The sequence below is a fragment of the Choloepus didactylus genome, chromosome 18 (assembly GCF_015220235.1).
Source record: "Choloepus didactylus isolate mChoDid1 chromosome 18, mChoDid1.pri, whole genome shotgun sequence".
NCBI classification, from domain to species: Eukaryota; Metazoa; Chordata; class Mammalia; order Pilosa; family Megalonychidae; genus Choloepus; species Choloepus didactylus.
The window spans coordinates 19,948,926-20,235,387 of record NC_051324.1 but is presented as its reverse complement, the minus strand read 5'-3'; the positions used below and the strand labels follow the sequence as shown (position 1 = coordinate 20,235,387).

The following is a 286,462-nucleotide window of genomic DNA, read 5'->3' as shown; positions in this document are numbered from 1 at the left end:
ACCAGGCCTGGTTATTGCTCAGTGTCTCAGTGGTCCTGGTGGGGAGGAGGGGTGGTCAGCTGGGGGAGGGGAGCTGCGTGCTCGATAGGGTTGGGCGTGTGCTTACTGTTCCTGGTTCGCACCAATTTCTCCCTGCCTCCCACATGCAGGGTGAAGGAGGATATGACTTGCATTCTCCCCCTCTTCTCCACTGGGCTGTATGGGAGAACGGGTCATCTCCCCTAGGGACTGACCGCTCACCCCCCATCCCTGCGACAAACACATTGGACGCTCGGCCGAGGCCAGGTCAGGACCTGCCAGGGATGGGGTGCTTGTGAGTGAGATGAAGGTCTCTCCCTGCCCCACTTCCTCCCTCAGCAGGCCCTGGAAGACCTCACAGGCACTTAGGGATAGACCCAGGACCAACAGAAGAGGGATGGCCTGGGGGCGGTAGGCATTTGTCTGTCTTTCCAGGCTGGGCTTGGGGTGCAGGGCACTGAGCTGGACCAGAGCTGTTCTTCCTGCATTTGGTAGTGGATGGGGAGGTGAGGTGCAAGGGAGTTAGGAGGTGGGGGAGTCCTCCTTTCGTTTTCCCACTCCCCAAGCCAGACAGAAACAGGAGGCCCCACCACCAGCAGGCTCTGATAGGACTCCCAGAGTGGAGGAAAGGCTGGGATCTAATCTGTGCCTGCTCACACCCAACCCAAACCTCTATCAATAAACTGCCACTTCCAAGAAACCACACCCTCCTTCTTCCGCCTCTGGGTGCAGCCAGCTAATTAAGAAACTGGGCAAAATTAGCACCATCATCAGGACCAGAGAATCTCCCAGGGCAGCCCCAAGGATCTTGGCTCAACTGCTAAAGGTGAAAGCCAGTTCCTGGTGAGTGCCAAGCCTGCCAGCTCGGCTCACCTCAGTTCCTTCCACTCTCCCCAGCTACTAGTTTCCTGCATACTTAGGGTAGGGCCCTAGGGGAAAACTGAATGGAGACAGAATTCTAGACCAATTCAGCCAGCAAACCCATTTTGTCATCCACTTTAAGACTCTAGGATGCTGCCTTCCAGTTCAAATTTTTATCAGGCTGAACGTTCTCCAGCAGGGGCTCTGGGGCGTCTTCTAAAGTGTTTGGTGCTCATTTGCAAGGACCTGTCACTGGGGTCCGGGGTAGGGGTGGGGGTGGGGAGGCGGCTTCGGAGTAAAGGGTCCAGCTCTAGCTCCCGCCGGCCTCTCCACCGGAGGAGGAAGGCTGGGCGGGAAGGGCGGCCGTGTGGGTCTGGGGGAGGCCGGGAGGAGGGCTTGAGAGACCTAGGGGTGCAAGTGTCATTCTGCGTTCCTCTCCGTGGGCCGGCCCCGCCTTCCCCTTCCCGGCTAACGATTGTCAGTTTTCCCGTGGCGGGACGGGGACCAGATAACGATCGGTACTGCGAGTCCTCTCCACAAAAAAAGGTAAAATTGCTCTGTCCCGCGAAGGAGCTCCCTTGCAGAAGGGAGAGCTCGAAGCTTCGGAAACGTTGGGAAATACAAAAGGCGGGCGTGGTTCGAGGGGTGGGAGGAGTTGGGGCTGCCTCCGCCCGCACCCAGGAGGAGGAGGAGGAGGAGGGGCCGACTGCCCTCAGACGCCGGGGACTGCTTGCGGGGCCGGAGCTGCGTCCCTAGCGGGGTCCGGGCGGATTATCCTCCCCGCTTCACCCTCCCCAGCCCCCCCAAGCCGCGCGGCTACTCCGGGTCCCCGGACGCACTGGGCGGGCTGGGCGCGGCGGGCGAGCTCCGGCAGGGCCCGGGCTGCCGGCCGGCGAGGTCCGGGGGCTCCTGGGGAGGGGGCTGGCGCTGGCTGCGGCCGCTGGGCCGTGGGGACCTCCGGGCGCGGAGAAAGAGCGCGGGGTCGGGCATGGGGTCGGCGTCGTCCAGGGCGCCGGCCGCGCGGTCCCAGGCGACCCAGTCCCGGCCCGGGCCCTTGGCGGCGGCATCGGCGGCGGGCGGACGGCGGGCCCGCTGTACGCGCCGGCGGGGCCGGGGCTCGGCGGCGGCGCCCGATCCCGGGCGTGGGGCCTGCAGTCTCTGGCGCGCCGCGTGCAGCTGGCAGGAGAGGTAGGCGGCCGCCTCGGTGTGCTTCTGCAGCTCGGTGCCCAGCACGGTGGCACGGTGGCTGCGGCGGCGCAGCTCCTCCAGGAAGCGGCGCTCCTCGGCGCGCAGGCTGCAGCGCAGCGCGGCTACTAGCGCCTCGCGTTGCGCCACCTCCCGCCGCAGTTCGGCATTGGCCGCTGCCCGCGCCTGCAGCTGCGACTCCAGGGCTCGGCACTTGGTCTCCAGCTCCCGGGACTCCGCCTCTGGAAGGGGCAGAGGGGAGAGGTGATGGGCCCCGCCTGGTTTGCAACAGAACCTGCGCAGCTCACCGGGCCATAAAACAAAGCCCTACACCTCCCCGCTACACGTCCTGCCAGGGGCCGCGTCACTCCCCACGCTCCAGCCTCCAGAGGACTTCCTCCTTCTCCTTGGGGCCCTTGCATCTGTCCTACGTTCTGCTTGGCCTTTTAAACAAATTTTCAGGCTTCAGCATAAACACAAACCCCTCAGAAAGGTGGCCTTCCCCGACCATTGTATTCATTCCACAAATATTGTGTCCTTACTGTGTGCATCGGGTTAGGCATTAGGGATGTGGTGGATAATAAAACAGGCTTCGTGAAGCTCACAGCACAGTGAGAGATAGTGAATAACCTCAAACAAATGTGAGGCTGCAGCGTGCCCAGAAAAAGTAAAAAGTGCTATGAGATATAATCAGGGAAGTCTTCCCAGAGGAAGAGACACAGGCCAGGATCTGAAGTAGTGAAGAAGGGAGAGAAGGGTGCTCCAGGCAGAGGGAATAGCTTATGCCAAAGCCCCGTGGCAGGAGAAACATGGCAAGAGCAGGGACTGAAAAAATTGGGAGTGTACATGGAATGTGCCCTACAGCTGGAGAATGGCAGGGCCACGTTGGGGAGTTTGACCACCATATCTAAAGAAGTCCCTTTATTATCAGTCACAGCACCTTGTTGTTTCCTTCACAGAGAGAACATTTATCACATTTTGTTAATTTTTGTCCACCTGTTTATTGTCTGCCTTTGTCCACTACAGTGAGTGTCTACCCTGGCTAGATATTTGAAATTGCCCAGACAGCTTTAAAAAATCCAGTTTCCCAGACCCTACGCAAAACCAATTGGTGGTGGACCTGGGAAACCGTACTTCTTTAATCTTCCCAGGTGATCCTAATGTCCAGCCAGCACTGAGAATCTCTGCCTCCACTACAGCAGAAACCATATGCAAGGGTTTGGCATGTATGAATATAGGGGTGCAGGTCCCTGAAAGAGGTAAAAGGTTACCCTGGAAGGGACATGAAAATCACCAAGTGAATGGAGGACAAGGAGAGTTCTTGGGTCCACTGAGAAAGAGACAAAAGTAGGACACTGGGATGTTGGCTTGAGCTCACTTTCAGAGCTACGACAGCAGATAGGATGAGAGCTTCCCTGGTGTCTGGGATGTGGGCCCCTTGCTCCAAACACCCAGGCACCAAGCAGTTGTCCACAGCTGGCACTTAAAGAAATGGGCAGAATTAGTTCAAGTCCATAGGTGTTTAGATGACCCTAGCTTATCTTTATGCACAAATACACAAAACAGTTTGTAGCTTAAACTTCTAGCCACTCCCCATCCCCAACTGTTGGTCATGTAGCTACTGATCTATAAGCGACACATCAATATGGCAGGGATTCCATTCTTAAGAACCTTCCCGGCCAAGAAAGTCGATTTTGTGAGTCATGTTTAATTAAGCAGTTACCGAATCCCTCTCCACATTAGGTAATGTACCTTGTACTTTGAAGACAATAGGTAATACCCAGTCCTAGTTCCCAGAGATCCTATCATCTGGTGATTAAGACATCAACAATGCAAAAGCCCCACTCCTTCATTTTATGGTTGAAGTAATACCCATAAACAAATAGTTCAATGGCAAGAAGTCAAACTTTTGTAAAATAAAGGATTTGCTAACGTGTGTGTGGATGCATCTTTTTTCCTCACCTAGACTAAGTCCCTTAAAGGCAAGGACTCCATATTGCCATTATGTTGTGTTTCCACACTCAGCCTCTTGGAGGGTGTGGACACTGATGGAAGGAATCACTTGTACAAGTATGGGAAGGACTGGGGAGGTGGATTTGCAGAGAAGAATTCAGTGAGCCAGATGGAGACAAAACCACACGGCCATCTCCTTCCTGCTTTCATTTTCCCACTTTAGCCAGAGACATGGATCCAGGGCACTACGCATGGTGGTGCAGGTTGTTGACTGCCCGAGGTCACTCAGATGCATGTGCAAGTGGGGCTGATATCCAGCCTGTACTCTGCACCCCGAGCTGAGGCATGCCTGTCCCCAATCTAGGTCAGGGCCTGAGAGGGCCTGGCTCCTACTAAGGGGTGAGGAAAACGTAACCTGTCGGGGCTCTGTGGCACATCCCACCAGCCATCCTGCTCTTACCTTGTTGGTGAGATTGCACCTCTCTCATCTCCAGGTCATGGGTCAGTTCTGGGGGAAGAGAAAAGAAAAGGCAGTTGTGTGCGTGTTTGTGACCGGAGGTTGACAGTAAGGATCCTTAGAAACCATCTAAACCATCCCCTGTCCCTATTTTACTGCAGCCCAGAGGGTTGACGCAATGAAGAGACCTGTGCATGGCACTGCCTGAGACAGGCTGGCGTGGGTCTAAGTCCAGGCCCACTTGGGTCTTCCCAGTTCCGTGGCCTGAGTTTGCTAGTTCTTGCATGAGGCTGAGGTCACTGGAGTATTTCCCCATCCCAAGAGTGATATGCAAATCTTTAACAACCAGCATTGGGAAACCAACTGGAACCATTCTGTAGGCCCCCTGCTGAGCAGAGCATTGCCCTTTCGTATTTAGTTGATGGACTGCAGAAAGTGGGGGTTCCTGGAAGTGCTAGAGTGACCAGGGCTGCTCAGGCAGTGACTATTTACCAACCTGGACAGATGCATTTCACTATTTTAACAGCTGTGCCTTGTTGTTTTCTGAACACCAGCCCTGTGTCTTTCCAAGCCGTGGTCTCGCCAGATTCCACCTGGGAAGGGTGCATGGAGAGGGGCTTCCAGGAGGACAGCGCCACCTGGTGACGGGAAGCCTGCACCGGCGCACAGTTTGGAGCTGAGGGGGCGGGGTGGGCCAGCAAAGGAGCTGCCCACGGGCACCAGTGCCAGAACAGCTTCCTCCCTGGACCCTGCTGTCAGCCACCATCCCTCTACCTGCCTGTCCTCCCAGCCCCCATGCCTTAGTGCCCATCATGTCCCAGCCTTCACCCCAGCTCAGTTTCATAATTTTTCCAGCTCCACCGTCACCTCCCCAACTCCAACGGTGAAAGGAGGGGACCCAGGGGGCCCTTCTGCCTGTGATGGAGGGGACCTACTCAGGGGCACGCCCACCTGTGTGTACCCACAAGGACACAGCCTGGTGCCCAAAGGGAGAAGGTATGAATCTGGGAGAAGAGGCAGGTGGCACATGTCTGGGGCCACCAGCCAGCACCCCATGGAGCCTAGCCTTGCGGGCCCTCTGCCTGCTCCTCTTCTCAATCCAGGGACTTTGCTAGAGGTTCCTTCCCTGGGGAGGGCAGTTGTTGCTGGGAGACACAGAGCCCCAGTGCCTGGGCCTTTTGCTGTGACCGGAGCCTGAACCTCCTCCCTAGGGCCCCTGTAAGGATGCTGATGGCTTCATGCCCCAGGGCTTCCTGGGACTGATTTGGCCCCACCTCCAAGTCCCTGGGATGTAGCCCAAGGGACCCTGGGCTAGGTTCAGGGATCTTGGGTCTGCCACTAACTTGTGGACTGACTCCTAAGCCTTTAACCAGAGACACACAAGGCCAGGAGGTGGGGGCAGGGGTGGGATGGGGTGGGGAGAGGGGGAGGGAAGATGGAATCCCAACTGCATTCCACTCCCCCATCCATCAAATCTCCCCGCCCATCCATCTTTCAACCAGAGCACCTGTGAGGTCAGATGCACTGGCCTCTCTGCCCATCAGTTTTCTCATCTGGAAAATGGGGACAAAATAGCAACTGCCTCAGAAGGGATTGTTGCCAATCCCTTCAATTAGCAAAGATAAACAGAGGGCTTGCCCAGGACTGAGTTAGTCTTCAAACATGGGAGTGGTTGAAATTGTCATTCAGAATGCACCCTCCACCCTTCAAGCCCCTTAATCCTGAGTCCTCCCCCATCTCACGCAGGCCTTTCCCCCTGGCTCCTATGCCAGCCCCTCCCTTCTCCCATTCTCCTCCAGGCCTCCTCCCTTCTCTTCCTCAATCCCCTGCCCCTTGGAGGGAGGGGAGTCATTTCAGCCCAAAGAGTGGCTGCTCCGGCCCAGCCCAGAGTTGTTTTTTTTTAAATCTCCTTAATCAATAGTTAAGAGGCTGCAGGCCCATTCCCATCTGGGAGGTTGGTGGGGCCAATTCCCTCTGGTCCTGTTTGTTACACTCTCTTGGCATCCTGAGTTGTATCTTGTGCAGGGGACCCAGGTCCTCAGAATTATCACAAAGCAAAAAGAAATCAAAGTTAGAGCTGTAGGGTGATACGGTTCCCTTGCCCCAGTTTTCCTTTAATGTTATTGCAATGAAAAAGAGGCGTCAGGCAGGGATGAGTCGGCGTGGGCCATCTCTGCCCCCAGGCTGGCCTTGCAGCTATCCAGTCTTTGGGGGAGATTGTGGGGAACCTGGCCCTGGGAGGTGGAAGCTGGACCTCTACATGGAGCCAGAGGAAGTGGCGGTGGCCAAGGGTCAGGGTTATTGACCAAGGTCAGGCTGGTCACTCAAACCCTCAACCTCAGTTTCCCTCTGGGGAATGCGGAGCCTCCCATGGGCAGGAAGCTGGAAAGGAGGGTGGAAAGCTGTAGAGTCTGGACCAGGAGTCTGGAGCTCTGAGTCCCAACCCAGGCTCTACCGCTAACATAGTGTGTTATTCTCTCTGGGCCTCAGTTTACCTATTTTATAGTGAAGAGATTGGGACCATCCACCTGAGACATTCTGTGATTCACTGGCTTTAGAGCCTGTACTTGCAGACTTGGCCTGGATGAGCACTTGGGCTAGAGCCAAGCCTCTGACAGGCACAAGGTCCGAGAGTGAAGGCCAGTCCTGGGGTTTAGCTTTATCTTTGGCTCCTCCCTCTGTCCTGCTCATAAATCCAATCAATTGCCAAATCCTGTTCCCCACTGGTCCTCCGCTTTACATCCTGCGTCCATCTCTCTCTCCCCTGGACCTTTCACCGGTCTCTCTGCCTCCCTCTTTCTCCAGTGAATCTTCCATACCACAGCCAGCTTGAGTTTCTTAATCCAGCATAATGCTGACTGAGCAGCATTCTGCTGCTCAACAACCTTCAGTGGCTCCCCATGACCCAGGAGGACAGGCCAAACTCCTTAGCTGTCCTAGTAGTCACCAAGGCCTTCCACGATCTGGCTCCAACTGTGTTTCTGGCCTCTCTGTGAGCCTCTGGTTGAACAGAACTTTTCACTTGCTTCTAGTTTCCCCTGGCCTTGGCCATGCTGTTACTTTCGTATGAAATGCTTTCTCCACCCCCATCCTCCACTAATATCTCAGCATGTCTAAATCTTACTCATCCTTCAGGGAGCTGAAATATTCCTTCTTCTGGGGAGCCTTGGGGGCCTGGCCTTCTCCTCCATCACTCACTCCTCAAATTGGACATGATCTTGCCCATGAACTGTCCGGTTGATCCTTTTTATTTTCTGCTATATCGTGGCACTATCTGTCAGCATAGGTGTGTCCCCGGCTAGAGAGAAGGTGTCTTGAGGGCTGGGAAGTGCTCCATGAACATTTACTAGAAAAGGACAGGAATCCTCAGGGACTGGTTCCCGGGTGTCCTTCTATTACCCATCCAGGTCCACTTGCCGTGAAACTCTTACCTCACCTCCCCATCTGGAAAGAGAGTGAGGAACACCCACCATGCAGGGTTGTTGGGAGGCTTAGAGAGCCCCCATCCCACCCCCCACTCCACCTCCCTCCTGGCCTCACCTGAGCAGCGTTTCTGTAGCCTCAGGATCTCCAGGTGCAGATCTCGCAGCAGGGCCATCTGCTCCTTTTTCAGGAAGCTGATGTGGCGCTGCACGCTCTGGATCTGATGCTCTAGGGACACGGTATCCATGGCAACCCAGGCCCAGGCCGCACCTGGGGAGGATGACAAGGTGAACCCAGATATTCTGGGCCCATCTCCACTGCTCCACCCTCATATGCCTCATAGTCTCCTCCACTTTGAGGTCTTGCTGCCACCAGGTAGACAATTCTACCACTGCTCTCATTTCCTCCTCATTTACTCATCAAAGCTCCATAAACAGGTGGGTGTGTTGGCAGAGAAATGTAATTACTCCCATTCAACAGATGAAGAACCAGATGCCCAGAGGGAAATGGCTTCTCTCCCTGGCCCTATGTAACTTTAGCCTCCTTTACTTCTCAGAGAGGCAGTATGGGGCAGCCAAGTCAGTGAAGAGAGACAGATGCCTTGGGTTCTAACGTGCCTCTTAGCCAGCTGTGTGACTTTAGGCAAACCCTTTCCCTCTCTGGGCTTTCAGTTTTCTCATGGGTAAAATGAGGTTATTGTGGAATAGAGGAACCCCGAGGTCTCTTCCAGCTCCGACATCCCCTAAGAATCCAGCTAAAGGGTGACCATCAAGGGGTAAGGCAGCAGGGCTCTGTGAGCACAGCCCTCCCCCAGTTTCAAGTCCATTTCTCTGACTTAGCCCCAACCCAGGGCTCTGGGTTCTCCCCAGTCCTGCAGTCACAGGGAAGGAGGAGCCGATGAATGTTTTACTAACACTGAATCTATGGGCTGAAGACAGATGGTGGAGTCATTTTTTCAAAGAGGATGATAAGACCCTAGAGTGAATCCCATGGCACAAAATTAAGACCCTAGAAGGAAGGGATGTAAGCACCCCTGAATCCAGACCCTCACTCCTAATGAGGCCTGGCTTTCCAGATCTCCTTTTCCTGGTCCTGCCCTTTTCCCAGTGAATCTTCCCTATGACAATCAGGGCCCTGGGAAAGCGTAAGCAGAGGGCAAAAAGCAGGAGGGAGAGGGCAGTGGAGGCCCAGAACAGATGCGATCTTTACCGGGGACTTCCTAAGCTTTTGAAGAGACTGCCTCCACCTGCCCCTCAGATTCCCTGGGCAGCAGGAGAAGGAGGCTGGTTTGATGGACAGTTATGATCTCCTCCAGACTGGCTTCCATGTAAGTCTCTACAAATCCAGATTTTCACTTGTAGGATCACATCAAGCAGGGTCCACCTGAGAGCCTCTCTGGGTCCCCTAACCCAGTATCCCTGTCCTTCAATCCAACCAAACAGGGCTTTCATTTCAGCAGAGGGTGGCCCTTTGGCCTGTAGGAATCACTGACTACATGTGCTAACCATATGCTATGTACAAGGAACTTTATACACATTATCTTACTTCTGCCAGCCACCCTTCAATACGTATCACCACCCCCATTTTAAAAACAGAGAAATGGAGATTCAGAGAGCTGAAGTGACTTGTGCCAGTTCATCTAGTCAGTAAGTGGTGGCAGACCCAATTCTCCAGCCAAGTCTTTTGACTCTGAAGAAGGTTCCCAATATTTATACCTGGAAGAGCCCTAGGTTTGAATCCTGGCTCTTTACTTACCTGCTGTGTGACTTTGGGCAAGCAAGTTAACTCTCTGAGTCTCTGTAATTGGAGCAACTGTGTCCTACGGTAGTTGTGAGGGTTAAATGGGATAAGAAATATAAAATGCTTAGCACAGGACCTGGCTCAATAAATGCTACATCCTTTCTCTTTTCTGTGCATTTAATATGTGATAAGTTAATCCTTGTTGTACTGGTTTGAATGTATTATGTCCCCCAAAACACCATTATCTTCAATGCAATCTTGTGTGGGCAGACATATTAGTGTTGATTAGATTGTAAATTCTTTGATTGAGTGTTCCCATGGCGATGCGACCCATCCAACTGTAGGTGATAACTCTGATTAGATAATTGCCATGGAGGTATGGCCCTGCCTATTCAGCATGGGCCTTGATTAGTTTACTAGAGCACTATATAAGCACAGACAGAAGGAGCAAGTTTGCTACAGCCAAGAGGGACACTTTGAAGAATGCACAGGAACTGACAGAGGAGCTGCAACTTACAGAGACATCTTGAAGACAGACATTGAAAGCAGAGTTTTGCTGACACTTTGGAGGTGCTAGCCCAGAGTTTGTCCCAAGAAGCTGCAGCCTAAAGAGGAACATCCTGGGAGAAAGCCATTTTGAAACCAGAACTCCAGAGCAGGTGCCAGCCACGTGACTTCCCAGCTAACAGATGTTTTCCAGACCCCACTGGCCATTCTTCAGTGAAGGTACCCCCTTACCTTGGACACTTTATGGCCTTAAGACTGTAACTGTGAAACCAAATAAACCCCCTTTATAAAAGTGAATCCATTTCTGGTATCTTGCTTAACGGCAGCATTAGCAAAATGGAACACTTGTCTTGATTTGCTCATTTGTTCATTCATTCATTCAATGGTCTACTATTGCCAAGTGATGTGCTGGGCATGAGAGATGCAATGATGAGCAAAACAAAGTCCCTGCTCTCATGGAGCCCACAGGGCAGTGAGGAGAGAGACATCAAACAAATAAGTAATACATCAAATAATCAAATAGCAATGCAAATAAGTACATAATTACCAACTGTGATAAATGTCATGAAGGAAACCTACGGGTAATGTGAAAGAATATAAAGGGGAACCTGAATTAGGTTTGGGGTCATGGAAGGTCTCTTCAAGGAAGTGACTTTCAGGCTTACACCTTGTGGTAGGTAGAATTCTAAGGTGGCCCCCAAGGTTCCTGGGTCCTGTTGTACACGCCCTCCAGTGTAATTCCACCCCTCGAGCATGGATGGGACTGGGAATACGATGGACTTCATTCCTGTGATTAAGTTATATGAGAAAGACAGCAGAGTTTTGCAGATCTAATTAAGGTCCGAAATCAGTTGACTTCGAGTTAATCAATAGAGAGTTTCTTCTGAGTGGGCCTGACCCTATCTGGTGAGGAATTGCTCTAAAGCCTGAGAGCATTTCTGCTGCTGGCCTTGAAGAGTTAAGTACCATGTTCTGAGAGAGCCCATGGAGGGGGCCACATGGCAAGAACCTGAGAGTAGCCTCTAGGAGCTGATAATAGTCCTGGCTGACAGCCAGCAAGACAACAGGGACTTCAGTTCTACAGGAACTAAAGATAAATTCTGCTAGCAACCCCAACGGATCCTTCCTTAACTGAGCCTTCAGCTGAGGATGCAGCCCACCGACACTTTGTTTCAAACCTTGTGAGACCCTGAGCAGAGGACCGAGCTAAAACGTGCCGGGACTCCTGACCCTTGGAAACAAAGCTAATCAATTTATATACTGTTTTAAGCCACTAAGTTTGTGGTAGTTTGTTACTTAGAAATAGAAAACTGAAACAGACCGAAACTGGAGTAGGAGTTATACAGAAGAGTAAAGGGAAAAGTAATGCAAATAGGGAACAGCAGCTGTGAAGGCCCAGAGGTCGGAAAGAACTAAGTGATAATAATGATAGTTTATACTTATTGAGTGCCTATTGTGTGCCAGGCCTTGTGCTAAGTGCTCCACATGGTCTGTTGGTGGAACTGAGACACCACCACTGCCAGTGAGGGCTGAAGTGTAAGGTACTGGGGGAGGGTCGCAAGAAGTAAGGTTGACAAGGGAAGGATAGCATAGGCTCTTATAAATCATGTTTAGAATTTTGGATTAATCCTAAAAGAATTGGGAAGTTATTAATGGATTTTAAGCAAGGGAGAGACATGATATTATTTGCATTTTTAGAAGATGACTGTGTGGCTGCTATGTGGAGAGCAGATTGGTGGGGGCAGAGTGGATGTAGGGGGTTGGCTGGGAGAACGCAGCAGTGGTTAAGGTGAGACATGATGGTGGCCTGGCTCAGATGGAGGGGGAGAAGATGGAGAGATGCTCCAGGTATCTTTTGGAGGTAGAGTAGAGAAGACATGGGGACAGATTAGGTTAGGTCACGGTGATAGGGAGGAGTGTTACCAGAACAACTCCCAGTTTTCTGACGTGAGCAACTTGAGTATGGAGTACATGTGCTGATCCTTCCCTGTTTCCTTCTCTTTCACAATTGGCCTCTTCTCTATAATTACTCCCTCGATGATCTCATCCAATCTCACGGCTGCAAATGCTATTTATAAATAGCCCACCCCTAAAGTGACTCTCCTGAATGCCAGACTGGCCACCTACCTCCTCCATTTGGATGTCTAATAGGTTCCTCAAACTTTTAAGTCCCAAATACTGAACTCTTGCCTTCCCTCCTTCAAATCTGCTCGTGCGCATTATTTGCCATCCCGATAAAGGGGACTGCCATTTGCCTATTTGCCCAGTTGCTCAGGTCAAAACTTGGGAGTCATCTTTGATTCCTCTTTTTATATCCCACAGCCAATCCATCTGCAATTCTGTTGGCTCTACTTGCAAAAAATATCATCGATCCAGTTACCTCTTGCTATCTCCATCGCTATTGCCCTCGTCCAAGCCATCACCATCCCTCTAGTGTACTATTGCAGTAGCCTCTAACTGGCCCCCCAAAAGATGTGTTACCCAAAATCTGTGAATATGACCTTATTTGGAAAAAGGTTCTTTGCAGATGTAATTAAGGCAAGAATATTGAGATGAGATTATCCTGGATTAAGGTGGGCCCTGAATCCCATGACAAGAATCCATAGAAGCGATAGAAAAGGAAAAGATATACAGAGAAAATGATGTGAAGATAGAGGCAGAGATTGGAGTGATGCATCTACAAGCCAAGAAATGCCCAGATTTGCTGGCAGCCACCAGAAACTCAGAAAGAAGCATGGAACGGATTCTCCCACAGAACCTCCAGTAGGAACCAACCCTGCCAACACCCTGATTTTGGACTTCTGGCCTCCGGAATGTGAGAGAATACATTCCTGTTCTTTTAAGCCACCTAGTTTGTGGTCATTTGTTACAACAGCCCTAGGAAACTAATACACTCCCCTATGTTCCTTGCAGCCACCAGAGTTCCTTCAACAAACACAGATCTGATTGTGTCTCTCTGTTTCCCACTCAAAACCCTCCAATGCCTTCTCAACTCACTTAGAACCAAACCCAGTGTTCTTGCCAGACCCTACACAATCTGGCCCTGCAACCGTCTCTGCCCTCATCCCCCACTGTTCTCCCTACGGCTGGCTCCACTGCTGTTTCCTGAACATACCAAACATGCTCCTGCTTCGGACTTTGTACATGTCATGCCCTCTGCCAAGAATGCTCTTCGCCAAGACTCTGGTATGGTCCATTCCCTCCTTTTATTCAGGGATCTGCTCAAATGCCACCTCCTCAGGGCCCTTCCCTGACCACACTATTTAAAATAGAATCCTTTGTCACTCTCCACTCCCTTCATCTGCATTATTTTTCTTCAACGAACTTATCACCAGGTAAATATATTAAATTTTAGTTTATTGTCCGTTTCCCCTGCCAGATTGTTAACACCATAAGACCAAGGACTTTGTTTTGTTTCCTCCTGTTCCCCAGTACCCGGCATCGTATCTGGCAAAGAGGAGGTACTCAGTGAATGTTTGCAGAATGCGTGATTGAGTGGATCTGTAGATTCAGTAGACTGAAGGAGAACCAGATTTACAGGAAGGGTGAGATCAAGACTAAGACATGTTAGTTTTGACATACCCAAGAGACCTCAAGCAAGGAGAAACAGATGCCAAGCAGGGAGCTGAAAATACTGCATAACTCAGAAGAAACAGGTGAGCTATTGGCCTGTGCTATTATATGTCTCTTTGGGACTTGTGCACCTGTGTGTCTGTACATGTGCCTAAGACTGTTCATTTGCTTCAGAGAATGAATGTATGTGTGGTATGTGTGTGTGAGTGATGTGTGTGTGCATGAACGTGTGAGCTTCTCTCTTCTCTTCCATGTCTGTGTGCCTGCAGTGTGCCTACCTGGGAAGACAAAGGTGTGTGAGCCTGGCCTGTGCTTAGGATGAAGGGAGAAAATGTCTGCTCCCAGCTGCTGAGATGCAAATGTTTCTAAAGAGTAAAAGCCCTTTCCACACAGCCCTGGAGACTGGACCTTGGCCACAGTAAGAGGCTGAGCCAACCAGCTGTTTTCTGTGCCTTCCCAGAAGGACTTGAGTGTTTGCTTCCAACTAGGCAGGCTGCTCTTCTCGGGGCAGGAATTTGGGTCACAAATGATCTTGGCAAATATTCTTTCTTAGCCGTTATTGTTTAGTTTGTTTGGGAGAGGGTGGGGGGTGGAGTGGGAAAGGGGGAACAAGGGACAATGCAAATCTCTCAGAGTAGCTGGGGAATCGCAAGCACTTCAGAAGACCCCAGCCAGGAAAGTGTCCGGTTTGCAGATCAGAAATGCAGGCCTGGAAACTGCCGGCTTCAGAAGCTCATGCCTGAGGACTTGGACTAGGCCAGTGCAGGAGCCAAAGGGTTAGCACTATCAGCTCCATTTTCTCTCCAAGGTCAGGGACCCATTCGCCTCTGTCCACTGTTCTGACCACCTCAGGGTCTGCATCGTGTCTGCTTCCCACCTTCTCCTGGTGCTCCTATTTCTTTTAATTTTCTAGCTTGGTGAAAAAAATGTCCATTTGAAAAAACTGTCACCAAGGGAGGGGGAGAGACTGGTTTCACAGTTTATAGAATTAATTCCAAGTACTTTGGACACATCTCTCATTGGTGTGAAAGTTACAAATGTTTTCCCCCTTGCGGCAGGTGAGGGTGGGAGGCGACTTCTGTGAACAGGTCCCAACCACAGAGAAGGTCAGGCTCAGGAACCTACTGACCCTGGCACAATCCTGATTCTGGAAAGTGACCTCTTCTCCTGTTTGTCTCCTTGGGGCTTCTGGGTACCTGCTCTCCTTCCTAGCTATCTGCCTACAACTGACTTGGGAAGTGGGAAGTTGTAGTTCTCCCCTCTCTCCAGATTCTAGATGTCCAAATATATATTTGGCTTGAAGAATTATAGCTCTTTAGGTTGGAAGACCCACAGAAAGTACAGAACCATAGCACACAAGGCTCAGAGAGCTTCTGAGTCATTTTTACCAATGGTTTTCAAACTTTGCTCCATGGAGCCACCAGAGTTCTGCAGAGGGGTACTTGTGACCCACTATAAATTGTGACCCCCATTTGTTCTTTTTTTTCCTTGGTGACAGTTTTTAAAAATGGACATTTTTCATCAAGCTAAAGGAGTTGGGGGCAAAGAGCAGGGCTGAAGGTTTTGCTTTTTTCCTCTTTTATATAATGGGCTTTTGCACACAAATTTATTGGAGAAAAAGCTTTGGCTAGTCAAATTTTGATAACCACTTTGAAATCCAATCTCCCCTACAGTGCTTAAATCCCAATCCTCTCTAGTATACCCAATGGCCCCTAATCTCTGCTGCCTCATCTCTCCCTCAGGTAGATGAGATGCCTGGGAGATGAACCAAAACTCAGGTCTCTTGCTTTTTGCTGGCATAGATTTGCATTGTCTGCCACCCCCCACCCCACCCCTTGACTAATTCTTTTGTCCTAGCTTCAATTTCATTCTTAGCATTTTTCTCTTTGGGATTGAATATATATATGTGTGTGTGTGTGTGTATGTATATATGTGTATATAAATATATAAAGTCATCATGTATCTTTGCACTGTTCTGAACACTCAATACCTACATTTTATTACAGCTCTTTAAGCATACCTTCGTGTTTCAAGGAGAGTAGCAAACCTATTTTTATTTCTTCTTATAGCCAGGGCAGGTGTATTGGATAGGACAGGCATGGTAATAAATGAATAAGCAAATGAAATAGTATGTTCTTAGCTTTGCTTAGTCTTTACCTCTTCTAAGTATTTTACATATATCAACTCATTTATCATTACAACCCTACATTGAAGGTTCTATTATTATATCCACTCCACAGATGAGGAAACAGAGGCTCAGAGAGGTTAAGTAATTTGCCGGATACACATAACTACAGTGCCTGGCAACTGGATGGTTACCACTGCTCACCCTGGCATTTAAGGCCCTTCACCATCAAAATGCAGCCCATATTTGCAGTCTGCTCTCCTCCTCTTAGGGATTCTACCTCTTTCTGCTCCCAGGACAAACTTTCCCTGTAACCCTGGACATCCCCTCTAACTTACTACACCCTATCCTATCTCTGCCTACTGAAACCTAACCCACCCCTGCTCAAATTCTGCCTTCTTCATGAAGCCTTCCCTGATCCCTACCAAGATGGAATTACTCTCTCCTGCTTCTGTGTTCCCCAGGCAGTTTGTTGGAATCTGGTGGCAGCTCACACCACATTCTGTGTACCACACTTCACTCTGTGTGTGTGTGTGTGTGTGTGTGCATGAGAGAGAGAGAGAGAGAGAGAGGGAGAAAACCTGTGAGCTTGGCTTCTGCTCTAAGCCATAAGCTTCCTGAGGGCAGGGCTTTGTCTCTGGGAATTTTTGGCATAGTAAAGGCACACAATGAATGCTGGGGAAACAGAGAATGAGTTGTCTTACTGGGAATCACAGGGACAAGTAAGTACATGTATTAAAAAATAATCAACCACTTCCCCCCTCCCAGTCTTTGACTCTCTTGGAGATTGAATTGGAAACAGGGAGTCAGCCCTTGACAAAAGTCCGGAACTCTGTCTGCAAGAGGGGACCACTTGGCCAGGGGTGGAGTCCCCTTCCCCAGGGGTCTGTGGTCCTCTCCACTCCAGGACCCTTCTCTCCTCTCCCAATATCCATCCTTTGGCTATCCCACAACCCGCAGCCTCAGCAAAGCTGGGACCAAGACACACAGGAGTATGGAGTGTGGGAAAACTGGAGCCGGCTACCCCTTTCTGTCTTGGCATTCTGCCCTGATTATGCCTCGAGTATGACTCCCAGAGAAGGCGGGGGTGGGGGATTGGGTGGGGGTGGAGTGGAGACTAAGGAGGATGGGGAAGAGAGGTACGAAAGAGCACGGGAAAAAGCAGGCAGAAGGGAAGTACGTATCGTGGGAGGTGGGCAGGTGGCGGGCGGGGTTCGGGGGCTCCACCTCGCGAACCTTTGGACTTCCTGCCAGGGACCGGGAGGGCCCTGGTCCGGGCGGCAGAGGACAACTTCTGCCAGAAGCCCGCGGGTCCTGTCCGCCTCTTGCGCGCTGCGGTGCCCAGCCCCAGCCAGCCCTCCCGGGGGAGCTGGAGCTCCAGCCGCGCTGCTCCCGACACGGGGCCATCCCGGCGCCCCCACTCCCACAAGCCCAAGGTCCTCCTTACCTTGGGGACCTGAGGGAGCCACGGGCCGGCGGGGCCCTGGCTCGGGGCTGGGTTAGGTGGGGAGAGGCGCTCTTCCCCCCTGCGCTAGCTGCGCCTCGGGTTCCGCAGCGCCCGCCCGGGCTGCGGCGCCATCAGCTGCTGCGAGGCTGCGGGGCGGTCGCGCCGGGGATCCGGGGTCTCCGGGGCGCCGAGGGGGTACTCCGGGGCGGTCTCGAGGCGTAAACACCCAGCAACGTGACCGGAACTGGCGAACAAGCCGGAGGGGGGCGGGGGGCGGGAGAGATAAGGGGGGAGGGGAGGGACCTGGGACTGGCGGGGAGGGGCCGTGGGCGGGGCGGGGGGAGGGGAGGCTGGCAGCGCGCTGTCGGGGGAGGGGAAACCCCGGGAGCCCCAGGAGCCGGTCCCAAGGACCCCGGAGGACGGCCCAATCGGCGGAGCTGCCTTTGGCTGAGAGCTGGAAGGGGAACCCGGGAAACCCTCCGGCGACTTGGTGACCAAGGGCACAGCGGGCGGATCAGCACCGCGGACAGCGCCCAGGCCGGCAGGCCTCGATCCGCTCCACCCTCCGCGGGCGCCGAAGGTCGCCCGGAGAGTGCGCCTACAAGGCCTGGGAAGGTTGGAGTGGGGGTAGTGGGGGGTGGGTGGGGGGATGAGCAGAGCTGACCAGAAATCAGGAAACCTACGCCTTGCTCAGTCGGCAGTAAAGCTGCCCCAGACCTCTCACTTAGCTGTGTGACCTTGGGTAAGTCCATTACATCTCTGGGCCCCAGTTGATAAGGACTCTCCATTTCTCCATTTCATATGAGGGTCCCAAGACTCGAGGGAGGATCTTTTATAAACTCTAAAGTCCAGGACAAGAGCGAGGCATTGGTTGATTCGTTTTCATTGCACACGGGAGGCTTCTGGAGTCTGGCTGCATGGCTTGTAATTTTGACTCCCCCAATACTTTCCTCCTCTCTGGGCCCTGGTCTCTCCATCTATAAAATGAGGATAATGATGGTCTGTATAGTTCATGGATTTTCTGGTTGTTGTGGGGATTAAATGCTTTAATACAAGTAAAATGCTTAGAATAGTGCCTGGCACAGGCCGAGTGCTCCTTAGGTATCTGTGCCATCCTTAGGATGGCAAAGGACGAAGTGGCATTGTGTGAGTGGCAGGTGGCTCAGAGCTCCCTCTGGATAAGTCATTCCCACCCTTGCCTTGAGGGACTGGGGTAAGGGGCTAAGGGGATTGATCTGGTCTGTTCCACTCCACTGCCAGACAAACAGTCTCTGCCCTGCTCTCCTGGGCCAAATTTCCAGGAAGCCCCTACCCTTCACTTTTGAAGATTCCAGCATCATTGTGAGGGTCTTGGGGAAGGAAGGGTCCCAGTACCAGCAGCTCATTGGCCTCAAGGGTACCCCACAATCTCTTTATGGCTCCCTATCCCCCCTAACCTCCCCAATTTCCAAGGTTTACCTGGGCTTGAGTGCCAATGGATAAAAGCATTAGCTGCTCCTGACAGATTCTAAGCCTCAGACAGTTGACCCCTATAGGGTGGCTGTAAGAACTTCAGCTTCTAGCTATGCTGTTTTGGCCCCCTAATCCCTGGAAAAGGAGCACAAAGGCCAGCCCAGTCCTGCTTCCTAGTTCCTTGCTCTCCTTCCTGGGCCATGCCCCCTATCCCCTCCAGCTCTGCATGTGAGTGCCTGAGCTGGGGCATGGGTTCTGATAAACCATCCACATCCCCTCAATTTCATGATGTATTTATAAGAAGGATGAAAAGTATGTTTTGTATCCCCAAAGGAGGTATGGTATGAAGGAGCCTTAAGATGTAGATTCTGATCCCAGCTTGATCATTTACTAGTGGAGTAATGCTGGGCAAATCTTAACCTCTCTGAGCTCCAGTTCCTCCTCAGTAAATAGGAAGGCTAACATCTCTTCCGCCAATGGGATAGTTCCAAGATTGTCACAAGGCGAGTGCGAAGGGGTGCGTGGGGATGGGATTGTAATGACCAAGCCCCAGATGTTTTACTCCCTGGTCTGTATCATGATGGATCCTGGGACTCTGACCTTTCCCCAGCTAAAGCAAACAGTTGCAGATGCCTGTCTGAGGTGCAGCCCTGCTGATTCACAGTGAGCTCCAGGCTAGCTACAAGAAGTGCTTCCTGCAAGTCCTGCCCTGGGCCAAGCTGCAGGCTGAGCATGAAAGGCCTCTCAGGAATCCTGCAGCATTTTTGGCTGGAAAAATATCCACATATGAAATGATGATCCCCATGTAGAAAGCACCCAAGGAATGACTGAAAGTAACTGAGCCAGTGGAGCTGAGAAATCCCCATGTGAAGGTAGAACTAGGGTTAAGGAGTGCCTCCTTGGAGGAGGTTTTGCAATCAATCAGCCAATATACAGAGAAATATTGAGCAAAGTTGACTGGGGTTGCGGGGAGCCCCAGAAACATATTATGAAATGGGACATTGGAGATGACGGTGTTGATAATAACAATAATAATAACAACAAACATTTAATAAGCATCTTCTATGTGCTAGGCAATATGCTAAATACCTGTTAAACTATCTCTTTTTCTATTTTCAACATTAAACTTGTAACAAAGCCAAAGAAGACTATAAGCTATAAAAAGTATACATCTCTCCTCAGAAGTAACCATTATTTTGAGCTAAGCACTTTACCCACAAAATCTGATTGAAACTTCATAGAAATCCTTTCGGAAAGGTTTATCCCCAATTTGCAGGTAGAGAAGATGCGGCTCAATGGAGGTTAAATTTAACGCCACACACACGGTTTGTAAGCAGCCCAGGGACACCCAGAGGTAAGCTTGTAACCACAGTGACATCGTATCTCCCAATGAGGAGATGAGTCCAGCTATTGCAGAAGTGCCCACTGTAGTCATGAGCTTTTGGGAGAAGTTAAGGACCAAAGTGTGTAGGGCCTTGAATACCAGCTAGGAGGATGAGAATGTCTAGAGGTTTCCCCTATCTCTTTGTGATGGCTGGGAATTTTTTCTTTCTGAGTTCTGTTTCAGTAACAGCTCTATCACCCAGCATCCTTGCAGGGAACAGAAAGCACATTCAAAATGGAGAGTTTGAAGAGTGTTAAGGGGCTGTTTACAAAGGTGTGGGCAGAATTTAAAGACAAGAGATAGGGCAGCACTCTGGGGTAAGAGAGGAAGCAGGGCTGGTACCATTGTAGGCATAAGGGGGCAAAAAGAAGCAGTTTTGGAAACTCAGAAAGGATAGCTGTGGGGAGAGGGCTGCCTGGCAGGTTCTGTGGCCTTCCTTAAGGGGATGTAATCCACCCATGGTGACTCAGCAGGGAGAGAGTTGAGGAGTAAATACCCCAAACTCACTCTCCTCCTGCTTTCTAATTCTCTGCTGGTGCCTCCTCCAGCCAACCTCAATCAGAGGCCAGAAGTTAAAGGAATCCATTGATATTGCCTGTCCAGTTTGGCTTTCTAGGGCACAAATTGAGCAGAGAAGGAGAAGGAATGGTTCTGGAGGGGTGAGCTCTCTGACACAACTTTCCTCACCAGCTTGGGCTACTTTTGTGCCTTGGACCATACTGTCCTGGCCTCCTCAGCTCAGGTTGGAACCCTGAAAGACAACCCAATCTGGGTGTTTTGCGATTCTCTGACTAGATGGATGGTATGATGGGAGCTCTGGGACTAGAGAGCCAAGCTGGCTACAGTGAATATACCCTAAGCCAGCTCACCTTTTGAATGAAAGACCAAACTTGGGCACGGCTATATTCTCCTCCATGGTGACATGTCTGGTTGAACAAAATGGTCCCTACAATCTCTTTCAGCTCTGACATTTGGAGACTTTGATCATTCCTAAACCACTAGCGTGGCAATAGTAGATGAGCTATGGGTGTGTGTGTGTGTGTGTGTGTGTGTGTGTGTGTACTAAGCCACAATTCAGCCTCAGACCCATCCCTTCTTCCTCAACACTGCCCACACATTCCTCCATCTGGGGCAGAGGGCTCAGCAGCTCATCTGCCAGTCATTGGAAGGCTACCGACGGGTTCCACTCCCTCCATTTCAGATCAGTTTCCATGATCTTGGGCAACTAGCTTCCCAAATCTTTGGGGATCTGATGTAAACGTGGCCCCCCTTTTCCTTTACTTTTCCCAACTACATGTTAACTTTGTTATGCAAAATGCTCTGCCTTTTGTCTTAAATGTACCACTTTTTTCTACCAGTTGCTTTTAATGTTATGCTTTGTTGGAAAAGTAATAGAATTACACTTCAGAAACGTTGGGAAAAATAGTAACAAAAATGCACCTATAATCCTACTGCCCTAATGTAACCAGTATTATTTTTGTGTATTATCTTCTGATATTTTCATATGTGTAATGATTTATATAGTCATTTTCATGACAAACTGTTTTTTCATCCACATTGTGTCATAAACATTTTTTCCCATGTTTCTATACAATCTTCACATTTCCTACAACTTCTGAAAGATAATTGGATTTTTGTGTTGGTTTTTATCTTTTATTTATTTGAAATACAGGGTTATTTTCTAAAATTAATTTTTAAATTTCTAATGAAGAAAATAAAGAGTGCATAATTTTAACATCTGGACATATTATCATATTATCCAGATAGTTCTTACAGAATACTTACAAAAACAGTACATGTTCATGCTTAAAAAAATAAAAGCCTTCTCATCCTGCGTCCTTAATTTCTCCCCCCAAAGTTCTCCATGGTGAACAAATTATTTCCTTGTAGAGGATGGATATATTTATATGAACATAAATATATACATAGACATATATAAGATACTTAAAAATGTCTTAAAATTTTTTTAAAAACACTGAAAAGAACATATACCATCACACCCTGTTCTGCATTGTACTTTTTTTTAGTTCTATTTTGGAGATCTCCTGAAGACCTTTAAATGTTTTCATTTGCTAATCAATGCACATGTATTTTTTTTTATTGTATAAAAATTAGGAATTCTAGATAAGCAAAGATGTGATCATTAAATCACCCATAGTTATCCCTCCTAGTCATAACAATTGAACATTTGGCATATGCCTTTTGGTCTTTTTTCTTTGCATATGTGGACATTATACATAATTATTGTAGTCTACTTTTTCACTCAGTCAAATAGCATGAATGTTTTTCACCTGTAACTAAATGTTTCTCTGTTGTAGAGTGTTGCTCCATTATGAGTAAACTGTGATATTCTGTATCTATCCATATTCTTTTCCTTTGATAATTAGGTTGTTTCCACATTTTTTATCCTATAAACAAAAATGTGATGAACATCTTGGTAGCTTAAGTATTTAAAATTACTTTTATTGTATATTTTCTTATTGCATATAATATGTTTATTTAGAAAATTAGAATATATGGATAAGGAAAAGAACAAAATAAAGATCACCATAACTTCATCCACTAAGACATGTTGCTCATTTTCTGTGTTCCCTTGGTTTTTCCAGATTTTTCTACAAATATATATTAATATCCTAGTTATAGTTGGTAACTTATTTTTTTCATTTCAAAATATATCTTGATTTTTTTTATGTCAAAATGTCTTCCTTAGTAGCTGCATAATATTCCATTGTATAGACATATTTTTCTTAACTAATCCCTTCTTGGACTTTATGTTGTTTGCAATTTTACTCTATCATAAACAATGCTGAAAGGGATACCTTCTGCAGAGACCTTTTTTCACATTTCCAATTATCTCCTTAGGATGTACCAAAAAGTGAAATTACTGGGTCAAAAGACATGCACATTTGAAGCCTTTTAATAATATTGCCAAATTGCTGTCCTCAGTGGATGTACCAATTTGTACTCCTACCAGCAATGGTTGGAGGAGGACCGGTTTTCCTTCTCCATGTAACCCTGAGTATGATAATTAAAAATATCAACAAACACTTCCAAATTTGAAAAGTAAAAGTACAGTATCACATCTAAATTTCCAAATGTTTTATGTCTAGTAGGATTGAATTTTTAAAATGTATTTATTAGCATTTCTATTTCTTTTGTGAATTGTTCATTCATGTCCTTTACCCATTTCTCTATTGGAGTGTTTATCAGTTCTTATTCCTTTATAATAAAACTTTTGATATTCTAAGAATATGAATCCTTTCCTGTTTGACTTTTTCTTTTACCGGTTTGACATTTGCCTTTTAATTTTGTCTATGGTGTTTTTTTTGATATGCAGAAGTGTAAAAATTTTATTTTAGTCAAATCCATTCATCTTTTTCTTTATAGCTTTTGACATTGGTGTCATGCTTTAAAATTCTGTTCCTGCTTTAATATAGTGCCAATACTTACCTATATATATATGTATTTTTTATATGTTTTATACACTCATATTTATAATCCATCTGGAATTTATTTTATGTGATATGAAATAGAGACCTTGCTCTCCCCTCCCCCCCACAATGATTAACCAATTGTTCCATCGTTATTTCTCCTCTACTTTGAAATAAGTGTATTTCACAAATACGCACACACACATACACACTCACAGAGACACACAAACACACACACCTGGACCTTCTATTCTGTTTCCTTGGTCTCCATGCTAGTTTTGTCTGGGAAGCATCAAGAATGCTCAAAGGGAAGTGATAGCCTCATGCTAGACACTTCATTTAAGGGTCAGAGACGAGCTGCCCACCCACTCTGTCTGTATTTCCTTCCCTGTTTTCTCTTGCATGAAGCTCTGTGTTGGTTCCATTCCACCCCCCACCCTAACCCCTGCGATGTGTTCTGTCAGTTCTATAGTTGGGATATAATTGAAAGCTTAGGAGGTGATTCTTGGAGTTTAAGTCATCTTGGTTTTTGTTGAACACTGGAGAGAGCATCTATGGATATAAAGAAAAACGTCAGGAGCATCTGGATTCCTCTGGAAACTTTTCCAGTGTTCCTGGGCCGGGACCTACAATACCAAGGGGAAGTAAGCTCTCAAGGAATCCATACGGTCTGCCCCGCTCCCTGCATGAATTTCCCTCCTGCTTTTTAAAGGATGTGGGTTGTGGCGGTTATGGGCGGCAACTGAATTGGGAACGCACCGTGCTATGTGCAGGCAATCTCTATGTTTATAAGAAACATTTCTAAAGACGAGCTCCTTCAAATTGGGATGAGGATGCCCGCTTCCCCCGACTGTGTCCAGGCTGGTCTCTGCCTTCTCTCGCCAACTCCAGGAATAAACAGACCCTGAAGCAGAAGGAAGGATGAAGGCCCGAGCCAGCAGCTCCTCGGGTTGGGCAGTGTGCTGGGCCGGTGTCAACTGTTTTAATTGTTGTCACTTTTGTTATTTTAGCACTTGGTAGGGCACATCAGGTTTTATTTTAGGCATTTGGAGTACTTTGATTTTTCTTTTTTAAGGCATAATTAGAACAGGTGTTGTAAGGGAGTGAGGCAGAAGAGAATTAAGTGAACCGTCTTCAGCCCCTCGGCAAGTCAGGTTTCCCTAAAGGAAGAACTTGTGGAGCCTGACTCCCTGCCCAGTGCTCCTAAAGGAACGCTCCTAAAGGAACCCGGCTCTTCTGCGGCTGGGTAGGCCGGGCCGGCGAGAAGGAAGTGAAGGGGACACGGTGCCGTCTCCCGGGTTCCAGGGGCGGGGTCGGGGGCGGCGCGGCGGGCATGAGCGCGGCACGAGCCGTAGCGCCCTGCCCCGGCCGGAATCGCCTCCGCCCCGCCCCGCCCACCCGGCCAGGCGCCGCACCCCGGGAGCCGCGAGCGGCGAGCGCGCCCTTGGCCCTGGTCCTGCAGCAGCCTGAGTCGCTCCCGCCGTGCGGCCCGCGGCGGGCAGGGAGCAGGCGGGCGAGGCATGGCGGGTCGCCGGGCGCCGGGGGAGAAGCGCTGGCAGCTGGTGCGCTGGTGAGTGGGCAGCTGGGGGCAGCGGGGCCCGGTGCGGGGCGCGAACACGCGCGCTCCGAGGGGGAGACTCGGTCCGGCGCGGGAAGGAGCGGGGCCTGGGCCCAAAGTTTCTTCTCGAGCAGAGGTTGCGGGGCTGGGTTCACGGAGAGGCGCTGGGCCGCCTGGTGATAACCACCCCGAGCTCCCGCGCCGGGTCTTGGCGGTTGTCCCGCGAGGTGGGCGCAGGGACCCGGGACGTTACCCGTGACGTCAGGCTTTGGGGGACCCGGGTCCTCCTTCCATGGGCTCACCAGCAGGGTTTCCCCCACCCCTCCCCGCCACCTCAGGTTTCCCATTTGTGTAATGGGGGTTCCACATCTACCTCCCGGGGTTGGGGCGTGGACTTGGGCCCAGAGGAGCACAGTCCAAAGCCCTCAGTCCCCATGTTTAAAGAGATGCCCTAGACCACTTATGAGGGTCGCCGGGGGTGGGCACTGTGGGATGGGGCGTAGAGGAGGGGCATAGGGGGTAAGAGACAGGTCCCACTGTAGGTGATAGCTGCTCCTGTCCCCGCCGCAGTCCCGCCTGGGCTGGGAAATCAGAGCCTGCCGGTGTCAGATTACGGGACTGCAGGCCGGGAAGGTGTCAGTCGCATCCCAGCGGAGTCATCCGGTCGTTGGAGCTCAAGCCCCCACTGTCCGAATGTTGGGGGTTGCCTCAGCCAGGGACCTAACCTCCGCTTGGTGGGACCTAGAATGTGGGGCAGCCTGTTTAGTCCACACCAGCCCTGGACGGAACCCAAGGTTCAAAGGAGAAAACAGGGCTGGGGCCCACCACATCCCAAATCACCCTACCCACACTAGGGACAGGGGGCAATTCTGACGTTGCATTCTAGGAACACATCCCACCAGGCATATTCTCCCTCCTGAATATATATAACACCAATAATAGTATCAGTAATAGCAGCCTGGGCTTCCTGAGCACATCCTGATAGCTGCGCCCTAATGAGGAGCTAGGTATTGACTCAGCTACTCTTTGCAGTCAGATTCAGAGGAAGGTACTTGTACCCCCAGTTTACGGTTGAGGAAACTGAGGCTCCCAGACAGAAAGTGTCAAGGTCACCCAGTCAACAAGGTGCAGCATCAGGATTTGAACCCAGGCCTCGCCCACAGGCTTATTTTTCCTCTGTTTTGCTCCTCATTTCCTGGGCAGCCCCTCCCTGGCCTGACCACCCATCCAAGCCAGCCAAATCCACATTGTCGGAAGATCCTTGGGCTGGAGGGGTCAATGGGTTTCCAAGGTTTTATTATTATTTAGCAGTGGAGCCACTCTTAAAACGAAACTCCGATATATAAAGCAGATAAAAGGAGAGTTCATCTGTTTGAAGGGCTGGTGGGGGGCTGTCAGTTGCTTGGTGCCCTCTTCGTCAAAGTGAGGCACCACTCCAGGACCCAACACCTTCCCAGAGAAGTTTGCTCTAGTTTGATTCCTTCTCTCATGTCACAGAACAGCAAACAGGGTACCTGCTCTGATTCTGTCCCTGTCTGGTTGGGTTAGATCTTGGGCTGGACCTGATGGTATATGAATCATTGTTAGTGTCCTAATTAGGTTTTGGGTCACCTCTTACCCCGAGGTAAAAGGACATCTCTCTGAGAAGGTCCTGAAGACATGACTTGAATGGTTGAGTAGCCTGGCAAGAAGTGCCCTTGAGGGCACGATACCCTCTGAACCCCATGGCATGATCCCGACCTGGTCAGCCTTGGCTCCTGGTCCCAGGATTCCCAATTAAGTCAGAGTGCTCTCCCTTTGAATGAGATAGGTTCTCTCACTTGCAAGTGGTGGTAATTGACTCAAACTGGCTGGAAAGAAAAAGGGAATTTATTGGCTCACATCACTGAAAACTCTACAAACTCTTCATGTTCCAGGTATAACTGGATTCAGGTGCTCAAATAACGTCACCAAATAATGCCCTTGCAACCCCCACCCCCAACCCCTGTCTTTGTCCTTGTGGAGGCAAGGTGGTCATCAGCAGTTGCAGGTGGCCTTCCAGTTAGCAACCCTCATGGAAAGAGAGATTTCCTTTCTCAGTAATTCCAGCCAGAGTCTCAGGATGTCATCTCATTGGCATGACTTGTATCACATACCCATTCCTGAACCAATCACCATGCTCAGGAGGATGGAATGCTCGGATTGGTCAGGCTGGGTCATGTGCCTACCCAGAAGCTGAGAGCTGGGATCAGCTCCAGCCAAACCACAGAAATTTTTTCTCTCTCTCTGTCTTTTTTTTTTTTTTTATTAAATTCAGTTTTATTGAAATACATTCACACACCATGCAATCATCCATGGTATACAATCCACTGTCCACAGTATGATAACATAGTTATGCGTTCATCACCACAATCTATCTCTGAACATTTTTCTTACATCAGAAAGAACCAGAACAAGAATAAAAAATAAAAGTGAAAAAAGAACACCCAAATCATCCCCCCATCCCACCCCATTTGTCCTTTAGTTTTTATCCCTATTTTTCTACTCATCCATACACTAGATAAAGGGGGTGTGATCCACAAGGTCTTCACAATCACACTGTCACCCCTTGTAATCTACATTATTATATAATTGTCTTCAGGAGTCCAGACTGCTGGGTTGGAGTTTGGTAGTTTCAGGTATTTACTTCTAGCTATTCTAATACATTAAAACCTAAGAGGTGTTATCTATATAGTGCATAAGAATGTCCACCAGAGTGACCTCTCGACTCCATTTGAAATCTCTCAGCCACTGAAACTATTTCATCTCATTTTGCATCCCCCTTTTGGTCAAGAAGATACTCTCAGTCCCATGATGCCGGGTCCACATTCATCCCCGGGAGTCATATTCTGCATTGCCAGGGAGATTTACACCCCTGGGAGTTGGGTCCCACGTAGCGGGGAGGGCAGCGAGTTCACCTGTCGAGATGGCTCAGTTAGAGAGGGAGAGGGCCACATCTGAGCAACAAAGAGGTACTCAGGAAGAGACTCTTAGGCACCATTACATGCAAGTTTAGACTCTCCTTTGTGGTAATGAGCTTCATAAGGGCAAGTCCCATGCTCGAGGGCTCAGCACATCAAACCGCCAGTCCCAATCAAACCACAGAAATTTGAATTGGGGAGAAGGTGGTGAATGGTCACGGGGCAACAAAAACAACTGATGTTCGCTTATACTTTCAGAACAACCCTCTTTCTTTGAGCCTTTCTTCCCCAAAATCTCCCTAAACAACCGAAAATTAAATCAGATTGGAGTCATTAGCCAAAGTTATTAAATATGGATGATTTTTGGGGGGGCTTTCTACCATGTGCTAGGACCCATGCTATACCAGTGTCATATCTTAGAAGTATATCGTGCATCTATCTATATTTGTAGTGCTGATATGTGGGATATAGGACTTTAAACAGCCCCATTCAATCCTATTTGCCTTCAATACAGCTCTGCTACTTATAATCTCATTAACAGACAATCATTACCCCATCCATTCCCATACCTTTGACTTCACCTTCATTAATATATCTGAACATATTAGATTATCATTCCCCCTGGACCTCAAAGACCTAACTGAACTACTGAAGAAGCTAGAGAATGATCAGCAAACTAACCCTAAAGCAAATAGAAGAAAAGAAATAACAAAGATTAAAGCAGAAATAAATGAGCTGGAGAACAAAAAAACAGTAGAGTAAATAAAACCAAAAGCTGGTTCTTTGAGAAGATCAACAAGATTGACAGACCTTTAGCTAGACTGACAAAGTAAAAAAGAGAGAAGACCGAAATAAACAGAATCAGAAATGAGAGCAGGATAATTACTATGGGTTCTGAAGAAATAAAAAAAAAAATCGTAAAAGGATACTATGAACAATTATATTCCCACAAATTAGTCAATTTAGAGGAAATAGACAATTTCTTGGAAGCACATGAACAACCTAGACTGACCCAAGAAGAAATAGAAGACCTCAACAAACCAATCACAGGCAAAGAGATCCAATCAGTCATCAAAAGTCTACCTATAAATAAAAACCCAAAACCAGTTGGCTCCACAGGGGAAGTTTACCAAATTTTCCAAAAAGAATTGACACCATTCCTGCTCAAACTCTTTCAAAAAATTGAAGAAAAAGGAACACTATCTACCTCATTTCATTGTTGTTGTAATTTTCATTTCTTTACTTGGAAGAGAAGTTGAACACTTTTTTCATGTTTGTCGGTCATTTGTATTTCTGTTTGTAAAATTATTCATTTATATACTTTGCTCTTTATTTCCTATCGATTTTGTTCATTACATATTTTTCATGGTCTGTAAAGTCTCTTTATTTAAGGTAATTAGTCATTTTATTTTTTGTAGGAAGCTATTTTATAAAATAGTTTTAGATTTAAAGAAAAGTTGTGAAGATAGTACATGCCCTCCACCTAGTTTCCCCTATTATTAACATCTTACATTGGTGTGGTATATTTGTTACAACTCATGGATGAATATTGATACACTATTATTAATTAAAGTGCATATTTTATTTAGATTTCCTTAGTTTTTACCTATTGTTTGTTCCCGAATCCTATCCAGGATTCCACATTACGTTTAACCATCTAGACTCCTTAGATTCCTCTTGGTTGTTACAGCTCTTTAGACATTCCTTGTTTTTGATGACCGTGACAATTTTCAGGAGTACTGTAGGTATTCTGTAGAATGTCCTCAGCTGGAATTTGTCTCATGTTTTTCTCATGATTAGATTGGAGTTATGGGTTCTGGGGAGGAAGATCACAGAGAGAAAGTGCCATTCTCATCGTATCATATCAAGGTACTTGACTTACCACTGTTATTGTTGACCTTGATCATCCGGCTGAGATAGTTTTTGTCAGGTTTCTCCACTTTAAAGTTACTCGTTTTTTGCCCCCTCTTTCCATACTGTTCTCATTGGAAGGAAGCTACTATGTGCAGCTCACACTTAAGGAGTGGGGAGTTATGATCAGCTTCCTTGAGGGCAGGGTTTTTACATTAATTGTTTGAAATTTTTCTTCACAGATTTATCTCTTCTCCCAATGTATTTATTTATTCAATAATTTATATCAGTATGGATTCATTGATACTTGTATACATATATATTTTAAATTCAGTTTTATTAAGATACATCCATATACCATACAGTCATCCACAGTGTACAATCAGTGGTTCACAGTATCATCATATAGTTCTGTTTCATCACCACAATCAATTTTTGAACTTTCATTACTTCAAAAAAAAAGAAAAAAAAGAAGGAAAAAGGAACACCTGAAACATCCCATCCCCCCATCCCACCCTGTTTTTCAATTATTTTTTGTCCCCATTATTCTAATCTGTCCATATACTGGATAAAGGGAGTGTGAGCCACAAGGTTTTCACAATCATATGGTCACACCATGTAAGATACATAGTTATACAGTCATCTTCAAGAATCAAGGCTACTGACTTGTAGTTCAACAGTGTTCTAGTTTGCTAATGCTGCAGGAATGCAAAACACCAGAAATGGATTGGCTTTTATAAAAGGGGGTTTATTTGGTTACACAGTTACAGTCTTAAGGCCATAAAGTGTCCATCAACAATCCGGTACCTTCACTGGAGGATGGCCAATGGTGTCTGGAAAACCTCTGTTAGCTGGGAAGGCATGTGGCTGGTATCTGCTCCAGAGTTCTGGTTTCAAAATGGCTTTCTCCTGGGACGTTTCTCTCTAGGCTTCAGCTTCTCTCCAAAATGTCACTCTCAGTTGCTCTTGGGGCGTTTGTCCTCTCTTAGCTTCTCCAGAGCAAGAGTCTGCTTTCAACGGCCATCTTCAAAGTGTCTCTCATCTGCAGCTACTCTCTCAGCTTCGAAGTGTCCCTCTTGGCTGTAGCAAGCTTGCTCCTTCTGTCTGCGCTTTTACAGGGCTCCAGTGAACTAATCAAGGCCCATGCTGAATGGGTGGGGCCACACCTCAATGGAAATTATACAGTCAATTATCACCCACAGTTGGGTGGGTCACATTTCCATGGAAACAATCAAAGAATTACAATCTAATCAACACTAATACATCTGCCCATACAAAATTGCATCAAAGATAATGGTATTTTGGGGGACATAATACATTCAAACTGGCACAGACAGTTTCAGATATTTCCTTCTAGCTATTCCAATACACTAAAAACTACAAAGGGATATCTATATAGCGCATAAGAATACCTTCCAGAATGACCCCTCAACTCCGTTTAAAATCTCTCAGCCATTGGAACTTTATTTTGTTTCATTTCGCTTCCCCCTTTTGGTCAAGAAGACTTTCTCAATCCCATGATGCTGGGTCCAGGTTCATCCCTGGGAGTCATGTCCCATGTAGTGGGGAGGGCCGTGAGTTTACCTACCAAGTGGGCTTAGAGAGAGAGTATCATCATATAGTTGTGCATTCAACACCACAATCAAACTTTGAACATTTTCATTATCCAAAACTTAAAATAAAAAAGAACATCCAAAACATCCCATTCCCCTCTTCCTCCATTGTTCATTTACTTTTTTAAAATACAGCTTAATTGAGCTTAATTGAGATATAGTCACACACACTACAGTCATCCACGGTGTACAATCAGTTATTCACAGCACCATCTTACATTTGTGTGTTCATCACCAGAATCAATTTTTGAACCTTTTCCTTACTCCAAAATAAAAATAAAAGCAAAAAAGAACACCTAAATCTTTCCATCCCCTCCATCCCACCCTGTTCTTCATCCAGTTTTTGTCCCCATTTTCCCACTCGTCTGTCCATACACTGGATAGAGGGAGTGTGAGCCACAAGGTTTTCCATAGTCCCACAGTCACACTGTGCAGTCTACATAGTTATACAATCATCTTCAAGAATCAAAGTCACTGGGTTGCAGTTCAACAGCTTCAGTTATTTGCCTCTAGGCATTCCAACACACTAAAAACTAATAAGTGATATCTATATAGTGCATAAGAATACTCTCCAGAGTGACCTCTCGACTCCGTTTGAAATCTCTCAGCCACTGGAACCTTATTTTGTTTTATCTCTTTTTCCCCTTTTGGTCAAGAAGACCCTCTCAATTCCACAGTGCTGGGTCCAGGCTCATCTCCAGGAGTCATTTCCCACGTTGCCAGGGGGGTTCTCACCTCTGGGAGTCACGTCCCATGTAGGGGGGAGGGTAGTGAGTTCACCTGCCAAGTGGGCTTAGAGAGAGAGGGGGCCACATCTGAGCAACAAAGAGGCTCTTTGTGGGGCAGGGGGACGACTCCTAAGCACAATTGTAAGTGGGCTTGGCCTGTCCCTTGCAGCACCTAGCCTCACAAGGGAAAGCCCCCAGATCGAGGGTTCAGCCCACTAAATTGGCAGTCCTCAATGTCTGCAGGAAAATTAGTAATAACCCAGGTGGGGAAATCCAACATTTCTGCATTTTTCCCCAGTTCCCCACAAATACACTTTTACTCTCTGCCTATATCACTCTGGGATGTATCAGGATTTCACCCCAGCCTGTACAAACTCACCAAATCCCACTTGCCATTCACTGCTCAATGCACCTATGGTGTTCAAACAAACTGATTGTACAAGTTAAATTATCTAGTGTGCTACAGAAAATATAGATCCTGCGCCAAATAAACATCTCCTCCCTTGGTCTCGCACAAAAGTTGTAGTTTTAAAACCCAGTCAGTGTCGTCCTCTACCCTTGGGCCAGATTTGTCTTAGTCCTAACCAGATCCTCTGTGCATACCTCTAATTAAAGTCTGAATTCTTTTTCAGCTCTTTCAACAGTTACCGTATGGGGTAATACTGACATTCATAGCTGCCAAGCTCTAGCTCCGAGTCTCAGGTGTCACACAGATACCCAAAGTTCCAGAGACCGACCAGGCTATACACAAGGAGCTCAGCATCTCAGGATTTAGAGACAAACATTATAACTCAGGAATAGATGTGACTGCCATAAGAGCTTACAATCTAGGGACGTTTACAATAGGCATTCCCCTGATAAGGTATGCCCTAAGATTCAGTTCTCAGAGTTTACGCATTATAGTTAGTCCATGTTAGTGAGGCATTATACTGTTTGTCTTCTCGTTTCTGCTGTGCTTCACTCAAAATGCTGTCCTCAAGATCCATTCACCTAGCTGCATGTCTCACAGCTTCATTCCTTCTTGTAGCCGTTCAATATTCTACTGTATGCATACACCACAGTTCACCATTCTGTTCATCAATCAATGTACTTTTAGGCCACCACCTCTGTCCATTGCAAATCATGAATACTGCCACCATATATACTGCTGTGTAAATGTCCATTTGTGTCCCTGCTCTCTGATCTTCCAAGTATATACCCCATAATGAGGTTGCAGGACCTTGTAACCCCCACATACCTAGCTTCTTGTGGAACCACCACACTATCCTCCAGACAGGCTGCACCATTCTACTTTACCACCAACAGTGAATACATACATCTCTCTCTCCAAGTTCTCTCCAGCACTTGTGTCCCTCTGTTTATTTTTTTCCCTGCAATTTTATAGGGATATATTCAAATACCATACAGTCATCCACAATGTACAATCGTTTATAGTATCATCATATGGTTGTGCGTTTTTTCACCACAGTTAGCGCTTACACATGTTCATTACTCAAAAAATGAATTGAAACAAAAGAATAATAAAAAGGACAAAAGAAAAAGTAAAAATAAAGTAAAGTACAGCAGTAAGGTCAGTCAACAACACCACTACCAAGAATCCCGTACCGCTCCCTTACACCCCTCTCTCTCTCAGACATTTAGCTTTGGTATATTGACCCTGTCACATTTAATGGGAGCATATTACAATGTTACTATTAATCCCAGACTCCAGTTGCATTGATTATATTTTTCCCCCAATACCATCCCTTTTTCATCACCTTGCAAGGTTGACTTCATTTGTTCTCCCACATGTAAAAACATTTTTGTATTTGTACATTTAGTCACCATCATTGACAACTCTAGGTTTCACTAAGTTATACAGTCTCAGTCTTAATTATAGTCTATTTTTCCTTCTGGTATCATACATTTCCCTACCCTTCTTCTTTCAGCCATACTCACACTCATCTTTGTTTGGTGTACTTACAATATTGTGCTACCATCACACAGTATTATGCTATCCATTTCTGGATCTATACAATTAATCCTGCTGAACATTCTGTAGTCCTTCAGCATCAAATGCCCAATCTCTACCCTCTTTCTATCTCCTGATAACCTGTGTTTTCAGTTTTAACTCTCAAATTTGCTCATTAATGTTAGTTCATATTGTCTGCATGTATTTATGTTTTCAATAATTTATTTATACCAGTATTGATTCATTGATATATATTCATTTTTTAATAAAAAAGTTTTAATGAAATAGAATTCACATACCATACAATTCACCCATTTAAAGTGCAAAATTCAAAGGCTTTTTTTTTTTTAAGGTATAAAAAGACAAATTACTGAAGAAGAAATTCAAATGGAAAATTTAACATATGAAAAAATCTCAGCCTCACTAGTAATCTGGGGAATATAAATTTTAAAAAATACTAAAATAAAATACTGCTTTTCACCCATCAGATGGGGAAAAATTTTACAAGTCTGTTAATGTCAAGTGTTGGCCAGGGCATAGGAAAACAGACTCTCATGTGCTACCAGTGGGAGTGTAAACTGACCCAGCCACTCTAGAGGGCAATTTGTAGTAGCTGCTAAGGTGAAAAATGCATGTTTCTTATGACACAGTAGATGTATTTATAGGTATTTAGCCTGTAGAAACACTTGTGCAAAGGACAAAGAGTATCTTTAGTATGCGTTCATGTAAAAAAAGGGAACATAAGAAAATATACATATATTTGCTCATGTGTGCAGAATGGAAGGGTGAAGGAAGAACAAAGAAGTCAAGTTAGTAGCAGGAAACCACTACCACCCCTCGGCTGAAGACAAGCTTACCCCAACATTCAAGGAGCCCAGGGCAAGAGTACAAGCTGTAGGCCCACATACATATGTCTAAAGTCAATGGCTTTTTAACATATTCACAGAGTTGTGCAACCATCACTGTGATCAATTTGAGAACATTTTCATCACCCCCAAAAAGAAACTCAACACCCATAGCAGTCATTTCCTATTTCCTTGCTAATCCTTCCAGTTCCTGGCAGCCACTAGTCTATTTTCTGTCTCTATGGACTTACCTATTCTGAATATTTCATATAAATGGAATCATGCAATATGTGTCTTTTGTGACTGGTTTCTTTCACTTAGTGTAATATTTTCAAGTCTCATCCATGGTATAGCATGCATCAGTACTTCATTTCTTTTTATCACCAAATGATATTCTATTGTATGGCTATACCACATTATATTTATCCTTTCATCACTTGATGGACATTTGCGTTGTTTCTACTTTTTGGCTGTAATGAATAATTCTGATATGAAAATTTGTGTACAAGTTTTTGTGTGGATATATATGTTTTCATTTCTCTTGGGTGTACACCTAAGAATAGAATTGCTGGATCCTATGATAATTCTATGTTATAATTTGAGAAACTGCCAAAATGTTTCCCAAAGTAGCTAAACCATTTAATATTCCCCCAAGCGATGTATGAATGTTCCACTTTCTCCATATCCTTACCAACACTTGTGTTATGCCTTTTTAATTATACAGCCATCCTAATGAGTGTGAAGTGGTATCTCGTTGTGGTTTTGATTTGCATTCCACCAATGGCTTGAAGTTGAGTATGTTTTCTTGTGCTTATTGGCCATTTGTATATCTCTTTTGGCGAAATGGCTATTCAATTCCTTTGCTCATCTTAAGCAAAGGGTTGTTTTTGTACTATTGAGTTTAAGAGTTCTTTATATATTCTAGACACAAGTCCCTTATCAGATATATGATTTGCAAAAACTTTCTCCCTTTCTGTGCTTTGTCTTTTCACTTTCTTGATGGTGTCCTTTGTAGCAAGAAAGTTTTTAATTTTGGTGAAGTCCAATTTCTCTATTTTTCCTTTTGTTTCTTGTCCTTTTGGTGTCATATGTAAGAAACCATTGCCTAGTCTCAGGTCATGAAGATTTATGTCCAAGAGTTTTGTAGTTTTAGCTCTTACTTTTAGGTCTTTGATCCATTTTGAGTTAATTACTGTATACTGTGAGTTAAGGGACCAATTTCATTTTTTGCAATGTGAATATCCAGCTATCCCAGCACCATTTGTTGAAAAGACTATTCTTTCCCTATTGAATTGTCTTGGCATCTTTTTGACTCTCAGTTCTTTTTCTTTCCTCTATATGTCCATCCTTATGCCAGTATCACACTATCTTGATTACTATAACTTTATAGTAACTTTTGAAATTGGGATGTGTAAGGCTTCCAACTTCATTTGCCTTATTCATAAATATTCATTTTCTACTTTGGGTTATAATCCAATGCTAATTTATTTTCTTGCTCAATTGTTCCAGCTTTGCCCAATGGGAACTCTTTTAGTTGGCTCCTGTGTCCCTTTGACATGCCTTCATCATTGTGTTTTTTTGTTTTGAGCACTTCCTTCCTTTCTGGCACTACAAGATGCTCCCTGTTCATCGTGTGTATTTCCTACCCCAGTCCTAGAATCAGCCATTACTCTACGAGATTTGGTTGCTTTTATCGGAGAAGGGTGTTAGAAACCAAGATCCAGGTGCCAAGTATGCATAGTCCTTGCAAATATTTTCTCCAAGTTTGTCATCTGTTTTTAAATATGAAATGTATGTATTTTGAATGTCTGCTGTGTTTAAAAGCCTTCTGGAAAGATAGGATTTTGGCAGGCAGAGATGGGGTGGGATGGGACATTCTAAGGTAGGGAAGACACACGGAGGCTGGAAAGCACAGACTACATTTGGAACAATACAAGATGATGGGATTGGCTGGGGGATTGGACCTATGAAAGAGAAGTATGAAATAGGGTGTAAGAGAGTCAGGTTGTGTTGGAGCTTGCATGTCAAGCCAAAGAGTTAGTATTTAATTTGGTGAACAATGGGAGTCATTGAATGTTCTTGAGCAGGGGAGAACACTTAGCAGAGCAGTTTGTGGGGAATAAGGAGCTTTTCAGCTTTCACTGTGCAACTGGTTCTCCGATTTGATAGCAATATCAACCTCAGAGATACAAAGTAAGTAGGAATTCTTTTGTTTACTGGTAAAAGAAAACTGAACTCAAAATGGCTAAAATAAAACAAAAAGGAATTTAGAATTTTTTGGTTCATTTTACTGAACTGCTGTGGGGGAATGGCATTAGGCATGATTTGATTAGAGCTCATAGAACTATCTTTCAGGCTTTATCTTCTAGCCAACTCCTTGGGGAAATAAAATAGTGGCAGCCATCTTGAGCCTCATATATCCACTCTCCAGTCCAGTGAAGAAAGATCTGAGCCCCAACTTTTCTATTGCAAGTTTGGAATTTCACTCTGATTGGCCTGACTTAGATCCCGTGTCTATCCCTGATCAATCATTGTGGCCAGTAGAACTTATTTGACTTTAAAACTTGGAGCCAGGAATTGGGGTCAATCCTGCTCAAACTGGGTTGGCTGAGAATAGGATCAGGCTGATGCCAAAATAAATCCAGGGTGCTGTTGTCAGAAGGAGGGACTGGATGCTGGGCAGCCAGTGGCAGTGTCCACTGCATGTCCCTCACTGCATCAGAGCATCAAAGGTGGAACAAGGAGCCTGGTCTTGGGAAGCGAGGGCAGGGAAGACAGGGAGGGGACTGGCAGGAGGGGAAGGCAATGGGGAAATTCTGCTGGATACTGTGTTCAGGCGTTTCAAGGTGCAGCTCAGGACGGCTGGCATCCCAGGCTGTCTGCAGCTTTCACTGGATGAGTCTCTCCTCTGGCCTTTGGGAGCTCACCCTCTGGAAAGAGCACTGGACTGGGAGTAGGACTCTTGGCTCTATCACTAAGGCGTTCTGTAATCTGGGCTAAATCACTTCCCCTCTCTAGGGAAGTCTCAGTTTCCTCATCAATAAAGGGGGTGGGGATTATGACTGCCTGGGCTCCTCCAGTGTTGTTGAAGGATCAATGGAAAAAATAGGTAAAGCCTGTGAAGTGTCTGCCCCTTCTCTCTTTTGGTGATGGATTGTGGTCTCCTACAGGTGCCTGCCCCCCTCACCCCCAACCTTGAGCCTGTTTCTGAGTATCCCCTATCCTTTCTCTTCTCATTCCCTTTCAAAATGTCCTTGTTCTCTTGACCCTTACTTTACCAAGAATAATCTGAGAAACTTGTTCTTGCTATAGTGCTAATGGCTGATGGTAGCTTAAAAGGTTGGTCCTCTGCAATATTTAATCTCCTTCATTGTGCTGTTTAGTGGGATTTCAGGCTAATAGGGAGGATGTTTGGGGATGGGTGGCTAATAGGGAGGATGTTTGGGGATGGGTGGCCTTCTGTTTTTCCTTACATTCATGCAGTCCAATTCAGCAAGCCACTTATTAAGTTAATAAATTGGAGTCGTTAGTGGAGATAATCTGCGTCAGAGCTTTCTGTGAAAGATGCTTCCTAAGGATGTAATAAGTCAGTCACTGTTGCCGTTGTGATTTTGCAGCAGGCTGGCTGTTGACCAGAGGGCTGTGTGAGGACGTTGCAGGGATTTCAAAGACGAATCAGACAGTCTTTGCACTCTAGTGGGGAGACAGGCAGGCACATAAATAACTGGCATGCAGACGAGCAGAGAGAAGCGATCAAGGTTAATAAGCAAAACATCCTGAGGACATTGGGACAGACGGATTCTGGCTGAGGGATTGGGGACAGGTTCTTGGAGGCAGTGCGGCTTGAGCAGTTGGGGCCGGATGGACAGGTTTGAGACAGAGATGGAGGGAGGGCACTTCAGCTAAGAAAAGAGCACAGCCTGAGGTAATGCTCCAAGGTCAGAAAAGGCAGGCTGTGTTTAGAGAAGGACAAACAGATCATGAGTGCAGAGATCTGTGTAAGGGAATACGGAGGGGTGCAGCAGGTAGTGGTGGGAAAGCTGGAATGGGAACAACAGTGGGGAAAGCTTTGACTTCTAAGGTGAACAGAGTGGATGATGTTTGATATGCAGTGGGAAGCCACTAACTTTTTTGGACAGGGAGGAGGTGACAAGATGTGTGTGGGGAGGTGGACGCTGGCATGGAGGAGGGGGAGGATGTGTGTGTGTGTGTGTGTGTGTGTGTGTGTGTGTGTGCGCGTGTGCACGCGTGAGGGGTACTGATTGGGATGAAACCAGTGCCTGGGGCTGAAGGTGCAAAGAAGGCCTGGCCTCTGCCACTTCCAGCATGTGCACCCTTGGACAAGTTCACTTCCCTTCTCTGCTCTCTTCTCCCTCATCTCTAAAAGGGGATGGACCGGTTCCTGAGGCCAGATGTGAGGCTCAGAGGAGAGAAAGCAGGGGCAAGTTTGTCATCATGAAGCCCATGTGGCCTGCTGACTTGACGGTGGAGGCGATGAAGGTGGTGAGAGGGAAGGAGACAACACCGACCATGGGGTGGGGGCTTCACCTGCATTATGTCATTTTGTCCTCATGACAACCCTTCGAGGCAGGTGTTATTATTCACAGCCCTGTGGCAGGGCTGAGGGGTGGGTGAGGAGAGGGGCTGCGGTGGGGGATGATTCCTGAGTGGACCTGCTGCTCCCGCAGCCTGGGGGGTCTGTGTGTGCCTGGAGGGTGGGGTGGGGGTCAAGGCCAGCCCTGTTTGTGGAGTTAGGGGACATTGCTGCCAGGCCTGCCTCGGCCAGCATCCTTGGGCAAGCCCTGTAACCACTCTGGGCCTCACATCCTCATCTTTAAAATAAGGCTGTCAGACCAGGTGGCCCTAACAATCTGTGACTTCATGATCAGCAGAAATCTTAAATTAAAAAAAAAAAAAAAAAATATATATATATATATACACACACACACATATATATATATATATATATATATATATATATATATATGTATATATATATGTATAGTTCTTGAAAACATAATATATTCACATGGTTCACCTTGAAAGTCAATAAAACAATTATGATGCACACAGCCACTCAATTCCCTTCCTAGGAGGAACCAGTGTTATCAGTTTATCCCACAGAGATTGCAAGAGCATGTCATTCAGGGCTGAATCCCGAGGACCCCAAGGATGGGGAAGGGGTGGGGAAGCTCCTCATTAGAATAGGGAGGGATTAATCAGGGCAGGCTTCCTGGAGGAACCAAACTCTGAGACAGGTTTTATAGCAGGGGAGTCATCTTGGGGCAGGAAGCAGGTCACAGAGGAGGGTCATGGCCCAAACTGAAGTCAAGAATCCTCCCTCCCATCCTGTCCCTATCCAGTGTCAACGGCATTGGCCGCACTGGGTAGCCAGCCACCTGCACAGGCCAGGACCTCGAGAACAACTTTGCTGCCTGTCTCGCCCTTGCCCATGTCCTGCCCATCACCAGGTCCTGCCAATACCACTTAGCTCACTTGTGAGTCCTCCCATTTCTATCCATCCCCACTTTATCCCCCTTCCCAAGCTGTCACCGTCTCCTACCTGGACCCCCGCAATAGCATCTAACCTGGCCACCTTGCCTTTCTCCACCCAGCAACTAGAATGTTCCTCCTGAAATGCCCATTAGATCACGTCCAGGAGAGTGAGGGGAGACAGGTGGGGGCCAGGTGCTCCAGTTTGGGAGGCTGCAGGAGCAGTGGTAGCCTCCTGCTCGCCAGAACCTTCTCTTAGAACATCAAAGGCCCCCTGCTTCCTGCTGTCTCTGGGGATTTGCCCACACTGCCCCCCTGCTGGCACACCTCCTCCCACAACTCCTTCTGCCCCAGCAAGCAGCCTGTGCCCCACTGGGCAATATCAGGGCAGCTAGTTTCTAATTACACACAGATGCAATAAACATTTGGAATAGGTAATACCTTTCCTGTGTGAAAAAGTACATTGTTAAAAAGTCCTTTCTCATTTCTCCATCCAGCCAAGTTTCCTCTTCTCTCCACCCAGGTAACTACTTTTATTAGTTCTTGCATCTCCGGAGTTTCTATTTGTAAAAATAAGCAAATATGAATTTATACTCTATCCCCCACCCTTTTAACCTATAATACACATACTTGTCACACCCTGCTCTGTACTTGAATTTTTCTCTTGATAGTGTATCTTGGTGAGCTTTGCATGATAGCACATGGAAAGCACTTCTTTTAAAAATATTTTTTAATGGCTTCATATAAGCAAATATGGATATACCATCATTTGTTTAACCAGTCCCCTCTTGAAGGGTGTTCCCAGTCTTTTGCTGTTATAAACAATGCCACGTGTAACCTTGTCCTCATGTGACAGTCTGCAGATAAATTCTCCGAAATGGGATTTTTGGGCTACAGGGGAAATGCATTTGTAATTTTGATGGATGTCTAAGATGCCCTCCAGAGGGGTTGTGCCGCACGACATTCCCACTGGTAATGGACGACAGGTCTGTTTGCAATGATGTATTTACTGCTGTGATTATTTGAGGTTTCTTTCCTCACAGGGATGTAAGCTCCAGGAAGTGATGGACCATATCTGTTTTGCTCCTCACTGCAGGCACTTGATGAATGTTGAATTAATGAATAGATTCATGGTTTTACCAGGAGGGGGTGGCTAGAGGGGGATGGATGCCACCTGTCTTTTGTGCTCTCCTTGTTCAGCCTGTCATCGTGACCCCTGCTCTGGGCTGACTGCCGATCTGGGGGGGTGGTGTCTGGGACCCTATATATGACCCGCGAGGTTCCTGAAAGACCTGATCCTGACCTCTGACTCCTGACCCCACTCCAGAGCAGCCTTCTCCTGCTGTGAAATCCAGAAGTCCAGCAGCATCTCAGCCCTGTAATGGGGCTTTGAATGATGGACCTTTGTCTGGGGCTTGACTCCCCTGCCCAGCCTCGGCTCTCATACCTCCAGTGACAGGGAACTTCCCACTTTCCAAGTGGCTCCTTTTATCTTCAGACAACTGACTTTTAGAAAGCTTTCCCATCTATTGAGTTGAAACCTACTTCCCTGTAGCTGCCGCCTCTTCAGGAAATTTTAGTTGTGGCCCTCTGGAAACAGGGATCTCTGGAAGCTGAGCAGGGAGGATATTTGGGGACAGGGACCCCTCAGCAATCCTCCTCCGGCAAGCAGGGCCACCTCCCCGAAGGAGCTCTGCAGAGCCCGCCTCCTCACTCTCTCCTGTGCTGCTTGCAGGTATGTGCAGGAAGGGCGGTTCCGAATCGAGGAGAGGACGCTGACCGCCTTCCAGTGGCTCTACACCCCCCAGCAGCATCGCATCCTCAGCCGTGCTGACCTCGAGTCTCCCTCCAGGTAACGGGACCCACTGCCCTGACCTTTATTCTGTGGCTGGGGTCCGGGAAGTGGTATCTTTCCCAGGCTCCCCCACAGGCGGCCCCACACGGGTCCACAAATCCACACTTGTCAGTGGAGGAGAGGCCTCCCGGATCCTGGAGAAGGTTTGTCAGCCTGGGAGCTCATCCAGCTTGGAATGCACTGAGTGGTTTGGGGTAACTCGCTTTGCCTCTGCTGTCTCCTCTGTAAAATGGTTATGATCATACTTTCCCTGCCTTCTATTGGGAAGATCATGAATCTCGAGTGAAGTGATGCCTGCGGAGATTTCAGAGGCCTGGAGATCAGCTGGTTTCTTTTTAAGAAGAGAGTGGCTGGCCAATGAGTGGGGCAGCCCCAGCCTGCTTTCCTTGTCTCCCTCTCCCAAGCCAGAGAATCCAGTTGTGATCCTGAGTGTGGGTGGTGGTGGGGAAGGGAAGACTTTTCCTGATTCATATGGCTGTCCCCAGGCCCCCACACACTTTTCCTCCATCTGTGTGGACAAGCGTGACCAGCGTCAGCAGCCTTGGCAGAGCTATCCTGGGTGACCCTGCTGCTGTGTACTCCTTCCCAAGGCCTCAGCTAGCCTGACCCTCTGCTTCCGGCCTTTGCATTAAAACCTTTTCGCACCAGCTTCTAAACTGGCAGGACCTTAGCAACCAAGAACAACAGGTGTTCTCTCCCGGGAGTAATTACCTGAAACAGGAATGGGTATGATGTCATTTGGGGGGTGTGTTGGGGGGTGTCATGTGTCAACTTGGCCAGGTGATGGTGCCCAGGTGTCTGGTCAAGCAAGCACTAGCCTAACCATTACTGCAAGGACGTTTGTGGCTGGTTAATAAACCAGAAGGCAGGTTTATTAAATCATCAATCAATTGACTGCACCTGTGACTGATCACATCAATGAAGGGCATGTCTTCTGCAATGAGAGAATTCAATCAGCTGGATTTAATCCAATCAGTTGAAGACTTTTAAGGGAGAGAAGGGACCTTCACTTCTTCACCTAGCCAACAAAGCATTTCCTGAGGAGTTCATCAAACACCTTCATCAGAGTTGCCACTTTGCTTCCTGTCCTATGGAATTTGGACTTGTGCATCTGCACAGTTGTGTGAGACACTTCTATAAAATCTTATATTTACAGATATTTCTTGTTGATCCTGTTTCCCTAGAGAACCCTAACTAATACAGGGAGGTACATCAAGGGCTGGCCAATAAGAGAACAGGGATTATGCCCTTACAGCACCTCCCCAAACTGGCCTCAGGAATAAGGTTTAGAGGTGATGGGAGACTTCACCTCTCCAGACATCTGCCAGGAGTCCGATTTAGCTAAGAGCCACATATCTGCTCTGCTCTTTTCACATTGATGATTACAAAAGGTATAGGAGGCAGCAAGGCTGACAGCTACCCCGGAGACTGTTCTGACCAACAAGGAAGAATTAATGGGATGATGATGTGGAAAGGTGACCTGGGTCACCTGGGAACTCCTGTTGTAGATAATGGACAAAGTGCCCGGAACTCCAGCAAGTGGGATTTCAAATAATGTAGAGAAAAGTCAGCAAAGCTCCCAGAGCTTGAGGCAAGAGATCTGAGAAGCGTGCAAAAATGAGAATCTGAGCATCCAGTTGGAATGCTCACACAAGAGGCTGGTCCCCGGGAGCTCTGCTGAGACCCGAACACAAAGGGCATGTGGTCTGAGTCAGGTCCAGGCAACACGCAAAGGCCTCCTGCATGCCGATTATCTTCTGACACGTAGCTTCCCCTGCACCTCCTTTCCTTTTCTTCAACGCTGTTGTCACTAGCTGACATTATCTGGTTTATTTGTTCCTTGTCTGTGTCCCCCCCTGGAATGCAAGCTCTGTGGGGCAGGGGCCTATTCCTTCTCCTTCTCCACTCTGTACACAGCAATGTGTCCAAAGAAGGAGGCATTAAATGGGCACAGCGTGTAAGAATGAGGAATTAGCACGAACGCAGGCTTTGAACTCTTGGCAAAGCTGGCAAGGGAGGAAGGTAGCCTGAGGCTAATGGGTCTGTTCCCCTCTTCTGAGCCAAGGGGCAAGGATGCACTTCAGAATCACAGGTAGAGAGCAGAGTCCTCAGAGAAGGAAAGCAAACATAAGACAGGATGGAATCACTCAAAGAAACTTCAGATTTCTTACTTGGGGAGGCTGCTTCCCAGGGGACTTGAAGAGGAGTCTGCCATAGCTCAGTGACTGCACTAATTTTTGTAATAGAATATTAATGGTTAATATTGTTTGAGTGCTTTATTTTGTGCCATGTTGTAAATGCTTTGCAGAAATAAATTGAATTTATTCTTCATAATGATGCTGTGATCTAGGTACTGTTCTCCCCATTTGTCAGATGAGGAAAATGATGCACAGAGGTTAAGTAACAGTAAGTGGCAACCACTACACACACTGCCTCTGAAAGAAGCCTGTGTCAAAAGGTGGGAGATGGGGAAGGTGTTTTTTATCTTTACAAAGAAGAGGAAGGTGTCATCTGTGAATCATAGATAAGTGGACTTGGCATCAGGCCTGGTCAAATTTCAGAGCCTATCATTAAATACTTGGTTTAGGGCCACTTAAAAAAGGAAGAGGTGGATGATCAGCAGTGGTGAGTGAATTCCCTGAGAACCCACCCTGCTGGGGAAAGTTTATTTGCTTTTCTGATTAATGTTCCAGACTGAAAAGTAGATTGGGGGTGGTGGAGCAGGAGACAAGTTTCTGAGTTTCAGCAAGAAATTATTCCTTTCTTCCCATCAGAGCCTAGCAGGTGACACAGAAATGTGGGCTGGGAAGGGGAGGGGGAGTGGCACAGCCAAGGAGGCTGGTGAATGGGGTGGTTGTCGGCTGAGTCCCACGCAACGGGTTTCTCTATGGCTTGGATGAGGCAGGATGGGGACAGCATGCCACCCACATTCCCTGGAGGCTGGATCCTAGGACTGTCTAGTAGATCCATTTAATAAGGATAAAGGAGAGCTCTTCTCTTTTGGCCCCTGATCCTGTCTGTGCCTGGGGAGCAGGCGAGGGAAGTAACGCCTTCTGACAGATTTCAGTGGGCTAGAAGCTTGGCTATGGGGCCACGTATTCGGTGTTTACCAAAGGAAATGCTTGTATCTCAGGACTGTGAGAGCTCAGGAAAGAGCCCAAGCAAGGGAAGGGAAGGTCCTGCTGATCTGAATCTCAGACTCTAAGAGGAGTGTCTGTTTGTCCACTTATTCCTCCGGTGGACAGGGTATTGAGCACCTTTCATGTACAAGACACTGGGCCAGATGTTCATCTTGAATGGCAGCACAGGCTGCACTGCAGGGTGATGGAACAGCCCGTGAAGGGACTCACACTGTAGGCTGGACACCCCTGCCTGCCGCTCTTTTTTTTCTCACAGCTATCCATTGCCACCCTGTTCTGCATCCAGCCCTGAGGTTATAGTGGTCATCAAGGCAGATAAGGGTCCTGCCTCCAAGGGGTACGCATTCTAGTGGGAGAGACAGACACTAACAATGTAGGCAAGGAGACAAGAGAATTTCCCAAGATGATCAGAGTGCTGAAAACAATACAGGCCTGGAGATCAAGAGGCTGTGTGGGGACTTTGGAAGAGGCGAAGGTCTCTCTGAGATGACATTTGGCCAGAGTCCTGCAGGACACAAGGGGACGGCTATATGGAGAAGCTGTGGGTGAGGGGTGTTGGGTGGATGGGGGGCACAGGAGATGAGGAGGAAGAGTATTCCTCTATAGGGGAACAGCAAGTGCAAGGATTCTAGGTACCTTCTGGGAGCAGAAAGCCCTTGTGTCCGAGCAGAGTGAGGCCACGGGCAAGGGTGGATGGGGCAGATGGCTACAATCAAAAGAAGGGCTTTCTAGCACTTAGAGTTGCCTGAGAATGGGTGGGTTGCCCCTGAGGGAGCCAGCTTCCCGTCACTGGATGTGCCAGCTACACTCGAGGTTCCCTCCATGGAGGCTACTGAGGAAGAGGCCCAAGCATCCCAAAGCCTGGCTAGGGGACCCCTCCTTCCTTCACCCCCTTCAAGTTCAGGAGCATCCTTGATTTGGCAGAAGCTGGGAGGATGTCCTGTGAATGAATGCAAGTTCCAAGCTGCCAGGCTAAGGCATGGTGCCCTCCACTTACCAATCTAGATTGCGCGGTATTCTGCTCCCCACCTGACCCAATGCAGAGCTGGAGAGAGCTCTAGAGCATCTCTCTCAATTAATCATGAAACCTCGGCTCCCCACAGGCTCCCCACAGGCCCGGGACCCCATCCTCCAGGAATCTCGTGGGCAGGTGGGCTGCTGCTCCTTCCCCCCACGGGCCCCTTGGGCGCGCCTGCCCCGCCCCACGCCTTTGTTCCCGGCGAGCCGCCTCGGGCAGTTCCCTGGCGGCGGCGACGCGTGCGTCCCCGAGGCTAATGCAGAGCGCAGGACCCGTTGTCCTCCCCGACCCTCTCAGCACTCTTCCCTGGCCCGATTACCGGCCTCCCCCGCCCCCCACCCTCCGGTCCGTTTCCGGCAGCGAGCCGGAGTGGGCACTGCCAGCACCAGGGCGCGGACCCGGGAGGCGGCGTCGCGGGGGACGGGAGAGCGAGGTAGGTGCGGCCGGGGGCCGGCAGGAGGGGACGCGGCGGCGTCTTAGGGACGCCGCGGTCCCCCGCGGGACCCGGCTTTTCTGGCTGCGTGTGCTTGGCTCGGGCGGCTGGGGGCGCGCCCGTTAGGTGTGCGAGCGGCTGCAGGCATGCGGGGGGCGCAGCTTTGTGCATTCCCCCGCGCGGGGCCGGGTGCGCGCTTGTGCGCGCCGCGGTGACGGTGCAGGCAGCTGGGCGGGCTGCGAGGAAACCCCGCCGCCGAGGAGGAGGGGGCTTGGGTCCGGATGGAGCCGCGAGGACGCGCAGGCAGGGTGAGCGGCCAGGACTGACGGTTGACATTCCGTCCACGTCGGAGAGTAAGCCCGGGGCGCCAGGCGGCAGAAGGTCAGTGGGTCCGGGGCTGAGTTGTAATTCCATAGCCAACCTGGATCAGGGCGTTAAGTCCTGGGCATGATTGAATAGGGAACTGGGGTAAATGTTTTGAGTGTGAATGTGTGTTTGCAATGAGAAATCCAGCACGTACGATGTGTGTGAGCGCAGAGCGATTCAGCGTACTGGGTTGCTGGGGAGGTGGGGTGACTGTCTCAGAAATCCGTGCGGGGTGGGGCATTGCACACACACATCCATGTAGAGGGGTGTGTGTGCGTGAGATGCTGTTCAGCTTCTGTCAAAGTCACTGGCAAGTGGTGGAGGTCCAGGTGGGGGTGTGTTTACAGGTAGCGTTGGAGGGAAAAAGCCAGGAACCCCAGGAGGACCCTGTGGCTAGACTGGGTTGGGTTTTTTTTTTTTTTTTCCTCCCTGAAAGGACATTATCCTCACCCCATCCTCATTCCAGACTGTGCCTGTGGCAGAGAGGGCAGAGAGGGGACTAGGGTGGTGGGTGCTGGCTGAGAGGCCTTTGTGGACCTTTGGGGTAAGGCCAACCTCCTAATTTCTGAAGGCTTTGGGTGGGTGGGCGTGGGATGCCAGCCCGGGGTGGGGGTCTAGGGAAGGTGTGTGTTCAGGGGACCCTGGGAATCTGTGTAGGCTCCACTTTGGCTCTGTCATCACCAGACATGACCTGGGGACTGGTGATGGAGGGGGTATCCTCTCCCCTCATCTGTTTTCTGTAGCTTTCCAACACCCATTCTTAATACCCTTCCCAGAAGACCTGCAGGACATTTGCATGCAAGTGGGGTTTGGGTTCTGAATGTCGGGGATCTGCCTCTGTTGAGGGGCCCCCTCAGGGCAACCTTGTCAGGTATAATAGGGCTGGCCTGGGCTGGGCGCCAGGGCTCTTGGGTTATTTTCAGGTTTTGTGATCCTGGGGCCAACCAGTAAGCCCCAGGGGCCTCAGATTCCCATAGAGAGGGGAGAAGGCATGCTCCCCTCCCCCGTTCTGCCTGCTGGCAGGTGAGGAATAAACAGAAAGCTAGCACAGCAGCCTGGGCTGGGAGGCTGGGAGTGACTTGCGGGGTGTGAGGTCCTGAGCAGTGATTTTGCCCCAGGAAAGCCCCAGCACACCTTTGTGACTTGGGCAGGAGTTGGGGGAGGCTCTGTCCTCACCCCTAAACAGGTGGGCTGGTTCTTTGAGTACAGAGGTGGGGTGGGGTTTCTGCTAGATTTGGCAGCTCAGGCTTCAGAAAGCTGCCTCAGGTTCCCCTCCCACCAAGATGTTGATGAGTGGGGGTGAGGTGGAGTTTGGGGGATCAGGTGGGAGGTGAGATGAGGGCCTTGGGCTGAAGAGGGGCAGCACAACTTTCCAGTCCCTGCTTTTGAAGTTTCTGGGCAAAGGCAGATGCTGAGCTTGGGTAGGGTCAGGCAACGTCTAGCTGGGACTCCTGCTCAGCCTGGGTGTTGAGATAATGTGGTGGGAGGTGGCCTCAGTTCCACCCTCACAGCCCTCCTCTCCCTCTTCCCCGTGCACCTGCTTGAATTGAGTGTGGCTGAGACACAGTGGTTCCGAATGGCGTGAATCTTGAGGGAAAGGGACCATGGATGGCCAGTGGTGGAGGTGGCAGCAGAGAGCAGTGGTCAAGCATGAAGGCTCTGTTGTCACACAGACCTGGGTTTCTGACCCAACTCCACCCCCCACTAGCTGCATCTCCATCTGCATTTCCCCCAAAGAAGAGCCTGAGGTAGACTTGTGCGCTAATGGTTTATTTGGGAAGTGGTCTCAGGAAACAGTAACGGAGGCAAGAGGAATGAAGGAGAGAAAGAGAAAGCAACACACAAGGATGCACTATTTTTATTATCAGCACCACCAGCCACCTGCACTCTCTCCTGGGTGGTCTTCTGAGAAGCCTTATGGGAAGTGCTTTGCAACTGCCCTCTTGGGGGAAGAAATGGGGAAGCAATTATCCTTCAGTTCCACCCCCCTTGGGCAAGGGTGCCTCCAAGGTGTGCTTCCAGGTTGCACATGGGGTGAGGGCTGAGTGGGTGCCAGTGGGCATCCCACACTTCAAGGTCAGAGAGGGCCTTGCATGACCAAGATGAGGTGCTGGCAGGTTGTACCCATAAGATGCTGTTTGGAGCCTGCAGGGAACTGTCACTGCAGAAGTGGCTGGAGTAAGAGTTGGGCCCGAAGGTCTTAAGAGGTGCACTGAGATGCCCTTCGGCAAATTACCTAACTTCTCTGAGCCTCAGTTTCCTTATCTGGGTGTTGTGAGAACACAGCACTGGGTGGATAGCAAGGGCTCCATACTGAGTACTTCTGTATATTCAGGAAGATGGCACGTCTTGGGAGTTTAAATATTCATTGACTCAAGTGGAGGAGGAGAGTGAATGAGAAGACCCCTAAAGGCCCTGGCCTGGTTGTAGAATCAGGAGCTCCAGGGCCAGGCCCCTGACCTGGCTGGTGCCTCCTGGGGCTGTGCCCAGTTTCCCAGACTCCAATGTTTCTGTTTTGCTGTCTGTGAACTAGAGCCAGCAATGCCCTGCCATGGCCTGGCTGCTCAGATGTGTCTCTCCTTGCGTGCAGCCCCCAGGAGGACATGGGAGCCCAGCAGTGGGCAGAGGAGGATGTGGGGAGCAGGCAGCTCGGAAGCAGGTACTTGAAGCAGGAGTGGAGGGAGGGTGGATGCTGGCGTTTGGAGCTGGCAGATGGTCGTGGGCGGTGGCCTGGGCCACAGTCAGTGGGGAGGACAAGGCATGAAGGGGGAGGAGAGTGGGTTGGCAGAAGGTGGCTGAGAATGACAGAGGGACTAGGGCTGTGGGGTGAGCTGAGCAGGCTTGGTGCCTGGGGAATAGGGATGTCTGGTATGGTGGTGGTGGTGCAGGCTGGGTCTGTGGGGGAGCGATGGGGGAGCATGAGAGAAGGGAAGGCAGTGGTTGAGGATGAGTTGGAGGTCCTGGGGCATAAGCTGGGGCAGGCTTCATAATTCAGGGTCCAGCACCCACAAGCTTTCTCATTTCCTTTCTTATATGTGCACCTGCTACTCTAGCACCGTCCCCCCACCCCCCAAGCAGGGGAGGTGCTGTCTGCAAACACTTAGGTCCTGTTGTGAGCCGGCGATTGGAAGAGGTGCAGCCGTGTCTCTGCAAAGGCCTGTTGCCATGGTGCCCTGGTGGCCCTTGTCTCACTGTACTCTCCCATCTCTGAGCAACAGGCCACCCGCTCAGGGGGAGGTTGCGTGGTGGGAAGGCGTCCAGCTGCCTCTTGTTCATGCACAGACAGCTCAGGCTGGCACTACAAAGGTCACCGAGTCCATCTCTCGGCCGGCAGACAAGGTCACATCCAGCTGAGGCTGGGGAGGTGCAGCTGCCACTTTGTCTATATTTATTTAGTCATTTAAAGACTACTCTGACCTCTGCAATTTGGGGCCTCTTTTGTTTTTAATACACTTAGTAAAAAATAAAAACAGAAATACAAGCCTATCCATTTACTCTCCTTTGGGCATCTTTGTGGAGCCAGATGACACTCTTTTCTTGCCCACACCGCTTTCAATGCTTTGATGCTGTTTCTCTAGCTGGAAGTCCTACCTCATGTCTGATGTCAGCCTGCCATGCTGCACTTGGTTGGTTTTTGTTCATTTGTTTGTTGCTCTGCTTGCCATAACCCTTCAGTCCCTCCCTATGCTATAAGGGGATTCCTCTCCACCTTCTCAGGATGTGAAGCAGGTGGGGTGCTAAGGCAAGGATTGTGCCCGAGACAGAGGCTGTGCTGAGCTGCTGGCTTCCTGTGCTCCGCTTCTGGGCTTGCAGCTTGCTCTCAGGGCTGAGTGGTGGCCTACCGCCTTCCCTCGTTCAGATCCAGGGTTGTCAGTCTCCTTCCTGGATCATGCTGGACATGCCGGCTGGGTCCAGCCAAGTCTGGGTCAGCAGATGGCAGCAGGAGTGGGCCCCTAGGGGACCCCTGCTGATGAGACGGCTGATGATGAGCAAGAGCAGGGGGGCATGTGAGGTCAGCCTGCACGTGTGTGCACATCTGTGCTTGGTGTGCACAAGTGTCCTTGGAGGGCTTGTTTCTGAATTCCTGGTACACGGCTGTGTGTGGCTGCATGTGGGTCTTCTGAGAATGTCTGTGTGTGTGCTCTCTGTTGTGTTCCCTGGCTTGTTCGTGGGCATCTTTCTCTGGTTATGTGTTGGACATCCACTGGGCACTCTCCCGGTTCCTTGGAAGTATGCCTGGCTCGATGGCAGGGGACACTTTATCCCAGCAGGATTTCCTGGCCCTCGGGGTCTCTCTGAGTCTTCTGTCCTGCCCAGCCCTGCCCTTCCTCCAGGTTTCCCTTCCCAGTCCTTTCTTCTGGATGTTGCTGCCCTGAAGAAGTTACTTCTTCCTCACTGGCTCTGTGGGCAGCCACTGCCTTGGGATAAGGCCTAGGGAGGGGCAACCAGTCCAATCTCCAGCCCCAGCCTCCTGAGCTCTGAGCTGAGGGTAATAGGGGGATGAGTCAAGGATGGCTGCAGTGGGTGGGCAGAAGCTGGGCTGCGTCTCAGCATGCTTTAGGGAAGTGTGTGCCTCCCACCCCCCATCCATTTGATCTGCCCTCAGTGACTTGGGCAACAAAGCAGCAGTGGGAAGGCCCGCTCTCACCCTGACTATCCGAACTCTCTTACCTGGTAGCTGGGGCTGATGTAGTTTCTGATGGGGAGCAGAGTGGTCTCTTGACTCCAGGCATCCCACTGGAGACCTCAGCCTCTGCATAATTCATGTCATCAGAATCACTTACATTTATGGAGTTCTTTATGTGCCAGGCCCTGGACTACACATTTAATATGTATTAACTTAGAACAATGCTATAAGGTAGGTTCTAAAAGCATCCCCATTTTATGAAGAAATAGAAGCTCAGAGAGGTTTGGTTACTTCCACAAGGTTGCACAGCTAGTAAATGATGGAGCTGGGATATGAACTTGGGTCTGTTCTTTGCACTTGCAGCTGTTTCCTCCACTCTTGACAAAGCTGGACCAATCTCATCCTTCTGGTTTCTCCCCCTCAGAGTCTGGCTTAGCTCATCCCCTCTAAACAGGGCTCCTGTTCTGGTTTGCTAAAGCCACCAAAATGCAAAATACCAGGAATGGATTGGCTTTTACAATGGGGGTTTATTAGTTCACAAATTTACAGTTCTAAGGTGATGAAAATGTCCAAATTAAGGCATCAAGAAGTAGATATCTTCTTTGAGGAAAAGGCCAATGGCATTTGGAACACCTCTGTCAGCTGGGAAGGCACGTGGCTGGCATCTTCTGGTCCTTGGCTCCCAGGTTGCGTTGCTTTCAGCTTCTGTTTCCAGTGGCTTTCTCCTTAAGCATGTGTAGTTCTCATTTAGCTTCTCAGGGACAAACTGGGCTTCATCGTTTAGCTTAGCATCTCCATATGTTTGGGTCTGTGTTGGCTCTCTTAAGGACTCCAGTGAACTAATTAAGACTCACCTTGAATGGGTGGGGCCACACCTCCATGGAAATAATCTAATCAAATGGTCCCACCCATAATTGAGTGGGTCACATCTTCATGGAAACAACCTAATCAAAAGATCCCTCCCACAATAAGTCTGTACCCACAAGATTTGATTAAAAGAACATGGCTTTTCTGGGGTGCATAATAGATTCAATCCAGCACAGTTCCCTACCAACCCTTGTCCCATTGGGATCACATTGCCCAATTTTAAATGTCTGCATAAACTTATCCCTTTTTTATCCTCCACCTCCTCACCTCCTCCAACCGTCCCAGAGCAGGGATCTTGGCTGTCTTGTTCACTTAAATAGCTTCAGCACTAGCAGAGAGCCTGAAACAGTTGGGATGCAATAAACATTAAAAAAATTATTTTATTATAGAAAAATCATGTATAAAATACAGAGTTCCTATATACCACCCTATCATATACACCTTGTATTAGTATAGTATATATGTGTATATAGATATGTTTCAGTTCATGAAAGATCATTTTAAATATTATACTATTAGCTATAGTCCATGGTTTACTTTAGAGTTCATTGTTTGTGTTTTACTCCTATGGATTTTTAAAAAAATTATTCTAGTTACATATATATATATATATATATATATATATATATATATATATATATATGGATAACCCCAAATCTCCCCTTTTAACCATATTCAAAAGTATATTTCAGTGCTATGCTATGTTATGCTACCATCACCACCATCCATTACTAAAACTTTTCCATCTCCCCACATAGGAACTCTGTACAATTTAAGCATTAACTCCCCATTCCCTGTCCCCCCCCGGCCCTGGGTAACCTATATCGTTCATAGATTCTGACTCTATGAATTTGCTTATTCTAGTTATTTCATATGAGTGAGATCATACAATATTTATCCTTTTGCGTCTGATTTATTTCTCTCAACATGATGTTTTCAAGGTTCATCCATGTTGTAGCATGTATCAGAACTTCATTCCTTTTTAGGGTTGAAAAATATTCCATTGTGTGTATATTTCACATTATGTTTAATCATTCATCAGTTGACAGACACTTGGGTTGCTTCTACCTTTTGGCAATTATGAATAATGCTGCTATGAACATTGGTGTGCAAAATCTTTTCAATTCTCTGCTTTCAATTTTTTTTGCGTATATACCTAGAAGTGGAATTTCTGGGTCAAATGCTGATTCTATATTTAACTTTCTGAGGAACCACCAAACTGTTTTCCACAGTGGCTGTCCCATTTTACATCCCCACCAACAATGAATGAGTGTTCCTATTTCTCTACATCCTCTCCAACACATGTACTTTTTCTTTTTTTTAAAATAGTAGCCATGCTAGTGTGTGTGAAATGGTATCTCATTGCGGTTTTAATTTGCATTTCCCTAATGGTTAATGACGTTGAGCATCTTTTCATGTGCTTTTTGGCCATTTGTATATCTTCTTTGGGGAAGAATCTTTTGCCCATTTAAAAATTGTGCTGTTTGTCTTTTTGTTGTTGAGTTGTAGGATTTCTTTATTCTTTATATATTTCTTTATATATTCTGGATATTAAACCCTTATTGGATATGTGGTTTCCAAATATTTTCTCCCATTGTGTAGGTGGTTGTTTTACTCTCATGATAAAGTCCTTTGATGCACAAAAGTTTTTAATTTGATGAGGTCTATTTATCTATTTTTTCTTTTGTTGCTTGTGCTTTGGGTGTAAAGTCTAAACGCCATTGCCTAACACAAGGTCCTGAAGATGGTTCCCTGTGTTTTTTTTCTAGGAGTTTTATAGCTCTGGTTCTTATATTTAGGTCTTTGATCCATTTTGAATTGATTTGTGTATTTTGTGTGAGGTAAGGGTCCACCTTCATTCTTTTGCATATGGACATCCAGTTCTCCCAACACCATTTGTTGAAGCGACTATTCTTTCTCAGTTGTGTAGACTTGGCTCCCTTATCAAAGGGTGCACATGTATATATCACATTATCAAAGGCCATAAATATGAGGGTTGATTTCTGAGCTCTCAATTCTATTCTGGAGAGGGCGGGGTAAGACGGCAGAGTGGTGAGGTGTAGGTTTTAGTTACTCCTCCAGGGCAGTAGGTAGAAAGCCAGGAACTGTATGGACCAGACACAGCAGAGCAATTTGACTTTGGGCATGCTTCATACAACTGACGAACACGTGGAATAGCTGAGATCAGCGAAATCTGTAAGTTCTCATGGCAGGGGACCTGCGTCCCTCCCTGCCAGGCACAGTCCTGTGGGAGGAGGGGCTGTTGGTGCTGGGAACCAGGAGGGAGAACTACAGTTGCAGCTCTGATTGAAAACTCAGGCTGCTGATCAAAAACTCCAAACATAGACTGAGACCAGAACCCAGAGAATCTGGGAGCAGTCAGCCCAGTGGAGAGGAGATAGAGCTAGCAAAAACAGCAAAAGAAAAACCCCAAAATAAAAGCAGAGACTTTTTGGAGTTCTGGTGAACATAATATGGAGAAGGGCAGGGCTCAAACAGAATCAGGCACATATGCAAATCCAGAGGGTGAGGACCCTTGTCTGAAGAGCCGTTTTCTCTGCTTGCTTGATTGTTCCTTAATAGCCCTAAACTCCTTGTCTCTTAGCATTTCAATAGCCCATTAGATCTGCAAGGAGGGCCCTTCTTTTTCTTTTTCTTTCTTTTTTGTTTTTTTTTAAATCTTTTTCTTTTTTTCTAAAACAATTACTCTAAGAAGCCCATTACAGAAAACCTCAAAGACTTGCAATTTGGGCCCAGGCAAGAGCAGAGCTAAGGTAGCTCCGAGAGACAAAGCAATAAGTCTAGTGGCTGAGAAAATTCACTAAACACCATAACTTCCCAAGAGAAAGGGGTCGTCCCCTTACAGCCACCTTCCCAGTGGGCTGGGAACATTCCTGCCTGGTGCCAGTACCACAGCCCAGAGCTGCGCCAAACAACCCAGTGTGATGGGAAGTGTTTCCAGCAACACATGCACACGCCACAATATCTGGTGTGGACAAGACCCTTATGCTCACCCGTGGCTAATTGTCCCAGAGCTGGGAAGGCAGAGCTGTGTGAAAAGGGGGGAAATTAACATGTCCCTTTCAGCAGGCTGGGAATTCCCCTACATGCTCTGCAGCCCAGAACTTCCGTTGGGGGATGGCACTCACCTATGACGTAGCACAGTCTTCCCTCAGCAGAGGCCCTGGGAGGGCATGGCTTGGAAGAGGGACGACTTGCAAGTCCCAGGGACCATATGCCAATACCAAGGACTTGTGGGTCAGTGGCAGAGACAAACTGTGGTGAGACTGAACGGAAGGATTAGACTATTGCAACAGCTTTAAATCTCCAGGAACACCTGAGAGATTTGATTATTAAACCTGCCCTCCCTCCCTAACTGCTGACACACGCCCCACATTCAGGGCGGGCAGCGCCAACTACACGCAAACTTGGTGCATCAATTGGACCCCCACAAGACTCAGACCCCCACTCGCCACAAAGACAAAATTGGCAAGAACTGGCTTGAGGGGAAAAGGTGGCTTGTGGATGCCACCTGCTGGTTAGTTAGAGAAAGTATACTCCACCAAGCTATAGATCTGAAAAATTAGAGATAAGTGTTTGAATCAGTCTACATGTCCTAAAAGAGCCCTATCAAGATAAGCAAATGCCAAGAGGCCAAAAACAACAGAAAATTTTAAAGCATATGAAAAAACCAGATGATATGGATAACCCAAACCCAAACACCCAAATCAAAAGATCAGAGAAGACACAGTACTTGGAGCAATTAATCAAAGAACTAAAGGCAAACAATGAGAGCATGGCACAGGATATAAAGGACATGAAGAAGACCCTAGAAGAGCATAAAGAAGAAATTGCAAGTGTACATAAAAAAATAGATGATCTTATGAAAGTAAAAGAAACTGTCGACCAACTTAAGATTCTGGATACTCATAGTACAAGACTAGAGGAAGTTGAACAACGAATCAGCAGAACCGCAGAATGGAAAACGAAAGAATAAAAGAAAGAATGGGGAAAAAATCGAGAAAATTGAAATAGGCCTCAGGGATATGATAGATAACATAAAACATCCAAATATAAGACTCATTGGTGTTCCAGAAGTGGAAGAGAAGGGTAAAGGTCTAGGAAGAATATTCAAAGAAATTGTTGGGGAAAACTTCCCAAACCTTCTAAAAAACATAAATGCACAAATCATAAATGCCCAGCAAACTCCAAAAAGAATAAATCCAAATAAACCCACTCCAAGACATATTCTGATCAGATTGTAAAATGCTGAAGAGAAGTAGCAAGTTCTGAAAGCAGCAAGAGAAAAGCAATTCACCACTTGCAAAGGAAACAACATAAGACTAAGTAGTGACTACTCAGCAGCCACCATGGAGGCAAGAAGGCAGTGGCATGACATATTTAAATTCTGAGAGAGAAAATTTGCCAACCAAGAATTCTTTATCCAGCAAAGCTCTCCTTCAAATTTGTGGGAGAGCTTAAATTTTTCACAGACAGACAAATGCTGAAAGAATTTGCTAACAGACCTGCCCTACTTGAGATACTTAAGGAGCCCTACCGACAGAGAAACAAAGAAAGGAGGGAGAGATGTGAAGAAAGGTTCAGTACTAAAAAGATTCAGTATGGGTATGTTAAAGGACATTGAGAGAGGGAAAAAATATATCTGACAAACATAAACCAAAGGATAGGATGGCTGATTCAATAAATGCCTTCACAGTAATAACATTGAATGTTAATGGGTTAAACTCCCCAATTAAAAGATACAAATTGGCAGAATGGATAAAAAAATATGAACCATCAATATGTTGCAAAAAAGAGACTCATCTTAGACATAGGGACACAAAGAAATTGAAAGTGAAAGGATGGAAAAAATATTTCATGCAAGCTACAGCCAAAAGAAAGCAGGAGTAGCAATATTAATCTCAGATGAAATAGACTTTAAATGCAAGGATGTTATGACAGACAAAGAAGGCCACTACATTGCTAATAAAAGGGGCAATTCAACAAGAAGAAATAACAATCATAAATGTTTATGCACCCAATCATGGTGCCACAAAATACATGAGACAAACACTGGCAAACTAAAGGAAACAATTGATGTTTTCACAATAATTGTGGGAGATTTCAACACATCACTGTCTCCTGTAGATAGATCAACCAGACAGAAGACCAATAAGGAAATTGAAAACTTAAACAATCTGATAAATGAATTTGATTTAACAGACATACATAGAACATTACATCCCAAATCACCAGGATACGTATTCTTCTCTAGTGCTCATGGAACTTTCTCCAGAATAGATCATATGCTGGGATATAAAACAAGCCTCAATAAATTTAAAAAAACTGAAATTATTCAAAGCACATTCTCTGACCACAATGGAATCCAATTAGAAGTCAATAACCATCAGAGGCTTAGAAAATTCACCAATACCTGGAGATTAAACACCACACACCTAAACAAACAGTGGGTTAGAGAAGAAATAGCAAGAAAAATTGCTAAATATATAGAGACAAATTAAAATGAGAACACAATGTATCAAAACCTATGGGATGTAGCAAAAGTGGTACTGAGAGGGAAATTTATAGCACTAAATGCATACATCAAAAAGGAAGGAAGAGCTAAAATCAACAAACTAATGGAGCAATGGAAGAAGCTAGAAAATGAACAGCAAACCAATCCTAAACCAAGTAGAAGAAAAGAAATAACAAGGATTAAAGCAGAAATAAATGACACAGAGAACAAAAAAAAGAGAGAATAAATAACACCAAAAGTTGGTCTTTAAGAAGAGCAACAAGATTGACAAGCCCCCAGCTAGACTGACAAAATAAAAAAGAGAGAAGACCCATATAAACAAAATAATGAATGAGAAAGGTGACATTACTGCGGATCTCAAAGAAATTTAAAAAAAATTATAAGAGGATACTATGAACAACTGTATGCCAACAAACTGGATAATGTAGAGGAAATGGACAATTTCCTGGAAACATGAACAACCTAGACTGACCAGAGAAGAAACAGAAGACCTCAACCAACCAATCACAAGCAAAGAGATCCAATCAGTCATCAAAAAACTTCCCACAAATAAATGCCCAGGGTCAGATGGCTTCACAGGGGAGTTCTACCAAAATTTCCAAAAAGAACTGACACCAGTCTTACTTAAACTCTTTCAAAACATTGGAGAAAATGGAACACTACCTAACACATTTTATGAAGCTAAGTGTTTCCATGGAGATGTGATTTAATCAACAGTGAGTGAAACATTTGATTGGATTATTTCCATGGAGATATGGGCCCCGTCCATACAGGGTGGGTCTTGATTTAATTGCTGGAGCCCTACAAAAAAAGCTCACAAATAGAAGGACCTCAGAGCAGCTAAGAGTGACATTTTGGAGAGCAGTTACAGCCAAGAGAAACATTTTGAAGATGGCCATTGAAAGTAGACTTTTGCTACTCCAGAGTTTGCCTGGGAGAAACTAAGAGAATACCCTCATATGCCTAGAGAGAAACATACTGGGAGAGAGCCATTTTGAAACACAGCCTGGGCACAAAGGAAGAAGATGCCAGCCACATGCCTTCCCAGACAACACAGGTGTTCAGATGCCATTGGCCCTTCTTCTGTGAAGGTACCGTATTGTTGACACCTTAGCTTGGACACTTTTATTGCCTTAAGTCTGTAACTGTGTAACCAAATAAACCCCCTTTATAAAAGCCAATCCATTTCTGGTATTTTGCTTAATGGCAGCATTAGCAAATGGGAACGTATGGTATATTACATTAATTGATTTTGTTGTGTCAAACCATCCTTGCATACTGGGATAAGACCACCTGATCATAGTATGTAATTCTTTTAATGTACTGTTGAATTTGGTTTGCTAGTATTTTGTTGAGGATTGTTGCATCTATGTTCATAAGAGATATTGGTCTGTAATTTTCTTTTCTTTTGGTATCTCTATCTGGCTTTGATACGAGGGTGATGTTGGCTTCATAGAATGAGTTAGGAAAAGTTAAGTAGGATTAATGTTAATTCTTTTTGGAGTGTTTGGTAAAATTCCTCTGTGAAGCCATCTGGTTCTGGAGTTTTCTTTATTTGGGAGGCTTTTGATTACTAATTCAATTCTATATTAGATATTCTATTTCTTCTTTAGTCAGTATATGTAGTTTGTGTGTTTCTAGGAATTTGTCCATTTCATTAGGTTATTTAATTTTTTGGTGTACAGCTGTTCATAGTATGCTCTTATAGTCCTTTTTATTTCTGTTGGGTCAGTAGTAATATCCCCTTTTTCATTTCTGATTTTAGTTATTTGTGGCCTCTATCTTTTTTTCTTTTCAGTCTAATGAAATGTTTGTCAATTTAATAGATCTTTCCAAAGAACCAAATTTTGATTTTGTTGATTCTATTTTTTCCAACTACATATTGTAATTTTTTTTCCTTTTTTAAAATGCAAGTTTATTGAGGATATGTTCACACACCACACAGTTCATCCAAAGTATATGATCAGTGGCTCCCAGTATCATCAAATAGTTGTGCAATTATTACCACAATCAATTCTAGAGCATTTTCATTACTCCAGTAATAATAATAAGGTAAAATAAGAATACAAAAGAAAACCCCAAACATCCCATACCCCTCCCCCCCACTGTTCCATTGTTGACCCCTAGTACTGGTGTGGTACGTTTGTTACTGTCAATGAAAGAATATTACAATATTACTGTTAATTATAGTCCATAGTTTGCAATAGGTACATTTTCTCCCATATACCACTCTATCATCAATTCCTTGTAATAGTGTTGTACATTTATTCTAGTTCATGAAAGAACTTCTTTATATTTATACAGTTAATCACAGTCATTGTGCACCACAAGATTCACTGTGTTATACATTTTCATGTTTTCACCTCTAGCTTTCCTTCTGGTGACGAACTTGACTCTAAACCACCCCTTTCAATCACATTCACTCACAATTCAGCACTATTAATTATACTCACAATAACAATGCTACCATCACCTCTATCTGTTTCCAAATGTCTAGGTTCAACCTAGTTAAACATTCTGTACATATTAAGCAACTGCTCCCCATTCTCTAGCCTTATTCTACCCCTGGTAAACCTATATTCTAGATTTTATATCTATGAATTTACATATTATAATTAATTCATATTAGTGAGATCATGCAATTTTTGTCCTTTTGTGTTTGATTTATTTCACTCAACATTATGTCTTCAAGGTTCATCCATGTTGTTGCATGCTTCAGGACTTCATTCCTTTTTAGGGCAGAATAATATTCCATTGTATGTTTATACCACATTCTGTTTATCCATTCATCCATTGATGGACACTTCGGTTGTTTCCATCTTTTGGCAATTGTGAATAATACTACTATGAACATCAGTGTGCAGATATCTGTTTGCTTCCCTGCTTTCAGATCCTCTGGGTACATGCCGAGTAGCAGAATTGCCGGATCATAGTGCAACTCTCTACTTAGCCTTCTGAGGAAACGCCAGATTGTCCTCCACAGCGGCTGTACCGGTTTACATTCCCACCAGCAGTGAATACGTGTTCCTCTTCCTCCACACCCTATCCGACCCTGGTAGTTACCTGTTTGTTTAATAGCGGACATTCTAGTAGGGGTGAGATGATATTTCATTGCGGTTTTGATTTGCATTTCCCTAATAGCTAGTGAAGCTGAGCTTCTTTTCATGTGCTTTTTAGCCATTTGTATTTCCTCTTTGGAAAAATGTTTTTCATGTCTTTTGCCCATTTTTTAATTGGGTTGTTTGTCTCTTTATTATTGATTTGTAGGATTTCTTTGTATATTCTGGGTATCAAACCTGATCAATTATGTTGTTTCCAAATATTTCTCTGACTGAGTCGGCTGCCTTTTCACCATTTTGATAAAAGTCCTTTGAAGCACAGAAGTATTCAATTTTGAGGAGGTCCCATTTATCTAGTTTTTCTTTCATTGCTTAATTCTATTTTTAAAAATTCTTTATTTCATTTATTTCCACTGTAATCTTTATTTCCTTCCTTCTGCTCTCTTTCAATTTAGCCTGCTCTTTTTTTTTTTCTAGGTCCTCTTTTTTTTTCATATTGAGTACTTTTTTATTGTTTATAAAACAGTTTGATAGGTATAAAAGTTGAATTTGTTTTTTAAGTTCAGTTTTATTGAAATATATTCACATACCATACAATCATCCATGGTATACAATCAACTGTTCACGGTATGATCATATAGTTATGCCTTCATCACCACAATCTGTTTCTGAACATTTTCCTTACATCAGAAAGAATCAGAATAAGAATAAAAAATAAAAGTGAAAAAAGAACACCCAAACCATCCCCCCCATCCCACCCTATTTGTCATTTAGTTTTATCCCCATTTTCTACTCATCCATCCATCCACTAGATAAAGGGGGTGTGATCTACAAGGTTTTCACAATCACACTGTCACCCCTTGTAATCTACATTATTATATATTCGTCTTCAGGAGTCCAGACTGCTGGGTTGGAGTTTGGTAGTTTCAGGTATTTACTTCTAGCTATTCCAATACATTAAAACCTAAGAGGTGTTATCTATATAGTGCATAAGAATGTCCACCAGAGTGACCTCTCGACTCCATTTGAAATCTCTCAGCCACTGAAACTATTTCGTCTCATTTTGCATCCCCCTTTTGGTCAAGAAGATGCTCTCAGTCCCATGATGCTGGGACCAGATTCATCCCTGGGAGTCATATTCTGCATTGCCAGGGAGATTTACACCCCTGGGAGTTGGGTCCCACGTAGAGGGGAGGGCAATGAGTTCACCTGTCGAGGTGGCTCAGTTAGAGAGAGAGAAGGCCACATCTGAGCAACAAAGAGGTACTCGGGGGGAGATTCTTAGGCACAATTATATGCAAGTTTAGCCTCTCCTTTGCAGTAACGAGCTTCATAAGGGCAATTCCCATGATCGAGGGCTCAGCACATCAAACCGCCAGTCCCAATGTTTGTGACAACATCAACACCAGTCCAGGTGAGGAAGTCCAACACTTCTGCACCTTCCCCCAGCTCCTCGGGGCTGGGGGGGGGGGCGTCCTCCTATTTTTGAGGGTCGGTCTCTGATCTGAGATCTTTCCTCTCTTTTAATGTAAGAATATAGAGCTATAAGTTTCCCTCTCAGCACTGCCTTTGCTGCATCCCATAAATTTTGGTATTTTGTTTTCATTTTCATGAATATCTTCACCTTAAGATATTTCCTAATTTCTCTTGTGATTTCTTCTTTGACCTATTGATTGTTTAAGAGTTCATTGTTTAATTTCCACATATTTGTGAATTTTCCATTTCTCCCTCTGTTATTGATTTTAAGTTTCATTACATTGTGGTTGGAGAAGATACATTGTGTGATTTCAATATTTTTGAATTTACTGAGACTTATTTGTGACCTAAGATATGGTCTATCCTGGAGAATGATCCATGTGCACTAGAGAAGAATGTGTATTCTGCTGCTGTTGGGTGAAGTGTTCTATATGTCAGTTGGGTCTAGTTGGTTTAGAGTATCATCTGAGGGGAAAGCATCCCAAGAATGAGAGCCAGGCAGAAGCTCTGTCACCTTTTCTTACCTAGCCTTGGAGGTTACCTAGCATTACTTCTGCCATAGTTGTAGATCTTAACAGATTCAAGGGGAGGGAACATAGAATCCACTTCTCAATGGAGGGGTGTCAGTGTCAAATTGTAAGAAAAGCTTTAGGGTGGGAGACATATTGGTGTGGCCATCTTTGGAAAATAGTGTTACTAGGAGTGTGACCTTGAGCAAATTACTTAGTTTAACTCTCTGTGCCCCAATTTCCCTGTCTGTAGAATGGGTGACACTATCAATATGTAACTCATGGAATTACTTTTCTAGAAGCGAGTAGACTCTTTTTTTAAAAAAATTATTACGGTTACATATATATAACATAAAATTTCCCATTTTAATTACTTTCAAGTTTACAATTCAGTTGTGCTAATTACATTCATGATGTTGTGCTATTACCACCATCCATTAACAAAGCTTTTCCATCACCCCAAACAGAAACTCTATATTAACTAAGCGTTAGCTCTCCATTCTCTACCCTTACCCTGGCCCTTGGTAACCTGTTTTCTAATTTCTGTCTCTAAGAATTTGCATATTCTAATTATTTCATGCAAGTGAGATTGTACAATATTTATCCTTTTGTGTCTGAGTTATTTCACGCAGCATTATGACTTCAGGGTTCTTCTATGGTATAGTATGTATAAGAACTTCGTTCCTTTTTAGTGCTGAATAATATTCCACTGTATATATATATATATATATATATATATATATATATATATACCACATGTTGTTTATACATTCATCTTTTGATGGACACTTGGGTTGCTGCCACCTTTTGTCCATTGTGAATAATGCTCCATGAACATCAGTGTGCAAATATGTTTGATTCCCTGCTTTCAATTCTTTTGGATTTATATCTAGAAGTGGTATTGCCAGGTCATATGATGATTCTATATTTTATTTTCTGAGGAACTACCAAACTGTTTTCCACAGTGGCTTCATTCCCAACAACAATGAATGAGTGTTCCTATTTCTCCACATCCTTATCAACACTTATGTTCTGTTTTGTAATAATAAGCATTCTTGTGGGTATGAAATGGTATCTCAATGTGCTTTGATTTGCGTTTCCCTAATGGCTAATGATGTTGAGCATCTTTTCATGTGCTTTTTGGTCATTTGTTTGTATATATTCTTTAGCTCATTTTTTTAAAATTTTAATTCAATTTTATTGAGATGTATTCACATACCATGCAGTCATACAAAGCGTACAATCAATTGTTCACAGTACCCTTATATAGTTGTGTGTTCATCACCAAAATTAATTTTTGAACATTTTCATTACCACACACACACGAGAGTAATAAGAGTAAAAATTAAAGTGAAAAAGAACAATTAAAGTAAAAAAGAACACTGGGTGCCCCCCCCCCCCCATTTTTCTACTCATCCATCCATACACTGGACAGAGGGGAGTGTGGTCCATATGGCTTTCCCAATCATGTGTCACCCCTCATAAGCTACATTGTTATATAATCGTCTTCAAGATTCAAGGGTTCTGGGTATATTTTGTGTAAGAGTGCCCACCAGAGTGACCTCTCAACTTTTGGAATCTCAGCCACTGAAACTTATTTCATTCATTTCACATCCCCCTTTTGGTCAAGAAGATGTTCTCCATCCCACGATGCCAGGTCTAGATTCCTCCCCTGGAGTCATATTCCATGTTGCCTTGGCCCATTTTTAATTGGATTGTGTGTCTTTTTGTTGTTGAGTTGTAGGATTTCTTTATATATTTTGGATATTAAACCCTTATCAGATATATGGTTTCCAAATATTTTCTCCCAGTTTTGTCTTTTTATTTTCTTGATAAATTCCTTTGATGCACAGAAGTTTTATCTACTTTTTTTTTCTTTTGTTGCTTGTGCTTTTGGCTGGGTAGACTCTTGCTCACCAGTCTCCCTGGCCAAAACTGGAGGTACCTTATTGTCCAGAGTCCTCCTGAGTGGGGAGAGGGAGGGCCTTGAATGGAAAAGCTTTTCATTTTTTTCCAAGTCAGCCCTGCCCTCTCCAAAGGGGTGTGGGGCAGGTGTTGATAGAGATGCTGTGAGGCTGGGTTACTCCGGGCCTGGGGGAGGGGCAAGCCCCACCAGGACCCCTTATCTTTTTCCAGGGAAATCAGGAGAAGTGCATCATGTTTGAGCCCCCGGCCCTTTTTTTTTTTTAAGTGCCTGCAGGAGCTCCCTGCTTCTTCTTCTGTCTTCCTTGCTCACCTCTACCGGAGTCACTGTTCCTTTGTCAGAAGTAGGATCTCCCAGCCCACATTGCCAGGGAACTTTCCCTCAGGGCTTGCTCGACCTGATCCAAGTTGGGGCTGCAGGGGGCACAGGCAGAGCCCCGGGGTTTTCTCCAGCCTGACCTGGCAGCGTCTCGCATCAGGTGCGACCCTCATCCCGGGTCATGATTATCAATCATGGTTAAAAGCAGGGCTCTGGGTTTGAATTCTGCCACTGCTGCCTACCAGCCACGTGACCTTGGGTGAGTCCCTTATCCCTCTGAGGCTCCATTTCCTCACCAGGAAAGTGGACACAGTTGTGATAAGGATTAAGTGAAATAAACCGTATGACATGCCTGGTTCCTGACAGGTTCTCAAGAAAAGTCTGCAGTTACGCTTTCCAGATGAAGAAACTGAGATGGAGGGAGTTTAGGTGGTTGCTGCAGCTAGAACCAGGGCTAGAAGCCATGTGTTCTGACATCTAGTCATTGCTGCTGAGCCCTGCTGCGTGGAGAATCTCCCGTGCCACCCCCCCACCCTCCACCTAGTGCCTTTGCAGACGGCAGTGTGGTCTCCATCCAGGAAATACACAAGTGAGACCTCCTTTCTCCTCCTTGCACCGCCCAAACTTGCCTGCAGAGGGCGCTGCTGCCCACCTACTTGTCCAGCCCAGGGAGGAAAGAAACCCGTGAGGCTCTGCTGAGGGGGGATTGGGATTGACCCAGCTTCAAGGGGGTGGGCAGATGGAGGGAGGGAGGAGAGCTGGCTGTGTGATCTTTAGTGAGAACCCTCTTCAGACAACCCCTAGTGCCCAAGTCTTCCTAAAGATAACTTCAGAGCTCCCGGTGGTGATGGATTGAAGTGGATTTCATTTTAGCGCTTCTCAATGGGTCAGAATCATGTGGGGAATCTGTAGCTCTAGTGGATTCCCAGGTCCCATCCCAGAATGATGGAAGGGGAACTTTAGTAGCTTATGTGCCTTTAGCTCTCTGCCAGGTGCTGCTCTGATGGCTGAAGATGTATTATCTCATTTACCCCTGAGTTGGTACTATTATTATCCCCATTTTATAGATGGGGGAAGACTGAGGCACAGAGAGGTTAAGTTACTTACCCAAGGTCACACTGCAGGAAGCCCCAGGTGGTTCTCATGCCCAGGGCATTTGAGAACTACTATTTTATACTGTTGGGCCTCTTCCCTTTCTTATCTCTTTTTGCTTTCTTTTATTTGTCATTACTTTAATAGTGTTTATTGTGCTTTTTTTCTTCGACAAAGGTAAGGCATTTTCATTTCAGAAAGCTTAGAAAATTCAGAAAAGCACAAAGAAGAAAAAAACCCATGACCCATTATCCTACTCCCTAAACATAATGGCCCTGAAAATATTGTTTATCCTGCTTTTTCCTACCCAGAAATTTACTGTAACTATTTTCCCATGCTGATACATATACTCTACCATCTACTTTATCTTGGCTGCCATGTGCTGTACTGTGCCATATCCCTATAACCTATATTTAGGTTGTTTCCAGTGTTTTGCAGTTATGAGTACAATGTGCTGGGAACCCTTGAAAATACAACTTTGCAGACATCTCTGATTTTTTTCACTTGAGATGAAGTGGTATTGAAAGTGGAATTGCTAGGTTAAAAGGCATGCATATTAAAAAAAAAGTCTTTCTAACAAAGCATATTGTACCTACAGAGAAGCACACGTATTTAAATTGTACAGATTGATGAATTTCTGCAAACGTGACACACACTCATGTAAAAGCAACACCCAGATCCAAAAACAGACTGTGGCCTGCACTATACGAGCCCGCTCGGCGTGCATGTTTTTAAGGCTTCTGATTTGCATAGTCAGATTCCTTCTAGCAAAGTTATATTTTGGTCTCCCTTAGTTATCTAGGACTGAAGCCCAAACCCTGCCTAAAAGCAGAGCAGAAAGAAGAAACTGCTAGAGTCAGGCTGTGAGAGAGAGACCCTGCTCCTCCCTTTCTGGGGCAAGACAGACTTCCCTCCAGGGTAGGGAGGTTCCAGGACTGGAATCAGGCATCAGTTTGAGCTCTAGACAGTTTAAGAAGATTTTAAAGGAATGAGCCTTTGTACCTTTTTCAGTCTATAGCCAATTATTGCCAGTAGCTCTTGGTGGACTGGCATTACTGAATAGATAAGAATGAATTGTGCAATAGTATGTCTGGGTCCTGCTCTTGGAACCCGGTTTTCACAAGCACTCCTCTTGCAATTATTTTGTCATCATCTTGCTGTTCATAACTTGTGCAATGGGAAATTCTAGCCCTTGAGGTCATGTACAGGGAAGTGAACTGTTGTCTGTAAATCACTATACAGATGTTAGATGTTGTTTTATCCTCTTCCCGAGGTGAAGATTCCTAACTGATGTGGACTTGCTGGCTCTGAGTATCCACTGCACTGTGTTTCTCTGGAGATGAGAGTTTTCTGAGTTTTCTCATTCTCTGCCATCATCCTTTATCCACACCTGGCTGATAAAGGAAGCAGAGACATATATAGCATCCCCTTTGATGAGAGGTAAACCGAAGCCCCTGAAGAATAGGGGCTCCACGGGGTTGGTACTGGGGCCAACTCATGCTGTCTGGGGTGGGGGAAGATCCCGGCTGAATGATCCAGTGCCCGCTTCTCTAGGAGCATCTGTTTCCTGAATTTCCTGTATCTGCCCCATTCCTGTGCCTGGTAAAGGAGTTTGTCTCATCTTTCAGTTCCCACTGGTGTCTGTGAGGGCAGTGCTACCCAGGCAGAGGAAACCACACTGTCTCTTCCTTCTCTCCTGTCCCCAGGAGACTGGGGACATGGTGGAGGGGCTGCTGCCAACAGGGGCCTGGCTGCCTCTCCTCCTGTGGTCCCAGCCAGCTTTCCCAGCCCCATGTACCTCTAAAGCCCATGGAAGCTGCGTGGGCTCCCTGCAGCTCTGCCCTGGGGTGGAGCTCTGGCTGCCACTTGCCTCTTCAGTGGGTCCTTCCTGAATACCCACAGGCCTCTCCCCAGGGAAGCCTGGGCCTGGGGACCCAAAGCAGGGTCTATGGAAGGGGTGAGGAGATGGGGAGTCTGCCTGGCCAGGTGTTGGAAGGACTTTCTATGTCATCTGCTCTTTCCTGGCTGCTGAGCTGAGCTTTGTGTTCAGGGCCTTAATTTCCCTTCCTGCAAAATGGGCACTGCACGAACTGGGCTTGTCTGTTCCAGAATCGGTGGCAGCTTTAATCTGGGGATTGGGATCTACTGATGTAGATCGTTGTACAGAGCAATGGCTGGGAATCTGGTCTTTGGAGTCAGACCTGGCGGCACCACCATTAAGCCTGGGGATTTCTTCAAGTTCCTCAACCCCTTTGAGCCTCAGTACCCCCTGTGTAAAATGGGGATAACAGTGGTACCAGCTCAGAGGTGGTTGTGGGGGAGGTTAATGAAGTTAGTGGTCAGGAGAGTGCTGGCCCATAGGAAACTGACAGACCTGGGTGCTGCCCCCACCTCCCCATCCCCGTAGCCTGTCGTCATCTCCACTTGGACTTCTGGGCCTGGTGGTGAGCTGAGGTCTGAGAGGAAGCATGGCTGTGGTTGGTGGGAGAGAGAGGGCTGGGCCTGGTTCACAGGCTGCTTCCCTTTTCTCTTGACTCACAGACCTTCCAGAGAGTCTGCATCCCCCTCATTCCCACCCCCCACAGAAGAGGAATGAAGGGGTCAGAGCAGAGGAGGCCCAGAAACTGAGCAGGGTCAAGGGAGGGGGCGTCGTGAGCAGGGTTGAAGGCGGGGGGGCGTAGTCATCATAGATCACTGGAACAGCTCCCTCAGTGGTGTTGGAGTCCTGTGCTAAGTGTTTGCATTCGTTCCTAATGAATCTGGTGAGGTCAGCGGCAGTTGACCCATATAATAGAGGAGAGAATGGAGGCCCAGAGAGGTTAAGTCGCTTGCTCGAGGTCACACAACCAGGAGGTGCTAGAGCCAGCCCCAGACTGGGTCTGCTTGATAACAAAGCTTAGGTGAGTGGGAACTGAGGAGAGGGGAGTGGAGGAGGCTCTAGAATGGCTTTCATGGAGTGAAATAAAAAGCCATCTGGGATCCTCCTCTCTCTCGGCTCTCACTCTCGGGTGTCAGGTGGGGTGGGGCTGGGTCCTCCTGACCTCTCCAAGGTCCCTGGATCTGGTTGGGCATCGAGGAAGTCCAGGATGTTGTGACTGTGGGGCCCCTCCCTGCCATTGCTGCTTCTTGGCCAGGTGTCTGAATCTTGTGAGTGGGTTTTGTGTCTGCCAGGCAAGGGACTGAAATCCCAGGTGGGAGAAACCAGGCTCAGAGTGGCAGCCGCTGAGGCCTTGAAATACACCTCCCTGCCTTGCCCTCGGCTGCCCTCCTCAGCTTTGGATGCTTGAGTCCTGGCCTGAGTCCTTCCTGAGCTCTGGGAACCCTTGGTCCAGGTGACACCACACCTGGGTGTTTGTCTCCATAGACTGTGAGCCCCTGTGTCAGAGCAGCTCTCAGCTCATCGTTCCCTACAGTACATGTGATGGATCCTGTTCACACACGGTCATACATGTGGATGGATGACAATAGGTAAGACAGGTGGGGTGTGGGGTGTGCCCAAGCCTGGTGTGGCAGTTACTCCACGTCTTTCTCTTGCACATGAACGCACGTCACGATACACTGCAGTGATGCGCTTGCCATGGGGTCCCTCTAAATGATGAGAAAGTAAGTGATTTGCAAAGGGAATTTTGTTATTAGTAACCCATGTGACACCCGCCCCAGCCTCTCCTGGGCGGAGGCTATGAGCTATCTGGCTCAGCCTGGTGTACTCTGCCCCCACACAGTGCATGGCATAGACTAGTTTTTGGTGTGTGTCTGCTGGTCTGTCCTCACTGTCATTCAAGCTCTTTACCTTAGTTGGGACTTTTCAACTCAAACTGGCTTTAGGATTAAAGGGATATGTTGTCTTTTATATACCCAGGGGTCTATCCGGCTTGTAGCATAGCCAGATTCAGAAGTTCAGATGATGTTATTAAAACTTGGTCTTTCTTCTGTTTTCCCGTCTCTCAGTTCTCTCGCCTTCCTCTGGGTTGGCTTCATTTTCCTGCACCCTCTCTGCAGCCCCAGGTTTCAATCCTGCTAGTTTAGCAACCCTACTGGGAAGAGAGAAAACATTTTGGGCTGGAGCCTTATTGGCTTCAGTCTTGTGCCCATTCCTGAACCAGTTACTGCAGTCAGTAGACTGGAAGGCCTGGACTGGCCTGGCCTGACCCCAGGGGCAAATTGAGCCCCGAGGTATTTTTCTCAGAGGAAGTGGATGCTCCGCAGGCGGGACCGGCAGGCAGGACCCAACGTGTCCATGATACTTGTGGAGCATCTCCAGGGAGGCAGGAGTGCGGCAGGGTGGGGAGTGGGTGCAGCAGGTGTGAGAGGCACCCGCTGCCCTCTGGAAGGGACGTCTGGCCTGGAAGCTAGAGGGTCTGAAGCAACCTGAGCGTGAGCTGCCTGATCCTTCCTCTCCTGGGGCATAGGTAGGGGTGGAGGGTGAGGCTGGGACTGAGGACTGCACAGACTCCTGCTGAGGGGCCAGCTTCCTTGGAGGATGGGAGCCCCTATTCGCCTCCACCCCAGCCCCAAACTGGGCCAGAACCTGGAAGCTTCACCCACCCCCTCAGGCCATCCCAGGGCACTGCTTGAAGCTCCTGTAGCTTCCCCTGCTGCAGAGGAGTCAAGAAAATAGCAATCCCTGTGCCCTTTGCCGGAGACCTGGGGGTTGGCCCTTTGGCACCCCAGCGTGGAGCCCCTTCACGTGCCTAGAGTGGCAACAACCCCAAACAGGAAACAGCAGGGAGGGTCAGCCAGAGACTGAGGCCCAGTGGCAGCAGCCACAAGCTTTATTTCTCTTTCTCCGCTGCTTGGGAGCAGGGCAGGGACCTGGCACCCCATCTGTGCCCATTTATCCCAGTGTCTTCTGTACCGGAGTGCATGTGCCACACTCTTCTAAGGGGCTATGGGCACACTGAGTGCCCGTCATCAGTGAGTGCCCTCTGTGTACCTGGCATGGTCAGCACTGGTGCAGGCAGAGGAGGAGGAGCCCTGAGTTCTAGCTGGAAGGACAAACGCCCTCCAGGTGCTGCTCCTCCAGCCCCTCCACTGCTGGCATGAAGCGTGGCACTGTTGTGACCTCTGTCTCGACACTCGAGAGGGTCTAAGAAGTTCAGATCTGTGCCCGTGGGAATGTATGCATACACATGAACCCATTTGTTGGCTCTGTGGGTAATCTGGGTGTGTACGTGTGAATGGATATATACGTGCATGTGCCCATATGGTGATGATGTGTATGTAGATGAGACGTGTGCATGGGTCTCTGTAACTGTCTATGTGAACCTGTGTGTGAGTGTGCATTTGTGTACATGTGTCTAACGGCACATTCATGAGCATGCATATGGCTGTGTGTGCATGCACACGTGCATGTACTGGTGTGTGCATGTACACTTAGGTGCATTGTGCCTGCAGATGCAACTGCTTGTTGGGTGGCTGGTTTATCTGACATGTACTACGACTTGGTGGAGTGGGGAGGCACAGGTCCCCATCTCAGGCACCCTCAGGGAGTGGGTGTGAGGGGCCCTGTTCTGCAGAGCTCCCTGGGGCTTACAGCCAGGTCCCTCCCTCCCAAGCATGGTTGTGGGAGTCCTTGGGCCTTCTTTGGGTTTCGGGAAGCCAGGGCTTTGTGGGGCCAAGCTGCCAACTTGGGCTGTGGTGCAATCTGCCAGCTGAGCCCCTTCCGGAGGTGTGGGTTCCTCCGGGTGTGGGGAAGCTGACCTCTGTGACCTCCCCTGCCTCCTTGGTGCCTCCCCTCCGAGGGCAGGACACACCTCCCGGGCCCTGCAGCCTCACCCACAGGAAGCACGGGGCAGGCTGCCGAGGGGGTGTGCCTCGCTGGGCTCCCCGCCCTTCGCTGGAGGCCCGCTGACCCCACTGCACCACAGCCCTCTTGCTAACAGCCCCCGGGGGCATCACCGGGACCCGCGGCCCTGCAGCCACAGCCATGTTTGGCAGGAAACGCAGCGTCTCCTTTGGGGGCTTCGGATGGTGGGTGCCAGCTGGGATGGTGGTTGAATGGGTGGGAGCGAACCTAGATGTGGAGTCTGGTTGAGCGCCTTGGCTGCCTGGGGGAGCAGAGGGGCTCAGGCTTTGCCTCCCACCTGGCTCCATTCGGAGGTGCTTTTGGACCCCAGGCCAGTGTGAAGCTATAAGATGGTGGTGGGGCGGGGGGGGGGGGAAGGTATCAGAGACTGTAAGCTTTTCTTCTCTGTCCCACCGCCACGATCTTTGAGGGGGAACCGGAAGCTTGGAGCTGGGTGTCAGCGTGAGTGTGCCTGTGTGTGACTGTGGTTGGGTGTGTGGGTCTCTGTGTCAGTGTGTTCCTGTTGATGAGTGTGCATGCCTGTGATTGAGTATGTGTGTGTGTGTGTGCGTGCCTGGGGCTGTGTAGTGCAAGCACGTGCATGTGTGTGTGTCTGTGACTGCCAGTCTGTTGACCCTGTGTAAAGTCTGTGTGTGAGCTGTGTGCACGGCGGGGTGGGTGTGCCGATGTGTGTTACCACGTGTGCGCTTTTGTGTTCTGAGTAGGTTTTGGTGTGTGCCTCTGGCCTTCTGTGCGTGTGTGTTGTGCCCTGGTCTGTGTCACTCTGCCCTGGTGGCAGGGGAGTCTGTGGCCCGCTGGTTCTTGGGGCTGCCTCCTCTCCTGGGGGAGGGGGGTTGACAGGGGCAAGCCCATCTCCAAGGCCCCACCGCCCACCCCGGCGGCCAGTCCCAGGTCCCCCAGCCTGAGCAGCTGGGTCTGTGCTCCAGCCTCTTCCGGCCCCTCTGGGCCACCGTTTGCCCCTAAGCTTCTTTCTGGGACAAGGGAGGAGGCTGTTTTCTCCCCAGGGGGCCAGGAAGTGGGGAAACTGAGGTCAAAGGCTTGTCTCTGGTGACCAGCTGCTGGCAGCTTCTCCTCAGCTGGGGAGTGGAGTCTAGCGGTTTTCATCATGTTTCCTTTCAGCCTCTGCACCTGGGGCGTTGTCAGAGAAAAGGTTACCACTGCTGGGGGAGGGGGCCGAGGATGTCCGGGTGTGGGGCTGGTGGGCTAATGGGGGACACAGAAGGCAAGGGAGAGAGAGGGAGGCACAGAAGGGCTGGGAGGAGATGGGCCCTGTTAATTACCCAGTTCTGTATGTGTGGAGCTTTTTATTTTCCTCTACCCCCTCTTTGAAGGCACTTTGCCATCCACCCTCTGCCAGGGGGCGATTAGGGTACTGCACGTTGGCAGACGGCGACAGTGAAGATGAGATGATGCCTGATGTCTGCTCATGGCTCTCCCTGAGCCTGAGCCAAGGGGCTGCTGGCCTGAGGGGGTCTGGGTCCGAATCGCATAGTCTGCTTCCTGGTCCGGGACCAAAAGCGGGTGTGTGAGGCTGGGGGGCACTGAGATTTGTGTTCTCCAGGAGGCACGGAAAAGACAGAGAGACTGTCACCAGACTGTCACCTTTGCAAGCTGTCAGACCTCACAGAGTCTTGGAGGAGATCCTAGTCTCTAGTTTTATCCCGGGTAGCAGTGCGGTGCATTGGACCCACAGCTCCAGAGCCCTGAGGCGAGGCTGGCCCTGAGGTTGGAACCTGGCCAGGTGAGGGGGCAGGTAGGAGCATGGCCACCCAGGACTGCCTTTGAGGGAAAGACGAAGGTGGGGACGAGAACTCGTGTGTCCAAGAGACCCTGGTGCCCCAGCCACAGTGAGCACTGGCTGTGGGTCCCTCGAAGGCAGGCCCTGCCCCATCCTTTTCACCTTTCCTTTCTCTCTGGGACATGCAGGTGGTGCTTGGCACACAGCACCTGCTAAGTAAATGCTGTGGAGGGGCTGAATGAGTTGTTTTGCACATGACAGGCATTTGGTTGGGGCCCATGGAGTTTGAGGGAGACAGCAGGGACTTCTGGTGGGCTGGGAAGGATGGGATGGCGAGAGAGAGGGCAAGGCTGGAAATGTGAGTTTGGGCATCGTCTGGGGATGGCTCAGCTGGGGGCTAAAATGCAGATTCCCAGAGCCCTGGCCTACTCCAGACAGATGCATAGGATCTCTGGGGGTGGCATTTATAAAAAGCTCCATTGGATTCTGGGTGGATAATCACTAGCAGTAGGGGTAGACAAGGTTATGATGGTGAAGGGAGTGGGAGAGGGGAGGGAGGAGAGAGGGGCCCTGGTTTCCTGAAAAGGAGGAGTCCTGCCTCACAGCTCTCAGCCCTATCTCCATCCCAGCCCTGCCCAAGCCATAGGCCCTGCCCTCCCAGGCCACACCCGGGCGTGGGAACCCTGGTGAGCAGGCCGACTACAACACCTCCCTGCCCCAGAGCTGGGGCCCTGTGGGGATGCCTGGGCCACTGTGGGTGTCTGGATGTGGGCCTGGGGACAGGGGCCGCTGTGACCCAGAGCGACAGCAGGCAGCATGGTGGTCAGAGCTGACCAGCCCGAGGTCAAGGGGGCAGCACAGCGGGACCTGCGCCCTGGGTCCTGGTGCTGGCTCCACGGTGACTCGCTGAAGGGCTTGGACAGGGCACTTCCCCTCTCTGGGTCCCAGTTTCCCCATATGTCAATGGGGGTTTCTTCCTCACCCACAGCACAGGGATGGGGTAAGAATTAAGAGACATATCTGTGGAAGTTCCTCGAGAAAATGTAAAATGTTAGGGCATTATTAGAAGTTAGAGTTGGATTGCTTTGGGTTACAAATATGACAGCGGAACGTGGCGGGTGTGACGCCTGTGCCCAGTATACCCCAGCTGGGGGGCTTGAATAGGAGACGAGGAGGGTCTGATCCCACAGGGGGTGGGGACCCAAGGAAGGGGCCCAGGAGGGGGTGTGGGGAGGAAGCTGGGAAGGACCAGGGCCACGAGTCTGGGGGTGGGGCTTGCTTTGCTCTTAGGAACCGAGATCAGAAGGTGCGAGGAGCTCACTCAGAGTGAAAGAATCCCACCCCCAAGCCGTTGGCACTGACAGCTGGTGACTGCTGGGCAGCTCCGTGTCCTCACCCTGTGGCTCCTGACACCTCTGCCCTCTCCCTGCTGGCTCCATTAGTTATTTACGTGGGAAACTTGGCGTGCAGCTGAACTGGCTAGACAGGGGTGGCTGAAAGAACTTTCCAGGGTTTCAGGCATCCTGAGGCGGTGGTGATTTTAATGACACTGCTGGTGGAGGTGACACTAATAGTAATGGTGAAGCTGATGGTGGCAGCACTGGTATGAGGGTGACGCTGATAATGATGGTGGCCCCTAAACAAGAGGAGACACAGAGAGTGGGAAGTTGCCCACCTCTCTGTCTCTGGAGAGGGGGAAGGGGCCTCCCCCCTTTTTCTTTCAGCAGCCATAAGGGCTGGCATATGCACGGGGTAAAAATAGAAGCTCAGCAGCGCTGCCTTGTCTTCCAGCAAAGGCGGGCTCAGGCTGGGGGTGGGGGAGCCGGCTGCCAGCACAGTCTGCAGCAAACGTGATCTTCCCTGCTGTGGACTCCTGTGCCTGATAGAACCCACTGCCAGTTCACCCTGGACCCTGCTGTCAGTTCTGTCCCAGGAATGGGGTCTGCCTCCTGTGGATGGACTGGCAGCTCCCTGAGCAGGAGGGTCCCTGGTGCTGGGGGTCCTGGTGATGCTTGCATCTTCCCCATGCACAAGCCCAGGAAATATTGACGTGTTGATTGTCTGGCAACCGGTGGCTGATGGAACTGGGTTGCAGAGTCCTCTTGGGGTGGTGGTGACGAAGGGGGAGGCTACATGCATAGTGTTGAGATCCCCAGGTGTGGGGTCAGATTCTTGGATTCAGACTGGACAAGCGATTTCACCTTTCTGAGCCTGTTTCCTTATCTCTAAAATGGGGAGAATCATAGTAAGTGCCTCATAGGTTATATACGGCCCCAGCCTTCCAGAACTTACAGTCCTCCCTTTCCTGGGCGGGATGGGAACTTCCCTCAGAGCAGCCGTCCCCTGCCAGGCCCTGATGTCTGGTGGCCTAGGTTGGCCCAGGGCCCCCTTTCCTGCAGGTGCCGTGTCGGAGTCACTGAAGCCCTTGCTTTCTCTCTCGGCAGGATCGACAAGACCATGCTGGCGAGTCTGAAGGTCAAGTGAGTAGCCACTTCCTGTTCTGTAAAAGGGAGACTTGATTGCAGACTGGAGCGTCTCTGGGGCCCTGGTTTCCCCCACGTTGTGGGAGACATGAATGGGGCTGTGGTGTTTGTCAGATCCTTCATCTGAGTCCGGGGGCTTCCGGATTGGAGAAGGCTGGACTCGGCTCTTGATTCTTGGGGTGTCCGCAGAAAGGCAGGGGCGGGAATGGATGCAGCAGGATGGTGGGAATGTGTGTAGTGCGCGTGACTTTTAGAACATAAGCTCAGGACATAAGAAAGTTATCTGTGTGTCTTCCATCACCTTAATTTCTATGTGGGCTGTCTTTCTTACATCCCCTACCTACCTGAACTAGAGCCAGCTCTAGAACCTCACAAAATGCCCTGTCATCAGTGTGTTTGTGGGGGGAAGGGGTCAGCTGGTCACTGAGTCATATGTCATCTTGGTCAGCCTGGCCCTGGGGCTCTCCGAGACCTCCACACTAGGCTCAGGGTCTGGGAATTGTTTAGCGAGTATGCTCGTGATTTTGTCTTCCTCAGTTTACCAAGTGTCCGCTGGTCTGGGGAAGCTCCGAGCAGACACACCTCTCTCCTAAAACCCCTGGACCTGTCATACCTCACCACTTTGTTCTTTTGCCTCTGTGTTTCTGGCCAGACCATTTCCTACACATCCTGATCCCCTTTCCCCTTTGAGATTTAATGAAAGTCTAGCCTACTTCCATCTTCATCCCTCCTTTGGGACAAGGAGTACTGACTGTCCACTTGCTCCAATTGAGTGAATTGGAGGAGGGAAATTCAAGGAGAAAAAAATAGCATTAGTTACTAGCCCCAAATATTATCCTGCCACATGTGAATTAGCTTGTGCATGAAAAATTCCCACAGTGAGATGCCCTCCTTCAGAGGCAGCTCCTCTTGTTGAACTCCCCCACCTCAGCTGAAAGGCTTGCCATTCAGTTGCCAGCACTGACCACGTATTCCCTGGGTGCAGGTCCCTGAGCAAGGCACAGCCAGTCTTGAGGGTTGGCATAGAAAAGGTCAAAATAAGGGGTTTCTGTTCTAGTTTGTTCTGCTCAGAAGAGTGGAGGTGGGCCTTTGGCAGGACTGGGGTGGAGGGTAAACTGTCCCTGCCTTCTGAGAGCTTTTAGCTTCTCTGTAGAGTTGATGCCAGGGGTGTAGTAGGAGCAGTCCCAGAAGACTACCAGGAGGAGATGGCTTCTAATGAGGCTCTTAAAGATGGGGCGGGACAATGGACTTACCCGTGCCTGTGCTGGGTTGGCATGGGGTGTGTGTCAGTGCAGCCCAGCATTCAGGGCAAGTTGTATTGGGCAAGACACTTGGGCTTTGATTTCCTTATATTTTGTTCAATGGCCTTCCCAGAGCTTCCTAGAGCTTCTTGCATATTGAATGAGATGTTAGGCATGAAAGCAGAGTTACTATGGGATATAAGGTGGGAGAAGTGTTTCTTTTGGTGCTGTCCTGGGACATCTGGTTGAGTTTCATGAGCATTTACTGATGGTCTGTTTTGTTTTAACTGATAAAGATGACACTTTGTAACCTGGAAGGATACTGGATATAGGGTAGAGTGAAGGCTGGGGGCATGGGCTGCTGTTGGGACTGGGGGCCCACTGGGGTCTTTGGGTATTTGGCAGGGGGGGCAGTCTGAGGGCTCCGGTGCTGGGGAGGGAGTATTGAGATGGTGGTTTAGGGTGGTATGTAGGACCTTGCCCTTGGTTAAGATTCTTTTGATCACCTGAAACAGAAACCCTATGTAATCTGATTAAGCAAAAGATGGAATTTATGGAAAAGATCTGTGTGTTTCAGAGAACCCAAGGGGAGAAGGTGGAGCTAGGTCAGGAGGGGTTTAATTAGGTACTGGAAACCTTTAGAACCCACCTGTGTATGTGCACACGTCGTTTTTTTCTGCTTTGACCCAGATGTGACTTAACTTGGCCGCCCCACAATAGCAGCCACATTTCCTAAATTTACGTCTCCTCTGTTCAGGTAGGCAGTTAGAATTGCACCCCTATTTCTAATTTCCTTAAAGGGAGAGTCTAAAAAGAAATGAAAGATCTACACAAATGGAAAACCATCCCATGTTCATGGCAAAACTCCCCAAATTGATCTACAGATTTACACAGTCCCTATCAAAATCCCAGATGGTTTCTTTGCAGAAATTGACAAGTTGATTCTAAAATTCATATGGAAATTCAAGGATAATCTTGATAAAGAAGAATAAAGTTGGAAGACTCACAGTTCCTGATTTCAAAACTTACTGTAAAGCTACAGTCATCAAGACAGCATGGCACTGGCATAAGTATAGATCAGGGGAATAGAACGGAAAGTCCAGAATTAAGCTCTCACATTTATGGTCAATTGATTTTCAACAATGGTGCCAAGACAATTCGATGGGGAAAGGATAGTCTTTTTCAACAGACAGGGTTGTAATGACTGGATACCCACATGCCAAAGAATGAAATTGGACCATTACCTCAAACTGTGTACAAAAATTAACTCAAAAGAGACCAAAGACACAAGTGCAAGAGCTAAAATTATAAAACTTTCAGAAGAAAACATAGGCATAAATATTTGCATCAGCATAATCCATTTGCCTTGTATTAGGCAATGAATTCTTAGATATGACACCAAAAACACTAGCAACCAGATAAAAAATAGATAAATTGAACTTCATCAAAATTCAAATCTTTTGTGCACCAATGGGCTCAATCAATAAAGTGAAAGAACAACCCATGGAATCAGAGTATTTACAAGTCATGTATCTGATAAGTGACTTATATCTAAAATACATGAAGAACTCAAAAAAAAAAAAAAGACAACTCAATTAAAAATTTGAAAAGGACATGAATTGAAATTTCTCCAAAGAAGATGTACAAATGGACAATAAGCACATGGATAGATGCTCAACACCATTAGCTATCAGGGAAATGCAAAACGAAATCATGATATACCATTTACCCACCAGGATGGCTATAATTAAAAAGGCAGACAATAATTGTTGGCAAGGATGTGAAGACATTGGAACCCTCATGCACTGCTGGTGGGAAAGTGAAATGGTGCAGCTGCTTTGGAAAACAGCCTGGCAGTTCCTGGAAAGATTAAATATAGAATTATCTTATGACCTAGCAATTCCACTAGGTATATACCTGAGAGAAATGAAAACATATGTCTGCACAGAAACTTGTACACAAGTGTTCATAGCATTATTCATAATACCAAAAATGGAAACAACCCAAATGTCCATCAGCTGATGAGTGAATAAAGATAACAAGATATATCCACATGATAGAATACTGTTTGGCAATGAAAAGGGATGGAGTCCTGATATGTGCTACAACATGGATGAACTTTGGAGATATGCTAAGTGAAAGGAGCCAATTGCAAAAGATCACATATTGTAAGATTCTATTTATATGAAATGTCCAGAATCAGCAAATCCATAGAGAAAGAAAGTAGATTAGTGGTCGAGGACTGGGGGGGTGGGGGGAGGGTTGGGGGAAAAAAGGGAGTGACTGCCAAAGGGTACAGGTTTCCTTTTTTTTTTTTTTAAATCTTCATTTTATTGAGATATATTCACATGCCACACAGTCATACAAAACAAATCGTACATTCGATTGTTCACAGTACCATTACATAGTTGTACATTCATCACCTAAATCAATCCCTGACACCTTCTTTAGCACACACACAAAAATAACAAGAATAATAATTAGAGTGAAAAAGAGCAATTGAAGTAAAAAAGAACACTGGGTACCTTTGTCTGTTTGTTTGTTTGTTTGTTTCCTTCCCCTATTTTTCTACTCATCCATCCATAAACTAGACAAAGGGGAGTGTGGTCCTTATGGCTTTCTCAATCACACTGTCACTCCTCATAAGCTACATTTTTATACAATCATCTTCAAGATTCATGGGTTCTGGGTTGTAGTTTGATAGTTTCAGGTATCTACCACCAGCTACCCCAATTCTTTAGAACCTAAAAAGGGTTGTCTAAATTGTGCGTAAGAGTGCCCAGCAGAGTGAGCTCTCGGCTCCTCTTGGAATCTCTCTGCCACTGAAGCTTATTTCATTTCCTTTCACATCCCCCTTTTGGTCAAGAAGATGTTCTCCAGCCCACGATGCCCGGTCTACATTCCTCCCTGGGAGTCATATTCCACGTTGCCAGGGAGATTCACTCCCTTGGGTGTGATGAAAATGTTTTGGAATTAGTGGAGATGGTTGCACAACTCTGTGAATATACTAAAAAACCACTGAATTATACACTTTAAAATGGTAAATCGTATAATGTAAATTATGTCTCAATAAAGCTGTTAAAAAAAAAAGAGAGAGAAAGAATTGGCCCAACTTGGGTCAATTGTGTACCCCTGGTCCAATCAGTTGAGTTGGAAGGAAGGGGTTATATGGATAAAAGATGGCTTAGGTGGGAGGCGAGATGTGTTGTAAGAGGTTTTATGCTGCACCCCCACCCAGACACCCTAGGCCTAACAGGAATATCAGCAGTCCACCACACACCACCCCCTGGCAGTGCCTAATACGAAATTCTGCCCAGATGGCCAGCATATAGCTCTGCAGACCGGTGGGTCCGTTAGGCAGCCATCTGCCTGCTGTGGGGCTCTCCCAGGCACTGGGTGTATCTGTTGGGTGAGGCATCTTTCTCTCTACTGATGCAGCCTGTTACCTCTCCACCGAGCAGCAGACACCCACTCTCCATGATTGTCTAGGCTCTCTTCCCAGGGACTTGGCATCCCTGTGTGAGAATAGTCAGCCATGCAACTCCTGGAGGGGCCCTTTAGCCATGAGGCTCTGAGGATGGGGGTTCTGGGTTCACCATTCTTGAATACTTAGTTTGTGCTCAGATTTTATTGTGCAGTTTCACTGGGGCTTTACAACCACCTCATGAAGCGGGTGCTGTTACTCTCTATGTTTTATGGAAGAGAAAATGGAGGCTTGGGGAGGTAAGGACATTTGCTGACCGTCGTCCAGTGGGTAAGTGATGGAGATGGGAGTTGAATCCAGGACTGACTTCATGGCTGGTTCAGTACAGGGTGGAGCTGTGGGTCCCTGACTTTCTGTCCCATTCTCTTTCCCAGTGGGTGCAGGAGGCTGTGTGTATAAGGGAGTCTGTATTTTGGCCACAGAATGCATTGCTGTCTCTATAATGCTGTGGGTGAGGGAGGTCCTGCACCCCCCCCCCCCACAGGCCCAGGTTGAGTGGTGTCAGTGGTGCCTCAATGATGAGCACTCTCAGAGGCAAGAACTTAACTGCAGTGGGGGCACAGGGAACATGGGGCCACACGGGAAAACGAGAGGGGTGGTAGTGGTAGTACCATGCAGGAAAAAGAGGCCTGGAGTATGAGTTGGGATGCCCAGGTTATAGCCCCTGGCTAACCAAAGGGCAAATTGTCAGCCTCTTTGGGCCTCAGTTTCTCCATCTGTAAAATGGGAGGGTCAGACCAGTGTCCGATCTGTTCCCTTCTAGCTTTGACATTCTGGGAGTTTACATTCCTGGCTTTTGTCCTTTTGTATTTCTCTCAGATGATGGTAGGTGCTTGCTATTGAGTAAATAAATGTGTGCACAAATGAATGAATGTCTTTAAGATCAAGGGCCCTGCCCACATCATCTCTGGCTGCCTAGGGCCTAACAGTGACTAGTACCTAGAAGATGCTCAGTCTGTATTTGCTGAGTGAATCACTTATCGACTATCATGCTTGGCCCATCACATGCAAGTGGAGGGTTGGAGAGAAAGCAGGTGGAACCCCCTTCTCCAGCCTTTTTTGGAGGCTGGCTTGGGACAGGGGCCCTGTCTGCAGTAGCTGAGCCATAGCCCAGCAAGGCAGGACCAGGTGTCTGGGGTGTGGTCATGAAGTTCCCTGCAGTAGCTTCCAGAAGGTGAGGACCTGAGCTAGGAGCCGCAGATCCTTTCCTCCAACCCCTTTTGCTCCCTACTGCTCTCCCTCCTCAGTGACCCCTGCTTCCTTGCTAAAGAAAGAGGCGTGTGTGTGCGTCTGCTGCATGGGCTGGTAGGCCCTGATCTAGGCCGGAGTGTATTGAGTGAGCATGGAGGAGGTTCAGTGCAGTCTGTCTCCACTGCTGAGGGCACAGATTCACGCACAGTCCTGATGAAGGGGAAACCTAGAACCCATTGTGTGTAGGAAAAAGGATCCAACTTTTTAATTGGTGGCCCCAGCTCTTCATTCCTAGAAATGGCAGCTCTGAATAGGGAGTAGGCGTGTGATGGGCCCTAGGGGAGACCTCGCCCTCTTACTTCTGCAGGAGAGGTAGGGAGAGGGCTGGAGGAGCCGTTCCCAACAGCCTGGCTGGGGGGCAGCATTTCAGCTGTACTGCCCAAAAACACTGCCCGCAGCCACCCCTGCTCTAAGTTTCAGAACTAATTAGCCTGAGGATTCCAAATCCTATTCCAAGCGAGGTGGCCCCGGAGGGCAGCAGCAGACACAGCGTGTCTCTCATGGTTTTCCTTGGCCCCTGGAATCCCTGATGGCAGCTGCTGGAGGCGTTGATTGTCCATATGGGTTGGGGGCTTGCCAGAACAGAAAGCTCAGTTCCTTTCTATGCCACTGCTTTGTAAACCCAGGGCTTCCTCCCCTATTCTGTGAGAATTGTGGTGGGTGATGACTATAAATATCTGCCTCTGCTGGTTCTCTTGGTGTTAAAAAGGCCATGTTCTCATCTCGGGGTGGTGGGTGGGGGCAGAGAGCAGAGGCAGGGCCCAGGGCCCTCTGAACCAAGTCTCTGCCTTCAGCTTTCCAGCCTTCCTTCCAGAAAGCCCCTTTCTTCCCAGTTCACCCCTTGATTCCTGCGTGATTGCGATGATGAGCTTAGGTGAGGACCATGATTGCCAATTCATGTCCCAATTCATTCATTTTGGCCACCAGGACTTTGTTTCCTGTGGATTAGGAGAATCCTTGAGGCATCAGAAAGATGTTCCAGGGTCCTCTGGGGCTGACCCAGCCTGGTCAGCTTCTGTCCTACATGCTGAGTTTGAGGGTTGTCAAGGACAGGGAGAGCTTGGTGTTTTGGGGGCAAATGGCTGAGTCAATTCAACTAACATTTCCTGGGTGCCCATGTCCAAATCCAGTGCTAGGACCAGGGGTTGGTGGGGAGCAAAGTGAAAAAGATACGGTCTCTGCTCAAGAAAGCATACGGCCTCAAAGGGAGACAGACACACAGACAGACGATTGCAGTGGACTGTGACAAGTTCTAGCAGCGATGTTCTCAGAGAGGAAGGAGGAGGGAGGGCTTGGCGTGGGCATCAGGGAAGGCTTCCCGGAGCCTTGATGCCTCGTAAGTTCTGCCCCAAGGGGAGAGAAGCAGCCCAGGCTGCAGCCATAGCTCTCTCTGAGCCAGTGAGGCGTGGACAGGCCGGCGGGGGAGGGACTCTGAGCCTGTATTCTCACCAGACAGAAAATGGGGTGGAAGTGCGGGGACAGGCTGGGGGAGGGCTGCAGCTTGGTTCTCTGAGTGATGGGGCCATCGAAGGGTTTTAAGCCAGGGGAGTAGTGTGGTCAGATTTGAGTCATGGGACCCCTCTGGTGCTATCAGGCTGGCTGACGGAGGGGTTGGAGAGGAGGTGGGGATGGGGGCAGTGGGGTTGGGGAGGGTGGACAGGCAGCTTGGAGAGCTGTCAAGGAGGTGGATGTGGGGGGTAAGGACGAGAGAAGGGTCCAGGTGACGACTCAGGCTTCTGGGGAGCCTCTGCCTGCTGGGATTCACAGGGATGGGGAACTCGGGCGTTTGGGCAGTTTTGGGGTAGGGAGAAGGAGCCAAGCTGTGCAATTAAATCTGCCCTCCCTCTTGCCACTCTTCCTTGCAGTGTGGCTTAAATCTTGGCTGTTATACTTCCTGCTCCACAGAAGGGGACCGGGGAGAGGGGCAGCAGCTTGAGGGTTTGAGAGCAGGTCTATGGCTGGGTAAGTAGGCTGGACAGTGCCCTTTCCCTGCCCTTCAGGCAGAGCTGGCAGTGGTCCTGGGCTCTGTCCCTGCCCTGCTCAGCTCCTGGAGTGCCTTTGGCAGGTGAGTTTCAGGTGGGCACCGTCTGGTTCTGCTTATAACTGACATCTGGCCCAACATGCTGGGAACCTGCTTTCAGACACGCACCAGGTTGGGGGCTGAGGGGAGACACCCTGCTTCTGTGTTAAGTGTTGGGCACTGATTTCCTCAGGATGGGCCCTGAGTGTGAGAGCCCTGCTGGCATGTGCAGGCGTGAGTTAGCTTGTGTGGTAGGTAAGCATGCGTAGATGTGTGTATATGTGTGTGCTCACCCGTAGACAGATGGACTTGACTTTGAGAGCCCGTGGGAATGCCTGTGCGATGCCTTTTTTGGCTTCAGCGAGTTCCTATGGTAACCACGAACATGTCTGTTTTGGGATCTGGAGTCGTGGGGTGTGAGTGGCTACAGGGAGAAGCAAGGCAGGCGGGCATTTAGCTGGCAATTGGGCTGTGGCCTGATTTCATTGCCAGACATTGGGGACACACTTGGAGGTACCATTTGCCAGGAGGCAAGGTCTGCAAGCCCCAGGGAGGTGCGTGCTGCTGGCCCTCACCTGGCCAGGCCCCACCATGCCCAGGAAGCCCTGGTGAGTCCCTGTTCTGATTTCTCCAAGGACAAGCAGATTCTCGGGACTTGACCAGGTCTGGTGGTATCTGCGGTTGGGAAATGGGGCTTTTCTGAGATAGGGGTGGGATGGCAGGGAGGAGGGCTCTGCTTCTCCCTGGAACCCTCGGAGGGTGTTTTCAGTGTGGCTGGTTGAGCTGAGTGGTCCTTGCTGACCTCATGGGACAGGGCAGGGACGAAGGAGAGGAGACTGCAGATGGGGCAGCCTGGGGTCTGCCAGCCCAGCCCCAACCATCTCTCCCAGCTCCCTGAGAGAGTCCTCCTGGACCCCTGGGTCTCTGGCCAGGCACTTGGCTGCCTTCAGGTCTGCCCAGGCCCAGAGGTCACATTGCTGCCCATGAGGAGGCTGGCAGATGTGGATTTGGTCAGGGCTGGGGAGGAATTGTTCTGCTGGATTTTGGGGGAGAAGCACTTGGCTTCCTGATCATGCATCCTGTGTGTGGTCCCCTGAGTGTGTCAGGATCCCCCTACCCCCCACTCCCACCCCATTGGAGATGCTCCTGATGGAAGAGCACTCAGAGGCCCTACAGAGTCTATATCAGGGAGTCAGGAAGGGGTTTATTCTGTTTCCTTCCCCCCTGCTGGCTCCTCCAGGGCTGATAGCAGGGAGAGAGGGATGGGAGCGCTGGGCAGCTGTAGATAGCCCCTCTGGCTTGTGCTGGGAGGGCCCCTCCCCACTGGGTTGCACCCTCTGCCTCCCAGGCAGGTCTGGGTGATGCCTTGCTGGCAATGGGCAGAGCGGCAGAGGGGCTGTGGTCTTGGCGATGAGCAAGGGGAACAAGGAAGTAGATGTGTGCTTACTCAGACCATCCAGGCCCTGCTCCCCTGGGAGGCAGAATCCAGAGCCTCATCCCTGACAGCTTTCCCAGGGAGACAGACTCCAGATCTCTGGAGTGCTTGAATCTTAGGGCTTGAGATCAGGAAGTCTAACTAGCCACTGTGTGAATCCCCTGTGCCCCTAAAACTAGTCCCCCAGCCTGAGCTTGGTTACTTCTAGTGATGAGAAGCCCATTACCTGCTAGGATGCCTAGTCTATTGGAAAACAGCTCTGCTTTTTTAGTGCTAACCCTTATTTCCATCTGGAATCTGTCTGTAACTGCCATTGCTTGGTCCAGCCCTAACTCCCACCCCCAAATCTTTCTCCTCTAGACAAGGCTAATCCCTCTTTCTCCTCAGAGCCCTTCAGATATTGGAAGGTGGCTTTTGTTCCCTCAGTCCTCTCCCCCTGCTTGTCATCCCTGGCTCCTTCACTTTTATTTGGGGTTCCTTGCTGCTTGGGCTTCATTGGATGGGCTCAGGTTTTCTAGGCTCCATCTCAAAGCCTGGCCAGAGGGGTTGGCCTGGGCAGCCTGCGGGAGCCCCATGGACAGGGGGTAGACTTCTAGACGCCATGGGTTTTACCCTCATTTTTCAGATGAGAACTTGAAAGGGGCTGTTTCTAAGCACAGCACAAAGGTATCAGGGGTAAGATCAGGATATGGAGAGGCCAGCTCTCGGTCTGTGACATGCGGGCACCTTGTTCCTTCCCAGCTGCTCCATCAACACCTCCCTCTTCACCACGTTCTAACTTAGACCTTATCTCTTCTTTCTGAAGACAGACCCAGATGTCTGCAGGGACCTGGCAGGGCTGATGTGAGTGAGTGGCGTCCGGGGAGTCTCCTGGGAGCCACCCCTGCCTTTGGCGGGTCCTGACACTCCAGTTGCTATAACTTGCTCCCTGGGACTGGCTCCCAAATCCCTCTCCTCAAGTCATGCCATTCCCTGGTGCTCTCACTGCCCACCCCCCCTGCAGCCGCTGACTGGTCATTCCCTGGTCTGTCCCCAGACTGGACTCACTTGCAATTAACCTTTTCTCTCTCCCAAATCTAGTTCTTCCCCCAGGTTGAGAAGCCTCTGAGTCACTGGCTTTGGTCCTCTCCTGCCCTCCTCCCTACTTTTCTTTCTTCCGGTCCAGGCCCATTATCTCCTGCCCAGACGGTGACAAAGCCTCTCTAATTAACCTTCTCCTCCAGGCTCTGCCAGCTCTGACTAATCCATCATCCCCACGGCTGGCTCCTGCTCTGCCATCCTTGCTCCAGGAGGCTGTGATCCTCAGGGCCAATGCGTAGCCCCTGTTACTGCTGATACTGTACAAGCTTGTTCCCAGTCCTGGGAACTCTCCAGAAGGGTGGGGGGCTGTACCGCCAGTTGGTTGTGTTTACTCCCCAATGACTTTTCTTGGATCCATAGCAGATTGATTCTCCCCCCACTTCCTCCACAAGGCAGTGGTTCCCGAACTTTTCTGCACATTGGAATCACCTGGGGGCTTTTGAAGCTCCCGATGCCCAGGTTGTCTCCAGTTCCAATGAAATTAGAATGTCTAGGGCTAGGAACCAGGTGTCAGTACTTTTTAAAGTCCCCTGGTGATTCCAATGTGCAGCAAAATTTGAGGACTTCTGCCGCAAAGGATAAACAAATGGCATTATTGTCAATGGTTCAGGTCGGGCTGACTGTTTAAAATGAGCTTCATCCTAGGCCGGGGTTTCTATTGACATTTTGGGCCAGAAGATTCTTTGCTGGGGGAAGGGCTGTCCTGTGCATTATAGGATTTTTAGCAGCATCCCTGGCCTCTGCTCATTAGAGGCCAGCAACCCACTGCTGAGCTGTGACAATCAAAAATTCCAGACATTGCTGAAATTCCCTCTGGGTGGTGGTCTAAAAATATACGCCCACCCCCACCTCATTGAGAACCACTGCTCTAGGCCTAGCTAGGTTCACCTTCACAGCATTTTTTTTTTTTTTAACCAAGGCCGTTGGCACCAAGTGAGGAGCTGGATTTTATTGCTGAGTCATCATCTTTGTCACATGGGCTGTGCCTTAGCTGTTCCTCATGACAGCTTATGATCACCTTCCCTGGCTTTTTTTTTTAAATGCATTTTTATTGAGATATATTTGCATAACAATACAGTCCTTCAGTTGTTCATGGTTGTGCGTTGGTCACCACAATCAATCTTTGAACATTTTCATTACTCCAAAAAATAAAATAAAAATTAGAATTAAAAAAAACAACCAAAACATTCCATTCCCCTCTCCCCTCATTGTTCATTTACTTTTTTTCACACTCAATCATTGTTTTTTTAAACTTTATCAAAAAAATTAAAAAAAAAATAACAACATTTCAAACAAAACCAAAACAAAGATAACCTAAAGTAACTACAAATAACCTAAAATAACTACATTGCTTCCAACGTGTTCCTACCCTACCCCAAGAAAATAAAGACTATAACCCAACAAAGGAATAAGAGAAACAAATAACCTAAAATAACTACATTTCTGCAAACTTGTTCCTACTATAACCCCCAGAATTAACAAACAATAGTCATTTCTGAGCATTCCCAGAACATTAAGTTTATCCTCCCTAATTTATCTGTTCTTATTAGATTATCATTCCCCCTTCACTATTTGCTGTCTATCGCTAGATCCTCTACGTTCTAAAATATAAACCATTTATTTTACATTTTTTACAGTGTTCACATTAGTGGTAGCATGCAATATTTCTCTTTTTGTGCCTGGCTTATTTCGCTCAGCATTATGTCTTCAAGTTTCATCCATGTTGTCATATGTTTCACGACATCGTTCCTTCTTACTGCTGTGTAGTATTCCATCGTGTGTATATACCACATTTTATTTATCCACTCATCTGTTGAAGGACATTTGGGTTGTTTCCATCTCTTGGCAATTACCTTCACAGCATTTTAACAAATGCAGAGAAGAAAAGAATACCAATTGGTGAACTCTTTCTTAGTGGTTAGTTCACGGGCTTTGGAGTCAGGCAGCCCGTGTTTAAATCCTGACTCCACCACTTACTAGCTGGGTGACCTTGGGTAAGTTACTTGACTGCTCTGTGCCTCAGTAAATTTCTAGTTTTTTTTTTTCCCCTTACAACCATGCTTCTTCTTGACCCTCAGCTCTGGCCAAATGGTGTCCCTTGCTGTTCCCCCGTGTGAAATACCTTTACTTCACAACCCCATTGGCATCACCTGTTGACTCCCTTCAGGACCAGCTTAGATGCTGCTTCCTCCATGACTGGAACGAAGCACTCTCTCCCCCATGTTTCTGGAGCAGCCAGAGCCTCGGGGTCCCATTTGGCAACTCCTGCCCTGTGGCCTGGTGGTTCCTGTCTGTGTCCCTCTCACCTGCTTTGCTGAGTCCGTGCCAGGGGCCCTGCTGAGCTCCATCACTGTTTGTTGCCCATGTGAGGTCAGTGACCCTCCCTGCCTCCTGCTGAGCTGGGAACCAGCAGGTTGTGGCAACAACCTCCCCCCACCTCCACCTCATTGTGAGCGGGTGTGGTGGGCGGAAATCCGTGCCTGGCAGGCCACAAAGCCACATAACTCATAACTGACTTTTGGAGCCCTGCCCTGGGACATGAGTGTCACAGCAGCCGTCACCCCTTTCTTGGTTACCTTGCTTCTTGAGGATGCCTTCTGGAATCAAGGAGCTTTGGTCTACAGCTTTTCCCAGCCCAGGAACAGGACTGAAAGGGACAGCCCCTGCCTGACCCTGTCAGCCCACCAAAGCTGAGCTGGAACAGTGGTTGCCCATCCTGGCTCCGGTGCAGACTCACCTGGGGGGCAGTGATAAAATGCAGCTTCCGGGGCCCCACCCCTGGAGACTCTGCTTCATCAGGCCTGGGTGGGGTCCAGGAAGCCTGGGTGTTACCAAGTGCCCCAGAGGCGGTATTCACAGTGCAGCTGGGTTTTGCAGGGTATGGGAGCCAGTGCCATTTAAAGCTCTTGCCCCCACAATTCAGATCCAGTGGTTGGATTCATGTGCTTTGCAGCCAGGCAGCCTGGGAGACCTTGGGCAAGTTACACAGCCTCTCTGTGCCTCATTTTCTTTACCTGGGAATGATAATAGTACCTTTACATAGGCACTATTGTTGTGCAGTGTAGGGAGAATCCAGGTGAGGATAGCTAGCACTTGATAAATGTTACCTGCTTAAATAGTTCCGATGTCGTTAATAATAGTCCTGAGCCATGTGGATGCACACGCCTGACCACGGGACATGCCCAAACGCGTGCGGCATGCCCATACTTAGCCACGGGCAAACTGGAATGACGGGCACCCAGACCCAGGCCTGCCCGTGATGGCAGATGTGGACGCAAGGGTGGGCTCGCTGCAGGCCCCTCTAGCGGACAAGCAGCCGCCTGAGGAACGTGTTCTGGAGGGCAGACGCGTGTGTACATGGCCCAGATGACCTGGGCTTTGTTTGATTCACACTCCATTGTTCCTGGAGTTAGCGGCACCTGGGGTGAGCGCTGGGAGCCCAAGGTGCCCTGGTTCCCAAGGCAACCACAGGAGGAGGCGGGAAGAGATGGAAACAAAAGGCCTGAGCCTGCTGCGAGGGGCACCCTGCCTGCGTGGGTGTTGATTCCACATCTGTGTCCTCACCGAGGGTAAGGACATGGCAAACCGTTGTTAATCTTTGTCACATTTTCGTCAAGCCCCCCCCCCCTTTTTAAATAAAAGAAACAAAATGTCACAAGTTAAGTGCCTCCTTTTTGCCTCCATCCTCCTGTCTGCCCCATTTTTGGAGGTGACTGCTATCAGGAATCTGGCGTGTCTCCTTTCAGTTCACATTTTTAATACTTTTTGCATCCATAGATAGGTATCTAGAAATAATGTATAGTGTTTTTGGTGTGTATTTAAAATTCACGTTCATGTGCCACACTGCCGGGTTCAGATCTTGGCTCTGCCACTTACTGGCTGTGCGACCTCGGGCAAGTTACATCATCTTTTGTGCCTCAGTTTCCTCATCTGTAAAATGGGTACAACAGTAAAACCTAAAACCTACATGGAAGGCTATTTTGGGGATTAAGTAAGCTTCTGTGTGTCCAGTGTTTGGACCAGTGTGGGGATGAAGTGTGCACTATACTGTAGTTCTGCATTTGTGCCCCTCTGTGTGGGTTTTGTGATCCATCCATGTCGTCATACGCAGACCTAATTCATTCCTTTTAACTGCCATGTGGTATTTATGTCTAGAAACATATCGCAGGTTTTGTATCCCCTATTGTATACCTGATTGATGGAAACTTAGGCTGTTGCCAGAACATTTTCAGGTATTGTAAACTGTGCTGCAGGGACTGTCCCCTCACGTGATCCTCTGTGCTTTTGTGAGGGGTCACGAGGGGAGGGTCCTGAAAGTGGAGCTGTTGGGTGGCAACTTTACTAGATGTTAGCTGATTGGCCTTCAGACTGGTATTACCTTCAGCTGTAAAAAGGAGTGGAATTCTGATGCTACAACATGGCATCATGTTGAGTGAAATAAGCCAGACACAGAAGGACAAATAGTGTATGCTTCCACTTATATGAAATAGTTAGAATAAGCAAATTCATATTGACAGAAAGTGGATTAGAGGTTCCCAGGGGCTGGGGGGTGGGGTGTGGTGGGGGAATGAGGAGTTAGTGCTTACTGGGTGCAGAGTTTCTGTTTGGGGTGATGATAAAGATTTGATAGTAGATGTTCATGAAGGTAGCGTAACATTGTACATGTAATTAATGTCACTGAAGTGTACACTTAAAAATGGTTAAAATGGCAAATTTTATGTTACATCTTGTTTCAGGTTCCTGGGTGATAAAGCAAAAACCATGCAATGGGTTGGCTTAAACAATGGGAATTTACTGGCATACAGTTTCTTTTTTTTTTAATTAATTTCAATTTTATTGAGATATATTTACATACCGTACAATCATCTATGGTGTACAACCAACTGTTCATGGTACCATCATATAGTTATGCCTTCATTATCCCAATCTGTTTTTGACCCCTTTCCTTACACCAGAAAGAATCAGAATAAGAATAAAAGTAAAAAAGAACACCCAAATCATCCCCCCATTCCACCCTATTTTTCATTCAGTCTTTGTCCCCATTCTTCTACTCATCTATCCATACACTGTTTAAAGGGAATGTGATCCACAAAGTTTTCATAATCACATTGTCACCCCTTGTAAGCTACACTGTTAAACAATCATCTTCAAGAGTCAAGGCTACTGGGTTGGAGTTTGATAATTTCAGGTATTTACTTCTAGTTATTCCAATACATTAAAACCTAAAAAGTGTTATCTATATAGTGTGTTAGAGTGTCCACCAGAGTGACCTCTCAGCTCCACTTGAAATCTCTCAGCCACTGAAGCTTTATTTCGTTTCATTTCACATCCCCCTTTTGGTCAAGAAGATGTTCTCAATCCCATGATGCCAGGTCCATTCATCCCCGGGAGTCATATCCTGCATTGCCAGGGAGATTTACACCCCTGGGAGTCAGGTCCCACGCAGTGGGGAGGGCAGCGAGATCACCTACCGAGGTGGCTTCACTAGAGAGAGAGGGCCACATCTGAGCAATAAAGAAGCACTCAGGGGGAGACTCTTAGGCACAATTATAAGCATTCCCCTGTTAGGCTGTGCTCTGAGATTCAATTCTGAGTTTACACATTGTGGTCAGTCCACATTGGTGAGGCATTATAGTGTTCGCCTTGGTTTCTAGCATACTTCACTCAAAACGCCGTCTACAGGATCCATTCACCTCGTGGCATGTCTCACAGCTTCACTCCTTCTTGTAGTTGCTCAATATTCCATTGCGTGAATACACCACAGTTCACCATTCTGTTCCTCACTCAGTGTACCCTTAGGCCGCACTCACCCATTGCAAATCATGAACACCGCCTCCACAAACACCAGTGTGCAAATGTCCATCCACGTCCCTGCTCTCAGTTCTTCCAAGTACACAACCCCATAATGAGGTTGCAGGACCCCATGGCCCCTGCACACTTAGCCTCCTGTGGAATCACCACAGCGACCTCCAGAAAGGCTATACCATTCCGCCTCCCCATCAACAGTAAATGGGTACGTCCCTCTCCATGTTCTCTCCAGTACTTTTACCCATATTTATATTTTTTCCTACAATTTTATAGAGATATATTCACATACCATACAATTATCCACAGTGTACAGTCCATTGTTCATGGTATGATCATATAGTTGTACATTCATCACCACAGTCAGCACTTGAACATAATGATTACTATGAAAATGATTTTCTTTTTTTGGCGGATAATAAAAAAGATAATAAAAAGAAAACTAAAATGTCATGCAATACAATATAATAGTAAGGACAGAAAACAACACCACTACCAAGAATCCCATATCCCTCCCTTATATCCCCGTCTCATACACATTTAACTTTGGTATATTGGCACACAGTTTTGAGGCTAGGAGAAGTTCAAAATCAAGGCAGCATCATAGCGATGCTTTCTTCCAGAAGACCGTGGTGTTCTGGGGCTGGCTGCCGGTGATCCTTGGTCCTTGGCTTTTCTGTCGCATGACAGTGAACATGGCGGCCTCTCCTGGCTTCTCCTTCTCTCCTTAACTTTCAGCTTCCGAATGCAACCTCTGCTGTTCTCTCTCTCTGCGTCTGAATTTCATTCTGCTTATGAAGGACTCTAGTAATAGGATTACGACCCATCCCTCATTCAGTGGGTCACACCTTAACTGGAGTAACCTTATCACAAGAGCCTATTCACAAGGGTTCACACCCACAAGAATGGATTAAATTTAAGAACATGTTTTTCTGGGGTACATAGCTCCAAACCACCATACATGTGTTACCACAGTTTAAAAACCACCACAACAAAAAAGCTATTTACATATAACATTTCTGATAAATTGCCTAAATAGATCTTAGAAGAAAAGAAGCTCAATCTCCAAGGTTCCAGTAATTTTTTTATGATTTAGTTTTTCATTCTAAATAAAAATTCACTTTCACACCTAAAATAAAAGTGTTTTTGCCAATTTATATTCCTACCAGGGGTGTGTGTAATAAATGAGAGTCTTATTCCCCAAATCCTCATGGGTATTTAATTTGTACATTGCTTTGCTTGACAAGAGCACATTTTATTTTATTCTTTATTATACAGACATTAATGTAACTGAATAAATGGTCCAACCAGCAGAGTAAAATATTGGTGCCTTCATTGGGTTTGCTCTCCCCAGGCCTGGCTGGATGTGCTTGTGATCTCCTTTTTCCTATATTGTATCATAAGCATTTCCCCATATTGGTACAGCCTTTACTCCTCCTTTTAAAAATAGCATTTTTTTCCTGATTATAAAAATAGTTCATGCTCACTGTAGAAGATTTAGAAAGTACATGCAAGTACTGAGATGAAAGAATAAAATAACCCATATTCTACCACCCAGAGATAACTATTGTTAATACTTTGATGTCTTTCTTTACAGTCTTTTAGGTTTTGGCTTCCTTTTACAGTTGTTGTATAATGATATTTTTCAGCACCATTAAGTGTTCTTTAAAAACATGATTTAAAATGCTGCACACTGTCCTATCATTCTGATGCTCCATAATTTATTTCACCATTGCTTTATTTGTAGATTTGAAAGGGTGTATTCAATTTTTACCTATTAATAAATGCTGCAAAAACATCCTTGAATATAAATCTCTGTAGCTATCTCTGCTTATTTCCTTTGGTTACCACTAAAGGCAGAATGTTTTCACATGTTTATTTTAAAAATTTTTGGAGAAAATATTTCTTAATGATTCCTGTCCATTTTTCTATTAGGGTATTCTTCTTTTTCTTGTTGATTCATTAGTGCTCTTTTCTTATTAAAGCTGCTAACCTATTGTCATTCATATTTTTATTTTGAAATAAGTATTCTCAGTTTGCTATTTGGCTGTAAATTTGACTCTGTGTTTTTTAAGTGCAAAAGTTTTAAATTTTTTACATAGTAAAACCTGCCAATCTTTTCCTTTGTGACTTTTTTTATTCCTTCAGAAAGTTAATGGATGCCCATATGTTCTTTATTTTTTAAATAGTTATATTTCTTTTTTACATTTAACTCTTTGAGCCATTTAGAATTTAGTTTGGGGTAAGATGAGAGATGAAATTATAATTTTATTTTTTTCCAAATAAACCAGTCACTTGTACTAGCACTAGATTTTAACAAGCTTTTTCATTTCCTCTACTAAATTCTTATGTATCCTAAGGTTGATCTGGGTTTCTTTTTGGTTCCATCGACCTAACTGTTGGCTCTTGTACATGCTCAGAAGTGAAAAAGAGCAAGGTGTGCTCAGGTAGCATGGAGTAGGTGGGGTCTTGGAAGAGTAGGGAATCAGGCCCAGAAGGTGAGGGTTTGGAGTGTGGCAGCCCCTGAAGGTCAGGCTATGGGGTGTGTATTTAACTTGTTGAGCTACAGGGAGATAATTGGAGGTTTTGAGCAGGGATATGAAAAGACCCTATCAGACCTTCACACAAGGGTCCTTGTGGCTGCTAGGGTGGGCTCAATGGGACCCTAGAAGTGGACGGATGTGGACCAGCACTGCTTAAGAGACAGATGAAGGTGACCCCAGGTGTACTGTAGAAACAAGTGGATGGATGCAAGACAGGCAGGATAGAATCTAAAATGTGGAGGCTGCTGGACCTCGACTAGGAGGAAGAAGGGGAGCCAAGGAGTCTACCTCAGGGTGGCATCTGGGTGACTTTGATGGTTGTTCTAGTAATCAGGTTTTCTGCAGTTGTAGACACTGAATATGGAGATGGGTTAGTATAAAGCTACATGGAGAGTAATAATTTTAGCAAACGTTAAGTGTTTACTCTGTGCACCAACATGGTGTGAAATGCTTTTATATGCATTATCGTGCTCTCCCCCCAGCTTTACAAGATACGACTTGCTCCGATTCCTATTTTACAGATGAGGAAAACGTGGCTCACCGAGGCTGTCACTTGCCCAAGGCCATACCTAGCTGGTAAGCTTGGAATGGAACCAGGCTTGTCTGTCTCCAAACCCATGCCTGTTCTGTAGCCAGGAACACAGAAATGTCCTAAGTAGCTCTTCAGTCACGTCGTCTCCTGGCTCTTCCAGGATGGGGTGTACAGCATCGCAGGACAGTGGTGTCCCTGCCTGGGACCTGATAGCAACTCCAGTGGCCTGGTGCCTTTTGTCCCCTCCACGCCCACCCCCCCAGTAGCAAGTGTGCCTTGCTTCCTACTTCCTGCTCTCGGGGCATTTTGTGTTCAAATGTCCTAGAAGAGGATCCACTGGGTCAGTAGGTTGCTGTCTGAGTGGTCAGGACTCTTTGTGGAAGTGGTCAGAGCCCAGTTCAAATCAGCTTTAGTAACGAAGGGGTGTCCTGCTTCCTGTTACTGGGAAGTCCAGGGGTTTATCTGGCTTGAGACTTAGATGGATCCCAGGGCTCAAATAATCCTCTAGACCTGCACTGTCCAGCACAGCAGCCATTAGCCACGTGTGGCAACTTAAATTAAAATGAATTAAAATGAAATGCAATTAAAATTTCTCTTCCTCACTTGCACTAGCCACGTGGCTAGTGGCTACTATATTGGACAGTGCAGCTATGGAATATTTGCATCATCACAGAAAGTTCTGTTGGACAGCGTGGCTCTAGGCTGAAGGCCAGACTCCCCTGAAGGACCTTTAAGGGCTGGACAAACCTGGAGAGTCTTCTCAGTCTGTAACTCGTCACATGTCGCAGAGATGCTCCAGGAACCCCCCCAGGCCAGTAGGTGTCTGAGCTGCGTGAATCCAGTGCCACTAGGTGGCGCCCAGGAGGCAGCCACAAGCTGGTATCTTTGGTAGCTGGGAGATTTCAGCTCCTGCTTCCTTGACAGCTGGTTCAAGGCACATGCACTCAGACACGATTGCACATGCCTGCCACTCAGCATCACATACACTGTCACATACACTCGCAGAAACCATAGTCCCCAAAAGACACAAACTCGGTTGATACCCCACTCAGTGATAGCAGCATCAAAAATAGCTGCCTATTCCGGAGCACTTGCTGTGGTACCTCATTAGATCTGCTCAGCTGTCCTGTGAGGTGGGTCCTGGCGTTCTTCCCATTCTAAAAGGGAAGAAGCCAAAGCTCAGAGAGGTTAAGTAAACTGCCCCAGTTGCACAGCTGGTATGAGAAGGAGCTGAGCTTCAAGCCACACCCGTCTGGCATCTGAACGCTTTGTCATCCTGTTGTTTTCTCTATCCTACAGACTCAGGCCCAAATGTAGACCCTCACCATCATGCTCAGACATGCCATTTCAGTCTTGGAAGGTTAGAATTGTGCTCGGCACTCCCCAAAACACATACATCGGGGCTGCAGGTCCCGCTGAGCCTCAGTGCTGGTTGGGGAACCTGGGGGGCCTTGGGTTCCGACGGGTGTGGATGCCACCCTGGGGCTGCAGAATCTCTGTGGCTGCCTCAGAGGTCCCTTTGCCCACCAGAGTCTGTTTCCTCATTTGTAAAATGGGAGAGCGGTGATTGCTGCTTTCTGCGGGTGTGAGGCACACGTGTGGGAAATCCTTTTGTAAAGGGTAAAATGCTGTGAACTGGGGTGGTTGTGCCTGGCTCTAGGGTATTTGGGTGTTAGGGGATGGCGTTGGGGAGTGCTGGCTTCCTGATACCTGACCTCTGACACTCTCTCTCTTTACCCCTGAACCCAGGACTCCCAGGTACTGATGTTGAAGCCCTGTCAGCCAGGGAGTTGGGCAGACCCCGCTTTCCCTTGGGTCCATGTTAGTTTCCGGTTACACGAGACTGGGAGGGCTGTGTTTAGAGAGGAACTGTCCCTGTGTCTTATGGGGTTTTGGAGTGAACTGGCACCCAGGCTTAGATGTTTGCACATCCTGCCCCCAAATGATGGAGGTTCAGAGATTCATAAGTGTTTGAGAAGGAAAAACTGGCAAGATTCTAATTTAGTTAAAAATCCATTTTTGCCTGTTTTCTCTTGGTGTCTCAGTCTGTTCTTAGTCAACTATAAGCATTTGTATACCTACCCTGTGCCTGTTGTGGAGGGTGCCCTGAGACAGAATAAGTGTGGGCTGTCTGCAACCTCTTTGAGGAGCTGTGGACCACACGTTCCTGTCCAGGTTGGCTTTCCAGAACTCACAGCTCACGTATCCATCAAGTCAAGGTCAGAGAGATGGCCCTGTTCTGAGCAACCACGTAACAGAAGCCCGTGTCCTAAGTAAGGCAGCTGAAAGAGTGCAATTACCGATTAAACAGGATGGGAAAACAACAGAACCGAATAAGAAATAGTTTATCGGTCATGAATTTTGTGGACTGAATGAAAGTAAGGAGGCTTGATGAGAAAGGAGGAAGATGGCACGGGTGATTCTGAGGTGAGCACCTGGAATCCGTGAGGGCTGCCTCTGTGCACTGTTTAATTTCACCTAAAAACGTACAATGCCCCTCCCCCACTTCAAGCAGACTTACTGAGATACAGTTCACAAATTGTACGATTCATCCATTTAATGTGCACACTCCAGTGGTGTTTAGTATATTCACAGAATTGTGCCACCATCACCACAGTCAATTTTAGAACGTTTTCATCACCTCAAAAACAAACTCCAGCCTCAACCCCAATCTCAGTCTCAATCTCAGTCCCAACCGGTGCTGCAGCCCCACTCTCTCTCCCAGCTGAGCCTTTGCTGTTAGCTGTTTGACAGCCACCACCTCCCGTTACTCAGGAGCAAGGGCATTTACCACCTTGGAGGAAGAAGTTAACGAGTAGAATCTGTAAAACTCCCTGAGGTGCCGTCAGAGCCAGTCTTGGCAGTACATCCAGAGAGTGAGAGCAAAACCAAAACCAGGAGCAGAAGCAGAGGTGGAGTTAGAAATAAAAGTAGCAAGAGGAGAAGTCCAAAGAGTAGCAGAAGTAGCTCTAGTGGCAGTTCAACCAGAAGCAGCAGTGGGAGCAGTTGCAGCGACAGAAGCAGTGGCACTGCTGGGAGTAGTGAGTGTAGAAGTCAAAGTAGGGGCCGGGGACATAATAGAGATGGAAAGCACAGGAGTGTGGATCGGAAGCGGAAGTGAAGGGATACTTCAGGACTAGAAAGAAGTCACAAATCTTCAAAAGGTGGCTGTATAGAGATACAAAAGGATCAAAGGGTAAGAATTCACGGTCTGACAGAGACGTCTGTATCCGAGAGTAGTCGGTCAGGCAAAAGATGTTCCAGAAGTGAAAGAGACCAAAAATCAGACAGGAAAGACAAAAGGCATTAATGGAAGAAGCCAGGCCTATTCTTTGTAGCAGATTTCTCTATGAGGAAAAGGATTACCTTTCCTTGTAAGGACGATGCAAAGCTGCCTGAAGAATTGCATATTGTAAAAAATCTTTTTGGAAAATACAGGCTGTTTACCAGACATTCTTGAACTTTTTGCATAATTTTGTATGAGTTGTTTATCAAAATTGTATGAGGTTCCAAATATGTAAAAAAAAATAATAAAAAAGATTAACATCCCTTGTCATCTTTCTAAATATCCTATACTCTTCAGTAAGAATCTGTATATTTTAATCGGTAAATAAGTCTGTTCCCTTCTAATTCTGTATTATAAATTGCTTTTGTAGAAATAATGTGCATTTCTTTCATTATTTTTGAGATGTCTTTGTTGACACTTGTATAGTAAATATCCTCCTGATATCATTTTTGACTTTTATCGTTAGATACTGAATGTGATTTGAATGCTTTTTTGAAGGTTTCCTCACCTTTTTTGCCTTAGATATTTTGAGTTCCAGTCAGATCTTTGCAACTTTGAGGGCCAATATAATTTGTTTTCTTCTTTCCTTTAAAAATCACTTACCAATTTCTAATATTCCATGTTATTTAAATCTAAGCATTTCCCCGTTTCTCATATTTAAACCATATATTAAGGTTCAGCAGATGAAACAATATGGTTTGGTTAGCATTTTCCTCCTGATTATGGGAACATCATTCTTTTGACTCCATGGTTACTTGTGTGATACAACTCATATGTCTTTCAAGAAAAATAATCACTTCTTTCTAGTGGACGGAAGTAGAAAAGTATCTTCTGAACTTGCTTTTTGAGTTTGTGGGTCTTGTCTTAACTGTTGGTTTAGCTCTAACTGAAACATACCTAATATGTATTTTCAAGAATTTTTGTTTAAGGAAGTATTGTATGGAAGTTTACAAACTGAGAGGAGTTCATCTAGACTTGAATATGTAAGCGACATAGCACACAAGTGTACCAAGTGAATATTAACTTTGTTGTTTTATAAATTTGTATGAACTTGAAGTATCTGTTGCACATACTGTGTATGTGCAAATAAGAAACCCCATTCTCTACCTATTATCCCCTACTTCCTACCCCTCTCCCAGCCCCAAACAATCACTATATCCTTTCTGTCTCTACAGGTTTTCCTATTCTAGACTTTCATAAGAATGGGGTCATGTTATGCATAGTCTTTTTGTTTGACTTCTTTCACTTAGTATAGTGTTTTCAAAATTCATCTAGGTCATATCATCATAGCATCAATACTTCATTCCTTTTATTGGCTGAATAATATTCCACTGTATAGAAATCCACATTTTGTTTATCCAGAGTTGATGGACATTTAGGTGGTTTCCAGCTTTTAGCAATTATGAATAATGCTGCTATGAACATCCATGTACAAGCTTTTGCATATACTTAGGAGTGGACTTGCTGGGTCATGTGGTGATTCTGTGTTTAACTTTTTAAGGAACTACCAGACTGTTTTCCAAGGCAGCTGCACCATGTTACATTCCTGCCAGCAATGAACGAGGGCCCCCTTTCTCTACATTCTCGCCAGTGCTTGGTATTGTTAGACTTTTTAACTCTGGCCATCCTAGTGACTGTGAAGTGGTATCTTGTGTTTTTGACACCCCCTCCCCAAATTAAACATGGGTTCACCACTAGCATTTCTCTCACCCATTGGAGATGGTTCTACAGGTTGGCTCAGGCTGTACAGGAAGGAGGAGGGAGAGGGAGAGAGGCAGAGCAATTTTTCTGATAGAACCAGGTCAGAACAGGAAGAGAGGAAGCAAGAGCCCAGGATGCTCATGCTGCTAACTGAGCTGAGAACAACTGTCTGACCAGATGTGGGAGCCTCTGCCTTGGGCCAGGACCTGCTTCAGGTGCTGAGGATCTCTTTCTTGAGGGCCGGCTTGGCCGTCCACCAAAGCAAACCCCCTAACCTCTCTGAGCCTCTTCTCCCCATCTGGACAGTGGAGATGATGGGAGTCCTTACCTCATAGGGAACTTTGAGGATTCCATGAGCCTCAGGAGGAGCACGCAGCACGGTCCTTGGCGCAGGGTCAGCACTCAGGACTGTAGCTGTTATTGGAGACTCTAAGACTGGGCAAGTGTGAATAGGGCCTGGTCGCTATACCCCAGGAACTCACAGTCTGGGGGGGAGCAGGCATTTAACAGCCAACAGCAAAACACAAGGTAATGCTGGTAGAGATACCGGAGAGCAGTGCATTCTTCCTGGTGAAAGGAGGGGTCCTGTAGAAACTGGGGTTTGGTGCTTGGGGGGGTTTGCAAAGAAGTCATGTGGGTCAAGGCCAGGGGAGGGCAAGGAGAAAGCCCGGTTTTGGGGGGATGATAATGACTTTGGCCTTGAATGTGGTGAGTTTGAGGAGCTTGTAGGTTTCACAGAGGAGTTTGAAGTTGGGTTCTTGAGCTGGGGAGAGCTCGGCTGGATGACTATGGAATCGTTCATTCAGCGATTCTTACCGACAAGTGCCAAGTCCTGTGTTGTGTGCAAGTCATGCAAAAGTGAACAATTTAGACCCCGTCAGGCCTGTGGTAGAGGCAGATAATAAAGAGAATAAATGAGACAGTTTCAGATAATTCCCAGTCCTGTGAAGGAAATAGAACAGTGATGGGGGTGGGTGCAGGGAGCTACTTTAGGTGGATGGTCAGGAACCGCCTCTCCATAGAAGTGACATTTGAGCTGAGACCTGAAGGAACAGAAGGTGCCAGCCATGGGGATACTGGAGGAAGAGCCCTCTGGGAAGTAGAAACAGCATATGAAAAAGGCCTTGAGGTGGGGACAGACTTGGCAGGTCCAAAGGTGAGGAAGAAAGCCACGGAAGGATGGAAGGTGGGGAGTGGGGGCAGCTGACCACCCAGAGGTGGGCAAGATGGGCATACCATGCAGTCCTCCTCTGTGCCAGCAGGTGGCACTGTTAGCCCAGGACTGCCCCTGTGGGCAGGTGGCAGGGCAGGTGTCTGGACCCCAGGTTTGTAGCTTGGGATGTGGGCTCATCATATGACCCCGGCTCCCACCCTCAGAGGAGGGGAGGTGGGCACACGTGGAAGCTCTGGCCAGAGGCTGAGAGCAGTGGTTTCCTGACTGTTCTACTCCTCCTGTTTTATCTCCTTTTCAGTATTTCATTGTTTGCCCCCTCCCCATTTCTGGTGCTCTGCATCTTTCCCCTCTCTCTTTGCTTCTCTGCCTTGCTCTCTCTATCTCTGCTCCTCCCCTCTCCTAGTGCTCCCTGGTACAGCTGGTTCCTGTTACAGAGATTAATTACTGGCTTTCCTGCTGTAGCTCTGATGGAGGGGGTGGGTGACTTAGAGTCAGGAAGAGCTTGTTTTGTATCTCAGTACCTACCCTCCTACCTGTGACTTCAGTTTCCCACTAAAGGTGGGGGCTGGGATAGTGACCCCATGAGCAGGGAATGTCTCCAGAGACCCCTCGCTCCGGAACCCCTCAGGCCCGTCTCCTAGTGCCATGCTCAGCTCACCTCCAGCGCCTCCTGCAAGCGGTCCTGGCTCCCCGTGATCCCTACAGTGGGAACCAGGACTGAAACAAGAAGGGAGAACCGGACAGCAAAACAGATGGCATAAAACAGCAGGGAGAGATCCCTGCAGGGACTGTAACAAAACGGTCATTTTAGCCAGCAAAGATGAGGCCTCTTCCCTACCCAAGTTTAGGACATGCTCATGGAGACGGAACCAGCCCTGGCCTGGCGGTGGCTCCTGGATGGCATCTGTCGCGGTAAGGCTGAAGACCTGTCGGGGGCGAGGGCTGTGGCTTCCTTGCGTCGTGGATAGCACAGAGGTCAAGAGCTTGACTCTCACTGCTCCTGCAGAGTGGGACTTCCAGCTCTGCACCTTACCATGCAACCCTGGGTGAAGGCTTAATCTTTCCGCCTCTCAGCTTCTTTATCTGCAAAATGGGGGTAAGAGTGGTAACTGCTACAGAGGTTGTTGCAAGGACTCACTGAGTCAAAGGGACCCCAGCAGTGCCCAAGGTGAGTGCAATGAAATAGCTTACTGTTATATCATAGTCATATACTATTTATCTATAATGTATCTATCCATAAATACATTATATATTTATATTTACCATATATTATCAATTAATTAATGTTAATGTAATAGTAATGAAGAGTAAAATATTATCCTAATAGTATAATATATAGAGCTTTCCAGTCTGCCCAGGAAACTGGCCTGAGATGTCTGCTTCCAGCAGAGCTCACCTGCCTGCATTTGTACTTACATATAAAGATCAGTATCTGTGTGTGTAGGTCCATGTCTTTACTGGAAAGATAATAAAACACAATATTCAAGAAAACATGAGAAATGCAAACTGAATAGCTCCTGCAATTAATCATTCCTCCCTAACGCAGAATCTATGTACATGTTTGTTGTGACCCAGGCCAGCAGTTTTCAAAGTGGACCACCTGGGGTACTTGTTAAAATTCAGATTCCTGGACTTTACCCCAGAACTGCTGAACTGCTTAGGTGCACTGAGGGTGAGGCCCACAGCTGGAAACCTGAGCCTCGGCAGATGTCACTGTTCTGGGTCCCATGTTTGACCCATGCGTGTGAGCATCCCTGAGGGAGTAAGTCCACAGACTGCCCAGCAGCGCTGTCTCTGTACTGTAAACAGGTTTACAGAGACCCTGTTATTGGGCATTTAGGTTGCTTCATGTTCTCCATTCCCTGCAGTACCCCTGTGGCGATCACCTTGGTGCGTTGTTTCTGGCATGTGATGGATTTTTTCTGTAGGATGTATTCCAAGGAATGGGATAACTGGCCCAGAGGTTCTAGACTTCTGTTTTCCTGACGATCGCTAAGTAAAACCATGATGCTTCTAATGTATTGTGGTTATGTGGTTATCCTGGCTGGTGCTATTTATTTATAATTTATTATTAGTTTTGAATGGAAGATGTATTCACATGGTTCAAAATCTAAGTAACACAAAAATGTATATGGCAAGAAGTGTTGCTGTTAACCCCAATCCACCCTGTCCCCATATTCATAAACCTGTTTATAAGCCTCTTCTGTAAATTTGCAGTGCTTCCCAGTTATATATCATGTGAGTACCTATTCTGCTTACCTACCTTTCTTGCATAAAAGGTACTGTTCTACAGAACAAAGCTTTGTATCTTGCTTTTTTCACTGGAGAATATATCTTGCAGCTCCTTCCACGTGTCCATTCAAAACCTCTTCTTCCTTCTCCTTTTTATCCTCTCTCCTTTTTTAAAGAAATAACTGTGTGATATTTCATTGTGTGAATATACTTTTAGAAAATTGATACTACCTTTAAGAAATTTAATTGTACACTACCCAAATAATATAGGAGCCCATTTTCCTTTTTTTTTAAAAATCAGAACATTAGATAAAGTCTGTTTTGGCCACTAATGCCAATCCCCTCTGGTCCTTTCCAGGGCAGCCACTGTGCAGGGTTTGGTCACATATTCTTCTGGATATTTAAAAAATACTTTTATGTACTTCTTAAGTGACCATAGACAATATATAGTATTACTTTGTGTGGGTTTTAAAAAACATACACAGCATCCTATTTTACATATTGTTCTGTAACTTGCTCTTGTCACTTAAAGTTTTAGGATCCATTCATATTGATACGTATCATATCTCTGCTCATCCCTTGAAACCACTGTATAAAGTCCAGTTTTTGAATATACCATACTCTACATATCCATTTCTCCTCCAAATGGCTGTTTCCAGTATTTCTTTACTCTTATGAAAAGTGCTGCAGTGAACATGCTCATCCTTGCCTCTCTACTCACATGTGCGGGTTTCTCTAGACTCGAGTAAATCTTAGAAGTGAGATTGCTGGGTGATAGGGTAGGCCTTTTTATTTTAATAATGCTGCCGGGTTGCTCTTCAGTTTCTACACCCAGCACTAGTAGCTGTGGACGTTTGCCAGTCTGTTGGGTGAAGCCTCCTCTCTCTGCTGAAATCACATGTCCCTGATATCTCACCCTCTGCCCTGACAAGCAGGGGCTCCAGAAGCCCAGTGGGTCCTCACCTGGGAAGTTCCTGTGCCCACCTGGGGCCTTTGCAGCAGGGTCTTTTGCTGAGTCTTTCCTTTGCTCTCCCCTTTTCAGAAGGCCCGAGAATCCAGAGGGCTCTACTGACCAGAGAACTGGCCAGGGAGTTGACCAAGGGATGGAAAGCTTGTAGTCCCCCTGCCACGTTCTGAGTCTGCCCTGGGCTTTCGTCCTCATCGTAGTTGTTAAGACACACTTTCTGCCCTGTGTCCTGAGAGCCCTTCGGGGAAACCATATTTCGAGCCCAGATTAATTTCCTTTTGCTGATTGAACTGAGCTGGCCAGAGTGATGCCCACCAATCTCAAGTCCGGGGTCCAAGAACTGGGTTCCCCTGAGAGGCTGAGAGTGGGCGGTTGGGTGGAAGATATTTAGTTTCTGTCACCTACACCCACCTCCTGGTTATGGACATAAAGATGGAAAGGACCATCCCATCTAGGCTGTACCTCCAGTTCTTCACGACACCTCCCCAGTCCTCCAGATCCTCATACAGTATCTCACGGGTGTGTCAGCCAAGAAAACATCCTGAGGAAAGGGACATACAGATAATGAGAAGACAGATCTGGGCCAGAAGCTTATTCCACTGACTCCTGGCCCAGTGCTTTTTCCACACCAGCCCACCATGTCGCAGAATGCACGTGTATGTGCAGATCTGAGGGCTGGTATAGGCGTGGGTGATGTGCGATTCTTCTCACCCTTTTGTTTTGAAAATTATTAACCTATAGAAAAGCTAGAAGAATAGCACAGTGAGTTCCTGTACTCACCTACGTTCATCACTTATTAAAACATTTTGCTACAGTATTCTCTCTCTCTCTTTCTCTCTCTGTATAATGATAGCAAGATAAAGTAAGTTGCAGACATTATGACACTTCACACCTAAATACTTCAGCAGGTGTCTCCCAAGAATAATGTCATTTTCTGCCCAAACCACAATACCATTATCTCACATAAGAAAATTAATATTAATTTAATAATACAATTTAATATGTAGTTCATATTCAAATATTCCCAGCTGTCACCAAACTTGAATACAGGCTATATATTAGATTATATTATTAACTTAATATTAATTGCCAATGTCACTCATTGCATTTGGTTGTCATGTCTCTTTAGTCTTTTTAAATGTAGAGCAGCCTCCCCTGCCCTCACCTTCTAATGACTTGAATTTTTTGAAGAGACCTGGCAAATTCTTTTGTAGAATGCTCCACATTTTGGATATGTCTGAATGTTCCTTTTTTTTCAATGTTTTCCTTGAATAGTCCTTGACTGTACTGAAGAAAGATGAAATGAGTGACCTGGATGATGGCAGAGAAAAGACAAGGAGAAAACCTTTATCTTATCTGTGGTGTCTGATTTCTGCCTTTTCCTCGGGAAGGGTCGAGAGGACTGTCCCCAGATTGTCCCCACGTCTGTTGCTCATGGGTGCATTAGTACACCTGGTTGGGTCTGGCATTGGAAAAGCAGCTCCAGGGGCCGGGGACTGCTCCCCTCTGGTGAAGCAGTGCTGTGGGCTTGACCCTTGCTTGCTGCCTCCTTCTTACTTGCCTAGAGCTACTATTTTCCTTCTTCAGGTGTATCCTTCCCATTGGGTAGAGATCTGCTATGTTAATTAACTAAGTTACGAGTGACAGAAACCTAACTCAAACTAGCTCAAGCCACTCCCCACCCAAGGAAATAAAAACAAAATCTGTGGAGGCTCTTGTAGCTGATAAGTCTAAAGAAAGTTGGCTTTAGCAATGGCTGGATCCAGGTGGCCACACAATACCACCAAACAATCTGTTTGTCCACATCTCCTGGCTCTATTTTCCTCTTCATTCACTTCATTCTCAGGCAACTCTCCTCTCATGCTACAAGACAGCCACCGGCCTGTCTTTGGAAACCCTAGAGGGTAGTGAGCTTCTTCTTTCTGATGGTACCGGCAAAAGTTCAGGAGTTCCCTCTGTTTGGACCCACTTGATTTGCCTGCCCAGCCCTGAAGCAGTCTCTGTGGCCTGGTAAATGGAGTACGTGGATTGACCGGGCCCGGGCCCCGTACCCAACCAGAGCTCGGGGTGAGTGGGTTGAGAGAGGGACAGCCCCACTGGAACCACAAAAACCATTAGTGGTGTCGGGGTGGTCCCCAAGGGAAATCAAGGTACAGTCAACCAGAAGAAGGGGTGTGGGTGCTGAGCAGGCAGAAGGGCAGACTTCCACTCCATCTGGGACAGGTTCCTCCTTGCCAGGTTCACATGGCCAAGGCCACCGGCCACTCTGCTGCAGGTGGCGTCCACCTCGCTGGAGCCAGCTCGGAGTGGGGCTCTCAACATAGGCATTGTTTATCCCCCTGTGAGAGGGTGGGGTTTAGGTGTCCATCCCTGGGGCTGCCCTGCCCTGCTCTCCTCTCCCCTCTGACCAGTCTAGTGCTGTCCAGCCAAAAGCCTAAGGCATTTTTTTCTGGGACATGCAGTCCTCTTGGTGGTGGTGGTTGGGGTTGGTGGTGGGTCTACCCTCCATCCTTTCTCTCCCTTCCTCCCTCCCTCTTCCTCTTACCCCCTTCCTCCCTTCTCCCTCTCTCTCTGTATTTGTTGAGGGTTAGTGTGTCAGGTGCCCTCCTAGCCCTGGGGGTGGGGGTGGGGGGAGAAGATGATGATGAATAAGATGCACACGGTTCCGGCCCCATGAGCTTCCGTTCAAAACCAAGCAAATAGAAAAGTCAGTTAAAAACAAAATAAAATACTCTGCAAGCTGGAATAATTGCTGTGGAGGAAACAGACCAGGGCCAGATACAGAATAAGGAAGGGGGGTGTCCTTTAGGTGAGTAGTCAAGGAAGGCCTCTCAGAGGAGGTGACGTTCTTTTAGGACAGGTCTACAGCTGATTCCCAGTTGGATCGTTCGGTTACGTGGCCTTGTCAATAAATAACTAAATGGAGAGTGGAGGTGTAATGAGACTGTTTCTGCTCCAGGTTCTCCATGAAAAGATATGTCCTTGCTTTCCCCAGCCCGTGAGGAGAGCGATTCTAGTAACTGACGCAGGCCGCACACAGGTCACTGCTGACCTTTCCTGGGACCGTGTCCAGAGCCCCCTACTCCCCGCCTGCGACAGATGTGGATGGTGTTCAGGCAACTGCTGGCCCCCAAGCCCGATTCCGTGGGATAGGGGGGCTGAAGGACCTTGATGTGTGGTAATGTAGTAAAAGGAGGAAATCAAGTGCCAACTTTGGTACTTTCATTATTAGCTGTAACCACTGTTTGTGACCCACGCAGCCCCAATCCTGCCTTGTGATTACTCAGGGAGGCTGGGGCAGGGAGGAAATGAATGGAAGCAGAGTTTGGGGTCTTGGGGTGAAAGGAAAATGGCCACTGCAGTTGCTGAAGCTGCCTTGGGACTGGGGAAGGGTTGGGATATTGGGAACTAAGTGGGTTTTTTCCTAAGGGGGGGGGAGATGCTTAGAGAGTTTAGATTACAACAGGAGTGATGCAGGCTAGACAGCCAGAAGAACTTTCCTGAGGGAAGGGGCTGAAAGGCCCCAGAAAGCAGGCCTGGTGCAAGGCTTGCAAACAGCAGAAACACAGCTGCTGCTCAGCAGGATGCTCAGAAGCTTGGGGAGCCTGTGTCAACACAGAAGATAAGCTCTGCATCTGGTCTGTCTTTAAGGCTAAAAGAGCTTAATGTCAGGGTGGGAAAGAACCATTAACACATCAGTGAGTTAGACCCCAGAGTCTGTGCTGAAGGAAACTCCATGGCTAGCTAAGGGGGAAGGCTTTGATTATGCCTACCAATGAGGGAACTGCCCTCTGGAAGGGAGGATCCAACCCAGAGTTCTTCAGGAATAGAGACCAGGATAGAGGCAATACATTAGTTCAGACAACAGGAAAAAAAAAAAAAAAAAGAATTTACCATGGATAGGGCCCCAACCTATGACTTGTGGTTGACCAGATGTGTGAGCTGGTCACCGAGCGAGGCCCCTGCAGTGCCCACGGTGGACTGTGTGCTGCTGTGCCCTGCCCCACGAGGTCCCAGCTCACACCCACCACTCAGTTCCCCCATCCCGGCACAGGTGCACACATGCACACAGACCAGGGGACACACACAGACACAGACAGTCACATTCACAGACACACAGAAGACAGATACACACCTCCACACACATCCATACAGGTGCACACACAAAGACACAGACAGAGACACACATGCTCTCCCACAGACATAAAGACAGACACAGAATCAGATGCTCACAAAGACTCAGACACACAGATACACACATGCATACACACACAGATGAGATACACGCACATAGACACACAAAACACACATATATACATGAATACATACACATACACATACCTGCCACAGACACACACGTGCACACAGGGACACAAGGACACAGGCAGATGCACACGTAGATACATGCGTGCATACATACATATACGCACCTACACACACAGCCACACAGACACATACATAGGCACACAGATACACACACACACACCCCTGGTAGAGTGCTCAGAGAATGCAAACCCACTGCACTGGCCCCTAGTCCTCGAAGGGACTGCGCTGTCCATGTGCTAGTGAACATTTTCCCATATATATGCAGCAGTGCTGCAGCCTTTCTAAACACTGTTACATACAGCAAATACATACAAGAGAAGAGAAACTTAGAGGAGCCAAAGAAAGGTTGTAGAATTGAGGTTGGAAAATCCCTCAGGTGCTTACTCTTATTTTTCTCAAAATGATCACAAGCTTGATTATGTGGCCTCACCGTGAACAGCAAGGATGCAGGGACAGCACCAGCAGCCACTGTCCATGAGCACAAGGACTCAAAATAGCACAGCAAGGTTCTTCAAAAGTCAAAGGTAGAATGACCATATGACCTGGCAATTCCCCTTCCAGGTTTATACCCCAAAGAATTGAAAACAGGGACACCAGTGCTCCTGGCAGTGCAGTTCATAGTTGCCAAAAGGTGGGCCCAGGTATTCATCAACCAATGAATGGATAAGCAAAATGTGGTGTATACACTCAATGGAATATTATTCAGCCATAAAAAGAAATGAAGTTCTGATACTTGCTGCATCATGGACGGACCTTGAAGACATCATGTTGAGTAAAATAAGCCAGGCACAAAGGGAGAGAAATTGTGTCAGTCCACTTATGAGAAATCTCTAGAATAAGCAACACATAAGGACAGAAAGTAGAGTGCAGCTTACCGGGGGAGGGTGAATGGGGAGTTGTTACTTAACAGGTACCGAGTTTCTGTTTGATGTGATGAAGATGCTTTGGTACTGGATGGAAGTGATGGTAGCACAATATTTTGAATGTAATTAATACCACTAAATTGTACACTTAAAAAATGGTTAAATGTTATGTTTTTTATATGCTACCACAATAAAAAAAAAAACAGAAAGCAGGCCGTTTATGGAGTTCTTGCAAGGTACTTTTGCATGCATTTTCATTTGAAAACTTTTATAATGTTTATCTGTTTATTTACAAAATTAATACATAGTCCTTATAGAAAACTTTTAAATTGCAGAAAAATACAAAGCCAACAATAAAAATCATCATAATTCCAGAGATAATCACTATTAATCTTTTTTCTTCACTGTGAACATTTTCTTTAATTTTTTTATTATGGAAAATTTGAAGCATATAAAGTAAATAGAAATAGTATATTCAGCTCTCAGCTTCAACAATTGTCAACATTCTGCCCTGCTTGTTTCATCTATACCTCTACCCTCTCTGCACCCTGACTTGATTATTATTACTACTAATTTTAGTTCTTTTTTTGAGGCAAAATGTACATACATTGAAATGAACAAATCTTGACTATACATTTTGGACAAGTGGCCTCTCCCATAATGTTGTAGAACATTTTCCTCTATCCAGAAAATTCCCTCTTGTCCCCGCCCAGTCAATCTCTCCCCTCCCCGAGGCAACCACTGCTCTAATTTGTGTGCATTTGATTGTCTGTTTTAAAACTTCATATAAATGGACTCAGACAGTAAGTACTTTTTTGTGTCTGGGTTCTTTCGCTCAGCCTACTGTTCTTGAGATTCATCCATGCCGTTGCATGTGGGAATGTATTGTTCCTTTTTATTGCTGAATTCACTACATAGATATACCACAGTTTGTTGATGGACACCTGGGCTGTTTTCTGTTTTTGGCTATTTTGAATAAAGCTGCTTTGCACATTGCCATACAAGTCTTTATGTGGACATGTATTCTCATTTAATCCTTGCAGTAACCCTAGGAAGATGTTACTTTTGCTATCCCCATTGAAAGATGAAGAAACTGAAGCTCAGAGAGGTTAAAATCCTAGCCCAAGGCCACACAGATAGTAAAAGCTGGAGGTGGGATTCTAACCCAGGTTGTCTGACTGCAGGGTCTGTGGTTTTACTCCCTCATCAGGGTGTCTTTGCCCCACAGCTTTTGGGGTCAATGTGTGTAGGGACAAATGGGCCTCTGAGCTCAGTGACCCGTCGGTTCATAGCTACATTTTAGCTCAGTACAGTGGTTGGTATTCATAATGATGGCTCTGAGTCATCAAGAAAAGGTGGCATTAAAACTGTCTTCAAAAGGGACAAAAGTATGTAAGATATTTTTAGAGAAATTTCTAGTCAAGGTCATTACAGTAAAAGCAAGCAAGCAAAAATACATAAAGTTTTGCTACTCAAAGCTCTGGTTGTCTGGAAATTCATTTAAGTAGAACAGGTCATCTCCTGAAGATGCAAGGCACAGAAGGTATTATCGGGTTTATAAAACAGTATATAAATAATACACATATGAGAAACCATTCTGTGCATTGTAGCATCAAACAGAAGAGGTTTTCAGAGAGTCTGCTGGCTCTTGCTTTGAAAGATGTTGCTAAGCAATGTTGCAAATGTTATGGAAAGAAAGCGTCCCTCCCGACTTTTCCACTCAACCCCAGAAATCCTGGAGTTGGAAGTAGCTTCTGTGGTAGCAGCAGCTGGGGAGGCTTGGTAGTTAGGGAGGTGGGGGCTGGAGGGGGCCCTGGGTGTGTGTGTGGGGACTGTATTGCAGGTCACCTGGCCCTGAGCCTCCGCTCCTGATTCCCTGAGTCACCCCTGTGCAGCTCCATGCAAAATTCACCTCTGTTCTTCAGAAATTTCTGACACAAGGGAAACAGAACTGTGGGAAAAATTATAGTCATGCAGCTTAGCAAAAAAAATCTATAAATGAACCAAAAACAATTTTTTAATATCTTCAGTAACCCAAACAATAGATTAATTCCTTTCTTCCACCATCTCCCCCAGCTCCTTTTTCCTAACCCCTGAATAGAATCAGCAAAAGTTTTGATTGACATCATGCCTTGCAGGCTCCTCTAGAGGACTCTGGTATCGAATTATGTGCAGCCCATGGGCTGGATCCCCTCCACTGAGTGGGATCTGTGGGTTTCCTCAGGCACAATTTCCTTTCCCTGATGCTCGGAAATGTCACACAAGTCACCAAGATCCGTTTCCAACTTCTGAGCCAATTTCTCATTGGATCTTTGGTTAACATGACACGTGTGGATCTAGGAAAGGAGGACCGAGCTTAGGTTCCCAAGGCTAGCCTTTGAGGCCTCCCAGCCCTGTTGGGGGTGTCCTGGCCTGTGGCTGTGGCTGAAGGGCCCTGCTTTGTGGGCTGGACCCCTCAGGGCGCAGGTCATGGGCTCTGGGAAGGGATGTTAGGAGCCGGGAGAAGAGGAAGTGTGTCGGCAAAGACCTCCTCCTGCATCTCTCTCTTTCTCTCTTTTCAAAATAGAGATTGCGCCCCCACCTGAAATGACCTTCTCAATCGTTCCCTTTCTTCTGTCTCTTCCCTCCCTTGGAGCTCTTTTGAGCTCTTACAGTGGTACTCTAGAGATGCAACTGCACTGTGGCCCAGCAGGGGGCGCTAGTGTACATGCTAAGAACCAATGTCAGGCTTTCTTTACAGGCACAGGTGTGAGTGCTCAGCAGGGGCTTCTGAGTGATTTCCCTGAGCTGGTATGTTTATTTGTGTGCCCCCAAAGGCAGAAGAGAGTGGGGGTGCTGGCCTGTCCTGAGCAGGTCTAAGGTTGTATGTTTGTAACTCTTGGATCATTCGAAGACCATGTGACCCACTGGATAGCTAGGGACTCTGTCCCCTTCTGGTTTTCATAAAGGACCCCACGTTCCTTGCTCCATGGCCCCTTTCCCCCACATCTACCCCCAGTCCTCACCATGAAGGTTGCACCATTTTTGCAGAGTGGTGGAGTCACTGGAAGTCGGAGGCGGGTTGGGGCGGGGTGGGAACGCTCAGCCCCAGACGCATCTGCTCCAGGTCCTCTCTGAGACTGGGGTGCTAGCAGGGGGGCTGCTCCCCAGGTTCACACAGGTGTGCCTCCTGGAGCGGGTTCCCAGGCATAGAAGGCCCTTTTCTTCAGGACCAAGCATGCGTGTCTGTCTGTCTTAACCCACTGGCCCCTTAGGAATGGGCTGTGCAGCTGTCTGCCCTCAGTTCATGATTAACTTCCCTGCCCACCCTCTCACTCCCACCAGGGCCCCCTCTGCCTTTGGGCTTCTCCTGGATTGAGGCAGAGACCCCAGCTGGCAGCTGCCTGGCACTTTGTTCTCAGGGACTGTGGGCTTTGAGGTCCTGTGAGCTGAGGCCTGCCTCTGGCAGAAGCCCCCTCCCCCTGCCCAGCCCGTGAAGAAACCCAGAGGGAACATCCCAGCCTGTGAGCACGAGTGCACTGGTGGCATTGCGGGGGGTCAGCTGTGGTGTGGGATGGGACCTGGGAGAAGACCCCTTCTCTGACTGCTGCCGTCCTCACTGACCTCGCTCCCGGTGGCCTGAATGCCTCCAGTCCTCTGAGTCCATCTCTAAGGTCCATGGATGTGGCCTCCTCATCACTAATGTGAAAATTGCCCCCTTTCCATTTCTCTCCCAAACTCAGTGACTTCTTCCAAGACAGTATCTTAGTTCGGGGCAAGTGTGTCATTAACGCTTAACACTTGGCTCTTTTTCTTTTTAACAAAGGTGCTTCAAGCTCAGGGCCTTCATCAAGCAACAGTATTTAACTAAAATTTAATAAATATGTGTTATAGAATTAGTTGCAAGTGGTAATGGTTATTTAGCATGGGTAATAATGCTATCTTAAAAAATTAAGTGCAAAACTGAGTTGATTTAATTAAAGCAAATTAATAAGCAAATAGCCAAATAGTATAATGTTAAGGCAAAAAATTGTGAAGGTGGTGTGTGAACCTCCAAATTTTGGAAACATTCGCTGGGCCACACTGCACGAGCCAGCCGGGATGGTGCAGGTTTGTGGTTTTGCGTGGGTTAGCCCTGTTTTTTTCTGGGCGAGGTTCCCTTCTTCCATTTCTCTCTGATCACTTGCACAAAGCTGGATGCCCAGTAAGTGTTCAATAAATGCTGGTAGAATAGGCAAATCTGGCATAGATGGTTGTTAAATTCCCTTCCATGGATGGGTTTCCTTATGCTTTGGTGTTTCCAGCCAGGAGTCAGGGTCTGAGAGGTTCATAGTCTTTTGGAGACAGCCTTGTGTTTTCCAGTCACATTGGGGTAGGAAATATCGTGATTGTGGAGGGGCTGAGAGGGTCTGGAGCCCCAGGACAAAAATGAATAAAGGGAGCCGCTTGCTGCCACCCACACTCTCACCTGTTGGGAAGGGGTCAGGCCTTTCACAGCATGTGGATAAAACACCCCGGTGCCTGGCTAGACCCTTGGCCAGCCCACCACCACCCTTCCTGTCATTGGGCTGCAGCAGTGCACCAGCCAGCATGCCAGTACCTGTGGTAAGGGAGGCAGGAGAAACCCTGGGCTGCGATGGGGCTCTGCCTTCTTCTCCACTGAGGACTCTCATTTCCCCATTCTTTTTCCAGGCTGATTCTCAGGTCACAACTGGTGCAGCCCTTGCAGCCAACTTAGCTGCCAAAGCCAGGGGTGGGGCCTGGGTCACTCCTGTCTCTAGCTATAAATAGATGCCCATGGCTATATCTGTGATCCCCCACCACCCAAGCAGGCTGGGGTGGGGGGTGGGGGTGGCACAGGCAGGAGGCCCATTGCTAATGTATGCTAAATAAACAAAAGGTGCATTTTTGGAACCACCCTGTGCTCCCTTCTCTCCACCCCAACTCCAATGGCAGGAAGAAGCTGTGCACACTGGAGACAGGGTGCTGGGACCTCATGCTCCTTAAATTCATTTGCAGCTCCTGTCCCCTCCCCAGCATGGTCCACTCCCCTGCCTGGATTTTTTTTTTTGTTGTTTGCTGTGTTGTCATTTAGATCGTACCCAAACCAAAACCAAACCAAAACAAACAAACAAAAACATGGACAAATTGCCTCAGGGACCTCTTTTGTCCCCAACAGGGATGTTTCCAAAGATGGATTAATTGGCTTGTTTTAATTCCCTCCAGCCCCCTGCCCTATTCCTTTCCCCTAGGCGATGGGAGAAGGAAAGCTAGTGGGGAGCAGGAGGGGACTGGGAGTCCCGGCAGCAAACGCAAGTGGGTGAGGGAGGCGTAAGCGAGGTTCCGCCCGAATAGCAGGGACCCGGTCACGGCCCTTTCCCCAGGAGCTGGCGTGACCTTCCGTCCTTCCGTTCGGAAGTGGAGGTGAAGCTTACACACAGAGTGCGGGAGAGGACGGGAAGAACGGCTGGGGCCCCGGGAGTTGGCGGGCTGCGGGTGGGGATGCCCGACATACATCTCCTGGGCAACCTGGGCAGAGGTGTAGCCGCCTCCGTGAAGTTGATCATTGACCCTAGGTTGTGTCTAACTACCAGGTCCGGAAAATCAAATGTTAACCGGGTTAGGACCGTGCCTTCCCCACCCAGCCCCTCAATCCCTGCACAGCAGTTCCTTCCCCGATTCCGGGGGGAGGTGGGAGGTTGCATCCCGCTGGATCAAAATTCTCCCCACCCCACGGCTCCGGCCGGGGAGCCTCAGGTCGGGGCGGGCGGGGTCGCCGGGCGCTGGGAACCGGTGGCCCCTCTCATGGTCCGGCAGCCTCGTCTTGCCGGGGCCGCTGGGCTGGGAGCCCGCTGCGGTGTTCGCCGCGCGAAAGCAGCTTCGCTTGTACTGAGGACGCGCGTTTCCTCTCGGTGCATGTTTTTTCTCCCTCTGTTTCAAAGACAGTGACAGCATCGGAGAAGTATCCCGGCGGGCCGGGCTGCGAGAGCGCGTCAGCCGCCTTTGCCCGCGGCCCGGCCGGCGGGGACGCGGGGCGGGAGCGCAGAGGAGGGGACGGAGAGGGGGGCGGCGAGAGACGGGGAGAGAGCCGGGCGGGTCAGCCGGAAGGGAGGGAGCCCGGGCGCAGGGAAGGGGGAGAAGGCGGGTGCCAAGCCCGTGGGAGCGCTGAGCGCTAGCCGGGCGCCCCGCTCCCGCCCGCGGGCCGGGCACACGGAGCCTCCCGCGCCCGTGGCCAGCCGGGCCGCCTGGGGCCGGGGCGCGGGAGGCGGGGCCGGGGCGGGGTCCCCGCGCGGGCGGCGCGTCTGGGCGAGAGCCTTGGAGCCGTCCGCCGGGCCGCGCCCCGAGCGAGCCTCCGAAATGCTCTCGCCCGGCGAGCGGGCGCCGGCCGCCTCGCGGGCCCCGAGGAGAAGGTGAAGGTCGCCGGGAAGTGAGCGCCCAGTCACCTGATCCCCGGAGCGCACCTAGGCGGGGGCGGGGCCCATGCGAGGCGGCGGCCGGGGGCCGGGGCGCGGACGCAGGGGCCGGCGGCGGACGGCGCGGAGCGGAGCGCGCGGAGCCGGGGCAGCGGGGGCGCGCGGCGGGCGGGCAGGCGAGGGCGCGGCAGGGCACCGCCACCGCTCTCGCCATGTCCCAGCCGGCGGGTAGGATGCATAGCCGAAAGGCGGGGATCCGCGCTGCTGTGGTGCTCATCGGACTTCTGCACAAATCACGAAAACAGAATAAAGAGAAAAGGTAAAGCTTTGCAGCGCCACCATCCCGTTCCCTTCCTTCTCGGGCTAAATTCACATTTTCTTTGGGGGTGGACTTTTCCACCGGGTGTTTGGCTCCGTGTTTGATGGGAAAAAGCCTCCACTGCAGGCGCCGTAGAGGGGAGCGAGTTCGGAGCTTCGCCCCAGCTGCTGGACGGTCTGAGAAAGCCCAGGCGGGGTATTGGCTGGATCGGAAGGCGGTTGGGAGGGTCCATCGGGGTTCGTTCCAGGTAGAGGGATCCCAAGTTCCTCGCCCCCAGTCCCCGCCTTTGCGGATCCGGGCGCCCTTCCCGAAGTCTGCAGGACGGGTAGCATTGATCCGACCTGGGCGATAGTCCCTAGCTCAGACCAAGTGGCCCAATTCTGCAACTTGGCTGAGCCCGCCGGCTGCCCGCCGAACCCGGGATCTGCTTGTCTTGAGTGCGGCGCCGAAAGGCAAGGAGCAAGTTTGGAGGCTGCTTTCTTGCCGGCGTTGTCTTTGGGTTTTTCTGCCTTTGACCCTAGGCTTTTCTCTGGCTTACTCTTCTAATTCGTGCCAACGCTCTTGGGTGGTGAAAATCATTTTCTAGGGCAATTTCAGAGACACTTTGGAATATCTGTGGGGTAAGTGGTGTAGGGTTTGGGGTGACAGAAGGAGGTTCTGGGGCAGCTTTCTGGGCTGAAGTCCCCTGCTGCAAGCCAGAGGTCTACCAGACCCCAGGGAGCTGCCCACACAGGTCGCTGACCCCAGCCTCCCTCCTCAGCTAGGGCATTTGAGCTCAAAACTTCCTCCCACTCCCAGGTCATCAGTGCTGACTGCCCAGAGAGGTGTCTTGGAGATTTAGGGTAACCTGCAGTGGGCCTGCTGGATCCTAATTTCCAGAGGAGTTGTGGAGTGGTTAGAGCTATGGTCTACATACAATGAAGGCTAAGGCAGGGGCAGCCGAACCAGAGACTCCTGGGAGGGTGACTGGCGGCCCCTGAGCTTGCCCAGAAGCTGGGTGTGCCTAGGGGAGATGGTGGGCAATGAGCAGGAGGCCTTTGAGAAGCTGGGGTGGGTCTCTCCTCTGGAAGGTTTGCCTCCTTTGCCTCCTGCCCTCCTTTCCCATAATGTTGTCTAATGTGGTATTTCCCACAGCATAGGATGAATCTCCAGTGTAATGACTTAAGGTGGTTAAGCATGAAATAACACTGAGTCACCTAGTGAGAAAGTTCTTCCTTTTTCAGTACTCTGCTAATCCTTGTGATTTCTTCAAGGGGAAAGTTTCAGTTCGGTGCTAGTCTGGCTTTAAACCCTTTCTAACACTTGCTACCTCCCTTTTGTAACAAAGAGAGAGCAGATCTATGGCTTAGGGCCTTTAAGTAGAGCAACAGTGACTGCCTAGAACTCAGGTTGTTTTGTTTTTGTATTATTAATTTTTAGGGTTCTATCCTATTTACTGCCAATGACACTGATTTTGCCATTTGTGGTAATGATATAAAGCATCACTGTAGATTGCATGTAAGCCACAAGAATGAGTCTATTTAATAGAAATGGTAGTAATAATGGCACAAGTGGCATTTAGTATGGCAGAAATCATGCAAGTGGTCTAGAAATGTCTGAGGTTGGGGTCCTACTTGCTAGCAGAAAAGCTGCCAGCAGAAACCTGGAGCCCAGTGCTCTGTTGTGGCTGGACTTTGATTCCCTTCTTTTCTCTGCCCTTCAACATTTTGTGTGTGTTTGGGGGGAGGAGGGGCTGAACAAGCCAACCCAAGAATGTATGGAATGGCTGATTTGAGACGACCTGGGCCTGCTTTGAGGAGTGAGAAGGAAAAAGCACTTCCTAGAAAGGCAGAGGCATCAGACCAGCTCCTGACCCTGAGTACAGAATGTGTGTCGAGGTGGAAAAGTCTCTGCACAGGGTGCTGGCTCAGAGTTCTAGTTCTGGCTCGCCCGTTGGCCAAGATTAGTCTCCCTGAGCCTCAGTTTCTTCCTCCACAAAAAGGGTCTGGGAGGCTCAAGTGAGATGATGTGGTTGAAGATGCTGAAGGGTCTAACATGGTGCTACATGAAGATGAAGGGATTTGATCAGAACGGCTTCCACTCTCCTCTCGCTGGACCTGTGCCCCCGGCTGCAAGTGTAGGATGTCTGGTGGTGGAGACCTCATCAATAGTCAAGACCAGCCGTGCTTGGGCCATGGAGGCAGCTGGGTGGGCCTGGGCCTGGGCAGAGATGGTCTGGTGGTGGTGGTAGGGGCAGTGAGTCAACAGGGAAGGGCCCAGACAGGGGGCTGGAAGGAGTTGGCCAGGGCCTGGATGCCCCAGGCTCAGGGCATCTTGTCCTCCCTGCTGGATGCACTGTGCCCTTCCCTCCATTGCGGGCAGATACTGGTGACCCTCCCAGTCCCTGGCTTCATTGCATTCAGCTGCTGCTCCTGCTATCCCGATGGCTTTGGCCATGGACATAGCCTACACAAGAAGAGAAAGGGATTGATTTCATCTTGGTGCTAAATGACCTTTGCTTCCCTTGCTGTAATCTGGAGTTCTTTGTCTCTGAACACCTGGAATTAGTGCATTGCACACGATTGACCCTTGCTCTGCAGGCATGGGCCTCAGGGAGCCTGGAGCAGGCTGCAGCTGCCAACCTCTCCTCTGTGCTCACCAAACACATGCTGGGTGTTAAATTTGCTGAGTTCCTCTTTCCTCCCCCTTCTCATCACTGAGTTAGGCCAAACTCAGACCTGTCCTTCATCCTTCCAAGAAGGCTTAATCCATCCATCAATCTTCTCAGCACTTCTAATTGACAGGCGTGTGCAGTTAACACTCCTGGCTCTTAGCTTTAAGGGATGAAATGGTCGTGTGTGGCTTGCAGTGATGGTCCAGTGGTTCTTGCCAGTCACCCCTGCTCTTCCCAGGCTGCTTGGAAACATTTCATATTAGGAGGCAGGTAGGTGTGTCAGGGGGGGATGGTAATGAGATGGGTATCCCATTTTCTCCCAGGCACTGCTGGTGGGTTCTAAGCTCCAGCCTTGGTTTGCCTCCTGAAGAAATGGGCATGGCACTCATCAGTCTTGACTTGACAGCTCTCTGCAGGTGTTGTGGGGCGACCTGGAGGTTCTTCCTCTTTCTGACCACCTTCCAGGGATCCCGTCATATGGGATCCTGCAAGAGCAACAGTCCATTTGAAAAGGGGATTGGGTCCGAGCATGGCTCTGAGGAGGCACCTGAACGAAGCCTTCCCTGGAGGCTGCAGTTTGAAAACCACTGTCATGGGGAGTTCCTTTTAAAACATTTTGATGTTCAGAGTCTGCTTTCTTAAAGACATGGCAGATTAGGAGAAGGTTCCAGGACACCACCTTGGTCATGAGCTGATTGTGTGGTGGGGGCACTGCTGCCTTCTAAGCTGAAGAAGAGGCACCTTTGGCAAAAGGACAGAGGCAGAGGAACAAATTCAAATCATCCACCGAAAGATGTGGATAAAGTCAATGTGGCCTTAGATATGACATTCTGAACCATGAGAGAGGTCAATTAAGATAAATGAAAAGTAATCCACTTCTATATGGGGTAGTTATTTGGGGGCAACTCCCACCACGGGATTTATGAGGAGTAAAATATGGATTCACTCAGTCATCAGCAAATCCTTACTGGCAGGCTCTGGGGGTAGAGCAGTGAATTTAATGGATATGACCCCTCCATTGTGGTGTGTTATGTCTAGTGGATTATTCCTCTATAGGTTATTAGAAAAAGCCCACCCTTAGCTTAAAAAACAAAAAGAAAATGTTTTGTTGTGGAAATTTTCAAGCATATACAAAAAGTGGAGAGAATAGTGAAATAGAATATACAGCTTCAACCATTATCAACTCATGGCCAATCACGTTTCATGTATTTCCTAACCTACTCCCTCACAAGATCACTTTGAAGTAAACCCTCGACATTAATATCATTTCATTCTTAAATATTTTAGTGTGTATCTTAAAGGTAAGAACTCTTAAAAAACATAACAATGCTGCCATTATCATACCCTCCAAATTAAAATAAGTTATTGATATCCTATCCAGTCAGTGTTCAGATTTTCCCGATTGCTCATAAAAATTTCTCAAAAGTTTTTTTGAGCTGGAAATCAAACAATCTGGTATGATTTGGTGATATGTCCTTAATCTGTAAGTTTCCTCTTCCATTTTTTTCTTATAATTTATTTATTGATGAAATTGGATTGTTTGTCTTGCAGAGTTTCTTTCCCATTGTGAGGATTTTATGGATTGTATCCCCTGGTGTCATTGAATATGTTCTGCTGTCCCTTGTGTTTCCTATAAATTGGTGTTTAGTTCTAGGGGCTGCATCAGATTCAGGTTTGACTTTTTTTTTTTTTTTCCAAGACCACCGCATTGGAGGTCATCTGGTTGTCTGTTTCTGTGATGTTGGCATTCATTGACTGATTTGTCCCTGGGGTTTGGAGGCTGGTGTCAGGGAGGAAACTTACGTTCTGCCATTGGATAGCCAGAGATAGCCCTTCAAGCTTGCTAAACATGGGTCTTTAGCCTGTGGGGTGTCTAGATGTCCTGTCCTTGAAGTCATAGTCATAAAGCTGGAAGGGGCAGGGTTGGGAGCTGATCCACTTTCTGGCCCCAGAACAGATGCCTGCTTGTTCTCTTAGGAGGTTGCTGGGTCCTGCCCTTTGTGTAAGGGCCTGTCTCTCATTCTCTAGTCTCATGTTTGAATGCCACTTGGAAGGCCATTGTTCCTTTAAAGAACAAACATCTCTCTTTAACAAGCTTCCCATTAAAAAAAATAATTTATTTATAACTGGTAAAATATACATAACGTAAAAATCAGTTTGACCTTTTTAAGTGGAGAAATCTTTGACATTAAGTACATTGACAATACTGTGTAACTTCCATCACTATCTAGTTCCAGCATATTTTCATCATTCAAACCAAAACTCATATTCATTTATCAATAACTCCCCATTCCCCCCTTCCTCCACCCCTGGTTACCGCTATTCTGCTTTCTGTCTATCTGAATTTGCTTGTTCTAAGTATTTCATATAAGAGAACTCATACAATATTTGTCCTTTTGTATCTGGCTTATTTCACTCAGTGTGATGTTTTCAAGGTTCATCCGCGTTGCAGCATGTACTAGCAGTTCACTTCTTTTTATGACTCAATAATATTCCGTTGTATGGATATACCACATTTTATTATCCATTCAACTGTTTACAGATACAGGGTTGCGTCCACATTTTGGCTATTGTGAAAAATGCTGTGATGAATGTTGATGTACAAATATCTGTCCAAGTCCTTTGGGATCTATGCCTAGGAATGGTATATATCACTGAGATACATAGTCTCACTGAGAGTTTGAGGAGCTAGACCCTTAGAGTCTAAGGGGAAGAATTTGAGGCATAAATGGATTTATTTGATTCCTCTTGAGCCACTATTTAAGTCTCTTATTTGGTCTCTTCACTTCTACTCCCCCATATCCATTTTCCTTACTTGGTCAGAGTGAACTTTAAAAAATTCAAATAAAATCGAGTTTCTCTCCTGCGGAAAGCTCTCCATAGGCTTTCCATTACACTTCAAATGAAATTCAAGCTCCTTGGCTTGCTGCCCCTGCCTGGTTCTCTGGCCTCACCTCCTACCACTCTCCCCTTCACTCACAGCCATCACTGTACTTCTGCCACACAGGCTTTCTTTCTGTTGCTGAGCATGTCAAGCTTGTTCCTTCCCCAGGCCTTTTGCACGTGCTGTTTTCCATAACTTAATTGGTGCTTCGTCATCACTGGGCACTCAACTCAAATGTCATCCCCTTTGAAGACTTCCCTCACCATCCAAACTAAGTAGCCCATTCCAGTCATTATCACATTACCCTGATTTATTTTTCCAATGGCACTTATTAACTGATTATTATCTAGTTTATTTAATAAACTGTTTATTGGCTGTTCTCTCCCTTGGAATGTGCGCTTTCTGAGAGCAGGGACGTTGTCTTTTTCCTCTCTGTGTCCCCATTGCCAAGAATAGGAGGTGCTCAGTAAATATTTGCTGAATTAATGAATGGATGCTCAAGAGCATCACTGGCTCTCCGGGCAAAATGTGCTCATTGCCTGAACCCTGAGGTCATTTCATGGTGAAGCACCCTTTGATGCACCTTTGGCTTCAAGGTGCCGTCTTCTTGTCTGAGTTTGGAGAACCTTTTCCTTCTGGAAGCAATTTTGGAGAGAAATGCAAATGATCACTTGCATATGTGTTATTCTGTTGTTATTCCTCTGACCTCTTCTCTGCCTTTTCTGGTTTTGGGACCCACAGAATAGGAGGGCAGGTTCAGCCCTGACCATCTCGAAGCTTGAGGCATAGCCAGGGCCTTCCTTAGCTCTGGGTGCCTACATCTTGATAGGTAGAGGCAAGCTCCCCTCTTTTATGCCAAAGAGTGGCCGGTGGGCATCTGAACCAGTGAAGAGTCTCGATTAACGAATATGTATCTTTTTCTAAATGCAGCTTTATCTCTTTGGAGCCTGTATGGTGCACAGATGGATGGGTACCAGGATGTTGCCAAATAGAGGGCTTGCCAGGCCTGCTTGGTTAAACCAACGAAAATCACTTCTGTGCACATGGGGGCTGCCAAAGGGTTCAGAAGTTTCTCAGTCATTTTAAGCATATGTGGCCTCTCCCCAGTCCCAAAAACCGAGTTTCTTTGCCTACCGAATCCATAAAAAGCAAATGAGGTAGGCAAGATGATTTCAGGTGGACAGATGCTTTTTAATAGCTATTTTAAAAAATGAATTCTGGCAAGTGATACTGGTTTTCCATGTATGATAGTTATATAACTTTAAAAAAATTTATTTCAGTAAAAAATTACAAGTCAATTTAAAGAAAAGCATTAAGAAAAGCAATTGTCAGGTAGTACATGGATTTAGCACAAATCATGAAATGGTGCAAAATGCCTGAGGTTTAGGGAGCCCTGTTGGAAGGGGGGAATGTTGAAATGGGTCTCAGCACCCAATGTTCCAGGCTGTTGAGGGCTGAGTGGTGCTAACCAGCTACCGCCTTTGGAGGCTTACCCTAGCTAGGCCCTGTGCTAAGGTCTTACATGTGTTATCTGTCTTAGTTCTACCAGTTTTATCTCTGTTTTGAGGCTCAGAGGTTGAGGAGTGTGCTGGGGGCAGAGCCAGGAGGTGGAGCAGGGATTTTTTTTTTTTTTTTTTCATTTTTATTGAGATTGTTCAGATACCATACAATTATCCAAAGATCCAAAGTGTACAATCACTTGCCCCTGGGTACCCACATACAGCTGTGCATCCATCACACTTAATTTTTGTTCAATTTTTAGAAACTTTTCATTACTCCAGACAAGAAATAAAGTGAAAGATGAAAAAAGAAAAAAAGAAAAGGAAACTCTAATCCTCCCCTATCCCTAACCAACCCCCCTCAATTGTTGACTCATAGTATTGATATAGTACATTTGTTACTGTTTATGAAACAATGTTGAAATACTACTAACTGTAGTATATAGTTTGTAATAGGTATATATTTCTTCCCTATATGCCCCTCTATTATTAACTTCTAATTGTATTGTCATACATTTGTTCTGGTTCATGGAAGTGATTTCTAGTATTTGTACAGTTGATCATGGACATTGCCCACCATAGGATTCAGTTTTGTACATTCCCATCTTTTGACGTCCAACTTTCCTTCTGGTGAAATATATGACTCTGAGCTTCCCCTTTCCACCTCATTCACACACCATTCAGCACTGTTAGTTATTCTCACATCTTGCGACCAACACCCCTGTTCATTTCTAAACATTTAAGTTCATCCTAATTGAACATTCTGCTCATACTAAGCAACCACTCCCCATTCTTAAGCCTTGTCCTATAGCTTGGTACCTTATATTTCATGTCTATGAGTTTACATATTATAATTAGTTCCTATCAGTGAGACCCTGCAATAATTGTCCTAATGTGTCTGGCTTATTTCACTCAGTATATTGCCCTCGAGGTTTTGTCATCAACCCATTTTTTTTTAATATGGTTTTTTTCACTCACCATATATTCCATCGCAAGTAAATACTCGATGGTTTTCTGCATGGTCATACATTTATGTGTTCACCACCTTCACCACTATCTATATAAGAGCATCTACATTTCTTCCACAAGGCAGGAGGGAGAGTCAAAGAAGGTAGAGAGGCAAAAGAAAGAGGAAAAAAAAATGACAGCTAGGAAGCAGCAAAAGGAAAAATAACCTTAAATCAAAGTAGAATAAAGAATCAGACAATACCACCAATGTCAAGTCTCCAACATGCCTTCCCTATCCCCCCCTCTTATCTGCATTCACCTTGGTATATCACCTTTGTTACATTAACGAAAGCATAATACAACGATTCTATTAGTTACAGTCTCTAGTTTATGCTGATTGCATTCCTCCCCCAATGCCTCCCCATTTTTAACACCTTGCAAGGTTGACATTTGCTTGTTTTCCCTTGTAAAATAACATATTTGTACATTTTATCACAATTGTCGAATACTCTAGATTTCACCAAGTTACACAGTCCCAGTCATTATCTTTCCTCCTTTCTTGTGGTGTCTCACATGCTCCCCACCTTCTTCTCTCAACCGTATTCACAGTTACCTTTGTTCAGTGTACATACATTGTTGTGCTACCATCTCCCCAAATTGTGTTCCAAACCACACACTCCTGTCTTCTATCACCCTGTAGTGCTCCCTTTAGTATTTCCTGTAGGGCAGGTGTCTTGTTCACAAAGTCTCTCATTGTCTGTTTGTCAGAAAATATTTTGAGCTCTCCCTCATATTTGAAGGACAGCTTTGCTGGATACAGGATTCTTGGTTGGCGGTTTTTCTCTTTCAATATCTTAAATATATCACACCACTTCCTTCTTGCCTCCATGGTTTCTGCTGAGAGATCTGCACATAGTCTTATTAAGCTTCCTTTGTATGTAATGGATTGCTTTTCTCTCACTGCTTTCAGGATTCTCTTTGTCTTTGACATTTGATAATCTGATTATTAAGTGTCTTGGCATAGGCCTATTCATATCTCTTCTGTTTGGAGTACGCTGTGCTTCTTGGATCTGTAATTTTATGTCTTTCATAAGAGATGGGAAATTTTCATTAATTATTTCCTCTATTATTGCTTCTGCCCCCTTTCCCTTCACTTCTCCTTCTGGGACACCAATGATACATACATTATTGTACTTTGTTTCATCCTTGAGTTCCTGGAGACGTTGCTCATATTTTTTCATTCTTTTCTCCATCTGCTTCTTTGCGTGTAGGCTTTCAGGTGTTTTGTTTTCCAGTTCCTGAGTGTTTTCTTCTGCCTCTTGAGATCTGCTGTTGTATGTTTCCATTGTGTCTTTCATCTCTTGTGTTGTGCCTTTCATTTCCATAGATTCTACTAATTGTTTATTTGAACTTTTGATTTCTGCCATATACATGCCCAGTGCTTCCTTTACAGCCTCTATCTCTTTTGCAATATCTTCTCTAACTTTTTGAATTGATTTAGCATTAGTTGTTTAAATTCCTGTATCTCAGTTGAAGTGTATGTTTGTTCCTTTGACTGGGCCATAACTTTGTTTTTCTTAGTGTAGGTTGTAATTTTCTGTTGTCTAGGCATGGTTTCCTTGGTTATCCAAATCAGGTTTTCCCAGACCAGAACAGGCTCAGGTCCCAGAGGGAAGAAATATTCAGTATCTGGTTTCCCTGTGGGGGTGTCTTAGAAAATTGCTCCACCCTTTGATGCCTCGGGTCACTGTGCTTTTCTGCCCAGCAGGTGACGCCTGTTAGCCTATAATTCTTGACTGGTGTGAGTAGGTATGGCCTGTTCCCCCAGGCTCTGGGGTCTGGTTCTGAATGGAAAGGGCCCCACCCCTTTCCTCCTAGAGAAGACAGACCCCCCAGGTGGAGGTCATTAGCATTTCAATGGTCTTGCTCTCTGCTTGTGGTGTCTCCACCCTTCCCAGAGTCACAGCCCTGGAAACTGAAAATGACTGGGGCTTTCTCCACTGAGCCAAAAAAGAAACAGATAGTCCCCTTCAGACCCAGTCCAAGGCAACCCTCCAGCTATCCCAGGTCAGTTGTCACCCAAAGCCTCTGTCTGTTTTTTTGGGGATGCGTACCTGTAGTGAGCAGTTCACACTCACTACTGAAAACCCCAGTTGGAGCTCAGCTGAGCTATATTCGCTTGCTGGGAGAGAGCTTCTCTCTGGCACCATGAGGCTTTGCAGCTCGGGCTATGGGGAAGGGGGTCTCACGACTTGGTTCCGCAGGTTTTACTTACATATTTTATGCTGTGTTCTCAGGCATTCCTCCCAATTCAGGTTGGTGTATGATGAGTGGATGGTCTTATTTGTCCCCCCGCAGTTATTCTGGATTATTTACTAGTTGTTTCTGGCTTTTTATAGTTGTTCCAGGGGGACTACTTAGCTTCCACTCCTCTCTGTGCCGCCATCTTGCCCGAGTCTGGAGCAGGGATTTTATTGGGGTTCTGTTGAGGTTTGGAGGTTGTGCCTGCAATTGTTGTACCATTCGGAACCAGGATAAGCACATGGTGCAGTGCTTCTAATAAATCACTTATTCTAATAAGTGCTCAGTACATACTGTTGTTATTATAATAATTGTTACTAACATGTCAAAGTGTAACACATACTTGTAAGTGCACAGGTCTTAAGGGTACAGCTCAGTAAACTTACATATGTATCCACCGTGTAGCCACACCCAGATTAAGATATAGAACTTTCCAGCATCCCAGCAGGCTCCCTTCCTCCTGACCCTTCATGGTTCAATACCCCCTGCCGTCCCCCAACCCCTGTAGTTGTTGTAATTAATGTGAAGTCGGCTCCTTCACCTGGTGTCTGTGTGATGCTGAGCTCAAGCTCTGGCTGGGTAGGAAGGGGGGTTTTCTAACGTAGCTTTTATATCAGTGATAAAGGGAAGAGTGTCTGATATTTCATAAAGTGGAATTTTGCAGTGGGGAGTCCTGATTCAACCCTGAAAAAAATGGTGTAAAAGAATCCAAACCAGTTTTCAGGGGCAAGTGAGCTGGGTTTAACCTTCCCCTCTCCTTCCAGACATGCTCAGCAGGAACCTAGAGCAAATGCTGTTTGTTCACTGCCCTTGAAGCGAGGGTAGGTTGAAAAATTGTCACTTGCTTTTAAGCTTATCAGTCCTGAACACTCTGTTTCATGAAGGCAGGCGCTCCTGCCAAGTCCTTCCCGGAGCCCTCCAGGGTGGGGGGCCTGGGTCAGAGCTTGGGACCATCCCGGGGACATGATTGGCTCTCGTGCGTCCTGTGACCACTGACCCCGCCAGGCCTCTGATGGCAGGAGGGAGAAGGCCCAGGGACTGCATCCACCCCTCCCCTGTCCTTTTCCCCTTGTCCGCCTTTTTCTACTTCTTTGAAGTGGGTGGTAGGGTCCGGGCAAGCCCCTTAGCCCTTATTCTCAGGGACGCCAAGCCCTTTGCTCATGTCCTCTTGTTTAAAACTCATGCGAACCCCAGAGGAGACTTGCGTCTCTCATCTCTGTTTTGCAGGTGGGGCCCCGGGTCACAGAATACAGTGGGAGTGGAGGCAGGATCCCCACTCATTTTTCACTGTCATGTCTTAAAGTACCATGCTGTCCCGTCTCCGGAGAGAGGGGGGCGGCAGAACCCCTGCACCTGGGAATTTGCATTCGGAGGCAGAGGTCAGAAACTGGGCCCTTCAGATTCCTCAAATCTCTATGAAGCCTCTGTTCCACGAACAACACGGAGATAAAACCCCACTTGGCTGGAGCTTCCATTCTTGCTGCACTTTATTAGATCCATGTACCTTTTTGTTTTCTCTTTTCTCTTAAGCTGATATTTTAAAATTGGCAGAGTCCACATGGCAAATCTGCATTTCAGTCTTCTCTTGAAAACATCAGAAGCTACAGCCACATTGGCTGGACCTGCCTTCCGGTTTCGCCCCTAACTACCAGCTGCCCACTCAGTACGGAGCTGGTGCCGTCCTGCTGGCCCCAGGCCCCCACCCCTGGCCTCTCCTGTGCTACCTGCCCACCCCTCCCCCACCTCGAGGATTTGATGGACAGGCTGGGAAGCGGAGGGCCAGGATTGGGGAGCTTCAGGTGTAACTCACTGAACATAGGGGCTGGGGTTGGGTCCAGCCCTGCATACCCCATGGGCTTCCTTAGTTTGGGCCAGTTCCATTGTGATTGGAAACGGGGTGTCCTGGCAGCTTCACTGGGCTGCCCGCAGGGACTGGCCTGAAGGATGGCCGCTGTTGATTTATCTTCAGATTTTCCTTTTCCTTTACTGTCCCTAATTACTCCCCAATAAAACAGCAGTAATTACTGGAGACTCTTTATTACAGTACAAAAAGACCCAGGAGTGAGAAGAGAAGGGACTGGGAGGGGAGCACGAATTGAGCCCCCTTGGGCATGGCCCTGGACTGGCACTTAAACCTCACTTATTTCATTCTCTGCACGATGGTTTTTGTCATCTCCATTTTTCACAGAGGAGAAAGCTGAGGTTCAAGGGAGGTGACGGAGCCAATGTCACCCCATTTGTACAGCAGAGCTGGGATTCAGACCCAAATCTATCTGATGCCCAAATCTATGCCCTTTCTCCTGAAGCCAATTAAATAGCAACCCCAGCCAAGTTACTTAACATCTCTGTGTTTGACTTTCGCTGTCTGCGAAGTGGATTGTCATGCAGCTCATGCAGCTAAAGCTTCAAAACACTAAGAACTATGCCAGTTTAGCACATTCTCTTTATGTTTTAAGGGAGGTCCTGGACAGGTCTCTCTGGGGCAGCTGGGGAGGGGGTGTCGTGTGGAGCCTAGAGCGGGGAGTCCGTCCTATCAGGTTTCAGATAAACTGAATGGTCTCTTGGTTGCCGTCCTCACTAATTAGAGCAGAGATTCCCACCTCTCTTTGTGAACCGGAATGTCCAGGCTGCAGCCTGAGCTCCCCATGCCATCTGGGTTTTAATAATACATTTATTTTAATAAGATCTTTAACCCAAGATGCAAAGGTAAATCAAGAGGTAACTGAAACAGGCTGTCTGAAAACTAGATCTGCAAATGTACCGGGAAGGACTTTTGAGTCTGACGTCAACAAAGACCAAATACTGAGAGCCGGGAAGGTCCCCCAAGGGCATGGCCTTGTGGAGGTGGGACACGGGCTGTGGCGCAAGTGATGGGAACAGGGACACCTGGCTTCCAAGTCTCAGTTCCTCTGCCTCCAGTCCCCTTCCGGAAAGTGCTGCCAGCCCCCCTCTGTAGTATTCCCCTCTTTCCCCTCCATAAATGCAAATACAGGCAGCAGTCCTGCTTAAAAACGGGTTGTGTTTCAAATGTTCATTTGTGTTCTGTTGCAGTTCAGTTCCCCGTCATTTGTGGAGTGCCAGGTGTGTGCCAGGTGCTGGGCAGCAGGGTCCAGGAGAAGGCTGAGACACTCTCCCTGCCTGCACGCAGCCTGTGGTTCAGAGGCAGAGACGAGGCATTTAATATGAACCCAAGATGGAAGCTGGTGGGTGCTGACGAAGGGGTGCCAGGTGCCCTGGAGGTCAAAGAAAGAAGGGGTCACCCAAAGAAGGCTTTGGGGAGTTGGTGGCGTCTGAGGTGGGCTGTGGAGACTGGACAAGATTTCAGAAGGGAGAGATGGAGCCAGGAAGTACGTTCTAGGTAAATGAGACCGTGTAAGCAAAGGACTGGAGGTAGGAAACCAGGGGGCACGTTCGGAACCCAGTGTGACTCTGGTGTGCTTTCCATGTTGGGGAATAGTGGGAACTGAGGCTGTTGAGGTGGCCTGAGCCTATTTCGTCATTGGTGTTGAATGCCAGGGGGAGAAAGGGAGGTTAGGATATGGGAGGTTTCTCTGTTTTCTGCCTCTCCCAAACTTACATGGCATTTTATACCCAAGTTAGCATACAAAAGCAGAATCAGTCGGTACTACACTTGAAATAGAACCCTGTAACATTTGTCTTATTGTACTTCTAATTAATCAGAGGTTTGGGGCCAGAGAGTCTTTGTGTTAGAGGGGTGGGGGATGGTAACGCCAAAACGATCCTTCTGATGGCAATTTAGCTGAATTAGTTGGGAACCCTGTCATTGCAAGTGACAGACTCTAACCAAAAATAATTTAAAGGAAAAAAAAATAAATTTATTGGTTTAGGAAACTGAAAAGTTCAAAGGGGACAGCTTCAGGCATGGCTGGATCCAGGGTTCAAATGGCATTATTGGACCTTGGATCTCTCTCCTGTTTGTAAGATATGCTTTCCTTTGGGTTGGCTTCATCCTCAGATAGGTTATCCACAAAGATGGTAAGAGACTGCTCCAGGCTTTTGTTCTACCAGTTTAGCAATTCTATAGGAAGAGTAACCCCCTTTCCATCAATTTCAGTGGAAGTCCCAGGGATGGCTTACAATGGACAGAGCAGATCATATATCCATTTCTGAACTTTGGCCAGAGGGTTTCCTGGGATACTCTGATTAGCCAAGTTTAGGTCTTGTGCTCACTTCTGGTTCCAGGGATGGGATCACTTGGACTGAACATGTAAGAGGGGAGGGTCACTTAAGGAAATTTGATGTGCTGCTCTCAGCAGAGCAGGGATGGAAACTGGGCAGGAAAACAACAACAGCTCCACTGTCCTGGCCCAGAGGTTCAGTTGATATTGGTCTTGGCTCAGTCTGGACTTGGCTGTGTGTTGGACACCCTCTCTCTTCTTCCCTGATGTAGCATTCGGCTACCGTCTCCCCTGCCTTTAGTAGCAAGCGCACTTCCTGGGCTCCCTTTTCTCCGAGTCCATCGTGGACCCTGAGGTAGTCTGATGTGTAACTGCCTTGTCTGGGTGGGCCCTCAGCAGTGGGTTGGATAATACTTCCCTATCCCGTTTTACTGATGCTCTGTGAGGCTCATTTGCCCTTAACCCCAGGAAGTCTAAATTCCTTGGATATAGCTGGCCACTCCCTCCAGCCATCTGGCAAGTGAGTGATTTTGGTCACAAAGTCCTGGGTGAGAAGGTGCCTGGCTTTCTGTGATACGTTCCCCTTCCAGAGGCCCAGTCCCAGCAGAGGTCTCAGGGGTCCGAGAGGTAGGAACCTCTAGATGTGAAGAATGTAACTGCAGAAGGGGCAGAGGGGCAGCCTGAGGCCTGGGAAAAAACCCAGGGGGGCAGCACTGTCTATGATCATGAACACATATAGTGTTCAAACTGTGGCCCTCAGTTTCCCTATCTGTGAAACAGGACTAGGACTTATTAATGCTTTTTAACCATTTGTTAATGTAATTGTTCATGTAAACATAAATCTTACAGAGCCCTAATACATAAAATAGATAAAAGAGAGTGTTTGGTTGGTTGAAGATGGGGTAGGTGGGTGGGGGTGGCTACAGCCTGGTCTCCATGAAAACTGAGATGTGTTTGGAGCCAGAATGCCTCGGAGACTCTGGGGAGGTGATGGCTCTCCTTCCAAACAGTCTAGTTCTGAAGTTGAAGGTCCTTGAGGGCTCCATCTGCCCATGCTTATGCACCCCACTAATTGTCATATGCCCAGGGAACAGGTGCTGGAGGGATTGGGCCCCCTTGTGTGAGCTCTCCTTTTACACCTCTTCCTGGGTGACATTTCCCTTTTTCCAGTCATGTGCTCAAGGGCAGGCTTTTGCCAATGACATATGAGGGCTGTCCTAGGAGGCTGACATGGTGGGTGGGGACTTCTGGGGATTTTGCATGGGGTCTAGGAGGAGTGTGGAGAGAAGAGTATTGGCTCTGGGACTGGTGTTTAGGCACAGGCCAGCATCTCCAGGGCCACACAAGTGGAAGGCTCATTGTCTGCCAGCAGCCCTGAGGTGGGTGTCAGGGATGGGCATCCCTGCAGCCTGAGACTACCTCCCTTCCTTCTAGGGCTCTCAGCCTGCTTGTTGGCAATCTGATTTTTAAAAGAGATGTTTATTGTATATTTTTAAATCCATGCTCCTTACAAAAAATTTGGAAAACACAGAAAAGTACAAAGACTAAAATAAAAATCTGCAATTCCAGATGGAGTATTGCAGAGATAACCACTATTAACATTTAGAGGATTTTCTTCTGGTCTTTTTTTTCAATTCGAACACATACCCTCCCATATAGTATATCTGCGTCTGTATCTACATCTGTTTCTCTATATTATAAAAATATCTGGGTTATACTTTATCTACATCTGTTTCTCTGTATTATAAAAATATCTGGGTTATACTTTATATACCAAGAGACCTAATATATATTAGGTCTCTTGGTAGCAAGTGACAGAAACACAACTTGAATTAGCAAAACAAAATAGGGGGATTTATTGGCTGGTTTAACCCATCTGTAGAAAGGGCTGGCCTCAGGAACAGCTGGATCAAGGACATCTCCTTCTGTTGTCTCTGTATCTCTCTTTGTGTTGGCTTCATTCGCTTAGGCCATCTGTTGCCACAATGCTGGAGCCATAGTTGCAGACAGCTGTCAGCTTGTTTCTAGCTCTTCTCCCCCAGGGAAAAAAGCTCCTTTCACTTGCTCTGGTTTGACAAATCCCAGGGAGTAGTTCTGATTGGCCTGGCTTGGATCACGTGCCCATCTCTGAACCAATCAATGTATCCAGGGGGATTAGGTAGCTATGATTGACCCAGCCTGAGCGTGGGCTCATTCCTATGGCTGGATTGTGGGTACTGATTGCAAGCATCCTTTCCAGTGTGGAGTTCTAATTACTAGAAAAAGGGAGAAAGTGGGTAGGGCAGGTAAACCCACAAAAGCTGTCAGCTGCGAGGGCTAGCTCAGTGTGTTGGGTAAGCACGTGGAACCTCAGCCTCCCACTCTTTTAATGGAAGTTATATTGGTATAATCCCATAAGCAGTGCAGTTTGGTAACATCTGTCACCATTATAAATGTATATTCCCTTTGACTCAGTGAACCTCTTGTGGGAATTTATCTGACATGTATATTTGCACACATGTGGAATGATGCAGTACGAGGTCTGTGGGATCTGGGTAGATTGGGACAAGGATGAGACAAGGATGGTTTACCATATAGCTGCTAATAGATTTTGGCTGTTGAATCACAGTAATGTATAACTCATTCAAAAATCAACAGACCAATTCCTGTTTGGGGTTCTGGAACTAGGTAGTAGTGATGGTTGCACAACACAGTGTATTTAATGCCACTGAATTGTACACATTACAATGGTTAAAATGGTAGCATTCATATTATTGTTATTTTACCACAAAAACATAAAGAAAGATCAACAGACAAAAGGAAAGAGAGAAAAAGAGAGGAAAAGAAGAAGAAAATAGAAAAGCATTGTGTGAGCCATGGAGTCAGGTGCCTGTGTTCAAATCCTGGCTTTGCCACTTTCTAGCTTTATGGACCTTGGACAAGTAACTTAATTTCTCTGAGAGTCTGTTTAGTCATTTGTAAAATGTGAGTCATTCAAGGATCTGCATTTTGGAAATTAAGTGAGAGTAAGGGGGTTTAAGCTCCATGGCTGAGGAATAGTTGGCCTCGCTGGGGTATCTCCTGGGTTTGCTACAGTGGTCACCCCATTCAGAGCTCCCTCCCCGCTGGGTCATTTGCATTTTAATGGAATTAAATTCCCTCCACCTGCTGGCCAGTCCAACTCAGTCTCCTCCTTCTCTGACTTTGAAATGTTGCTGTGCCTGGGCCCTCCCTCTTCTCCATCTCCCTAAGTGATCTTCACTTGGACATCTAGTAGGCATCCCAAACTCAGCATCTCCAAAATGGAGTTCCTGACCTCCACCCTTGACCCTCAAATCATCCCTCCTGCAATCTTTCCCATTTCAATTTGCTTAGGCCAAAATTCTTGCAGTGATCCTAGCCTCCTCTGTTTTCCTGATTCTGTACATCCAATCTGTCAGTAAAATCCTGCTGGCCCTTTCTTCGCAGTGCATCCTGAGTTGCACCACTTCCCACCATTTCCCCCTTCTGTCAGTCTAGTGCAGTCCTTCCTCAGCTCTCACCTGCGATGTTGCAGAAGATTTAACTGTCCCTTTGTCCCCTACAGTCTGTTTTCAACATTGCAGCCAGAACGGTCTTGTTAACCTGAAGGTCAAATCCTGTCTCTGCTCTGGTTGCCTCTCTCTGTGACTCCCCATTTCCCCGTTGTGAGAGCCACAGTCCTTACCATGGTCAGAGGGCACTACGTGAAAAGCCCCCTGTGCCGTCTCTGCCCTCAGTTCCTATTCTTTACCCTTTGTTCGCTCTGCACCAGCCAGATTGGCCTCTGCTATTCCTTGAATGACTCGGCGTGCTCCTGCCTCAGGACCTTTTCACTTGCTATTCCCGGGCCTTGGAATGCTCTTTCCCCAGATAACCTCATGGCTTGTTTCCTCACCTCCTTCAGGTCTTTGCTCCAGTGTCACCTTCACACTGGGGTCTTCTCTGATGACCCTGTTTACATTCACAAACTTTTCCCCTGCTTTATTTTTCCTAGCATTTATCATTACTTGATATGCCTCATATTTAAGTTTTGTTTTTTTTTTCAATGTTATTTAGGTGTTTGTCTCTTTCTCCCTCTAGAATATAGGCTCCATGAGGACAGGGGTTCTTGTCTGTTTTTTTCACTGTTCTCTCTCTAGTGCCTAGAACAGTGCCTGGTATTTTGGGCAGAATATGCCCCCAAAAATGTAATGATTAATGCATGACATTCATTCATGGTCTGGGTAATGGGAAGCCATTGCAAGGCCTTACAAAGGGGACTAATTTGACCGTATTTACACTTTAAAGGTGAGGAAATGGAAAAATAGGAACCTTAGGACATTGTTGGTGGAAATATAAAATTGTACAGCTGCTGTAGAAAACAGTTTGGTGGGTCCTTAGAACGTTCAACAGAACCGAATTACCATATGAGCTGGCAGTGCCACTCCTAGGTATTACATACCCCAAAGAATTGAAAGCAGGGACTTGGGGAGACATTTGTGCACCAGTGTTTCCTCACACCATTTTTCACTATAGTCAAGCAGATGAATGAGTAAACAAAATGTGGCATATTATTTGGCCATGAAAAGGAGTGAAGATCTGTTACATGTAACAACATGGATGAACTTGAAGACATCCTGTTGAGTGAAATAAGCCAGACACCAAAGGACAAATATTATATGAGTTCTCTTATATGAAATTTTTAGAGTAAGCAAATTCATAGAGACAGAAAGCAGGATAGCAGTAATGGGGGTGGGTAATGGGAAGTTAACTGCTCAGTGAGTTTGAGTTTTGGTTTGGGATGATGAAAATGCTGTGGAAATAGACAGTGGTGAAAGTCACACAGTATAGTTGATGTACTTAAAGTCAGAGACTTGTCCACTTAAAAAGGTTAAATTGATTTTTATGTTATGTATATTTTACCACAATTAAAACTAAAAGATTACTCTGGCTCCTTGGGGAGAAGGTATTGGAGTGTGACTAGAGTGGGATTACAAAGAGTGGTTAGCAGGTGCTGTGGTGGGGGGGATGGGCTGCTGGAGGCTTGGAGATAATGGTGGCAGGGAGGGCATGGAGCGCCATGGATGGATCCGAGAGAAATCTAGGAGGCAGAAGGAAAAGACTGCTGATCCTTAGTGCCATCCTTCTCAAGCTTGCTGTGCAGGCAAGTCCTCCAGGGATCGTCTCTAAATGCAGCTGTGGGCTTGGAGGGTCTGGGGTGATGCATTTTCAGTGTGCCTCCAGGGGACGCTGTGCCGCTGGTAGTGGACCACACTCCTGAGTAGCAAGAGTGGGATGCGGGGATGACGTAGGAGGGAGGTGCCGGGGTGCTTGGGGCCTGCCCTTGAGAGAGTGCCTGGGGGAGGAGCAGGCTGGGGAGAATGTGGGGGTCACTTTTGCACCTTGTTGAGCTTGAGGTGCCTGTGAGCCCCCAAGGGAAGAAGTTGAGTTGGCAGCTGGGTTTGAGGCTCAGAGGAGAGGCCTGAGCTAAGGTGAAGAATTGGGGGCCATGTTAGGGATGGCAAAGGCAGCCCAGGTGTGGATGAGGCTGAGTGGGGAGAGGGTGTCAGTGCTTGGGACCCCTCTTCCTCTCTGGAAAGATCCATTGCTGGGGCAAGGGCGCTGATTGGGACAGCCAGTGGAACTTGGGGCAGGTGTTTTCTTCACTAGCACAGAGAGTGTGATGTGCTTATTCTCAGAAACAGGTTCAGGATGAGCAGCAGCCTTTTTCCCAAGGGAGGCAGCCAGCCTGGGGTACTTGAGGAAGGCCAGACACTCTGGGTTCTGAAGGAGGAGGCCCCCGAGTGAGAGCACGCAGGGGCGCTCTCTGGTTTTGGTGCATCTACCCTGAGATGTCCCACTGCCCACTGGCTTGGGTGTCCCTGCTGCCCAGGAGCCCCACATGGACTCGGGCAAATTGGGTGCAGGTCTCATTTAGCCCCGCAGTAGCTAGATGACCTTGGGCAAGGCACTTTACCTCTCCAGGCCTCATTTGTATGATGGGGTAGTAATAGTGCCCCCTTCATGGGGTGGGGGTGAGGGTCCCTATGCTCAGGGAGTGGTGCTGACCAGGGCTCGCCAGGGTTACAGCCATTGTCTTGGAGGGTGTGGCCACGGCCCAGTTAGGATGGGTGCTGGCCTTGCCTGCTCCCTGTCTTCCCTGCCCTCTGCATGCACCGGGCTTGGCCCCACCTCCAAGCCCTTTTCATCTTGACAGTCCCTGCTTCCCCCTTAGTCCCTCTCCTTGGCTTGAACCCTCCCTTACTTCACATCCATCCACACCAATTTCTCTTGCTTTGTCTATTCTTTATTTTCCTTCCCCGGTCTAACTTGAAGCCCCCTGAGGGCAGTGTCATCGTCTTTCATGTCCCCCATTAAACCAAGAGACCCTGGAGGTTGGGGTAGGTGTGAGGACACAGTGGGGAATGAGGCAGGCCTGATCCCTGCCTTCCTGGAGCTCACACTCCAGGGGGCAGGCACCGAGCAGGCCAGGACAGTTGAGGAGCTGGTGCTGTGACAGGGTAACAGGCAACAGGGTGGGGTGGGCTGGACAGGAAGCAGCAGGGGCCCTGTGCAGAACGGGCACCAGGACGTGGCACCTCGAGGAAGGGACATCTAGGCAGAGACCCGAGGAGTGGATAGGGCCCAGGCAGACAGAGTCTGGGCTGGGGTGGAGGAGTGGCTGAGGGGGAGGGAATTGGCGGAGAGGGTAGCAGGTGCCCAGGCCCTGATGTGTGTGAGAGTGTGGCTCAGGGGAGGAACTGCTACATTTTGTAGGCTGGTGCGGGCAGGTGAGGAGAGGAAGTGGGGAGTGGTGAGAGAGGAGGCTGGAAGGGGCCATCGGTCAAGGGGGTGGTCCTTGAGGGTGTGTCAAAGTGTGGGGCTTGATCCTGGGTGTAGTGGGGAGCTGCTGAAAGGAGTGTGTCAGGAGCCACTTTGCACTTTAGAACCATCACTCTGGCTGCTTCCTGGAGAATGGATTGAGGGGTGCAAGGCCTGGGTAGAGATGGGTTAGGAGGCGGGTGCTGTCATCCAGTTGACAGATGGGTGATGGTGACAATGTGGTGGAGAGAACAGAACAGATTGGAGAGGTGGTGAGGACTTGGTGATGGACCAGAAGCCTTGGGTGAGGGAAGAGGAGGCCCAAGGATGCCTTCTTCTTGTCACGTCTCAAGTAGCTAGCACTGTGCTGGCACATAGTGGGTGCTTTATAAACACTCATTAAATGACTGCCACATCCCCAAAGAGGACACCAAGTGGGGATGTTTAAGCCCTTCCTGTTCTTACTGGGAGCCCCTTCCCATGAAAGCTCCCTGATAGTGCCCTTGACCTTACAGAGGTGGGGTGAAGAGGGGGCCTTGGGTACCCCTCTTCCAAGGTTTCCAGGGAAGCTGATGGGGTTGCATCGAGTTGGGGGTCTGTTAAGGTGGGCAACAGGGCAGCTTCTAAGGAATGCCTCCAACATTTTATTTCAAGATCTCCAGCCCCATGAGACCATGTGTGAGGGGCTGGAGAGTTGGAGAGAATGGACTTTTGGGTTGGGGTCTGAAACAATCGGGGGCAGTTGAGGGCTGAACTGGCAGCTCTGAGGGGCAGCAGAACCTTCTCTGAGTTCCCCAAAGCTGCCGTAAAAGCACTTCTTGTCTGCAGGGCAGTGGGCCGTGGCCACACACAGCCCCCACCGCCCCTGGAGGGAAAGCCCAGGGAACACTCAGAGGTTTCCTCCAGCCTCCACACTTCTGTCAGGGTTCCGGGAGGACCCAGAGATAGCCCGCCTGCCCTTTGTGTCTTCCGGCAATGTTCCACCCACAGGCCTCTGCTCTGTGTGCCGGCTGCGTCTGCTGAGGCTCCTCCAACTGCACAGCATTTTAACCAATTTGGCCTTGACCAGGAGGGAAGTGTCTTCCATCTAAAAGCTTCGATAGCTTGTTTGCTCTCTTCTTCCTCTTTTCACTCTGTCTTTCCTCTCTTTTCTTTCTCCTTTTTTGTCTGCCCCTCTGCTCTGTTCTGTAAATCTGCAAAACAAACATATTTAAAAAAAAAAATCTCGTATCTGTTACATCTGTAGCTCAGAGCAGGGTAAAGCTGCTGCCTTCTTTTGGAGCTGGCTTTTGAGCTTTGGGCACTGGCAGCTCTGCTCCTGAGCTGTGCCAGCCTGGCCTCAGAGGCCCTGACCCACATAGGCAGCAGGTGGCCCTTTCTCTCCTCTCTCTGCTCACCTTCTGATCCAGAGAGGGACCTGGAAAGGACAAGCAGGAGCCTGGGAGACTTCAGCCAGCCTTTGAGCAACCATGAAAGCTCGCCTGCAGGAACTCCTTGGTCCGTGGGCTGCAGGCACTGACTTCTGTCAGTCTTCCCTGATGAGGGAGAGCCCGGGGACTGGCCAGAGGAGTGGCTGGAGACCACCTGAACCTGAAGCCTCATTGTGCTCCTGGCCAAAGCAGACCCAGGCAGATCAGGCAGCCGTACCAAGTGCTTCACCAACAAGGACACAGACGGGTCCTTTGCTCAGCCAGTCAGGGGTCGATTGATCGGCACTGTTGGAGGGGTGCGGGGGATGTTGTGTGTGTAAGGTGTGGTCCTTGGACGCACCTAATTTGCATGGCAAGTGATAACCATCCCCTAAATGGTGAGACCCCGAATGAGCAGGGGAAACCGAGTGTAGTTTATTACATGCTTCACTGTGGGCCCGAGAGAATGAATGCAGAGGTGGAAGAGAGCTGGGGGAGCTGCAGGGATCGTTTCATTCATTCTTTCTGTCATTCATCTGCTCCATGAATCAGACGGGAGAGTGGCAATGAGTTCTTGTCCCTCAACTCACTAGCTGTGTTTCCTTTAGCAAATCCTTGAGCTCACGTATAAGGTGAAAACATCACTCCTGGTCCTGATCACCTTCAAAAATGATGCTTGGCCGAGAAGGTGATGGTAAATGGTGTCACTGTACATTGTCATACAGCTGTAGTCTTGGTGTTAACAGACATTTTTGTGGGGCCTCCAGTGTATGGAAGCTGCCCTGGACCCTGTCTATATGGAGAAGTGTAAGACAGTCCCTGCCTCAGAGAGCTTACAGCTGGGCATGCAAATAGACACTTTCCTTGGAGGCTCTTGCTGGAAGGTTCTCATGCTTTCTTTTTGGACACTGAACCAATGCAGCCCCCAAATAGTTATTGAATGCTCACAGGAGCCAGGCCCTGTGTTGGGGGCTGGGCCAGTGGGAGGGGGCATTGGAGGCCAGCAGAGGGGCCAGCTGCCGCAGCAAGGTTTGAAGCTGTGATAGGGGCTCCTCTTGAAGGCTCTGTGTCCTCTCCCTTTGGTCGTTCCTCCTTCCTACCATGCTCACTAAATTCCGAGTCCAGGGGCTCAGGAAGTGTCTGTTTACTTGGACGACTTTATGGATGGCTTAGGAGTGTCCTCTTCCTGTCTACTGCTTGGCCTAGCAAACCGGGGCAGGTTGTAGAACTGCGAGTGGAAGATGGAGGCCCTGGGCCAGGAACTGAATCCTCCGTGGCCTCAGCTGCCTGCCGAGGCTGTCTTTGTGCCTCCTGGGGAGAATGATGCAGTGTCCGGGGACAGACCCTGCCAGGTTACTGACATTGATGCATTGTCTTGTCACTAGTGGTGAAGGCAGCTGGAAACGATTCTGCAGGAAGGCCATCATGCCAGCCTTTCTCAGTCTTGATTCCTTGTGGCGGGGGCCGGGGCTGCTCCCTGGGGCCCAGTGCTCTGGTTTGACATGTCGCATCAGAAGAGAAGAAAGCAGATATGGCAGGGCCAGTCCCACCCCACACCCAGTCCAGCTCATTATGTGCTTCTGGATTCTCTGAATTTTTTCCCCCCATGAGTATTGTATTAATATTTATGATAAAAATTAAAAAATGAGAAAATAGAATAATTGTGTTTCTCAGTGAGTGCATATCCTTTAAAAAAAAATCCAAGAATGGATTATGTATTTTAAAGGATGTTTTTGTACATGTCTAGCAACTTAAAAATAATTTTCTCTTAAAAAGAATACAGTGCTTCTCAGGCCTCTTCCCAAGTAGCATTGCTTTTGGACCTCGGCTTGGTCTAGGAGAGAGCTCCCAAGGGCCCTGACCTCCCCTTTTCCCCGTAGAGAGCTTAATGAATGACCCTAATGCCTCAGCAGCTGAGCCAATCCTGACACGGAGGGGGCCACCGAGAGCTTGCCTCCCGGCTCACTTTGAATCTCAGCTCGCCCACTTAACTTGCTGTGGGACCTTTTGCAGTCACTTACCCTCTCTGAGCCTCAGTTTCTTCATCTGTAAAATGGGGAGAATAATTCTGTATCTATCCCATAGAGCTGTTGAAAAGATTAAATGAGATAGTGCATGTAAAGTATTTAGCTCGGTGTTGGCACATTATTAGCAATCAGCAAATATCAGTGATGTGATGATGATGATGATGGTCATGGTGATGATCATGATGGTGATGATGAATACTTCTATTGCCTCTGTCATCAGTGTCCACAGGAGCAGAATCAGTTACCGGGAAAGGACCTGAGCTTAGTAACATATCCATCTGGTGGGGAAAGGGTTAGCTCCACCTCAGACTCTTGAGCAGGGAGTTGGGGTCAGCCAAAACAGCTGTGGTAAAGAGAGGTAAGGACAGCTCCATGCTGACCCACCTTAGTTCCTTGGCTCTTAGGATTGACTGGCTCCCCATTTGTTTATTCATTTTTCAGTTCAATTGGTGCCAGGCACTGTGTTGGGTCTGGGCCAGTGGGCAGGGTGCAGATTAGGGGCCAGTCAAGCGGACAGGGGTGGTTCATGAAGGCCCTCTGCCCTCACTGGGGCAGGAGGTGGCCTGGCCAGGGGAGAGGTTTCTGCTTCTTGGGGACCTTGGTTAGCCAGTGGTACCTGAGGCTGCCGAGCCGTTTTTCCAAACCATCCAGCTGTAGCATACTGCAAGAGTTGTGCTCGGATTCCAGTATGCCTCTGGAAGCTCTCTTAGTCACCTTAACTTTCCTTTCCTAATGTCTCCAAGAAAGAGGCCAGTGCTGGGAGGGGGTGGGATGTCTGCCGTCGCAGGGTGGGTTTTGTACGCAGGGTGGGTTTTGTAGGTTGGTGTTCCGGTTTGCTAATGTTGCCGTTACGCAAAACACCAGAAATGGATCGGCTTTTATGAAGGGGGTTTATTTGGTTACAAAGCTACAGTCTTAAGGCCATAAAATGTCTAAGGTAAGGCATCAGCAATAGGGTATCTGCACTGAAGGATGGCCATTGGCGTCCAGAAAGCCTCTGTTAGCTTGGAAGGCACATGGCTGGCATCTGCTTGCTCCCAGGTTGCATTTCAAAATGGCGTTCTCCAAAATGTTGCTCTTGGGGCATTTTGTCCTTAGCTGCAGCTGCTCTGAAGTTCTTCTGTTTGTGAGCCCCTTTATAAGACTCCAGTGAACTGATCAAGGCCCATGCTGAATGGGTGGGGCCACACCTCCATGGAAACATTCAATCAGAGGTCACACCCTAACCAAATGTGTCCCTCACAGTTGGGTGGGTCACATCTCCATGGAAACAACCTAATTCCAATATCCCATGAGATTGGTTTAAAAGATCATGGCTTTTTCTGGGGGACATAATATATCCAAACTGACATGGTTGGGGTAGAGCATGTGGGGATGAGATGAGACTGCAGGTCTGGTCTCTCTGGGCCGAGACGGCAGCTGTGCATGGTTGCTTGGTCGTAGGTGGACATGGTCTGCCCTGGACGTTCATCTCCCGTAGAGGGACCATGGTCACAAGCAGGAAAATGCAAGAATGAGGATGGGCCATGTACCCCGTCTTAGTGCTGGAAGCCAGCTCCAAGCATTTGTCTTTCTGAAGAGTGAAACTTTCATAGATAGGGAATAACATTAATTGAAAAGACCAGACATATTTACCCCGAAATAATACGATCTGCCTCTACCAAAGCTGTCACTTAGTATGAGCCACTGAAAAAAATCCCCTACCTGGTATGTTGGTGTGTCACCGAAATATTGTTAGGAGACAGCTGAGAGACAGGCCCAGGGAGGGGTTGCAGTGATGTCTCTGAGACAGGTGACTTCCATTGCCAGTAGACTCTCAGTGGCTTCTTCGCATGGATGGCCCAACACACTGCTTTGCTGGGCACTGTGAGGTGGGTGGGACTCCTGCTGTCTCAGAGCTGACCAGTGAATTCAGCCAAGATGCAAGACTACTGCTAAGCAGTGTATCCTCCCAGGAGCACCACTTTGGGAGTTTAATTCAATATTCAGTGTTTACTTATTATGAATATGAAATATTGTTCATAGTTGGGCCAAGGAGGGTGCTGTAATTATGTTTCTTGTCTTTAATAATTAATTTTTCCTGGAGTTAACAATTAACACGTTTCCCCCACTAGCATAGTTTTCTATGTGCCTAACTTTATTTTTCTATTTTACTTCTTTTATTTATTTTACCATAATTCCATTAATATTTTTTTCTCCCTAAAAACTCACACACATTGAATAGTCTGTCAGCTTCATTCTTTCCACCAAGAGACCTCATTTCCAGAGGCTTCTGTCCTCTAATATGAACAGTTGCTTTTTAACAGTAGCCACCTAAGAAAGCGTTCAAGGGAGTAAGCTTTGAACTCTTGCATATTTCAGAATGATTTTATTCTACTCTCTCACTTGGTTGATAGTTTGTCTGGGTATAAAATTTTAGTCTGAAAACCATTTTCATTACCTACTAGATTCTTGAATTGTTGTGGAACAGTTTGATGGGATGCTGATTCACCTTCCTTTATGTATTGTTTATATTTGTGTCTTCTCTGGAACCTGAGGATTTTCATTTACCCAGTTATTCTGAAATTTCCTGACAATGTGTGTGGTGGTCCTTTTGTCATTCATTGTGCTGGGTACTCAGCAGACCCAGAGACTCAGGATGTTCAGTTCTGGGAAATGTTCTTAGGCTGTTTTTCTGATAATTTCCTCCTGCTATGGTTATCAGTTGCTGTGTAACAAACTACCATAAAGCTTAATGATGTAAAACAGCCACCGTTTTATTATGCTTACAATTCTGTGGGTTAGGAATTCAGATAGGGCACAGTGGGGACAGCTTATCCTTGCTTCACCATGTCTGAGACTTCATCTGGGCTGGCTCAGAGGGGCTCTGTGTCTGGGGTCATGGCTCTTGCTTGGTTCCTGGGTTCTTCTCCATGTGGCATCTGCTGGGACTGAAATGGCCAAGATGGTTTCTTGATTGGTATGTGTGGAGCCTAGCTGGGGATGGCAGGGACATCTGGGAGTTGCTGGGCATCTCTCTCCACGTGGCCCCCATGTGACTAGTCTGGGCTTCCTTACAGTATGGCCGTCTCAGGGTAGTCTTACATCATGGCTTACTTTCCCAAGAGCAGACCTTCCTAGAGACTCAGGTGGAAGCTTTAGGGTCTAGCCTTGGAAGGGAAGCAGTACTACTTCAGTCATAGTCTATAGGTCAAAGTGGAGTCACAGGACCAGCCCATATTTAAGGGAAGGGGTCTACGCAAGGGCGTTAGTACCAAGAGATGTGGCTCATTGGGTGACCAGCTTTGGAGATTAGCTACCACATCTACCCTCCCTTTTCTCAGTTGCCTCTTTCTGGAAACTTTCTTGGTCAGATTTTGGATCCTTTGTTTTTTTTTATCTTTTGTCTTTCATTTTTGCTACCTTTTTCTTCTTGTTCTATGTTTTGGGAGACTTCTTTAACTTAGTTTTCGAATCATATTTCTAATTTCTACGATTTCTTTCTTGTACTTTGAATATTCTACTTAAAAGAGTATTCTGTTCTTTTGTCATGGATACAATATTTTGTTCTATCTCTCTGAGGATATTAATTTATAGCATTTTTTTTTGAAGTTTTCATTGGTTCCTTGCGTTGCCTGTTTCCTTCAGGTTCTTCTTGTTTGTTTTCGTGTCTGTCTCTTGTTTCCTCAAATGTCTGGCCATCCATGGCTTTTTACTTGTGTCCAAGAACAAGGCACTGGTAGCTGGATGGGGAGTAGTGTATGGGGCTGGCTTGCTAGCTGGGGGTTTCCAAGCTCCCCTTTTCATGGGAGGAGCCCAGATGTGATCTTTTCTTGGGATTGTTCAGTTTCTCTCAAGTAACCAGATCCAGATCCCCTCTAGTTCAGTTTCCTTGGAGAATATGTCTCTGGTCTACCATGGTGGTGGGTTTGGGGTGGGGAGAAGTAAGCTGGCAGGTGGAGAAGTGACCTGGGGTCCAGAGGCTCAGTGTCTCGAGTGTCAAAAGCCTCCCTTAGTTTTCTGTCTCAGATCCAGAGGCCTGGGAGTCTTCCTCGGGTTCTGCAGGTGGCACGTTCACTTTTTTTTTTTTTTTTTTTTTTCTTTTTTTTTCTTTTGAGGAGTTCCCATTTATCTATTTTCTCTTTTGTTGCTTGTGCTTTGGGTGTAAAGTCTAGGAAGTGGCCTCCTAATACAAGGTCTTGAAGATGTTTTCCTACATTATCTTCTAGGAGTTTAATGGTACTTTCTTTTATATTGAGATCTTTGGTCCATTTTGAGTTAATTTTTGTGTAGGGGGTGAGGTAGGGGTCCTCTTTCATTCTTTTGGATATGGATATCCAACTCTCCCAGCCCCATTTGTTGAAAAGACCATTATGGCTCAGTTCGGTGACTTTGGGGGCCTTATCAAAGATCAGTCGGCCATAGATCTGAGGGTCTATCTCTGAATTCTCAATTCGATTCCATTGATCTATATGTCTATCTTTGTGCCAGTACCATGCTGTTTTGGCAACTGTGGCTTTATAATAAGCTTCAAAGTCAGGGAGTGTAAGTCCTCCCACTTCGTTTTTCTTTTTTAAAGTGTCTTTAGCAATTCGAGGCATCTTCCCTTTCCAAATAAATTTGATAACTAGCTTTTCCAAGTCTGCAAAGTAGGTTGTTGGAATTTTGATTGGGATTGCATTGAATCTGTAGATGAGTTTGGGTAGAATTGACATCTTAATGACATTTAGCCTTCCTATCCATGAACATGGAATATTTTTCCATCTTTTAAGGTCCCCTTCTATTTCTTTTAGTAGAGTTATGTAGTTTTCTTTGTATAGGTCTTTTACATCTTTGGTTAAGTTTATTCCTAGGTACTTGATTTTTTTAGCTGCTATTGAAAATGGTATCTTTTTCTTGAGTGTCTCTTCAGTTTGTTCATTTCTAGCATATAGAAACATTACTGACTTATGTGCATTAATCTTGTATCCCGCTACTTTGCTAAATTTGTTTATTAGCTCTAGTAGGTGTATCGTTGATTTCTCAGGGTTTTCTAGATATAAGATCATATCATCTGCAAACAATGACAGTTTTACTTCTTCCTTTCCAATTTGGATGCCTTTTATTTCTTTGTCTTGCCGGATTGCCCTGGCTAGCACTTCCAGCACAATGTTGAATAACAGTGGTGACAGCGGGCATCCTTGTCTTGTTCCTGATCTTAGAGGGAAGGCTTTCAGTCTCTCACCATTGAGTACTATGCTGGCTGTGGGTTTTTCATATATGCTCTTTATCATGTTGAGGAAGTTTCCTTCAATTCCTACCTTTTGAAGTGTTTTTATCAAAAACGGATGTTGGATTTTGTCAAATGCTTTTTCAGCATCTATTGAGATGATCAATTGATTTTTCCCTTTCGAGTTTTTAATGTGTTGTAATACATTGATTGTTTTTCTTATGGTGAACCATCCTTGCATGCCTGGAATGAACCCCACTTGGTCATGGTGTATGATTTTTTTAATGTGTCTTTGGATTCGATTTGCAAGTATTTTGTTGAGGATTTTTGCATCTATATTCATTAGGGAGATTGGCCGGTAGTTTTCCTTTTTTGTAGCATCTTTGCCTGGTTTTGGTATTAGATTGATGTTAGCTTCATAAAATGAGTTAGGTAGTGTTCCATTTTTTTCAATGTTTTGAAAGAGTTTGAGTAAGATTGGTGTCAGTTCTTTCTGGAAAGTTTGGTAGAATTCCCCTGTGAAGCCATCTGGCCCTGGGCATTTATTTGTGGGAAGATTTTTGATGACTGATTGGATCTCTTTGCTTGTGATGGGTTGGTTGAGGTCTTCTATTTCTTCTCTGGTCAGTCTAGGTTGTTCATATGTTTCCAGGAAATTGTCCATTTCTTCTACATTATCCAGTTTGTTGCCATACAGTTGTTCATAATATCCTCTTATAATTTTTTAATTTCTTCAGGATCTGCAGTTATGTCACCTTTTTCATTCATTATTTTGTTTATATGGGTCTTCTCTCTTTTTGATTTTGTCAGTCTAGCTAGGGGCTTGTCAATCTTGTTGATCTTCTCAAAGAACCAACTTTTGGTGATATTTATCCTTTCTATTGTTTTTTTGTTCTCTATGTCATTTATTTCTGCTTTAATCCTTGTTATTTCTTTTCTTGTACTTGGTTTAGGATTGGTTTGCTGTTCATTTTCTAGCTTCTTCAGTTGATCCATTAGTTCTTTGATTTTGGCTCTTTCTTCCTTTTTAATATATGCGTTTAGTGCTATAAATTTCCCCCTTAGCACTGCTTTTGCTGCATCCCATAGGTTTTGGTATGTTGTGTTCTCATTTTCATTCGTCTCTATATATTTAGCAATTTCTCTTGCTATTTCTTCTTTAACCCACTGATTGTTTAGGAGTGTGTTGTTTAACCTCCAGGTATTTGTGAATTTTCTAAGTCTCTGATGGTTATTGACTTCTAATTGTATTCCATTGTGGTCAGAGAATGTGCTTTGAATAATTTCAATCTTTTTAAATTTATTGAGGCTTGTTTTATGTCCCAGCATATGATCTATTCTGGAGAAAGTTCCGTGAGCACTAGAAAAGTATGTGTATCCTGTTGATTTGGGATGTAATGTCCTGTAGATGTCTGTTAAATCTAATTCATTTATCAGATTGTTTAGGTTTTCAATTTCCTTATTGGTCTTCTGTCTGGTTGATCTATCTATAGGAGAGAGTGATGTGTTGAAGTCTCCCACAATTATTGTGGAAACATCAATTGCTTCCTTTAGTTTTGCCAATGTTTCTCTCATGTATTTTGTGGCACCTTGATTGGGTGCATAGACATTTACGATTGTTATTTCTTCTTGCTGAATTGCCCCTTTTATTAGTATGTAGTGGCCTTCTTTGTCTCTCAAAACATCCCTGCATTTGAAGTCTATTTTATCTGAGATTAATATTGCTACACCTGCTTTCTTTGGCTGTAGCTTGCATGAAATATTTTTTTTCCATCCTTTCACTTTCAGTTTCTTTGTGTCCCTGTGTCTAAGATGAGTCTCTTGTATGCAACATATTGATGGTTCATTTTTTTTGATCCATTCTGCGAATCTATATCTTTTAATTGGGGAGTTTAATCCATTTACATTCAATGTTAAAACCGTGAAGGCATTTCTTGAATCGGCCATCTTATCCTTTGGATTATGTTTGCCATATTTTTCCCTCTCTCTATTAATATCCTTTATTGTACCCATACCGAATCTCTTTAGTACTGAACCTTTCTCCAAGTCTCTCTGTCCTGTCTTTGTTTCTCTGTCTGTAGGGCTCCCTTTAGTATCTCCAGTAGGGCAGGTCTCTTGTTAGCAAATTCTCTCAGCATTTCTTTGTCTGTGAAAAATTTAAGCTCTCCCTCAAATTTGAAGGAGAGCTTTGCTGGATAAAGTATTCTTGGCTGGAAATTCCTCTCACTCAGAATTTTAAATATATCGTGCCACTGCCTTCTCGCCTCCATGGTGGCTGCTGAGTAGTCACTACTTAGTCTTATGCTGTTTCCTTTGTATGTGGTGAATTGCTTTTCTCTTGCTGCTTTCAGAACTTGCTCCTTCTCTTCTATGTTTGACAGTGTGATCAGTATATGTCTCGGAGTGGGTTTTTTTGGATTTATTCTATTTGGAGTTCGCTGAGCATTTATGATTTGTGTATTTATGTTGTTTAGAAGATTTGGGAAGTTTTCCCCAACAATTTCTTTGAATACTCTTCCTAGACCTTTACCCTTTTCTTCCCCTTCTGGGACACCAATGAGTCTTATATTCGGACGTTTCATATTATCTATCATATCCCTGAGGTCCATTTCGAGTTTTTCAATTTTTTTCCCCATTCTTTCTTTTATGCTTTCATTTTCCATTCTGTCATCTTCCAGGTCACTGATTCGTTGTTCAACTTCCTCTAGTCTTGTACTATGAGTGTCCAGAATCTTTTTAATTTGGTCAACAGTTTCTTTAATTTCCATAAGATCATCCATTTTTTTATTTAGTCTTGCAATGTCTTCTTTATGCTCTTCTAGGGTCTTCTTGATTTCCTTCATATCCCGTACTAGGGTCTCATTGTTCATCTTTAGTTCTTTGAGTAGCTGCTCTAGGTGTGTCTCTTCTGGTCTTTTGATTTGGGTGCTTGGGCTTGGGTTATCCATATCGTCTGGTTTTTTCATATGCTTTATAATTTTCTGTTGTTTTTGGCCTCGTGGCATTTGCTGACCTTGATAGGGTTCTTTTAGGGTTTGTAGACCAGTTGAAGTCCTTATCTCTAATTTATCAGATCTACAGCTTCGTGGAGTACACTTTCTCTAACTAACCAGCAGGTGGCATCCACGAGCCACCCGTTCTCCACAAGCCAGATCTCCCCTGCTTAGCCTTTTTGGTGAGTGGGGGAGTGAGTCTTGTGGGGCCCAATTGGTGTCCCAAGCTTGCGTGTGTAGTTGGTGTTGCCTGCCCTGTATGTGGGGCGTGTTTCTGGGCAGTCGGGGAGGGGGGGGTGGCCCTAACAATCAAATCTCCCTGATGATCCTAGAGTTTTAAAGCTACTGCAATAGTCTAATCCTTCAGTTCAGTCCTGCCACAGTTTGTCTCTGCCACTGACCCACAAGTCTTTGGTATTGGCGTATGGCTCCTGAGACTTGCAAGTGGGCCCCTCTTCCAGGCTGTGCACCCCGGGTCCTCTGTTGAGGGATGACTGTGCTATGTCGCAGGTGAGTGCCGTCCCCCCAGGGCAGTTCTGGGCTGCTGGGCTGTGTTGGGAGGCTCCCAGTCTGCTCAAATGATGGCTGAATGGGGCTCTGTTAATTCACACTGCTCCCCCTTCCCAGCTCTGGGACATTCAGCTGAGGTTGCAGGGTAGGCTAATGTCCACGCCCAGTTTTGTGGTGTGTGCCTGTTATTTGAAGCACTTCCGTCACACTGGGTTGTCTGGGGCAGCTCTGGGCTATGGGGCTGGCGATGGGCAGGAGTGTTTCCTGTCCACCAGGATGGTGGCTGTGAGCGGACACCCCCCTTTTCTTGGGAAGTTGTGTTGTTTAGTGAATTTTCTCAGCCACTGGATTATTGCCTTTTGTCTCAGAGCTCTGTTAGTTCTGCTCTTGACTTGACGTGCCCAAATTTCAATTCTTTGAAGCTTTCTGTATTGAGCTTCTTAGAGTAATTGTTTTAGAAAAAGCAAAAAGGATTTAAAAAAAAAAAAAAAAAAAAAAACCGGCCCTCCTCAGAGATCTAATGGGTTATTGAAATGCTAATAGACAAAGCAACCAGGGCCATTAAGGAAAGGTGCCCAGGGCAGAGAGATCAGCCTTGCTTCGGGATTTGCAAATGCGCCTCAAGGCCTGATCTCCGCCCTTCCCCTTTCTGTGTTCACCAGAACTCCAAAAATCCTCTGCTTTTATTTTGGAGTTTTTCGTGTTGTTTTTTTTCTATGCCTGTCTCCTCTCTGCTGGGCTGGCTGCTCTCAGAGTCTCTGGTGTCTGGCCTCAGTCTATCTATGGTTGGAGTTTGAATCAGTAGAATGAGTTTCCGGTAAGAGCAGCCACTGCAATTCTCCCTTCTCCTTCCTGGAGCTGACAGCCCCTCCTCCCCCGGGACTGAGCCTGGCAGGGAGGGGCGCGGGTCCCCTGGCCGCAAAAACTTACAGATTTCGCTGATCTCAGCAGTTCCACGTTTTCATGAGTGTTGTATGAAGTATGCCCAAAGACAGATTGCTCTGTGGTGTCCAGTCCACGCAGTTCCTGGCTTTTTACCTACTTTCCTGGAGGAGTAACTACGTTCACTTTTTGACAGCATCCTCCTCTGTGTTTCCTGCTCTCTGCTATGAAAGTTACCAGCCTCCATCCACTTTCCATCTTCTGAACACCTTTAATCTCTTGTACGCTGAATTTCCTCTCCCATTATATTTGTCTTTGTCAGTTCACATTTTTTCATTTCCTTTTTGTTAAGTTCTGTTTTAAGGGGCTTCAGAAGATGCAGAGTAAATGCATGTAGTCAGTCTACCATATTCATTCTGGAAGTCCTAACAGCCTTAAGAAGATCTTTATTTCTATCTCTACCTCGATCTCTAGTCACCTATATCATCAATATCTATATCCATGTCATAAGGGAAGTAAGAGAACATATTTATCACTTATTAAAACATTTGTATTGGAATATATGTCATACATACAAACCAAATGAGTAATAAAACGAGCACCCATGTACTTGCCATCTGATTAAGAAATATAAGCACACTGTTAAAATGCTAATATCCTGAGACTTCGTGACTCCGTGATTTTGTGGTTTTGCCTCTGAAGCTTTCTGAAGCCGTGACCTTGTGAGCTGGCCGCCTTTGATCTGACCATGATGTAGCTCCCTCAACTGAGGCCAGGTAGTGCCAAGCAGAACCGCTGACCATGTGAGTGAAGCTGCGGAGTCGGCAGTTTCCAAATGATGCAGTGCGTTTCGGCGGCTGCATGACACAAGCTTGCAGGGTTAGTGATTTCTCCAGCGCTTGGGAAATGGGGCCTCTTGTGTAATACGGGGGCTTGCCCACCACTGCCTTCTCAGTATCACCCTGCCCTGGCTCCTGCTCTCCTCTCCATCCTGGCATGGCTCTCCGTCCTCGCCTCTCCTTCCCTGCTCAGTTGGAGGGCTCCTGTTCTTTGTGCATTTTAGCGCTCCCTGCTGTCCCTGGGGGCCTCCTCTGCACCGCCCCCCCGACCATGGCCTCAGTATTTACCTCTATTCTCCTTACACCTGTCTCCCTGCTTAGGCTTCAGCTCCTTTCCCATCTCACCTGGTTGTCCTGGGGGCACTTGACTCCCCATGTGTCTAGAATGGACATTTATCATCTGCCTCCTGCAAATCCAGTTCTCCCCCTTAGTCAGTGTCTTGGTTGAAGCATCCATCATTCAGTTTTTTGAAATCCGAGTCTTTTAGAGTTTTTGAGCACTCTCTTCCTCCTTTACCTTCCGTTGCTGTGTCCTCTTAATTTTGCCTCTGAAACGGCTTATGAAACTGACCCCTTCATTTCAATTTATGGCCATAATCACAGTCTAGTCCTTCCCATTCCCTTTCTCCCCTTTCAAGTCCCTCTGTTCTCCTCTCTGCTGCCCCAGGGAGTCCTGAAGCAAAGCTATGCAGCTCAGCCATGCTCTGGCTTAGAAACCTGCTGTTCCCCTTTACCTAGGAGACAGAGTTCAGATTTCTTAGCACATGTTTTCCGAACCCCAGCTGTTCTCAAACCATCTTCACTGTTTCCGTCAGTGTCTGTGTGCCACCTGTATTAGTTATGTAATATTTTCTGTTAATTGGCTCAGTTTTTAAATGGTAGTAAACTTATTTTAGAAGGCAGCTTCCTATCACTACCATAAATGGGAACTCAGGGTGGCCTGCCCCAAATAGAAGGTAACTGAAAGAGATCAATAAATAACTATTCCAAGGAAGACCACTTGACAATGACCTCCCCAAATACCTTGGGTGCCGGCAGTGGTGCATGTATCCCCCTCCTTTGGGGAACAGTCTAATAAGAGTGATGTAGAATCTTGTCATGAGCTGGTGCCTTTTCTTCCCCTGAGACAGTGTAGCACAGTGGTTAAAATCATGGTCTCTGGAGCTAGACTGCCTGGGTCCAAGCCCTGCTCTGCTGCTTTCCAGCTGTGTGACCTGAGCCTTGGTTTCCCCATCTGTAAAATGGGATGAATAATCATTGCATCAGGGGTTGTTGTGAGCTTTAATTGGGAGAGTCTGTGCGAGTCACTTCAAACAGCATCTTGTACATAAGTCCTCAATGACTGCTGGTGCTTACCTTCTGTCTTTGAGGGTCTGCTACTGCTCTCTGCACCAGTGACCCCTGAGGTCTGCCCATGGTGCTCTTTACTTTTACCCCTCTGGGCCTGTGCTTCTGTGCCTTTCCCTGGAGGCCCAGCTCAGCTGCCATCTCCTATGTGAAACCTTAGCTGACCTCCCCAGGAGACCTGGCCCTCTCTTCCCTGTGTCCTCGTGGCTCTTTGTTGTCTCTCTCTGCTTTAACCCATATTCTACAGTTCACGTTTGGCAAATGGGCCTTTCGTGTGGGTGTGCTGTGCCTTCTGGATGAGTTTTGCATTTTTCCTTCTCCTGCCTGGATGGTCTCAGATGCTTGTAAAGAATACACCACCCACTCTAGGACCCACAGCCCACCTTGGCCTCCAAGAACTCATGCTTTAAGAGCATGGTCAGCATCCTTCCTTCATATCCTGCTGTAGCACTCAGGCCAGGTAGAGCAGCTTTCTCCTGGTGATGGAAAAGCTTTCTCCTGGTGATGGAAAAAGCACTTTCTCCTGGTGATTGGAGTCAGAGGGATCTCAGGGCTGAAGCTCAACTCTTGCGTTTTCTGGCTCTGTGTCCTCAGGCCCACACGGAATCCCTCAACGTCTCCATTTGCTGATGTGGAAACTGCAAAGCTTGGGTCAGTTCTAAAAGTTGTTTGCTCAGTAAAGGCTTATTTTCCCAGGAATGTGGGGATTTGCTCAAGGGGCTAGGCTGGTCCATCAGTTCCGAGACAGGACACAGGAGGAGGCTCAGTCACCCTAACAGGGGACCAACTAAAGAGGCCCACGGATGGTCCTCCCCATCACCTCCTGTGTCTCTAGGCTCCTGCCCTCTCTCCTCACCCTGCCCAGTGTAGGGACTTCCAGTGCTCTGGGGAAGGGCAGTGTCATCCTCACCCGACACATGCAGAGAGAAACCAGGGCATCCTTTGAAGCTGCAGTCATCCGGTGTCACCCAAGTCTTCCACTTGGCCTCCCTGTGCAGATACGTCACACACTCAGGGCTTGGCTATGGTGCATCCACTCTAGACCCACATTCCCAGGCAGCCTGTCTCCCAGCCTGGGCCTCTGCCATCAGCCCACTCTGTAAAGAGGACACATGGACTCCTCTGAGTCCTGTCCCCCTCTCCCCTCACACAAGGGCCCTGGTGCTCAGTAGGAGCTTTAGAAATGTTTGTCAATAAATGAATGTGTTCCCTGGAGACGTGGCCTGCCTGCTTCATACATGTTTGTGCTGGGGTGATTTGGAGACTGAACCTCCTCTTCTCTGGGGAAGAAGAGGAGAGAGGCTTCCTGTGGAGTTTGGGCATCTCTTGCTGTGTCTCTGGGCCTCAGTGTTCTTGTCTGTAAAGTTGGTGGTTGGACGGCGTCCGGTGGTCCATGAGTCCATGAACCCTGGATTGAAGGCGGTGGGCGTTGCTGTTTTCCAGTCCCAGGGAGTTTTGAATCATCAGAGGTGTAGAGCTGTGCTCCAAATCTCTGGGATTGTCTTAGAGCTTACACCGGGATGGGATGTGACACAGAGGTGAACGCAGCCAGGTGCTAACAGGTGACACAACCTCCTTCTTCCTAAGGGCTGTCCAAGGGGGGCGCCTTCAGAGCCTCTCATGCCGGAATGCAGTGCCCCTCCCCCCACTCCCTTCTCCGTGGGCCCAGCACTGGCAGAATGGACGTTCACACCCTCACCTCCATTCTGTCCCCTTGGGGCCTGAAAAGAAGCCATGTGCACACAGCCCCGACCTGGTGGCCCCACATGGCACCTGGGCTCTTGTGTCCCTGCCTCCCAGGCTCAGGGTCCAAAGTATGGGGGCCATCTGAGTCACCCCAGTTTCCAGGACGTCCCTCTGATTGGCTCTCTGTCTCGGCCTCTTCTCCAGCATGCACAACTCTTATTCCAGTTCATTTGACTGAAGCCTTGGTAACAACCTTGATGATGGTCTCCATGGACTGAGTTTTTTTCCATACCAGCCCTGGGCTAAGAGCTTTGCAGGCCTGATTCGCACACAGTTTTATTATTATTTTGTTATTATTTGTATAATTTTACAGATGAGGAAGCTGAAGCTCAGAGAGGTGCGGTAACTGGACCAGGGTTACTAGCTAATCAGGGGTTGAGATGGAATTCAAATCCAGACCCTGGAACCAATGCTCTGCAAACATTGCCCACGCCACCAGCTCTGCACTCCCAGCTGCCTCCCTCTGCGCATGCTGGAAGGTGGTCCCGCCGCACACGATGGGGCTTCTCGAAGGCTGTTTCCCACCACCAGGGTTGCTCAGTGCTGCGGGCTTCCAGAATGAGGGCTGTGTGATTGTGCCACTGGGCCTTGGGTTTCTGCCGACAGCCCGGCGGGCTCCTCTGGCTTAAACCCTCAGCCTGCTCCTGCACGTCCCCTTCCCTCTGACCTGGTTTGCCTAGGGTCCACTTAATTCTCTGCCATCGGGAAAACTGTCCAGGACTCGATCATAGAAGTAGGTGGGGACAGCTCCCTGTGGCCAGCTCAGCTCTTGGGGACCGGGAGTCGGGAGTTGGTGTGCCCATTCTGCAGAGGGAAAGCAGGGATAGACACCAAGACTTCAAGGGTCCAGTGTGTCAGGGCTAGAGCTTCGCTAGTCCTGGCTTCTAATTTACTCTTCTTCCCATTGTGTCTGCTTCTTATAATGATTCCTCTTGAAGCTTTTTATTTTACTTTATTGTTTAGTCTGTATTGGTCCAGCTGGTTATACAGGGCCTGGAAATATGAAAAATTAGGACTCTAAAGATCTCTCCAAATGAATGTCTGTGTTGTGAGTACTTAAGAGTGTGGGGAGTCTGGAGGGAAGGCGTGGCTGCCAACAGCTGGGGGTAGGAGGACGCCCCCCTTGGCATCCTAAGCATTCGCCACTGCTGTTGCCGCAGAGCAGGAACGTGTACACACGCCCTGGCCCGGGAGGCAGCCGGGAGGAAATGAAACAGCAGGAATGACAGAAATGGAGCCCGTTCGGCCCCCTCTCGCTCATTCCTTTTTTTTTTTTTAATTTGAGATGTAATTTACATACCTTAAAACACACCCTTTTAAAGTGTACAATTCAGTGATTGTCAGTATATTCACAAAGTTGTGGAGCCATCACCACTATCTAATCCCAAAACATTTTTATCACTCCCAAAGAAGCCCCCCTCCCATCAGCAGTCATTCCCCATTCTTCCCGCCCCCCACCCCCTAACTACCACTAATCTACTATGTGTCTCTATAGATTTGCCTATTCTGGACATTATCACAAACATGGAATCATACAATATTTGTCCTTTTGTGTCTGGATGCTCTCCCTTAGTATGCTTTCAGGGTTCATCTTTGTTGTAGCATGTGTCAATACTTCATTCCTTTTTATGGCTGAGTAGTATTCCATTGCATGTATCTGCCATATTTTGGTTGTCCAGGCATCAGTTGATGGACCTTTGGGTTGCTTCCTCTTTTTGGCTATTTTGAGTACTGTTTCACATTCCTTTTGTTTTGGTTTTTCTGAGAAGTTCTTTGCAGTGGGCAGCCATCTGTGTTTCTTTAGCTTAGTTACTTGGAAAGCAAGAGAAGGCAGAGCTAAACATGGTGGCACGGCCAGGGAGCTGGTAGGTGAGAGATGCAGAAAAGGGGAGTTTAAAGATTTGGGAGAACTTTTGCCAGAAGGAGGCCTCAAACCTGGCCCCAGAGCCATTCGCTGGTTGGTGGGTATTTTTCCTGTTGTTGATTATTAACTGATGGTTATGACCCTGAGAGTAAATTCCTGGGGCTAGAACAGGTGCTTATTTAAGATGCCAGAAATGTTTTCAAAGACATTTAAACAGCCCTGGACTCTTGCTTCTCTCCACTTGGAGACCAGATCACCATTTTATGAGTTATAATAATAATGTTGACGATTATAATGGTAATAATGGTCTATATTTGTATACGACTTCATGTTTTATTTTGATGCCTCAGAATACAATTACCTCTGTTTTTGCAGGTGAAGTAACTGAGACACAGAGAGGTGAAGTAACTTAACCAAGGCCACACAGTGAGGCAGCAGGCAGTGCCAAACTTGAACCCAGGAATCTCTTGATTCCCAGTGTAGGGCACTTTTCATAACTGTGAGAGATGACAGCTGCAGATGAGCTCAGATGGCTTGGGACAGGGCCATGTGGGGGTGGAGGAGAGGACTGGGGATGAGGGTGCCATAATAGAGCACACTGTCTCCAACTGTCCAGCCCCATCTGGGTGAATAGTCCCTTCTGGATTCTCAGCTTCCAGGCCAGGCCCCTCTAATAATTTTCTCCTGAGATTTGCATCTGGCTAAAGCCGGCAAAGACCTCTCCTGGCCTCCCAGAGCCCTGCTCTCATCTTCCGCAGGTGCTCCCATGCTTCCAGAGTAGAGAACCTTGGGTCTGGGGCATGGAGAGGCTGTGTGAGCAGTTTCCCACTGCATCTGGCCTGAGGAGTCTTTGTTGACCAGCCCATTGCTATACTTCTCTTTTAGCTGGATGCTTAATTGTTCTCCTCTCCTCCTCTATCTCTTTCCCTTCCTCTTGTCACCAGCACCTCCTGTCGTCTGCCTGTGTGGGTCTGAGACCTTGTGTCCCTGGAGCCATGTGTATTTGGCTGCGGTGGGAGTGGCACCTTTCAACTTCAATGTCACCGTAGATGTCAAGATCATTGCAGGTTACAAGAAAGTTGTTACAGATATTAGCAAAGGTGACTTTGCTAATGATTTACCTTTTGCTTGTAATAAATTAGAACAGACTCAAGGTTATCCCTTGATATAATCACATCACTTTCACCTACTTGTGTTTGATATGTTTGCCTGAGTGGGAGAGAAAGGGGTGGAATTGCATCAAGCACTGTGACTCTTGCTGTATCTTATCTCAGCTCCAGCTGGTGACTGGGCTGGCCCAGCCTGGTCTATGGGAGTGTGGCTCTCATGTAAATAGCCTTGGTAGTGAGGCCTGGGGCAGGACGGGATGAATACAGCTGATCAGAGCAGGGCTGATGAGGCTGAAGCAGGGGCTCTGATCCTCCTTGTTTTGCCCCTCTAATTACAAGGCCAAGGCTAGAGCTTGAGACTTGGGCAATTAAAGCTCTTAAATATGTTCCATTGGCCTCTAGGAGGGAGAGCTGGAGTCAAGAGTGAGGATGGTGCAGTGTGGTCCATCCCACCCTTAGAAGTGCCACTTGATACCATCTGCATACCCAGGCAGGGTAGATTCTAATATGTGATGAACGGCCTGGGTATGCTCCATGTTCTCATCTCTTTTTTTTTTTAGGTAGCAATCATGCCTTCTGCATACCTTGCCTCCCCTCACAGTCTCAGACAGAGTCCTGGAGTTAGCATGAGACCTCTAAGCCACTGGTGCTCATTCCTGCTCCAGCACCATCCAGGCTCTGAGGCATCAATTCTGAAATCCTTCTGTGCTCCCACCTGATAGTCCTCCCCACTCCCTGGGAGACTGGTCCCAGAAACTTATTCCAGCTTCCAGTGGGAAAAGGTTGGTGCAGGGGAGACAGGCTCAGTCCAGGGAAGATGGGGTGTGGGGGCCCTTTGCCCAGGAGTCAGGGATCTTGGATAGTAATCCCATCTGCTCTGGTCCCATGGAAGGGGACATTTTGCTCCTGGTGGAGAGAACCAGACAAGGTGACTGTGTATATGGAATGTCCCTTGCCCAGTGATATGAAAAACCTGCCAGCATTGGCCTCCTCTAGTGTTCACATTCCTGGAGAGTCAGGGCTTCTGTTGGTCAAGTTTGCTTACAAGCCATCTCCAGGGCAAAAGGCCAAAGGTCCTCAGCTAGTGCCAAAGCTTTGGGTGGTAGGGAACTTGCCTCCCTTCCCTTCCCTGCTGGCTTTTCCCTACCAGGCCCCCAGCCCCACAGGGAAGCTGCCCTCGCACTCACCTTAGTGTGGTGCTTCCCCCATCATTTATCCTTTCCCTGTCTCCCATCATGGCTCATGGGGGGCCCAGGCCCAGGAGAGGACCAGTGGCTGCTTGGAGGGGGTGAGCCTGTGCTGGATCCAGCCCTGTTGGGCTCACAGGCAGCTGAGGGGCAGAGCTGCCATGCTGGACCCCATACCAGGAATGTCCCAGGCCATAAACGGAAGGAGAAGCTGGTGGTTCTAGCTGAGAGGTAGAGGGAGCCTGGGCTCTTCCTCTGTGTGAGTTTAGGGGTGGTGGTGCTAAGTCTGGGTCGTGCTGATCTTGCCCCAGGCTTCAGGGTCAGGAGGGAAGGGACCGCTCTCCAGCCATCATTGTGAAACCAAGTTCTGGGAAGAAAGGAGGAGGAAGGGAGAGGAGGAACAGAAGGGGGCTGGCAGGGTTGAGGTTGATGGTGTCACATGGATCCTCTGCCCAGCCAGATGTGCAGGCTGCCTTCTTGTCTGGCTGCTTGGAGGACAGTGAGGGTGGCAAGGATTGTTGTGCCTGGTTTCTCAGAGGTCTTAGCCAGGGACTTCCGGGGTGCTGTGGGGAGGAAGTGCTTATAAATGCCTATGGTCTGAGGGGGGCCAGGGCGAGACCGGGCTGGGCAAGCCCGAGGTAGGGGCACTGTAGGAGGGGTGGGCTCCTCTTATGAAGATGGCTTGGGGTTGCAGCTGTCGCCCCCAGTTGGAGGGACTTAGGCTGGTAACAGGTGTGGAAGCATTTTCTCTTGAGGTGGCAGGGGGCCTTCTGGTCATTGAAGTGGGGGCCCAGGTGTTTGGCCAACTTTTTTGGCTGCCGCAGGAAGGGGCTATAAAGTTGAGGGCTTTGACGATGCAGCCCACTTTTCTCCAGCTCGTAGTACCGTTTTCCTTGCCTGCCCCCCGCCCCCTCCCAGGTTATAGCCAGGGCAAGCCTAGGACAGCAGAGTGCCCTGTCTGGGGATTCCCCCAGGTTCTGCCCATTTGGTCCTGTTGCATAACCATTGCCCTGAAGACTCATCCCACCCCATCAAGCAAGCAAGCAAGCAAGCACTCCCTGGTCACCAGTGAGGGCCAGATGGTAAGTGGGGGGTGTGTGAGAGCTGCGAACTTGTCGCAATCACGTTGCCATGGCGACACAACTCTGTTTAGCTGCCTCTCCACCGTCCTCACCCGCAATGCCCTAAAATAAGTTTTACCTGCAGCTGACACAGCAGGCAGCCCCATCCTCCCAAGCCAGCCCTTGGGCCAGGGCTTTGGGGGTGGGAAGGTGTGTGTGTGCGTGTGCGCACGCGCGATTGTGTGTATGTAGGGACAAAGGGGCCTGAGGGAGGATGAATCCCAAACCTTTACCCCTTCTCCTCCTCTTCTGCCACCCCAGCGCTGTCCTGTGACCTGTATCTCTTTAGACCAGTGCTTCTCACACCTCAGTGTGCAGCACAGTCACTTGGAGAGCTTGTTAAAACACAGATTCCTGGACACAGACATCGGAGACACTGGTGTCATCTGGGAGTTTGCATTTCTAGCAAGTTCCCAGGTGATGCGGAAGCCGGTGGTCCAGGGACTGCCCTTGCAGGAGCAGTGCTTAAGATTTTAGGCCACCCCAGCAGCAAAGACACTCTCAACTCTTTGTTTCCCATATCATTTATTAGTTTGTGCCCCTTCCCCAGTTGCTCTTAGAGAAGAGAGAAAGGGGAATCACCTCTTCTGTGTTCTTTGGTCCCTTTGCAGGAAGCAGGAGCTGGCCAACAGCTCAGACGTGACCCTCCCGGACCGGCCGCTGTCCCCTCCTCTCACTGCGCCTCCCACCATGAAGGTAAGAGCCTTGGAGTCTGTGGGGGTGGGGAGGGGGATGTGTGGGAAAGTCTCAGGCCTTCCTGCTGCTTTGGCTCCAGGCCCAGCTGCTCCTGCCCCAGTGGGGGCCTCGAGTGCCCCAACACGTCTGGAGACAGCATCCGATGGAGCTCATCAGTGTGAGAGTTAAGTGTGACTGGGAGGCTTAGGCATGTCTGTGTCGGGGGCAGCGTGGAAATAGACTGGGGCTGAAATGGGGTTGGGTGGGACTCTTGGTAATTAGCTAGAGGCCTTGTAGAGTCTTGGAGTTCAGGAATAAGAGGCCCAGGCAGGAGGCAGTGGGGAGACTTAGAATGCAGCTGGGTGCCTTGAGGGGCTGCTACCCAGAAGGACTGGCTAGAGCTGGGGGTGGGGAGGGACCTGCCTCTGACTGCCCCTCCTGTCACCCCACTTCCTGTGGGAAAGTTACACCGGAGTTTCCCTGGGTGGGGGGCAGGCAGTAGTTCTTTTCCTTTCAGCCCTTTGTACACAAATCTCTTTCCCTGGGGGACCACATCCCAGGGCCCCAGACTTTCTTGATCCTGGAAAGGAGCAGAGGAGGCAGTGCCCTGCCCCTTCCTCTGCTCCTTCCCCTTGCCCCACCTCCTTCTCCTTTCAGGCCCCCTGGCAGGACGGCTGTGGGCCTAAGCTGGTCCTCAGGGAGGGGATGCATTTGGCTCAGCCCGTGCTCCTGCCTGGGCAGTGATGCACCTTCCTTTCTGCCTCCCTCATGCTTTGCCTGGGGAGCACTAGCCCTGAAGAAGTCCCCTGCCTGCTGAGTCATTTGTGGGGACATCTTGGGCAGCCCCCTTTTCTGTCCTAGGTCTCTGCTGTGGGGTGGCTCACAGGGAAATAATTAGGCATTTTTTCCTTGCTGCTCCCTGTTGCACCCCTCCCTGCCCCTGACCTTATCTGTTGCAAGGTGACACTCCCAAAGGTTGTAGATAAAATCCATCCATCTTCCCATTATTGTCCTATATTGAATGCCACGTGGTATACTTTGAGGGGTTGAAGGGGCACAGCGGGGAATGGCAGCGGGAGCCTGCCCTGGGTTGGATTAGGAGTTCAGCAATGGGTGGGATGCAGGGCTATCTGAGGACAATGCTGCGTCCTCCTGCTGGAGTGCCACGGGGCAGTGAAAGCTAGACCACCTTCACTGGTCTCATCCTGGTGCTGGTGTCTGAGCCAGGGGCCGGGGTTGGCTTGCGTGCACAGAGTAACACTGAAAAGTGTGTCGCCATTCTGAGGTTCAGCCCCTGGGTCTGCAAATTTGGGTGTGGGATGCTTGTCTCTGTGCTCATGGATGGTGTGGGTTTGCAGGGAGAACTCTGAAAGTCTCCTAAGAGGAGAGTTCTCTTGGCAGGCTTTACTAATTCCCTCATTTATTTCATTCAGGACCCCAACATTTATTTAAAAGTTCTATTAGTCGCGACTCTTGATTGCAAGCGACAGAAACGTAACTCAGTTTGGCTTAATCATTAAAGGGAATTTATTGCTTTTGTAATGGCAAATACAGACTCCAGGCATGGCTGCATCCCAGAAATCGGTCTCTTTCATCTCGCTTTTGTATTGGTTTCATTCTTTGCAAAGCTCTGCCTCTGTAGTAGCAGGACGGTGACAGAAGCTCCTACCTGTTAAGCAACCTGAGTGGAAAGAATACTCTTTCCCAAGAGTTCTAACAAAATTTCCAATGATGAAGCTCATTGGCCTGGCTTAGGTCACATGCCTAACCCTGAACCAATCACAGTGACCAGAGGGATGGAAGGTTCTGATTGGCCAGACCTGGATCTCACACCCACCCACTAAATCATAAGACCTGAGAGTGGAGGAGGCTGGAAAATTGAGCAGCTACTATGAGAAGAAGGGAAAATGGATGCAGAGCAGGCAAGACAAACAGCTTTCTACATAAGTGCTGATGGCATGCAGGGCCCAGTGCTGGGTTCTGGGGAGCTAGTAGTGAACAAGACAGTTTTGGTCCCTCCTGTCTTGGAGCTTGTGGTTTAGCTAAGCAGACAAAAGTTGACAAAAAAAATAACTTCAAGAATGAGGGACAGACAGGTGTGATGAATGTTACAAAGGAGAAACACAGGTTAGCTCAGGGAAAATATAATGGGGGTGGGGTGGAGGAGGCTCTGACAGTCTTGGAGAGGGTCAGGAGGGCTTCTTTAAGGAAATAAAGTTTATGCTGAACCCTGGGAGTTGAGCGGGAGTTAGGCAAAGATGGAATCAGGGTGGAGGAGAGTGTTCTAGATCCTTGCTTCTTGAAGTGAGGCTACAGCACCTGCATCTTTTGGATCATCTTAAGCATCACGTGGGAGCTCCTTAGAAATGCAGTATCTCAGGCCCCACCTCAGACCTTTGAATCAGAATCTGCATTTTACCACGATTCCCAAGTGACTTGTGTGCACATTGAAGCCTGAGAAGCTGCTGCTCCGAGCCCGGGGAAGTGGCCAAGGCAGGAGACAGATGGTTGCCCTGGAGGAGGGGGAAGAGGACCAGGGGTGGGGCGATGAGTCTGGGCATGTGGACTGGGGACTGGGGCAAGCAGGCACCTGGGAGATTTGCTGAGGACTTTGGAGTTTAACCTGATGTCGCTGAAATCATTGAAGATTTCAGGCAGAGGAGCTGATGGGAAGTTTGAAAAGTCACTGGCTGTTGGATGGAGAATGCATGGGAGGGAGCAGAGTGGAAAGCGGAAGTGAGTGGGGGAGTGGGGGTGGGGGACTTGGGTGAGGGGGGGTGGGAGCTGCCATGGTAGTCCAGGGTGGGGGTTATTTGGAAGTGGTTGGATCTCAGGTTTCAAGGAGGTAGATTGATGAGATATGAGGATTTGGGGAGAGGAAGGAGGCAAAAGTGGCTCCCAGGTTTGGAGTGGATGGATCCGTGGTGCAGCCATTTGCTGAGGGAAGGGTGACCTGGGAGGGAAGGTGAGGGGTTAAGTCCTAAACGTGCTAAGGGGATGTCAGCGGATAGTTGGGTATTTGGGGCCAGATTCAGGAGAAGGGGCTGGGCTGGAGTAAAATCTGGGCGTCCTTCTCACAGAGACTGTAGCTCTGGGGGTGCGCTCTCCAGGGAGAGGGTGGGGTGACAAGGGGAAGGGTGCTGCTGTGCAGTGTCTCAAGGAACGCCTCCATACAAGGTCCTGGGGGCCTTGTGGGGAAGGCTGCACCTAGAAGGAGGGGGAAGGAGGGTTTCACAGTGTCAGCTGCTGCTGAGAGGCCAAGGGCGGTCTGGAGTGCAGGGACCACTGGGTTTAGTGGCTGGTGGTTGCCACTGATGTGAATGAGAACAGTCCTGGAAGGCATGGGGAGTGGACACGATGTATTGAGGGGCCAGTGGAGATGGGGAAGGAGTCAGAAGGTGTAGACAACACTTGTGAGATGGGAAATTGAAGCCTGTGCAAGTGCTGAAAAGGGGTATAAAAGATACAGGAGAGAGTGGTAAGAATCTGGCACATGTGTAAGGGATCATTAGCTAGTATTATTTATTCAGAATACTTAGGGACGGCCGCTGGGTGCCTAGCCCTGCGCTGCGCTAGCCATCACAGGGCTAGGGGGCTATCGGGAGGGCAAGGCTGGGCTCAGAGCAGAGCAACAACTAGAGGGCAGCCTCAGCGACCCACAGTTTGAAGACCCTCCCTCTCCCCACCCAAATGCTCTGCCCTTCTTCTGTTTGAACTCAGTTCTGGAATTTTCCAGCCTGTAACTTTTTTTTTTTTTTCCCCAAAGGTCCGAAGACCTCAGAGGAAGGTGTGAGGGGTCACCTGGGTTCTTAGACTGGGGTTGAGGCCCTTCTGCGGTTGGATTGGGGCTTGGTGTGTGGTGTGCTGAGACTTCAGGGGCCCTTTGGGACTGTGATTTGGGCTTATTCTGTGGCTGAGACCTGCCGCTGTGCTTTTAGGAAATGGTCCATGGCTAGGACATTCTGTTTTCCTTATGCGAGCGTAACTGACCCTGATGGGATTTAAGCTGCAGTCCCCACCTCACATCCACCTGCTCCAGCTGCAGAGGGTATACTCCTTTTGTGACTGCGCTGTCAAACACCACAGTGGTTCCTGCTGCTGACTCTTGCCCTAGATTGAGTTCCTTGAAGGTAGCGACTGTGTCCTTTTCTTTGGGCCCCCGGGCCCTGCCGCAGGTGGGTGCCTGGCAGCTGGTGATGGTGTGGTGACTGAATGGGACATGCAGGTCAGGAGGCAGGGGCTTGGAGCAAGCTCTGGCCCAGATTCTCCCCCACTTGTTTTGCTTGACTCTTGCATCCCAGTAGGTTTTCTATCTCCAGGTAATAATTTTTAAAAATTAAGCCCCTAGACACATGTTCTTTAAGATATGGACTGAAATTCCCTCTTTCCCCATCGTGTTCACGTGGGGTTACTTGTTAACACTGCAGATCTGGGCTCCCACCTGTTACAGTCTCCAAAGGTGGGGTTAGGCCTCTGCTTTGTTGACACCTCCTGCCCTCCCCCAGGTTATTCTTGCACACTGAGGTCAGAGATGCCCTGGGGGTGGAGACTGGACTTTTCTCTGAGAGTTTCTGGGCTGGGGGGCTGCACAGCCCCCCTCATGAGTCAGTTCTCTACCGTCTGAGCATCTGGGCAGTGGGGGAGGGCATCACCTCTTTTCCTTGGCAGTGCAGGCACAGGGTGGGTGGCAGGGGTCACCCTGGGGTTGATTGGCCTGGGAGCCATAGCATGTCAGGGATGGACACTCCATTTCCTTTATAGGTGACCAAAGGCCCAGAGAGGGAAGATGACTCCTCTGAGGTCCCAGTGCAGGACAGTTGAGTTCCTTGTGCAGTCAAAAAAATAAGTTAGCTTTTAAGACTCAAACTGTTTTTGGAAAGTGCCCTCCTCATCCCACCTCCATGCATGCAGGGACAGCCCCTCCTCTGGTTGCTTCTCTCACTGCCCCGAAGGGACAGCTGGAGCAATAGTTGGCCCCTAGTTGGAGGATCCCCCATGTGGGCCCCTACCCAAGCCCCCTGCCGTGCCTGCTGCAGCTGGTCCTTTACACACACTCCCCCACCTCTTTGCTGATTTTGTTTTTCAAGGGGATTTTCTTCTTCTTCCTTTTTTTTTTTTTTTTTTTTTTTTTCCTAATATGAAGCTGAGAAAAAGCAACCCAAAGAGATGCTGAGCAGATGGGCTGAATGGGAGCCCAGCTCCTGGCCAGAAGGCAAACTGTGGAACGTGCAGGGGGCTGGGAGAGGGGCTCGGGGCCGCCTCCTCGGCATGCTGCGGAGTGTTCACAGGTCTGTCTTCTTCGAGACCTGGTCTTAATCCCAGATGGATCAGCCGACATTTAGGGAGGGCCCACTGTGTGCCCAGCATTGTGCAGGGCCCCGTGGGGTCAGGCTGAGGCTGCTGTCCTCAGCTCCCTATGGACCTGCTGTCTCCAGGGGCCTCAACTGAGCGGAAGATATCACAGGGCTCAGCCCGGGACAAGGCTCACATGTGGAATGTGGCTTCTCGGCGTGGCAGAGAGGAGAGGGGAGGCAGGGGCTCTCATCGTGGCCAGTAGGGGACCCCCCACCTCCACCCTGGGACCTTAGGCGACAACCTCTCTGGACCATGTGAAATGAACGGGTTGGGGTTGATCCTCCTGGTTGTCTTCCAGCTTTTGGTGGGTGAGCAGGGCGTTTCATTAAAGTTGAACATGTTGGGACTTGATCTGACCTTGATCTGAATGGTCAGACTTGACTTCGGAGTCCCACCAGGTGCTGGGTGAGCTGTCAGCTAGGAGGCAACCCTTTCTCAGCCTTTTCCATCCCTCTGGGCAAATCTGAGGGCAGCCCCCTCTCAGACCTTCTCCTTTTCAAAAGGGGAGAACGGAGGCCCGAGGTTCCTGTTGCAGGAATGAGCCAAAATCTCATTCCCATCAAGCTCCTTTAGTGCTTTGCTCTCCACACCTCCTCCTGCTCCAGAAACCTCACACACGAGGTAGGTCAGGCTAGAGTGTGAGTCTCCATGCTAGGGAAGAGGATGGGGATCAGGGGTGCCTTCTCCTCCTCACACTTCATTTCTCTTGGGCAGAGCTGTGTGGTTTCTCTTCCTCTCCTCCCTGCCATGCTCCTGAATGCCTACCAGCCACTCTTTCCCTGGCAGTGGAGTCTCCTTTCCAGCTTGTAGCACCTTCCCCCCACGCGATTCTGTCTCTTCAATTTGTCTGTGATTATTGCCTCCTCTTTTTTGTCCTGCCCACCTTCTTTTGAGGTAGAGTGAGGGGTGTCAGCCTCCTGCCCCCAGATCTAGATAGATTCCGTATGGATGGGTGAGGAGGCATCTGTGGAAAGGATGTCGGGAGCCTTCTTGGCTGGGGCAAGAAGGGCTCAAGGACATCTACAAGGAGGTTTGGTTTCCCCATCTTCAGAGTCGGAAAAAGCCCTGGAGGTGGACGTGAAAGTTAGGAAAATATTTGTTCCTTCCTATCGTAACCTCCGGATGGCAGTTGAGGGTACTGCTGAGGCTGTGTGCCCGGGTGAGTCATTTCTGGCCCTGTACTGCCCCCCTTCATGTCACTGTGTCTTTAGAAGCCACTTTGCTATAGGCCAGTGGACAAGGGAACCTGAGGCAGTGCAAGGAAAGGCACCTATGATTTAAGTTGTATGTGGGGAAGGATTTACTTGGATATGGAGGGTGGGGATGCTCCTTGGTGGGCTTTAAGAACATGAGAGATGTCTACATGGGCACCCCCTTACAAGAATCCACCTTGTGTGTGCACACCTGCATGTGTGTGTATTTTCTCTGATTTTGTTCATGTTTTAAGGCCAACTGGCTTACACTTCTTGCAAATTATTTTAGGTGTAACCAGATTTTTAAAAATTTACATGTATTAAAATTCATAAATCTTAACTGTGTGCTTTTTCTCCTGGATACACAGTTGACCCTTATCAACATACAGGATGTTTCTATCACCCCAGAAAGTTCCCTCACATCCCTTCCTAGTCAATCCCAACTGCCACCTTCAGAAGCAGCCAATGTTCTGGGTTTTTTTCACCATAGAATAGTTATGCCTGTTTGTGAACTTAATTTAAAAGGAATCACAGAGTATATACTTTTTTTTTTGGTCAAGCTCAGCATGATGTCTGTGAGATTTGCCCATGTTGCTGTATATATCAGTAGTTCGTTCCTTTTTATTGCTAAGTAATATTCCGTTGTATGAAGGTACTACAATTTGTTTACTCTTGTCGTTTGTAGTATTTGAGGTTTTGGCTATAACAAATAGCCAAGTGCTATGAACATCCTTAGTGTAAGGTGTTTTTTCTTTTTTTCTTTTTTTGTTTGTTTTGGACATGTCTTCATTTTTTCTTGGTAAATATCTAGGAGTGGAATTGCTGGGGCAAAGAGTAAGTGAATTTTATATGACAATGCCAAGCTTTTTGCTAAACAGTTATACCATTTTACATCCCTACCAGCAAGATTATGAGCATTCTGAGTGCTCCACATCCTTGTCAACATTTGCCATTATTGGTTTTTAGCTTTAGCCACTCTAGTAGATGCGTAGTGGTATCTCATTATGATTTTTTTTCTAATTTATTTTCATTAGTACACTTGTGGGTTTAGAGAAAAAATGATGCAGACCTCACAGAGTTTCCATACATACCTCCCACAGCTTCCCTATTATTAACATTTGGCATTAGAGTGATTCCTTTGTTACCACTGATGAAATAATATTATAATTATACTATTAACTATAGTCCATAGTTTACATTAAGGATCAGTCTTTGTGTTGTACAGTACTATGGTTTTTAAAAAATTTTATTCTGGTAACATATATACAACCTAAAATTTCCCATTTTAACAACTTTCAAATATACAATTCATGGTGTTAATTACATTCAAAATGTTGTGCTACCATCACCACCATTCATTATTAAAACTTTTCCATCACCTCAAACAGAAACTTTGTATCCATTAAGCATTAACTCCCCATTTCCTACCCACATCTGGTCCCTGGTAGCCTATATTCTAGTTTCTGATTCTATGAATTTTTGCATTCTAATTATTTCATCTAAGTGAGATCATGTGATATTTGTCCTCTTATGTCTGGCTTATTTCACTCAACTGGATATCCAATTTTCATCCATATTGTAGCTTGCATCAGAACTTCATTCCTTTTTGTGGCTGAATAATAGATTCTGTTTGTATGTATATACCACATTTGTTTATCCATTCATCTGTTGATGGACATTTGGTCTGCTTCCATCTTTTGCCTACTGTAAATAATGCTGCTTGTGAACATTGGTGGGAAAATTGTTTCATTCCCTGCTTTCAGTTCTTTTGGGTATGAACCTAGAAGTGGGATCTATACTTAATTTTCTGAGGAACCTCCAAACTATTTTCCACAGCGGCTGAACCATTACCTTTCTACCAACAATGAACGAGTGTTTCTATTTCTCTGCATTGTCTCTAACACTTGTTACTTTTCTTCTTTTTAATTAATAGCCATTCTAGTGGGTGTGAAATGATCTCTAATTGTGGTTTTGACTTGCATTTTCCTAATGGCTAAGGAGATTGAATATCTTTTCATATACTTACTTGCCTTTTCTATATCTTCGTTGAGTAATGTCTATTTAAGACCTTTGCCCATTTTTAAGTTGGATTATTTGTCTTTCCATTGTTAAGATAGGATTTATTTATATATTCTGGATATTAAACCCTTATTAGATATGTGGTTTCCAAATCTTTTCTCCCATTCTATAGATTGTCTTCTTACTTTCATGATAAAGTCCTTGATGCATGAAAGTTTTTAATTTGGATGAAGTCCCATTTATCTATTTTTTCTTTTGTTGCTTGTGCTTTTTTTTAAATAATTCTTTTTTAAATGCAATTTTATTGAGATATAGGCACATACCATAAAATCATCCAAAGTGTACAATCAATATCATCATATAGTTGTGCATTCATCACCACAATCAATTTTTTTAACATTTTCATTACTCCAAAAAATAAAAATAAAAATAAGAATAAAAATAAAAATAGAAGTAAAAAAGAACACCCAAAACAGCTCATACTCCTTTTCCCCCCTATTATTCATTTACTTTTTGTCCCCCTTTCTTTTCTCATCTGTCTGTATACCAGATAAAGGGAGTATGAGCCATTAGGTTTTCACAATCACACAGACATTCTGTATAAGCTATATAGTTATATGATCATCTTCGAGAATCAAGGATATTGGATTGCAGTTCAGTATCAGTATAGTTTCAGGTATTTCCTTCTAGCTATTCTGATACACTAACACACTTATGCGTTATATCTAAATAATGCATAAGAATAACCTCCAGAGTAACCTCTTGACTCCGTTTGAAATCTCTCAGCTGCTGAAACTTTGTTTCCTTTTTCTTCCCCCTTTTGGTCAAGAAGGCTTTCTCAATCCCACAATGCCGGGTCCAGGCTCATCCCTGGGAATCATGTCCCACTTTGCCAGGGAGATTTACACCCCTGGGAGTCATGTCCCATGTAGGGGGGAGGGTTTACCTGCAATGTTGGCTTAGAGAGAGAGGCCACATTTGAGCAACGAAAGAGGTTCTCTGGGGGTGACTCTTAGGCACAATTTTAAGTAGGCTTAGCCTCTCCTTTGCAGTAACAAGCTTTGTAAGGGCAAGCCCCAAGATGGAGGAATTGGACTGCTACAATGGTAGTCCCAATGCTTGGGAGAATATCAGGAGTTCCTGAGGTGGAGAAGTTTAATATTTCCAATTTTTCCCCAGTCCCTCAAGAGGGCTTTGCAAATAGTTTTTGTTCTCTGCCCAAATTACTCTGGGAAGAATTGGGGTTTCATGCTAACCTGTACAAAACAACCAGATCTCATCCCCATTCAAGGTTCCCTGTAATTATGGTGTTTGTGTTGCTCATGCTTTTGGTGTAAAATTCATTGTGGTTTTAATTTGCGTTTTTGTGGTGACTCATGATATTGAACATTTTTTCACATACTATTGACCACTCTTATAGCTTCCTTTTGTCCCCTCTTCCCCCTTTTAAAACTGGGTTGTTTGGTAGGTGTTCTTTATCTATTCTGGTTATAAGTTAATTTCATTTCTCACCAGTGACTTTAATGAGCAGAAATTTTAATTTTGATGAAGTCTAATTTGTGGATTATTTTTCTTTTGTGTCTATAGCTTTCTGTGTCCTAAGAAGTCTTTGCATACACCAGGTCACAAAGATTTTCCTCCATGTTTCCTTCTGGAAACTTTATAGTTCTAACTATACGTCTAAGAGCCATCTTATTTTAATTTTTGTGTGTGATGTGATGTAGGGGTGTAGGTTCATTTATTCCTATAAGGATACCCATTTGTTCTAGCATTATTTGTTGCAAAGACTTTTGCTGCCCCATTGAGTTGCTTCGATGCCTTAGTCAAAAATCAGTTGACTGTATAATTGCACCCAGGTATGAATCTAGTTGTCTCTACAAGTCATGGTACTTCTCTAGATCAGGGATGGCAAATAAGTGACATTCGTGCCATCACTCTCTCCCTCTTCCCCCTTGGCAGACATAAGTAATGGATCATGGCTCTCTTTTTCTCCATGGGCTTAGACGTGGTCTTGGAAATCTTCTCCAGCAAAGCACTGTGGGAGTCGATGTTTGAGTTGAATTACTTCTGTCATCTCTGATTGAAATTGTCCAGAGGAAATTAAGTTACTTACTTAACCTCTGCCGGTTTGTGGCAGAGGCAGGATTTGGACTTTGGTCTGTGTGGTTCTGAATCCTGTGCTGTTTTAGCTACTACTCCAAACCGTTTTGCATAAATCCTTTGAGCAAGTTCCTTAATCTCCCTGACCTTCAGTTTCTCCACCTGTCCTGTAGGGATAATGGCTACCTGGAGGAGTGGGCGAGAGGAGCAGTGAGTAGTGCCTAACACATAGTAGGCGCTCGCTAATTGGTTGGGAAGATGATGATGATGATGATGATGATGATGATTTATATGTGGTTCTTGAAGAAGCATACAGCAGGACTTCTGTAGGGATCTGGGAGCCGCAGCACAAGAGAGAGCCTCGCCTGTTCCCATGTAGCCTTGGGCCCCTGGCCTTCCCATCTGGAGTCCCAGAGGGGAACCCTGTTCCTAGAAATCGCTGATGGAACCCAAGCCACAGCCTTGGCCGAAGCATCTGGGCCACCCATGCTCCCAGGATGTTCTCTCCGGAACTCTCCTCGTCTCTCCTTTTCATTGCCAGCCCATGGCCTTCCCCTTCTGACTGGCTGCTTGGCCTTTCTCCCTTTGACCTTGACCCGGATCCCTTTGAGGATCTTTCTCAGAAAGTTGAAGCAATATAGAATAGTGGTTAGGGACACAGTTCTGAAGCTGGTCTGCCTGGGTTTAAATGAAGGCATCACCACTTCCTAGCTGAGTAGTTTCTCTGTGCTTCAGTTTCCTCATTTGTAGAATAGAGGTAATAGGAGTAACCACCTCATATGGCTGTAATGGGGATTAGTTGAGATAATGTACATTTATCACTAGAACATAGTATGTGCTACATAAATTTTAGTCATTATTATTCCTACAAAAAAACTTTGCTTCAGAAATAGAGAATAGCAATGCTCAGAGGGAAGTTCTGTGGTTGATATAGTTTCTTCTTAAGACTCCCTGCTTTTCTGCCCAGCCAGGTCCCCATGGTGGCAAGGCCTCTCCATGTCCTATAAACAAGACTGGAAATTGCATTTTGTGTGCATGGGCCTACCCGAACCTTGGGTATCAGACCCAAAACCCTGCCTGATAGATGTGGATGACAATGACAGTATTGGAAAAAGGCCCCAAACAAAGATCCAGCCCAGCAAACTGAGGCCGACCTGGGGGAGGGATATTCCCGGAGGGGGCGTCCTCCTGGGTCGCGCTCCTAACTCTTGCCTTCTGAGTCCGGCTGCCCTGAGCTAATCAGGGGTCATGGGCCAGGGAGGCCTCGTGGTGGCAGGAAGAACAGGCAAGGCCAGCACCCTCATAAAGGTTTTGGGAATGGGACTGATTGGAGGCCCAGATAAGTCAGAGCTGTGGAGAGTACCAAGGTTGGAATGCATTTTACCATCTCTTTGTCCCCATTGGAAGTTTCCTTCCTAATTTCTTTTGCCTTCAGCTAACATAAAAAGAGCCTGTATTTCTAGGATATGCACTGACCTTGTGGGGAACATTTAATGGGTGATGGGGGAGCAGATCTAAAAGCCAAGGGAGGCCACGCTGGGCTAAAGGCACCCTTTTGGCTCTGGGCCACCCAGGCTGACTGGAGGAGGTGCTGAATTGCCAGCCCTCCTTGCCCCAGGCTCCTCCCCTTTTCTTGTGCTGCTCTCCTCTTCTTTCTGCCTGTCATCAGGGCTTGGCTCCCACCCACCTCACTGCTGTACAGGAGACCCTGTAGAATGCGTGTGGTTGAGGGCCCTCCTTGGGGACGCCTTCCCGGGCTGCACTAGACCCGGGCTCACCTCCTGCCTTTGAAAGCCTGACCCACCCCAGACTTAGCATCTGGTGCTGTGGCATCCCTGCTTGTCTTGGGTCCTGCCTTCCCAACTGGACTGTGCTGCGTCTGGGGCCCAAAGCCCTGGGTTCTGGTCCTGGGGTTCAGTAACAGACCGTGTGACCTCCTGCAGCAAAGCTCCAGGAGCCTCAATTCCTTCACTTGTAGAACGGAGTCCATTGTATAGCATAAAGGGGGGAAAGGAGGGAGCACGTGGGCAAGGGCTTCTTAAAGTGCCAGGCAGCACCCAGCCGGCTACTAGATAGGGGCACGTAGTGGACACCAGTGATTATTCTCATGCCTAATAAGCTAAATGCTTGTTGAGTGAGTTGGGCAGTCCTTTGACAGCCCCACTCTTCTCTTCCAGCTGCCATAGACACTTCCTCTCTGAGAGACTCAGGAATGGGGTCCTGGCAGATTTTGTGCCCCTGCCTCTAGCCCCAGGCTTGTCATCTATCCTGGCACTCAAACCGGTGTATCTCATCTAGGTACATATTCTTCTGGAGGCCAGAAGTCCAAATCAAAGGTGTCAGGATGGCTGCTCTCCCTCTGAAGGCCCAGGGGAGAGCCCTTCCTGGCTCCTTCCAGCTTCCGGTGGCTCCAGGCGGCTCCAGGCATCCTTGGCTTGCAGCTGTGTCATTCCAAACTCTGCCTCTGTCTTCATGTGGACTTCTCCCTCGTTTTCTCCGTGTCTCCTCCTCTTGTGTCTCTTTTAAAGACACTTGTTATTGCATTTAGGACCCACCCAGATAATCCAGGATGAGCTCATTTTGAGGTCCTTTTCTTATTGTGTCTGCAAAGACCCTTTTTCTGATAAAGTCACATTTGTAGTTTCCGGGTCTGGAACTTATCTTTTTTTGGGTCCACCACTATGCAACCTACTGCAGGGTGTGGGCTGTCCTCTCCAGGAGCTCCTTGTGGGAGCTTGGGTGAGTCCCAGAAGCTCTACCTGCACCTGCTTTCCTTGGTGTAGTTGGGCATCATTCAAGTGGTTGTGGTGGGTAAGGGGGGGTCTGGGCAGGGGCAGGCAGCGGGGAGCTGGCCCAGTGCAGCGTCACCTCTGTGTCCTGAGGGGGCAGGGCTGCCATGGGGTCTGCTGCGTAAGGGGCCCAGAGGTGATGCTTCATAAATACATAGTGGCTTAGTGATTTAGGAATCTCTTTTGATTGATCCAGCCTTGACAAAGTGGTACTGAACCAAAAAAGTCCGGTATTTTGAGGGGATATTTTTCATAATTTTTTTTTTGCCGCTTAACATCAATAACAATAAGACAAAACTATTTTCTGTAAAATGATATGTGCTTATATAAAAGAATATAAGTAATTATAAAGTACAATGAAAATGAAAATACCCCAATCCTACCATCAAGAAATGTCCATCCTTACATTTTGCTAAGCGTCCAGACATCTTGGCATCACACACACACAGAGAGGGATAAATTATTGGGATCACACTGTTAGTAGTCCTTTGTAATAAAAGTTAAATTTAATTTTACTTGTATTTAATCAATGAAGAAAAAAAAAACAAAAAAACAAGCTGCTCATAAAGGATCACCAGAGATTAAATAAATGTTTCCTCTCCATAAGAGATGTTAATTTTTATGAGAGCCTTGTAAAGTTGATTATTAAAAAATAAAACCTTTGAGGGTGGAGACATTATTATTATTATTTCTTTAACTAAATGAGTTCAACTTTATACAGTTCAGGTCAACTCCCTCTCTGAAATATGAGAACCAGGTGATTCTGGATTCCTCTTTTGAACAGAGGGAGGGGAGGCCAGTCAGTGGTGAGCTCTGCCCCCGGAGAGCTTCTTCCGGCTGAGGGACCTGGCTGTGCCCTGAGGGGAGGCTGGGCTCAGAGGGTCTCCCTGTTGTTAATTCTCAGCTACCTGAGAGAGTGTTCTGCCCCAGCCCAGTTACCCCTGGAAATCATGGCCACTGGGTCTCAAGCTGAGCCCATTGCGGAAGTGAATTGGCTTTGTTAACAGATGACATGGGCTGAGCTGATTAGATTTGGCAGCAGGACTGAGAAGTTTCTGAAATGTCAGATGTTAATATGATGGCTGCTTGGCTCTAAACGGGAAGCCAGAAGTGGGGGGTGGATGGCTGGGTGGCGTCATCTGTTGTAGGGAGAAAAAGAGGAGGAGTTTGGGAGAAAGAAAACAGGAGGTGGAGAGGAGAGAGATGACAAGGAGAGGGAAGGAGGGAAAGGAGGTGGGAGAAGGAGAAAGAAGAGGAGGTGATGAGAGAGATGAGGCCGAGGAGTTGGGTTTGCTTTATGTAGAATCACAAACTCGTAGGCCTGGGCCAAATGTGTCCTTGGATATGCTTTGTTTGGCTAATGTGATGTTAAAAAAAATTCATTTCAGTACTGTTTGGAAGGGTGTGCTCTCTCTAAATCAACATGGTTTCTATTACCCCTGTTTTGTCTTATATCCTCCTTGGCCCCTAAAAGCATCTGGGTTTAAGACCTTTGCAAGATGACCTGCTGCTGTTTCTAGAACTCTTCCCTCCTGAGGGCTAGGCCTGGTGGGTGGCCCAGGCCCAGGAGAGTAGGCCAGACTTGCATCTCATCCCGAAAAGGCCTTGGGGATCAGGAGGGTTCTGAGAACCAACTTAGATCCCCTCTTGGCTCCATGGCCTCATCTCCCTGTGGGTATCTGGGTAGGGTTCAGCACCATTTTGGAGTGCCCCCTTGGGGGTGTTCATTCAGTGCCCCTATGTGGTCGGGACAGAAGACAAGTTGCTGGAGACAGCAGGCAGGAGCTGTGGCTTCTTTATCACCATCTCCTCATGTTTGCCTTCTCTTGGTTGAACTGGGAAGAGAAGATCCCTACTCTTACGACTACGAGGAGGCAAGAGTCACAGAAACCAAATTCTGAAAGTGATATGAGATGGGATGGGACTTCAACTGAGTGTCCAGGGGTCCCTATTTTGGGTGTTGGGCGAGGGAGACCTGGGTATGTTGAAAGAGTCAGGATGATCTTGGACCATGAATACATGAGATGGCCTGTCTCTCATCTCCCCATGAGGGGACTGATTCTGGGGATGGGGGTAGGCTGGGGTACTTCCAGAGAGAGCTTTACAATGAGTGCCTTAAATGCCAGCATAGTGAAGCAGAAAGCGGGTCAGGAACTGTGGCCAGATCTGAGGGCATGAAGGTGGGGTCTTCAAAGCCTGAGTAGAGTCCACTGAATGTGAGGACTGGTCTACGGGAGGGCAAGGCTGAGTGAGGGATCCAGAGCCAAGGGGGTATTTTAAGGTTAGGGCCAGCAGTGGAGGTGGGGACAGGAAGCCCAGGTCTCCTAGGTCCTTCATCCAGCTTGGGTTGGCATGGACAACCCTGCCTCCATGGGCAGTGCCCCAGGTCCCCTTTGCATGGTGTTTCCTCTACAACCCCATTGGGCAGCCTTTCTCCCTGCTGGATGAGTCCTGGGCCCAGTGTAGGGCAGAGGGTTCACACCTGGTTTCTTGAGGAGCACCTCAGAGCGTCAAGGCAATTACCAAAATAATTGCCCCAAACTGTGAATACATGCCATAGAGCATTTCAGTTCTGAGGAGATGGGAAAGGTTACTGAGTCAGAGGCACAGTGCTGGAGTGTCACAGCTCTTCCCTCCACTCCACTATGTCATATTGGTCTGTACCAGTCAGGAGGTCTGTATAAGTTTCCTATAGCTGCTGTAACAAATTATCACAAATGTAGGAACTTGAAACAATACACATTTGTCATCGTACAAAGTGGAGGTCAGAAGTCTGAAATGGGTCTCCCTGGGCTAAAATCAACGCATCAGCAGGGCTGCATTCCTTCTGGAGGCCCTGGGGATGGAAACCCATTTCCTTGCTTTTTTCTGCCTCTAGAGGCCACTCACATTCTTGGCCCACGGCCCCTTCCTCCATCTTCAGTCAGTAGCGTTGAGCTGGGTCTACTTCGTGCTGCTATTTCTCTGGTTCTCTCCTTTTTGCTTCCCTCTTTCACTTTTAAGAACCCACCACAAGGTCAGACCCCCTCCGTGGTTCAGTGGGAAGAAGCTGGCTTTGTTGTACCTGGGTTCCTCCTCTGTAACTTGGGGGTTTTCACCCACTTCCTCAAGGAACCCACGGCACACAATAGGTCTTCCTTCTCTGGGATTTTCTGGTTCTGTGACTGGTTCTCCACCTGCCTGGTTTCATTGCTTTGTGAGCCTGTGACTGGTTCTGATTTCAGGTGCTCTCACCCTGATCTCACTACTGTGGGGCTTTAGGGTAGGCATGTCATATGTCCTAAGCTTCTCCACAGAGAAAAGGTCATACAACACTTGCATTGTCCATCTAGAGTTGAGATGTGGTCTCAGTTTTGTTACCTTTAGTCAGAAACTCACAGATCCTCCACCCAGGCAGAAAGATCACCACTCATTGGGTGGAAAAATATGGCATATGTGAGCTCTGCCCAGCGCTGATTTGGAGTTGTCCACTCTTCTTGAAGGAAGGGGCCATCGCCTGCTATCAAGCACACATTGTACTCTTCCTCCATTGAACTTAACTCTTCTCCCTGCAACCTCAGCCTGTTGCCTCTCAGTTTGGCCTGCAGGGAAACATCATGGTTGCCCACTGGGTCAATATAACACCCCCCCCCCCCCGGGGGATCTGCTTCTGTCCTAATCTAATAACTCCATTGCTTTGGTCCCAAGGACCCAGGACCACCTCAGCTTCTTCCTGACAGAATGGACTGTCTGTCGTGGGTCTGGGATCATCTGGGGGTGAGGGTGGGAAGATGCAGGGGGCAGGGAGACTCTTTGATATACTCAGAATAGTGTGCTTATATAACCTTCCCCAGGTGACCTGCCTGGCATGGAAAGCCCCCCTCCTGGTCCCCCAGGTCAGATAGCGTTGCCTGGCTACAGGCAGCCAGCAAGTCTCTGGCAGGGAGAGTAAACAGGCACACATGTTTAAAATTCAATATTACCAGGCAGGCAAACACTCAGCCTGAGCCTTCCAGCCCACCGATTATCTCCAGTTCTTCCTGCTTAGCAGTGTGAGGTTCCGTGCCGACGCCCAGATGGTCTTTCCTGGGAATTGCCCATCAGCTATTGAGAGTGACAGGGAGGGGTTAGGGAAGGCGGCAGGTGGGTCACAGCCTCTGTCCCATGAGGACTGTCATCTGGGGAAGTCTCCTGAGAAACCCCGGGGCTGGCCTGGGCTCCTCAGCTAGACCGAGCTTTGAGGACAGGCCTTGGCGTCAGCCTGGCCCAGCGCAGGTCTCCCGGTCTCCGGAGGGCAGCTCGTCCAGATTTTGATCTGCCTCCACCTGCCGGGGGCTCCCGAGATGGATCGCTGTGGGGTGGGGCCCGCTGGGGAGGGTGGTGTAGTTTGTGCCCTGCCCAAGGGCCCCCAGCGTGGGGGATGAGTCAGACCTGAAATAAGGGGCTGCACCTGTCCAGAGGAGGGGTTGGGGACACTTTTTGCCTTGGTACATACAGAGGGATGCCTTTTTTTATTTTTAAATTAAATTCAGTTTTATTGAAATATATTCACATACCATGCAGTCATCCATGGTATACAATCAACTGTTCACAGTATGATCATATAGTTATGCGTTCATCACCACAATCTATTTCTGAACATTTTCCTTACATCAGAAAGAATCAGAATAAGAATAAAAAATAAAAGTAAAAAAGAACACCCAAATCATCCCCTCATCCCACCCTATTTTTCATTTAGTTTTCATCCCCATTTTTCTGCTCATCCATCCATACACTAGGTAAAGGGAGTGTGATCCACAGGGTTTTCACAATCACACTGTCACCCCTTGTAAGCTACATTGTTATACAATCGTCTTCAAGAGTCCAGACTACTGGGGTGGAGTTTGATAGTTTCAGGTATTTACTTCTAGCTATTCCAATACATGAAAACCTAAGAGGTGTTATCTATATAGTGCATAAGAATGTCTACCAGAGTGACCTCTCGACTCCATTTGAAGTGTCTCAGCCACTGAAACTTTATTTTGTTTCATTTTGCATCCCCCTTTTGGTCAAGAAGATGTTCCCAATCCACGATGCCGGGTCTACATTCCTCCCCAGGGGTCATATTCCACGTTGCCCCTGGGTGTCTGATCCCATGTAGGGGGGAGGGCAGTGATTTCATCTGCCGAGTTGGCTTAGCTAGAGAGAGAGGGCCACATCTGAGCAACAAAGAGGCACTCAGGGGGAGACTCTTAGGCACAATTATATGCAAGGTTAGCCTCTTCTTTGCAGTAACGAGCTTCATAAGGGCAAGTCCCATCATAGAGGGTCCGGCGCATCAAGCTGCCAGTCCCCAGGGGGATGCCTTTTTTAATTCACACAAAGGTGCTTCGTGGGCTAGCCTTGGCCCCGCTAAAGGGAAATTTGTTAGGTTGCTTTAATCCCGAAGAGCACATGTGGATGCTGACATCAAGCAGCTTGTTCCAGGCAGCCTCATTTCCTCCCAAGGTAGAGCAAGGGTCGTAGCACTGATGGGGAAGCAGGGAGCGGTGGGTGGACCCACCCCATCTGTATGGGTAGGAAGGGAGACCAGCTTCCTCTCAGCTGGAGGTGCACAGGAGCTGCTTGGGGCTTCTCCCAGGGCGTGTGGGGTGGAGGCTATGGGGCGGTGTCCTGGTAGGGTCATTCCCAGATGGCATTTGACATCAGCATGGGTGGTGTAGACCCAGTCAGGTTGATTATTTTCCCTGCATGTGCTTTGTGCTTGCCCCTTCTTGGTTGCTCAGGTTCCTCCTTCCCCTCCCCACAGGTTGGATGCCACCTCCCCCAGAAAGCCTTCCTGGAAGCCTCTTGGGAGAGGGCCAAGCACCTCTGCTGGGTGTTTTGTTTTGCTTGCACAACAGCACCTTACACAGAGAAATGCTAGTGAAAACCTTTTATTCACTTCACAAATACTTATCGAATGCCTGCCGTAGAGTAGGGGCTGCTTTAGGCCCATGTCCTCATGGAACTTCCCCTCTAGTGAGGGAGTCAGACTGCAAATAAGAAAATAGTGAAAACATTGCAATTTCTTTTAGGTGCTTTGAAAGCAGTAGACAAACATAGCGTTTGGATGGTCATGATTTCAAGGGTGTTATTTGAAAGTAACTCTCTATGGGGATCAGGGAAGGCCTCCCCAGGGAACTGGCAGTTAAGCTGAGCCCTGAAAGATGAGAGGGAGTGGCTGTGTGGGAAGGGTCAGTCGTGCAGGGAGTGTCCAGGCGCAGGAAATAACAAGTGCAAAGGCACTGAGGCAGGGAAGAGTCATCTTCTTTGAGGAACAGAGTGGAGGCCTGTGTGGCTGGAGAGCAGTAACAAGGGGAGTTTGTGGAGAGAGGCCAGAGCATGCCGGGTCTTATGGGCCTTGGAAGAGGGCTTAGATTTTAATGAGGAGAGTGATGACATCTCTATTTGGCTGCCATGTGGAGAATGGATTATGGATCAGCAGAAGTGTAAGTAGGGAGGCCAGACAGGGAGGCTGTTGCGGTAGTCGGGACAAAAAGGCCCGGATGTTGGGGGTTGGCAGTGGAGATGGAGAAGAATGGATGGATTCAGGCTGTGGTGAGGTGGTCAAGGCAATGGCATGTGCTGGACGTGGCACGGATTAGACGTGGAAGGTGAGGGAAAGGGAGGACTTTAGATGTCTAGTCATCCTAGGTGGGGCTTGAGCAATAGGCTGGTTTGGGTCCCATTTTTCTGAAATGGAGAAGCCTGAGGAGGAGCAGGTTTGAGCAAGAAGATCAGGGACTTTTATTTTGGACACGCCAAATTTGAGATACTTATGAGGCAGCTAAGTGGAAAAATCAAATATGCATTTAGAGATGCTAATTTGGAGCTTCAAGGCAAGGTCAAGGTTAGAACTCTATATGTGGGAGAATCAGCTTAGAGATGGTGTTAAATCCATGGGAATGCCTGGGATAGCTTAGTATCTGGGCAGAGATGGAGATGGAGATGGAGATGAGAGGAGGGGTCAGGCTAAACATTGAGATCTCTGCCATTTAGAGATAAGACAGTGGAGGAGGAGCCTGCAGGGAGAGCTGACGGCTAAAGTTCTCTGAAGGCAAATCAGGAGAGCAAGGCTGTGGAATGCTGCAATGGGAGGGACTGGTGCTTAGAGGTGAAGATGAGGGCTTGGTTCTTGGATTCAGCACCATGGAGGTCATTGAGGGTTGCTGTGGGGCCAGATTGATTAGAAGCAAGAAGACTCTTGTAGAAGGTGTGTAGAGAGTTTCACAGAGCTCATCAAGGTGGCCAAGCTGTGGGAAGGCTGAGCTCTACCTGCTTCAGCTGGAGGGAGGGTCCTACTTACAATCTGGGACCCCATGACTGCCAGTCCTACAAAGGCCCAGTCCAGGAACACTGGTTCCCCAAGGTAGACCAGATGCCCACTGCCTGATGAATCTAGGGGACAATGGTCAGGGGGTGAGTACCTGGCTTGAGCTTCATTGGTTTGCCCCAGATCATGCATGGACCCCCTCTCCAGGAGATACACCCTGTCCTCTAGGCCTGGGAGAGCGGGGCCATGATTCCAAACTCCTGGTGACCCTTTCAGAAGTGTCACTTCCAGGGCTCCGGATCACCCTGCCCCCTGGCCAGCTGTGTGGCTGAAGGGCCCTCTGATTTAGTGAAAACAGGGCTGTGCTTGGGGTTCAGGGCATTTCACCTGCTCTTTGGGGTCCTAAAAGGGTCCTGGCAGTACCTAAGTCTATAAGAGACCAGCCAGCGCTCTTTAGATTTGTCTGTTTTGCAATCAACTGTTCGGCCTCGTCCATCCATGTTGTAGGAGATGCCCCACCCACAACTGGACTTTCCAAGCGACTCACCAGGGCCCCCTTGTGGCTGATTCCATCAACACCAGATGGTGGCCAGGGGCTGGGGCTGGGGGTGACCGTGACAAGCCCACCAGCTGCTCACTACGCCAGCTGGGCAGACCCAGGGGGCAGGCTGCCAGGAGCTGGGGCCTCACCACTCTGTCCACTGCTGACCTCATCACTCAGGTGCCCCTGGAGACCTCCTCAGGGGAGGCGGGGGAAAGTGGGGGCCGCAGCTGCCTCCCTCAGTCAGAATGAGTGCTTCTTGGCTGGCTTCTGCGATCGTCTATCGCAGGCTTCTCTGTGGCATCTACAACTTCAGTCTGAGATCTGGAAGGGGACACCTGCCCTCAGAGCCAGGAGCCAGGGCTGCTCAAACATACCCCCTGGATGCCGTCATCTCTTTTGGTAGAAGAGGGATTGGATTGTGAGAGAAAGGCTGAGGTCTCTAACTTTGCCTTTTTTCACTCCGTCTGGCTTCTTGACTGTCCCCTACTGAGTAGGGGACCATTGGGCAGGCAAATTGGAAACAGCAACGGATGATAACTGTTTATTGCAGGAAGGTGCGTGCAGCTGCCTATGGGTCTTGCCTTTGGAGCCCATAAACCTTCCTGAGCACTAGGCATGTTGCACTTGCACGAGTCAGTGTTTATTATGTGTGTATGAGGGTGAATGGGAATGTTTTGGGTAGCTCTTGGTTGCATCATTGGTGTGTTTTGTGTGTCTGTTTGGGGGTGGGTACTGTGGAACTCTGTGTTGGTGTCAGTGTATTTGCAGCCGAGTGATTCCTCCAACCAGGACAGCTGGGTCTGGGATGGCCAGCCGAAGGTTGCTACCCCAAACCTCATTAGGGCCTCCATTTGCCCTAGCACCCCATTCGTCAGCCCCAGCTGGCAAAGCGGGGGAAGGGGCAATTGTGTTATCTGACATATGGTTTATGGGGAAAAGAGCTGTGTAGTGTCAACGTCTCTACGCTGTTGTACATGTATAATTAGGCTGTTGGAGCCAGGGGACTGACTGTTAGACTCACTTGGGAACCAGAGCGTTTATTTAGGTAATCATTAACCAGAAGACTGGGAAGGAAGAGAGCATGCAATTTGCAGACCTCCACTTCCTGCAGGTTAGCTTGAAATGGAACTCCCAGCACGAAGGGAGACTGGAGCCTCTCAGCCTTCCTTCTGCCGTATCCCTATGGTGAGGGGAAGGTTGGGGGTCTTTTAGGGGCTGCCCAGGAGTGGGCTGAGTTGCGATGGACTCAGATCCATCTCTCAGGCACATCAGAAGCACAAGCCCCCCAAACTTACCTATTTCCCATGACTTCTTTTTCTGATATTGCCCTTTTGTTTAGCTTAGTCCTGGGTATATCTCAGTGGCACAACAGTATATATTGGTTCATTCAGCTCAGACCACTACTTTTAATGAACACCTGCTATGTTCATTAAAAGGCAAGAGGTTGGCTTCAATGAAATCCCAGTAATCTGTTGTCCTGGGTGGAGGAGAGTGTTAGCAAGTAGAGTCCAGATAATTGAAATTCTGATTGAGTTAATCTCTAAACCTTGCTTTTGCTGTTTCCTAACAGTGCGTGGGGGTGGGAAGTTTTGTTTCTGTTCGCTGTTAAGTGGAGGGGTGCGCAGCTGGGAGCGTTTCCTAGGCAGGAGGGTGCTGGGAGCAGCGAGGGTGGGGACAGTCAGCAGCCTGCTTCTGGGGTGGGGGATCTGATAGTGTCTTTGAGGTGACAGCTACAGCCCTAACGGAGGGGAAGGGAGAGAGGCAAAATGCACATCCCAAAAGGAATGTGGAAACTGGCCTGGAGAAAGGAGAGGCTCCTCAGCAAGATTTGCTGTGTCTTGGTATGTGGTGCCTCCTCCCTTGGAGACGGTGAGAGGTTGCTTCCCTGGACTCAGTCTCCCGCACAGCTCTTGGAGTGAGTAGGATGAATCTTTATTTTGGAGATGGGGAAACTGAGCTCCCATCACATCCAAGTGGCAGTTGGATTGTTTGCAGTTCCCTGCGATGAAGCTGGGATCTGCCAGGAGGGCAGTGGCATCCCATGGGGGTGTGGGAAGGGGAGCCTTGGGCAGGGAACAGCTTCTGAGGCAGAGGAGAGGGGCGGGGGCTGCTGGGGAGGGGCTCCCTTCCTACATCTAATCGGTGATGAGCCCTCGCTGAACTGGTGAACCCAGAAGCTTCTTCAGCTTCCTTCCTCCCCCTGGCACAAGCCAAGGCCAGGATTGGGGCAGCGGCTGATGGGCACCAGAGTCGGTTGTGTCTGGCTTTTAAAACTTGCTGGGCGGAGAAGACGGGGAGAGAGGTTGGTAGGGCTCAGCATGCTTCTGCTGTCCTTGGTTCCAAACCCGGATTCCAGATGTGCTGGGCAGCATGGCTGCAGTTTCCATTCTCAGAGAGCCAGGAGGAAGGTGGGCAGGAGGGAGGGAGAGAAGGAAGGGAGAGTGGAAGGAAGTGCAGGAATGGGGGGACAGTGCCCTGGTTTATGTGCAAACCTTGTCCTCAAGACAAACCACCGAGGTGGAAAGGAGGGAGGGAGCCATGTCCCTGCCGCTCAGGCACACCCACCCTCCAGGGCCAAGTGAGGAGGGAGTACAGGCCACACAGTGCATGGCCCTTTGCATTTCCCAGGGACAAGGAGGCTTGGAGGGAAGCAGAGATTTTTTCTGGGTGGACTGCACTGTACTTTGCTCCCACCCTGTCAGCCTCGGGGTCTTTTTGTCTCCCATTCCTCAGGAATCGACATAAGCAGGGGGGTGGGACTTTGCAGCTGGGCCACAGTGTGGCTGTTGGTGAGACCACAGCCAAGCTGGCTCATTCCTCACATACCCATCCTCCGCTTAGGCAGTTGCTCTCCTGGGGGTACCCAACCCTCCAGGGCAACCTGTTACTGGCCTGGCAGGGTTGCTCTCAAATGACCTGGCAAGATTTACAGAGCTGTTTTTCCAATCCCTCCACTGTGAGGCTTGGACCCAAAGCCGAGCCCAACTTTTTTGGGAAGACCAGAAGTTTCAGGCCATAGACTGGGTCAGAACTGGAAGCTGTGCCGAAGGACACCCCCAATTCTTGCTTGGAGCCTCCGTGGCGGTGCCTCTCATGCCTCCCGGGTGTAGACACCATGGTTCCTTAACCACCGCTGGGCTGGGAGGAAGCATCATGCCCTGTTCCAAGGTAGGGACAATTGGGAAGCAGAAACTCCAGTTTCCTATAAAATGGGGTGGGATTGCCCCAAGGCAGCGCACCCTTCCCGTGCCCCTTGCAAACATCTGTAGGGGCTCTGGGTTTCTCTCCTAACCACCAGTGGTGTCCATCATTTGTTCTTCATTTCATCCAGTTTATACTTTATAAAGCACCTTCTTATAGTCGTTTGGTTCTGGCAGCCACCCCAGAAATGAATTATTTTCCCCATTTTACAGATGAAAAATTCAACTTAGAGAAAGAAACGAAATGCTCCCCATTAGCCAGTGGATAAGACACAAACCTGAGACTTGTGATTTCAGATTCAGTGTTCTTTCCACTACCCCAACAAATAATTACTGAGGACAAATAATTGCTGACTATATAATTACCATATTTCATTGTCTCTAAGACACTTTTTTCCTCCCTCATTTAACAACTCTGAAGTTGGGATGCATCTCACAAGTGAAAGCATGACGTGGTTGGTAATTGGCAGTGTTTTTTTTAATGCAATTTTATTGAGATATATTCACAAATCATACAATCATCCAAAGTGTACAATCAGTTGTTCATAGTATCATCATAGCGTTGCGCATTCATCACCACAATCAATTTTTGAATGTTTTTATTACTCCAAGAAATAAAAATAAGAATAAAAATAAAAATAAAAGTAAAAAAGAACACCTAAAACATCTCATACTCCCCCCCCCCCATTATTCATTTGCTTTTTGTTCCCTTTTTTCTACTCATCTATCCGTACACTAGATAAAGGGAGTGTGAGCCACAAGGTTTTCACAATCACACAGACATCTCATATACGCTATATTAGTTATATGATCATCTTTAAGAATCAAGGCTACTGGTTTGCAGTTCAACAGTTTCAGGTATTTCCTTCTAGCTATTCTAACACACTAAAAACTAAAAAGAGGTATCTATATAATGCATAAGAGTAACCTCCAGAATGACCTCTCGACTCCATTTGAAATCTTTCAGCCACTAAAACTTTATTTTGTTTAATTTCTCTTCCCCCTTTTAGTCAAGAAGGCTTTCTCAATCCCATGATGGCGGGTCCAGGCTCATCTCTGGGAGTCATGTCGCATGTTGCCAGGGAGCTTTACACCCCTGGGAGTCATGTCCCATGTAGGGGGAGGGCAGTGAGTTCACCTGCAGAGTTGGCTTAGTGAGAGAGGAATTGGCAGTGTTTTGCTCTGTTATTGGTACATAAAATGATGTGCAGATGGCCCTTTAAATCTGATGAACTCTAGTGTGTGTATAACTCCACAGTGCATAGACATGGCTTCTGTCCTTTAGTTTACAGTTTACAGGAGAGATTAGATGGTCATAACCATTAACCTAAAACCCAACCTGATATGGACCCAAACCAAGTTGAGTGCTATGGGAATTCTGGCTGAGGGGTTGCAGAAAGGCTTTAGGGAGAATGGGTGAGATTTGGACGTTGAGTATCCTGCCCCCTCTGTGTCACCTGCTGATCTAAACCCCATCCCCAAGTCCCATTAGCATGGCGGGGGCTCTGGAGGCTGACTGCTGGGTTTGCATCGCTGATACTAGCTGGTGACCTAATTATTCATCTCACCCTCAGTTTCCTCCCCTGGAGAGGGGGGATAATAATGGGTGGTCATAAGATTAAATAAGAGAATGCATATCAAGTGCTTAGTCAAGGGCTGGCAAATATACTAAAATGAGTGTTAGCCCCTCCCCCAAGTTGTGAAATTAATTCTACACATTCAGCAGGGTTAGAATCAGCAGACGTTTGCTGATCAGCTGCTGTTGCCGTGAGTTAGGCACGTGTATGCTTGTCATCCCATTTCACCGGCAGAAGCACCCTGTGTGGGTGTGTGAAGGAATCAGGAGGCACGTCCGGGCTGCAATTGGGAGGCAGGTCTGTCCAGCTCTGAGTTGGGTGCTCTTTTGCTTGCACCACAGCCGCTGGTGAAAACTGCTAGGCAAAGATAAGTGTTTGTCTGTGTTGAGCCAGAGGGCAGAAAGGAGACTCCCAGCTGATATCAGTGGGTTCATTCCACACGGGGTATTTTATAATCAAATTATTACCGTTGGGCGCTCTTAAGAACAGGTTTTCTGGTGTAGAAGGAAGGGAGGCCTCATTCGGAGACCAGGAGGCTAATTGACAGAGGGGAAAATTTGCTCAGACCTTAATGGCCCCTCCCCGTCTCCACCTCCTTGGGGAAGGGCCAGTTCTGCCCCGGTTAATGGCTGTTTGTTTCCCTTGCCCGCACTCCCTCTTCTGGGCTTTGCTGTCCTCTTGGCTCACTCTTCCCGCCTGTGGGTCCCCCCAAGCTGTGCCACCCCTCCCCTGCAGCCCCCTGCCCTGTCGAGGCTGCCAGAGGGTGAGCCTGCTGCCACCACTGCTTGTGCCCTGCCAGGGGCTGTGGGCTCCCTCTGCTGGGGTCTCCCTTCTGCCCTCTGAGCTCAACACAAGCAAACACTCTTATCTGAAGAAAAGTGGTTCCCCCTCTCCTCACCCCTCTCTCCATCTTCCTCTCCCTTGTCTCCTCTCCTCACCTTCTCTCTCACCTAGAACACTTGGCTCTGCTACCAACAGGCTGTGCAACCTTAAGCAGGTCAGTTAACCTCTCTGAGCTTCAGTAACCATGCCTCACCCTGTCCCAAATCGGATTATCATGAGGGTCAAATGGAAGGTGACAGGAATGAGTTCTGGGCCTGGGTATTGATTTTCTGCTCCACCACTGTGTAGCCTTAGATATAGGACTTGCTGTTCTTGCACCTCTGTGGCCTTATCTGCAAGTTGGGGAGAAGAAGCCCCTTCTGGAAAGTCTTCCTGACCGGCTTCCTTGGCAGCACAGCCATTGCTCACTCCTCAGGGCTTCCACGTGGGCATGGGCTTACCCCATTGCCGCTCCTCTTTTATTAGGTTGCAATTATTTGCTTCTGTGTTTGTCTTAATCACTAGACTAAAGTCAGTTCCTTTATTCAGTTAGTCATTCAGCAAATATTTATTGAGCACCTACTACGAGCCAGATGCTGAGGTTATGGGTTAAGTGGGGGAAACAGACAATTAAGAAATTATAATATGGAGGGATAACTGATACTCTAGGGCATGTGCAGGATGTGGTGGGAGGGAGTACCATCTGGGTGATGGGTGGGAATCAGGGAGGCTTCCTGGAAGAGGCGATCTCCAAGCTGAGGCATAAAGTCAAGTAGGAGCCAACCAAATAAGGGAAGTTGGGTAGTAGGGGCAGGGCCAGAGGCTGACCTTCCCTGGGTCCCCAGCCCCGAGCCAGTGCCTGGCCCAGAGGGATCATCCGTAAGTTAGTTCTCTGCCTCTCTCCTTGCTTGCTGCCTCTGACTGCATTCCTGCACAGAGGTGGGGGCTTGGACTGTATGGCTAGCTGGGCCCTGTGTGCCATGGCCAAGGGGGTTGCAGAAGTCCTTCGGCTGTAGCATGTCCTGCCAGCCCAGGGCACACCTTGTTCTGGGGTCCGAGACTGTGGGAATGGGCAGGGCAGGGTGAATTGGAGGTGGGGTTCTGCTGAATGACTCATATCTCTGAGCAGGTGGAATGGAGACAGGCCAGAGGCAGGTGTGAGAGGGGCCAGGGAGGAAGAAGAGGACACAGGAGCCTTGTCCTAGGCTCCTTTTTCCAGGGGAGGAGAGAAGGCTCACTGGGGGCAGGCCCAGTCAGGCAGCTGCCTCCTCCCATGGAGGCAGGGAGGCCGAAGAGCTTGACTGCATCCCTTCTCCTAAGAAAATCATTTGCACCAGAATGTTAAGAGTTGGAAGGGACATTACCAGTCTTCTCCCCAGGCAGGGTTTGTGCTTATACGTGGCCCCTCCAAATGAGCGTGATGGCTCCGTTCACATCCTAGAAATCTGCCCTTCTCCTCCCCCTCTCCTCTGACCTCCAGTATCATTTTAAGCCCCAAGGATGGACCCATGCCAAGGCTCTCCTCTGCCAGCCCTGAACTGAGCTGCACCCTCCTTTAGCCCCTGGGGACACTTCCTGGCCTCCGTTATCCCAAGGGATGTGCTTGGTGGTTTCTGCAAGTGCAGGATGGGGCCACGTGGAAGGAGACAGGCTGTGTGTGGCATTAGGCAGGAGGGAAAGCAGAGACAAGATCAGCTTCCTGGGTGGGACTGGGCATGCGGTGGGTACTTCTCATGTACTTTTGTGGGCTGTGGTGCAAAGAGCAAGCAGGGAGCCAGAGCTGGGAGGAAGGAATCGTGGTAGTCTCAGCTGCCATTTACTAAATGTCTCCTGTGCTGTGCTATGCACCGTCGTGTGGCACACACTGTACCCTGTTCCACAGCAACCTTGTAAAGGAGGTCATGTTTCTCCATTTTACAGATATGGAAACTGAGGCACAGAGGCTGCAGAACCAGCCCACACAGATTGTAAGCAAGCAGCAGAGCTGCGAGTCCAAACCTTGTCTGCAGCACACTAAGCCCAGGGCTATTTATTTCTACCCCACCATGCTGCCTTTCTTTGAGGGATTTAAAAATTCATTCCTCTCCTTCTGAGCTGAGCCTGTGACATTGCTTTCTTCCCAGAGTTGGAACAGGCCTGAGGGCCCTGGAAGGATATTGAGTGTGACATGTTTATTAGTGCTGGAAAGAGATGGAGCGCAGGTGCACCCGGGGCTGGTCCGGGGCCTGGCTTCCAGCTCTTCACCCTGGAGCTCTCCTTTGTGTGCCATGCCTCGGGCCTTGGCGCCGCAGATGCTGTGTGCTTCTCCTCAAGCCATTTACTTTATTTATTTTTAATTTTTCCTGTGGGATAGCCACAGGACATGAGAACTGCTCTCTTTTTTAAAAGCACATTAAAAATTTTTTTTGTAGCTGAAGTAATACATGCAATAGATTAAAAAAAAAAAAAAAAATCCTGGCTTTTCCAGAAAGAAGACAGTTCCCTGTATCTTTGCACCCCCCCCCCCCCCCCCCCCGCTCCCAGTCCTGGAAACAACCACTTCTTACACTTCTTACTCTTTTAGCTGTTTCTTCAAACCTTCAGCTGGTGGTGTTTGAGTCTCTGTTAGGTCCATGTGGATGCAGCCCTCTGATTTCCTTCTTTTATTTTATTTCTTTTCTCATTGCACCCAAGGGCTTCCCAATTTACAGAGGGGAAAATCGAGCTCTGCCTTGGGTCCCAGAACAGGTCAGCCACTGGGCCTGGTGCTCTGCATGAATGGAAGGGAAGAAAGGCTCTCTGCCCCTTAGTTTCCTAAGTCCCCAAATAGGTTGCTTCTTACCTGTTAAGAAGGGACCCCTTGCCCTTAAGACAGAGGATGTGTGGCAGCTCTGCTGGTCTTGGACTCCCCAGAAAAACAATACTGGCAAGGGAGGGGTCAAAGGTCAGGGCCAGTCAATGTGGAATAACAGCTCCGGGCGGACACCCAAATCCTGCAGTTCCTTGTTTGAGCTTAAGGAAGTTGTCCAACGTCAGCAGCAGCAGCCGCAGCAGCAGCAGCTGCAGCCGTGGTGGTAGTAGAAACAGCTGCAGAGGGTGGTACTCAGACAGGCAGGGCCCCCCAGCTCGGAGGGGCCTGGCAGAAGATGATGGATTTCTTAAGGAACTTTTTGGTGAGTGTCCCCAGGCTGTGGAGGCATGTCTGTCCAGGCCCTGCTGTCCGGAGTTGGGGAGCCGGCGCCCCTCCTGTTGTCACCTGGCAGGGAGCCCTGGACGGCTGTTTGCCTACCATGGGGCATGGAAGCCACCAGTCACTCAGGGGAGGGAGAACAGAGATCAGGGACGGGGGAGCTGTGTGCGTGGGGAGGGGACGTGGGGGGCGTGGAACAGTCAGGGGCCAGGGCCTTTCCTCCCAGACGTGGAGATCTGCGGTGGGGGTCCTGCATGGGATGGGGCAGAGCTCACTTCTGTGCTTCTTTCTCTGAAGCACCTCGTTGGCCCTTGTGCCAGGGCCCGCAGGGACGCACTGCTGCAGGTGGGTGTTTCCAGGATGAGAGAGGGAGGGATGCCTTGGCAGGATGTCCTCCTGGCTCCAGACTCTTGGAGCTGGACTGGACAGCCCTGTGTTCTGGCCTGTTCTCCTCTTTGTGCCGTGATGCCCAGGGTGGTCCTGGCAGGGGACTCTGTGTCCTGTCTCGGAACCTCAGAGCTGGCTGGTTAGCATGACACTTGGGAGTGGTGTGCGTCAAGTTCCTGCTGGCCTGCAGAGTTGAGGCCCTGTTCTGCCAAGCCAGATTGTCCCTGGAAGCTTCTGGGATCCTTCTTTCAGCTTTTCCAGGCCCTTTGTGCCTGCTCCCTGGTGGACATGGGGGATCCCAGGCTGACTTGGCCAGGTTAGGACTGCGGGCTCTTCCTCATTCCCAAACCCACCTGCTGCTGGCTGAGTTGCTGTTTTCTTTCCTTTCTCCCCCTCCTTGGCTGTGTCACCCCCTGTTCTCTAGGGAATTCAGGGTGACAGTTCAGGGGTGAGTGTGGGGAGTGGCAGGACACTTCTTGGGGGGTAGTTTAAGGAGTTCTCCCATCTCAGACTGAGTCACTGGCTCCAGGCAGAGGTGAGCCTGGTGACCCTGTTTAGCAAACGGAGGTAGCCTGACCACTCTGGAGCATGGCAAGGGTGTGTCTTGGTATGCTGGAGGGATTTATGTTGAGGGCTGGTATCATCTGATTTATCTTTCCAAAAGACCACATGGCTGTTGTTTGGGGAACTGATTGGAGTGGGACTAGTGTGGAGGCAGGGAGCCTGGGGAGGAGGCCATTGCATGGTCCAGACGAGCGCTGATGAGAGATGAGGGCAGGAAGCGGAGGTGTGGGAAGTGGTCAGACTCACAGGTGGACTGGTTGTGGGCCTGAGGGAGAGAGAAATCAACAATGACTCTTAGATTTTTGTCCTGAGAGTCAGGATGGGTGGAGGTGCTACTGACTGATAAGGTGACACTGGCTGAGGTGGTGGAGGGATTTTTTTTTTTTTCAGGTGATGATTTATTCTATTAATTCATTTAAATTTTATCATGGTAAATAGATATACATAAACCTAAAATTTGCCATTTTAACCATTTTTAAGTGTACGATTCAGTGGCATTAATTATATTCAATGTTGTGCAACATTTCTAAAAAATTTTTCATGATCCTAAACAAAAACTCTGTACCCAGTAAGCGCTAACTTCCCATTCCTCCTCTCCTGGCCCCTGGTAATGTCTAATTTACTTTCTGACTCTATGAATTTGCCTGTTCTAGATATTTCATGAGTGGAATCATATAATATTTGTCCTTTTGTGCCTGGGTTATTTTACTTGGCATAATGTTTTTGAGGTTCATTCATGTTGTAGCATGTATTAGGACTCCATTCCTTTTTATGGCAGAATAGTATTCCATTGTATGGACATACCATAATATTCCATTGTATGGATATACCACATTATCTATGTTTAACCATGGAAATTTGGGTTGCTTCCATCTTTTGGCAATTGTGAATAATGCCACAGTGAACATTAGTGTACAAGTATCTGTCTGAGTCCCTGCTTTGAATTCCTTTGGCTATATACCTAGAAGTGGAATTGCTAGTTCATGTGGTAACTTGTATTTAACTTTTTGAGGAACTGCCAAGCTGTTTTCCACAGTGACTGCATCATTTTGTATTCCTACCAGCAATGCATGAGGGTTCCTATTTCTCTACATCTATGGAGGAAAGTTTCAAGGGAAAGAATTAATGAACTTTCTGTCTGAACTTAAGTTTGAGGGACCTGTTATATAGCCACGTGGGATGTTGAGTTGGCAAACCCAGACAGATCCGGACTTGATTTGGGGTTCTGCCGTTACTAACAGTGTTTGCTTTGTGCAGGCTGCTTGGCCACTCTAACTCCTTAAACTTCCGTCCCTGGGTGCTTGGGAGATTTATGGGGTGGCATTTGTAAAGTGACCATCATTGCTCACATCACAGGTGCCCAAGAGAGGATGCCTTGGGGCTTCCTAAAACTTTGCCTATATCATCTCATTTTCCAACTCAGGAACATTCAAGGGCTCCCTATTGTCCAGAGCGGAGCTTGGAACTTGTGTTCTATGGGCTGATTTGGCTCATGGCTGTATTTTGTTTGGTAAACACTGAGATTTTTAAAACCCTTGATTGGTTAGCAATGAACAGAAATTGGAAGAGCTCACATAAAAATTTGGATTTCTGGCTTATCTTGAAAAGTTGAAGACTCTTGACATCATTGAGCCTACATTTGTGATTGGCATCCTGGCTGGAGATAAGTAGTGGCTGTCCCTTTTGGAAGTTTACATTGTACCCCTCCCCCACCTTCATTCTATTATATTACTTGCCTGGTACCTGTGGTTATTTGCTTTTCCAAATACCGAGTTAGAGAAACAAATATAAGTGTCTGCTGAAGTTTTAAGATGTCCTATAAAAACCCAACCATCCTCCCACCCTGCCCCTCTCTGCTCTGGCCCTGTTGGTCCCTTGCACACACCACTTGCCTTCAGCACAGTGAACCCCATAGGACATTGGTTGTCAAAGGGTGTTCCCAGACCAGCCGCATCTGCATCATCTGGGAACTTTGTAGAAATTTTCTGGCCAAAACTCAAATTCTAGGTGTGGGCCCTGGGAACCTGTGTTTAAGGAGCCCTGCAGCTGTTTTGAGACCCACTGCCATAGGTAACAGGGAGGCATTGCAGGCCCCTGGCCCCAGGTGGCACGGCTGGAGTTGCCTCTGGGGCACTCGGGCAGCGGGGAAGCTGCGTTCAGTGAGGGTTGGCGGGAGGGGAGACCAAAGATGGGAAAGAGGAGCCTGAAGGTGGGTTGGTGGGAGTGGGTGGTGGGTTGGAACACGATGACACCTGATTCTGGATGGCAGCTTACCATTGGTCCCTGTTGGGGATGGGGTTGTCTGTCCAGGGACACCGGCCTGTCCGGCCCTGACTCTGGCTGTCCCAAGGAGCCACCCTGTCGGCTTCCAGGCCTATGACTTGCTACCTGCTTCATGCTCACCTTGCTTGGCAGGTGGAATATTCAGCCATTCAATCAGCAGGTTTCTTTTCTTTGTTTTGTTTTTTTTTAAATTCAGTTTTATTGAGATACATTCACATACCATACAGTCATCCATGGTGTACAGTCAACTGTTCACAGTACCATCATATAGTTGTGCCTTCATCACCCCAATCCATTTTTGAATATTCTCTTTACACCAGAAAGAATAAAAAGAAGAATAAAAAACAAAAGTAAAAAAGTAAAAAAGACCACCCAAATCACCCCCCCATCCCACTCCAATCTTCATTTAGTCCCTGTCCCCATTTTTCTACTCATCCATCCATACACTGGGTAAAGGGAGTGCGATCCACAAGTTTTCACCATCACACTGTCACTTGTAAGCTACATAGTTGTACAATCGTCTTCAAGAGTCAAGGCCACTAAAACCTAGAAAGGGATATCATATGGTACATAAGAATGCCCACCAGAGTGACCTCTTGACTCCGTTTGAAATCTCTCAGCCACTGAAACTTTATTTTGTTCCATTTCACATCCCCATTTTGGTCAAGAAGATGTTCTCAGTCCCATGATGCCGGGTCCAGATTCATCCCTGGGAGTCATATCCTTTGTTGCCAGGGGGGTTTACACCCCTGGGAGTCAGGTCCCACATAGGGGGGAGGGCACTGAGTTCATCCAATCAGCAGGTGTTTTGAGCGTCTCCTACATGCTATGCATTTCTAGGCCCCAGAGACCAAGCAAAACAAACAAAAAGCCCTGCCCTCAAGGAGCTTCCATTCTAGTGAACGACCCTTCGTGTTCTTGCCTGGGAACAGCCCCAGCATTTTCCTCAGGCCGTGGCAGCTGCGCTGTGGCCAGCTGGTCCTCACCTGCCCACCCCACAGATGCAGGCCTCTGATCCAGGGCAGCGTGGGTGCTTGGTGGTTAAGCGGGCATGGCACACATTCCACCTGCCTCCAGACAGGACGTGTGCTCTGGGTTCCAGCTCTCCCAGCTCTCCATAACCTCTTGGTGTCTTTACAAAACTCTGCAGAAATCCTTTTCTTTTGTGATGTCTTTGCCCTCAGTGGGGACAAGGAACTTGCTCTGACCCCTGTCCCTTGAGTCCCCAGCACTGCCCAGCCCACATCTCCATCCAATTTCCTGGGACCCATGTGGGGTATAAAATATCTTCTCCTTCATCCTTGTCTCATTTAAATGTTTCTCACTGCTATTGACATGCCTTTGCTCCCTCATGTGTATCTTAAATAGACATGGGCAGGGATAACGAGACAACCACTACTGGGCACCAATACACTGGGTATGTATTGGGTAGTGAGCGTTCACTGGGTGTCAGGTGTGTACTGGGCATTGGAGATGTACTGGGCACTGAGTGTGTACTTGGCACTGGGCATGTACTGGGTACCAGGTGTGTACTGGGCACCAAGTGTGCACTGGGCACCAAGTATGTAGTAGCCACTGAATGTGTACTGGGCACTGGGGCATGCACTAGGCACCAGGTGTGTACTGGGCACCAAGTGAAGTGGACACTGAGTATGTACTGGGTGCCAGGTGTGTACTGGGCGCTAGGTGTGTACTGGGCATTGGACGTGTACTGGGCACTGAGTGTGTACTGGGCACTGAGTGTATTCTGGGCACTGGGTGTGTACTGGGCAATGAGTATGTACCAGGTACTGAGTGGTACTGGGCACTGGGTGTGCCCCGTGCACTGGGTGCTGTACTGCGGCTCTCTTGGCTGGCTCATAGAATCCTGCGCCAGCCCTGCAAGTAGGTGCCATACGGCCTGGCTCCAAGGCTCAGGGTGCTGCGACATCATCCTGGCTGTAAGCAGTGGGTGTGCGATACCTCCTGGGAGCGCACACAAACCCAGCCCACCTCCAGGGCTGGGGCAGGCTGCTCAGCAGGGACCTGGTGGGCAGCAGGTGGGTGGCAGCTAGTGTCCCTTCTCCCACCAGGGTCAGCGAGGAGGAGGAGGGACAGGGGATTGTGTTGGTGAGGACCTCACCAGCTGAACTGCAGAAGGAGGAAGAACAGGCAGTTGTCCACCTGCAGGGGAACACCACGTCCACCCTCGGTGTGGAGAGCTGCTGTGGACAGAGGGCAGGCAGGCCAGGCGCACTGCCTTGGGAAGGGCACAGGGCGGTGACTCAGGCAGCGGGGCCCCAGCCTCCTCACACCCACTGAGACCCCACATGGATGCCAGGCGCCTCCCATCGCTGCTTCTTTGTCACTGCTGGGCAGTGGGCTGGACCCTGGGAGGGTAGTGGGCAGGGGGAAGATCTTTCGAGACCGACCTTGAAGTTCCTGTTTTCTTCTCCTCTTGCTACCTCCAGCCTCCTCCTGCACTCCCTCCCCAGGATTCACCTTCCCTTCCGCAGGAAGAAACCAAGTGGTTTCTATTTTGGGAGGTGGGGAGGAGAGGGATTGGACCCCAAGGCCAGCCTGTGGTCTCCAGGGGCTGAGCGCTGGCTCTGGGTGATGATTTCATGGCCTACTTGACAGGCTGTTACGTAGAGCCCGTGGGGGAAACGCTGGGCACTGCTGGGCTTTGGGTGGCAGCGGCTGTTGCTAATAATAAGTTAGAGGGTGGAGCAGATGATTCTATTGACAAGGAGGGCAAATTACAGTCCTCTTTGAAAAACTGGTTTCTGGGATGCCCCAGGCAGGGCTTCACTCTGTCATAAAGGGATATGACCATGCCAGGGAGTCAGCGAGCATTTATGGAGTACCCAGTACACGCTCGGTGCCCAGTACACACCCAGTGCACGCTCTGTGCCCGCTACACACTTGGTGCCCAGTACACACAATCTCACCGGGGGGGACATGGACCTGGGGTGGGCCTGAATGGCTGGCGCTGCTGTCCCATGCTGGCCTGTCACTCCAGTTCTGGGTGGAGAAGGAGATGCACTGTTTGCCAGGGCTGGAGCTGTCCCACTGGAAAGTTGAACGAGTTACCCAGAAGTGGGGCCAAGCTGCCACTGCTCTTGTCGGCTCCTGGGCGCTATCCTCCCAGGCCCCATTCACCCGGTGACTGCCCAGGGCCAAAGATGAATCACAGACATTTTTTCCCACCACTTGTCCCAGCCCTGCAGCCATGGGACATCTTCATTCAGGAAACACAGAACTCTTTTTCTTTTAAATTGTATTGTGGTTATACATACATACATACATACTATATATATATACATACATACACATAACATAAATTTGCCATTTTGACCATTTTTAAGTGTACAAGTCAGTGGTATTAATTACTTTCACAATGTTGTGCTGCCGTCACCCCCATCCATTACCAAAACTTTTTCATTACCCCAAACAGAAGCTCTGTACCTATTAAGCAGTAACTCCGTTCCCCTCCCCCAGCCCGTTAACTCCCATCTGCTTTCTCTATGAATTTACTTATTCTAGATACTTCATATATGTGGAATCATACAATATTTGTCCTTTTGTGTCTAGCTTATTTCATCCAACATGATGTCTTTGAGGTTCGTCCATGTTGTTGCATGTATCAGAACTTCTTTTGACAGAATAATATTCCATTGTATGGATATTCCACATTTTGTTTATTCATTCATCTGTCGATGGATACTTGGGTTGTTTCTGTATTTTGGCTATTGTGAATAATGCTGCTATGCAGTGCAGTTATCTGTTCAAATTCCTGCTTTCAGTTCTTTTGGGTCTACCTAGGAGTGGGATTTCCAGGTCGTATGGTCATTCTATGTTTAACTTTTTGAGTAACTGCCCGCAGACCTGTTTTTAACAGTGCTCTAAATACAGCATCTCTGGGAAGACCATCGAGGTCAAGGAAAGCTGAACATCCTCAAGCAGGAAAAGCTAAATATCCTATTGCTACCAGACCCTCTCCCAACAGAACAAACTTTCTAAACCTTTTCATGGCTGCTGTTTACTGAGTGCTCACGGAGGGCCTGGCCCTGGCCCTGGCAGGCACTTTCTGTTCACATTTCATCCTCACAAGCACCCTGAAAGGCAGGGGTTATTTGCTTCAGTTTACAAACAAGGAATTGGAATTAAGAGAGGTTGAGTGACTTGCCTGACGCCACACAGCTCATCAGCCCAAGCTTTGGCCACTGGGCTGTACTGCCTCTTGTGTCTTTCCCCCATACCCCAGCCTCAGTGGCTGTCCTCTGCCTTCCACACTGAGCCTGGGTTCTTGGCATTTGGAGCCCTTCAGGCTTAGACCCCAACCCTCCTTTCCGTCCTGATTTGATTTGCAGGATGCCTGATGCGCAAGCCTCCGCCAGGCTGACCCACTCACCGTCCATTGACTACTCTTTGTGCTTCTCCACATTTTTGTCTTTGCCCTAAGTCCCCACTGCCTGGAACACCTTCTTCACCTCTGCCTGTTAAGTGGTCTCTGTCTGTCCTTATGGTCTCCTGGGATCCCACTTCTTCCAAGTAGCCTTCCTTGATTTGGTGGAAGGCAAATGTCTGCAAATTCTTTGACACACCTCCCTTCGAGGGTTTGAACCAAATTCCCCCTCCCTGTATTGTGGACGTAGAGAATTGCTTCTAACAAATAGCCTAACGGGGACGTGATGGGGCCTGATTTCAGAGACCTGGTTGTGAGAAGTACTGTCGCTTCCTCCGTGCTCGCTCTCATGGAGGAGTCAGCTTCCACGTCGTGAGGACACCCAAGCAGCCTGGGAGGAGCCCGTGGGGTGAGGAGCTGAGGCCTACCGCCATCAGCCACGGTGGGGCCACGGTGGGGGGCGGGGCTCTTGGAAGTGGATCCTCTGGCCCCAGGTAAGCCTTGGATCTCTGCAGCCCCTGCCAGCATCCCTACTAACACCGCAGGAGCAACCCTGACCAGAGCTGTCCAGCTAAGCCACAGAAATTGTCTTAACCCATCAAGTTTTGGGGTAATTTGTTAGACAGCAATAGATAATTGTTACACATCACCTCCCAGCAAGAAGTGCCTTCTGCCTCCTCTGAACCCCTGAGGCATTGGTCTCTATAATACAGCCCTGGACAGCCTCATCTCATAGTCAAGGTTGAGTACCCTAGAAATTGGACCCCTGCCTAGTGCTTCTCATTTGCCCAGCATCCCACTCTGTGCCTTGCATTTAGTAGATGTTTAATCCATTGGGGTAAACCGATAGACCCATGGTGGGCTGTAGAGTCTAAGAATAAACCTCAAGTATTTTGATTTCCAGTTTGCATGGGTAACAGAGAGTGAGCTGGAATTTTAGCAGGAATCCTTCAGGATATTTTTCTCTGGAGGGGTAATGTGTATATACATATGCAGACTTACTATAAATATATACACAACCATTTTTTTTATGTTTAATTGAAAAGCTTGGATCATCTCTCCACACCCTGTTTTTCTCACTTAGCAATGCATTGTGCATCATTGCACTAATGTAATTAACACAGATCTTCTCTCATAGTACTTTATTGTATGGGCATAGTCCCATGTTTTATTTATTCTTCCTTTCACTGAAGTGGAGATTTCCACTTTTTTGGCCTGTAAGCAGTGCTGCAACGAACATCCTTTTGTAGTTGTCCAAACACGGCTTTAGAGTAAATTCTCTGGAGTGGGCTAATTGGGCCAAAGGATGTGCACATTTTCAAGGCTTCAGACACATAGTGCCAATTGCCCTGAATAAAGGCGCTGCCAGGGATGTACTTACCCACGGTTCCTGTGCCCTTACCCCCACATCCTTGCCAACACTTGGGTGTTCTTTTTAATCTTGGCCAGTCTGATAGATAAAGAGTGTTATCTTATTATTACTTTAATTTCATTGATAACTAGGAAGGTTGGACATGTTCCATATGTTTATTGGCCATTTTATATTTCTCCCTTAGTAAATTGTTTGCTCATGTCCTTTGCACCTTTTTCTGTTTCTTTTACAAAACTTATGCATTAACTTAAAGTTTAATTATGCAGGTGTTCTGGTTTGCTAAGGCTGCTGTTATGCAAAATAACAGAAGTGGATTGGCTTTTGTAAAGGGGATTTATTAAGTTAAAAATTTACAGTCCTAAGGCCATAAAAGTGTCCAAACTAAGGCATCAACAAGAGGATACCATCACTGAAGAATGGCTGATGGTGTCAGGAATGCCTCTGTCAGCTGGGAAGGCATGTGGCTGGCGTCTGCTGGTCCCAAGTTGTGTTTCAGCTCCTCTCTCTGCTCCTGTGTGTCCTTAGTTTAGCATCTCCAAATGTCCTTTTGTCTGCAACTCCAAGCATCTCTGAGCACCTCTCTCAGCTCCTAAGCGTCTCTCCAAAAGTCTCTCTCTGCTGCTCCTGGGGCATTTTGTCCTCTCTTAGCTTCTCTGGAGCAAACTCTGGGCCAACATCTCAAAGCATTAGCAAGCTCAAGCTCTCCGAAAGTCTCTCTCAGCTGCTGTCTGTGTGAGCAACTTTAAAGGACTCCAGTAAACTAATCAAGACCTACCCTGAATGGGCAGGGTCAAATATTCATGGAAACATTCAATCAAGAGGTCACACTCTAATCAAAAGATTAAAAAAGCTGCCTCCGCAAGATTGCATTAAAGAATATGGCTTTTGGGGGAACACAATATATCCAAACTAGCACAGCAAGTAAACGTGGGTCTTCATGCTTGTGAAGTAGACAGAATATAAAGCAAATGCCTTCGCCGCCCTTACTTCCTCCTCTAGATATAATTAGTCAGTTTCTTCCAGATCATTTTTCTATGCATTTACATACATTATATATAAAAATAGTTTTAGATTTTGTTTTTAAGGTGTTTTTTTTTTGTTTTATAAAAATGGAATCATATTCTATGTGCTGCTCTTTGATATGCTGCCCCCTCCCCGCCCCATTTATGTCTGGGAGAGAACTTTATGTAAACCATATAAATCTATTACTTTCTTTGAAGAGCTGCATAGTGGTTTTTTTTGTTGTTATTGTTGGTAACAGCTTCATTAAGACATAGTTCACACACCATACAATTCACTCAAAGTCTATAATTCAGTGGTCTTTAGTATATTGACAGAGTTGTGCACCCATCACCACTATAATTTGAGAACATTTCATCACCTCAAAATAGAAACTCCGTACCCTTTAGCTATCATCCTCTAATGCTCCCATCCCTCTCATACCTAAGAAAACACTAATCTACTTTCTGTCTCTGGATTTTCCTATTGGACATTTCATGTAAATGGAATCACGTAACATGGCCTTTTGTGTCTAGCTTCTTTCATTTAGGATGTCTTCAAGGTTCATCCATGTTGTAGCATATATCAGTACTTCACTACTTTTTATGGCTGAATAATATTCCAGTGTGTGTATATACCACATTTTATCAGTTCATCAGTTGATGGACATTTGGGGTGTTTTCCACTTTTTAGCTATTATGAATAATGCTGCTATGAACATTTGTATACAAGTTTTTGCATGGTCATGTGTTTTCATTTCTCTTGGGTATATATATAAGAGTGAAATTGCTGAATCAAATGATAACTCTATGTTTAATGTTTCGAGGAACTGCCAAACTGTTTTCCAAGGTGGCTGTTTTCCAAACTGCCAAACTGTTTTACATTTCCACCAGCAATGTATGAGGGTTCTGATTTCTCCACGTCCTCACCAACTCTTTTTATTATCTGTCTTTTTAATTATAGCCATCCTAGTCTTTATTCAAAAATAAAATGCAAAAGATGAACAATTATATGCCAATAAATTAGATAACTTAGATGAAATGGACAAATTCCTAGAAAGACACAAACCACCAAAATTGACAGGAAGAGATAGAAAATCTGAATAGATCTGTAACAAGTAAAGAGAGTGAATTAGTAATCCCCAACACCTGCCCCTTTCCCCCAAACCCAGGCCCAATTGGTTTCACCAGTGAATTCTACCAAACATTTAAAGAATTAATACCAATTCCTCACAAATAAAAAAAAATTTCTAGAAGTGGAATTGCTGGATCAAAGGCCTTTATATGTAAATATTGATTGTTTCTGCCCCCTTGCACTCTGCCTGCTCACTTCCGAATCTTACTGATTTGAACAAACTCTTTATGTCTGATAATCCTTGGTCTCCTGGAGGCTGCAGTTGGTGAGAATGTAAAGTGTGGGTGGTGCATTTATGCCCAGAGTATAGAGCTGTGATGGTCAAGATACTGGGTATGGGGACTGTAAGCTTGTCCATGTCCCTGTTGATTCATACATGGGGTTTCCACACCCTAGAACCTGAACTCCCAGCAGGTCAGGGCCTTTTTGCTTCCCAAGGCCCGAAGGAGGTGGTTTGGAGGCTGCACCAGGGTTGGGGTCCTGCCTGGGTGGTTCTCTCCTGAGAATTCTGAGATCAGCGGGGGCTCCAGGCAGCGCTGGCCAGCTGGGGAGGGTTTGGATGCTCTCCTTCTGCGTCAGGTGCTGAGGGCAGACTCTTCCTCATCTCTGCTTTCTTTTCTCTTCTCCTCTCTCCTGTTCACCCCAGAACTGTCTGTTCCAGGCACTCGTTAACCCGTGGCATGCCGGTGACCAGTGAGGTTGTGACAGAAAGCGTAGCTGTTTTCACGGAGTAGGAAGTGGACAGCTCCTGAGGGACCTCTACATTTGTTTTGTAGGGAAAGACCTCCCAGCCCTCACCATCCACTCTACTTCCCTTTTTAACTCCTTTTTAATTTTTTCCTACCTGGAGGTTACAGAGAAGGTTAAAGGTTTGGACGAATGCACTTCAAGATTTTAAAAATAATCCATCCAGGCCCCTAAAGTCTGCAGTTCAGTGGTTTCCAGGCTTTGCTTCACAAGCTCTAGGGTCCTTCGGAGGCAGGGGGCTGGGGCAGGCAGAGGTGGCAACTCAGGGACTCAAGACCAGAGCAAATCTGCTTTTCCTGGTTTAACAAATTGGGGTTCCAAGTGAGATTTTGTGTGAGAGGACAGAAGGACTGTGTTGCCACAAAAGTTGGGAAACTGCTTATGTTCGGCATCTCCTGGACCTCAGTGTTGGGTTGAAACCATCTCAAGCATGAATCCTGGTGGAGGTTGAATCCCGGGGCTCCTGGGCATTTTGGGGAACTTGGCTTTTCCCAGGGGGCCCGGCAGACAGAGTCCGAGTGTCTGCTCCCCCAGGGCCATCTGCCAGTCCCTGCCTGTTTTCTTTTGTTGAATAGGTTGTTCTGGCTTTCCAGTCCTGCAAAGGCAAAATCAAATTATCTTCTCTCCTGATCCAAATGAATTTTGTCCCCTGGGGAGCCCCGGGCTCAGCCTCCAGATGTTTGGTGAGGAGAAGGCCTTCTCAGCTGACCGCCTGGCTGACTCCCCGTCTTTCTTTCCCCTCCCTGTCTCTTTCAGTCTGCGGAGTTCTTCGAGATGCTGGAGAAGATGCAGGTGAGCACCCAAAAGTGGGAAAGTGGAGACCTGGGGCTGGGTGGGGGTAGGGGAGAGGCGCGTGGGCGTGGCTGGCAGAGGCCGCAGTGACCTCCAAGGACTCTGCTCCGGGCGAAACCTTCAGGTGGGTGATGGGCGCCTTGGAGGAGGGGTGGGAGAAGAGAGAACCCACAGGGTCCCATCATCCCAGGGCAGCCTGAGGTCATGTCACTGTTGAGCAGCTCAGGGGACTCTGGGAAGACTCCTTCCTGAACAAGAAGAAGATGAAAAACAGAATTCCCCAGCAGAGCAGCAGGGGTCTCATAAACCCCACAGATGTAGGGAGGGTTTGAAAGAACCCCTTGTTCCTGGGATGGATTGGAAAGAAAGCCGACGATGTGCAGACTTAGTGGAAGCTTCCAGTGTCTGGGAGGCAGAACGGTGGGGTGGGGGGAAGACAGATTCCGGGATCCAAGAAACCTGGGTTTACATCCTGCATCCAATACTAACTACCACAAGTTAACTCTGCTAAGCCTCTGTTTAATTTATTTACTTAAAAAACAAACAAACAAACAAACAAAACACCCACTTACATGGTCGTTGGGATGAAATGAGATAGTGTATTAATTTTTTTCCTCTAAAAGGAATGCTGACTTACATGGTCATTGGGATGAAGTTGGATGAATGAGAGGCACTGCACAAAACTCCGAGTTCAATGTGGATTTGGAGGTTCTTCAGCATTATCCACCCCTGAGGGGTCAGGGCTCACGAGTGAGAACTGCTGTAGGGATAGGGGAGAGGTCCAGGAGATCTAATTGATAGAGATGGAAAGAGTGGGGAGAAGATGCTGATAATAGTACACATATTTTGAGCACTTCTCTGGGCCCAAAGACTGGCAGGTATTATCTTATTTATTCCTGACAAAGCCCATAGGAAGTAGATATTATTATTGTTGTTATTGTTACTATTGTTATTATCCCCATTTCTTAGGTGAGGAAACTGAGGCATAAGGATGTTAAATAAATCACCCTGGGCCCATGGCTAGGCAGTAGTTTCAGAGCCAGAGAGCTTAGCCACTCTATTACGATGCCCTTTTTTTTTTTTTGCCCTAAGAGGATGCTACAGGCTCCAGGAAGGAGGGGTTGTTGATGGAAGATTAGGTCATACCTGTCTGGAAGCTCCAGCAGACGAGGCAAACGCGGCTGCCGCAGTCCTGAGATGCAGGCAGAGGTGCCTAGAGGGCGGCGGCAAGCCAGCAGGGTCCTTGGGGAAAAGCCAGGTCTCCCTGAGGGTGGGGAGAGGCAGGGACTGTTGGAAGGAAAAATATTAGTGGTGTGTCATTACCACAAGCAAGTTAATTAGGTTTCGCCTCTGTGCCCAGCAGCGTGTGGAATATGAACGGATTTTACATGAATGTAGGAAAGTTGTGGAAACAAGGATGGCACTTGCAGTGACAGCCAGTGGTGGGTGACAGGGCATAATTAAGCGCGACAGGGCTTGGAGCGAAGTGGGGCTTTTCACCTCCAAGCCCGTGGAATCCCAACACTCCCGGAAGCTGGCAGGGGACCTGTGGCTCACCGTTTATTCACCTGCTCCTTCTCTCTGGTGGTTCCCCCTTGCTGCCCCCCATCTGGAGCCCCTGCCTCCTCTGTACAGGGCTTCAGCCCACTTAACCCGCCTCACATTGGTCTGCTGCTTGGAGGCTGCTGACCTTGAACTCTCAATTAAGTTGGGAGCCTCTCCAGGGCTGGAGTCTTATTTTTGTCCTCCCGTTGCATCTCCATGCCCCACAGGCCATTTGCCAATTTCTCCATCTCAGTTGAGACCACTGGGGGCTTATTAAGTGCCTACCCTGTGCCCGGTGGGCACGCTGAAGGGTGGGACCCAGCTCATCTGTGCACGTGGAACTCCCAGAGGACCCTGTGGGAGATCCACGGTGATGATGCCGGGTGGTGAGGCCAGATCCTGTCCTCCAGCTAGGGCGCCATCTCCCCTCACCCTGCAGAGCAGTTCAGCTCCTGGGTCACTCTGGTTCCAACCCTGAGTATCCTTGCTCAAGCCTCTACCTCCCTAAGCTTTAGTTTCTTCATCAGGGAAAAAGGGGATCCTGATAATATCTGTCGCGTTAGATTACTGTGAGTGTATCAGGGAGGGAGAGTGCGCCCAGTGCTGGGGTGGGGGGTGGCTGTGTCGTGGGGGAGGGTGTGGAGTGGCAGAGGGGTGGGGAGGGAGGTTTGCTGTCCTGCCTCAGGGGCTGTTCCTAGGGATGACTAATGCAGGGCAAACAAAACAAAGCCTTGACATCATCCCCCCACCCCCACCCCTGCCCGGCTTTACTCCTTGGATGGGTCTGCTGGGCCACCCAGGTGGAGAGGAGCACCTGTCCGGTGGGAGGACCTTCCCACACCCTTCTTGACAATGCTGCAGGGTGACTCAGCCCAGAGAAGTCCGCAGGAGGCTGTGCCTAAATCTACCCAGGGGCCAGGAGGAGCTCTGGTCTCCAGGGACAGGGTTTAGGTGCTGGGGAGACGGACAGCCTTGCTGCAAATCCAGGCCCTGCCACTCACTAGCTGGGCGACATTAGGCCAGCAGTCTCCCTTCTCTGGGCCTGTTTCCTCCTGGGTAAGACGGTGACGGGAGGCTCCAAGGAGATGAGAGAGAGCACATTTTGGAAGGTTAACTCCTGAGGCACTGGCGTTCGGATTCTGTGGGGGTGGCTTTGGGGAGCTCTTCTCCCCGGAGAGGAGTGGGATTTCTGCCCAGGTCTGGTTCTCCTGGTTGGTCCTACCCTCTCCTGCTCTCTCTGGATTTATTCAGTCTTGGGCACACTGTGTGCTCCCTGCTTGCAAAGCCCAGTTAAGTCAGAGCTGGACTATGGAACTGCTGGGCAGTGCCCAGCCCCTCGGAAGTGCACTTTCCAGATCCCTATGGGCGAGCTCTCCAGTGCAGCTCCACTCATCGTCTCTGATCCTTACAGTAAAACCTCTGTAAGGTGGGAGGGCAGGTGTTATCCTCAGGAGGCTGAACCTCATCAAGGGTCACAAACAGTAAGCTGGTAGATGAGTGAGGACCCCGTACCAGGGAGGCAGTGGGGCTGGCAGGGCCTGAGGTCCAGACATCCAGCAGATACTGACATCTGACATCTGACACCCTCGCCTCTCACCTACTGGCTCTGTGACCCCAGGGGAAATATTTAACCTCCAGGACTATACTATTACCTGCCTCATCATAAAAATAGTGGCAAGTGCATCGCATTCACCATATACTCAGCAGCGTCCCAAGTGCTTAACACATGTCAATCTTTAATCTTCATGCCAGTAGCAGGCACTGCTGTTCCATTTTACAGATGCGGTCACTGGGCCACAGAAAGGTTCTGTGACTTGTCCAAGGTCCTAAGGCTGGAAGGGGCAGTGTTGACATTTGCACCTGGAAGATGTGGCTTGAGTCCATGCTTCTTAACCGCCCCACTCTGCCACCTCATCTGGGGCTGCTTTGAGGTCTGTGTGTGTGGCGTGTACATCCAGGCACACGGGGCCCAGGATATGATACCTGTTGTTATTATTTATCATTATAATATAGTAGTAACTAACCATCAGCAAGCCCGGTGCTCCTGAGTGACTTCCCCATTTAGCCCATTCTTTGGGACCTTTGCTTTCCACAAATCCTCTTTTCCTTGTTTCCGCAGGGGATCAAGCTCGAAGAGCAGAAGCCGGGACCCCAGAAGAACAAGGTGGGCTGGGCGGGTGAGCTGACAGCCGGGTGGGCCCGATGAGGGGGGCCGAGGGGAGAGGAAGGCAGGAGGGGCAGCCGGTGGGCTGTGGGTAACTTACACATCCTGTCTGACTCTTTGATTTTCCCCAAGAGCTACTTAAATGACTGCATCCTTGTTAGACTGGTGGTAGGCAGCCAGGAGGACTTGGGTTTGATGCCTCTGGGGCCAGCTCCCAAGCAGGCTGGGGACAGAGCCTTGGGCAAGACCTGAGGTGTGGCGTGACTCCTCCCTATGCCCTCCTGCTCTCGGACATGTGCAAGGCGCTGTCGTGCTCTGGGTTCCAGCGGGCAGTCAGCTCTCAGCTTCCGGTTCCATTTCCAGGGCTCCAGTGTGAAGCTCATTGCTCAGAGAACAGCCCCTTTGCCTGGGGGCCCGTGAATGGGATTCAGAGAAAGTGGGGATGTCCAGGGGTCACTCCCAATGATAGCATCCCTGAGGGGAAGTGTCATTAGGGGCGTGGAGTTCAACCTTTGGTACACTGCATTCTCAGCTGGCAGGGTTTGCATTCAGCTCTGTCAATTAGGAGAAAAGCTCAAGGGAGGTCAAATCCCAGAGCTGCCTCTGGGCTGTTCTTCCACCTGTGGATCTTCCCGTGGATGCTCCCAAGCCCCTGGTGCAGCCTGCCCGGTCGCCCAACCCACCCCCATCCCCAGACCTGGGAGAGGGAAATGGAAACAGCCGCCAGACTTCACGGGCACCCCAGGGACTAATGGGAACCTTCTCTGCCTTGCCTTGCAGGACGACTACATTCCGTATCCCAGCATTGACGAGGTAGGAGCCCACCCAGATGCCCTTGGTGTGGCTTGGGGAGATGACAGTGACTCACGGCTCCTGCCCAGCCCCTCATGGAGAGGCCCTAGCAATGAGTCCTGAGGGCCTGAGGTGTCTTCCTTCCTTTCCTTGTGACCTCAGCTTTTCCATGTTTAAAATCAGGGGTGCCTTGGGACCCTGAGGTCCACAGGGTTGGGGAGGCTGGAGATGCTGTGGTGCTTAGAGGAGGGGCTCATGTTACCATCTCCGGCCTCATACACCAGCCTCATACAGTAAGGGGGTGTGTCACCAGGGGTTCCCCTCGCCACCCCCCTGCGGTCCCCAGGCAGGCTGCAGTGCAGACCCTCCCTCTGCCTCCAGGTTGTGGAGAAGGGAGGCCCATACCCCCAGGTTATCCTGCCCCAGTTCGGGGGCTATTGGATTGAGGACCCGGAGAACGTGGGCACGCCAACGTCGCTAGGCAGCAGCACCTGTGAGGAGGAGGAAGAGGACAACCTCAGCCCCAGAGCATTTGGCTACAAGCTCGAGTGCAGGAGCGAAGCCCGGGTCTACCGCAGACACTTCCTGGGGAAGGTGAGGCTGAGGGACTGGGAGAAAAGAGCTGCCTGAGGGGGAGATTGCTTTGGGGGAACTTGCATTCCCCTCTCCAGGGCCCCCTTTTTCCTCTCCCTCTCTCTGCTTCTTCCCCATGCTGCCCTCTTCCTTGCCTCCTGCCTCTGCCTTTGGTTGGGTCGCTCCTGGCCCTGCTCCCAGACCCAGTGTGATGGGTCCTTGTGGGGATCTCCCAGGAAATGTTTTAGGAGGTGATCCAACGGTTAGTGTTTGGGGGGTGAAGGAGGGTGGGGTTGAATTTAACTATTCAAGGAAAAATACTAAGTTCTAACACCTTGGAAACGTCTGTTTCCATCTGTCTAGTACAAATCCCTCATACATTCATTCAAGCGGGTCCCCTGGGTCCTTGTACCGGATGAAGCTCTGCGAGCCTCGGATTGCTTAAAAGTGACAAAGTTACATTTTTTTTAAATGTACTCTACCCTTCAGGCTTGCCAGATTCCAGAAGTCCCCAGCGGGTTGTCTCCAGCCCAAGGCAGCTTTGCCGCATCTCCCGCGGAGGGGGCTGCACCAGGGTCCCTGGGGATTTTGTAAAAATGCTGATTCTAGGGCCCGCCAGATTGGGTTTCCTGGCTGCAAGAAGCCGTGCTTTCATCCAGCGCCCCCTGAGCCCGAGACGACCCCCTGGTCCAGAGGACCTGGGCTCCCTTTGGCTCTGGGATGCTGTTGTTCTGCCTGGCTTTCTCCCCACACATAGCCTGAATTGGAGAGGGCTGCCTGCCCCTGGGAGCAGGGAAGTGGGCTCATTTCTTGTGGGGAAGAACTTGAGCGCCAGAGTCAAGGCAGACCTGGGTTTGAACCCTGGATCTGTCACTTGCTTCGTTGTGACTCTGGTCTATTACTTAACCTCCCTGAACCTGGGTTTCCTCATCTGTGAACTGGGGGTGACAGACAACACCTGTGAACTGCATAAAGCTGTGGTCGGGATTAAAGGACAGAACAGGTGTTAAGCGCTTTGACGGGCTCGGTGGTCAGTACCTACTGATGTTATCTTCATCTTCACCATTATCGTCATCTGCAGAGGCAGCGCAGCAAGGGCAGCCTTCTCTTGCTCATTGCATTCTCACTTCTGGTGAGGGAGGTGTTGTGAGGGGACATGTCTGGAGGTTTCCCTCCTCCCCTCTAACACCTGATTTCTGTTTCTAGGATCATCTAAACTTCTACTGTACAGGCAGCAGCCTGGGGAACTTGATTCTGTCCATCCGGTGCGAGGAGGCAGAGGGGATCGAGTACCTGCGCATCATTCTCAGGTGCGGCTGCTGCCCTGTTTGAGACCACACCTCTTGGAGGTGGGGCTGCCCCAAGGGATCCAGAAATACCAGTCCGCCCAGTCTGGCCTGGGTGTGCTGAGAGGGAGGGCAGGCCGGCGGGAATCCTGGGGCTAGGTCCCAGGTTGCGGGGCAGGGAGACCCAGGTGTTCCCACCAGCTGGCTGATGGCGGAGTCAAGGGTGTGTTCTGGTCCCAGGCTCACCTGCACCCCACCCCTACCTGCCTCTCTTTCTTGTGGGAGTCTGTGGCTCTGAGGCAGATGGGGAGAAAAAGCAGGGATGGCTCGGTATGGGTAATCCTGCTGGAGATACAACTCCAAGGCCCCCTGGGAGAGGTTTGCCAGAACGCCACCTACAGTGTACATTCTATTGGGGAAAATAACTTCCAAAGTATGTGTGGTGTGGGCTGGGTTCCCTGGAATGGGAGAGTGCTTAGGGAGAGTGCTGGTTTACGGCTGGAGCCTGGGCTCCTGTCCCCAGCTAATGACCTCCTCAAGGGCAGGACCTGGAACTGGTTTCTGTTTAACTCAACTGGCATGTTTTGAAAACTTTCTATGTACCAGGAACTGTGATGGGTGCTGGGGATATAATGATGACCAAGACTTGGTCCCTGTCCTCTAAAGGCTTAAGGTCTAGCGGGAGAGAATACCAGAATTTTAATAGCTGTCACAGGTATTACTTCAGCGACAGGCACAGGACTCATGGGAACACCAAGGAGTCTGTGTCTTGTTTTCCTCTGCCCTTGGTGGGAAGGTGGAGAAGCTGGGAAGGCCGTGTGAAAGCCAGGTGCTGCTGCCTGGAGACTGCCATGAACTTGTCAAGCTCTCAGTCTGTATTTGTGAATCAAATTGGAAGTCCTTGCAGGTCTTTGGAAAAGAGCAATACACCCTCCACCCCCACCCCCCAAATTTGGAGATAAATACTATTGGGAGCAGGAACACATAGCCCTTCTTTGGGGGAGGGGTGCAGGGTATGAGGAAGTTGTCATCACCCATCCAGTCTTGGTTTGATTTTTATTTAGAAAGGAAGCAGTTTTCTTTACAGAGGCATGGAAGGATCAATTAAGTAGCAGAGTGAGTTTTTTTTGAGGGGTAATACTTGGATTGCCATCTCCAGGGATTTCTAGTTTAATGAAACTCTGTAAAGAAAATTGCTTCCTTTTTTAATAAAAGGCATACCAAGATTGGGTAGAATTTCTGAGCCAGATGACAACTGGAACCCAAGGATCTAAGCCCCTTATTCCAATACTATATCCCATCTGAAATACTGCATCAGGAATGAAAGCTAGTGTAAGATGCCGGGCACACAAGACAGACTTTGATGATTTTTTTTGTTTTTTGTTTTGGCACGGTAAGGGCACAATGGAACTAAAATGAGGGAGTTATTTTAGTACCCCTTTTTTAGAAAGTGACGTAGCATGGGAATATATGAGATTGGAGATTGTGGAAAAGTCCTGTAATTTTTAGGAGTGGAGGCTAGCCTTGGAACAGTCTGATTTCATTCCACTTTTGTTATTTTGGGTCAACAGCATTTGAAATCTATGCCTTGGGGAGCCCAAGGGCAAGCTCATTTGTAACTCTCCCGAAGAGAAAGCCACTGGGTAGGGGGCAGAGAGAAACCATACACCAGCGAGAAAGTTGGACAGTCACATTATGTACTTGGAGTGATGGCCAGGCCAAACTGGAAATCACACATTAAAAAATTGGCCCCTTGGCTTAGTAGCTCTACCAGACTCGAAGAATAAATTATCCAGAGATGAAATTCCCCTGCTGGCATTGACTACTGTTCCCAGCTTCTTTCACATATCTCTTAGGCTTCTGGATTATTTCATTGATGTCACAAACAACCATCTCTCCAGCCTAAAATCTGAGAAGAGTATTCTAATAGCCTCTGTATGTGCCTCAAAATTCGCCAAGAAGAGTCTACCCATAGTTTGGGCACAAATAACAAGCCTTGGTTTATTTCTTCCTTTTCAAGCTTGAATATAAAGAAGATGAAAACAAAAACAGAAACAACAACCCTCACAGGAGGGCGTAATGTAGCATAACATAGCATTCAGGAGGTAGAGAAATAACAGTTCTGAAAAAGATTTGCTACAGAAAATCAGGTAAAATTTACACACTATTAACTTATAGAAAAAAAAAATACTGTGACAGAAAAGACAAAAGACTGGGCAACAGGATGAGATGAAAAAGTTGCTGGTTAAGCTAAGGAAATAATATAAGAAACTAAAACTGGCCAAACAGAATAATAAATGTTATTAGAAGCAGTAAAAGGCAGCATCTACTTTATGGAGGATAGTGAGCAGTAATTCAAAATGTAGATAATTGGTGTTCTTAAGCTGAACCTGCAGATCAAAATAACTCACCCAGTAGCAGGCAAAATCAATGAAAGGAAACCAATAGTTGGACATATTTTGATGAAAATTTACTGTTCATGATGTAAAATCACTGGTAGAATGATGCATTCCAAATAATAAAGGAAGAAAATATGTATACATATGCATATATGAAATATGAGAATATGTATACATAGAAACAGATAGAAAATAAAGAAATTGTAAATAAGTAACTGTGGTTATAGAAGGAAGTCTGAGTACATATTTGCTGATAATAAATATAAATGAGTTAAATTCTGCTGTTAAATAGCAAAGATTCTTAATTTGGGTTATCCCCCCAAAATAAAACCCACAAATCCATCTCATGCTCTCTCTCTGTATTTGTGTGTGTGTATACACACACACACATACACATATATATACACATAAGTATATGTATGTGTAACTTATTAAAGAACGTAACTCAGGACATTTAAAAAGAAAAGTGTTCAGAAAAAGATACCACAAGCAGATGTGAAAAGAAAGCAGGATTGGCAGTATTAATATAGAAAAGTAGAATTCAAGGCAAAAAAAAAAAAAAAAGCAATTGCTATGATAAAGAGGATAGTTGTCTATTCATAACAGGTAAAGTCCACAACAAAGATATTTCATGAGCTTTTATATACTATACTATACTATACATGTAGAAAAATGATTAAAGTATGCAGAAATTGTAGTAGATTTTAACACATTTCTTATCACTTGGCAGATCAGCTAGGATAAAATTGGACACATACAGCTAATCTCATTAATATTATTTATGTCAATTATATATATTTTTCTTCATACATATCTATATCTAGCTATTAAACGCTAAATGGAGATTATTGCTTCTTTTAAAGTGCTTGTGGAATATTTATGCAAATTGATTGCATACAAGGCTAGTGGTTTACTGTGGATCTGATACATCAAAATCATCTCAGAGCTTTAAAGCAACAAAGCAAAGCAAAACAGGCAAACAAAACCCAGAATTCCGGACTCCAACCATTAAAAATTTTTAATGTGATTTAAATGAATTAAATGTAAATTTAATGAATTAAATGCATATCTCTATTGACATTTATATTTATTCTTATTTTCTTCCCTTTAAAACACAAAATGTAGCATTCTGTAGAAATACTGTTCTGAAACTTGCTTCTGTTAACAGTATGTCTGAGAGCTGTTTTATATTAGTACATAGTGAGCATCTTAATTCATTTTTACTGCTGTGTATTCACTGCATGGATGTGAAATAGCATATAAGAGATCCCCTATTGATAGCCATTGCCAATCTTTTGGTATAACAATTAATGGTGTGATGAATAACCCTATACAGATGTCAGTTTGTACAGATTAAGATAAATTCTCAGAAGAGAGACAGCTGTGTCCAACATAAATATATTTTTATTTTAATAGATATTGCCAAGTGGCCTCTTTCATATAAATTTGAACTCCTACCAGCAATGTATGCATCCAAGTATCTATTTCTCCAAAGCCTTTCTATCAGAATATATTGTTAAACACTTGGATTTTTGCCAATATCATGGGTGAAAATGATGATATCTTAGTGTAATTTCAATTTACCATAATCTTATTATGAATGATGTTGGACATCTCTTTGTATATTTAAGGTCCATTTGTATTTATTTTCTGTGAACTGTCTGCTCATAAGCTTTGCTGCTTCTTCTTTTTAAATTTAAGCTGGATAGCTGGTTAAATTTTCTCTTTTTAAAAATCTTGTGGGTAGTTCCTGAGAGCAGGTAGGTTTAAGAACCAGCCTTTTGAGCCATAAAGTAAATCTAAATTAATTTCAAAAAGTAGACACTTCATAGGATACATTCCTTTACAACTTGGAAATAAAACTAGAAATTAATAACAAGTTGTTTTTTTCTAAACCCATTTAACCACTCAGAAATGAACAATCTCAACACTTTCATAAATAACTTTGGGGCCAAAGAGGAAATTAAAACTGCAGTTATAGAATATTTTTAAAAAATAATAATACTTACAATATTACATATAAAACTTAGGGATTGTGTCTTAAAGCTATACTTAGAATAAAATTCATTGCCCTAAATGGCTTCTTGTTAAATAAGAAATACTAGTCTTTATAGATGGTTGCCATTGGTCACCTCTCCAATCCTCAGTTTCCTTATCTATGAAATAATGATAATACCATCTCCCTTTCACGATTTTGTAATGATTAAATTTATTGAGTGCTTATTATGTGCCAGGTCCTGACAGACCTGTAGCTTCTCAATAATGATAGTTGCTATTATTAACTCTATTATTACCTAAAGAAAATTAAAGGAAGGAATTAACAAAGATTAGAGCAGAAATAAATATATTAGAAATAAGAATACTAGACTTGATGAATAAATCTAGACTACTTCTTCTGGGGATACAAACCAACAACGAAATAGCTAACTATCTAGCTTGTCTAAAATAGATAGAAAGAAAATAAAAACACATAAATTTAGGTATAAAAAGAGCATTTAACCATAGAAGTGAAGAAGATTAAACAGTGACTGATGTGTGCTATTTTCAACCCAAGGTATTAAACTAACATTTTTATTTGAAGTGGATGATTTTAGAAGAAAGTATACATTACCAAATTTAACTTGAGAGACAAAACCTCAACAGATCAGTAATATGGAATGAATTGAAAAAGTTCTCAACAAATTTGCTCTCCAAAAGTTTTTAGATCTAGGTGGTATTGCAGATAAGTATTTTAAACATTCAAGAAACAGATTTCATTCTATTTAAACTATTCAAGAGAAAAGAATAATATAGAAACCTTCCCAATTAATTTAGCAATGTTTAAAAAGATCCTCATGTTAAAAAAAAAGCCAGAGAAATAAAATTCAAAAAAGAAAGAAAAAAATAGGGGCCATTGTTCCTTATGAATATTCTAAACAAGATACTACTTCCAGCAACTCAAGTCCAAGTAGTCTATTAAAAGAATGATTTGCTATAGCCTAGAAAGAGTTACTTTAGGAATGCAAGGATGGTTAATTTTAGGAAATTCATTTATTCATTCAGCCTTTGTTTAACCAAGGTTCAGAATGTGCCAGACTTTGTCTAGTGACAGGGATGCTGTGGGGAATAAGCTCTCACCTTGTTACCTGACCGGAGAACGTTTTCAATGCATGTTGCTGTTCTCAGTCTTGCTCATCTTGTTATGGACGTGGACCAGTACAGGCTAGTGAGGGTGATGCAGACAGGATGGTATGGGAGAACTGAAAGTAGTTCAAAGTGGCTCAAGTGTGGAGTGTGTGTAGCGTTGAGAGATTGTGCTGGAGAGGTAGGAAAAGAGTAGGTCAGGTAAGGACTCTACTTAGGAGCCTGGATTTTATCCTAAGAGCAGTAGGGGAGCTACTGGAGCAAAATGTCATGATCCAATTTGCATTAGAAATCATGATTCAATTTGCGTTAGAAAGATCACTCTGGCTAGTGTAAGCAAGATGGCTTGGTGGGGAGAGGCAAGATGGAAACAGGAAGGTGAGTCAGGTGGCTGCTGCAGTGAGCCGGGTGATTATCACAGGTAGTAATTCAGGCACGAGAAGATGGTGGCCAGGGCCACAAGGTTGTGTAATGGGAGCAGAGCCCCAAAAGCTGGGCCACCCAACAGCGCTGATGAGACCTGAACCAGGGTGGCTTGTTCTGAGGATAAAGTGGGTGGAAAATTCCAGAACACCTGGGGCAGACGGACATTAAGAAAGACAGCCAAAAATGTCAACAAATGGAGATGGATTTACTGCTGATGAAAGGCAAATACTGTAACAATTTCGATGACTTAAAATAAATATGTTTAAGATCCTAAAAAGATAAAAGATGAATAGCATCTATAAAATGGATAATAAATTATGATACAGAGAAACGAATCAAGAACACATGGATATAAAAAGAATACCGGAAAAAAAAACAACATTGTTGAAATAATGCAACTCAATACATGGGATAAAATCTAGTCTATTTAAGGAGTGAATCTATAAATTGGAAGAAAGTTTCAAGGAATTCATCCAGAAAACAGAGCAGATAAAGAGATGAAAAAAAGTACTTTTTTTTAAATTAAGAAAGTAATTTGTTTAAAAAGAGGGTGGAACTAAAATTGATTACCAGTCCTCCCCTCTAAGAGGGGGAGATAAAATAACTTTAGAGTTTGTTGGAAAAATATGTAAATATGTTTATTGGAAGTTATAGAAATATAATCTATAGCTCCCAAACTAACAGAGCGATGACAAGAGAATTTAAAAAAAGAAAGAAAGAAAGAAAAAAAAAACTTTATTCAACTGAAGGCAGGAAGCAAAGAAAAAAAAAAAAAGGAAAGAAAACTCAGGGTAATGGAAAACACAAAATAATAGAAACAATTCCAAATATGTTAGTAATCACAAGTATAAATAGATTAAATTGGCCTATTAAAACATCAGACCATCAGATAGGATTAAAAATCCAGCTATATACAGTTTATAAGAGACATAACTAAAGCAAAAGGATGTAGAAAGATTTAAAGTAAAAGAATGGAAAATGATACACTGGGAAAAAACTAACCAAGAAAGTTGGCATAGCAATATTAATATCAGACAAAATAGAAGTTTAGGAAAAAGATCTTAGTAGAGATGAACAGAGCACTGCTTTGTAACCTGAAAATCCGTCCCCACTCCTGATGTTTCCTGCTGTGTGGCGCTGGGTACCCCCATCCTCTCTCCACCCCCTCACCACTTCTCCTTGGGGCAGAGGAGAGAACTGATCTGATGGGTGAGTTTGGGAGCAAGGACTTGGCATGTGTAGCTCCAGCTCATTCGCATTTTGTTCTCTTGGGAGTTAGCTTCTCACAGGGTATTCTCCTCTGCTCCCAGGTGCTAGAAAGTTCGCCTCCGCAGACCCCACAGGAGGAGGCCTGCCCCTGCCCAGCACTGGGTGATAAGTTTGGCTAATTATGGGTTTAGTTAGAAGATGCATTTCATTTTCACACTAAGCTCTGTGCTCCCACTTGGCCTTCTGCAGTAACAAAGGAGACATTTGACTCCCGACTGACTTACTCTTTATTTTTTTTGTTTGTGTCTTGATTTGTTCAGAACTTGGGCAGGGGAAGGTGCCCTTTACTGGGTCCCTTCAGAGAGTCCAGCCTACATGATGATGGAGAGAACAGTCTGCCCAGAAAATGTAACGGTCATGAGCTTGTGCTTGATAACATAGCTTTGAATTACAAAAAAACAACAACAACAACAACAACAAAAAACCCCCCAACAAATATAAGGAGAAGGAGACAAATTCTGTTATAGTGGGAGCTTTTGATACATCTCTCTGAAACCAATGGATCAAAAAGACCCAAAATTCTGAGGGTATAGAAGATTTCAGCAATACAATTAAATTTGATTTTGTAACATATTGTTCTAGTTTGCTAATGCTGCTGGAATGCAAAACACCAGAAATGGATCGGCTTTTATAAAAGGGGGTTTATTTGGTTACACAGTTACAGTCTTAAGGCCATAAAGTGTCCGAGGTAACACATCAGCAATTGGGTACCTTCACTGGAGGATGGCCAATGGTGTCCGGAAAACCTCTGTCAGCTGGGAAGGCACGTGGCTGGCATCTGCTCCAAAGTTCTGGTTTCAAAATGGCTTTCTCCCAGGATGTTCCTCTCTAGGCTTCAGCTTCTCTTCAAAGTGTCACTCTCAGTTGCTTTTGGGGCATTTGTCCTCTCTTAGCTTCTCCAGAGCAAAAGTCTGCTTTCAAAGGCCATCTCCAAAATGTCTCTGTAAGCTGAAGCTCCTCTCTCAGTTCCAGTGCATTCTTCAAAGTGTCCCTCTTGGTGGTAGCTCCTCTTCAAAACATCACTCACAGATGCACTGAGTTCCCTCTGTTATGTCAGCTCATTTATATGGCTCCACTGACCAACTTAGACCCACCCTGAATGGGCGGAGCAACACCTCCATGGAAATTATCCAATCAGAGTCATCACCCACAGCTGGGTGGGGCACATCTCCAAAGAGACACTCAAAGAAATCTAATCAAAACTGATAACGTCTGCCTACACAAGAGTACATCAAAGATAATGGCATTTGGGGGACACAATACATTCAAACCGGTACACATATATTCCTGCATTCAGTAAAAGCCCACCTGGACACGACTTCCAGTGCTCTAAGTCTCCCTGGCAATGTGGGACATGACTCCCGGGGATGAGCCTGAACCAGGCATCGTGGGATTGAGAGAGCCTTCTTGACCAAAAGGGGGAAGAGAGATGAAACAAAATAAAGCGTCAGTGGCTGAGAGATTTCAAATGGAGTCGAGAGGTCACTCTGGAGGTTATTCTTATGCATTTATAGATATCCCTTTTTAGCTTCTAGTGTATTAGAATAACTGGAAGGAAATACCTGAAGCTGTTGAAATGCAACCCAGTAGCCTTGATTCTTGAATATGATTGTAGAACTATATAGCTTACACTGTGTGACCATGTGATTGTGAAAACCTTGCGACTGACATTCCTTTTATCCAGTGTATGGACAGAGGAGTAAGAAATAAAGACAAAAAATAAAAAAAAAATGGGGGGAGGGGATAACAGATATGGGATGTTCTGGGTGTTCTTTTTTATTTTTTAATTTTTTTTGGAGTAATGAAAATGTTCAAAAATTGATTGTGGTGATGAATGCATAAGTATATGATGATACTTATAAACCATTGATTGTACACTTTGGATGATTATCTGGTCTGTGAATATATCTTGATAAAATTGCATTAAAAATAATAAAATAAGAGCCCATATGGAACATGAAAAAAAAAATCCATGTTATTAAGCCAATAAATTTTAAATAATATATGGAGCATACTCTCTGAATATAAGGGAATTGAATTAAAAATTAACAAAAGACTGAAGAAGAAAGCTGTGCCAGTTTGAATGTGTTATGTCCCCCAAAATGCCATTATCTTTGGTGCAATCTTGTGTGGGCAGGAAACATATTAGTGTTGATTATGTTGAAATGTTTGGATTAGGTTGTTTCTGTGGAGATGTGCCCAACCAACTGTGGTGATAACTCTGATTGGATAATTTCCATGGAGGCGTGGCCCTGCCCATTCAGTGTGGGCCTTGATTAGTTTATTAGAGCACCATATAAGCTCAGACAGAAGAAGTGAGCTTGCTACAGCCAAGAGGGACACTTTGAAGAATGCATAGGAGCTGAGAGAGGAGCTGCAGATGAGAGACAGTTTGAAGACGGCTGTGAAAGCAGACTCTTGCTCCAGACAAGCTAAGAGAGGGCAAATGCCCAAAGAGCAACTGAGAATGACATTTTGAGGAGGAGCTGCGGCCTAGAGAGGAATGTCCTGGGAGAAAGCCATTTTGAAACCAGAACTTTGGAGCAGACGCCAGCCACGTGCCTTCCCAGCTAACAGAGGTTTTCCAGATGACATTGGCCATCCTCCAGTGCAGGTACCCGATTGTTGATGACTTATCTTGGACATTTTATGGCCTTAAGACTGTAACTTTGTAACCAAATAAATCTCCTTTATAAAAGCTGATCCATTTCTGGTGTTTTGCGAAAAGACAGCATTAGCAAACTGGAACAAAAGCTCATATATTTGGAAAGTTTAAAAAACCCTTTAAAAGTTTTTATTTTTTTATTAGAAAAGTTGTAGATTTACAGAAAAAGTATGCAGAAAATACAGAGTTCCCATGTACACCTCCACCCTCAAACACAGTAAAAAAAAAAATCCTTTTAAAAACTCATGGGCTAAAAGAGGAAATCACAAAAGAACTGACAAAATATTTAGAATTAAATGGCAATGAAAATAGTGCCTATCAAAATGTGTGGGATGCAGTTAAAGAGGTACTTAGAAAGAAATGTATAGTTTAAAATGCATTTGTGAAAAAAGAATGATGAAGTGAAGAAGCATGCAGCTCACAAAGTTAGGAAAAGAATAGTAGGAAAAAAACCTAAAGAAAATGGAAGGAAATAAAAAAGACAAGAACAAGCTAGTGAAGTAGAAAACAATAATGAAAAAGAATAGATATGGTTAGAAAAACCCAAAAGCTATCTCTTTAAAAAGACTAATAATAGATAGATCTCCAGCTAAGATTGATTAAGGAAAAAAGAGAAAGTACATAAACAAATAAAAAATATTACAGCAATGAAGGAGGGTACACAACTACAGATAGAGACAGTCGTAAGAGAATACACACACAACTTTATATCAGTGCATTCGATGGATAATTTAATAGAAAAACATAGATGGCCAAAATTGACCCAACAAGGTGGAAAACATAAAACACCCACCATTAAAGAACTGAATTGGTATTCTCTCACAAAAGACAGCAGGCCCAGAGATTTCATAGGTGTGTTTTAGCAAACCTTTCTGGAACAGAGAATCCCTGTGTTACACAAATCATTTCAAAGAATGAGAAGCTACCCTGCAATTTTATGAGCCTGGAATAATACCTTGATACCAAAACCTGTCAAGGGAAGTACAAGAAAAAGAACAAAGGCCAGTGTTGCTTTTAAACCTAGATGTGAAACATCTCAATAAAATATTGACAAATTAAATTCGGAAGGATATTAAAAATAAAATATAACCAAGTGGAGTTTTATCCATGGTATGAAAAAAATGGTTCAACGGAAATGTAATCCACCAGGTTAACAGACTAAAAACCGTGTGATTATCTCAGCAGATACAGAGAAGCATTCAGGCAAATTCAACACTTTCATAATGTGCTGAATGAATCAGGGAAACAGGCTAAATTTAGAGGCTTATGGTGACTCCCTTTATAAAAGCACATTTTCATCCCATTTGTATTTTGAGTTAATCCAGATTTTCGAATGTTAGATTGTCTTTTCATAAAGGTTCAATTGTATGCCAGATCCCAAATATATCCAGAAGCATGCCCAGTTCTTTGGGGGAAATACAAAAAGCCCCACAAACAACCAAAAAATAGTGGTGCAATTGAAGAAGGCTATTTGTATTTCCTGAGAATATTTCAATTGCAGGCAGATTTACAGGGGGGGTTCTTTAAATATTCACCCATGCTGGAGCATCTAAGTGGGGTTCCATCTTCCCACCACTTGAGTTGGGTGCCTGGTACATGGGTTGGGTAAGATGAGGCAGACCTGATGTCTTGGGAAGGTGCACCTGCCTCTTCCCAAGGGGGCTTCATTGGTTATTTGGTTCTGTTTCTCATGGACGCCCTTATCTCACCCTCCTCCCCATGTGCAGGTCCAAAGTGAAGACAGTACATGAGCGAATCCCCTTGGCTGGACTGAGCAAGTTGCCCAGTGTCCCTCAGATTGCAAAGGTAAAAGGCAACCCCGAGAGAGGGTGTCTTCCTGATTTGGCTCCGGGCTGACTGAGGTGGGGTGCAGGCTTGTCCCCAGGGGGCCCTGACTTTGGGGAGAGGGAGACAACTTTACCCTTCGACCTTTGACTCCATGGATGGAGATGGGGGAAGAGCTGTTGGAAGACGCCTCCGTCTTCCTTACACCCTCCCAAACGCATCCTCACTGCCCAGACTGCCTGGGCAACAGCATTACCCAAAGTCGCTGCCCCCGAGTAGCCCATAGCTAGTTGAGAAGGAAAGAGAAATGGTGAAGATGGGGCTGGATGTGGTTTACACTGTAGGGCTCCGGAGGAGGGGTGGGGTGGCCAGGGAGCCTTCACAGCAGGGAAAAGCCTGAGCTGGGTGGAGGACGGCCAGGCTGTTGATCCGGAACGGAGCCCCCACTTGTAAGGAGCTGTCAGCTGGTGGAGGGGCTCACGCCACTGCTCCCGAACCCTGGGAACTCGGGAATTGCGACTCTGCGGTGTGGATGAGAAGGGTGGTCTACCGGGCTGTGTCAGACCCGAACTCCGGAAGCAGGATGACCAGGCAGAATCGTGTCCAATGCCTCGGGTGGGAGTTGGGGGCAGAAAGCTTTATGGCATTTTTCTCGTGTCAGAATGGAAAGAGGCCCGAGGCTTCAACTGTCCCTCCCCTCACTTTATCAGGAACCCCTGGCAAGCTTAGAGGACTTGCCTGGGCACACACTCAATGGGCAGCAGAGCCAGGATTCGAACCCAGACCTCCCAACCCCTGTGTCTTGTCCCCCTATGCTACTTTCTCCTGCTGGGTAGAGGAGCCCAGCGGTACTCGACGGATGTGGGCTCTGAACTGTGTGTTTCTCTCTCTTCTCAGGCTTTCTGTGATGACGCGGTGGGGCTGAAATTCAACCCTGTCCTCTACCCCAAGGTGAGGATCTTTGTGCGCACCCCCCTTTACCTGGGATGCTGCAGCTTGGCTGGGATTTGCCTGCCTGTGGCTCTGCGGGACATCCTCTGCATCCTGGTGGGGTTTTGTGGGGGGTCTCCAGGATGGGCCTCCATGACCCGCTGTTTCCCCATTCCTCCACAAACCGGTCTGCTGGGAACTCACCGTCAGCCATGCCTGGACCCCTGATCCAGCTGATTTGGCTGCCGGCCTGTTTGTGGAGGTGGCAGAGGTGTAGCAATGTTTTGGCTTCTCTCCCTCCCCAAGTCGTCCCTCCCTGAGGCCAGTGCTGGGGTGGGGCGGGGTATGATTTTGTCTACAGTGCGGGGCTGGCACAGATCCCGTCCACTGTCGTGAGGGGGCCGGTGGGGCTGGAAGACAGAAACCCGCTAAGAAATAAAAGGCCGGCCAGACCACGCTCTGAGGTCTTCAAGCCCCTGCCCAGCTCCAGTTAACAAACTGGCCGCTTCTCTGTTATGTGGCCTGGTCTGGCCCCACCTCTGATGTGGGAGAGTCGGTGGTGGGGGTGGGGTGGGGGTGGTGGTGAGAATAGCAGGAATAATGAAGCAAACCAGCAAACCCACTCAAGAACAATTAGAGTGAAGCAGGACTTGAATCACCCGCAGACAATGGATTGTTTTAAATTGACCCAGTGCACCGGCTACATTTTCCTGAGCCAGCAGGGTCTGGAGAGAGCGCAAATGGAAGCCAAGCCGTGCCTCCATGCTTCCTACTGCAGGCAAGGCTGGGGCTAGCTGAGGCCTGCTTGGGCTGGTTCATGGCCCATTTCCCGAGTCCCACTTCTGCCAACCAGGAACCATGAAGGGGAATGTTTGGTGGGGGAGAGAGGCCCTTGTACTGGGCCTTGCAGGAGCTCCTGGAGTACACACCATAAATGTGCATGAATGGCCCTGACACACCAAGCACCTGTTTGTCTCTATGCAGTGGATGAGCTGATGGTGGAGGCTTCCCTGGTGCTGAGCTGCACCAAAGCCCATCTCCTGCAGAACCCTCTTTTTTTGCGGTTTGAGTGTCTGTAGGAACTTGCCAGTCATATGTGCACTCCACGAACATTCTCTATCATTTAGACTGATCGCTTTTATAATTAAAGCTGAATTAGTGAGGTTTAACCAAACACTAAAGCCCCATCCTAAAGGCCTAATTTAACAACAGATTTGGCAATTTTTGTTGTCAAATCATAGCCGCTGAGAGAATCAAATGATGTGCATTTGCACAGTTCTCTCTATAACTCAGAAAGCCTCCAGCCCTGGTGGTAAAGCAACAATAGCTGCATTTTCTATATTGAAGGACTGCTTGGCGTGGCTGGGGCATTGATCTGCCTGAGATGCGTGTGTGTGTGTTTTAAAATTTTCAGAGTTTAGAATGTTCCTTGGAAGGTTTACTTGGCCTGGTGTCTCTCCCTGGCCAAGCAGCCGTTCCTCCTCTTTGTCTCATCCCAAGCAGGAGCAGAGGCTTCCTGCAGGGGTGGGTGTCCAGCTCCTGCCAGGGGAACTGGGAAATGTCCATTTCCTCACGCACCTGAGAACCTCACAAGGATGGACAATGGGCAGGAACCTAACATTGGTCACATGGTCTGCTAACAGGTTGTACCTGGTTGGTTCTTCTGCTATCATAACACGTGGCGAGCCCTCCTTTTTATTGCATAGGGCATCCCGACAGCTACCCACATCCTCCTTTCCCAACAAGCTGGTTCAGCTCTTTACGGAGGGTTACATAAATAATGATGAGGGTGATGATGATGCTACAATAAGACGGTGATGATGATGGTGATCATAATAAGGTGATAGTGATGATGATGATAGATAGCTGCTTTGTGCTCAGAACTGTGTGTGCCTGATCTTGTTGAATTTTCCCAACCACACATCTCCATTTAACAAATGAGGAAGCTGAGCCTCAGAGAAGTTAGGGGGCTCACCCAAAGCTACATGGGTAAGTTGTGGATTCAAAACTAGAGTTCAGTGTTTCTGACAACTAGAGGTAAAACAAAGCAACAAACCCACTCAAGTGGATTGAAGCATAATGGAAAAATAGGTAGAACCAGTGGTCAGGATTTTTTTTTTTTATATATAGTATTAGGCTGTGCTCCTTCTTCGACTGGTCTCTTTAGAGATCTCTCATTTTATGGATAAGGGGCAGTGACTTGCTAGAAATCATACTGTTGATTACAGTGGAATTAGAACTAGAGTCATTCTCACTGACCAGTTGCTTGGGCTCCTGACTTCACTTTTCAAACCACAGATAGAACATTGTTGGATACCCTTTGTGCCCAAGCCTTGGTGGTGCATACGGATGGAGATGGAATGGGTGAGCCAGATTTTGGCCACTCCAGGGGGAAGCCCGGGTATTGGGAACAAGCTAAGCCCTTTGGAGTTGCTTTCTGGCATCTACTTTTTTCTCTCTCCCCGTTAGGTGCTGATGTCTCATGGTGGGGGGTGGTAGCACACCTGTTTTCCCTTTGTTTGCATCCTCACTTGCCTCCAGACTAACAATCTGTCTTTTTCTTCCCACATTTTTCAGGCCTCCCAAATGATCGTGTCCTATGATGAGCATGATGTCAACAACACATTCAAATTTGGGGTCATTTACCAAAAAGCCAGGCAGGTAAGCAGCAAGAATCCATACTGGGCATGGAGCTATACTATCTTTCCTCATTGAGGACTCTTTACCCCACTCCCACCCCCCATCCTGAGCACAGGAGTCCTGTGCTGGGTTCTTAAACATTCCGAACACAGCATCGAATTTAAGGCATAAATTATGCCCAAGGTGGCAGGATCTTCATGATAGGTCGTGCCTTAAAAAAAAGCCTGCAAATCCTTTAAAAGATGATGCAGTTTTTCCTGGATTCTGGTCGGCTACCACAGCTTCTGTTTACCTATGGGCTGTTGCTCACAGAAAAAAACAGACTAGAAGGAATGGACCAGTGCATGCTACGCTCACCTTCACCACCATTCTCCCAGCTGAAAATTAGCTTTTTCTCCCCAAACTTCAGTAGCATGTTGGAGCCAATTGTATGCACCTCTTCCCGTCTTGTGCATTCAGTGACATCATGTTGGTTGCTTGAAATCAGTCATGGTGGAATTATTTCTACTATGGAAATCAGCAAACACCAGGGTTATCATTTTCTTCCTTCGGAGAGCCAGTTGTTAAAAATTGACCAGCGCACCACTGCTCTCCCTGCTTTGTCTCTTGTGGCACATATATGTGCCTTTGGAGTTTATTGGCAAGAATAATGTTTCCCAAAATGTGTTCCATGTGACACTGGTCTGGTGAGATACTTTGTGGACAAAAGACTAGGTCAGTTGTGTCGATATTTTAAAGACTCTCAGAACCCCCAAGATCAAGAACTTTGTAACTTTATTTAACTCAGTGTTTCCCACTCTTATCTGACCACACAACCTCCCCATCTTCCCTGCCACTTTCCTACCGTGAACAATTATTAACATTCTGAGAAGCGGTGGTCTACTGGACATGCTGCTGTTTCCTCACCCAGGTTCTATGAAAGAAGGTTCCACACCCATTTCATCTTTGTATCATCCAAGAGCCCAGCAGAGTGGCTTTATATAAATACACTCAATAATTATTTGTTACGCAAATTAATAATGAATAAAAATTTTGGCCCTATTAAGGTAAGTTGATAATATCTTCTGTTCTCTCTCTCTCTGTCTCTCTCTCTCTCTCTCTCTCTCTCTGTGTGTGTGTGTGTTTTCCATTCCTTGGCTAGATGATAGCAGGTTTCCTTGTCTGAAGATATTAGACCACAAGAGAAATGTGTTCTCTTAAAAATACTCTAATTAAGTGAAGAGTTTAGGATCCAAAAGGCCAACACAGATGAATCTTATAATTTAGGAGAGATTATTCAGGGAGCCACTCTAATTATTTTCACATACTGCATTTTTATTTTGTACAGCTCTGCTCATACAACCCTCCTAATTAAAGTTCTTTGCTTGTGAAATTTACCAAAGCAGATCTCATAAGGTGATTACAATCCAATGTTCCAGCAAAGTGATAATTATGGAACATTAGCCATCCACCTCTGAGGAGGAGTCTGTGTGTTGTTTATGTACCTGATGCTACTGGGAGGAAAAAAGCCAGGAAGATAAAAGTTCTTTTTACAAAAGTAGACAGATTGTGGTTTTGTACACCTACAGCTGGGGGACATTGCATACTAACATTTGTTGCATAAAAGCTCTCTACTGGTCTTTGGTTATAAACATGCCCCTCCCAACCCTCCTGTTTGTCAGGCCCTGTGTTTGGAAGGCACGGTGGGGGTTATGGCACTGACTGAGACCCTCTTCCTGAGGGTGTTGGTAAGCTCAAGGTGAGTGGAAAAATAATGACAATGCTGATGGCTGGCTGGATTGAATCCTGGAAGACAGGTGCACACCATAGAGCATAGACTGAGTTGTTTTCCCAGTGAGAGATATAGATTGCCTGGAAGTAGCTGTTCTTCCACATTCAGGGGCAAACAGGATGCTTGGCTGGAGTTGGTGATGCCTTTCATGGCAGGCTTTAAACCAGGGGCCAGCTACCTTTTTCGGTAAAAGGCCAGATAGTATATATTTTAGACTTCGTGGGCTGAACGGTCTCTGTTGCAAACACTTAACCCTGCCTTTGTTGTATTAAAGCAGCCATAGACAATATGTGAGCGAGTGGGCGTGGTTGTGTTCCAGTAAAACATTATTTACCAAAACAGGCAAGGGGCCAGACTTGGCCCACTAGCCATCGTGTGGTGAGCCCTGCTATATAGCAAGGTTTCCCCAAACTTCAGATATCTGCAAACCACATCCGGGATCTGTAGCATATCATTTGTTTCACCATATGCCACTATTACAATTTTTATCACCTCTGCTTGCCCCATACTATTAATTAATATTTTTCTTTAAAAAGTTTTTTTTTTAATCTAAATGCATTTATTTTAAAAGGGAATTTTTATATCAGTACTCTAACTGGGAAACCAGTATCACTTGCCCTGAAACGAAGGTAATTTTACAAAGAAATACTAACTACAAAAACAAAATAAAGATATTGAAATCTTGCTAGATTCTCTTGCTTGCTGAAGGCTTGGAACCCAAGGTCTGCTTTCTTTTGTTATAAAGCAGGTGATAGGAAGGCGGTAAGGAGTCACTGTTGGAGACTTTCTCCTCGAAGTGATCACGCAGACTGGGGTGACTTCATGTCATCTGTGGCCATTGTTTGCAGCCTGCAGAGCCTTCAGCCATTTCTAGAACCTTCGGCTACTTGCAGAGACTGTTGCTGCTTGCTGTTTGCAGATCCTGCCTCTGTAGGCAGAGCCTGTTGATAGGGCAGGGTGGGTCAGTGTTCTAAGCCTGTCTCGATTTGCAGAGCTTGCTGCTGTTTTCAACTTTGCCTTTTTTTTTTTTTTTTAAGTTAAACTTTCTATTTTGTGATCGTTGTAGATTCACATTCAGTTGTAAAGAAATAATGCAAAAAGAGCCTATGTACTCTACCCCATTCCCTCCAGTAGTAACGTCTTGTAAAACTGCAGTACAGTATCACAACCAGGACATTGGCATTGCTATAATCCACCAGTCTTGTTCAGGTTTCCCCAATTCTTCATGTAGTCATGTGGATGTGGATGTGTTGGGTTGTATATAATTTTATCAAACATGTAGGTTCCACAGTCAAGATACAGAACAGGCCCATTACCACAGGTCACTGTGCTGCCCTGGGGTCCCTTTCCTTCCTGTCTCTGTCCCCCTCTCCTCCTCCAGGCCCTAACCCCTGGCAAGTTCTAAAAATTTGTCATTTCAGAAATGTTATATGAATGGAATTATAGTGTATGTAACCTTTTGGGATTGGCTTTTTTCCACTCAGCAAGATTCATGCAAGTTCTTGTGCTTATTGATAATTTGCTCCTTTTTATTGCATGGTATGGATGAACCACAGTTTGTTTAACCCTTTGTCTCCTGGAGGACATCTGAATTTTTCCAGGCTTTGGATATTATGAATAAAGCTGTTATGAAACTTGTATACAGGTTTTGTGTGAACATAGGTTTTCGTTTCTCTGGGATAAATGCCCAGGGCTGCAATTACTGGGCCATTTGACAGTTGCATGTTTAGTTTTATAAGAACCTGCCGAACTGTTTTCCAGAGTTTATGTACTATTTTACATTCTCACCAGCAATGTAGGAATGACCTGTTCCATTACATCCTTGTCAGCATTTGGTGTTGCCACTATGTTTGTTTACTCCATGCTGATAGATCTCATTGTGGTTTTAATTTGCATTTCTCAAATGGCTCTTGATGTTGAGCATCTTTTCATCTGCTTATTTGCCATCCATATATCCTTTTCAGTGAAATGTCTTTTCATGTCTTTTGCCCATTTTTAAATTGGATTGTTTGGTTTCTTTTTACTGTTGAGTTTTTTTTATTTCTTTTAATAGTTTTAATGAGATACAATTCACATACAATATAATTCACACACTATATAATTCACCCATCTAAAGTATATAAGTCAGTGGTTTTTAGTATATTCACAGAGTTGTGGAAATAATCACCACAATCAATTTTAGAACACTTTCATCACCCCAACAAGAAACCCTATACCTGTTAGCAGTCACTCGCCATTTTCCCCAAAGCCCCTAGCCCCAGGCAACCATTAATCTACTTTCTGTCTTTATATATTTGCCTATTCTGGACACTTCATATAAATAGAATCATATAATGTGTGATTTTTTAAATGACTGTCTTCTTTTACTTAGTATAATGTTTTTAAGATTCTTCCATGTTGTAGCAGATATCAGAACTTAATTTCTTATTGCCTAATAATATTCCATTGTTTGGATGAACCACATTTTCTTTATCCATTTATCAGTTGATGAACATTTGGATTGTTTCCACTCTTTGGCTATCATGAATAATTTTGCTGTGAACATTCATGTCCAATTTTGGTGTGGACATATGTTTTCATTTCTCTTGGGTATTAACCTAGGAGTGGAATTGCTGGATCATATGGTAACTCTACTTTTAACCTTTTGAGGAGCTACCAGACTGTTTCCCAAAGTGGCCATTTTACATTCTCATCAGCAGTGTACGAGAGTTTCATACAACTCACCAGCACTTGTGTTGCCTTTCTTTTTGATTACAGCCATCCTAGTGGGTGTGAAGTGGTATCTCATTATGGTTTTGATTACTGTTGAGGTTTGAGAGTTCTTTATTTATTTTGGATACTAGTAGTTGGTCGGAGGTCCAGTTATCAACTTTTCATTTTGTAGATTGTGCTTTGGTTATCAAGTCTAAGTGCACTTTGCCTAAGCTTTGCTTTTTGTACTGACCCATCTGCCTTTGCTCAAATAGAAAGACCTCATTAAGGAGCTCTAAAGATTCACCTCTCCAGAGTGAGTCTCCATTAAAATGTCTTCCAATTGAGGACAGAATACTGGATGGTCAACGTGTTGGGAGACGGGGAGAAAGGAAGAAAGAGACTGGATATCTGGAACACTGTATTTGTTCTTTTGACACAGGAGGCTTTTTCTAATTCCTGCCCTCATTCCTGTTTCTCTTTCAGACCTTGGAGGAAGAGCTGTTTGGGAACAATGAGGAGAGCCCAGCTTTCAAGGAATTCTTAGACCTGCTGGGGGATACGATCACACTGCAGGACTTCAAAGGGTGAGTTTTAGTCACGTGGTGGCTCTGGCCCCAGGGATGAGACCCTAGTGCAAGGATGAGGGGCAGACAGCTCAGTCCTCTGGAATAGCATGTGGTAGTTGAAAACACACACACGAAATGGGGTTGTTTTTCAGCATGTGCTCACTACTCACTTACCTGCGTGCCTAAGACAAAGGTGATAGGAGGGATAATCCAGAATGGAGGATTATCCGAAAGGCATTGTCGTTGGCCTTAGGATGTGTGATGAAATTGCTTCACCAGAGATTTGCTTTCCTAATTACATCTGGCTCAGACTGAGAGTGAAATGAATCCACTTCCCTATCACTCATCTGCAGCCAATAGGGGAAGTGGGCATCGTACAGTTTTAGGGGGAAATGGCCCATTTTAGATAATACACAAAGAATGGATAGTTAAGACTTGGTGTCGATACAGTAATCTCCCATGCAGGAATCCACACCACAGACTGTGGCTCTCTAAACAGACGGAAAGACTATTGGGGCCATTGCTTAGAAAAAGTCTGGCTTTGACTTTCCTTGGCAAAGGCAAGGCTTGGTAAGGGCCTTCAGACCCGACCAGCCTCTTCTGTGCTTGGGGCGCAGCACATGGCTGAAGCCTCCCAGAGTTTTCCACTCCAGCAGTATCCCCAAATTAACAGGCTCTCTCAACATCATGTGGGAAAGCACCTTACCAGGGCCTGGCATGAACAGGTGTTTGTTCTTTCCCTGCCCTTTTTCCTTTTCCCTCTTCCTCCCTCTTCTTCCTCTCCCTGTAGGATTATTGTTGCTGTCTGGCATCAGTCATGCATGGGTTAAAACCTCAGCTCCACCGTTTACTAACTCTGTGATTCTGGGCAAATGACTTAACATCTGCTAGCCTCATCTGTAAAAATAGGAGGTTAAGATAGTATCGCTGTCACAGGGTTGTTGGGGAATTGAATGCAATAGTGCATTTGAGGCACTTAAACTAGTACCACACACAGACTCTCTGCACTGGTTATCCTTGTTATCACTCTTATTATACCAACTTTCATTGGCTCTAAGATGCCATCATTATAAGATGCATCCTGATTTCAGAGATGTTAAAATGTGAAAATATGGGTGTTAGAATAAATGAAATACAGTATGTTAAAACCAGGAAGGACCCCAGAGATCATGAAATACTGTTCCTTTATTTTATGGGGAAAGGAAGCTGAGGCCTGGGGAGATTACGTGATATGCCCCAGGTATGTGCCTTTGTGGCAGAAGCAGGTCTGGAGCCTGGCGTGCCCGGCTCCCGGTGCAGCGTGTGTTCCCCCTTGCTGGGCTGAGCATGGTGCTGGCTTGTATTGCAGTGCTGGGTGGGTGATAGCTGCAGTTCCTTTTATTTCCTCTTCTTGGAGAGCTTGTATCTTCCTCCCCGTGCTGAAAAATATGATCCAAAACTGGCAGTCATGTTTCCATAAAGACAGAGAGGGCCACTCCTGGAAGCCCACTCAGTTCCTTAGTGAATGGACCTCCCTGGACCTCCAAGCCAGGTGCTGCCACGGTTGGGTCTCCATATTAGGGACTAGCTGGGTGGAAGTCAAGCGCCCGGCCCCTCTCCTGTCTAGCTCCCAAAGCTCCTGTGGGGCTGACCACTGTCCTACCTGGTTGGCCAGGTTGCCCTGGCTCTGGGCTGAGGACTGGGACATGGCCTTGCAGAGAGCAAAGACCTCTGCCTGTGCCCAGCCTTGGGGGCCACAGGCACTAGGGATGAGTATTTGTCTGGGATCAAGGATGGAGGGCCTTCCTTTCCATGAGGCGGCCCTGTGTGGAGGGGAGATGGCCAGGGATCGAAATGGAGGCTCTGCCTTTGTCTTTTAAATAATGGATTCTGGGTCGACCATCAGGCCCAGTCTCTGAAGGCAAATTTAGCTGCTTTTCCTGCATCATAATCTCTTGTGCCCTCTGCTCCCCATGCCTTCTCCCCATCCATGCCCCCCCCCCCCATATCCTTTGGGAAAGTCATACCAAGTTGCCTGTTTTCTCTCGCTGCCTTTCTCTCCCTGGCTCCTCTTTGTTTTACTGACAGTTTCCGAGGAGGCCTGGATGTGACCCACGGACAGACGGGGGTGGAATCGGTGTACACGATATTCCGGGACAGGGAGATCATGTTTCACATCTCCACAAAGCTGCCCTTTACCGAAGGAGATGCTCAGCAGGTAACCCAAATGGGGAGGGCTTTGGGAGCCCAGGGCGGGCCAGGGCAGCCCGTTTTCATCTGTTAGGCTGGGTGATGGCCTCCCAGCCAGGTTGGGTTATGCTTTCTCACTAAGTTTGCAGAGCAGCTGCGCTCTATTGGGGGCAGGGGAGAGCGCACAGCTATTTCCAGTTGGCAGATGGGAAAACTGTAGCTCAGGGTGGTTTAGAAAACTTTCTGGAGGTTCCAGACTTGATTAGGTGCCAAGTGAGGAGCAGAGTCCCAGGCTTCCTGACCATAAAAGGGGGTGGGTAAGGGTACATGGTGGGGTCTCCAGATGGGGGCTTGAAGCCCAGCTTTGCCACTTTGTATGTGACTCTGGGCAAGTCGGTTAACCTTGTGGCCTCACTTCCCTTGTCTGTAAAATGGGATAATACCACCTAAGTCAGAGTTGTTGTGGGGATTACCTAAGGTTCTGAATAACAGCTATTTACTATCCAGCAATGCACCTTTTTAGTCCCTTCCTGTCCGAATGGTGTAAAGCTGGTTATTGCTTCAGGTCCCCGCAACCCCCAGCTGCTCTGATTTCACAGTCTCATCTTTTGCCACACCTGCTTGTGGGCAGAAATTTAGCCTTTCCCTCAACCAGGGAAACCTGGATGACATGTCTGCTTCTAGTGTTTTCTTTCTATCTCCCACATTTGCTGCTTCTGATGGCCACATGTCCCAGGGAAGGCCTGGCTCTTGTCTTGCTGAGCCCTGGAAACAGTGGCCCGTGTCTGGCTGTGGCAGCATCATTTGCCCCATCCTGCTCTGCCCCTTTTCAGTCTCTAGGAAAATAAGAAAGGCAAGTGGGCCCTTGCCCAAACCCTGACCCGTCTGTGCAGGGAACTGGGGAGAGAGCACAGATGTAAAATTGTAAACATAGTGCCGGGCTTCTTGGGAAAAAAGGAAATTGGCAAACAAGACAGTGATTTGGCTTCATGATAACTACTGAATGTTCCAGAAACAAATGGGGGCAGAATTCCTTTTGTGTCTAAAGTAGTTTTTCTCTCAGTTTCACCTTCAGTCTCTGTTCCCTCATGGCCTCCTTCACCCACTGCTCCAGCCTGGCCTGAGGGTTGTTTTCCGTGTGGCTCTTTCAGAGCCTTTTCATGTACATTAAATAGGGAGCATATCTTGGCACAGAGTGTGGCTCTTGGCCAGGACTATGTAAATATTAGTTTTCTCTTCCCAAGCAATGAACATGTGAGACAGTTTATGTGAGAGCGCCCAGCACCGTGCCTGGTGTGTAGCAGCTGCTTAGTAAATGAGGATGTGAAAAGGTCCAGTAGAGGGTCTGCATGCAGTTGGCACTTAATAAAGGAATGATTGCATAGGTAAACCCCTCACCAGGGCTTGGTGAGCAGGAGAGGCTCAACATGTTGAATGCAGTTCTGATTTCACAGTCCTCCACCGGACTGCCCTCACTTCAAACACCAGCTGCGAGTGTGGGGATTCCTGGGGTCACCCACACTTCTGACCAGCTGGCTACAAATTTGGGGGTTCCCACTACCCCCTTAGGTTGGATAATTTGATAATTCACTAGAACCAGAAGACTCACAGAACTCAGGAAAGTGCTACACTTACAATTACAGTATTATTATAGCAAGAAGGATACTAATAACAAGGAGTCAAAAGAAGAGACCACAGGGAGAGGACTGGAAGGTCTCACAAACCAGGCTTCTGGAGTCAGGATGTGTCCCCTTCCTGGCACATTGATGTGCATTTACTAACTGGAGAAGCTAACCCAAGCTTTGGTGTCCAGGGTTTTCAATGGGGTTTCCTTACATAGGTGTGACTGATGGTTGAGTTTAACCTCCAGGCCCTCTTCCCTTCCTGGGGCTGGAACTGATACTTTGGCCCAAAGCCCCACCCTCTAACCTACCTGGTTGGTCTTTCCTGTGTGGCTGGCCCCACCCTGAGTCATCTTCCAATACACTGTCAGGTGTGTATCAGTACATTTGACTTAGATGCTGTTTCCACCTGTCAGAGGAGCCTGGCCTGGGACCCTTCTCAGGTCAATTAGGATTTGCAACTCAAAGCATGAAACAACAAAAACCACATTTTAAGATCACCAGTGGAAACAATTGCTGACGTGATCAGTATAAAGAAAACCGGGCACTCAGCAGGACTAGAACAGGTGTTGCCTTCAGACAGAGATGAACAAAGACATTCCCATCGGATCAGGGGACATTCCATGTTCCCCCCCAGGAGCCTGGAAGGCCAGATGTCTCTCTGGCCGCCAAATTCCTTATTATGCACATTTGAAACCATGCATGAGAACAGCCCGACATGGCTCCTGACACATAGTAGGTACTTGGTGCTTACATGTGTGAACGCACTGGCTCAGCCGGGCAGTGGCTTTCTCCCTCCTCCATGACTTCGCCTGGCGAGAGTGTCCAAGCCTCTGCACACAGCTCTTCTCCCCATTGGTAAAATGATCCACCTGCTCATCCCTGCTAATCCACATTTGCATCAATAGTCGTCCTATTCCTGCACCCACCCCCACCCCACTCCCCGTCTGTGCAAGCTCCTCTTCCAGGAAGCCTTCTCAGATTACCATCAGGCCATCTGATTTTGCCCTCCTCTCTGTCCCCATGGCTGTCGGGCACTTCATAGGCAGCAGCTGGTTTGGCACTTGCTGGCTGGTGGCTTTGTTAGTGTTCTCAGGTGGCTTCCCCTGTGTTTGTGTCTCTCCCGGATCAATTACAGGCTCTACCAGGGCAAGACCTGGATTCACCTTTTAAATATTCTCCCTGGGTCCTGAGTCAGGGCTCTATACACTGTAGAGTCAATGACATGCTTAAGATGCTTGCCAGCTTCTCCCTAACAACTTGGGCAGCTTCCTTTTTTTTTTTTTTTTTTTTTGTGACTTCTAAAGATTGAAAGAAAAATTTCCCTGGAGAGCTAAGTCCTAGGGTCCCAGGGTTTATGTATAATGGTAAAATAATGGGGAGTTTCTTGTGCAGATCTATTCTGTTTTCAGGATGTTTCTGTCTGACTTGTAAAAATTGCACACTTTTTGTTTAGCTCCAGAGAAAGAGACATATTGGGAATGACATTGTGGCCATCATCTTCCAAGAAGAAAACACACCATTTGTTCCAGATATGATTGCCTCCAACTTTTTGCATGCCTATATTGTCGTGCAGGCTGAAAACCTGGGCACAGAAACCCCGTCCTACAAGGTAAGGAGAAAGCTTGTTGTAGGAAGTGGTGAGCCTAGGCACCTCCCTGCATTTTATGGATTCAGCGATGTCAAAGGACATTGGCTGGCCACAGCTCTTCAGTCCGTTCTCCAGAATGGCCCTTGTAGTGTTAGTGTTGGTTTAAATGATGCGTTGTGTTTCCCATGAGTTCTCAGGCTTCTGAGATTTGGGACTGGAGTCTGGGTGAGCTCCTTCTGAGATTGTCTCATCCGTCCTGTGCCTCCAGGCTCGCCAGCATCTGACTCAAGGACTGAGAAGTCCCGAGTGCCCCTCTCGGGAATCTGGTGGTGCTACTTGCTAGAGTAAGGCAGAGCCAGAGGAGAGAAGAGAAGAGAAACAAAGTGGAGAGGATTATCAGGAATGGGGAGAGGAAGAAGGGTGGCAGTCAACAAAGGAAAGAAAGAAAAGCACAAATGTTTATGGTGAGGAGGTTGGAGAGGAGGGGGCCTGGTGGACCCTGGCCACTGGGTGCAACCCTCTGGTCTCATCGTTCTTTGAAAGACTTCCAGGGAGGGAGGGGCTACAAGCATTTGCGTCTAAGCCTCCTGATCAGTAGGTGTTGGTCAGTTTGGCTCAAAATCCTCGCTAATGTAGATGGACTGAGAGAATGGAGCCCTCCACCCTCAATAGCTCTCGCCCTGCCCACTCCTGGTGGTTGGCTCCTGCTAGTCCTCACCGCCCCTTCTCCAAGTGAAACAATCCCAATTTTTTGGGCAACGATGTCTCTATTTCAGTGTTGTTAGGGGAAGGTGGGACCCAAGAGATAGCTTGAGGCAGGGTTTTCAAGGTGGATATTGGGTGGCCTCTGAGCCCCTCCCAGAAAGGTGCAACATTATTCTTGTGTACTTTGCATTTTGTGGGGACAGAGACCATTCAAATTCTCAGAGGCCTCCTGGCTCCCCAAAATGTTAGGAACCACAGGTCTAAGGGTGAGAGAAAAAAATATGTCTGTCATTGCTAATGGAAAACAATGAGGCCTGGAAATGTTTCCTATATAATAATTTAGGCCCCTGCTGCTTAAACTGGGATTCATGAAGCCATAGTGCCTCACTACCATCTTCGTGAAGTGTCAGTTTTGCTCAAAGATTTAGAAAAAGCAAATGATGCTATCTAGTTGTTATATCAGTACAAACTCAGATACATTAAGTGCAAAATTTACGTCAACTTTTAAAATCAAATGAGATTTAAAAAGCAAACCTTCCCTTGCGTTGAGGTGAGCTCATTCCTTTATGTGCCTACGTTCATGTTTTTGCTTTCTTGCCATTTGAGCAATTGTGGCTGAAAGTTGGAGATGCCCCGGTCTGGGCATTTTCTGGAAGGGTATAAAATCACCTTTTTTTTTTTTTTTTTTGACCGAAATGGACATTCACTTCTAACAGCTTGTTTGCTTAATTTGGTGGTGGAAGGAAGTTGACTTGTTCAGTGTCTATTGAGTGCCAGACCCATGCTGGGGGGAACGTGTGGAGGTGACCTGCAGAATCAGCCCTGAGGGCCTTCCTGACCCTGAGAAAGGTCACAAGAGCCGGTGTGTGTGGGTTGGCCATGGGGCAGCTCAGATACCCCAAGAAGGAGCCCCAAAGTGAAGCCGGGTGTAAGGAGGCTCCTGACCCTGCCAAGTGGCCCCATCTGCAAGTAGCTTGTCTGTGAGGCCTCTGCTGGCAAGGTGAGGCCTATGGTGGACCTGTAGGGTTCCTTTTTAGTTCCTAATAGGAAATGGATCTCAGCTAACTGGCTTCTCCACTTTCTCAAGAGCTTAGTGGAGTGGTGCATCCAACCAGAGAGAATCAAAGACGTACACACAGCACCACACCACACCCCTCCAACTTTGATCCTAGAAGTCTTCACAGCAGCAGTCTCTGGTCCAGGAAAAAGCACTGTCCTTGGAGAGGTGGCAAGAAGTAGAGAAGCAAGGCCTCCAGGAAGAGTGGGACAGAGTCCCAGGGACCTGGAACCTTCCACTCCAACTTCAGGCAAAAACTGAGGCTGGAGGACAAGTGTGAATGGGAGTCAGGGAGGCAGAGGGCAGCGAGGGAAACCAGCCTTCCAGGGTGCTCCCCAAAGAGCTGTCCATCTATGCCCCAGCAGCATCCCAGGAAGTGAGGGGACTGCCAGAGGACCTGGTTAGAACCCTCAGTGGGTCTGGAGTGAAATGGGAACCTTGACTTGCCCTGCAAGTTAAGTTTCCCAGGGGCTGAGGCCTCCCCAGGAGGTAGAGCTGCGGGGAAAAACTGTGCTTGAAACAGCCCCGGATTGAGAGGCTCACCGGAGCCTGGGGGTTCTGGTCTGGGCCCTGGCTCTGCCTGGCTCTGTGGCCTTGGGCCAGTTCCTCCCTCTTTGGCCCTCTGTTTCTGCTGGTGTGAAATGCAAAAGTTGGACCAGACACTTCCCAGACGCCTTCCAGGCCTGACATCCTATGGGAGAGGAAGGAAGAGTTGAGAAAGGAGGATGTGTGGTGTGTGTGTGTGTGTGTGTGTGTGTTGGATTAGTAAGTGATTTTGGGGAACTCTAGTGGTTTCAGATGCCCCTTATGAGGGATCAGCAGAAGAATTAAAAGAAAACTGGGGGTGACGATACTATCCCTTCCTGGGTGTTTGCTCTGTGCCAGGCACCGTGCTTGGCCCGTAGAAGCAGGCTCTTCTTTCATCCTAACAACCACCAGTGAGGCGGGGCCACTCGTTGGCCCTGCTTTGTAGGAAGGAAATGGAAACCGAGGCTGAGAGCTCAAGTCCCTTCTGGCCCAAGGCCACAACCCAGGGCAAGTGGAACCTGGAATCCCTGCGCAGGTGGGCCTGTATCTTCATCCCTGAGCCGCCCGCAGGTGAGGACTTGGCCCCATGAACTTGAGTGTCAACAAATATCATATCGTATTAGTTTTCAGAAGCTAACTTCGTCCCCATCCTGCCAGGTTGGAAGGAAATCCCCTCTGAGCCTTCGCTAGGATTCGCTCCCCAACTTCTCTGAGGAGCACCCCCACCCCTGTTCCTGAAGTCGTGTCTCAGGAATCTTAAGCAAAGCAGGCCATTTGGGGAGGGGTCCTGCCCTTGTACACCCTCCCCCTTTCCTATCACTACCAACATGTTGCTTGAACAGCCCTTCATGGTCCTCTAAGCTTCCAGGCCACACTGGGACGTAGGGATTTTGGTCGAGTTTGTAGCCCTCCCTGGTCCTCCTTATTATCACACACCCCATTCCTCCTTCCTCTTTCCAGACTTGAAGACCCCTCCCCTGAGACACCTGCCTCTTCTGCTGCCTCCTCAGGTCCACCCCATTCCCCTTGCTGGGAGGGCCCAAGCCAACCCCTCACTGAATTTAGAAAACAGGAAGGTGGGCTGTGTTCAGGCCACTTCTGCTTTCAGTTCGGCGACCCACATATCCCCAAGAGAGGCAGAAGCCTTGGCTGTCTTGCAGTAGGGTGGGGAGAGGGAGCAGGGTGAGATAAAGGTGTGTGGCCGTCATCCAGGCAGAGCCTGCCCACTGCCACAGTGGGCTCTCTGGCTGGGAGACTTGTGAGGATTTAGGAGTGGGTTGGAAGCCACCTTTCCCGTCCGGCAGGGACCACGCTAATGCAGGCATCAGCAGGACGGGGACATTGAGTTGGGGCAGCTGGGAAAGGGTGAGAGCTGGACCTGGCTTCTGTCCTTCTTCCCAGATGCCTGCCTGCCTCCTGGGGAACCTTCTCTGGCCCATCTCCCCAACCCCAAATTTGGACTCTCTGGGCTGAGATCTTGACTGGGCAGGTGGTGGGGAAACTGTGTGCAGTGGCTGGAACCCAGCCAGAAATCTCGTCAGCTAAACACATACAGGTTCCCGACTCTGGGTACTGCAATTTGGGCTGTGCAGCCAGCCTCGAGCTTGGGGAGACAAGGCCATGTTGACCGGCCCTCTCTGGCTCCCTTCTCTGGACCCTGGCAGGGCCTTTCCTTGGCGTGCCTCCAGGCTGCCTGCTCTCCCAGTCTGGCAGAACCCCTGTGTCTGCCCTACTTCACAGGCCAGGGAGCTGGTGGTGTGCCAGGGCTGAGCTCACATCAGTGGCCACCAGGGAAGGGACAGGGTGGTCTCCTGAGAGCCTTTCAGCCTTGTGGGTTGAGAATGGGTGAAACCAGGGCACCTCCATGCAGAGAGGGGAGTGGAGGTGTGAACCAGTCCCAAACCTGGGAGACCCCCAGGAAGAGGTCCCTGATGCTTCTCTCCCACCCCCAAGTTTTAGACTAGACCTGTGAGCTCTGTTCAAGCCTCACCCAGACCAGCCGATGCTGTGTGTGGGCCCAGGGCTCCCAAACACAAGGCCACTGACTGTACAAAAGCTCCCAGGAGTGTATAAAGTTGCAGATTCCTGGCCCTGCTCCAGAGCTTCTCATCCAGAGGTTTGGGGTAGGGCACACTCGGAATGATTCAGATGTGTGGCCAGGTTTGGGGGTCACTGCTGTGGGAAAAGAACCCCAGAGGTGGGTTGGGAGAGATCTGGGTTCTCTGCTCATCTCTGCAGATGGTCAGCTGTGCGACTTTGGGGAAATCACTGCATGTCTCTGGACATCTGTTTCCTTATCAGTACAACAGGGATAATAATAATTCTCACCATGCCTTCTCTTTAGGACTGACACCACAATCAAATGAGGTAATGAGATACATCTCCGGGCACTTGTACTGAGTTATAGCTAGGGTCCGGGGATGCTCCTCTGTGCCATCTGGTCACCTTGCCAACATTTGCTTCTGGCCTCCAGGGATGCAGATAAGAGAATCTGGGTGGCTCGGCACGGCCCATCCCCACTTCTAGGACCAGTGTCTCAGTGCCCACCCTGGCGAGGACTCACGGGAGCCTTGTGTTTGTGTCCTGTGAAGGGGAGGAGGGAGCAGCAAATAGATTTGCCGTGGAGAGCACGGCTCCCAGGTGGGCAGGGCACGGAGCGTGCTGTCATCTGCAGCTCTGACCTCTATGCTCCCGACCCACACTGCGACCCTGATTTCAGGTCTCTGTCACTGCGCGGGAAGACGTGCCTGCCTTCGGCCCACCTCTGCCCAGCCCCCCTGTCTTCCAGAAGGTAAGCTCTTCTCTCTGTTCCTTTAGTACCCAAGACTCCAGGTTTTAGTACTTGGTTGGAGTGGGGCAGAGTTTGGCCTCATTCCATTGGGGAGGCCCTTTTGCAGGTTTCAGGGGAACTCTCCTTACCTGGGGTCTCTCCCCATCTCTCCCTGTGCTGCCAGTTTGGCTCACAGAGGGCTGCTTGTAGGGGTGTTGGATGCAGGGTTACCTTTCTGCTCAAAGAAGGGTTTTTAAAAAATACAATGTTCCAGTTCCAGGAGCTTTTGCAAGAATTGCCTTTGGACATGGAAATGTCCCCTGTGGGTGTGGAGGGTTGATTTCCCTGGCCCAGGGAAGCTGGTGTCCATGCTGTCATGTTAGCAGGTGAATTTACCCTGGATTATTTTTGATCAAGTGTCAGCCCCTTTCTGGGGCTCTTCCTGGGTCCCCAGTTCTGCCTACCTGTTACTGTGGCCGAAGCCCTTTTGGGAGAGGCTGAGAGTGGGCCAGCTCCCGGGGCCTCTTGTGTGTTCCAGGGCCTGGAGTTCAGGGAGTTCCTGCTCACCAAGCTCACCAACGCGGAGAACGCTTGCTGCAAGTCGGACAAGTTTGCAAAGCTGGAGGTAAGAGCATGGTTTCTGAAGGTCTTCCCCCTGCCCTCCTTCCTGGCTGCCCCCTGGCTGGCCTCTCTCAGGGTTCTGGGGGCCACTCAAGGTGGGATGCGCCATCATTGCCTTGCTAAGCTCCCAGCCCCGTGTTGGTAGGGGAGCTCTTTCTTGTGGAAACCCCATGTGAACTTCAGGTCTCGTCAACCCTTCAGCAATCATTTATTGGGCACCTGCTGTATTCCAGGCCCGTGCTGCACTCTGGGAGACAGGGATAAGCAAGACACAATCCCTGCCCTTCTGCAGCTCACAAGCCGGTGGGTGGGGGCCATCCATAGACGGTTACAGGGCCATGGCTCAGGAGGCAGTGACTGCTTCTGCCCGTGGGACGTGTTCAGGGAAGGCTTCTTGGAGGAGGTGACCCTTGAGGTGCCGAATCTTGATAAGTGATGAGCGTTTGCTCATTGGGAGGAGAGAGTGGGGAGGAGCATTCCAGGCATGGGGGAGCAGTGTGGGCACAGGCCAAGTAGAATCGGAAAACATTCCTCTTCAGGGAACGTCGGAGGGCTTGGTGCACCTTGGGGATGGAGTGGTGGGATTCAGCTGGAAAAGGCGGTTGGGATCAAATGGAGAAGGGCTTTTAGCTAGAGGTGATGGGGCGCTAATATGGTTTTTCAGGAGAGTGATGTGTTTGATTTGTGTAATAGAAGGATAACTCTGACAATGGTGAGGAGCTGGAGGGAGGGAGGACACTTAGAAGCCGTCACAGGGGTCCAAGAGAGATGGCGCTTTACACCTGCCCAGGAGAAAATGGTTTAGGGTCAGTCGGTAAGACTTGGTGGACTCCTGGATGTAATGGTGGGGAGTACAACTGTAGGGTGACTCTTAGGCCTTTGACATGGGATCTTCACTGATACGGGGATGACTGGGAGACAGTTCTGTTTAGGACCTGTTGCTCTGGAGGTGTCTGCAAATGCTGGGCTGCTGCAAGGACTCGTGGAGGGCTGTGTGAATGGCGCCCCCTGGAGGCTGCGTGAATGGCCCTGGACAAACGTGGTTGGGGAGGACCAGTGGGCAGCTGGGTGTCTGGACTGTGGGACTTAGGGCAGAGATCTGGGCTGGGGGTCACCAGGGCAGAGGTGGTGGCCAGGGCTGTGGGACTGGTGTGAAGGTCCAGGGGCAGGAGGTGGAGGGCAGAGGGCTGGGCATGGAGCATTAGGCGTTCGCTCAAGCACTGGGGGCCTGGGCTGGGAGGCGTTTGGGCAGAGCGGCAGCCTTCAGGTGTCCAGAGCCCATCTGGAGAGGAGCACACCTTTGTCCTCAGTGCCAGCTCCGCGACCCCCAACCCTCTTCCCTTCTAGGACCGGACGAGGGCCGCCCTCCTGGACAACCTTCATGATGAGCTCCATGCCCACACACTGGCCATGCTGGGACTGGGCCCAGAAGAGGACAAGTTTGAGAATGGTGGCCACGGGGGATTCCTGGAGTCTTTTAAGGTTCGGGCCCGTGTGTGGCAGGGAGGGGCGGGGCGGAGAAGGGAAGCTGTCCAAGGCCTCTGTGATCCTGACTGCAGCGCCCCAGTGCCAGGCAGAGGTGGCCAGACCAGTCAGGGCACCAAGTGTGTTTGCAGAGGGCACGGGCATCAGGAAGCACGAGAGCTCGGGGCAGCCTTCCTCGCCAGCAGTGACTCCAGTGTCCCCTGCACCCTGTCTCGACCTGGTCCAGTTCCCAGCTCAGGAACCTGATAAGCAGGTATCGGTAAAGACTTAAGCAGCGGGACAAACCAAGATCATCATTGCTTTCACCCACTTCCTTCTGTGGTTGGGATAAAGATATAGCCTAGCAGTCTTCAGCAGCTGATGTGGGGCACTGCAGTGAGTTCTTCCCAGCTGGCAGGGCAGTGGAGGGCCTGGCTAGGGTCAGGGGGAAGGGGTTACAGGCAAGTCCCTTTGGGCTTTGCATGGGGAGGGACTTTCTAAATGGAATGGTCTGCTAAATGCAGCAGTGAGCTCCTTGCCCCTGGAAGTATGCAAGGAGAGCTTGCGCAGCCACTTAGCTGGTGTCTGGTGGAGAGGGTTCAACCCTCATGTGCTTGTCAAGTGCTTGTTGGTCCACATGGCCCTGCCATTCCGCGTCTGACTTCAGCCTGTCTGTAACTGTGTGTGTTTGGCTGAATTATTATTACTTTCCTTGTCAAACAAGGGGACTGGCTGAGAGAGGCCGAGGACTCCTACACCGACTTTGAGGTAGAGCCTTGTTTCGAACCCAGATTTTCTGGTTCTTAGGCCAGCGTTCTGCTGGATCACCCATTTGGGGGGCAGATTGTGTAAAGTTGGGGTTAGACTTGTTATATGAAAATCCCAGCTCTGTCACTATTGATCCGTGTGATCTCGGGCAAGTTCTTTAAAGTCTCTAAGCTACCATTTTCCTATCAAAACAACACAGGGACGAGAAATAGGATGCCTGAGAATTAATTGACTGATGCCTTGAAAAGTGCATGTTGCCTGGAATACATTAAATGCTACAAAGTGGTGGCTGTTCTTATTATTGGGTAAAATGAAAACTTCACACTCATTATCCCATCTAAAGCCTTCCTCCCAGTGCCCTGTGAGGAAGACTATTATTGTGGGCATAATTTGGTATAATAATTTATACCCAATTTTAATAATTGTGGGTATAATTTTACATACAAGAAAACAAAGACTCCAAGAGACAAAGTAATTTGTCTAGAGTCACCCAGCTGACATGGGAGTTGCATCCAAGTCTGCTGGATTCTGAAGCCCAGGCTCTGAACGGCTATGTGATACCCCCTCTCAGTTTCTGCTTCAAAGATTTAAGATTCCATTCCCGCCTGCATGGGCCCGGGCAGGCTCAGGGTCAGTCCTTTGCTGCCTGGCTGGCCTGGCTGGACCTCAGAGGGCAGGGCAGGGCTGTGCTGGCCCAGTTGGGGCCAGTTGCTGAGATTCCTCACAAGGGTGGGACGAGAAGCTGGGCTCCTTGTCCAGGCTGCCAGGAGATTCCTCGGGCATCTGTTCTATGGCTGATGGATAGGGGCAGCCAGGGTGAAATAGGAGAAACTAAGGGATCATTGAAGAAGCGGAACCCGGGAGAAGAAGGGAGGTAGGTCCGATAGGATGGCCCAGCTGAGAGATGGATGGACGTGGGATCCGGTAAATTGGAAATGGGGCTCAGGTTTTGGGGAAAGCAGAGAAGCAGGACCGTTTAAAGGCCTTTGTGGGCTCTGGACTCTAACTTCTGGGGGCTCCACCCCACATCCTGTCAAGCATATTAAAGTGCTTCCTCATCCCAAGTAAGTTTAACTTATTAAGTATGAGATTTGAGTTGCAGTTGATCACCTAACAGTATGTTGTATTTTACAGACATTTAATAAAGCAGTTGTTGCTTGTAATTTTGCAGTTTTCTTTCTGTATTTTCGAGCTGACGATTGTGTTTTCAGGTTTCATGTACTTTTTTAACCTGCAAAAGCTGTGGGCACTCTGTTCATGGTGCTTGATGGGTAAAAAGGCCCAGCAGCTAAATATAGGCCTAAAGGAGAGTGACCCGAGGCCATTTTGTCCAGCCCCCTGCCTCTGGCAGGAGTAGCAGTTGATCTGTGCTTGACATGTCCCTAAAGGGGTTGCCTAGGGAAGAGAGACTTTAAGACTTCATCATTACTTGTCTTTGATGCAGTAATCCAGGGAATTCTTTTTAACCCTAAATCCTTCCAACTGTGGGTTGAAAACAGACCTGCTTCTGCATTCTGCTTTTGCTATATTCTCATTTTCTCTGGCGGAGCTCTGCAGGGTGAAGCAGGGGACTATCACAATCAGTGACACAGAGAAAGCCTTCAGAGCACTGACGATTATGATCGGCTTCTTTTCTCCTCTCAGCTGGGAACGTGAGCTCTTGTGCCTGTCCTTTTTTTTTTAATAGACCGTTGTTTTTTAGAGAACCTCGAGTTTTAGGTTTACAGAAAACTTGTGCAGAAAGTGCAGTGTTCCCTTATTACCCCCACCCCCCAGTTTCCCCTACTATTGACATCCTATGTGTGTGTGGTATGTTTGTTGCATAATGTCGTGTAGCCTCCATTAAAGTATCACACAGGTTAGTTTCATTGCCCTAAACATGTTCTCGTTCCACTTATTCATCCCTCTCCTCCCCCAAACCTCTGGCAACCATGACCTTTTTAGCATCTCGTGGTTTTGTGTCCTGTCCTTTTCATTGTTGTCCTCTTGTCTCCCGAGCTGGGGAGGCCTGAGCTGGGGACAGGCCAGCCTTAGCAGCCTGGAGCACAGTGGCCCAGTGGATTCTGAAGTTTGGGCCGTGGCTGCAGCGCTTGTCTTGGTTGGTGACAGCCCTGCCTGTGCTCAGGTTTATGCATCTGACCCAGCTCGGGAGATGGTCTCTGGCTTTGGTGTTTCTCCATGGGTGCTGTGGGTGGTACTTGGTGCTGTAATTATGGTCACTCTTCCTGGAGCCCCCCAGAACCTCTGAGAATCCCTCTTGAAAGACATGGTGCATGGAAGGACTGCAGGAAGAAAAGTTGCAGGTTTCATCTCCTGCCTGTCAGAGTTCTCATCTCTCAACATGATTGAGAATCCTGGGGTGAAACGCAATCTCAACCAGCCATTCCCTCCTTGCCTCTTTTTGAGACCGTTCTTCCCCCACCCCAGAGCACAGGGACGTTTTTTCTCTCACTCAAGAAGCAGACTCCCATTGCCCTCAGCTGTGCTGCCTGGGGCCTCACATCACCAGCCACGTTAGTTCTTCTTTGTTTCTTGCTTTGATTCTACTGGCTGTAATTTAAGCTTTTTTCTTTCTATGAGAAACAGAACCATGGGTTCTAGACTTGTTTCTCAAACTAAGGTGCTTAGAAATACTCTCAGGAATCTTCCAGTTCTACAAACATCTAAAAATATGTATATATATTTCCAATTATAAAGACTAAACTTTTGCTGTTATAACTCAATTGAAAAAGACATTTCTATGGAATAAGAAGGGTGGGGTATTAAGTCAGCACTGCCAATGCAGTCCAGAGAAACGCTGGTATTGGGGATCTGTGGACATATTCTTGAGAGTCTTGCAAGAATCTTTTTCTTTAGAAAGGAGCCATATATAACTCACTTTTGAAAAATACTGATTTCAGAGTGTTGTTTTCAAATGCCACTCTGAACCACTGCCAGCTTTGACAAAGTTTTCATTGGTCTATGATGAAATGAAGAGTGATGATACTTCATGCATCTGCATGAGATGCATATAAACTGTGTGTGCACGTGCCATGTTTTGAGAAATCCTGAGCCGGCCCGACCCCTGTATTGACCTCATTGTAGAGAAGGAGGAATTGAGGTCCAGGGAGCAGGTCGCCCAGCAGCCACAGGGAGCTGGCAGGTGAATTTCTCCCGGCCTCAGAGGGACCGTGACGGTTATTGCATTGTTCTGGCCTGACCCCTAGTGGCAGGAGAGGAGCAGCAGTTTCCGGCTGTCGCCAGCAAATCGTCTTCGTGGCTCCTGGCACCAGCAGGCAGGGGCCGGGCAGTGCCCGCCATGGTGGATGGAACCCAGCAGGGGTCCAGGCAGATTCACCAGCTCTCAGCATCTTTGCCACCTCCTTTTCCTCCTGGGCTCCCTTTCCTGCCACTCCTGCTTTTGAGACGAGAAGTCGTGAATCAGGATGGCCCCCTGCCTTTGGGTATCCAGCAGAGAGAGCGCTGGGGCCTTGGCTTGGTCCTTCTGCAGCTCAGGGGCTGGAGTGCTGGTCTGTCCCAGTGGAGATGTGAAGGGATTTCGCTTTTCCCTGTTGGCTTCTGTCCTTTATTTGTCCTGCTAGCAGGACAGAAGGCCCTGTTCTGGACCGACTACTGCCTAATTAGGAGCCATCTCAGCAGGCAAGAAATGAGCATCTTGATCTCCAGGCCCCTCTGCCTCTGTCCCTTGCCTGGTGGGGACAGGCACACCCCCCTTGGTGCTCATCTCTGAGCTCTGGGGGGAATAGTCACTTAAGTTGAGTTTGTTAAGTTGCAATGACCCAGAAAACCCGTATGTCAGGAGGCAGAGGGCATGGTTGCCAGGGAAGGGAATTGTCCCCTCCATGATGCTAACTGGTACACAAATTCCGGTTGACAAAAAGTGTTGTAAGCAGAAAAGGCAAGAGCACGGCTGCATCTCTTTTTTTCACTCCCTCAGAGGGGAAGGTGTTGAAAGGTGAACAGTGAGGTGTGCTTGGGAGCCATGGTGCCTGAGGATGGTGGATGGAACCAGAGATTTTCTGGGAGGGGAGCAGCCCCTGAAGACAGCAAGTGGTGGTCGTGTGAGACATGGCATAGACTGGTCTAAGACAAGGGTGGAGCTAGGCCAAGGTCTAGCAATGGTACGATTTCGTCTCGGCATACAGAAGTTTCCAAAGGCCAATTGTGCAGCACTGGCAGAGGCAGCCTTTAGAGCCACGAGCCCATGCCTGGGAAGACTCAGGCAGAGGGAAGGGGAGCGTTGGCAGGGATGTGGGGGAGGGACCCCCCGAGAGCTTCTACTGCCACTGCGAGGCTTCCTTCGCCTGTCCTTTCCTTGCTCCTTCTCTTCTCTCCTGCCTTCCTTTCTAGATCACTGCCCTCTGTTCTCTTCTTCACCCTTTACCTGACTCTTCTGCTCAGTTTGAGAAGGCTGGTGCTTCCATCCAGGTCTGCATTAGAATGAAAAGGGAAATACATTAGACTGTATCACCAGGTGATTTTGTCCCAATTGAGCACTATTTTAGGCGTTAGGGATAGCACTCACCCCTCTCTCCTTTCTTCCCAAGAGCACAGGAAGAGAGCTAACACCAAGTGGGCAAGTGTCAGCCCAGGTGTTTTATAGACATGGGTTCTTTGTCATCTTCATGGCACCCCACAGGGTGGGGATCACAACCAGCTTCTTGCAGACTAGGAAATTGTGTCTCGGAGAGGTTCACACACGAAGGGAAGAACCGGGAGTCAGACCCTTCCCACCAGCTTTGAGTCTCAGACTGCTCTCCTACACATCTCTGGAATTCCCCAGGCCATTATCTCTTCAAACTTAACTTGCTGACTCCAACAGTGACACCAAGGGTGTCGAGGAGAAGGTGTCTTTCCTGACATCAGCCTTGGAGATGCAGGGCAGGTGGGAGTGGGGGGAAATGAAATTCCTCACTTCTAGTCATCCTTAGCCTGTCAACCAGCTGAATTATATTTTCAACTGGGACCACTTTTTTGGGTACTGGGCCCTTTTCACATGGAGCCCGAGGTCCTGAAGTTGAGTCCTGGCTCCATCCCTTACCTGCTTTGTGACCTTTGGTCATCATTTAACCTTTCAAGACCTTTTCTACAAAATGTCCATCCCTTGGGCATCCCAGAATTGTGGGATAAGGTCATTCATGGGAGCTCAGTAGACCAGAAACCATCACACAGGGCTTATTACTTATGTTGATTCCTTTTTGGAAAGAGACAGTGAGGGATATATCAGAACATAAATTATTAATTTGAAATGTCATTGCTGCTGATGACTGCGGTGGTGGCACTGACCAGGGCCACAGCCCATGGAATATGAAGATGCTGAGATGTATGGAGCACTTGTCTCACTTAAGGAAGTCCACTGTCCGTCCGAGGACACCTCTGTGTGGGTGCCACACATTCCTGCCTTCAGTTTTCCAAAGGGAACATGACTTTATGGTCTTTGGAGTAGAGTAAACAGAGCATGCTGCCTGTTTTCACCATGTTGTGGGGAAATGTTGCTAGGTGACTTGTCCTGTGGCCTAGAGAAGAAGAGAGAGATGAGGCTCCCCAAGGAGCATCTTTGGCTCAGACATGAGAGGACAGATGACATCAGGTGTGCGAGGCTGGTGTGCTCTCTGCCTCGTTTGTGAGAGCAGCTTGTCTCCTGGATGATCATATTTGCAGACAGCCCTTCTTCCTGGAATCAGCTTCCCTCATCAGGGTGGAAAGGCAGGCAGGATGTGGTCCTTCCCTTGCAGGCCCAAATTTGGAGGATTTCTGGCTTGAGGACAGATCCCGAGGACATCTGTTCCTTGGATTACGAATGGGTCCTGGTGGGGAGCAGAATTCAGGCTGGTTTTCTGGGGCCATAGACTGAGCTCCTCACTGGATGCTTTGAGAGTGGAAAGGGGGCCCACACGTTCCTCTACCCGATGCCACCATGGGTTGGCATGTGAGGCGCATGAGCCGATGTGTATTGTTTTGAGCCTGGGGAGGAGGGAGAGTGGCCCCTCTTAGCCTTTCTGCAGTGGTTTCTGAAGCTGGGTTCTGAGAGCACCCTACCTCTGCTGGCTCACACAACAGGGAAAATCCATCTTATTTTATGAGGAGGCTCAGTGTACCCATCAAGGATTCAAGTCCTTTCCAACTTTTCCCTTATCTCTCTATCCCTTGGGCTTGGTCCCTCATGTGCCCAGGACACGGCCATGGTTTCAGGGACAGCTATGTCCCATCTCTTTCTGGACTTATTGAAGAAACTTCTCAAAGTCCCCAGCAGCCATCCCCTCATGCACCACTGGTGGTCATGTGACTGGCTCCTGTGTCACATGGAGGAGGAACATTGGGCGGGGGCCCTCTGCCAGCAGGGGACACAGAGGAAGCGGCATTTGTAGCTCTGAGGCCCTCAGGGACCTGGGCAACTAATTAACATGAGGGAGAGCCCCACAGGCCCTGAGCTGTTGAGCATTGCCCCAGTTTTAGGAATATTTCGTTTTCCCAGCTGGTTTGTTTGCTCTCAAAGGTAGGTGTTATGTCTTTCACTTCTCGGTCTCACCCTCCTTCTTCAATTCCCCCAGTCCCTGGAGCAAGGCCGGGCTTACTGGAGGCTCACAACAGATGCTTATTATTAGCAATAAAAACAGCCACATTTTTTGGGCACTTAAGATGTGCCAGGCACTCTGCTAAGAGCTCTCTGTGAGTATTCTCCCAGCATCCCCATGGTGTAGCTATCATCCATCCATTTCACACACGATCTCAGAGTAGCTGCATAACCCGAGGAGGGTTACCTGCCGATGGGTGATGGAGTCGAAAGCCAAGATGTCAGTCCCGATGGTCTATCCTAAGGCTTTTGTTCTTTGACCACTAAGTAGCATTGTTACCTGGCTGTGTCATTGAATGACTGAATAAAAGATTACAGGGAAGTGAGGCTGGAGCTTGGGCAGCCATTGATGAGAACTGCCCTTCCTGGAACTCTCACTTCATCTTTGAAGGCCTCCAGAGCCAGAGGGAGCGCTGTCCCTGGGGTAGCCAGAATCCCCTAGAACCTCAGTGTCAGGAAATCCTCTCTTGGGTCGAGCTCAGATCTTCCTCACTCCAGCCACTGCCCCACTGGTCCTGTTCCAGAGCAACACAGCCCTGTAAGCGAGCTGAGAGTGGTCCTCACTGCCCAGGCCCATCCCTACCCCATGTGAGCCCACTGAGGTGGGGTGTTCTCAGAGCCCCAGCTTTGGAAAACTGATGTGGAAGGATGCAGCAATCCAGGTTTCCAGCTGCTCTTCCTGTCCTTCCAGACACTGACCCCTGATCATCTCTCCAGGATGTGTCACTGTCTGGACATGTGCTCTATGGTGGCTCTAAGTGGGCACAAGGCTCCGTGTGGCCTGAGCGGTTCTGTGTGCCCCCGAGGAGTCCCACCTGTGCCCACTCTGAGTGTGCGTTTCCTCTTTCAGCAGCTGTGACAGACCGTGGGCCCCTGGTGAGCATGAGGATGGCTCTCTGGGTGGCTAGCGCACAGACAGTAAGAGCTCCTCACCCAGTGTCACCAAAGCAGGACATATCAAAGCTGCACAGAGCAGAAGGGATGGGCCTGGGAATAAATGGAGGAAGGAGCTTAGTGTGGGGGAAAATAAACATCAGTTAGAGTCTGAGACCTGCTTCCTGGCCCTGCTCTCTGTTGCTAAGCCCCACACCCCATAGTGTCAGGAGCACTGGTTTCCATCTCACACATGAGGACCTTGTGCCATAGGGAGGTTGGTAACTAGACCAGGGCCATTCAAGTCTAGTGCACTCTCCAAACCTCACTTTCCTGAGCTGTAAGATGGGTGACACCATTATCAATCTCATGGGGGAGCTGGGTAAATAGCCCCTCACCTCCACCTGCAAAGAGCCATCCATTCCCAGGGCATGGGACAGAAGAAGTGAAAATTCCTGCCAATTGGAGTTACTTTGGTGTGGGTTTCTGCAAACATTTATGTATATGTGTGTATGAGTATGAGTGTGTTTGTGTGTGTGCACATGTATGCATATGTATGTAAGTGGTGTGTATGTGTATGCGAGTGGGAGTGTGTATGTGTGAGTGTGTGTGTATGTGTGTTTGTGTATCTATGGGTGTGGGTAAGTTTATGTGTATGTGAGTGGGAGTGTGCTTGAGTGTGTGCATGTGTGAGCGTATGTGTGTGGGCGTGTGTGTGCACGTGCACATGCCCACGTGCCAGGCTGTGCCTGCGGCCCCCAGGAAGAGGGCAGAGTGGTCCGGAGGGTGTGGGTGCCACCTCTCAGGCTTCTGTCCCCCCCGTCCCCCACCAGAGGGCCATCCGCGTGCGCAGCCACTCCATGGAGACCATGGTGGGCAGCCAGAAGAAGCAGCACGGTGGCGGCATCCCTGGCAGCCTCAGTGGGGGCATCTCCCACAACAGCATGGAGGTTACCAAGACCACCTTCTCGGTGAGTGCTGGCAGGCCCTGGGGCAGCACAGGGGTGCCGGTAGGCATGCCCCAGGCCTGTGGAGGACTAGAGCAGGGCAAGCTGAGATGACAGAGGGAAACCAAGGCTGTTTGGGGAGTGAGCCCAGCCCCTGACCTCCGAGAGTGGTCCTCTGCGGCCTCCATTCAAGACAACACTTGGGCGATTGGACCAGATTAGAGCCCCCCATCATCCTCTGAGTTTCCTCCTCCTTGGAGCCAGCCCTGAAAAATGGCCCTGGGGTGCATTTCTCTGCCTGGGGCTTGGGGCCCACACCTGTGGGGGGTGGGGAGCATCCTTGCTTTGTTACTGTTAATGATAATGGCGATCAGCATTCAGTGGGAGCTTTGTGTGCACCAGGTGCTGAGCTGAGGTCGGTATTGATGTGATCTCCATTTTACATTTGAGAAACAGGAGGCCCGGAGGGGTTGAGTTATTTGCTAAAGGTCACTCAGCAAAAGCAAAGACCTAGGATTTGGATGCAGGTCTCCCTGATTCAAAATCTGTGCTCTTGATCACTGCATATACGGTTCCCAAAGACAGTGCCTTGCTCATCTATGGGTTGGGGCCTGGTCTTCGTGCACCAGGGGCTGGTGAAGGGAGAGAGCCACAGAGTCACAATGGATTTGGACTTGGGTAGACTAAGGTTTTTTCTTTTTAATAATAAAGTGCAACCCCCATGATGCTAATGATTAACATAATTGCATACTTCATTTAATGTACCAAATACTTTCAGAGCACTTGCTTACGTTATCCTCCCAGAAGGTCCACAAAGTGTACAGGGCAGCGCAGTTACCTCCAATCTGTGGATGGGGAGATTGAAGCCAGGGGAGTTGTGCCACTAGCCCAAAGATGCAAAGCACATGAGTAGCAGGGAGCATGACTCCAGGTTCCCATCTGCCCTTCCTGAGACTCCCTGAGCTGTCCGAAGCAGGCGCCTCTTGGCTGCCTCCTGCTTGTGTGTGCACGTGGACTTGGCTTTGCCGCTCTCATTTGGACTTGTTATTGGTGACGCCCGGCCTGCATCCATTTATTTGAGAGCCATGGGTTGAGAGTTGGGGGCCCTGGGTTTTTATCCTCGTCCTGCCAGTGATTTGCTAAATGGCCTTAGCCCAGTTCCTTTCCCTCTCTGACCCTCAGTGTTTCATTGGTAAAATGGCACGTTGGACCAGGCCTCTCCAAGGGCTCCCTCATATTTGTGTTTTTCAGTCTGTGACCCCCTGAATAGTTCTGTGCCTCTCAATCCATGGGGCTTTCCTTATGGTGACCCTGACCCCAAGCTTCTCCAGGGACCCTGGCCTTTGGTGGATTGTTCCTGGGGTCACAAGATTGGCTTAAAAAACAGGAAAACGGGTTGCAGTTGGCTGGAGCCTTGGGGCCTCAGCTCCAGTTTCATAGACCCCAGCCTTCCTAGCTGTCTTGCAGTTTTCTGGCATTTCCTCCAACCCTCCCAGTTGGGACTGGGGAGGGGGTGGGGTGCTGCAGGGAGCCGTTTATAGACCAGGGAGGGCATGAAGGGAAGGAGTTGTAAGTTTGGGTGTGTACACTCATTTTGGTAGTTTCATTGGCAGCCTCCAGTGGCGGTGGCATCGGCGAAGAACCAGTCACGGAGCCCCATCAAGCGGCGCTCGGGGCTCTTCCCCCGGCTGCACACCGGCTCCGAAGGCCAGGCGGACAGCCGGACACGATGGTAACTGTCAGGGAGCCTCCCCTCCAGTCTCGCCATGGGATCTGTCAGCTCCCTTTGCTGCTGCAGCTCTCACATGCCCGCACTGGGGGATGGCTTTGCTCAGCCTTGGGAGACGGCTGCTCTCTAACCTCAGGCCTCCACCTCGGACCCCCAGATATCCCCACCACTCACCAGGCTCTTTATCCGCTGAGGAAGATTTGGCCACTCTCTCTCTGGAACTTCCCAAAGTTGTTCTTGCCACATTTTGACCCAGGCTCAAAGTTTTGCTTGGGTTCTTTTCTTTGCCTCTTTTTTCAATATCACTCAAATGCCTCTTTTTATAGAAGCCTTCCCTGATTCTGCCAGGCAGAGTTCCTCAGACCTTCCTTTGGGTTTCTAGAATGTTTTATTCGTTTTGTTTTGTTAAGCAACTCTCATATTGCATCATAACTTCACCTGTTCTCGCTTATTGTCTTTCTGATCCTTTAATCTGTTAGCCCATTTGTTCTTTAATTCAGCAAACATTTATCAGTTGCCTCCCACATGGGTGCAGTGCTGAGTGCTCCAAGAAAAGCTACAAAACCACAACCCAGAAGCTTACAGCCTTGGGAGGGCCAGAGAGTCATGTAGGTTGACTTCCAGGTTTCCTTCCTCTCTGCCTGTGATGCTGGATGGCGGAACCCTCCCCTGAGCTCGGGCACACAGGATGGGGGCAGGTTTATGGAGGAGGATGACAAGCTCCTGTGAAACCTTGTATATGTGAGTCCTCGAGGGCCATCCAAAAGTGACAGCCGGGGAGTGGAAAGAATTTCAGGTCCTGAACTGAGGAGAGGCCTTGACTAGAGAAGGAGAGTTGGGAGTCACTGGCAGAGGAGGCGGTTGAGATGGATCAATGACGACGACTGCCAGGGAGGGCATGAAGGATGCTGGGGGCCACTGGCCTTTAAAGACAAGTGGAGAAAGGAGACCAGTGAAGACTGGGAAGGGAAGGTGAGCAGGAGGCAGAGAGGTGGAGAGGCTGGGGTCTCAGAAGCCAGGAGAGCAGAAGTTCCGGGGGGAGGGTCAGCAGGGTCAGACGTGAAAAGAGATCCAGCACAATGACCAAAACCCTGCTTGGGTTGACAATTAGAGGTGACTAATGGCCTCATCAAAAGTGCATTGAGGCACTTCCCACCACTGGTGTGGCTATAGACAAAACAACAAATAACATTGAGTGTTGGCAAAGATGTGGAGAAATGGGACCCTCATTCATTGCTAGTGGGAATGTAAAATGGCACAGCTGCTTTCGAAAACAGTCTGGCAGTTCCTCAAAAAGTTAAACATAAAGGACGCCTTGGCCCAGGGTCAAGGGGGTTGGACTATGCAGAAAAGAATTAACATAGCAGGTCCAAGCCTGTTTATCTTTAGAAAGACTGCTTAAAAATTGGCCCTTTGCAGGCAACTGGGAACTGGGATCTAGGAAGGCTCCCACCGTCCCCTGAACTGATAAGAGTGGCTTAACTGTGTCTAGACTGTACAGCCAATGTAGTTTATTCTGAATATACACTTTCCTTCTGGGAGTTTGTGATTTTAGTGTGTGCCAGGCAGAGGGTGCCTACTTGACTAGCCAGTAAAAACCTTGGCCACTGAGTCCCTAATAAACTTCCCTGGGGAACCACATTTTATACACATTATCCCAATTGGTTGATGTTGGAATTAAGCACGTCCTGTTTGACTCCACTGGGAGAGAACTCCTGCAAGCTTGTGCCTGGTTTCCTCTAGACTTTGCCCCATGCACGTTTCCTTTTGTTGATTCCTCTTTGCATCCTTTTGCCATAATAAATTTTAGCCATGACTATAACTAAAACAAACACAAAACATAGAGTTAGTGTATGACCCAGCCATTCCGCTCCTAGGTATATACCTGAGAGAAATGAAAACGTACATCCACACGAAAACCTGTACATGAATGTTCATAGCAGCATTATGAGTAATAGCCAAAAACTAGAAATAACCCAAATGTCCATCAGCTGATGAATGGATACATCAAATGTGGTATATCCACACAATGGAATGATATTTTGCAGTAAAAAGAAAATGTTCTAAGATTAGATTGTGATGATGGTTTCACACCCTGTGAATAAACTAAAAACTAGGGAATTGTTCACTTTCAGTGAGTGAATTGTATGGCATATGAATTATATTTGAATAAAGGTGTTTAAAAAATGTGCATCGAGGACAGGGCCATCACATCCCTACATCCTGCACTCGACCCAGAAGATACTGGGCATCGGGGCACAGCTTTTGTTAAAGTTCAACAGAAGGAAACCCTCAGACCCCTGGGCTGAGAGTAGCCCTTACGCTTTCCTTGGCCAAGATGCCGTTCCCAGCACCCAGGGCTGCCTGGTCACTCTCAGGGAGCACATTGATGTCCGTGTGCACCATGTCCCTGGAGTTATGCACGGGTGGCTGTGCTGGCAGCCCGAGGACTCCATGCTCTTCAGATGTTTCCCAGCTCTGGGGTAGGCTGTGTGGACAACACTCCATTCTCTCTGTGGCTTTCTCTTGACTGACAGCTCTGCCAAGGGGATGGCCAGCTTGGGTGGGTGGGTAGGGGTGGACTTGGGTTAGGAAATATCCATCCAGGACCCTGCTTTTGGGGTCTCGACTCTGACCCAGGAGCCTGGAGTAGCTCCTGATGGCACAGAAAGGCCTGTTGTCCCCAGCAGTCTCCAAGGGGTGCTGAGTGGGAAAGGGGGCCCTGGCAGCTATGCTTTGGCACCGGGGATACTCCTAGCCACAGGCCCTCGAGGTGCTGAGATTGGCCAGCTCTGCCCTGGGCATGGGGTGGGTGGGCTTTGGGGGCTGGCTCCATGGCCTCACCTCACCCCTTTCATTCCCATTCTCTCAGTGACAGTGCACCCAGCACCCCCAAGACCCCGGATGGTGGACACTCTTCACAGGAAATGAAGTCTGAGACCTCATCCAATCCCAGCTCTCCTGAGATCTGCCCCAACAAAGAGAAGTAAGGGAGCGAGGGCGAGGCAAAGGCCGGCTTCAGCCTTTTGGAGCTCTGGGATGTGTTCTCTGCCTCCAGACAGGCTGAGCATGAGGTTCTCTTGTCTCATGAACTCCCTGGAACACAGAAGCTGACAGGCAGGGGCGGGGGGAGCTGCTGGAGGCCAGCCTGGCTCTCTGCTGGGCCTGCCTGCTCTTGGAGCCCAGGAGGGCCCAGGGGCTCACCGGCGTGTGACCAGAGCTCGCCTTGTATCCGCCTCCGCAGGCCCTTCATGAAGTTGAAGGAGAACGGCCGAGCCAACATCTCTCGTTCTTCCTCCAGCACCAGCAGCGTCAGCAGCACCGCAGGGGAGGGCGAGGCCATGGAGGAGTGTGACGGTGGGGTAGGTGGCCCCGTCCAGTCCTGAGGAGCGGGGAGGGGCTCTTTGTGGATAACGGGGAATACGGAAATGAGGGGTGACCCAGTCTGCCATCTCTGCCCTGTTGGAGCAGAGTTGAAGGGGGGCTCTCCCTCTAATGTTGCAGCAGCTTCAGGAGGCCAGAGGCCAGATCCAGTGGTGTCCATGCTATGGGGCTTATTCCCATTTGCTAATGCTGCCATTTTGCAAAACACCAGAAATGGATTGTCTTTTATAAAGGGGGTTTATTTGGTTACAAAGTTGCAGTCTTAAGGTCATAAAGTGTCCAAGGCATCAACAATCGGGTACCTTCACTGAAGGATGGCCATTGGCGTATGGAAAAACTCTGTTAGCTGGGAAGGCACGTAGCTGGTGTCCGCTTGCTCCCAGGTTGTGTTTCAAAATGGTGTTCTCCAAAATGTTGCTCTTGGGGCATTTTGTCCTCCCTTAGATGCAGTTCCTCTCCAAAATGTCACTCTCAGTTGCTCTGAGGTCCTTCTGTCTGTGAACTCCTTATATGGCTTCAGTGATTTAATTCAGACCCACCCTGAATGGGTGGGGTAACACCTCCATGGAAATTATCTAATCAAAGGTCTTACCAATGGTTGATTGAGTCACATCTCCATGGAAACACTCAATCAATAGGTTCCAACCTAATCAACACTAATATGTCTGCCCCAACAAGATTGCATTAAAGAATATGGCTTTTTTTTCTGGGGGACATAATATTTACAAACTGGCACAGGGCTCCATGGAGTTGGTTGGGGGCACTTCATGGAGGGGGTGAGTTTGGAGCCAGAGTTGAGAGCAGTGGGAAGGAAAGAGCAGGTCCAGATGGGGAGTGGGTGGCAGTGGCTGCCCTGGGTGGGGTGGGGTGGGGCTGGGGGACTGTCGCAGGCCTGCCTGGGTTAGGGCCACCCCATGGGGCTGTGGAGGAGCTGTGGGGAGGCTGTGAGGCTGGGGGTGGCCATGTTCACCCGGCCTCTCTCCCCAGAGCAGCCAGCCGCCCACAACCTCACCCTTCAAGCAGGAGGTGTTTGTCTACAGCCCGTCCCCAAGCAGCGAGAGCCCTGGCCTGGGAGCAGCTGCCACCCCTATCATCATGAGCCGGAGTCCCACAGGTCAGTGGCGTCTGGTGGTGTGGCTGGGTGGGTGGGGGCTGTGCCTCAACCACTGTTCCTGGGGGGACGTGCCCCCCAGCACCCCGAAGTGGTCACCGTGCATGGTGTTAGGCCCTTCAGCTCTGCCAGCTCACTCCATCTGTTCATCAAGCATAACAGGCCTGTGTTCTTATCCTTTGCTTGCATAAAGGGAAACTGAGGCTCAGAGAGGTCAATGATTTGCCTGAGACCCCATAGTGGAGGAGCCAGGACTGTGAGATGCAAAAGCCAAGGCTCTTTCCCCTGACCTTGCCCCCTTTCCTGCCCTCGCTGTTGGTCCCGGCACTTTTGTCATAGCCGTTGTCCTGACACTCTAAGGCGAAGAGGTGGGAAGAGTGTGGCAAGCAGAGGGAACAGCATATATGAAGGCCTGGAGGAAATAGAGGCTGTGTGTTCTGGGAACTGGGAGTGGCTGGAGTTCCCGAGGGGAGGGGTGGGAGAGGAGAGAGACAGGTTAGAGGGACAGGCAGGGGCCGGTGAGGAGGATGCTGGCATTATCCTGCCCACAGTGGGGGCCATTGGAGGACCCTGCCTTTGAAGGTTCTTAAGTAGGGGAGTGCCTTCTGGAGTTGGGAAGGACCGTTTGGGAGGCTGGGCTGCTGGTAGAAAGGATTGTTGGGGGGCAAGAGGAGGGAAAGCGAGCAGGAGAGCAGGGGCGGGGAGATCAGTGAGAGGTTTTCTGTGGGGCTGTGAGGGGATGGGCCCTGGATTCGAGTGGTGGCTGGGGCAGCGAGGGCAGGGAGTGGATTCCAGAGATGCCAAGGAGGTAAAATCTGCTGGGCTCAGTAGAGGGGGTGGAGGGAAAGCCAGGGGTCCAGGACCTGTGGGCAGAGGCGGAGGAGCGGGCTGGGGAGGGGGTGAAGAGTTGGTGCCGGCGGTGCCTGGGGTGCCCAGGAGGACTTGTGCGATGGGTGCTGTGGAGTGCTGCGGGTGCCCAGAAATAGAAGCCTTGCTCTGTGCCCCTGAGGAGGGCAGCATGGTGTGGGAGCCAGACTGCCTGCATCCAAATTCTGGCTCTACCACTTACTAACGATAGCAAGTTCCTTAGCTTTTCTATGCTTTGGTTTCCCCAGGTAAAGAATGGGAGGGGCTGGGAAATAGTTTCTAATTCATATGGCTGGTTGTTCCTGGCTTAACTGAGCCATCATTGTAAGAGACTTGAAACTGTGCATACATGTTTGCTAAGTAACGGATGAAATAGTAATCTATGTCAGTGGTTCTCAACCAGGGCCGATTTTGCTCTCCTGGGGACATTTGGCAATGCCTAGAGATGGTTTTGATTGTTGTGATTGTGTGTGTGTGTGTGTGTATGTGTGTGTGTGTGTAGGTGCTACTGGCATCTGGTGTGTGGAGGCCAGAGATGCTGCTAAATATCTTACAATTAGCAGGACAGTCCCCTCACAGCAAAGCATCATCCAGCCCCAAAATGTGATAGGCTGTGGTTGAGAAACCCTGTGTCTAAATGAGAAAAACACAGAGAGGACCGGTGGGCCCAACAGTGTGGTTAAACCAAAATGCTTCTGGGCTTCTCACAGGGTGGGGATGTCGGCAAAAGGGGACATGCAGTGTCAGGGGATAAAAGGCAGATCATGATCCAGAAGCGAAGTGATCCTTTGTGTTTTTGCTGCAGTGTGTCCCAGTTAACAGAGCTGTTCTTGTGCTTCTTGTTTGGGCTGCTGTAGAGCTGGGTTCTAATCCCGGCTGTGGCATTGACTAAACACACTTCCCCGAGCCTCAGTTTCCCTCATTTGTAAAATGGGGAGTAATACAAATTCCCTGATTTTTTTATATGAGGCTTATGTAAGTATTAAATGAATGAATGAAAGAAGCTCTTAGTTGATGTTAAATAAATATCAAAAGAAGTAAGCAGGGTAGTGCAGGTTTTGAGTATGTATAACTTGTTCGGGGTCACATGGGGCAGGATTGGACCTGGAATGGGTCTGGTACCCTCTGCCCAGAGCTTATTGCACCACATGGTGCTGCCCCTCCCTTAGCTACCCCGCCCTTCCCCCAGCCATGTGGTGTTTAACCCTGAGGGTCTGCCTTCTACCCTCCTGGAGGCTGTGTTGGGAACCCCAGGACCGGGGCAGGCATGAGGAGATCTGGAAACATGCTTTAGGCTTTTCAGCTGAGTCTGGGGACAGACAGGTTGGAGGGGAGGGATGTGGCCTGGGGGTGTCTGACACTGCGGCCTTCCATAATCTCAGATGCTCCTGCCATTCCTCAGTTCTCCCCTGGACTCCCTGGGGTCCAGAGAAGGGATTAGTGGGCTTTTGCAGAGAGCCACTCACAGCACAGGGTGGAACCCCTTGATTTGAAACACCAGGAACAGGACAGTGGTCTCCAGCTGGACTGGATTGAGCTGTAGCTTCCTTCGGCCAGAGGAAAATCCAGAAAGCCAGGTGATCCCTGCCAGTGGTGTGCTGACGAATGTTTAACTGGCTCTCCCCCTACACACACACACACACACACACACACACACACACACACATGCATATGCACACATGCACAGATGCAGGCTCATGCACACACATGCACAAGGCACTCCCATGTGTGCACAGACACAGATAACCGATGTTTATCATACATTTTACTGTATAAAGGCTCCAAAGTACACAATTGACAAATAATGATAAAATATACAATATTCTTTACTGTAAATCCATATGGCAAGTGATTATCACAAAATGCTTTTATTGATTAATGCTTGACCTTTGTATCCATGGCCAACATAAGATCGCAAATGATGAGCAAGTGTAGTTCTGACATGAACATCGATTGATAGCTTTGTTTATGTTAAGGAATAAGGCAAAAGTGAAACCAAGTGCAGCTTCTAAGAGAACTTCGTTTGTTCATTGGTGATGTGGAACGACTTCTTGGCTGAACTGGATAATACGTTTCAAATTCTAGGAGAATATTTACTCACAAAGTAATGTCTTCAGACACAATACATTTTAAAGTTTAATTATTGATCATTTCTCCATCACTTTCTTAAGTCTAGACGATCAGCACAATAAAAAGAAGCCCTGATTTGTAGAGTTTGCCGATTCCCATGGTGTAAATGCTCCCACCTCAGGCTCCGCTTGTGCTGTCACTGCTTGCAGAGCTGGGGAGAAGCGCCCAGCCACCCACCCTTAGGTCGCTTTTCCGACATTCAGATCCCATCATGTGAACAACCTGGAGAACATAGATAGTAGTAAAACATAGTGAAACAGTAGGAAGTGCTGAATTTTCAGTATTTATTTCCTTTGTTTTAATATAATTTATTTAATTGTAAGCTTGCATAATTAAAATTTTTCTGGATGGCTATGTTTAAGAACCAGCTGGCAACATTTCTGAAATTTCGACAATCACTCCGAGTCAGCTCAGGACACGGACCCTCTCTTTCTCGGCAGCTGAGAGGCCACCTGGCTTCTCCCTCCAGCGAGTCCAGTGGAGAGGCCCCTTCTCTCCCCACCTTTTCATGGCCATTCTCCTTTCTCCTAGATACTAAAAGCAGAAACTCTCCGAGGTCAAACCTGAAATTCCGCTTTGATAAGCTCAGCCATGCCAGCTCCAGTGCGGTAAGGATGAGGGTTGGGACGTCAGCCTCCCAGACCACCGTTCCAACCTCCTGGGGGCTGGAGGGAAAAGGGGCCTCTCACGTCCCATGGGGTCCCCATGAAGGAGGCGGGGGGAGGAGAGCCCTGGTCAGAGCTGGGTCTGTTCCCACATGGTGCAGGCCTCAGCCTGGGGGTCGCCTTATGACACAGCCTTGCTCTGATGTGTCCTCTGTGCCACCACTGCGGCCTCCTCTCCCTTCCTTAGCTCGCCAGAGTTGAGAGCAGAGAGCTCTGATGTTCCAGTTTGTGGGGATTATGTGGCCTGGCTACTTAACACTCCTGTATGGATTTTTCTTGAAACAGGGTCACTAATGTGAAAGAAGAGTCTTTCGTCTGTCAGAGGTGAGTCAAGGGGTGTCCTGCTGTGGCCGTGATGGGGAGGTGTGTACCCTTAAATTCAGATACCAGTGGCCTTACACCCTTGCGAATGGCCAGGGAGATCCCACCAGCTGAGTGGTGATGGGACCTGGGCAGGATGGCCTTGGGTGTAGATGGGACAGGTGGCCTAACGGGCTTGGACCAGACCCGCTGGCTCAGGCTGTGTCCTGCTGCAAGGAGCCAGGTTCCAGCTGGCAGGAGGGGTGCAGCCCAGAGCCCTGCTCCCTCCCCCGGCCCCCCTTCCTCCCAGCCAGGCTGCCTTTGAGTCCTTGGCTGGGGCTCTGGCTGGCAGGTGTCCTCCCCATGTGCCGGGCGATGCCCCTGGCCCCCTGAAACATGTGAGGGACATGGCTTTCAGCCAAGAGGGCCATCGGCCCCGACTCTCCACCCCCGTGGCCTGAACACTTGCTGGTGATGTTGTCTGAGACACATCTTGACCCCCCCACCCCTCTCCCTGCCATGGACTCACAGGGGTATGAGTCATAGTTGGAAGCAAGGGCACAGCTGAGCCCATCTATGTAAACGGGATCTAGGAAAACGAAGAGAAAATGGGAATGTTGGCATTCACATCAAACGCCCCTCAACACACTTCAGGTGCCTCGATTTACCAAATTAGTGTTTATGACCAGCTCCTCAGGGCTGACAAAGAATACCCCTGTTGTGTGCAGTCTGGCCCCTTATGCTTGGCTCTCTCCTCATCTTCACTGCATTCAGTGGTTGTAGCAATGGACCGTCTGTTCCCTGCCCCTGCCCCTGGGGTCCACACCATCGGGGTTTGCTTCCCTCTTTCCTTCCTTTGCCTAATGCCTGGTCATCATCTCCCTCCTCGTTGCCTCCAGGGAAGCCCAGATTCTGTTCCGGAGAAGGCTCCTATTCCACCCGTTTGGGGGTGCCGTCCACTCCTCTGACCGCCACAGGCCGGCTGCCCACCTGGCCCCACCTGCCCAGCAGGCCAGCTGCCTGGTCCGGAGCCCCGGCCCAGCCACAGCCCTGCCGGCCCTTCTCCAAGACGCCCTGCAAGCACCTCCCCACCCTGGACAAGGCTGCCCTTCCTCGCGGGCTTCCCCATCCTGACCTCCTCCTGGTGTGATGTCTTTCTGGGTCATCTGTCATCTCGTTTTGTTTGCAGAGGAAAAGGGAGTTGGGCAAGGGCAGGGATGGGGGGCATCAGAGCCTGGGAGTGGGTTCAGTCTGCCTCAGGGGCAGAGAGAGGGGTGAGGCGGGGAGCAGGGGGCCAGCAGCAGGACACTGCAACCCCATCGAGGCAAAGGCTGGCCCTGTCTGTCCTCAGCACAGTGCCATCGCCTTCTTGGACATGGCAGGCAGGAGCCTATAACCACAGCAAGGGCGTGTGTAGTGGTGGTAGCGGGACTGCTTTTCTAGGAGCCAAGATTTGTAGGAAGGAAATCCTCAAAGTTGTCCCAGTAAAATGGGCTCTATTGCTCGCCACATCAGTGGGGGCTCTGGAACATCTATTTGCTTCTGTGCTCAGAGCTTCTTACCCATCTGCCAACACAGGCCTGGTGCTGCCTCTGGTTCCTGCTGCCGGTGCATCCCGAGAGGGGCATGGGTTTATTTGCAGGCTTAGAAGCAGTGCTGGGCAATGCGTGTGAGGGCCACTGCCACACTCCCTTCCCTGTGGTGGAAATGTTTTGTCCTACCTAATTCCATGCAGGCTTCTCATTGTCATTGCTCTGGGGAAAGCCCATGTCAGTGGACACTTTTCCGTGAGGGGAGGTGGGCAGCCAGGAGTGAGAAGACATCCAGTGCTTGGGTTTCGTGGGCTTTGGTTGATGAAAAGCCCAGGCCTGGAGGCCGGGCAGGGTCCTCTGGTTGTGGAGGCTCATGGGGGCACAAATACTCACATCGCCTGCTTTGCAGGCTGAGCCAGAGCAGCAGGGTGGGGGCTGACATGTTAGGATCTGGTCAGGCCAATGAGTGGGGAGTAGAACTTGGGGAGGTGGGGAGGGGGGAAGCCCAACATCCTTCAGCAGCTGATGTCCCAGCATCAGAAGGGGGCCACGCGCTGCCTTGGGGGCTGTTTCCGGGGATCGTGTCCTGCCGCCTAGCCAGGTCTCGCTCCCCTAATCCTCCCCTCACTGCTGGTCGGTGAGCAGTCAGCGCTTCTGCAGGAATCTTGCAGCCCAAGCTCCAGTTGGAGCCACCTTGGCTGGGGTGAGCCAGCTTGCTCTGGCTTCTGGTCCACGTGATTCTGGAGTGTGACAGGTTGTTTTCGTGACTGGCCTTGTTGGGGTTTAGGGTGGAGTGTCCTCCAAGTGAAATATAAAGTTCAAGGGCAGATCCTTGGACGTGGTGCAGCTTCAAGGGCACCTTGCATGTCTGTGGTGCAGACCTGCCAGGTAAGGCTGGCTGGGCCTATCTGCTTTGCTGAGCAGATGCCAGAGGGATTTCCAGCCAGATGCTTTATTTGCACTGGGAGCTGGGCCTGTTCCCAACGCCAGACACATCCATGTTACACTTTTGGAGACTGATGTGACAATTTCCCCGTTGCTTTTGCCATTAGAGAAAAATCTTGGTCCTTTGGACCCACTCACGTGGAAATTGTGGGGTCCCCTTTGCAAGCTGGGTTGACCACTCCCATTTCATTTTTTTGGGAAATGTGTTTATGTAAAGTACTAGTCCAGTGAAATTTATTTGAGCCAGAAGGTCAACAGAGTATATGTTTAGCTTTATTGGGTCCTATTAAACATCATTTTAGCAGTGGCCACTGCTGGAATGAGGCCTGTGGATCTGGCAGTTGTTCTTTGGCTAGGTTTCTGAAGGAATTTGAAAGGTCTAACTGCATTTCTTTTAAAAATACCCCAGCATTGTGGCTGAGTCTCTCTGGGTAGTTAGTATCTGTAGCTGCTTGGTGACCATGCTGTGCCGTATCATGGTCTGGAGGCTTTCTGAGGTTTCTAGGTTGTCCCCAGTCTGTCCCATTTGGGAACCTCATACCCACTCCTCCCTCTGCTGCTCTGTCTTCTCCCCCCATCCCTCCCAGCTCCTGGGAAGGCTTTGCCTCTGCCCCCTGATGGCTGGGTGTGTCTGAAGCAACTGGGAGGCACAGGTATGATCCCTGAGAAGCAAAGACCTGAAAAGTCTCCACCCTCTGTTTGCTTTTGGGGTGCTCTGGGCAGGATCTGGGTCTTGCCTCTCCATCTCTAGAAAGTCCATCCCGTGGCTTCTGAAGTGCACCCTGCCCGCCTACCCGAGTCCCAGTGCTGAGATGGGTGGTGGGGGGACAGGGATGGGCTCGGTGTCCCCTCCCTCCTCTGGACCGTGGGACAGGCAGCACAGGCTCCCAGGAGCTGTTTCCCCCCACACTCTGCCTACCTCTGCTCCGATCCATTGTGTTTTTTCTCTTATTTCTGCTCTTGGTCTGGGTGCTCAACGATTTGCTCAAGTCTCACTGGTCCTGTGACTAGACTCATTTAGATGGTGCTCTCGCTGGCATGTGAGGCGGCTCCACTCGTCATCTCCAAAAGGAAGGGTGTTTCCTGGTCGTGTCTCTGGCTCTGGTGACTGCCTGAAAAAAGAAAAACAAACCAAAAAAGCCCCCAAACTTTCAGGCACCCATATGCCTCCAGCTAACTTGATGCTTTAAAAACAGATGCAGAAGGAGCTCTAGATAGAAGGTCTTAGCCAGAGTTTCTGTCTATGCTAATGAATGCAAATGGTGTTTCTTAAAAAATATTCTGTGGTTCAGCCTTGTTAGCATCATCTGGAGGCTCAAGCCTCCTGGGACATTGTACATCTTCTAGTCCAACCAAGGCATCATACACATGGGAAAAGTCAGCCCCCAGGAGGGGAAGTAACTCCCTAGGGGTCACACAGCCAGCGGGTGGCAAAGTGGGGCCTCGAACCCACCCCCCAGCCTTCTGTCCTGTGCACCGCCTACGGGGGTGGTTGAATAAGTGGCTGTACTTCCCGGGGGCCTGGGTTGGAAGGAGCCAGTGAGCTGGTGCTCGGGACTGGCCATGAGGCATCAGCTGTCAAGGCTGCTGGTGGGGCCTCAGTCTCTGTTCTTTACCTCAGGAAGGAGATTCTCTTGCGTTTTTCAGGGAAGGCCTTGGGGTTTTGGATGCAGCTTGAGTAAAGAAAATGCGAAGGGAGTGTGATTGCTGTGAACAGGGCCTCTCTGGCTCAGGCAATTAAGAGGTAACATTGGATCCCCAACCCTGGTGTGAGTGGGGATGGAGGCCAGGGCAAAGGGGCAGCTTACCAACCCTCAGCTTTCCCTTTTTAGATTAAGAAGGAAAGTAGTAACAAAACAAAACACAAAAAAACCCTCCAGTTTTCCCTCATTCTTAGACAAAGGTGGTTCATAAAAATTGAGGCTCAAGTGACAAGGCAGGAGAAGAGCCCGTTTCACATTCTTAGCTTGATCCTTTAAGGTGCCAAGTCAAACACTACCTTTCCCTTTCATTTCTAAGTCAATAGAGACGGGTCTGTTGTGGGGGAATGGTTGGGGTCTCAGGAAGATCCTGCTACTGTGGTGGGACCACAGCCAGGTAGCCATGCTCAGGACCCCCCGGCTTCTCCCCCATGCTCAGGCCCCCCCTGATTCTCCCCCACAGCCACCCCTTTCTCAAAGATGAGGGCGGGTCTGTAGGCATTAGCCAAGGCTGTCCCCACAGCCTGCTGGGGGCTGGCGGGGGCATACTTCTGCCAAGCTCTGCCTTCTGTTTTACCACCAGCCTCTTGCCCACCCCAACCCTACATCACCCCGCTTTCAGCTGGGCTCGGTCCTCAGGGAGGGCACCCCTATGGACCCCTGTGGGAGGAAGAAGACAACCCCTCCAGGGCCAAGGGCAGCAGATCCCTGCCTTGCGAGTGGCTGTGGGGCCAGTGGCTCTGCCCTGTGCCTTACTAGCCCCGGGGAGAGGGTTTTTGGCGGTAACACTGGAATTGAATTGCCATCGTCTTTGATTTTGTGATGTTTCTGCTTGGAAGGGCTAACTTCCCCTGCCCGCTCCTTAGCATGTGTGCTGATTCTCTTGTCCTGGATGTTACCCTTGGCGCTCCAGCCTGAGGAGTGCTGACGTTTAAGTGTGACGCGATTCCTGTGTGTGATACAACCTAAGAACTGTAACTCTGAAATGATGATGCATATGATGGTGATTTTTCTTTCTTTCCTCTTCGCGAGGAGGTGATTCGTAGACCCTGATTGCCTATGTAATGTAAATAGTGTACATTTAATTTATTGCTATGGTAGCATATTGTATTTGTTAATGTATAAAACAAATTCTAAAAGGTTGACAAATGTATATTTTGTTGCTTAAATGTGTCTTTGCAGAAATTGACAATAAATAACATATTTTGTGTCCATTTGTGTTCAGACTTCTTTGGGTGGGGCCATAAGCTGGGCATTACCTTTTGGTTGGCCAGAGATTGCATAGTGGCAGCCCACAGGCATACTGTATGTTATTTTGGCCTAAAAAGTGATTTAAAATTTTTGCATTAGGTGTCAATGTTTAAAAACATGGAAATTTAACATAAAATCTGAATTTTCTTCTGCTCTTAAAAATTAGATGCTGGATCCACTCCTTTGTTAGTAATGGGCCTGAGCTCAGTAGAGGCTGCCCCTTTACATGGGACCTCAGTGCACCACAATCTCTACCATGCCTTGTTGTTCATTCATTCCTGTTATTTGCTTGGCTCCTGTAGATATTGGAATTTGAGACCCTTGTTATTTACTGAATTGTCTTCATCCAGCAAGTTTCTTCCTCCTGCCCACTTTCTTTCCCAAATTTCCAATTCAGATCTTCAAGGATTTTTTCGTGATTAAATGCCCCCCTCTTCTTATTCCCTTTTAATTCCCGAATGTCCATACTTTTATGTACACTTTGCCTTACAACTTTTGGATGTGGGTTTAGACGTAATATCTGGGTATTTTTTTTTCTAAAGACTTTTGAAGGTGAGGACCAGCCCTTAAGTGTCTGCCAGGAGTTGGTTGTATGATCTTGGGCAACTTACTTAACTTCCCTTGATTTGCATTTTCTTTTAGGTGTAATCAGAAAAATAATCCATATGCAAAGCATGAAGATACAAATGAACTCATTATTGGGAAAAACCTTTGGAAAAAACTGTGTTTTTCAAGCACCAGAGGTTTAATAATGATAATAATAATAATAGCTGACATTTATCGAATGTTTGCCGTGTGCCAAGTGTTTTACATATAGTCAGTTCTGCTGTAACAACATAAGAATTTTAAATGTCTCATGCTCGGCAAAATTGTGCATCCACAGGGCTCATGGGAAAATTGGGGTCAGGAGCATAACACTCAAAGACTTTGCCAGTGACATATTAAAAAAAAGAGATAAAAACTTAATAAAAATGGTAGCACAGTTTTACACATACTAAATGATTAAGAAATACATAAATACTACAGCAAACATGGCATTTCTTTTGAAGTTTGCTTATGGAAATGGGTGTCGGAAGAATTGCAGCTTGTGAGTTGTGAAGAAGTGGAACTCAGAAATGAGTGAGTTTGGCTCATGACATGATGAACTGGGGTAGCTCGTGGATGTTTTAAGGTATGTGCCTGTGTGTTTTTTTGTGCATTCCCATGCATCTCAGTCCAGCTGGGTGAAGTCTTCTGCGCTCATCTAGTATTTCTCACAGATGAAGATGCATAAGCAAATGTGTAATTCACGTTATATTCAACATTTTCCCTAATAGATCAATATTGGATCAAATTTGCATTTTCAATACAAACATTAGAGTAGAAGTTACTGTATTATCTGATTTAGTGATTAAAACGACACAGTAAGACATATGTTGTTATCCCCATTTCACTTAAGAGATCAGTCACATTTCAGATTGAGATCCAAATCCGATATGCTGATCTCAATATGAAGCTCCCTTACCCCATCACACCAGTGGGTGGGGTGTCTGCTGCTCCCCGCCTCATCTTAGCACTCCTCTTAGCTCTGCAACTCTCTCTGCTTTTGTCCCGATGCTAGCTGACAGTGACAGGTGATCTTGGAAATGTGAAGGCCACAGATAACCACCATTCCCTGACTCATTGGCGGGTGTTGTTGGGGCACCCCCACAATCTTGTAGGAACAGTGAAGGACAAGTCAAATGCTCTTCCCCCTTCACTGAACCCAAAGCTACCCTCTCCCTCCCTGTTGTCCGTGGATATTGCCTGGGGAGTGATGTGGGGAGTCGGTTGGCTGCTGGTTCTGATGACATGCTGCCTCTGCAGCTCGATGGGTATGAGGCTGGCTCCAGTGACTCCAACTTTTCTCTGAATTTGGAATGTGAATTTAGTGCCTTGTGTTCTCAACTTGGGCCTCTGTTAACAGATTCATTCCCACTTGGGTCCTAACACTTTGCTTTGGATCTTTTCTCACCATCCTGATCATTCTCCTCTGAACACATTTTAATTTGTCTTTTCCCTTCTAAAAATATGATCCCTGAAATGATATGCAGAGCAAGACAGTCACTTCCTTTATCCCAAGAGACTGTTTCTATTGATGAAATCTAAAGCCACAACACAATTTGGCTTTTATTGAACTTACTGTTGGCTAACACTTTTACTTATTTGTTTATTGACCTCGTGTTGCTGCTAAACTGCATTTCCTTCACCCAGTGAACCTGGGTCTGGAGATAGAAGGAAGGGAAGTAAACATGTTTTTCTCCCTGGGAGATTCACCTTTAGCCTTTGACCCGGGGTGATTATACTTCTAATAAATATGTTATGGTAATAAAAAATGTGCATGATAATGTTTAGCTTGGCATTTATAATTGTGGGGAAACTGAAAGAAACATCCCTAGTTATCCAAGAGATTAACTTTAAAATTATGGTACATCTATTTGAGAGAATATTAGGCAAGCTATTAAAGAAACATATTTTACAGACTAATAATTTGGGAAATTGTTTACAATATGTTACGTTAAAGAAAAAAAAAAAGGTAGAAAACTGTGCCTACTTTTTGATTCTATTACAGACCCACACCTAAAACAAAAGTGTCAAAAACCCAATTCCAAATAGGCTGAAGGAAGAAGATAATTTATTGGCTCTGGAACCTGGGACAGACACAGGGCTGCCCGCTGGGGAGTAGGTAGTCAGTCTCTCTCTCTCTCCCCCTGTCTGTCCCTGCCTCTCTCTCTGTTGGCTTTTCCCACAGCAGAGAAGTTGCCTCCAACAGCCCAGGCTTACATGCTTACACTCTATAATACAAGAAGAGAGAGCTACCTGCCCATCTCCAGTTTGACAAATTCCAGGAAAGAATGCAGATGCCCAGGCTTCCATCACATGCTCACCCCTTGTGCCAGTCTTGGGATGCAGCATAGTGATTGGTCCAGTCAAAGTCACAGGCCTCCCCATGACCTTGGAGGCGGGTCTTTATGATTGATAGCCTCAAAGGATCATAGATCTGGGGAGGGAGTGTCTAAAGAAAGGGGGATACTGTTATCTGAAGAAGCTTGGGGGATGGACAAAAGCATAGTTACTGCAATCCCGTCTCATCCTTATTCTGCCATCTTCTGTTCTACATTTGCTATTTTACTCAGCTTCCTGCATCTGCAGACCTGATGATGGAAAAAAACCCCACAAAAACCCAAAATCTTGGAAATAGAACTAAATAGCCGTGCCAGTTTGAATGTATTATGTCCCCCAGAAAAAGCCATATTCTTTGATACAATCTTGTGGGGCAGACATATTAGTGGGGATTAAGTTGGAATGTTTGGATTAGGTTGTTTGCATGGAACTGTGCCCCACCCAACTGTGGGTGATGACTCTAATTGGATAATTTCCATGGAGGTGTTACCCCACCCATTCAGGGTGGGTCTAAATTAAATCACTGGAGCCATATAAATGAGCTGACAAACAGAAAGAATTCAGTGCAGCTGTGAGTGACATTTTGAAGTGCAGCTGAGAGTGACATTTTGAAGAGCAGCTACAGCCAAGAGGGACACTTTGAAGAATGCACAGAAGCTGAGAGAGTAGCTGCAGATGAGAGACAGTTTGAAGACAGCTGTTGAAAGCAGATGCTTGCTCCAGAGAAGCTAAGAGAGGACAAACACTCCAAGAGCAACCAAGAGTGACATTTTTGAGGAACTGCCACCTAGAGAGGAACATCCTGGGAGAAAACTATTTTGAAACCAGAACTCTGGAGCAGATGCCAGCCATGTGCCTTCCCAGCTAACAGAGGTTTTCCAGACACCATTGGCCATCCTCCGGTGAAGGTACCCGGTTGTTGATAACTTATCTTGAACACTTTATGGCCTTAGGCTGTAACTTGTACCAAATAAACCCCCTTTATAAAAGCCAATCCATTTCTGGTGTTTTGCATCCCGGCAGCATTAGCAAACTAGAACAATAGCTTATGTGGCAAATGCTTTAAAGAGATAAGTCTTCTTGAGGCGGGGCTCCCAGGAAAGTAAAAAAGGTCATTAGGAGCAGTCGTATCTTCTCCCCATTTACAGCCTCTGTATTTTGTTGTGTGAGGATGTGATGCTTGGAGTAGCTGCAGCTATTTTGTGCCCATAAGGGTCAGACCCAAGGAGCAAAGCCGACAAGCTGAGAATAGCAGAGTAAAAAGACAGAAAGAACTGTGTGTGTGTGTTTTAAAATTGCTGTTGTTTTGTTATAAATGCCATTGTTGAACCTCCAAATTAACCATCCTTGAAACTGCCATAGTTCCAGACTTACTGAAATAAAAAAAGACTTACTGCTTTTCTTACATTTTATTTTTTCTTCTTCTTTTACTTCTAAGTTGTATCCCTCTTCTGGCTCCAGCTAAACTTTAATGGTAGACAAGGGCTGACTTCTTTACACCTCATGAGGATTCGGTGAGCTGGGCTGCTCGTATGCTGATAAAGGAGGAGATAAAGGCACTGGGAAAATCCCCTGTCAACAATTTGCTTGTTTTAAGGACAGAAGTCAAATATTACTAAATTCTTTCTCTTGGCATTCCTTTTGTAACACATTCTGTTTTCCCTTCAGGCTAATGCATGCCTGGGGCAGAGTAGATCAAAACATTGGGTATCCAGGCAGGCAAATTAGAAAAGTACTTATGTTTTTAATAAACATTTCTACTGTTACACAGTGACATGGAAAATGGCTTGTTAAACATTCTATTTCCTTTGTTTCCTTTCCTCTCTCTTCCTTGGATCACTGGCTACCGGTAGAGGTAGGGTGCTGACCTCACAGTGGTGTAAGACCATCACAGACAATGTCCCCTGGCCCTTCTCTCTCCTGGGCAGTCTGGATAACCTCAGGCTACTCGCAGGCTGCTGTGGCCATTCACATATCTGCCTTCTCAACATTTAATGGTGGGCACTAGTAATGGGAACTGGTGGACGCCGGTCACGGGAAGCAGAGCTGAGATCCATGGAGGAAGCTCTGTACTGGACCCAGTATTTGAGCCCCTTCAGTTCCCCGTAGCCCCACCTGGCAGCTGCTGTCGCCCCTCATTTCCTGGCACTACAGGCCAGTGTGGCTCCCTGGGGGAGGCTGGACTTTGGCATTGCCTCCACTGTATCTGCCAAAGCAAGAGCCAAGGCAGCTCCGGACTCACGGAGGCTCCTTCTGCCTTCTCTGGACCCTCTAAGATGAGGGGTGTGGGATTTGGCTTTCCCTGAGGCTGCCCTAAGGGGCCGAGCTTCACAACCTGGAAGCCCCAGGTGTTAAAGTCCCTTGGGGTGAAACTTGATCAAGGAGAGACAGAAGGGAAGGAGCTAACAGAAAAATCCCTCTCACTTCCTCCCTCCCTTTCCCCTCACCATCCTGAGTCATGGCTCCTTACACTCTATCTGGAGACATCTGTGTGGCTAAGGAACCAGCTCATGCCTCTGAAAAAGCATGTAAGCTTTGCCTCCGGATCTGCTTTGTAGGGACTCAGAGCTAAGACCACTCCCCTCCAAGGGGAAAACATTTCTCCAGGACTCTTTCAAAGGCTGTAATTGGAGCAAGTATACTTCCAGTTCTCAGAGGAGAAAGCAGCAGAAGGCCATTTGGCTGTAGCCACCGGGCCTGTGTCAGAGCTGAGCCCCTTCCCCTGGGCTGCACAGGGACCCATTTGTTTGCTTCAGTCTCAGGACTGCATCTGCCTGGCTGAGGTTGAGGTTCTGGTCCCACCTTCTTAGAGGGAGACCTAATGGCTTTTGGCCTGAGAAGGACAGGCCTGGGATGTCCTTAGATGTCTGGGGATATGCAGGACTCCACTTCCTGGTCCAGCACATATCCATGATAAGCCACTGACTCCGTTGGTGACAGGACACTAGGGCTCCAATTACTGTCCATGAAAGATAACTCCCAACACAGGCAGGCCATGGGTTTGAGCTGACAGAGGCCCTGCCTGTGCACAGCCTGGCAGCTCAGTAGTTTAGTGAAGACTGACTGTGTTGGCCCTAGCAGAACTCTGAAAAATTCACCATTTGCCTTGAAAAGGGTGTGATCATGACTGGAGAGCTCTCCAGGAAGGGAGGGGAGCTGTAGCTCCCTGGCACCCATGGCACCAGCATTAGCCTATTGAGGGGTGAAGTCCTGGTGTTTGGGAGCTCAGGAGCAGCAGGACAGGAGTCCAAGCTCCTGGGGAGGAGGATGTGGTACAAGCCCAGGGCAGGAAGTCATCTTTCCCAGATCCTGAGGGATTGGCCAAGACAGAGATGCCCCAGGCCTGGACTAGGATCTAGGGGATCCAGACCTTCACCCTCCAAATGGCAGAAGGATGAGCCATGCTACTCGCCCACTGCACACAGAAGCCCTTCCTGCCCCCTACAAGTGACGGGGGCCTGTCGCAGAAGGGGAAGGCTCAGCAAAGCCCGTCCCTGCCTGCTCTTCGTGCTTGTTTTTGGGCAAGGGCTGGGCCGTGTATCCAGACAGTGAGGGGTAAGGGAGGGTGGACTGTTCCTCGCACCCCATTGTCCCAGCCTGGCGGGGAAGACCCCTGCAAGCCCTCTGTGGTCAGGCATCTGATCTGGGTTCCTTATGAAGGCACATCCCGGATGGCGCCTCCCTCCTGGCACCGCCACCTTCTCTTGCTCAAGGGGTGCTGGAGGCATGGAGGGTGAGGAGTTTTTGGGGTCACTGGTGGGAGAAGGTGAGAGGAGGCCGGACTTGCCTCCTCTTACCCGTGGCAGTGGCTAGGGCAGAATCCTTTCCTTGAACTCCTGATCCAGGCATCTAGAGTGGCTCGTTTCCGAGATGTAAAGGCTATTGGTGGGTGGTGGTGGTGGTGATGGGGTCGTGTGGGAATGGAGAAAATGTTTGATGAAAGAATTAAAAATTAAAGTAAAATTAAAAATTAAAATATAGCTAAGCCTGGAGGCTTGTCAGATGAAAGGTGGAATGTGAGGCTCCCAAAGCCTGCAGACAATGCAGGAACAAAACATAGCTGCTCCAAAGAGCTGCCGCTGACACTGGGGGGTGAAGTATTCCCTCTTGCTGATGATGTTCAAAGGCAAAGCAGTCTACTCACTACAGCAGATAAACTAAAGATGGTTGATGAGTAGACGCCATCAAGCAGAGTAATAATATGAAACAGCCAATATAAATGAACTGATAAAAATAAGCTGCATGAAAATATTATTAAAAATGAAGGATTAGACAGTCACAAGTAAGACTGTATTCTGGAAAAAAAAGACGCAGATGCTTTATGAGAAAGACGGTAACAAATTCGCTCACATTATTGGATCAGAAGAATTTCAATAACCTCCCTGCAAGACATTGCATTTAACAAATTAAATATAAGACTAACGAGAAAATTTTCTAAAAGAAGAGCTCGAAAATACCATTTGCTAGGTTTTCTGGGGATTTATGACCAATAAGGAATCTGGGGAAAGAACAGTGAGGTCCAGAAGAAGTCCAACTATAATAGAAAATGATTTTAACTTTTATAAAAATAGAATTTTCCACTAAGGAACAGAGTTTGCAAAGACTGGAAAGGGTAAAACTCTAGCAGATCTAAACAGCTATTACCTATTACAAAGACTCAGCAATGACAATATTCTTATCTAAGATTTTAATTCAGTGACTTATTATCGCCAGCCTGTATTGATGAAGATTACTTTGTGCAGGGCTTGAAGCGAAATCAAACTAGTTTAAGCTGAAAAAAAGGGTGTGTGTTTGTGTGCACACTTTTATTAGCAGGATACAGGGGTGTTTGCTAAAACCAAAGATGAGTGTGGGAGGGCCAGGGAAGGACAGCAAAGTTTGCAAGGCCTTCTGCCTTTTGCCTCTGCTTTCTCCTGTGTATTTATTTTTCTATTGGATTCTTGACCTTTTCCTTACTGATTTGTGGTAGCTTTATGTTTAGCTTTATTCTCTCCCTGAAGGCAAGCTGAAACGGTTATTGGCGTGGTGCCTCTCAGCTCCAAATCCATCCCTCGTCTCCTGGTCTGTGGAAATGGATTGGGACCCTTTATGTGTTTCATTTGCCAGTTGGCACCATGTTAAGCATTGTCAGGAGAGGGTGCAGGAAAGAGGTGGCAGGAGGAAAGGGTTTTGCTTCTTTCGGCAGGTGCTTGTCGTGCATGTGGCTTCTCCAGGTTTGGCTCCTGCAGCTCAGGCACCAGCTCCTGGAGCGCATGCGGCTTCTCCAATGCCAAGCTCCTACTGGGTGTGGCAGCCAGCAGCACTCAGTGACCAGTAGCTTCTCCCAGCAGTGACCTTCACTCCACTGCCCAGCTGGTTTTGTGGTGCAGCTCCTCTGTGAGACATCTCCCCACAAAGAGCATCCCTCAGGCCCCCACTGGGTGGATTTCCAGCACCTTCTGCTGGTGTGGCACCACACCGACTTCTCTTTCCTCCAGTGACCCATGGCCCAGGTCTGAATCTTAGTCCTGGCATGGGTGGGTGAGGTATCTTTTTTGGGTGCTCCTCTCAGCTCTAGGGGCAGCAGTTGCTCCTTATTTCTGCTCTTCCTACAAGCTTTAGAATTCTCTTCACTTCTTATTAACCAATCTCTCATGACTCCAATGCCCTGCTGTAGTTAATAATTCTTCATATTAAACGTTCCCTATGTAAATTACTGTGTGATTTCTCTCTCTTGATTGGACCCAGACTGACAGACCAGTTTTCTCAGTTTCTCTGGTAAAAAAGCCTTGGGTCATGTCACCTGCTGGGTCGTGTTGTTGCATTTACATGTGTGTTAGGCTGGAGGGTGCTGGCTCAGGAGGGAGGGAGCGCTGTGAGGTGTAGGGGTGCTGGGCTAGTCCATGGGGCAGCGTCCTTGCTCCCGCCCTGACTCCTTACCAGTGCCCACCACACCCCACTCCCCCAGAACAATTGGAGCAGGATGGGGAGGGCCAGCCCGCTGCTTCTGGCCCAGATAGACCCCCAGCTGCAAGCAAAGACAGAAACAGGGAGAGTGAAACAGCTGTGCCCTTTAATGTGCAATGAGGGGCCGGGGCTCTGGGTCAGAAACCAGCCTGCCCACCTCCCCCGAGCACTTCAGAGCCCAGACCTTGAGGATCAGGCCCTGGTGGGATCAGGATGCCTGTGTGCTGCCAGGAGGGCCACAGGACCACCCAGGGGCTGGGCTGGCACAGGTGGGCATGTCCAAAGAAGACACACCTGAGTGCAATCCTTTCCTCCCTCCCTGACTCCCAGATGCCCTGGCACCAGAATGCCCACCCTATCCTCCCTGTAAACCCCAGAGCCTTCATTTAAGGGTCAGTCCAAGTTCAGCATTTTGGTTCTAGTGTAGAATCCTTTGAGGGAGAACTTGATTGGCTCAAGAAGATCAGGGGATAACCTTCTAGTTAAATCAACTAAAGCCAGTGGATCGGAACATGCAGCTGTCACAAATAACCGTGTTGGGGGATGGAGGCAGTTTCCCAACAGATACCTAATGAAGAACTCTATTTATTTAAAACAAAAGAGGTTTATTGAAACCTGGGATGTCCTAACCTAAAAATACCTGACCATTCAATGAACATGGAAAAATAAAGATAATGATGATGAAGTAATACTGATATAGTAAAGGCATCTACTGACTTTTAACAATACTGCTTTGTCTCATTATTTCAAATGGTTGCATAATATTCCATTTTATGGATTTATGGGTTATTTGACCAGTGTTCCACTATTTAAGTTTTGTCCAGTCCTTTGCAAGTGCAAGCAGTGCACAATGAATATTCTTCTACATAGGTCTTTGTGTATACAGGTAAGTATATCTATAGGATAAATTTCTCGAAGTGGCATTGTTGTGACAAAGGGTATTTGAGTTTTGAATTTTTTTTAAAAGGCAATTTTATTGAGTTATAGTTACGTACCATACAATCATCCAAAGTGTACAATAAACTGATCACAGTTTCATCATATAGTTGTACATTCATCACCAAAATCAATTTTTGAACATTTTCATTACTCTAAAAAATAAGAATAAAAATAAAAGTAAAAAAGAACACCCCAAACATCTCATATCCCACCCCCCCATTATTAGTTTACTTTTTGTCCCCATTTCTCTACTCATCTGTGAATAAACTGGATAATGGAAATGTGAGCCACAGGTTTTCACAATCACAGTCACACCATGTAAGGTATATAGGTGTACGATCATCTTCAAGAGTCAAGGATACTGTGTTGCAGTTCAACAGTTTCAGGTATTTCCTTCTAGCTATTCTAATACACTAAAAACTAAAAGGGGATATCTATATAATGCATAAGAATAACCTCCAGAATGATCTTGACTCCATTTGAAATCTCTCAGCCGCTGAAAACTTTGTTTCATTTCTCTTCCCCTTTTTGGTCCAGAAGGCTTTCTCAATCCTACGTTGCTGGGTCCAGGCTCATCCTGGGAGTTATGTCCCATGTTGCCAGGGAGATTCACACCCCTGGGAGTCATGTCCCATGTAGTGGGGAGGGCAGTGAGTTTACCTGAGAGTTGGCTTAGAGAGAGAGGCCACATCTGAGGAACAAAAGAGGTTGTCTGGGGGTGACTCTTAGGCACAATTATAAGTAGGCTTAGCCTGTCTTTTGTAGTAAAAAGCTTCATAAGGAAAAGCCCCAAGATCAAGGGTTCGGCCTACTAAACTGGTAGTCCCCAATGCTTGCAGAAATATCAGGAATTCCCCAGCTGGGGAAGTTTAATATTTCCACATTTCCTCCCAGTCCCTCAAGGGGGCTTTGCAAATACTTTATATTCTCTGCCCAAAGGACTCTAGGATGTATTGGGGTTTCATGCTAACCTGTATAAACCAACCAGATCTCACCCCCTAGGCAAGGTTCCATGTAATTATGGTGTTTGAATAAACTGATCATACAAGTTGAATTATATAGTATGCTACAGAAAATATAGATTTTGCACCAAATAAATATCTCTTCCTTTGGTCCCACACAGAAGCTGAAGTTTAAAAACACAGTCAATATCATCCTTTACCCTTTAGTTTGATTTACCTTAGTCCCAACCAAGTCCATTTCGTTCATATCTCTAATTGAAGTCTAATCTCTTTTTAGCTTTTTTAACAGTTGCTGTATGGGGTAATGCTGACATTCATAGCTGCCGAACTCTGGCTCTGAGTCTCAGGTGTCTCACAGATACCCAAAGTTAAAGGGACTGACTAGGTTATACACAAACAGCTCAGCATCTCAGAATTTAGAAATAATCTTTACAACTCATGAATGGATGTGATGGCTGTAAGAGTTTACAATCTAGGAACTTTTGCAATGAGTCTTCCCCTGATAACCTATGCTTTCAGATTCAATTCGCAGAGTTTGCACATTATAGTTAGTCCATTTTAATGAGGTGTTATAGTGTTTGTCTTTTTGATTCTGTCTTATTTTGCTCAACAGACTATCCTCAATGTCCATTCACCTGGTTGCATACCTCACAACTTCATTCCTTCTTGCTGCTGCTCAATATTCCATTGTATATACACACCGCAGTTCACCATTCCGTTTATCAGTCGCTGTACCCTTAGGCCACCTCTATCCATTGCAAATCATGAACACTGCCGCCATAAACACCAGTGTGCAAATGTCCATTTATGTCCCTGCTCTCAGTTCTTCCAAGTATGTACCCACTAACAGGGTTGCAGGACCATATGGCAACCCCTTAGTTAGCTTCCTGTGGAACCACCACACTGCCCTCCAGCTGTGCTGCACCATTCTACTTGTCTACCAGCAGGGAATAGGTACATCCCTCGCTCCACATTTCTCCAGCACTTGTATCTCTGTTTTGTTTTGTTTTTTTAATTCACAAACCATACAATGTCTTGGTGTGAGTTTTTTTCTTTTAAATTGTTTTCATTGTTTTGGATACTTGGTGGCCTTTTCAACCTTGAGATCTGTGTTTAGGGATATTGCTTTGATTTTATTGCAAGTTTATACAATTCCATATAAATTTAAGATCAGTTTTTCTAGTTTCCCAAAAACGTTTTTGTAAGTTTTATTAGAATTACATTAAATTTATAGTTTAATTTAGGGAGATTTGACATCTTTATTATATTAAGCCTTCCTACCCACAGACAGGGTGTATCTTTTGAAACATTATTTCAGGTTTTCCTTTTATGAACCCCAATAACCTTATAACATTTTCTTACAGAAGAAAATTAACATTTCTTGTTAAATTTATTCCTAGTTATTTTTCCTTTCTTTTTTTTCTATTTTGTTTTACATTATATTTTCTGACTGGTTTTTTGTTATATGGAAATTATATTAATTTTTGTGTACTGATTTTGTATCCAGCAAAAGTAGGCTTCTTTATAGTTACTAATAGTTTTCATTGACTCTTCTTTGTGTTTCCAAGCACACAATCATATCATCTGCATATGATTAAAAATGTACCTTCTCTTTCTTCTTTCCTCCACAACACTGCTGACCAAGAACTAACAAGCTGAGCTGCAAGTTAACAAAAGCTTATTTAGGTCTTTAGAATTGCAATTTGGGCAACACAGATCCAGGTAGTAATCTAAATTGTGTCCCCTCTTGGGGTTTCCAAGCAAGGGTTTTTAAAGAAAAAGATTACATAAATTGTTTGTGATTGGTGGATATTCAGGGTGTTCCAAATGTCCTTCCAGTTAGTTAGCTTACCGATTTCTTTATCTGATGATTTGTTTATAGTGTCCAGATGTCCTTAGGGTTTTGAGGAACATTGTTGCTTGAGGCTTTGCCTAGTTTTGCCGTTTGTGATATCTGGCAGCAATTTGCGAGTGACTTCCTGAATGGCTTCAATGTAAAATCTTTTAGCCACAGTAACTCTATTTTATTTCTTTTCACATCTTTTAAGTCTATAGTGCTGGCATATAGGAAAGCTATAGTCTCCTTTCCTTCCCTCCTTCCTCCCTCCTTTCCTTCCTTTCTCTTTTTCTTTTCCTTCCTTCTTCCCTTTCTTTCCGTTTTCTTTCCCTTCCTTTCTTCCCTTTCTTTCTTCTTTCTTTTCCTTCCTTCTTTCCTTTCCTTTCCTTTCTTTCTTGTGTTCACACAACACATTCTACACAGAAATATATCTTTCTTCCAGATACCTTACTGAATTCTCTTATATAAATTTATTAGTTTTTAGTTGACATTTTTCTTTTGATTTTCAAGTATAAATCATTTCATCTGAAATAAAGATATCTGGTCTTTTCCAGTTTTCAGCCCCCCTCTCTCCCCTCCCCTTAAGGTCTTATAGCTTGGCTAGGCTCTCCAAACAATGAAATAAAAGTGTGAGAGGGGGAGCATTTGTATCTGTCTTGAATAATGGGGACAAGAACCATGCAAAACTTGCTATGGTTTTCTGAGTCTTTAAGATTTTGTTTAATCCCTTGTTTACTGAGAATTTCAGTTTTTATTTTAAAATCAGTCATAGATGTTAAAATTTATCATATGCTTGTTGTTCATTTTCAATCTGATAGATTATCATTGTGCATTGTTATTTTAATATCCTCCTGGACTTAACTTGCTAGTTTTTCATTTAGCATCCTTGCATGAATATGCATGCTTCACAGAAGAAAGACCCGGGCGGTGGGAGCGGGTTCCTGGTGGTCGTGCAAAGACGGACACTTTTAAAGCAGAGTGGATGCATCCGGAACTGTTTCACTCCCAGGTGGGCAGGGAGTGTCATCCTTCCGAACTTGGGAAGCTCTATGGCCGTTAGGACAGGAAGTTGCGATCCCTGCCGGCTGCCACTGGATGGCGCGCGCAACCCGTGGAGACAGCCGGCGACGCCCAGCCACGGTCGACGAGGGCTAATTTGAGCGCCGACCTTTCCACATTTTTCACTAGCGGCTGCTGTGGGAGTCCCGCCTTTCCGATCTCCCCATTGGCGGTCGGCCAGGGTGGGCGGATCCAGCCCCTCCCGGGAACGTTAGGTGGCTTTTGGATAGACGCAGAGGCGCGGCTTTAGGAGGACTTATCAGCCTGGGCCTCCCATTGGCGGGTGAAACAGGCTTCCCCTTGGCTACTGCCTGCGCCCGATGCCTCCCTAAGGGGATGGCTGGGGTTCTCCGAAGCATTTGTGTCCTCTTCCGTGGCGCGATCCGCTGCGCCTGGAAGGGCTCAAATCCCATTCCGCTGTGGGCCTTGGACCTGCGAGTGGGGGCTGGACAAGCTTCGGGATCTTTCCGGGAGATGCCTTGTCCTGGGGGTAGCTTTGGGGACCCAGCGGGAAGTGGGATCGCGGTGTTTTTCCATCTGCGAAGCTCTGCCCGGGGCGACCGCGAGCCTGGGGTCCAGTGCTGGAGAGGGAGGGAGAGGACCACACCTCCGAGGGCCATTTACGTGCTCAGCGTCGGAGTCCAAACCCCATGGTAAATCAAACACATTAAAATGCATCTACACTCCACAGTAAACAATTAAATGACTCTCCAAAATACTTGAGTTGCTTTTGACATGTTGACGTGTTAGTTTCTGTAGATACTTAAATATCTAGTAATTTAAATTTTGCAGTTTTCTTACTTTTCTTACTTACATTTTTTTTTCAGGACTTAAGTATTTTATTAATACTTAAAAAGCTTGTAGGCCCCAAACACGATTTCTGTATGGTTCGTGGATAAAACTAGAGCCACTCTGCTCTAACCCTCTCCCAACACAAGAACTTCACAGATTTTCATCGAGTTGCTGTCGGCTGTGGGGGTGTGGCCAGCAGACAGCCTGCAGCTGTCAGCTCCTTCTGTGTTTGCCTCTAAAGCCGAGAGCATACTCGCCCGAGATCTGCCTTTCCCAGCACAGCCGGCACATGGGGACTGAGCAGAGGCGGTGGTATAAAGACTGTGCGTTTTGGCCGGTTGTGGGACAACTCTGATTCTCACTATTCGCTCCAGATCTCTCTGCTGGGCTTGCTTGCAGTTTAATTTCCTCATCTGCTGAATCAAGTTTCCTCCTTGTCCTTTCACATCTGTTGATCTCTAATAAACAGCTTGTAGCTAAACCTCCATCTCAGCATTTGCTTCTGAAGACCTCAGCCTGTGACACTGCCTTAATGACTTCATCACCTGCCAAACTGCCTTCCGCTCCCTGCACATGCTCTGTTGTTTGGTTCTTGTGATTTTATTTTATTTTTAAATCTTCATTTTATTGAGATATATTCACATACCACGCAGTCATACAAAACAAATCGTACTTTCAATTGTTTACAGTACCATTACATAGTGGTACATTCATCACCCAAATCAATCCCTGACACCTTCATTAGCACACACACAAAAATAACAAGAATAATAATTAGAGTGAAAAAGAGCAATTGAAGTAAAAAAGAACACTGGGTACCTTTGTCTGTTTGTTTCCTTCCCCTATTTTTCTACTCATCCATCCATAAACTAGACAAAGTGGAGTGTGGTCCTTATGGCTTTCCCAATCCCATTGTCACCCCTCATAAGCTACATTTTTATACAACTGTCTTCGAGATTCATGGGTTCTGGGTTGTAGTTTGATAGTTTCAGGTATCCACCACCAGCTACCCCAATTCTTTAGAACCTAAAAAGGGTTGTCTAAAGTGTGCATAAGAGTGCCCACCAGAGTGACCTCTCGGCTCATTCTGGAATCTCTCTGCCACTGAAGCTTATTTCATTTCCTTTCACATCCCCCTTTTGGTCAAGAAGATGTTCTCCGTCCCACGATGCCAGGTCTACATTCCTCCCCGGGAGTCATATTCCACGTTGCCAGGGAGATTCACTCCCCTGGGTGTCTGATCCCATGTAGGGGGGAGGGCAGTGATTTCACCTTTCAAGTTGGCTTAGCTAGAGAGACAGGGCCACATCTGAGCAACAAAGAGGCATTCGGGAGGAGGCTCTTAGGCACAACCATAGGGAGGCCTAGCCTCTCCTTTGCAGCAACCATCTTCCCAAGGGTAAAACCTGTGGTAGAGGGCTCAACCCATCAAACCACCAGTCCCCTATGTCTGTGGTCATGTTAGCAACCATGGAGGTGGGGTAGGCGAATACCCCTGCATTCTCCACAGGCTCCTCAAGGGGGCACTACATCTTTTTTTTTTCCTTGTTTTTCTTTTTTTTTTTCCTTTTTTTTTTTTAACTTTCCCTTCTTTTTTAAATCAACTGTATGAAAAAAAAAGTTAAAAAGAAAACAAACATACAATAAAAGAACATTTCAAAGAGACCATAACAAGGGAGTAAGAAAAAGACAACTAACCTAAGATAACTGCTTAACTTCCAACATGTTCCTACTTTACCCAAAGAAAGTTACCTAATATAGCAACATTTCTGTGAACTTGCTCCTACTATATCCATCAGAAATTAACAGACCATAGTCATTCCTGGGCATCCCCAGAAAGTTAAATAGCTTATCTGTTCTTCTTGGATTATTGTTCCCCCTTCCTTAATTGCTCTCTATTGCTAGTTCCCCTACATTCTACATTATAAACCATTTGTTTTACATTTTTCAAAGTTCACATTAGTGGTAGCATATAATATTTCTCTTTTTGTGCCTGGCTTATTTCGCTCAGCATTATGTCTTCAAGGTTCATCCATGTTGTCATATGTTTCACGAGATCGTTCCTTCTTACTGCCGCGTAGTATTCCATCGTGTGTATATACCACATTTTATTTATCCACTCATCTGTTGAAGGACATTTGGGTTGTTTCCGTCTCTTGGCAATTGTGAATAATGCTGCTATGAACATTGGCGTGCAGATATCTGTTCGTGTCACTGCTTTCCGATCTTCCGGGTGTATACCGAGAAGTGCGATCGCTGGATCGAACGGTAACTCTATATCTAGTTTTCTAAGGAACTGCCAGACTGACTTCCAGAGTGGCTGAACCATTATACAGTCCCACCAACAATGAATAAGAGTTCCAATTTCTCCACATCCCCTCCAGCATTTGTAGTTTCCTGTTTGTTTAATGGCGGCCATTCTAACCGGTGTTAGATGGTATCTCATTGTGGTCTTAATTTGCATCTCTCTAATAGCTAGTGAAGCTGAACATTTTTTCATGTGTTTCTTGGCCATTTGTATTTCCTCTTCAGAGAACTGTCTTTTCATATCTTTTGCCCATTTTATAATTGGGCTGTCTGTACCATTGTCATTGAGTTGTAGGATTTCTTTATATATGCAAGATATCAGTCTTTTGTCAGATATATGGTTTCCAAAAATTTTTTCCCATTGAGTTGGCTGCCTCTTTACCTTTTTGAGAAATTCCTTTGAGGTGCAGAAACTTCTAAGCTTGAGGAGTTCCCATTTATCTATTTTCTCTTTTGTTGCTTGTGCTTTGGGTGTAAAGTCTAGGAAGTGGCCGCCTAATACAAGGTCTTGAAGATGTTTTCCTACATTATCTTCTAGGAGTTTTATGGTATTTTCTTTTATATTGAGATCTTTGGTCCATTTTGAGTTAATTATTGTGCAGGGGGTGAGGTAGGGGTCCTCTTTCATTCTTTTGGATATGGATATCCAACTCTCCCAGCCCCATTTGTTGAAAAGACCATTATGACTCAGTTCAGTGACTTTGGGGGCCTTATCAAAGATCAGTCGGCCATAGATCTGAGGGTCTATCTCCGAATTCTCAATTCGATTCCATTGATCTATATGTCTATCTTTGTGCCAGTACCATGCTGTTTTGGCAACTGTGGCTTTATAATAAGCTTCAAAGTCAGGGAGTGTAAGTCCTCCCACTTCGTTTTTCTTTTTTAGAGTGTCTTTAGCAATTCGAGGCATCTTCCCTTTCCAAATAAATTTGATAACTAGCTTTTCCAAGTCTGCAAAGTAGGTTGTTGGAATTTTGATTGGGATTGCATTGAATCTGTAGATGAGTTTGGGTAGAATTGACATCTTAATGACATTTAGCCTTCCTATCCATGAACATGGAATATTTTTCCATCTTTTAAGGTCCCCTTCTATTTCTTTTAGTAGAGTTATGTAGTTTTCTTTGTATAGGTCTTTTACATCTTTGGTTAAGTTTATTCCTAGGTACTTGATTTTTTTTAGTTGCTATTGAAAATGGTATCTTTTTCTTGAGTGTCTCTTCCGTTTGTTCATTTCTAGCATATAGAAACATTACTGACTTATGTGCATTAACCTTGTATCCCGCTACTTTGCTAAATTTGTTTATTAGCTCTAGGAGCTGTATCGTTGATTTCTCAGGGTTTTCTAGATATAAGATCATATCATCTGCAAACAATGACAGTTTTACTTCTTCTTTTCCAATTTGGATGCCTTTTATTTCTTTGTCTTGCTGGATTGCCCTGGCTAGCACCTCCAGCACAATGTTGAATAACAATGGTGACAGCGGGCATCCTTGTCTTGTTCCTGATC

General features: G+C 47.8%; 2 protein-coding genes across 8 annotated transcripts in view; one reads left to right on the top strand and one right to left on the bottom strand.

Moving 5' to 3' along the window:
- Positions 1-17,486, bottom strand: part of CCDC92B (coiled-coil domain containing 92B) — a 19,093-nt gene extending 1,607 nt beyond the window's left edge. The window contains exons 1-4 of one of the 2 annotated variants that reach the window (XM_037809376.1): positions 17,290-17,486; positions 8,015-8,167; positions 4,478-4,525; positions 1-2,306 (exon numbers count right to left, since the gene is read on the bottom strand). The exon at positions 1-2,306 is cut by the window's left edge and continues 1,607 nt beyond it. In XM_037809376.1, coding sequence (XP_037665304.1) covers positions 1,696-2,306; positions 4,478-4,525; positions 8,015-8,144 — 789 coding nt within the window. In that variant the 5' untranslated portion in view covers positions 8,145-8,167; positions 17,290-17,486 and the 3' untranslated portion in view covers positions 1-1,695. Of the gene's footprint in view, positions 2,307-4,477; positions 4,526-4,970; positions 5,068-8,014; positions 8,168-17,289 lie in introns of those variants that run through there. The other variant, XM_037809377.1, reaches the window with a different exon arrangement.
- Positions 17,487-47,342: 29,856 nt separating this feature from the next.
- Positions 47,343-268,152, top strand: RAP1GAP2 (RAP1 GTPase activating protein 2). Of its 6 annotated transcripts, none has more exons than XM_037810055.1 (25): positions 47,343-47,361; positions 76,743-76,778; positions 161,491-161,575; positions 204,225-204,260; positions 207,925-207,969; positions 208,750-208,782; positions 209,143-209,355; positions 210,541-210,644; positions 222,230-222,308; positions 223,185-223,238; positions 225,795-225,878; positions 230,806-230,906; positions 232,956-233,085; positions 236,136-236,291; positions 241,280-241,351; positions 241,869-241,955; positions 243,299-243,433; positions 252,464-252,601; positions 254,191-254,309; positions 257,179-257,292; positions 257,551-257,668; positions 258,678-258,804; positions 262,330-262,406; positions 262,749-262,787; positions 263,663-268,152. In XM_037810055.1, exons 2-24 carry the CDS (start codon positions 76,756-76,758, stop codon positions 262,755-262,757), a joined length of 2,139 nt encoding a protein of 712 aa, XP_037665983.1. In that variant the 5' UTR covers positions 47,343-47,361; positions 76,743-76,755; the 3' UTR covers positions 262,758-262,787; positions 263,663-268,152. The 6 variants fall into 6 exon arrangements, 5 of the variants coding, with proteins under 5 accessions (XP_037665983.1, XP_037665981.1, XP_037665982.1 ...); XM_037810053.1 differs by lacking the exon at positions 47,343-47,361 and adding an exon at positions 72,575-72,724; XM_037810054.1 differs by lacking the exon at positions 47,343-47,361 and adding an exon at positions 74,111-74,301.
- The last annotated feature ends 18,310 nt before the right edge of the window (positions 268,153-286,462 follow it).

Coding starts and splice junctions, on each gene's coding strand:
- RAP1GAP2 (XM_037810052.1), top strand. CDS start 117,326: ATGTCCCAGCCGGCGGGTAGGATGCATAGCCGAAAGGCGGGGATCCGC. Junction 222,309..223,184: donor GTGTCCCTCAGATTGCAAAG/GTAAAAGGCAAC, acceptor CTCTCTTCTCAG/GCTTTCTGTGATGACGCGGT. Junction 233,086..236,135: donor CCGAAGGAGATGCTCAGCAG/GTAACCCAAATG, acceptor CTTTTTGTTTAG/CTCCAGAGAAAGAGACATAT.